Here is a 280,259-nt window from a genome sequence, read left to right on the forward strand (position 1 = left end):
ATGCAGCGATTCTCAATCATATGTGCACCGATTGTTGTTGCACAATGCAAACCTTAGTTTAACAATTCAAATTATAATGCACAGCATTTATAAAACCATACATGCAGTGATTTATGTACCAAATGCAAAGCCTATCCTAACAACTTAAACTATGATACTCAGCCATTATATAACAGCACTTGATGTTACAACATGCGAATGATTCTGATAATGTAAGACTAAATATAATAGCTATTAAGGAAGAGAGGGGCTAGGGGGCATAAAGTTGCCTGAGCAAATGGCCTAACCAACTGGGGCTGTGTAACTAGGGAGAATCTGACCCTTAGTTACAAATTTACTACAGTACACAGCTATTCTCAGACATACTTGCAGCCATTGCTGTTACACGATGCAGACCTCAGTTTAACAATTTAAACTATGATATACAGCGATTATATAACAAACACGCAGCAACTGATGTTACCAAATGCAAACTCTAACTTATAACAATTTACAATACAATCCCCAGCAATTATGAAACAACAGCAATTGATGTTACAAGATGCAAATAACCTAGATAATGTACGACAGTATGCAATAGGTATGAAGAAAGAGACTGGGGTTAAGGGATGAAAAGTAGAAGGAAAGAATAAATATTTTGAAAGTTTTTTTTTTTTGGAAAGGGGTGAGAGCTGGAAGGTACGGAAATGAAAGCTGAGAATTGTGGTAGGGCAGCTTAGAATGCAGATGCGCAGAGGTAAGGATTAAACCCCTAGAGAAAACAGTGTAAGCCCACAGGGGATATTTAAACAATCAGCCCAAACTAGGCCCCAGCGATATGTACTTATCCTGTCCCACGTGATCCTGTTTCCGGAAAGATTTCTTGTAAAAGAGGATGCTGGATCCGTGCATCAGCCTTTTGTCCTTCCAAGTTGCCTCCCCTTCCATGCCCCTTGGACCTCCCTTGTCTTGAAATTCCACCTTTAACCCTGCGTTTTCCTGCAATCACTGTCCCCTGACACACGAATCGTTACTTCCTTTCATGTGTACTACAGATAGCCGAACAACTCTTACACACCATCCCCACAATCCTAGAGCGCTTATCTGCATCGGAATCATTTGCAGATCCCTGCTTACGTATTCTCTTTGTTTCAGTTGAGGGAATAGACAGAAGCCCTCAGTTGTCAGCTGCAAGTATTTACACAGGATAACATTTGTATAAAAGTGCATCTATCTTTGTTGTTTTGTGTCTGTCATGTCAATGAATCATCATTGTCGATCTTCTCACTGTCGATCCCATTATATGACTCAGTGGGGAAAGGAAAAACCTTCTTAAACCATTTCTGTAGTAAAAGATTGGTTTCCCCTAACTGACCATTGTCTTATCATGGTATTTTGGTACTGATTCAGAGATGTACGCTAATGCCGCCCCAGCTGCAAAGTTGTATGGAGCAACTGTGCGAAAATATGCAAATGTGGCAGCCACAGGGATTTGTATTGCGACGCCCACTGGCGGCTTCAAAAATTCAAGTGACTGCACACAAAGGCACAGCTTGTTCACGGATCAGTTAGTGACACTGCACAACAGTGAAAATGTTTCCGATGTGAAAATATTTAATTGATTTGATGAATTTTAATTGATTTCAGCATGTGAAGAATAATTATATTTTAAATTCTGTTAGCTCTTGGTTCCGAGATATAACCCATTTATGAGGATGTAGGTGTATTTAGTTAAATACTAGGGAATTTTGGCATTCAGAGACTATTGGGCAGATGTATTAAGCTCTGAGAAGTGATAAAGTGGAGAGTGATAAATGACCAACTAATCAGCTCCTACTGTATCACTTTCCAGAGCTTAATACATCTGCCCCTATAAAACTCAAAAACATCAAACCCGGACGTATGAAGAATTTTGTAACAGGGATGAACAAAGATGGAGAAGCTTTCATGTGCCTGAGAGAAAACTTTCCACTTCTGAGTGATGCTAAAGTTAAGGAATCATTGTTGGTCCATAACTTTGTCAACTCTTTAAGGAGGAAAATTTGTCCTCCAGATTAATGAGAAAGCAGCTCGGGAAGCCTCTAAAAGTGTTGTGCATGGCTTCTTGGATAACAGAAGAGTTGGAACCTATGTTGCGATTGTCACAACCTTCCAGAAAAGTATCAATAATTAGGCTGTAACATGCCACTCAAAGATATCAGGGTATGGGGAATGGTTCTATGATTGCTGACTGCTGATGGGCAGTGACAAGAGATGTCTCAGAAGAGGAGTACAAGCGACAAGCAAAGAGAAAGCGCCCTCATGAATAGGTCACTATTTGATATAGTACTTTTGGTTGTATGTTGTTTCATTTTGTGTTATTTTCGATTGATTGAATTGAAACAAATGTTATTTATGTTGGATCAAGAAAATATAAAAGAAATGTCAAATCTTTTCAGTATTGGTCATATTCTTTTTTTTTACCTATAATTAGCTAAGTATGACTATTACTTAGAAAGGAAACAAATTAAACGTATTTCTTTGTTGTACAGTGGACTTCTGTATAACGCTATGTTCGCCCAGAATAGCCGCCGGTACTGAGACACTGGAGCCATTTTTCAGTGTACAAAGTTTACAGTCACAGGCAGAGACACTCCCTGAAAACAGTCACAACACATCAACATTTTAGTCACCGCCCCCATTGCCGTGCGTAAACGGTGCCGTCCTGGCAATCACCTTGAGAATAAACATCGGTAATTAAACCTTACGCATGCGCAGACTAACAATAGTCAGTCAACTGCTTAACATCAGCATTGCATCCATCTCTCAATCAGGCCCTTTGTACGCAGGCTCTGTCATGTTTCTCATGAGGTGACCCTGCAAATGCAGATTGAGTTTAGCTTCCTTCCCTGGGTACAGCAATGTGGGTTTTTCCAGTCTCTGACAAAATGGGACTGGGCTATGATGGTGACGGTCCTCACAGAGCTACCCTTGGAATCAGGAATTATTACAACTATGGGCAACAATTTCTTGAAACATCAAGAAAGGAGAGAGATCTGTGGAATAATATAGGTTTTTGAGATGCTACTTCAGTACTTAACATCCTAACACTGTCTGAAAGAAGAAAAACATTATCAAATAAGATAAGAGGATTTAAGGAGGCACAAGTGTATTTAAACTGGCACAACAGGTAACCCCTCCATGCTCCACTAAGCTAAAACTTACCTGCTCCAAAAGAACAGAGGGCCTGATGCTGAGCGCTCGCAACGGGTCGATGGTGCCCAAGTGCGCCTGCGCACGACGGAGGCGGCTCCGTCGTGCGCATGCGCGAGACCAGGATAGCGACGACCAAGCCGTCGCTCCGGGTATCGCACCAAAGGGGGCGTGCTGTCGATGTTGTTTGACAGCACGCCCACTTTGGTGGGCGTGCCTGCCCAGACGGAGGCGTTCCGATGGGAGCGCCTACTGTCTGGGTCCGGCCCCACTGAGATCACTAGTGATGTCACTGGGAGTGGTTTCGGCTCTGATAGAGCCAAAGCACTCCTGGGCTTGCGGCAGTGAGACCCTACCGCAGGGTCTCGTCGCAAGTCCGATGGTCGCGATGGTCTTGACCATCGCGACCATCATTTTGGCCGCTCGCTATAGCTGTGGGTGGTCACCCACAGCTATGCGAGCGGCCAGGAGGCCGCTCCAAAAAGGAGTAGGGACGGCCCTGATTCAGAGCGAGCGCTCTGTCAGAGCGTCCAGCTCTGAATCAGGGCCAGAGTTCAGTAATCCGGTGAGCTCCTTGGTGATCTGATCATTGCGCTCCTGCAGTGACCAGGTCATTTGTTCTGTGCAGTAAATGGAGATGCCGTTGAGACTTCACTGCATCTCAGTTTACAGAAGGAGCCCAGCGATCAGCTGACCGGGTCACAGAGGAGCTCACCGAACACCGGTTCCTGGTTGCAGGTAAGTGATAATTTAATTTTCTTTCCTAACTATTTATTTTCAATGTGATTAGCTTGTGGTCTATCATACACACAGGCTGATCACAGAAGCCTACTCCGGGCTCTGCTCTCCTGTCAGCAGGCAGGGAAGGCTGAGCTGGTGTATAGTAGATGAATCAGGAGGGCAGCCTGCATAACGCTATCTCCATTATTGTCGCAGGGCTCTCTCCCAGCATTTTTGAACAATTTCTTTTAGTACTGTAAATCTGAAACAGATCGCATTTCACATTACAAATATGGGAAATGCAATCTGCTTACTAAAAGAATGCAAATTTAAGGGCTTGAAGGAGTTTTTTTTAATAATGAAAACTCCTACAAAAGCCCTTTGATACATTTAAGTGATACTGAAATAATGTGAAAAGGGTGTGGCATTATTTTAGTAAAAAAAAAAAAAGAGATTGATTGACACTTCCGGTTCCGGCGTCTATGCAGTAGCAGCCGCGCTCCGGAGCTACGCTAACACTGCAGTGTTTTGCCTTTATAATCGCCGATACTTGGCGTCCAAGTGACCTCAGCCTCCCCCCAGTGCCCGGTGAACCTCCTGGGGACTTTGATGGAAAAATTATTCTCTCCCACTCTGCCGCCCAAGTCACAGAAAGTGAAGACATGGAAGAGTTGTGAATCCAATATGGCGGCCGCGCCGGGAGAACAAACACCACGGACTGCTCCTGAAGCTAAACTTTCCTCCCTCTCTTCAGCTCTAGACCGAGCATCACCCTCCTCTGCCCCAGTAACAGCAGACCCTCCTATCACCTATGTAGTGCTAGTACAAGCCATTCAGGAAACTATGAAACCGCTGATGCAGGAGCGGGCTGCCCAATTTACACAAGCTATACAGCAGGTCTCTACACAGGTTACCCAACTGAAGAAAGAAATGGAAGTGCTGGAGAATAAGGTAATGGCTAATATTCATAATATTCAAGAAGTCCAGACTCTCTCAACCCGTTTACAGAAAGATTCCCATCAGATTTGGAACAAACTGGATAATTTAGAAAACTGCTCCAGACACAACAATTTGCGTGTGGTTGGGCTCCCGGAATCAGTAAAGGGCCCTGCATTATATCATTTTTTAATGCCTTCTTTATTAGATATCAATGATGCACGTGCAGATCTTATTGAACGTTCTCATCGTATAGACCCTGTACGTGAACAACACAACAAGTGCCCTCGTGTGGTGATCTTTCGATGTCTTAATTACGCCCACAAAGAAGCCATTTGGATGGCATCCTGCGGCCAGCGGGGTCTGTCATGGAATTAATCTAAATTACTGATTTTCCAGGACTATTCCTCTGAAGTAACGAAAGCCTGCAAGGAATTTTCGCCTATCTGCTCTCAACGCATTAAGCAAAGGAAAAAGTTTACCCTTTTAATTCCAGCTAAGTTACGGATATTTAATGGCTCTACTCTGGTGGACTTTACTTCTGTAGATGATGCCCAAGTTTATTCACGTGAGTCAGAGATGTCCGGCTCCTCTCCACCTCGCTCTCCATCTTGCCAAGTTAAATCGCCTTCACCAGTAATGCGGATAAATGGGATATTGCCTAATTTACATATCTGATTGATGACAAATCTCTATACGTCCACCTTGACCAGGACTTTGCTATGAGATTGCCCCATGGTCACGTATGGTTTTATTTGATTTGATTCATTCTGCTGTACTCCTATTTCTCATTTATGTCTGTGCATGTATGTTGCATTTTCATTATGCTTTTCCTTTTTCAGTGTTGTTATGCCACCTACTGATGGTTTTTGGAATTGCCCTATATATGTTTAAATTGTGGACTTTTCCTAACTGGGATTGTGGTGCTTAAGAGTGATTTTTACCAAGCTATCCTATTTAATCCAAATGTTGCCCCTGAGTCTCTCAAGGAAGGATATAAGTCTATGCTCAAAACTTTTCTCCAAATTTATCTGGAAACATAAAAAATCTCGTGCCGCATTGGCAAAACACTCCCTCGTACCCAAGGGTGTCTAGGGGTACCAGATTTGGTTAATTTTCCTAGAGATGTGTTTTTCTGGTATGTTGTACAGTAGATTGGATTTATGGACAAAGCTTATACTAACTATTCTTTAGAACTGGCTTTTTTCACCCTACTCCCCATGCACTCTTCTACATGCCCCTAGATCAGTGGTTCTCAAACTTGGTCCTCAGGATACAGGTCACATTTTCCAGGTCACCCAGCAGGTGCACAGGTGTATTCATTACTCACTGACACATTTTAAAAGATCCACCGGTGGAGCTAATCATTTCACTTGTGATTCTGTGCGGAGACCTGGAAAACATGCTCTGTTTGGGGTCCTGAGGACCGAGTTTGAGAACCTGTGTCCTAGATCGTTAATTCCACATGGTATGTTAAAGAATATCCTTTTTAGGGATACATATATTTCATGGTTAGCTGTTCACCGTAAATTACGCCGTAACCCCCGTAGCTCCAGGTTCACCACTTTTTGGGGAAATCCTCTTTTTACTCCAGGACTTGATAATACCACATTTTTGCACTGGCACTCTAAAGGTATTGCTGCTATTCGCAACATTTTTGATCCAGTTGGTACCTTGCTTTCCTGTCAAGATCTTAAAGAGAAATATAATATTCCCAATGGTCAATTTTATATGTATTTACAAGCCCAACACGTTGCACAATCTTTCCCCTCTCCTTTGATTGGTGATAATGACAAAGATGACCTCGCTTGGTTAAATACTTCACTTGCTACATTAAATTACAGGGCAAGGTGGCTCACCTCTCTTTTGCTACCACGTAATACAACTTATTTTTGGTAAAATACAGTAAGTAGCTGGAAGCATTTATTTCCTTCTTTACAAGATCACGAACCTCTTCTTAAATATTATGATTCCACTCTCCGATACCTTTCTTCTGCTTCTTTACAAGAGACCCATGTCAAGATTTTACATCGTATCTACATCTCACAGGCCCAGAGGAAGCATATGGTTGCTGGAGAATCAGGTCAAAGCCCCAAGTGTCGTCTTACTTCTGCTATTTTTCATAATATACGGGGATGTGGGAAGATCCGTAAAAATTGGGGCAACGCAATGTTCTTCATAAATGATCTGTGCAGACCCATTGGCTTTGTTATTTTCTAATTTTGACAATTGGTCTCTAGGCCCTCATAAGAAGACATTGTTACCTTTGCTTACCACTATTGTAACGGTGGCTAAAAAGGTCATTATGCAAAATTGGACTTCTGAATGGGTTCTACCCCTTATTATGGATGTATATGTCAATAATTTCTATTTTTGTTTTGATATGTGTATATTTTTCTATGAAAATAAAAAAGTGTTTAAAAAAAAAATAAAATCGATAAATGGGCTCCTTACACTTCTATGGAAATATTCTAAGCTGTGTGGCAGGAGGGGAGATTAGGCCCAGCTGAGAAAAACCATACACTCTGGTACAGCAAATCATTGGAACATCTATGGTAGGTGTTACTAAGAGAAAGCTTAGTGGAGGACTAGTATAGTGTTGGCCCTGCATTAGCTTGCATGCCTACACCAGCATGGGGTTACAGATTTACATATATTGTGAGACCAGTCCTCATCCATCAAACGTACTAGTCAGGGGGTGTTGCTAGTGTAAAGGTCAGGTATGCCGTCCCTCTTAATGGCACTGATTAAAGATACAGACAGACAATAGATAATGGCCTCATTTGCACTTCTGTATAGATGGATTTCACTTTATGCCATAGGTGTCATTTCCCATTCCTGCAATTTGGGCACAGCCACCAGATATTACAAGCCATACGGGCTAACTGTGCTCGGAACTTACAGACCCTTGTGGTGCATTCATATCAGATCCTAACACCTTATCTCATTTGCAGAAAAAACAATGTGCTGAACAGTGTAGCATCACGTCAATGTTCAGTAGAGCACATATTTGCCCATATGGTACCCTATACATATCTACTTTTTCTGTTCGACTCAATGGGGTGCGAGGAAAAAGTAGTGATGTTGTTGGCAGCAATGTACCATTCCCAAGTGGCACTTTGCACCCATCCACTGGGTCTATTTTGCACAGTTATAACCAACATACCAAAGTCAGACATATCCTTTAATTAAGACAGCCAAAGCAGGCTTCATTAAAGAAAATATTCAAATAAATAATAATTAAAATAATAAGGTATTTTTCTTTATGATTAGGTGCCTCTTAAGTGGAGTTTAATTAAATGTTTTCAGAGCAGTTCTATTCAAGTTATTATGAGGGCAATTTACTAACATTCAGAGTTGCAAAAGTCCCTTGTTTTTTGACTAGTATCAGTGCACACTTGTACTTGTAGTGCAACAACAGCATGTACTACAAGTGTTGACCCCCCTCTTAAACATCAGACAAAAATGAGTGCCTCCAATAAAGCAGAAGTTCATAGTAGTGCCCTTTATATAAATAATACTTTGTATGCACCCTATATATAAATAAGAAATTATGCATATCCCCTTTATAGAAATATATACTTTTCATACTACATCCTTTAGGTATAAAAATCAATATTATTGCCCCCTTTAGAAAGTTCATAAATAGTATTGTCTATTCCCCTGAAATACATAATAAATCTTTTCCCCTTTAATAAATGAATAAAATAGCGTGGCTCCTTTTATTAAATAATTGAAATGACATTGGTGTGTGATTATTAAAATAATATTGTACCCCTAATTATTTTGGTAAGTGTGCATCCCTTATAAATACTTAGGGGTATATTTACTAAAGTGCAGGTTTTTAGAAGTGAAGATGTTGACCATAGCAACCAATCAGATTCTACTTATCATTTATCTAGCATCTTCTAGAAGATAATAGCTAGAATTTGATTGGTTGCTATGGGCAACATCTCCACTTCTATAAACTTGCACTTTAGTAAATATACCCCTTAGTCTTCTTTTCTTGGTTTGATATAATCCATTCTGAAATGTAAATAAAAATAAAATGTTTTTATGAGACAGACCGCATTCGAGCTTTTCCAAATGGCAAGTCAGTTCGTCTTGAGTGGTGCAATATTCAGCTTAGTACGCATTTAACAACATTGTTTAATTTAATAAATGGGCAATATATATTCTTTATTTCACTTAAGGGGGCAATAAAGTTTATGAATATTAAATCCTATGATTTAGAGCTGAAGTAATAGCCTGCGAATCGCAAGCAGTCGCAAGATTGGGCAATTTAACTGCTAGAATTAAAACAGAATTTTTCTAAAAAGCAAATCCAGGTTTATTTTTTATTTAAAATAATTACCACGTTTAATTTAGTGGTTAAATAACTGAAATCTTACGGCTGCCTGCAGCTCCCAGGCTATTGCCACGAAAAGAACATTAAGTGCGTGACTCAGAGGTGCACACTATTGCAGCCGTGATTGCATCTTTTACTGCAGTGCAACTTCGTCTTTATGCAGATGCAGCGACCGACTGACTTCAAATACAGACACCCACCGACTGCAGTGCATCATCAGAGATTGCACCGGCCCTATGGAGGCGATAAATAGTCTCTGAACATGGCTGCCAGTGTCAAAGCAACTGCGGCAAAAGACACAGTCACTGACCATGACACACCTGCGTCTGGCTAACCGCCCCCATTACCACCAAGAAACGCCCACTGATATCGCCTCTCTCGGTGTCCAAATTTGTTCTGCAACTTTCAACAGTTACTATCGGGAAGCATACGCAGTGCAGCTCGGACACATGCGCAGACTGAAACATCGGCCTCTTGCGTGCGGCATCAACACTGCGTTTACCTATGAATCAGACCCTAAATGTATGGCCATTTAAAAAAAAAGCAACATTTCCTGATAAGAATAAGATAATAACAATAATGAAATCTTTTCAGGAATATACAATATTCATCTTTTTTTGCAGTACAAGATATTCATAAACTGTTTTTGTAACATTGCTGCTGATTAATTTAAAGCAACTCATTTAAAAAATGTACTAGCCCATTGCGTTCTGTCTTTGTGTTAGTCAGTGACTCTCTCTTTCACAGTAGCCACAACATAAAAACAGAAGATCCAAGTCACAACTAGAATATCCACAATCTGGTCTTTCTTCAAATAAACTTTATATCTTATATTTATATATATATCTAGTCATATATATATATAGATATTTATATATTAAAATTACACATCTTTTTATAAAAACAATGAGTCTTTCAAATGAACGACAGGAAAGAAAGAAAAAACAAAACGACAAAACACTATAAGAGAGAAGATGCAACATTAACACATGTCCATGTAGCAGAACACTGGGTTGGTTAACGGTTGACCCTTCAGGGTTGAGGAAGCCCTGTGTGGGCAGGTTCCAAAATAAGAGGCGCTTTGCAATGTCCATGTCAATGAATGCTTTAAGCAGGGGAGTCCAGGTAGGTGTATGTTGTGCAGGTTGTCAATTTCTTAAGAGGTGTTGCAACATCATCACCTAAAAAAATATAACAGCAAAATATAACAACATCTAAATAAAAGTTTCAAGCGTAAAATAGTATAGAACAGTATGAAAATGAATATAAGGTGTAGTAAATAAATGGAATGAACAAAACCTCATAGAATAATGGTCCCGATTCAGGTCCGGACGCTATTGTGGGGCTTATCCCAGTTTTCTACTTATCGTAAAACTGCTCATGCACAGGAGCCGTCCTGTATATGTGCAGAACGTGTCCTGCCATCTCGTTCTCAGATCCCCCAAGACGCAGCATGATTGACATGCTGCAGGAATTTGGGGGGGGTGGAACGGGGGGTGTGCCTTGCCAGCTTTCCTGGAAATGCAATGATGATCATCCACGAATGATGCATTAGGATCGCCATTGCTGTCAGGAGTCATCTGCTTCCTATAGAAGCCTCTTGCCAGATTTTTCATATTTGGTGGCCAGTATTGCGGGTTCCTTGTGGCTGAGCAATACCAGCCGTACCTGAATCAGGCACAATGTTCAAAGCAGTATAGTCATTATACAATATAATACATTTACATAGTTAAAGAGTAATGCTGGGCATACACTATACGCTTATATCGGGCGAATCGAACAGATAATTGCACAGTGTATGTATCAATCAGAAAATATTGATCGGTCAGGCTTGCCCGATCATCTAGGATGTCCATTCGATCAGATATTTTCAAAGTGAAAGTCAGCCGCCTCGGGCAGTTTATACCAAACGACGGCCGACCAATGGACATTTCCCTGTTCCTTTGCAGATATTGTGGCCCATACACTGAGTATCTCACAGTGTATGGCCACAATAAGAGGCTGTTACATAACATGCCTGTCGGTCGGACATGCATTTTATCTGAATGTGTATGCCTAGCGTTAGGAAACAAATGCTATAGTATTGCATTAAGCTATTTGTACTAACAGCAATCCATTTGTCCTAACTTAATTCAATTTTTAGAAAACTCAATTGTGTATTGTGTGGAGAGATAGGCACAATCAGGAGTTAAAGTGGGCAGGAACGGGGTGGTACTGAGTTCCGTCACCTCTAATGGTAGGTGGAACTAGATCCACCTCCAGCAAGTCTCTGCACAGAAGTCCCACAGACAGTGACTCACTGTCTGCCTACGGTCCCTTATTTCAGAGAAACCACCATATAGGTAAAGGAAAGAATGAAGTGAAGGCAATACATACAATAGGGGTTGCCAAAAAATATTGGGCATCCAAGTGACATAGACTAGTTTGTGGGGACCCCATAAAAAACTCAAGAGGCACGGCAGAAAATAACACTGATGATATAGTGCCTAGACGGCCCCCAGCCATTCACTTTACCGTTTCCTATACACAACAGTGTGTGTGTGTTTGTGTGTGAAAAGAACAGTTTTCACCCTTGTTTTGGCTTGTCAGACTAGCGTGGTGGGGGGAGGGTGGGGATTAGGCAGCAGGAGAGATGAATTCCACCACCTTTCCAGGACCACTTTAAGCCCTGGGCACAATACTGTACTGCAATAATCATTGAGATACTATGGGTATAGCCTATTTTACACAATACATTTTAAAGTGCAACATATATATTGTTTTTGGTTACATCCAGAAAAATGGATCTTCTCTAAGTCTGTGAGGATACAGGAGTAGTTTGAGGGCTCTGAGATGGACATGGTAGCAGTGCTTTGGCTGATGATCGTCGGTAAGCAGCGGATCTTCATTACGGTAGCAGTAACTAATAATATTCAGGGAAAATTACCGTGTCCTTGACCACTACTGTATTAAAAGTATAAAATAATATTATTTCATTCACTGTAAAATAAACCACCAATAATCTGGAGATGCTTTACCGATTTTGGCACAGCAGTATTCTCCTAGGAGGAAAGCTGTTGTGCGTTTCCTTTCTTGCCAGAGATTGTGACCATTTGTTATAAGTTGCAGGTGTGCTCTATGTTGTTACAGTTTTCTTACAGTCTACATGGCAAGAGTTACCGTACAGTATTTGACCTATTGAGGCACACTGTGTATACTGAGAGTGAATGAATTTTAGTATTGTTAATATAAATCTAGGAGTTCTCTTACTTTTGCTGAGAGCTGCTGTAAGACTCCAGAAGGTGGGAGCTAGCAGTCTCCAGATTCCAGTCAAACATCTCCAGGACTTTATGGCACTCCACTCGGGTCTTCAGTCTAAGGCAAAACAGCTGCTCTACCTGCAGCACAACAGAAAGGGGTGTGACTGGTAGTCTCCACAGATGTTGTAAGGACAACAAGGATTATTAAAATCCAATTCCACTCTAAAGTGGAACTACGGTAAGTTATTGTACAGTCTGAAATATAAAATACCCCTCGTTGTATGGCAATAAAGCAAGTTCCATAATACGTGTAAAGTTATAACCAGGAGATCCTTGTTTGGAGTAGTCAAAATTCATCCTCATGAACTTCTGATTTAAATAAAAGCAGGTTACAGGTGAGGGGCTCCCCATTTTAGTATTAACAGGCCCATCAGAGCATGAGAAAAGCCTGCACTGGAGGTCAAGACCAATTGCCATACGAACAGAAAGGAGGAAAAAACTTTAAAAATTCTACTCAAAACTGAATTACTATATTTGGGTGTAATTAACCTTCAACGAAGAGGGCCCAAAAGGCAATAACCAACAGCAACTAGTCAGCAATGGCTTTTGATTGATTGAATACAAGTTAGACAGTGAATGAAAATGTCTCACTAGTTAATTTTTTTTACAAAGCTGAAAAAAGAGAGATTCATACTATAAAATATATGATATATAATTATTGTACTTCACCTAAATAACCCAGCAAATGTGTTTACTTCCTCCAAACAAAAAAAAAAAAAACATAAGAGCTATCAATAGTGACTGTAAGGGGTAAATTTACTAAGAATCGTGTTTGGTCGAGACTGCAATCTCGGGTGATTGTAACCATTTTCTGCAACTCGGAAATTTAATAAGGCAGACTTGGGAGAGATTTATTTTTTGAAACTTGAAATCTTGGGTGAGAATGCAACCACAAATCAATACACCATTGGCCAAACTCGCAAGTATCATGGAAAAATTACAACTCGGGAATTTACCAAGAATCTGGATTAGAATCACTGGTGTAATTTCAGCAAACTCAGACCTAAACAGTAGTTTCAAATAGACTACTGAGCTATGAGTTTTGCAGAAACATACACAGATAAGTGTGATCTGTGTATGTTTCTGCCTTTAATAAGTATGTAAATGGTTAAAGTAAAAAAGAAATGATGTAGGATTCCCCACCAAAAAGTTAAACCAGCCCCAGGCTCCTGACACAGTCCTGGTTCTAAAAATACAGGGAAAAAAATGGAGTAGGGTTCCCCCGTATTTTCGGAAAAAGCATCAGGCTCCCAGAGGCAGTCCTGGTTTGAAAAATAGGGGAAAAAAAATGCGTAGGGATCCCCCTATTATTAAAACTAGCACACGATTCAATTCTAGTTGGGGTGTAATGCCACAGCGAGCGGACCTTTTCACAGGTCACCTCGGCCAAAGCAATAACACCCCAAGCTAGTCAGCCCAAGCCGGGGATCTCAGGTGAGGTGGGGATCACCCCAATAAAAGGACCCCCTCTCTCCCCAGGCTTAAGCAGGAGCACGGGGCTCTTTCCTGCACCCGTTATTTGTAAGTGCAGGGGTCAGAGTAAAGAATGGATGAATACTATTGTTTTTACAGTGGAACTACAGGTGCCAGTGTGCCTGCCCTTTGGCACTTGTGGAACTACAAGTGCAAGCAGGTGGCCAGCACCCGTACCCCCACTGTAAAAAAATAGTAAAAAAAAAAAAAAACACAGTACACACACATCGTAGATTTTACAATTTTATTACACACCTAACACACTCACACATACATACCTTCGGCCAGATGTTGACATCCACTTGTCTAAGTAGAATTCCCACGGGTTTACCTGTGAAAAAACAAAAATACTCACCTACCTCCTGGCATCATTCTGTCCCCTTGTCCTGGACCCTACTGTACATTAACTCATAGCTCCGGGCACTGAACCCGGAATCTATGGGTTAACGCGGGTTATCTGGTGATTTACCAGCGGGAGGAAATGGCCTTTTAATTGAATAACCCCAAGCATTAAAGCATAAGACTATATGACCTCAGTAAGCACAGCTTCTAATTGAATCTGCCCCCTAATATACACTTGTGGTCTCCATTAGATGATGCATTAAAACAATCACATGACTTCTGACATTTTATGAGACATTTGTGAATAGGTAAAATATTAGACAATGTAATTATTAAGATAAAAGTAAATCCACTGAACTGTTTCTCTGTAAGGAAGTCATTTAGCAATAGCTATCTCCCAAAGACAACTGAAACCTCCAACAACAGAGTTATTATTCTTATAACTGATCTATATATTGCTACCATATCCCATAACTCTGTAAAGAGAATGTTTAGACATTCACATTAGACACAGGGCCTGATTCAGAGCTGAACGCTCTGACCAGAGCGCTCGCTCTGAATCAGGGCCCTCCTACCTTTTTTTGGAGCGTCCTCATGGACGCTCGCATAGCTGTGGGTTACCACCCACAGCTATAGCAAGCGTCCATGATGATGGTCGCGATGGTCTTGACCATCGCGACCATCGGGCTTGCGACGGAGACCCTGCGGTAGGGTCTCGCTGCCGCAAGCCCTGGAGTGATTTTGGCTCTATCAGAGCCAAAATCACTCCCACTGACATCACTAGTGATGTCAGTGGGGCCGGCTTGAGACGGTAGGCGTTCCCATGGGAACGCCTCCGTCTGGCAGGCACGCCCCCGGCACGCCCACCAAAGGGGGCGTGCTGTCAATCAACATCGACCTTTGGTGCGAGACCCGGAGCGATGGTGGAGCCCGTCGCTCGCCGGGTCTCGCGCATGCGCGCGACGGAGCTCCCTCCGTCGTGCGCATGTGCAGTGGGGAACATTGACCCGCTTGCGAGCGTCCTGCCGCTCGCGAGCGGGTCTGAATGACCCCCACTGTCCCATTGGAGCTTGAAGTCTTAATTACCTACAATACACAAAGAGATAACATTTTCTTTGCAGCCATTTAAGTTATTGGTATGTTTTTTGAGCTGTGACAGGAACAACATGGGGAAAACCCATGTAAACAAGGAGGGAACATGCAAAGACCATACTTGTGGCCTATGAGCCTTATACAGCAAGGATCGCAACTGGTAAAGCGTACGCAGATGGTTGACAATTGTTGCGTACTGCGCATGCCTAGCAGTGCGCGAATGCCTCACTGCGATCGGGACTGCGATCGCAGTGTGTACGCAGACCCATCGCAGAGTGATTGACAGGAAGTACCATTTGGGGGTGGTGACGGTGGGGGTGGTCAGAGAAACGCAGGGGTGCCAGTTCATTTGGGCGCTGTTGCAGGGGCGTGCATAAGTTAACCACTGTGATGGCATACGTAGCCTGAGCTCTCACTGCGTGCAAGAAAGTTAGCAATTTAATGGTAGGGTCAGACCTGCCTTAAACGTGCGAGTAGCTCCGATGTACTTCGATGTTACCAATGTTTTGGCGGGACTGCAAGGTATTACAGATGTGCGAGAGGAGAAGTGGGCGTCTGCATGGAGTCCGTGCTTTGTGATTGCAATTATTAGCATACTTTTGCAGCAGAAATGCGTGCACGATTGCAGCAGAGATCGCATTAGCGGTTCTTGCTGAATCAGGCCCTATGTGCAATACATAGAGCATTATAGGAAGTAGGATGCAATGCAAAGAGCATTGTAAGGACTGATTCACAATACAGAGAGTATTTTAATGTTCACTATGCAAAAGTTTGGCATAGTAGTGTCAAGTATACAGCGCCATCTCTGTTCTAGAGGTCACTATACCAGCAGACCGTAAACCTCTGATGTCTTTCAATGAGAAGATCGACTAATCTCTGTTTTTTTAACAATAAAGAAAGTTCCCTATCTCTAGTGTGTTTACAATGCAGACCTAAAGAGGTGACCCAGTCCTGCATCTTACTGGAGAAGAAGCTCGGCTGTGCTGGAAGCAGTAATACCATAAAAATAGATTGTGGCACTCTGGGCCCGATTCAGAGCCGCTCGTAAGCGGCCGCTCGTTTGCTCCGAGTGATGTTCGCATGCGTATGGGTCGTAATGCGCATGCGCCAACCAGTCAGTGCGATCGGAAAGCGAGCGCTCACAAAATAGCAAGTGCCTGCTAGTTTGAGTGGCAGGATGAGGCGTTTGTGGGTGGTAACAGGAGAAGGTGCTTGAAAACGGGGAGTGGAGATCCGAACGCAGGCGTGCCAAACGGTCAAAACGGGCGTTTTAAGGGTGTGCATAATTAACAAAGCAGCGTCATCAACCACGTCACTTGGTTGTCTCTTAGCCTGAACTGTTCGCATAATTGCGGTAGGATAAACCTACCACAAGCACTGCGAGCAGTTCATATGCCTTTCGATGTAATCGATTAATCTAATAAATAGCGGAGATGATGTAGGATGCGAGCGGCCAGGAGGCGTCTTTACAAAATAGCTAACGCATGTTTCGTTCGCTCGCTCAGACATAGAGGCGTCAACAGACCGTAAAGAGCGAGCGCTCAATTTAAATAGCCGGCCCCTTTAAATAGCGTCCGGCTCTGAATCAGGCCCTCTGATCACTGCATAGTGGCAGTCATTCACCAAAGCCTCAGTAGGTCCCTGGCTGAGTGCTGTCCTGTCACTGACTGGGAAGGAAATGCTGGCCAAGTGGGAGAAATATCCCAACACCATTGCAAGCCTACCTCTAGAAATGATACTAAAACCTATGTTTTTCTAGAGCTTTTCTTATACATTATTAAAATGGTATTACCATACAGTATATGTTACACACTGCTTATCGTATGCTCTTTTGGGAAAACTACTATACAGTGCATCCGTAAAGTATTCACAGCGACACTTTTTCCAAATTTGTTATGTTACAGCCTTATTCCAAAATGGAATAAATTAATTTTTGTCCTCAAAATTCTACACACAATACCCCATAATGACAACAAGTAAAAAGTTTTTTTTGAGATGTTTGAAAATGTAATAAAAAAAAAAAAAAAAAAAAACAACTAAGAAATCACATTTACAGAAGTATTCACAGCCTTTGCTCAATACTTTGTTGATGCACCTTTGGCAGCAATTACAGCCTCAAGTCTTTTTGAATATGATGCCACAAGCTTGGCACACCTATCTTTGAGCAGTTCGCCCATTCCTCTTTGCAGCACCTCTCAAGCTCCATCAGGTTGGATGGGAAGCATTGGTGCACAGCCATTTTCAGATCTCTCCAAGTCTGGGCTCTGGCTGGGCTACTCAAAGACATTCACAGAGTTGTCCTGAAGCCACTCCTTTGATATCTTGGCTGTGTGCTTAGGGTCGTTGTCCTGCTGAAAGATGAACCGTCGCCCCAGTCTGAGGTTAAGAGCGCTCTGGAGCAGGTTTTCATCCAGGATGTCTCTGTACATTGCTGCATTCATCTTTCCATCTATCCTGACTAGTCTCCCAGTTCCTGCCGCTAAAAAACATCCCCACAGCATGATGCTGCCACTATTATGCTTCACTGTAGGGAAGGTATTGGCCTGGTGATGAGCAGTGCCTGGTTTCCTCCAAATATAACGCCTGGCATTCACGGTAAAGAGTTCAATCTTTGTCTCATCAGACCAGAGAATTTTGTTTCTCATGGCCTGAGAGTCATTCAAGTGCAGTTTGACAAACTCCAGACGGGCTGCCATGTGCTTTTTACTAAGGAGTGGCTTCCGTCTGGCCACTCTACCATACATGCCTGATTGGTGGATTGCTGCAGAGATGGTTGTCCTTTTGGAAGGTTCTCCTCTCTCCACAGAGGAATGCTGTAGCTCTGACAGTGACCATCGGGTTCTTGGTCACCTCCCTGACTAGGGGCCTGATTCAGAGCCGCTCGTAAGCGGCCGCTCGTTCGCTATGAGCGATGTTCGCACAACTGCGCATGCGTATGGGTCATAATGATTGACAGAATGTACAGTTTGTGGGTGGTAACAGGGGAAGGTGCTTGAAAACGGGGGAGTGGAGATCCGAACGCAGGCGTGCCTAACGGTAAAAAGGGCATTTAATGGGAGTGCATAATTAGTAATGGAGTGTCATCGACCACGGCACTTGGTTGTCTTTTAGCCTGAACTGCTCGCAGTGATTGCGGTAGGAAAAAGCTACCACAAGCACTGCGAGCAGTTCAGATGCCTTTTGATGTACCCGATTAATCAAATAAATACCGGAGATGACGTGTGATGCGAACGGCAAAGAGGCATCTTTACGAAATAGCGAGCACATTTTTCGTTCACTCGCTCAGACATAGAGGCGTCAACAAACCGCAATGAGCGAGCGCTCAATTTAAATAGCCGCCCCCTTTTTAGGAACGACCGTCCGCAAATAGCATCCGGCTCTGAATCAGGCCCTAGGGCCCTTCTCCCCTGATCGCTCAGTTTACACGGCCGGCCAACTCTAGGAAGAGTCCTGGTGGTTCTGAACTTTTTCTATTTACGGATGATGGAGGCCACTGTGCTCATTGGGACCTTCAAAGCAGCAGATATTTTTCTGTACCCTTCCCCAGATTTGTGCCTCGAGACAATCCTGTCTTGGAGGTCTACAGACAATTCCTTGGACTTCATGCTTGGTTTGTGCTCTGACATGCACTGGGACCTTATATAGACAGGTGTATGCCTTTCAAAATCATGTCCAAACAACTGAATTTACCACAGGTAGACTCCAATTAAGATGTAGGAGCATCTCAAGGATGATCAGTGGAAACAGGATGCACCTGGGCTCAATTTTGAGCTTCATGGCAAAGGCTGTGAATACTTATGTACATGTGATTTCATAGTTTTTATTTTTATTTTTTCAATTATATTTGCAAAAATATCAAAAAAACGTTTTACACGTTATCATTATGGGGTATTGTGTGTAGAATTTTGTGGACAAAAATGAATTTATTCCATTTTGGAATAAGGCTGTAAAATAAAATGTGGAAAAACTGAAGCGCTGTGAATACTTTCCGGATGCACTGTATATTCTACAATTCTGCATTAACAAGTGTGGCCACTGGACGCAGTGTTCCAAGGATTATCTATGTAGGATATTTCATTAAACTTCAAGCAGGTTGACTACTCCCACTAATGCTACTGTAGCAGGCATGGACATGGCATGCGTCATGTCACACTGCCATTACTGTAACAAGGGTTTAAGGCATTGAGTTTCTATTATGTTTAACATGCATTACTCTCAGTCTACCAGTTATATGCAGATTAAGATTGATTTGGGTATCCAGTAGGGATTACAGAGAACTAAATACAAGACCTGCATGTTTTTTAAAAATCTGCATCATATTTAAAGAAAGCTCATTTCCAGTATAACAGAGGGCCTCAGTCTTTTGCCACAGCCACTTCTTTATGCTAATGCCATGGCCGCTTTTATTCCCAGTAAGTTGCCCACGTGCAGATGTGCAAATCCGTCTGGGCGTGTGTTTAGACGCACCATCAAATTTTGCACCAACTCTAAAGGCGGATATCCACTTATAGATATACAAACGAGAGCACGATTGCGACATTGCAGTCGTGCTCTCGTTTGTATATCTAGTGATGTGCCTAGACTGAACGTTCACTCGTTCAGTCCAGGTACATCCCTCATCCCCGCACATGCTTAACCTGACGAGATCGTCAGGTTGACCAGCATGTACGGGCGATGTCAGAAGCGTCCAGCGGGCACGCGCATCGTTGGTTGCTTCCGACCAAAACATGCCCGATGCATGTGCGATTTGCAAGCGATTGCACGATAACTACATCGCTTGGTTAAATCGCTAAGTGGATACCTCCTTAAGACTGGCGCAGTTTCTCCATCTGAACAGGATGTAGTCTGGAAGCAGACGGTCTAAATGCCGACCGCCGGCTTCCAGACTCTCTAATCCCGGCGTGGTACTAATGACAGGCGTCGAAAAGTCGACGCAGTCATTAACCATACGTCGGAAGACCGACGCCCGACATACCGAACAAAGGTAAGCCGGGCGCGGACAGCAACGGGGGGAGGGTTAGGATTAGAGCTCCCGGAGGGACTTAGGTTTAGGCACCCCCCCGGGAGGGAGGTTAGGCACCCCCCCAGGGGACTTAGGTTTAGGCAGCAGGGAAGGGGGGGTTAGGTTTAGGCACTTGGGGGGGAGGTTGGGGTTAGGCACCCCTAAGGGAGGGTTAGGGTTAGAATTAGGTTAGCGATACTTACCTCAGGGACGATCGGGATCTTCACCCTTGCTGGGCTGCAGCTGTCAGGATTTGAACCGCCGGCCATAAAACCTACTACACCCATCTGAACATGTCACCTAGTGTCAGTGCTGCTGCGTCTTTCGAAGCAGCCGCCATTACTTCCCAGAAATGGCCACTGAAATCCACAGATCTTGCCTTCAAATTCGTCCTGTATTTCCTTGAGGTAACCATCAGGACGCATACACGCATACACAGGCTTACTACAGCAGCCGTCTCTGAATTAAGGCCAGAATGTGCAGCTTGGCTGCTGTATATAGGAGTTGTTAGTGTATGTACCATACCTTCAGATACTGAATAGCTTTCTGAACATTCCAGCTATGGTTCTGTAGAGCCGTCTGACACTCCTCTGTGGTAACTCCATGAACCATGTCCTGAACCTGAGGATAGGGAATAATTGCAATGTTACCACCTGTTACATGATACAGCATGAGGCACAAAAATGCCAATGTATAAACATTATGCACCATGTTCATAGGTGCCCCTCTGCCATGTCAGAATGTTGCTAAGGAGCTCCCTATTATGTGACCGCTGACCCCGCAAATTAGGCTCCAAAATTATAATGTGCCAAGAAAAAAAAAACCATTCTGATGCCCCAAAGCAAAGACCTGCGATGAACAGAACGGCAGACAGGAGGGGAAGCAGGCAGTCAGACTGGTAATGTAAGACAGGCGTGGGATGTGGGATATGAAGATACTACAGATTGCTAGGAGGCATGGTGATATGGGAGATTCATGGTGGCAAGTAGGATATAAAGAATTGATCAGGGATATACTGTTATCTGGATGTGTATGAAGATATGGTGATATATACGAAATTGGTGGACACAATGATATAAAGACTTTCGGGAGACCATGATTATATAAGGAATTGATGGGGATCATGATGATATATAAAGGTTAGCGAGACCAAGATAATATAAGCAAATGATGGGGGCCAGGGTGGTAAATGAAATTGATGGGGATCCTGATGTTATAAGTAAGTTAGAGAGTTGGGTCAGCTGGTACGCCTGAAAATGTAATTGACCGGTAACCACTACATTGCATTGCTTGATGACCATATACAGCCCTTCAAGGACTTCATGTGCCCCCACAATGATGGAATATTCCAGCAAGATAATGCACCATGTATTCAGTCTCAGGTTATTCAGAATTGGTTCTATAAGCATTCTGGAGATTCTAATGAATAATGTGGCCACTACATTCGTCAGACATGAATCCAATCGTGCATTTATGGGACATGGTGGAGAGGTCCATTCGCACCCAAGATCCTGCAACTACAAATATCAGGGATATATGTGGGAAGGTATCCAGACGGCATGGGTCACTATCTCTCCAGAGGTCTCTGTCTACTTGTGGAATCAATGCCAGGTCAAGTTGCCGCACTTCACTGGGTTAGAGGAGGTCCTACACAATACTAGGGATCTAATGACTTTAGGCACTTCAGTGTGTGCGTGTGTGTATAATAAGATACTATGTATACATGGTGATTATAGCTATACACGTGGTCATTGCCTAGACCTTGGAGGTCCCTTTTAAATGTATATTATATAATAATCTGTGTCACACATTTCAACTTTTACAGATTAAAAAGGTGGCACTACATGCCACTACAGGAACATAAAAGTGCTTTATTGTATCTCAGAGGCCCAAGGACACAAGAAATATCTAAAACATATAACTATTTTTTACAGAATGATGCAAAAGTATTTTTAATGTGAAAATACTCAAAGAGAATGAAATGTTTATTGAAAGTTATTTCTTCATCTAGATTAATTTCCTCTCCTCCCAATGTTTTCCAATATTTCCCCTTGAGCTTCTACTACGAATTTCATCTATTCAAGCTTATAATCTTTCTTTTAGTAGATTTGCAGTAGGTCTGGCACAGTAAGATGCTGTAACATTTCTAAACAGATTAGCTAGGGAAACCTAGGGAAGCCTTTTCTGACATATAAATATATTCTGTGCTTTATCTACTGCGTCTCTAGAACAGTGATTCCCAACCTCGGTCCTCAAGGCACATTTAAAGTCCTGGTTTTAGAGATATCTATGCTTGAGCACAGGTGGTTAAATCAAAATAGCTGAGGTACTAATTAAGTCCCCTGTGCTCAACTATGGCTATCCTTAAAACCTGAACTATGCCTTGAGGACCATGGTTGGGAACCCCTGCTCTAGAGGCTACAACTGATCCTCAAATTCACTGTCAGGCCCTGACTGTACATAATGGGTTCTTTGACAATACATTCAGTAAGATGTCTTTTGCTACGGTGAGGGCAATCTATAGGGGCAATGCTTTAAAATGCAAATGAAACAAATGTAACTAAAAGCTCAAATTGTGAAACTGAAATAAAATCATCAAAAATGAAAAAGGAAATAAATATGTTGGCACTATATGTCATTTCCAGCCGAATCAGAACAACATATCAGCCGCATCACTCAGTGTGTACGGCCAATATGCATGCTTCCGCGGCCGCTTGCGAAATCGTCTGGTCGGCCTTTGCAGGTAATGAAGGACGGAGCGAGGTATTATTCCGTTGTTCATTACCTCGTTCTGATGTGTACACATTATCCGATATGTCGGCCCATCGGCCCAACATATCGGCTGGGTACACACCGTTCAGTGTGTACCCAGCTTTGCATTTCTAACTGAAACAAAACATTTATAAGTTATTATGTACAGATAAACCATTAATGCTGGGCATACACTGTACAATTTTCTGTCAGATATCTGTCAAATCTGTCTGGTGGGAAGGAAAATCTGGTCTGTTTTCAGTTGTTTGGGAGCAAATTTCTATTGTCATTTGCTCCCATACATTACCAGGTTTTCATTCCAACCAGCCAGATTGGACAGATATCTGACAGAAAATTGTACAGTGTATGCCCAGCATAAGAGGGGAACGTTGGCATGCACCAATGAAATAGGTAGGCACATGTGCAGAAAAGAAGATATTCTGAATCTCCACAAACTTCCATGTTATATAACATGCCCCCAAAAACTAATATTTGACACTAGAGTGCACACAGATTATTTAATACTTAAAAACATGTTGCCGCCACAGTGCACGTTCTGATTCTTCTTATTTTGCCAAGCCACATATATCACCTCCCTGAAAAACAAGTGCATGGTCCATCTGTGCAAACACTACTCAATTAAATATGTCTTTGAGCATGAAAACACTTACTGCTATCATATTCGGACAGTAAATGAAACTTTAAAGGATCAATTCAATTGCAGGCGATGCCCATGATTTAGTGTATGAATATGCCACACTTATGGTAGCCCCAAGACTGTGTACTGTGTATTTTAGTACACACCCCAATGCGGCTGCAAATAAATATATGGGATTTTGGATGAAGACTTTAGGTTTGCTTTTATTCCAAGGGCTACAATTATAGATATCCATTTTTGAACAGATTGTTTTAGGTGCACATCAAGGTATTATCCACAGACTAAACAAAATGCCAAGTACTGGTTTCTACTAGATCTCTGACGCTGTAAACAACTGACCGCCAATTAGACTAAAATTGCCACCATCTAACACAAGCTCCAAACTATGCAAGCTGAACATTCTACAAGTATATTCACATAAAGAAACCTCATTTATGTAGAGCTACTGTACAAAACTCATCACGTTTCACAATCTAACAATGTCCACACAAATATGTGCTCAACCGGCAACCAGCAGCAATGTTACACTCATTTCTGTGAGATTGGGGTAATAAAAGTCAAAAAATGGCTTTAAGCTGCTTACTTTTTGGCACTGTAAATGTCCTCCATATAAAATAAATAACAAGATTGTATATGAATTTGTATTACTACATGAAAACACAATTATACATTGGGACTACATGCACTCTGAAAGCCAGAGAATGGCACTCTATAACACTGAGGGTGAGTCACATTCTTTTTGATTAACTAAAATTAAGACCAAAATTTAGATTCCATTTTGTGGGACAGGATTATGTAAGCTCTGAGGTCCTTAGGATCTGTCTTGTCCATTCACTTACTGTATAATAGGATACATTTTACATCGTTTATTACCACTTATGCAGGAAGAGTATTTCTAAGTACACTTCCACCTATGTACTAATGTCAAGATAACAAAATTGAGTCATATAATACAGTCCCAATGTATCTTGATTTCTTTATGTCATAACTAATAACTAATGCCAAACCGCAACATATTTTACAAAGTAAAGTTTAAACACAACTGTGGTGGTCAGGGGCGGATTGGGCCACCGGGAGGCCGGTCCCATCCCCTCCTCTGCCGGGCTGGATGACACACTGTCTGTCAGCCAGGCCGCTTTATAAATTGCCAGTGCCGGCAGCGGGCAGCGGCACTTGGAAACTGTCATAACGCTGGTGCGGGGGCGGGGCTAGGCGGGTGCACGGAATTTTGAATGTTAGTTGCTGCTGAGGCTCCGGGTAGTAACAGGCAGCACCATCACAGCAAGAGCAGCAGCAGCCGGGAGGAGCAGGAACACGACAGCAGGTCAGTAGCTTAGCTAGGAAGAGGGGCACCATGTTGTTCCATCACACTGCTGCACTAGTAAGATGCCATTATTGTGTGTAACAGAAGCTAGGGATTTGTCAGATAGGGCGGGGGCAGGGCAGCCGGCAGTATACAACCATGAGCTGCATAGTATAACAGTACTATGGAGCACACGATTATGTACTGACAGCTGCCCTCTGCTCTCTCTGGCAAACCCCTGGCTTCAGTTACACATAAGGACATCACACCCTCTCCCCCTGTGCACGGAGCCAGTACACTACGGGCAGCTGCAGCATGGGAGAGGGCGTGGCCACAAGTATTGGAGGCGGGGCGGGCTCTCGGTGTTATTAGAGTGACACAGGCATGTTGTTGATAGTAGTTGTGTACAGAGATATGAATTGACTTACGTCAACAGTGCGACTGATGGGGAGTCTAAAATGCACAAAGCATGAATGCAGCATCTGTAGACATTAAAAGTGGTCGGGACAGTCTTGCACAGTCAGACGCACGGATGAACACCAGGGAAGGCTCTATAGCAGCATTAGCGTTATGCCGCCTGCGCAACTGCAGCAAAAGACGCAAAGAAAGCCGTCACTGCATCCAACTCAGAGTATCCCACCACCTCCCTCTTCACAAGCCCCGCCCCCTCAACAGACCCCCTCCCCCATTAGGGCTGCTTCCAGAAATTTCCCTGGCTGGTTATCCATCCCAATCCGCCCCTGGTGGTGGTCATACAGTAAAGTGGTAGGAGATTACACTGTAATGGGACATATTTTCCCCCAGTTTATTTTCATTACTCTCCACCTGCTAGAAGAACCTGACAACTAAATGCAATTATAAAAGTGCATTTACAGCTTTATGACTGTGAATTTAAGACCATGAAGTGGCTGTGTAAAATGAAAAGTGCTAGGTGGAAAAACACACACCTGCACACTTAAAAAAAAATATTATCTGTCAAGAAGATGAATAATTTTATATAATTCTAGAAAATAATCCATTTAGAACTGCATACGTGTAACACATAGTGGAGATGACACATAGTTGGACTTCAAGATGCCAACATTGCACACGTGTAACCCAGCAAATTGTGGCTTATGCATGTGCAGCAGCTCCATGTTACCACTGCTAGTCAGTATAACCAGGGAGCATCGCTTAGATACCCAAGTGACATTTTCTTTAGAAATCGGAATCGGTTTGAAACTACAGTGGCGTGAAAAAGTTTTTGCCACCTTCCTGATTTCTTCTATTTTTGTGTGTGTTTCACACTGAATTGTTTCCAGATCTTTACCCAAAATTGAATATTAGTCAAAGACAACCACAGTAAATGCATAATACTGTTTAAAAATGATCATTTCATTTGAAAGAGAAAGCCATCCAACACCAACTGTCCCTGTGTTCAATAGTAATGCCCCCTTACTCAACCAATGAACCAACTTGAATTGATGATTGGGTTCAATTGAACTAGACACAATCGGGATGATTACTGCCAGCCCTATTGAATCTAATACCCCTTTTCCACCAAAATTCCAGGTCTGACCCGGAGTTGGACCAGGGTTCCTATCCGGATCAGACCCGGAATTTAGCCGGCGCCGACTCGGGATATTCCGCCTCAATCAATGTTATAATTCCACCATAAAAATAGAGACTGGGCAAAAATGGTATCCATGGGAAAGTTGCCTGGTGAAAACCACTGTTAGCAAGAGGAACATAAAGGTTTGTATCACATATACCAAAAACACAATGACAACCCAAAGCCTTTTAGGCTAATGTTCTATGGACTGATGAGTCAAAAATGTACCTTTTTGGAAGACATGGGTTCTATTACATCTGGTGTAAAGCGAACACTGCATTCAACAATAAGAATATCATACCAACAGTAAAATATGGTGGCAGTAGTGTGAGGATGCTTTGCTGCTGCAGGAACTGAGCGACTTGCCAATAATTGACAGATTCATAATTCTGCTCTCAAACAGAAAATTTACAATATAATGTGTATTTATGATATCATATTGTTATTCTTTTTTTGTGTGCGTTTTCTCACATGTTATGCTCTTTTGACACTCACTGGATCTTTGATATGAGTTTATTATTTTTCATTTGCTATTTTTGTGTATTATGTATATGTGTGCGCTTTTGTTTATAGTGATCACCGCAGTTACCATGCAGCCACTTCCGGGTGCACGTATGCCTTGGTCTTCCCCCTTCTATGGATGATGCAGATTAGTTCCTCCTTCCGGCTTCACTTCCGGTTTGGCGGATCGTGTCTGTACAGTTCTGTTGGGGGATGTGCCGGGCGGCGCGGGCGGACGGAGGTGGGTACGTGATGCCATGGTGTTTGATTAGGTAAGCATGCCGCTTATGTATATAAGCCTGTTTGTCCCTCAATGTGGTGAATGCTGCCTCTGGAAAACGGTGTTAACCGAAACAGCTGTCAGGGAATGGCATGAACATATGACTTCCAGACTCATGGTTCAGTAGAACATGATTATGTGTCTGATGATATAATACATAATGTCCTGACTTTCTGGCTTGCTATGGCTGCTTAATGGCTTTTATGGCACATCACATTTTTTACATTAATATTGGAGTGATGGCTTAATCCTTTTTTGGCAACATAAGAGGACCCATTTCTATTTATAGCGCAACTTTGCACCCTACTGTTGTTTTTTAAGTGTGTGCGGACCTTTCTTTTTGCATCAATAAATTATATATATATATATATATATATATATATATATATATATATATATATATATATATATATATATATATATATATATATATAGTGTTCACTCTAGCTCCGGCGGCAGGCAGGGTGCCGGAGCTAGAGAGGGCAACTTTGTGCGCGCGGGTGAAAAGGGGGCGTGGCCATAAAGGGGGCGTGTCTATAAGACGCGTCCCCTTTTTCATCATACTTGTGGGCATGCCCGGCACTTACGGACATGCCGAGCAGCCCCCAAGCGCTGCAGACAGGTAGAACAGATGCCGGGCGCATGCGCCCGGCGTCTATTCTCCGGCGGTGACCGGGTCACCGCACATTTCTCCACCCGCGGGACACTGCGTCCCGCGGGTGAAGACTGCACCCACAGCCTGTGAGGGCAGGGTGCTTTTTGCCCTCCTTCTGGAGGGCAGGGTGCTTTCAATATATATAGATAGGTCCACACTCACGTCATGAGATTGATTGATTTAAAAAGCTCACAGATAGTGTCCCCCAATTGCTGGCTACACAGAATTTTTAATAGCTCTCAGATACTGTCCCCACAGATTTTTTTTTTCTACAGCTCCCAGATACACAGACCAGAGAGAGTGGATGCAGGAGGTCCACTCTCTTCAATGTGCTCAGGCGACTGTTCCCAGCGCGTCCTTACATTTATTTAAGGGGAGGGATCTCTGCCCTAAGCTGCGCCAATGTCACAGTGCCATCTTCCATCCCCTCGGAGGGTCCTTCCTGCGGTATGCAGTCGGGAAGCCGGCGGACCTATTCCCGACTGCTTAATCCCGGCGAGGGTTAAATGACAGGTGTTTAAATCTAGACGCCTGTCATTTTACCGACGACGGGAGACCGGTGCCCGGCCTCCCGATCAAAGGGACGCAGTGCACAGATAGCCGCGCTTTAGGTTTAGGGTTCCCGGGGGGGACTTAGGGTTAGGCACCCCCCCAGGAGGTTAGGTTTAGGCTAGGGGAAGGGAGGTTAGCATTAGGCTCCCCCATTGGGGGACTTAGGGCTAGGCACCCCCCCCCCCCCGGGGGATTTAGGTTTAGGCGGCGGGAAAGGGGGGGTTAGGTTTAAGCACTGGGGGGGGGATTAGTGTTAGGCACCCCTAAAGGAGGGTTAGGGGGTACAATTAGGTTAGACAATACTTACCTTGGACGATCGGGATTTCCCCCTCTGCCGGGATGCCGCTGTCGGGATTCCAACCGCCGGGGATGGGTCCGGCATAAATCATACCGATTCCCTTCCTGCTGGCCTGATTCATTACCGATGGCAACTGCGAATACGCACGCAGACGGGCGATTGTTACATTCTATGCATGCGTATGCATTGCAGTGCGCGAAGGTCTCACTGCTATCACAGACACTACGCAGACCCATTGCAGAGGGATTGACAGGAAGAGACACTGTACAATGTGCGCCAGCAATAGCTGACTGCGGAAAAAACAAGGAAGCATTGATGAGGGTGCGACGCATTGGTGTGAGTGCCGGACAGACTGTCCAAAAAAAAAAAAAAAAAAAACAGCCAGCGGGGAACACTGCATTATTACACTTTGCTGTAGAATTGGTCTCATTGCACATTAGTTTGAATTTGCTGCCACCTAGTGATGCTCTGTATTGTGGCATATACATTTACCTGTTGGCATCATTTGTCATCTTTCAGAACTTTAACTAGTTCTAAGCAATTTATTTGCCTGCTCATTGTTAATATATTACCGAGTTTCGCTATTTCTTTCTATGTGGTACACCCAATGACTTATATTAGTATAGAATATGATACTAATGTAAAATCTGACTGTGGATATATTTTGCTTTATGTGATATTAACTTTCACATCACTCTTTGTTTTAGTGTTTAATTATCATCAGCTGGAGTTTGATGCCATTTAGTGGTGCAATATTTTACAATACACAAAATTACCAAGCGAGTTTTCACTTTATTGAGGTGCTATAAGATTTTGTTATAAACTGTTTAATGTGATTAGACAAATAGGATTACTTTTGAGTGTTCCTTCTCTACAGTGTATGGATAAATTCCTTAGTAAATCTTTACATCCCTTGCCACCCAGGCTCACTATTCTCATATTTTTGAATCACTTATGCCTAAGATTGATGAAAAATTCCACCAATTTACCCTAAAATAAAAGAAACATTTGACCAACCCAAAATAGACAAGAGGTTGGACAAGTTTTGATCCTCAATTGATTCTACACTGGCCCGTCTGTCTGACCATACTAACAGATTAGATGCTGTAGAACATCGGGTTAGTGATGTTGAGGACAATCTACACTCATTACAACTGTCACATGCTCTTACACAGCTACAAAGTGGACAATCTATAAAATCGCCACAGATGTAATACTTTGCGTTTTGTTGGCATTCCTGAGTAAGTCAAAGGGTTGGCCTCATTTGTTTACTTGGACAAAACTCTTGTCTCTGCCCTCAATCTACAAAGTGAATTGGGAATCCAACAAATTGAAAGGGCACATCGCCTGGGTCCAGAGAGCAAAGGAACTAATGGCAGGCCTCGCCCTGTTATAGATAAGTTTTTGGACTATTGCACTAGAGAGAAACTCTTGACAACCCACAAATGCCAGAGAAAGCTGATGGTCGACGACCATTGGATTCTCACTTTTCAGGATTTCTCTGTGGCAGTAGCCCAAAAGCTTAAGGGGTTTTCCTCGATCTGCAAATTCTTGGTCGACAACAATAAGATATTTGCTTTATTGTAACCAGCCAAACTGAAAATTACTGACAATGCGTAAACTCTCATTTTTGATAACCCAGATGATGCTCACACTTTCTTTCTCTTCCTATTTTATTGTCTAGATGTGATACTAAGGAGATTGAGATAATAATACACACTTTTATTTGGAATGGAAAGAGGGCTAGGAAGAGTAGATCCAATAGTGGTATTAATTTTCCTAATATTACTGCTTAATCATGCTGCCCATCTCCTCTATTTGAGAGATTGGCTTAATAGTCTCCAACACTACATTGGAGACTGCTTTCTTGGCCGGCACAAACGTAACCTCTTTTTTACATCTGCATGATAGCAAGATACCCATATCTGTTCAAGTTAGCCCATTATTGTCTACCCATAAAGTATGGCATATACTGCGTCACAAACGCTTCTTGAACCCGTATGTATCCCTATTTCTGCCCTTAACAAATAACCTGAATATTCAACATGGGACTGCAGGTTATCCTTTTACTTTATGGGACATGCAGGGTATTACCCATGTTCGACAATTTAGGAGTTGTGTGACAGGGAAACCATTATTGTTTACACAGGCGGTGGAACAACATCTGAAGCTTAGACCTTTCCCTCTAGCTTACAGGCCCAGCATTATGTGATGGTATCTCCAGGGTTCTCTCACCAGATGATTACAATGACTCTTTAGATAACGTATTAATGAAGGAGAACCCTTCCTATAAAGCAATCTCAACACACTATTCTTTCCTTCCTCCTAGCTCTGATGCTCTCTCCTTCATACTCTCTCACTGATGATTAGATCATAGTTGATCTCTTCCTTGGTGACCTTTTTTCTCCTAAATGTGGATAAAGGGAAAGTAGATGACATGGATCTAGGCCCACACCATTTTATCAGTTAATTTTTTTTTCTCTGACACTATTTTGGAATAAACTGCTTATTTAATCTTGCTGTATTTTGGACCTATGTTCCTAATGTATGTTGTAATGTACTCACATTGACTGTACTTCTTTGACTTTTCATTGCAAATAAAAAAAGGGTGCAAAATGTATTGACATATAAATGGCATACACCTGTGGCAAATGTTATTGATTCATGTATCTTGCAAAGAATATCCCTCAGTATATGGGCATACATAAACTATTTCTACATGCGTTTTTCCCAACACTCAGTAACATGACTTGTTTGTGGTCTGTGATAACCACATTGTGACTAGGTCATATGTACTCTCACAGTAACTTATTGCTCATTATGGGTTTACATTTCACCCTTGGTGGTCACAGAAAGGGTTCTGCCAAGGCTTACAGTACACTAATTTATTACACTACTTTCTACTTGTATTACACAATGATTTAGCCACCAGGCTAATTCTTTGGTGTATGAATAATATTTTAATTTTACCTTAAATCTAAGGTGCCACTCCTGACTGTACATATGCTGATGAATAATTTACAGATGTTTCCACATACTTTACACCTATCCTCAAACTTGAACCAAATAGTCCCATTTGGTGTACCAAGAAGTTTGCGAAGTGTCCCACAAAAGACGTTTCACAAAAAATGTGTGTAAATCGCATCACTAATGGTACAAAAGTACAATGCACAGGTGCGCAGAATACGGATGATGGTATGTAACGCAGTTTTTGTGTCAGTTGCTAATCTGGGTAAAAAGGTGAAAGATGGAGGATGAATGCATCGCGCTACGCAGTGTTATTCTTAATCTGCAACTTTAAACATATTTAATTGCAAAAAAAATACAAACCCTAAGTACTTAGGACACAATAAGCGAATTTGTATGAGGCTATGATGCGAATAAGACACCAAATTCAGAAAAAAACGTATCGAAGTCACGTCACGTGTCTCGTGCCATATGGCGCAAAAAGAATAGGTGTATGGGGATACGTCTGTACGCAATATGTTACACTAACACTCATTGGGCAGAGTATATACAGATGTGTCCTCATACATCTAGCCTCAATACGCCACGCAGCGTGACTTGCCTGGCTTGAGTGAGTTGCCAGGTCTCGTGCTACTCTGCTAGCGCTGGGCATCTTTTTTGATGAAAATTTGTCTAAGTCTCAATGAGTTGCGACTAGGACGCACCAGCAGACTGTGCTGATTAATTTGATCTGCAACTCTTGTATATCTGTGTGTATCTAAGTCTGTAATGAAGCACCTCTGTAACTACTATACATACAGTAGTGGCAGGCCATATTTTATTATACTGAAATAACGACAAGCATGTTAAACCTTCAGTGCTCCTATCACACGGGAACAACTTTTGTGCCATCCTTCACACAGTACCAGCTGGTTCTGAGAATCCTATCACACAGTACCTCTAGAACTGCCCATGACACAGTCACAGCTGCTCATTCTCTCATGGTGGAGACTGACTTCTGTAACAGCACCGTGTCTTAGGAGGTTTTATCACAGTTAACGTACAGGCTAGTTGCCAGAGTAATGAGTAAGATATATAAAACACTTGTCTTTAAACAAGGGGGTATATTTACTGAAGTGAGAATTTTTAGAAGTTGAGATGTTGCCCATAGCAACCAATCAAATTCTAGCTATTATCTTCTAAAAGGTGCTAGATAAAAGTTAAGTAGAATCTGATTGGTTGCTATGGGCAACATCTCCTCTTTTAAAAAGTCTCACTTTAGTAAAAATACCCCTAGGTGTCATTTGAAGATTATTCATGATTATTTAGTCAAGTTCCACAGACCAGCATGATATGAAATCAAACTTGACATAATTACTCATGATCTCTTTCATTAGTACATAATTATCGATATCGTTGATTAACTAAAAAAAAAAATATACAGCAGGGCACAAACTGCTTGTGTGGCACTGTAGCTTTAAGAGTGACAACAGTATGTATGTAAAAATGCTTGCAGTGCTCTAATCTCAGATCAATTACCAAATGTTTAACAAGATTAATAAGTCAACATTTACCCTTTACAGAGATAACAGCCTACGCGCTGTTTGTATAGTATCTATCTGGGCTTTTTCTAACTGTATAAAAACATACTAGGAAACATAACAGTTACACCCGAGAACTGGTCTATTAGTATCATCTGGCAGTTTTCATAGCAATGTGGGGTTTATTGATACTCACCAGTCTAATTTTTTCTCTGGGCCTGAAATTATCTGGGCCATCGTAAACAATCTTTTGCAGACTACAGGCTGTCTTCACAGCATTCTTGGATGAGCAGTTGCTATTGTTAGATGAAAAGTTGGCTTTACAGTCCTGCACCATCGGCCTAACAGTGGCCGTAGTGATACTTCTGCTCACAGAAGTCTCCTCTGGACTTCGGGCCTCCTTAAAAAATTTCTCATATTTGTCCAAGTATGAAGGTCTCTCAGGCAAAAGGTAGTAATGCGTGTTGCTAACTTTCTTACCATCTTTCACAATAGGCAAGATGCAAGGACCTTTGGAAGCATCTTTACCCTGGGCTTGTATAACTTTGGGAGTGGCATATTTAGGGTCTGATGCGAAGCTTTGAGTGGTGGGCATAGGTTTCCCTGGAGAAGTAGAAAGCCCAATGAACATGGGAGAGCAGAGGTTAGACCTCTGCTGTGGTGAGCCCACCTGAAAAGCCATAGGGCTAGGAGTCCTAGATGTGGGCTGAGACAGTGGATCCCGTGGAGGCAGTAATGGTGCCCGTCCCACTTCCTCTGCTCCAAAAGCTGGAGACAGCTCTCCAGACCAGCGATCATGCTCATTGCGTCTAATTGGTCTGGGAGGTATAGGTATTCTCGGTGGTATTTGTGGTTTGTCCTCTGATACTGTCACATTAATGTTGGCAATAGAGGAGCTTGGGCTTGGAGTTGATGCCAGTGAAGAGGATGGAGGAACATTAAGCCTCTTCATGCATTCTTGCTGCAGCTCCTCAAAGATTTCTGATGTTTGAGAAAAGTTGGCCTGCTTCATATCCTTTGAGGGCAGGAACAAATTGTCTTCCACTTTAATGGCTGGACCCCTCTCAGCTTCCAGGACATATCCATAGTTAGTTTCTTCTTTTTCTCTGGCTCTCTGAAGTAGATTCATTGTCACCTTTTCTCTGTTTGCCAAAAGAACATCAGGACTATTTATAGTGCATACTTCAAAGTCATCTTCGTCCTGCGCCACCTCATCATAAGCCGGAGGAGCTGGAAGAGGTTTAGTGTCCCAATCCACCACAGGAGTTGGATGAAGAGGACGAGGAAGTGAACGCGAGGGGCTCTGGGGAGGAGTTTTATCAAGCAATGAGAAGGCATCCATAGCTAGTTTAGCTAAAGAAGGAGCAGTCTGTTCAACTAGGGGAGAAATAAAGCCTGGGCTTAGTGGGCTGATGTCCTCTCCAAAGTCTATCAAGGCCACATCTCCTGAAGAAAAGCTGCAACTCTTAATGCCAAGCAGCTGTCGGTCAGTCACTTTGGTGCCAGACACCCGTGCAGAAGGTTTAACCAATTTCAGTCCTTTGGATGTTGTAGTTTTCTTGAGGGAGAGCTTCTTTATTCCGGATGAAAGAGAATCGTCGTCTCCGTTGACAGGATTGTATGTTGGTTCTAAAACATTAAATAAATGCAATATTAGAATGTGGCATGTAGGCATGATTACTTTTGTAATAACCATATTAGCAATGACCTTAAGCATAAAACGCTGGATGCATCCAAGCGAACAGACATAATAAATAATGTATTGTGATCTCTGATCATTTTATAGAGTAGGTCCCTATATCCTACACTACAGTAATAAATGTAAATTTAATCTGCTATCAGTGCACTCTCGCTTCTTTTTCTCATTTCCAAGCCAAGAAACATTTACTACAGATAAAGAAAGTTTAAGTGAGCAAATGCTCTATATTCGCAAGCAAAGTAAACCCATGGATTGTGATTAGATGGAAGGTTTCTCTATTATGAGACTTGCACTTAATACTCTTGTAATGTGATGATAACAAATAATCTCCAAGAACATTCTTCAGAGAACAATGTGAAAATGTTGCTTAGGTTGCTGCATTAGAAAAGGACAAGAAAATGCTTTGGAGACAATCATGCAAATAAGAAAGCAAACACAGGCACAGTACATGTTACTGATAACGTTAAAGAGACAGGTCACATTAACATGCAAGGTGCTGTTGCGATTTTCAGTCTGTATAAACAATTGTATGTTTTATGAATTTCACTCCACTAGCCACCAGCCAACCTGGAAAACCTGTTCATTTAGTGTAAAATGAAATCTGAGCTCCAAAAATACTAAAAAAAACACATATACTTTTAGTCTACTGAAAGATCACCATGGTTTAAAATACAATGAAACATTATTTAATATACTTTGCAATAGCTATCCCTGGGTTTTACACCCGTTAGCTGATTATCTTGTCAAAAAAAATTACGGTCATTGGGAGCTTTACATTAGCTTGCATGATCCAGTTTCAAAAGTTGTCTATTCTATTTACTGTTTTTAATTAATTTACAAAAAAAAAATCTAAATTACTGATATATTGATGCGTCCTTACACCTAGTCTCAATATATAATGCGTTGAGAGATGCCTAGCACAAGCGAGCTGCGCCAAATGGTGTAACGTATTTTTTGTGTCTTTTTCGTCTGAAATGCGTCTTAGTTGCTTCACGAAACTGCACTGATTCATTTCATCTGCGACACTTATATGTCTGTGTGCAACAGTGTCTGTATCTACAGTGTTCACTCTAGCTCCGGCGGCAGGCTGGGTGACGGTGCTAGAGAAGGGGGCGTGACCATTGCAAAGGGGGCGTGTCTATAAGACGCGTCACCCTTTTCGTCACTCTTGGGGGCGTGTCCGGCACTTACGGACATGCCGGGCAGCCCCCAAGCGCTGCTGGCAGGGAGAATAGGTGCCGGGCGCATGCGCCCAGCATCCATTCACCGGCGGTGACCGGGTCACCGCACATTTCCCCATCCGCGGGTCACTGCGACCCACGGGTGTAGACGGCACTCGCAGGCTGTGAGGGTAGGGCGCTTTTTGCCCTCCAGAAGGAGGGCAGGGCGCAGCGCCCCGCTAAAACAGCCAAGCGAGAACACTATATCTGTATAAGAAACACAACAGAACTTGGCAAGGGAAAAAGCCATGGCCGCTGCAACATAGCACTTCGTATACAGATTCAGACTCAGTCGCATGCAGATTTACAAGTGTCTCATATCTTATTAATCAGTGCAGTCTCCTGAAGCGGTTTTGTTGCATCACAATGTAACTGACGCATTCTCGGGCCAAAAAGATTTGCAGTGTAAACCGAGTAGCATGGGACATGGAGCCCCGAGAAGGGTTGTTTGGAGAGACTGCAGCAATAATGTTGGAAAATACATCTGTAGCAACTCATTTAAAATAAAGCACATTATATGCAATTTGTACGGCTGCTCCATTTTAAATAAAATGACTGGAAATGGTGAGGCATTCTCTCTCCAGAATAGGGACAAAATATGCATCTTATCAGGGCTGTACATATTTTTAACAATTCCGTAGTGTATATGTGTTACACATTATAACTAACATTGTGGCACTGATCCTATTACAAAAAATATTTTAGACATAAGAGGCTACTAAAAAAAAAAATCAGGGATCATAAAAAAAAGTCTCATGAAATTTTTACTGTATTTGGAAAGTGTACGCTCACAAGAGACCCTTGGATTTTTTTTTAAGATAAAGTTATCAAATCCATGAGCAGTTATATGGAGGAACATCAAACAGAATTATATACACACAAAAACAAACAAAAAAAGTTTATGAAGAGAGATGTATTTACAGATTTCACTGCACACATATTAGGTAAATGTCAGTACACAGTTATTCCACAGACAGGACACTCTGTACCTTGAGAGAGAGGGAAAACGAGAGTACAAATCGGACAGGAGCAGGGTACACGGAGGAGGGAGCGAAGAAACTTACTCTTAACCAGGGCAGCTGGCTGAGGAGGGCGAGGTGGAGGCTCCCCTGGGAGAAGAAAGGCCACGAAGCATTGAAGGAAAAGCGAGTAATTGATTCAGAAGGCACATAAATTTGTAAAAGTTAGATTATTTAGGAGACCAGACATACATTAGAAATGTAGTTATCAGGGCCGTAACTAGAGTAGTGCGACCAGTGCCATGGCACAGGGCACCGCAAGGCAGGGGGCGCTGTTCAGGCCTGTAATTTTTCTGTTTATTATCATTCTCACTTGTAGCTTCCTCTTATCCCAGCATCTCCTGGCCTCCCCTATCTCTTCCCTGGCCCTTCCCCATCAGGCCATGGCCCTTTTTTGGGTGTGTTATCTCCCTATTTAAAAAATAGGGGGGCGCCAATGCTCATTCTGGCACAGGGCACCAAAAAGTCTAGTTACGGCTCTGGTAGTTATTACAGGGCGAGAAAGAAAAGTGTGAGAATAAAATAGAGAAATAAAAAGTATTACAGGACATAAAAGGAGAATTGGGAGAATGGAAGGAAATGGGAAGCAGATATTATATTAGAGAAATACACATAAAAGCAGGATATAAGATGAAACTGTGCTTCTACAATCATAAAATGTAAGATATGAACAAACAACCCACAAGAACACCATATTCAGTAAAGGCATCAATTACACACATACACACTAAGAAATCTATTGCTTCTAAGCCTAACATTCACTGACTTATTCTTATGCTACAGGAAAAGTAGAATGGTTGTATATTACGTAAACAAATCACTTTCCTGTCTTATATCAACTGCCTTTTAAATGGCAGTTGATATAATAATAAAATATTCAGTCATCCACATACAATAAAATAATTTATGATTTGGGGAAATATTCCAGTAGTCAGAGAGGGGATATCAACTCACGTATTCCTGGTCAAAGTTTATACACTAAATGATGTCAACATGTTGCCAGTTTTAAAATATCTGATACAGGGAATCTCTCTCAGGCAAAGTCATATACAGTATACTCTGCATAAAAACGTAGGGGAAAATTCAATTAGCCACGAGACTTAGTGCGGGCTTTTAGCTCCCAGGTTAAGTCCCCGGAGTTTTTTAATTATAACCAGAAATAAGCACCATATCCCGCGATAAGCCCTTTCGCTAACGCACATTAAAAAATATTACAGGTGAAGTGCCCGCAGCTATACAGTTACCGCGTGCAGTAAGCCCAGACGGTGCACTTAATGTGGATTTCTGTTCGCACCCTCCCGCAGCTAACTGAATTCCCCCTGTTAAGTTATGTCAATTCAATGGAAAAATGTGTATTTGCTCTAAAAGTGGTACAAAAGCACAGAAAATGTAAACACGTCATATAAAACATCACAGTTTTTACCACAGTATCTCACTCCTCAAGGCACTCTAATAGTCCAGTTTTAAGCATATCCACACTTGTGCACAGATGGTATACTCAAACCGACTGAGGGGCTAATTAAGTTACCTGTGCGTAAGCATGAATAGCCTTTAAAACTGGGCTGTTAAGGTGCCTTGAGGGACGAGTTTGGGAACCTCTAGTTTATAAAGCTTTATACATTTAATAAATTTGTATTCTCTAGCCATGGGAGCCCTAGGGGTCGCCCCATGCAGCACTTTTCCGAGGGCTCCTGCTGACAACCGAGGCTATGTGACTAAGTGGAGGGGGTAATGGAATGATAGTTGAAAGACCAATATGGCGCCACAATAAAGAGGTTGCAACATCTGACTTGTGCTCCTGCACACAAACCAACTTCGCCACCATTTTATAATAGTTAATGGTATAGACTATCCAGTTCTGCATCACCTATATATAGTTTAATTAACACCAGAAAATACCAGGAGAAATGCAGGTACAAAACAATAAAAACATATTAGTGATGAAATACCTATTCAAGAAACCATACTCAAGACTTAATGAGGGAATCTTGTAGCTAGTGTATAAGTGCTCAGCAGTGTAAAAATGGCTTTGCGCCCATTCGTACAGCAAGTAACACCCCTAAAAATACATCTTCACTGCTTTATTTTAATAATTTCAGCCCTCAAATGGAAATCTAATCTGTACACTGCTCTGCAAAACTAGATGTACCAGTATGCCAACTCCATACTCACACTGTCCAATCTAAGCCTGCTCCTCCTCAAATGCTGCCACCTTGCGCCGCAAACCATTGTGCTTTTTAAAAGTAAGTGCAAAAGCGCAAATTGAGGAGACGAGACTATACCTGGTTTTGCACTATACATTGAGTTTTTTCAGTTTCGCAAATGACCTCCCGTGCTTCAGCTGCTACACAATGTAGATAAAAGTGATTGGACACCCCCACGTAAGCAAAATGCATACCATTGTACACGAGCTCCAAATGGCCACTAATGTGGCGATTTCTACAAGAGCACTTTGTAGGGAGACCCATGCACTTGCAGTTCTACGGAAACTGTATCCAGGGCGATGCTGGACTGGTATACAGAAAATTCGGTAACCCAGATGGACTCGCCAGCTCAGAGCCTAGATCATAACCCCATTGAGAACCTCTGGGATGAATTGGAGCGACGGGTCCTTACTAAGCCAACCTGACCTTCTTCAGTGTCACAGTTGGTCACTGTACTTAAGGCGGAATTGCATAACATACCGCCTGTTGTTGTCCAGGAACTTGTGGACAGTTTGCCAAGAAGGGTGTCTGCAGTAATCACTGCACGTAGTGGACCTACAAAGTACGTCAATAAGATCTTGTTGATCTATATCCTGTCAGTGTCCAATCACTTTTGTCTACATAGTGTAGAATGATATTATATTGGCCATGCATATTCCTCAGATACTACACATTCATAAGGATGTAATGTTGATTACAAACTACTCACTTTTTGCCCTCCCTGGAAGTTGAGTTGGTCTAGGAGTACCTTGATCAAGTCCTAGAATATCAGGTGGGTCCATGGGATTTCCCAAGTACAGCCTGCATGGGGAAGCAGAGGACAAAAGTGTAATTCCTCGTTCAACATACTGAATCTCAACACAAGGAGGAAGTACATGAAAATGTTCACATATTAATGTGGCACAAAATGTACTGTCCAAATAAGTGATTATCATGATGGTCAAACATTACCGACTTCACAATCTGTGAGCTGTATTGTAACTCAGTCTCAAAATCATTGCCTCACAATATTACAAAACATTGTAAATATCCTACAAGAGCAATCACAAAACTGATTTGCAGGCTATGAGACTCTATGGGGTATATTTACTAAAGTGCTGGTTTTTAGAAGGGGAGGTGTTGCCCATAGCAACCATATTCTAGCTATTCTATTCTAGAAGGTAAATGTTAAGTAGAATCTGATTGGCTGCTATGGACAACATCTTCACTTCTAAAACCCACACTTTAGTAATTATACACCTACATTTCCACATAATCTGTACTTGAGTATGCCAATCTAAATACTTGAAAAATAAAATGTATGGGGCAAATTTACTAAAGTGAGAGTTTTATGAGGTGGAGATATTGCCCATAGCAACCAATCAGATTCTACTTAACATTTAACTAGCACATTCTAGAAGATAATAGCTAGAATCTGATTGGTTGCTATGGGCAACATCTCCACTTCTAAAACCTCTCATTTAGTAAATTTACCCTTACATGTTGATGACTGGTCTGGACTGATAAAGACTGCACGTAAGTGTGACAAGGTAGGGTCAATAAGAGAAAGAAAATGTTCATTTATATATGTAACGCTGATCATATTATATGACAGCGTTACATAGTAATAGTAGCCCATACTGTAGTTCAGGGAGAAGCAACCTCACCTGGGCACTCCAGATGCTGTGGAATTACACATCTCAGCATGCCCTCTCAGAGGTTTAGCATGATCTAACAGCAAACCTGTGGCAGGACATGTAGGGAGGTGTAGTTCCACAGAAGAAGACCAGTGAAAGCAGGCTCAAATGTGCATATGTAGCTGTACTGCTCGGTGTACTGTTGTGTTAAAAAAACCTAAACTGTGGTGACACTGGCCACATGGATATGCATCATATGTGGAGGACAATAATACTGAAGTACAGTATGGTACACATGTGACGTTGCACATCTTTGCTGCAGTCACGCCAAACAGCCCCTCTCTGTGCTCCAGGTCCCGTGAGACTCTGCTACCGTTGGGTGTCTTTTTAACGTCTTTTTTTTTGCAGAACATGCAATGCAATGTGACTAGGACACACCAGCAGACTGTGCCGATTAATTTGATATGTAACAATTATATATATGTTTGCGACCGAGTCTCTCAATCAGCATACAAAGCGCTACGATGCAACAGCCGCAGCTTTTTTCCACTCCAAGTTTACACACAGACATACAAGTGTCACATATCAGATCAATCAGCACAGTCTGCTGGTGCATCCTAGTCACATCGCATTGCCACTTAGACACATTTTGTCACAAAAAATAAAAAAAAATGATGCCAGAAGCTAGCAGAGTTGCACTGGACCTGGCGTCTCACTCACGCCAGGCATATCGCGTTGCATGTCGTATTGAGGCTAGATGTATGAGGACACATCTGTACGTCATCCTTTATTGATTCTAATAAAACTGTCCAGTTTCTTAAATACGGTCCAGGTTTTACTCCGCAATAAGAAACAATGTATCTCATTTATGCAAAATATATGATTTTGTACTGCTGCTCCTAGATAGACGAGTTCTATGCACAGCAAAGATGTATTATGATGAGAATGTATGCTCTGCGAAAGTGTAAACGCCACATCTAAGTTTTCAATCTTTTCTGAAGTTATCCATTAATACGGCTTGATTCAGCTTATTTTATGGCTTACATCATTAGATAAAGGGACTATGGGGACTGTTTTTATTATGTGTTACTTTTTGTATGTGTGAAGATTTTTATTTATGTGCCCACAAATGTCATTCTCTGAAGTGCAGCATGGTGGTTCAAACAGGGTACAATTAAAAATATACGATGAAACCTGAAAACCACCAGCTGAGCAGAATTCCAGTCGTTTTGCAGAGTTAAAGTACCAGAACATCCCTCCGCACAGCAGCTAATACCCCTAATAATGCGCCTTCTCAAGCCTTTTAATTTTGTAGTCATTCTTTGTTTTTGCTGTTACTACATCTAGAACACAACCTCGTGCAACACGAACTTAATAGAGCTTCTTTTCATTATCCAGCATTCACTAACATAGGTTATTATGTCACACCAACAGATGATTAACTTTATTCCTACATAAAATGCAGCAATATATCACTTTATAAAGATAGAAAAAGCAAATGCCAATGCAGGCGGGCAATGCTGTGGCTTCCAGAATGAGCAGATACATTCAGTAGTTTTAGCATTTACTTACTCATCAATCTTGTCAGGGAAACCCCAGCAGTGAGCAGGCACAGTATCTCCATGACCTGTATGGATGAAGCTGTTCTTTAGAGGCCGACTAATATCATGAGCTGACAGACCAGCTACAGAGGTCACTGTGTTCCGTGGAAACTGACCAACCTTCAAGGTTCGTTTGTTCTGACCTCTCCACCAGTAATTCTCTGCCCTGTGGGACACATAAATGTCATAAGACAACAGACAGCTGAACAGGCTTCATTCTGCAAAAGTAATATCTATCTAAATAAGACCCTGTAGTCAGGCAAAACAAAATCTTTTTTTTTTTTTTTTCCATTTAAAAGCTTAGTATTATTATATTCTTTCTTGACTCACCGACGGAATGCAGTAATTAAAACTACCAGCAGCTACCTTTATCCCTAGCAGTACAGGTTTATACTACAGCAGTGGTTACGTGTTTAGTTTGTACGATTAACTCTTTGCCCAATTAACACGTGGGTACATGCAGAGTAAAGAGTGAGTCAGCCCTTCTTCCTGTCATCCCTGAGAGCACACTCCCTAAAACTGTAATCTGTCACAAGCACTCCTTCCTGCCTCTTCTGAAATTCCTTTCTGTCTTTCAGTTCTTACCTAGCAGAAAACGTCAGCAGATGAGGGGGAAATGGACAAGATATGACAGGTATCTTCCTACAACTAGAACCTGAATGAAGCCCATGATATGTGTGACACTGGTTAACCTCCTACACACCTGCAATGACCATGCTGCTTTTCTATCACCCTGTGTAAATCAGTGAGATCCAATACCTAACATGTGCTAATATGGTTAATCTAAGTGGGTCTTATTCAGAGATGGACGCAAATGGCGTCACAAATGCGTCTTTGTAGGCAACATCTGTATGAAAATATGCAAATGTCGCAGCTGCATTGATTCGTATTGAGACGCCTACCAGCAGCTTTGCAAATCCGCAGCTTGTTTACAATGATACAACCACAACAGATTGGCCATCTGCGTAACCCTATGGCGGCGCAAAATGGCCAACGGAACTAAGTCATCTGAGCCATTTTGGCTGCATACGGGATCGCAGTCGTAAGCTGTGAAATGTCCACAAAACAGTCATGACACACTTTCATTTGAGTCGCCACATTCCCCCCCCATGTTGCCACCCGCAAAAGGTCCCTGCCTGTCAGTAACTGCAAATAAATCCTCTCGGTGATCGCCGTTGCCAGATCATCAGGACGCATGTGCAGTGCGATTCCAACGCGTGCGCAGTACAAAGAAACATTGGCTATTTGCATAAAAATCCTTCTCTGAATGAGGCCCAGTGACAGATGCACATGTAAAGCCTGACATTTTACTTTCTGAAAAATGTCACTAGACAAGGGTGTGGAGAGAGCATTTTAAAGCAATAAGCACTGTAGGGGAGAGTGGAGAAGTAAGACAGAGCTGTCACTAACAGAAGTCTACGATGATCACTCACATAGCTTCAGCTAAAATGGATTGTACTTGTGCTCACCTGATGCACCACCACTAGTGAGCACTGAACGTTAGAGACTATATTAACAAATTATAAGCACTACAAAAAGCTTGATAAAAACAATCTGCCCTATTACTTGCATTGTTCTATAAAGCCTATAATGACCTTATTTGTACATGTTTAAGGTTTAGTCTTGTGGATTACGCTGGTGCTTTATAAATAAAACAGCAGATGATTATGAATAGTCTCTATACTAATAATCTGGATATACTATGATTGTCATTAGCTCATTCACAGTCATCAAAAAGGCAAAAAGGTCTTGTAGTTTGTGACACCTGAAGGAAAATCTCTACCTAGCCAGCAAGTCCACTCTACAGCCTATCACTAATAACACCTTCCCCAGCACGTTTTTGAGTAAAAAAATTCAGCTTCACAGACAGCTGTTTGCAGGTTACTTACAAAGCCCCAGAGAAAGAAGTCCAATCTCTGTCCTGTGTTCCGGCAGGACTTCTGTCCTTGCTGCTCTTACACCTCTTTCCCCTTCCCCCCTTCACTTGTAACCCATTCCTTCTGTGAAGATCAGCTCACCTGCCCCCGCTGTGCGGCTGCCAGCAGGAATGGGAGCAGTGTGTGGGTGTGTAAGAGTGTATCTAAGCTGCAGCACGCCATTGGTACACAGGCAGGGTCAAAGGAAATGAGTGCATTTAAGTTCGTTGTTTTGCATTTAACCCATTCTTTGGCAGAGGGACTGCTTTTGTCAGGAAGACATTACACTGCACAGAGGGAAATGCCGAGGCAGCTACTTTGTCACAAAGTTGGATTAGAGATTAAAATGATAGATCAGATAGTGGCAATGTAATGCATTGTGAATGTTAGCAACCAATATTACCATTTAAAAATGTTACACTTTGTTTGACCTAAAAAGAAGCTAATTCATTATCTATATAAAATAAATGTATTTTAGCTCTGAATCTGTTACAAGATCTAAGCCCAACAAACTTGCTGCTAGCACATTGCCTGTTCATGGTCTCATGAAGCAACTGTTGAACTACAACTCTCAGAATGATTTGACAGTTTTCTGAAAACCCATATTATAAAAAATACAGTCTGGAGGCTGATACATGGTAGAGCGTATGCCCATTTACGGACTGGGGTCTATTTACTAAGCAGTGTTAGGAGACAGAGTGAAAAGTGATAAGGTGCCAGCCAATCAGCTCCCAACTGTCATTTTTCAAACACAGCTGTGAGATGACAGTTAGGAGCTGATTGGCTGGCACCTTATCACTTTTCACTTTGTCTCCTAACACTGCTTAGTAAATAGACCCCAACTGTATCTTACACCTTTTCGCACTGCAGATGCCCAGATCATGCATGTTTGAGTTGTATGTATTTCAGTCTCATCTCCACTTATGATAGAAGGGGTGTATCTGGGCTATGTTCTCACATAGACTAAGCTCAGTGCGAGTATGCAGACTGGGACAGATACGCCTGTTTCCATGCATATCATTTGCATCTAGTATAGGCTGATGCATGTGCGGACTGATGAGGACAAGCATCAAACAAAGGGGACGGGTAAGGGGTAGGTGCACCCAAAGATGTTTACAACTCTGCATATTGGACAAGATATACATTTACTCCTGTGCACACAATGTCAGAACATCTGCGCAGCATTTGTATTCAACTCAGCATCAGGCCAAGAATATTTAATTTCAATTACAAAATTATTGAGAATTTGCAAACAGCACCTGTACTGTATGAATGACATGGAAAGCTGGAATGACTGACACTGAAACACTTCATAATGGCATAACTTCAATAACAATCTATCTACACCAGCAATGGTTTTCTTTCTCAGTTTTGTTTCTCTGTTGTTGCAGCTAGTACTGAAGTCATAACAGCACAATATCTTTTAGTATGACAGCTACAGAAAATAGAGTACAGGTAACACAGACAAAGAAGTCTGCAACATTCTATTTTAAAATTTCACAGCAGCTTTATCAGAAGGCAATGCCTGACACTTTCTATGGCCTCTATATTACTGAAACTAATATGCACTGGTATCTTCTATTTATGACATGGTAAATATGCAGCCGACATGGCCACAGAGTGCTGTGCTGAGGTCACTATATGCAGCTATCAATCATGTTACATAGATTGCAGTAGAGGAGTTAATTCCTCCACACATATATTCCTCTCAGTCTATTCAGCCTGTCGCTGGGGCACAATTACCAGGTGTGGCTGTGATGGGCGCTCCTCCGTGACTCACTTTCAGCTCTCCACCCAGACCTGATAACCTACCCACAGGGTGCGTCAGTGACAAACTCCCTGTTTAACCCCTGATTTGCTAATGCATATACAAAATAGCAACTTATCATATTCACAATGTGTGCCTTAAGAGTGACCCTATGAGAGTCAGTATAATATACATTGACACATACTCATTCTGCAAAGAACTAAAGTAGCTTCTGGGAAAGCAGAGATTTACTGTCTGAGAATACAGTTGTGACAGGTACAATTTTCTTGTCTTGGCAAATTAATGTAGGTTGGGCAACACATTGGCACCTTTGTATGCTGGCTCGCCAATTGAGAATTGCAGTAGTTACTATTGAATTTGGTCATCGATAGATAATGCTTTACCTCTTCACTGCTGTACATATTTGACATGTTTTTTTATGGCTTGCTTGGCCTGTCTCTAAACTCACATCCACATCTATGTGTGCAGATGGCTTAATTGAAAATAGTACAGTGTATACTACAGTGCAGCCCTAAAGGATACTCCATTGGTTCAGAAACAGTGCGTCGTGGCACATCATGTGTGGTCCAGCCCCAAATCAAATGATTTGAGCAATCCAGTTTGTAGGTGGCACCGCATACTGCCTATAGCCTTAAAGAGGCAGGAGGCGGCCATTTAAACAGGCTGCCCTGCTTAGTGAGAGCCTGAGCGTGCCCGCCCCCTCCTGCACTTCCCCCGCATTCTCCTCCTCCTCCACATGGCTTCCTCCACATAGAGTCCTGGCTCCTAGCAGTAGGAACAATGGCCCTCATTCAGAGCCGGACGCTCTGAGCAGAGCGCACGCTCTGAATGAGGGCCGTCCTCCATAATTACGGAGCGTCCTCCTGGACACTCGTATAGCTGTGGGTCACCACCCACAGCCTATACGAGCGTTCAGGTTGATGGCCGCGATGGTCTTGACCATCGCGACCATCGCCACTGCGAGCCGGAGCCTGCGGTTGAGTTTCTCAACCGCAAGGCCTGGAGTGATTTTGGCTCTATCAGAGCCAAAATCACTCCCACTGACATCACTAGTGATGTCAGTGGGCCGGCTTCTGACCGTAGGCGTTCCCTTGGGAACGTCCCCGTCTGGGAGGCACGCCCACCAAAGGGGGCGTGCTGTCAATCAACATCGACGGCACGCCCCCTTTGATCAGACACAACGAGCGAAGGAAAGTCCTTCGCTCGTCGCGTCTGGCGTATGCGCACGACGGAGCTCCCTCCGTCGTGCGCATGCGCAGTGCCCACCATCGACCCACTTGCGAGCGGACAGCCGCTCGCGAGTGGGTCTGAATCAGGCCCAATGTGTTTTATTCTTACTGAGTGCTTACACTGTATCTAAAATTCCCCCAGATCCAGACTTTTTAAATTTTATCCTAATGCTGGGCATACACAGCCAGATAAAATGTCTGTCAGACCGACAGACATTTTATCTGGCAGCCTGCCAGCCGCAGATGTCGCCGGCATACACTGTGAGATTTCGCTCACAGTGTATCAGCCCGACATCCGCGCTCCGCCCCCGGGGGAGGAGACATTTCTTTGTCTGTCTGTCGGCCGTGGCTGGGCATACACTGCCCGATGCGGCCGACAGTTTACCGGTAAATATCGCATCAGACGGGCATGCTGGACAATCCGGCATGCCCGACCGAGCAATATTTAATCCTCAGTCGCCCCCCCACACGCTACAATTATCGGGGTGAACCGCCGATATCAGTGATCTTACAAAGCTATTCAGTACAGGTTTTTAAGTAATATAGATACAGATGTGTCCTTAGATGCGCCAGGTTCCGTGAGACTCTACTAGCACCGGATGTCTTTTTTGTGCCATTTTTTGCCGGAAATGAATCTAGCAGACTGTGCGACTAAAGGTGCCTATCCATTAGGCGACCTGAAAGTCTGAACGTCTAGCGTTCAGACCTTCAGGTCACCGAGGTGCGGGCACTGCACTGAATGGCGTTCACTGAACGTCATTCAGTGAAGGAGCCCGACCTCCTATCCTTGAACATGCCGAACCTGACGAGCATCGTCAGGTTGACGGGCATGTTCAGTAGACAGTCGGGGACAGCAAGGACCCAGCATGCACGTGCATCGCTGGTCCTTGCCGGCTATCCATTACCCGACTTTGTGAACAATGCGACCAAAACTTCCTGGTTTTGGTTGGATTGTTCACAAACTCGGGTAATGGTTAGACCCATTGAGTCTCTGAATCTGTATACGAAGTGCTACATTGTAGCGACCGCATCCTTTTTCATTCCAAGTTCCGCTGTGCTTTATATACAGACTCAGGTGCACACAGATAAACAAGTGTTGCATACTAAATTAATCTGCACAGTCTGCTGGTGTGTCCTAGTCGCATTTCCAGCATAAAAGACACTCAACGCTCGCAGAGTAGCACGGGACCTGGCAGTTCACTCACGCCAGTTAAGTCACGCTGCCTGGCGTATAGAGGCTAGACGTATGAGGACACATCTGCACAATCTATCTCTCACAGGTAATGAAATTGTTAAGTTCCCAGAAGGGAGGGAACTGGTACCTGCCCTCGATGACAGTTATGACATCGTCCATCTGGATGTGCAGTTTGTCCGGCTCCTGGAAGTCTTGCAGCGCTCGCATATCTGTCGGTTGAGCCTGGGTTACAAAGGATAATGGCATGGTAACTCATCAGTAAAAGAAGCGGCAATCCCATGCGTGGGCAAACACAGGCGCTTACATAGCATACAACCACATTAATATACAGTATGACTCATAATGGGTAAATTTAGCTAATGCAACTGAGTACGTGTCCTCTGTGTACCAGGGCATTACCTCCACCAGGAAGTCTCTCAGCGCTACAAATGTCGGCCTATCCTCAGGTTTGTGAGCCCAACACTGCAGCATAACATTATAAATGTCTTGTGGGCTGTCTTCTGGGCGTGCCAAGCGCTCACTCTCTTTATCAATCTTATGAAGGATCTGCAAGACAACGGGAACACTCAATGTACAAGAGTGAGTAAGCTCTTCATATAGTCTGTACTATTAACAACTGTGACACTATGGAGATGAAACTATGACAGACCACACCATAAAGTCCCTAATTATGGACAAGTGATATATTTTTTTCTATGATCCAAGATGCCAGTAAATAAATAAGGTACCGGTACCCATAAATAATGTGTCAGTACTCAAAAATAAGGTGTTGGAACTCAGAAATAAGGTGCCAGGTTACAAGATTTATGGTACTGTAGCTTCTATACAGTGGATAAGCCTTTAGACACTGTTTTATTTCAGAAATGATTTTATAGTAGATTCCATGCTCTGGATTAAGCTTCAGACACTTATTTTATTAATTCCTGAAATTATTTTATTGATGTCTTCCTGTTTCCATTACCAGTTATAAGAATTCAGAATGATACAAAAAAAGGACTGGTGCAGAGGAAAGCACTCATCTGACTGGATTAGTAACTAAGTCACATCGCTAAAATCTGCACAAGACCTGTTAAGTCTATTAGATGATCCGACTAGAGAAAAGTTGTATTAGCTCATTCATTTCTGCCCTGATCTTAGTAAAGCAATTAAAAAAAAAAAATCTAATATTTAATAGTCTAAAAAAATAATAAAACCCTAGTATAAACTTTCAGAAGACACTTATCTTAGTACATAGAAAGCATAAACCCAGATGGCACATACTGTACACTTGGGCAGAAGCAGAAGTGCAAGCAATTGCGCATAGAGCGAAATGAGGATATTCGCTGGTATGCAGAGTTCACACAACAGTGCAGCCTCACTGCCCCTATCAATCTGCTTGAGGAAGTAGCCAGCGTCACTATTAGGGGCAGATGTTTACACACACTGCTGCAACTGCTTTAGCGCCTTTTGTCATAGCTGCGTCTGTAACTTTATGCTAATGCTAGTATCAGCCCTTCCCCTGGTGTACAGGTGTGCATCAGAATGTACAAGGACTGAGATATCAACTTTGAGCGTCTTTAGAAGCTGTAATATTACTTGGTCTGTATTTAGATGCAACCATTGGTTACGAGATCAAAAATTGCACCAGCCCCATACTAGGTGCAGGATCCCTGTTAGAGTATGGGCGCCAAAGTCAGCAATGAAGCATTTGTGTACACAACCAGTTCAGCGACATGCCTGCAACGCTCCCATAACATGACAATCTTCATGGTTTTAAATAGCTGCCTCTCGTCACTGCCCAGCACATATCCAAACATTTGATACCATGCGTCTCAATCACAATTGCGCCCCTGTGCATACACACCGTGGGTTGCATGCAGTGTACAGGTTTTTAGGGATTTTCGCACACAGGCAGCAGCAAAAAAAAATCACTCAACTCCATGAACATCGGCAATGCGTGTGACTCAGAATAAGGCCCTTGACGTGCACTTGCACCAGCCCTAAATTTGGTGCAAGGGATCTGTCCAAAATTACAACTCTGCATTCCAACTACACAACATTCCCGCACTCAGCTTAGCGTATGGTGCCATCCAGTTACTCCCCGTCAGCCAGAAGCAGAGGTGTCGCTGAGCTGTACACTAGTGTAAATTGCCCGTAAAAAGAAATGTTATTATTTAACCACCTGTGCCTGCTTTATCTAATGCTTTTTCATTGTAAATTGAAAATGGGTTCACAACAAGCATCTCACAAACCAGGAGATTGCTAAACACCATTCACTTCAAACTAAAGCCTGCTGCCAAGTTTGCAAGTTTACATAATGTCTCACCTGGCTGCCATTGAGTCCGATCCATGGCTCCTGTCCATAAGTGAACATCTCCCACAATGTCACCCCGAACATCCATGTGTCACTTGCATGTGAGAATGTACGTGTCTTCAGGCTCTCGGGTGCACACCTGGTAAATAAAGGTATGATGAGAAGAATAGAAAGAAGAGTAGGAGTAAAAATAAGGAAAGAGCAGAAAACAGGGAAGGACATTTATGAAGCAGCTGTGGTCCAGCTGTACAAAGCAAGATGGCAATGTTTGTGGAGCAGCAGTATTTTGCACAGGCTGAGGTGAGGGGTTGTGCAGACTGAAGACATTACTTGTAGAGACCAGAGCAGGTGCACCGATACAGAGCAATGCTGTGCAGAAACCGGATTTCCTTTTTGTAGAGCCATGAGAAAACATGGCGGAAAGGGCACATTTTTAGGGTCCTCACTCTACTGCCATTTCCACTATGAAAAAATACAACAGTTTTACACCAGTTCATAGCTTATGGTTTTGGGTCATGACGAATACTTTTACTGGATCCCAGTTTGTGCCTCCACTGCAGCAGAGATATGCATTCCTAGGTGCACTCCAAGCAATGTACTTTAAAGGAAAAATTCAACACACAATTCCCACTTTTAATCAACACAGCTCTAGTCCACATACTATCATAATTAGTTAAGCCATACTTTATGTTAACCAAATAGTATTTTAGGTGAAAAATAAAAAGTTCATTTTATGGAAAGGTGCAGCACTGAAGTGGTAGGAGGTAGGACCGTGTTGCAACATTTGAATTGTCGCACAGTGCAACTTGTACACCTGATAAATTACCTCAAAAGAAGGCAGACATGGACATCGATCTTTGAAAGAATACAGTATAAAGAAACTGTAAGCGCCAACTAGGTTTCATACACTTATCAAGCTGACTTATTTGTGATAAATACAGATGTGTCCATATACATCTATAAGTCACATTACACATAATGCGTGAAAGCAGTGTGACTCTATACCGCAGAGCTTCTTTTCATGCAACTTTTTACCTTCAAATGTGTCTTATTCGCACAGCGATGCAAATAGGATGCACAAGCAGCTTCTGCTGATTAAAATGATATGCAGCATGCTTTTATTCTGTGTGAGACTGCGGGTGTATCTGCATGCCACATATCATTTTAATCAGCAGAAGCTGCTTGTGAATCCTATTTGCAGCGATGTGCGAATAAGACACATTTGAAGGTAAAAAATCCCACGAAAAGACGCTTGTTGCTAACGATTCACCAAGTCATGGCGCAACTAGAAGGGCTATTTAAGGCGCTAGGAGGCTAGATGTATGAGGACACATCTGTAAATTGATTACAAGCCACTTGGCCAGAAAGCAAACACAGAGATGTACATACAGTGAATTCCATGATCTCTAAAATCCACTTGTTTATTTTGTCTATTTTCTTAGAATAGAGCACTATCTTATTTAATATAATGATGTCATGTGCATAGATGTACGTACTATAAATCAATGCAGTCATTAGCTTTCGTTTTCTCAAGTGCACTAGAAAAATGCCAGCTACAACCTAATTGATTTCTATGGCTAACAATGTACTTATGCATAAATCAACGTTCTATTCAAATGCCTCCGTATATTTCTATAGACGGGTTGTGCCTTTCTGTCACTTTTAAGGAAACACTCACCAAGCAAAGGGCACCTTGCGATGTTCCTGCATGACATAGTGATCATCATTTTTGGGCAGCGCCCTCATGAGGCCAAAGTCACCAATTTTCACCAAGTCATTTGAAGAAAGCAAGATGTTCCTGGCTGCAAGGTCCCGATGAATGAAACGTTTGGATTCCAGGTAGGCCATGCCATTAGCAATCTGTATGGCATAGTGACAAAGTGTGGAGATGAGGAAGTGACCCAAGTTCTTACGCAATCGGTCCAGGAGAGAGCCCAATGGAGCAAGTTCCGTGACCTGGAAAACAGGTATTAATAAATTGTCTTCAATAGTCAGACATAAAATATATTTATAAAGTCAAATTATTCTATGATGACACGTTAGAAGTGTTATTTCATAGCCAAAGCCAGCTTAACACAATTCTGAGTGTTTTCATCTCCACACTGAGCACCCGCTACATATCTTAATATCACACCTCCATCTTGCTCATTGGTAGATAAGAAGGACATGTGTAATAATTTATAAGCAGGCAGTGTGCAGCGCCCACCACCTATCTTACCTTTCACAGTAAAAGGCGGCAAGAGGAGACCCTGCGTATGATCACATGATGATGCAGCACGCAGTCTCTGATAGGCAGGGATCATGGTGGGAGAGTCACCACAGCACTGGGATCCCAGGCTATCATTGGTGGGAGAGGGAGAGGAACATTGTGGGCTGGAGGGATAATGGGGGAGAGTAATGAGTAACAGAGTGGAGTGAGGAAATGAATAACAGTGGTGGGGGAGGCTGATGGAGGAGGTAATGTATAAAGCATTAGTGGTAATGATGAGGTGAAGAGTAACAGTGATAATGAAGTGTGGTAATGAATATCAGGGATGGGAGTGATGGAAGAAAGTAATGAAGGCTGGTAATGAACTAATTAGGGTAAGTGCTTATGAAGGGATATAATGAAGAAAGTAATGAATAACTGAGCTTGTAGGATGATGAATAGGGTTGGTGGTGCTTACTAGGAGGGGAAGCTGAATTACAAGGGAGGGTGGGGGAAAATTATTTAGTGATATATCTATTAAACCAGAGCTGCCAAACAGTCTAAAAAAAACAAAAACAAAAAAAAATATTTAACTGTATGGAAGTTATATATATAACTCAGAGTAACAAATCTCCCCTCTTATGTTTTATACAATGGCTGAAGTGTGATGTAGTTGGAAGAAACACAGCTCTTCTAAACCCTTAGGCATGTCCACATTGGTGGAGCACTGAGGATCTGGTTGGAACACATGCTTTAGTGCCAACAGGGATGTGAAAGCTGATGTATCTGAGCATGTGCCGTCTCCAGGTGCCTTGACTCTATGTGTAGTGTTAGTACATTGAGCCTGATTCAGCAAGGAACGCACTGATGCAGACAAATCAAATCAATGCACATGCACGGAGACCGCAGCACAAGTTGCAGACGCCCAGCCCTATAATAAGCCACCCATCTCCCTTTACTCAAAGCCTGATCAGTACGCAAGATAGCGTAAACATCGATAACCATTGACCACATTTGCATAATAATGGTTGACCAGACCTCGAGCAGGATCCTGGTAACGGAGTCTCATCACTGCGTCCGTCGCCGCACTGACTTTATTATGGGCGCTCCTAAAACGGCATCCAAACGCACAGTCACACCTGCGTTCGCACGGCCACCCCCGTCACCATCCCCAAGCGGCACTTTATGTCAATCAATAGCGGACGGGGTCTGCGTACATGCTGTGTGTAGTCTGCATACGCTTATCAGATCGCACCGGGTAGTTCACGCACGCGCAGTACTGAAACATCGGCCAAGTGCGTGCGTTCTCCTCTGGGCGTTCCTTGCTGAATCAGGCCCATAGTACTAAGCGTATGTCTCCAAATTAGGTAAAGAGTAGACAAGAACTAAAATATAAATATATGGGTGGATCCATATAAATGTTCTATACAATGATCCATGGTGTCATTTTTCAGAGAATGAGAAGTTGTACAGCTGGCTGTGGTGCGTTGTCCTGTACTGTGACCATTATAAGGTGAACATACTGCAGTTTAATAAAAGATCAAAAGATCCAAGGATGGACAAATAACAGAAATCGTGCCTGTTCAGCATCAAATGGGAATAGAGTATAGCTAATGTGTTCTCTATGGCACAAGCGCCAGCTCTGAGGTTATGGGAGCTTCAGCACCACCAATATGTGCTTATATTGCCACTAATCATGTCTATGACATTTTTTAGCCACATGGGTGGAGGCATCTCTAATACTTTTAAAGGTTTGTCTTCTATGTCTCATGGTGTTCAACAGAGCACAATTTTCAGTTTGGCTTAAAAGATGTTCGAAAGCAGTGCATGAAACATACAGTTCCTTGCAAATATATTCACCGCCCTTGACTTTTTCCCTTTTTTGTTACATTACAACCTGTAATTTATTTATTTTTTTAATCTGAATTTTATGTGATGGATCTGCACAAAATAGTGTAATTTGGTGAAGTGAAATGAGAAAAATATATTTAAAAAAGAATCTTTATAAATACAATTCGGAAAATTGGCATGTGCATCTGTAATCACCCCCTTTGCTATGGAGCCCCTCAAAAGTTCTGGTGCAACCAATTACCTTCAGAAGTCACATAATTAGTGAAATGAAGTCAACCTGTGTGAAATCTAAGTGTCACATGATCTGTCAGTATAAATACACCCTTTCTGAAAGGCCCCAGAGGCTGCAACACCACTAAGCAGGAGGCATCACACCATGAAGACCAAGGAGCTCTCCAAACAAGTCAGGGACAAAGTTGTTGAGAAGTACAATTCTGGGTTGGGTTATAAAAAAATATCCAAATCTTTGATGATCCCCCGGGGCACCATCAAATCCATCATCATCAAATGGAAAGAACATGGTACAACAACAAACATGCAAAGAGAGGGCCACCCACCAAAACTCACAGACTGGGCAAGGATGGCATTTATCAGAGAGGCAGAACAGAGACCAAAGGTAACCCTGAAGGAGCTGCAGAGTTCCACAGCAGAGACTGGTGTATCTGTGCATGTGACCACAATAAGCCGTACACTCCATAGAGCTGGGCTTTATGGAAGAGTGGCCAGAAAAAAACAACTACTTAGTGATAAAAATAAGAAGACACGATTTGAGTTTGCCAAAAGGCATGTGGGCGACTCCCCACATGTATGGAGGACGGTGCTCTGGTCAGATGAGACTAAAATTGAACTTTTCGGCCACCAAGGAAAACTCTATGTCTGGCGCAAACCCAACATATCCCATCACCCCAAAAACACCATCTCCACAGTGAAACATGGTGGTGGCAGCATCATGCTGTGGGGATGTTTTTCAGCAGCAGGGACTGGGAAACTGATTTGAGTCGAGGGAAAGATGGATGGTGCTAAATACAGGGATATTCTTGAGCAAAACCTGTTTGCCTGTGATTTGAGACTGGGACGGAGGTTCACCTTCTAGCAGGACAATGACCCGAAGCATACTGCTAATGCAACACTTGAGTGGTTTAAGGGGAAACATTTAAATGTGTTGGAATTGCCTAGTCCAGAGGTTCCCAAACGTGGTCCTAAGGCTCCCCAACAGTTCAGGTTTTAGAGATTTCCATGGTTAAGCACAGGTGGTTAAATCAAGTTGACTGAGGTACTAATTAAGTCACCTGTGCTCAACCATGGATATCTCTAAAACCTGAACTGTTGGGGAGCCTTGAGGACTGCGTTTGGGAACCTATGGCCTAGTCAAAGCCCAGATCTCAATCCATTTGAGAATCTGTGGTCAGACTTGAAGATTGCTGTTCACAAGCGGAAACCATCCAACATGAAGGAGCTGGAGTAGTTTTGCCTTGAGGCATGGCCAAAAATCCCAGGGGCAAGATGTGGCAAGCTCATAGAGACTTATCCAAAGCGACTTGCAGCTGTGATTGCCGCAAAAGGTGGCTCGACAAGTACTGACTTTAGGGGGGTGAATAGTTATGCACGCTGAAGTTTTCTGTTATGTTGAGCTAAATGTTGTTTGATTCACAATATAAAAAAAACACAACTTCACAGTTGTAGGCATGTTATGTGAATGAAAAGATGCACACTTTCAAACAATCCATTTAATTCCAGGTTGTGAGGCAACAAAACATGAAAAAAGGCACTGTATTACAGGTAACTGTATAATTACTTGTGGCAACATACCTGTACCAATTGTAAAATAATTTGAAGATGGATATTGAAGGTGACATAATTCCACAGCAATATATTCACAACCTACAGTATTAATTTTAAGGACCAAACTTTGTAGGGTTCACACCTACAAATGGATACAATATATCACTATAAGACAGTGTTTCCCAAATTCATTTCTCAAGACACACTAACAGTCCAGGTCTTAAGTACATCCACATTTGAGCACAGGTGACTTAAGTACCTGAGTCATTTTTATTTAACCATCTGTGCTCAAGCATGGATATTCTTAAAACCTTTACTGTTAGGATGACTCAGGTACCTTCAGGCTCAAGTTTGGGAAACACTGTTACAACAAATGTTTGTAAGTGTGTGTCAAAATCAGTGTAATGTAACAGAATCCCGTACAATAATGACAATATAACACACTTTGAGTAACAGACCCACTAAGACAAGTCTAGACTTTCATACCATCTTCATGGGATGTGTAAGGACCACTCCATATAGCCTGATGAGATTGACATGGTCGAGTGAGTGCATCGCATTGACCTCTCTGATAAAATCATCCAGGGCATCAGGCTGTGTAAGGACATCAGTCTTCAAACACTTCACAGCAACGTTAAACTTTGGAAAAAGGTAGAATCATTTGCAAGAGTGCAATATATAAAGTAAAATATATCTCATAAAAATACTTGTGTACCATTTGCACCAGTCATTAACAATTTGTCATTACACATTATTGTGCCACTAGACCTCTGGATATGTCACAAAAGTTTTTTGGGAAAATCTGTTAAAATAGGATGATGAGTGTATAATATTATTAATTTTAACTGTAATCACATGGAGGGTGTTCTATATATCTCTTAGACAATATAAAGCAAAAATAGGTATATAATATGCATAGGATGGGTGCGGAATGCCGGCCCTTGGGATCCTGGCGGTCAGAATCCTGACTCCGGCATCCCGATAGGGTTAGGATACCGACACCGGTCGGTCGGTATCCTAACCCTCCCCCTCTCTCTACCCTAACCCTCCCTCCCCGGTGTCTGAACCTAACCTCCCCATCTAGTGCCTAAACCTAACCTACCCCTCCCTGCACCCTAAACCCAACCCTCCATCCATTAGTACCAAACTCTAACCATCCCCACAGTGTCTAACCCTAACCCCGCTACTTACCTTGGGGATTCCGGCGGTTGGGATTCTGGCGGTGGCATTCTGATTGGTGTTGGGATTCTGCTGCCGGCATTCTGACCGTTGGAATCCCCGCGGTCGGGATATTGACCGCATCCAATATGCACAGCAAGTATGTTAAATCAGCCAGTAGAATTAACAATAAAACAATCAGTAGCGCTAATATGAGTCACTGTGTGTCAATTGAATGCACTCCACACTATAATCTATTGAATGACTATATCCATAGAGTAGAATTAACAACCTTACGTCCAAATAATGACCTTCAGTAAATGATGTTTGTATTCCCACTCAGGCACTTTCCCGGATAACATGCTATCCTTATTGATTACACATGATGAGAACAATACTTCACTCCCACAATGGTTCATTCAGGTTCTTTAATGATGAATGGGTCAGTATGTACAGATGTTCACTGACTTTGTAAAATGACAAGTTTGCTACTAAATTTGTCTTCCTGGGTTAAAAATTTTCTACACTATTCAAATACAATTTATTTTTGTTTGTGCACTCTGAAGTCATTATTAGCAACTGCGTCCGGAAATCTGCCTAAAATAACTCTACCAACAATCTTTTACATCTACGACCCTTATTCCCCATTCTGCTGATCCGATGATCAACAACGCAGATCGGCAGCCATCGATGATTAGCAATCCGTCCGCGGATCGGGGAAAAACCGCATGTTAAAAAACCCCGACTTTCCGATCATGATAATATTTTGGTCGGTATCGGTAAATCCAGGATTTTCAATACAGTGTATTGAATTTCATTGATACCGTCGTCAGCAGAACGGGGAATTGATGTATTGCCCCAATGTAGAGCATTGTAAATTGTAAAGGCTGTTATCTTCAAATTAAACAGTGCTGAAATCAAGTTTCAAGAAAAATGTTGTGTTTCCTTTGATACAAATATATCAACTTTTAATCTGTTATTCACTTTAAAAGAATAATTTTCCTGTCCAAATGACCCTGGTGAAGGATTGCATTTGTTGTATACTTTGTGAGCATTCAAAATGTCACTTATTAGCAAATTGCGGATTCGGACAGTACAATATGATTACAATGAACTACCACAAATTTCAGTGAGGATGTTTGAATGCAGTTAACAAAAAAGAGTTAAATATAATCCATAATTAATACATTTATCTCTATTCTTCTAGGTGTGTTTAAGCAGAATACTTAAAACAGCAGGAGGGCTACTACCATTCAAAGCAAAACATGCTGTGCTTTGAATAGTATTGCTTTTTAAAATGTATAGTAAATTTGCTTTATGTAAACTGTCGCTTAGTAAATGTACCCCTAAGTATTTAAAGCAGGCTAATCTAATAATCAGCAGTAACTAAATCCAAATCTTTCAAATTTTTTCCGGTGTACATGAATAAAAGAGAATTATGACCAAAACTAAAATGTCTCCTACATGAAAAAAACACAAAATATTTTCATTTACCGCCGATGTGACAAACAGATGTCACTAATATTATTAACCTCGACTAACAGAAGTCAATGTATTTGAAAAAAAAACATAATTTCCTTTCAGCTTAACCATTCCTACTGTCTAGCAAGAACAGTTCAAATATAGAGAACCACATTTTGAGAAGCAAAAAGACTCAATGTCAAGGACAGAGTGGCAGTAACCAACAGTTGACAATGCAGGAAGGGATTGGTTTTAAAGAAAAATACATTAACAATAATTAAAATAGCAACTAAAGAAGTCAACCTAACAACCTAAATAAGTATTTTTTACACAAATCGACAAAGCAACTAACATACAGTATACCTTCTCAGTAGAAGGATTGGGATAGAGACAATGGAGTGTACACTTTGGAAGAACCCATCTTCACTTTTACCTGCTCACCCCTCATGTACTGTTCTGGTAAGAGAACTCCATGTGGCAACTGTACTTCTCACTACAGCACTTCTCTAGAGTCATTTCCTCTTGAAATTATCAAGACAAGCACAGAGTATACAACCAAAATGACCTTCCTGACACAGTGCTGAAAATTTGACAAAAATATGGTTCATAAAATGTCCCAAAATAAGTTTCATCATGGATTCTGCATTTGTAATATAGATATATTATCTTAAAATCCTTTCGAATATGGATAAAGCTTGTTTGAATAGAGTTTGAATCCTAACATAAATTAATGTAGTGGACCTACCATTTTTCCAGTAGGGGTGCTCCACTCTCCTCTCCTAACTACTCCAAAAGAACCATCACCAAGCTTCTCAAAAAGGGAAATGTCCTTTTCACTTATAAGACAGGTCAGAGCCTGCTGACCTTCTGGAGGCGGTGGGCTGGGAGGTTTACGAAAAGTACTTTGGGGCAGAGGAGTAAACTCGGAGTCTGGACGTTTTCCACTAAACACCTGCAGAGAAGAAAGCATTACTCAAGTATACTAATAAGACAATGCATTGAGGAAACAACTACTTAACAATTTTTATTGGATATATTTCATGATGCTAAAGCAGAGAATGTGGAAGAGATAATTATATGAGGGCGATTCAATAAATAAGGTAACAAGACCACTCACGTGTGTAATGTTCTCTATTTCATTCTGATTTCTGGCCAGGCCAGAGCAGGTAGACCACTACTTACCCTCACGAACATTAGACTGCGTCTCATGTCAGTCATACTGTCCCAACATCAGTTGTAAGATGGCGGGGCTGGCGGAAACATAGTCAAACACTGTGGTGTGATCAGATTTCTGCGTCTAAAGGGCACATCAGCAGCTGAAATACATTGCCAATGTGCAGAGGTATACGGTGGTAATGCCATGTCACAGAATCAGGTTTGGGTTTGGTACACTGCCTTTGATAACGGCAGGACAGCCACCGATCCGGCTGGCTAAGCACGTCCACCACAGATGACAGTTTGTGCTATATTGAAGGTCTGATTCAGGAGGACAGACACATTCCAGTTAGTGATATTGCTGACAAACTGAACATCTCAGTGAGTACTGTGCACAATATCGTTCATGAGCAACTGGGGTATAGGAAACCGTGGCCCTCATTCAGAGCCGTACACTCTGAGCAGAGCGCACGCTCTGAATGAGGGCCGCCCTCCATAATTACGGAGCGTCCTCCTGGACGCTCGTATAGCTGTGGGTCACCATCCACAGCCTATACGAGCGTGCAGTTTGATGGCCGCGATGGTCTTGACCATCGCGACCATCGCCACTGCGAGCCGGAGCCTGCGGTTGAGGTTTTCAACCGCAAGGCCCGGAGTGATTTTGGCTCTATCAGAGCCAAAATCACTCCCACTGACATCACTAGTGATGTCAGTGGGCCGGCTTCTGACGGAAGGCGTTCCCTTGGGAACGCCCCCGTCAGGGAGGCACGCCCCCGTCACGCCCACCAAAGGGGGCGTGCTGTCAATCAACATCGACAGCACGCCCCCCTTGATCAGACACAACGAGCGAAGGAAAGTCCTTCGCTCGTCGCGTCTGGCGCATGCGCACAACGGAGCTCCCGCCGTCGTGCGCATGCGCAGTGCACAACATCGACCCACTTGCGAGCGGACAGCCGCTCGCGAGTGGGTCTGAATCAGGCCCAGTGTTCACTCTAGATACCGAAGCAACTCACAGAAGTTCACAAAGCCAATAGGATGGGATTGTATCTCATGCACTTTACGCGGTACCATGAGGAGGGAGTGCAGATCCTGCGTGTATTGTTACACTTGATGAAACGTGACACCGGAGACAAAGCAAGCATCCATATCCTGCATTGATTTGTACTGTACTGTAATGGTGCATACACACGATCAGATTTTTTCTTCAGATATGGACGATAACGATTTAAAAATCGTTCAGTCGTTCATATCTGATGGAAAATCGTTCATATCTGACATGCCTGAACGATGGACGATCAACGATGCGCGTTCCCGTTTGTCAGATAACGATATCTGACATCTGATGGGTTTGCAGTCAGACTTGGACGATTCCATTCATTTTAATGCAGTCAAAAATCGTTCAATCGTTCAAATCGTTCAAATCGTTCAAAACTTTGGTCAAATCGTCCAAATCGTTCAAATCGTTTAATCGTTCAGTCGTTCATCTGACAAATCTGACAAGTCTGACAAATCTGACCGTGTGTACGCTCCATAAGTCACTGTTTTCTTATTCGCTCATTTGGTTATGTACTATGTAAATGACACAAGCCGCTCAGGCGAACGCCGGGGGACCGTCCGCTGAACTCCTCCCATCAACTGTCCATCATCCCTGCTCTGCTCTGGATTGGTTCCTGCGGCTATTTCCTTCTGGTGCGAACGCTGCTCCGATGCCGGTGATAGCGTTTCACGTTGTTTCTGGTTTGGTGTTGTCTCCTGTTATCCAGTCAAGTACCCAGTTCTCCTGCCTGCTTTTGTTACCTGCCGTTTGTGTCATCTAGGTGGCACGCTCTGCTGTTTGTGCCATCTAGGCAGCACAGACTGCACTCCAGAGTGTCCAGAGTGAGCAATTCTGCGTCCAGCTGCTTGTATCAACCCGGTGGCACAAGTCGCACTCCAGCTCCCAGCTGCTTGTGTCAACCCGGCGGCACAGGCCAAACTCCAGCGTCCAGCCGCTTGTGTCAAACCAGCATCAAAGGTCGCAATCCAGCATCCAAAGTATGCAATCCTGCATACCACCGCCAGAGTCAACCCGGCAGCACAGGTCCTCCTTCTGTCCACCACACCCTGCCAAGGCTGCTACATGGCTGAAGGCCGCATATTGTTCTACGGCCCACAGGCCACAGCCTGCCATGGCTGCTACATTGGTACAAAGGCCACATCTTGTTCTACGGCCCACAGGCCACAGCCTGCCAAGGCTGCTACACGGCCAAAAGGCCGCATCTTGTTCTGCGGGCCACAGCCTGCCAAGGTTGCTACATGGCCCAAAGGCTGCATCCTGTTCTATGGCCCACAGGCCACAGCATGCCAAGGTTGCTACATGGCCCAAAGCCGCATCTTGTTCTACGGCCCACAGGCCACAGCCTGCCAAGGCCAGGATTGTCTTAACCGCAGTGTGGGCCCTGGGCAAAGCAATGCACTGAGGCGCCTACCATCCATTCACAGGAAAAAAAATTAAATGGTCAATAAAATTAAACCATCCTGCATGCCCATCAGACCTCCCACACATGCAGAGAGACTCTGTCTGACTGGTCTGAAGCCGGCGGATGAAGTGAAACTGGGACTGAGGTGAGTACTCGTCACCGGGGGGATGGGGTGGGGGAGGTTAGCTCAGAATACAGTACAACGGCAGCCCGCTTATAAAAAATATCACAAATTTACCAACTGCCCGCGGCTGCAGGGGGGAGAGTTGGCAGACCCCTTCAAGCTTCGGGCCCTTGGGCAACTGCCCAACAAGCCCTATGGAAGAGATGGCCCTGGCCAAGGCTGCTACACGGCCAAAGGCCGCATCCAGTTCTACAGCTCTCATGCCACAACAAGCCAAGGCTTAACAGCCCTCAAGGCTGCTGCACAGCCCAAAGGCCGCATCTTACTACTACCCTCGGGCTCCGACTAGTCCAAGACTTTCCAGCCCTCAAGGCTGCTCCACGGCCGCAGCTAGCCAAGTGTTCCAGCTCTCAAGGCTGCTGCTGGACAATCCTTAAAAAAGATAATACCCGTACAATAACAGTAAGGGACTGTGGAACCTTTGTGGAGCCATATAAATAAAGGATAATACAAATAATAATAATAATAATAATAATAATAATAATAATAATATTGACATGGAAAAACATATCGTCCCCACATTCAATAATATTCAAAACAATTTCATCAGCAAAGAAGGTCATGGTGTTTTGGGACCACAAGGACTTGGTTCTTGTTGATTTCCTCACCAAGGCAGACATTGTGAATGCTGACCACTATTGTGACACACTGAGCCGGGTTGCGGAGGGCAATTTGACAAAATCAACCTGGGTTACTGCGAACAGGCATGGTATTTCTGCACAATAATGCCAGGCCATTCTCAGCCAAACGCACGCGTGATTGTTATGGCGCTACCATTGGGAGGTACTGGACCATCCTTCCTACAGCTCTGACCTGGCATCGAGTGATTTCTATCTCTTTGGACCACTGAAGAAGCACCTGGTTGGAAGGCGATTGCAAAGACTACGGTGAAGTACGGCAAGCCGTCATGTCCTGGTTTCAAGCGTTTGACACTGATTTCTTCTATGCCAGGATAGATGCCTTGATGTACCGCTGGAACCAATACTTAGACAAGCATGGAGACTATATGGAAAAAACAATCTGTACAAAGGCCATACTACTGATTATACAGTATGTATGAGTTGAATAGATTTATGCAATGAGAGGACTTGTTTCCATATTTATTGACCATCATTGTAGCAATGAGCTAAACAAAATAACTAAAATAAATGATTATAAATAGTAAATATTTTGTGACTTTAAATGAAATGAAATATTTATTTTATCACTAATGAGAGTGTCACCATTCTACCAGCAAATATCCAGAGAGCAGTCAATCAACAGCTTTCAAATTTGGAACAAACAGCAGTTTTTTATTCTAAAACATTTTTGGAAACTCCTGGATTATTGGTGAATCTGGTACATCTACTATATGCAGTTTTGAATCTTATCACTAATATATCATCAATTAAAGTCATGAGGGTTATGCAGTTTGCAGAGCACTGGTATTATTTAGGAGTCCCCATTAGATATTTCAGTCTTGCAGAAATGTAATGCTAATAGTGGGATGTACTTCCTGGAAAAGTGAAGTAAATCTGTCAACTTGGATTAACAGCTTCCGATGCCAAATAGCTCTGATGCTGAAACAGTCCATCCTCCACTCAGTGACTGACCCCAGAAAGGAAATCCTGGGACAACTGCTAACACTTGTACAGTGCGTGTGTCAACAGTCCTAGTCCAGCACGGAACGTGGAAGGACATGCGATACTGAGTGGGTGGGTTCTATTTTCAGAGTAACACCAGACCTAGATATTCCAACACTGCAGACAGAGGACAGAGAACTGAAGTAAGGTGTAGGAGAGGCCTGTATTAACCTATTCAAATCTACATCCATTATTATCTAGGAGTGCAATATGCTATAGTTAACTTTGTAGAATACCTGAATGCTCTTTTGGTAAGAGTTAATTGGCAAGAGACCAAATATTCTAATAAACTATAATATACCCTTAGGGACTTTGAAAAAAAAAGAGATGATGAATAATGAATTATGTTTGAGCATATAAATAATTTTAAGGAGATTAAACAGGGGATATTGGTTGATATTTGTGTTTTCTATGTATGAGACAAATGGTAATGGCAAAAGAATGGAGGATGTGAGTCAGCCAGTTACACTCACTGTAATAAAAACAAGTTGGAGTGCACCATATAAATACCATGAATGGTATAAGAGTAAACCTTGATAACAATGAATAGTACAAAGTGGCATCAGATCTCAGTTCTTGCAGCAGAGTGGGGAATATGTTCCTCTCTCAGACGTTTGCCAATCCTAGTTTAGATATTGTTGCACAACCAATGCAAATGCAAACTGAAAACAATATGAAAACATTTCTTTTTAATTAAGGCTTATGCCAATTTTACAGAAGAACATATGCTATTCATTATAAGCTTTCTTTGTTGACTGAGGAGGAGAAAACTTTACTTATAATGACATATTCAGCTAAACGTGGTAATTCTGCACCATGGCAAACCTTGTTGACATGCACGTGTGTATTAAGAGCTGGTGGGTACCCATATGCAACAATCTCTCCCCCACTATGAAGCACTCCCCCCATACCTGTTGTCACTGTGTCTGTCTGTGCAGCGCGCTGGCTCCCCATGCTCTTTCCCTGGTGCCATCTTTCTGGTGATAAATACGGAAATGTGGTGCATGTGCGGAAGAGAGCAAAGGCTCTGGCACAGACTCTTTGTAAGCTTCTTTGCGGCACCATATTTTTGGCTTTCTCACTAGAAAGATGGCTCCATAGGACATGCATTGGTAGATGGCGTGGGACACAAGCAGGCACAGTGGTCAGTCCTGGGTGCAGGGTGTGTGGCGCAGGGGCCCCCTGAACCCATGAGCCAATGTGCACTGCATACCCTGCACCCATGATAGATTTGTCACTGCTGACATGCACTGAGAGCAAATGCAATTTACTGGCTGCTCTTGCATGTGGAAAACCAATACTGAGCACTCTATTTGTACACTTAGATGTACATTTACCAAACAGTGCCTGCTTTCTGGCAATTCTGGTCACAGGCTTTAAAACAGAAATAATATTAAATACAAACATACCTGGAAAGTGGCGCCTTAGTAAATATATCCCTTAAGGTGGATACACATTAGACGATATGTTGCATGTTCCGGCGCATTGGGCCGACATAGGCAAATGTGTACGCACTATGTAGGCCCATACTCCCACAAGTTCGTTCATTGCATCGACAGATCTGCCGTACAAGCTGTTCAATCTGTCAGTGTGATGAACGACCCCATGCATTTGGATGCGGCTGGTGAACGCCATATCGCACGGTGTTAACGGACTGCACGATATGTCGTCCGTTGCATCGTGGGTCGGCTGGATACACAGGTCATCTAATATGTACTCAGCTTTAGAGTTGAAAAGGTAAAGCCCTATGTCAACTCTATCCATATATCTTATGTTTAACCCTGATGCAGCACAACATGGCTTTGAAAAGGTGTAAAACTGTACCTTCTACACGGATTTGGGCCCTCATTCAGAGCCACTCGCTAGCGGCAGTACGCTCGTTCCGAGCGATGTTCGCACATCTGCGCATGCGTACGGTTTTTAGTACGCATGCGCGAACCAGTCAGTGCGGCCGAAAATCGTTGGTACGCAATATAGCGAGGGCCTGCTATTTTGAGTGACAGAATGAGGCGTATGTGGGTGGTAACAGGGGAAGGTGCTTGAAAACGGGGAGTGGAGATCCGAACGCAGGCGTGCTTAAAGGTCAAAACGGGCGTTTTAAGGGAGTGCATAATTAATACAGCAGCGTCATTGACCACGTCACTTGGTTTTTTTTAACTCAGAACTGCTCGCAAAATAGCGGTTGAAAACACCAACCACAAGAATAGCGAGCAGTTCATACGCTGTACGATGTACTCGATTAATCTAATAAATAGCGGACATGACGTATGGTGCGTGCGGCCAGGGGGCGTTTTTATCAAAAAAACGAGCGTATGTTTTGCTCGCTCGTTCAGACTTAGAGGTGTGAACAGACTGCAATTTGCGAACGGATCATTTGAATAGCCACCCCTTGTTTTTGAATGAACGACCACAAATAGCGAACGGCTCTGAATCAGGCCCTTAGTCCTTACTCTACATGAGGGCCTTAATGTAGAGAACCCTAAACTGTGCCATTACAGTCCAGGTTTCAAGGATATCCATGCTTAAGCACAGATGACTTAGGGCCTGATTCAGCAAGGAACGCAGTTGCGTATACGCATGCAATCGGTCGATTAATTCGCACTGCGCTTGCGTATGCATCGCAGTGTGCGTGCGCGAGCCAGACACTGCTTTCAGAAATCCGTTTGCAGAGGATACGCAGACGAACGACAGATTGATTGACAGGAATACCGTTTGTGGGTGGTGACGTGGGGGGTGGCCGTGCGAACGTAGGCGTGCCAGTGTGTTTCAACGCTGTTACATGGGCGTGCATAAATTATCCACTGCGAATCCAGACGCCTCCCGAGTACTCACAGCGTGCGCAGAAGTTAGCAATTCCTGAGTGAGGTCTGGGCTTCCTTAACTGTGCGTCTGGGTTCCATGTTACTCGTTGTTACCGATTGTTTTGCTATCTTGGCCAAGTGTACAGATGTGAGTAAGGGGAAGTGGGTGTCCTTATGTCAGGCTGCGTTTGCAATACGAATGCAAACATTTAAATATCACTGCTGATATTAGCAACTCAGTTGCGTGCATGTAAGTAGAATAGCGATCCATGCTGAATCAGTGTATCGGGCCCTTAATTAGTACCTCAGCCAATTTGATTTAACCATCTGGACTCAAGCATGGATATCCTTAAAACATTGACTGTAATGGCGGAGTTTGGGAAATTGTGCCTTCATGGTAAATGGAACAAAGACAACTGTTCCAATAAACTTTAGAAATGGAAAGCACAGGATGATCTTGAATCTTCTTAATGAATGCAAGTTAAGTCTGTAAATGTCACAATAGCATTTGCCTACCTTACTCATCCAGGATTTGCGCTTACACATTGCTTTTCTTCTCTTTACTGCCTCCCAAAGACGCCTTTGGCCTATAAAAAAGGAAAGAGATGCTATGAAACATGCATGTATATTCCCACCTAATTCATATAATACTAATGTTATGGTTTCCTGAAACATGCAAGTAAGGATGCTATACTTGGCTTCTAATGTATATTAATCTCTGGAACAGGGCTAGACAGATCTCAGAAGCCAGGATGTCAATGCAACTAATAGGATCCCGCTAGCTTCTAGCAGTGCCTGAATGGCCCAGGAATGCTGCATTATTCTGCCTGCAAATTAACAACTTTACTCAAAGTTCAAATTCTACTTTCATGTGATGCAGACCATAATTTAGGTCACACTAGCCTTGTCCTACCGTAACAAGTCAAGATCATGTGAGGAACTCACATATGAAGCACAATTCTTTACAGAGAGAAATAGAGCCTGAAATATTTTTAAACAAATTGTGTTTAACTTTATTTAAAACTAGAATAATCATATTACAGTGAAAGGTGATGATCTTTGTAAAATGAAACTAAAGTGGACAAAGTAAAAAAAAAAGAAACTAGCTAGCGAAAAAAAAAGACTAAAATAGACATATGCAGTCATTACTGTCCGAACAGTGAATACAACTGGGTAGCTCAATGGGAGTTTCACAAATTTTTCCTGTGTGTGTATATGAGGCCTGAATCAGAGATGGACACTACTGGCACCATCGCTGCATCTTTGTGCACAGCCGCATTAGGTATCTTCTGTAAAAAGATGTCCACTGAAGGCCTCTCTGATTCACTGCTGTGTCTGAGGACGCAGCATAAGGTCACCATAGCGACCGTGGGCAGGCATTGGCCAACTAAGTGTCATCAGCTGAGACAATAAGATGCATTTGACGGTAAAAAGTTGCACGAAAAGACGCTCGCCGCTACCAAGTCACGCAACGGCATGGCACGACTAGAAGCGCTGTGTAACGCACAAGAAAGTAAGATGTATGTGGACACATTTGTATATGCATCTCTGTGGCTGGATATCCCCCAGCCGTATGCAGCAAGTAGAGATGCGACTGAGTTGTGCACGACTGGGCATTACTCATACTTGCACACACCGGAAATGTTCACAAAACTGACTTGTGTTCAACTCTGTATCAAAGACACCATGGTTGGCGTAGTAGTTAGAATTACTGCATCACGGCACTGACATAGTGAGTTAAATTTGGGTTATGGTCCAGCAGTGTATATTTTGTATGTTCTCCCCCTTTCTGTGTGGGATTCCACCGAGTGCTTCGGTTTCCTCCCATTCTCCAACAACATACAGTACTGGTAGGTTAATTGGCTGTAAAGCACAACGGAATATGCTGCGCTATATAAGAAACTATTAATAAATAAATAAATAAATTGGCTGATTACCAAAAATGTAAAAAACCCTAGGGTGTCATAGGGAATATAGATTGTAAGCTCAACCAGGGCAGGGACTGTAGTGAATGACTGAAATATTCTCTGTACTGTAAGGCGCTGCATAATATATGTGTGCTATATAAATAATTGTTATAAATAGATAAATAAATCCTCACAGCACAAGTGGTTATATCAGATTTTTTTAAACTGTGAAAAATCTACTTTTGCATAATTCATACACAGCTAGTAAGTTGTTAAGACAAGTTTGACAAGTTTGACATCCACTGCTTAGTAATACACTGAAGGTCTGGAAGCCTTAGACCATTCCGCAGCAAAAAGCACCTTTGGACCTGGCTTGCAGGTTTCTTCTTTAACTTAGTATTTTTCTTGAAAAGATGTAAAGAGTTTAAACCTAACTTTAAAACCAATAATTTAATTAATGGGTTACTGAAACAAGAAAATAGGTGAGTAGATGGAAAACAGGCGAACTTGCATCTGGTGAAATGGAATATATTGGGATACATATTGTGGTGAGAGGGATTGTCTCTCACCTGAATTACCCACATTCTGGTGGAATCAGCTCCCTCCAAGGTAGGCTGGAGTGAAACCTGTACTTTATGCATTAGCAGTGAACTCAGCACTGAAGCATCCTTACACTAAAAATTCCCCTTTCCAATCTTATACATATCCACGCACACATTTCCACACTATCTCTCCACCAACCCTCCCACAGTGAATATCACACACCAGTCATATTCACACAGGGAGCACAAGAACTCAGCCTTTCTTGTAACTATAACCCGAAGACAGAAGAACCACTTTCAAGTTATTTGAAGCTCCTCACACTATCCCCTATTTCATAAGTGAGTGCAGGACCATCACCCCTGTATTAACTATTCGCTATAGCATAGTCCCTTGTTGGATGTAGCTGGCATCTCACACTCCTTACTATTGTTCGTCTGAAACATATCCAAACTGAGTTCAGTTAATCCGAATTGACACTAGGAATGTTAAAATGAGAACTTCCATTCAAATAAAAAAACACCCTTTTAAGAATATTCTACACTTTCCTGATGTAAGATTCAATTTAGTACATACAGTAGCAGTAGAGTATACTAGTCACCAGCCATAGAGAACCAGACATATACAGATGAATTCCATTAGTGGCTATATGAGGTTGGACACAGCAGTGTTTAATACGGTAACCCAACAACGCACAGTTTTTTCCTGCACACTACTATAGAGTGCATGGAAAAACAGTCGGAATGCTGGTACCTTACGGCAGTGGTTCTCAAACTTGGTCCTCAGGACCCCACACAGGTCACATTTTCCAGATCACCCAGCAGGTGCACAGGTGTATTCATTACTCACTGACACATTTTAAAAGATCCACAGGTGGAGCTAATTATTTCACTTGCGATTCTGTGAGGACATCTGGAAACGCTGTGTGGGGTCCTGAGGACCGAGTTTGAGAACCTGTGCCTTACGGCGATCACCGCTAATTGAAATCCCCTGTAAAAATATGCCCGGTTGTCAGGTTTAGTGGCAGCACTGATAACAGCTGAACCATGCAGTATGTTTGCTCACCAGGTCGGCCCATGCCGATCTTCTCCAGATCCTCATTCTTGACGTAATCGAAGTGGGAAAGACGTGTGATGTTGAGGTCATCACGTATGCGTAGGAAATACTGCTGCAACTGCACCTCGCTCAAGAGCTCCAGAAGCCATTCTGAGCCCTCATCTGGCTGCATGCTACTACTACCCAACCTCTGTGAAAAAAAAATAGAGCCAAATTGAGTAAGACATATACCAAATGTGTGATGCACAATGCACTGATATTGTACATTCTTCAAGAGTAAGCTCTCTCTCGCTTTCTTCTCTCTCTCTCTCTCTCTCTCTCTCTCTCTCTCTCTCTCTCGCTTTCTTTCTCTCTCTCTCTCTCTCTCTCTCTCTCTCTCTCTCTCTCTTTCTCTCTATCTCAACAAAAACTGTGAACCCTATATGGTTCTAAAGTTTTAGAAATTCCATTACTGGATAGCTAAATCTGACTTAATGTTGTGAAAAAACCTCTGTGGGAAGTAAAGGGTTCTAAGCAGACACTGTTCAACTCAAGGAGATTAGGACCATAAAATCTGTCAACACTGTCAGAATGACCTGTTTGCTATCTTTCCTGCCCCTCTGAAACCAACAGCCTGTGTGATTTCTCACACTGCTCTTACACTTCCAGTTGTTATGGGATTGTAGCACAGGTTTCTGCAGTAACAGAAAATCAATAGTACAATATGAATACTCATTCTACACAACAGTAATTATAATAAACATATTAAGTCCTATATAGTTAATTACAAATTACAGTCATTTTTGATCTACATATTTTTCCAGACTGAAAACAAGAGCAGGCAGCCTTTCACGTATAGTAACCATGAAAAAATGACTTTTTAGAACTGACAGCTATTTTGTTACTCTGAAACTTCCTGCACTCATTGTTTACTGTTCATCTAAGCTGACATTAGCGTACAGCTTGCTTCCTGTGCACATGATCAAATATCACTGTGATTTCAGAACAAGACATGCCTGTAGCTCACTACACTATACAAAGTTACAAAGACCATACATAGGAAGAAAGATCATTGAAGGTCCATGTTGTTAAATGAAATTAGATTTAGCTGTTCTTAAATGTAGGTTTGCTGTACTAAAAATAGTGGAGTTGCCAATATATACACACATGCACACACACATACCATGCATGTGCTGCCTAGCTGTATGAACTCATTTCATAACTGACATGTATTCATGTATTTTATCTCTATGGACAAAAATGGCTGACCAACACAACCTTATGTACATATATGTCTTCAGTACATTTTTGCATTGAATTTAATTTGCAATTTTGGTTTTGTTTTGCTCGTCGCGCTGTGGACAAGACCGGAACACGGGCAGCACGCGGTCTTGTCCCCGGCGCGACGAGCGGGAGAAGCAACACGCATCCAGACTGGTAAGCTATTTAATGCTGTTGTCTGTATGTAATATTTTTATTCTGTATTGTGCATCCTGAGGAAGGGTCGTGTGGTCCCGAAACGTTGATGGATTAAACGTTAATTTTTTGTATACACCGCTTGAAGGTCTCCGATAGCCGCCTCTGTGTGCTGCATGTATCGGGGGCGCCGTTCCCTGTAAGGAGGGCACCGGAGCAGGTATACCAAGATTGTTCATTGTGAGTGCCGGATCATTTATGAATCACTATATATATATATATATATATATATATATATATATGTATATATATAAGCAAATTCACATTTTTTTGTGAGGAACGTTGTAAAACCTCCCAATGAATAATCATGGACTTGGAGGAGGGTTTAAATAGTATATTTTGGCCAATAATGACATGTCAATTTCCATGTGAATTTCTCTTAAAAGTTCAATAATGAGTTAAATGATGTGAGACTTGTATATAGAAGTGTTGTACTGATGGGAGAGGGGTTTTAGAACTTGCAGATGGGAGTTAAGTGTTTTGTTTTTATTTTACTTTTTTAAACTTGTATAAAAACATTTTGTGTACCCAAAATACTTTAAAGACTTTCATTTGCTGAAAAACACTTGTTGCCGATAATCTCTCCAACATGAATAAAAAAATCAGTCATTTGACACCTTTTAAGAACCTCCAGTACTTTTCTTACAGTCACTAATAGCCTTCTTATATGGGGACCTGGGAATAATCTGGTTCAAAAGGGATCTGTCCCGGGATCGGTATGAGATACCGCCGGACCTATTTCCGGCGGTTCAAATCCCGACGCCGGAAGACCGGCACCAGTGAAGATCCCAACAGCTCCAAAGGTAAGTATTAACTAACCTTACCCCCCCTAACCCTCCTGTAGGGGTGCCAAACTCTAACCTCCCTCCCTAGTGCCTAACTATAACCCCCCCTTCCCCTAGCCTAAACCTAACCCTCCCGGGGGGGGTGCCTCACCCTATGTCCCCCCGGGAGCCCTAAAACCTAGCCCCCTCCCGCAGCTGTCCGCGCCCGGCTTACCTTCGTTCGGTATGCCGGGCGTCGGGCTCCCGGCGTAAGTCTAATGACAGACGTCGGGATTTTGACACCTGTCATTAGTACCTTGCCGGGATTTGACAGTCGGGAAGCCAGTGGTTGGCATTTCGACCGTCGGCTTCCTGACTGCATCCCTCTGTCCCAGTTTGGAACAATGTTCCAAATACCGGGTAAGACCCGGGACTTTAGTTGCCACTTTTGGGGTCCATGATAACTTCTCCACTTTCTCATGCACTTCTGCCAGGTTACTTATTGTAGAAAAGTTGCACGATCTTGCCGCAAGTCCCGTAATTCGCCATTTCTAATTAAATCTCACATTTTGCAGGTGCCCGCATTGCCGCAATGTATGTGAGCCTCTAATTGAAATGATCCCAATGAATAATAAAAAATATGTTGTAAACAGAGAAAAACAAGTTAGTATCAGGACATTTCCCAGGGGAAGAACATGCCTGCAGTACTGATCTCTCAGTATTCTCACGATTTCAACATGTTAGAACTTCTTTGAGATATGTCTATGTTTGAAATATTGTTAAAGACAGAACTTTTTTAATCGGGGAGTAACACAGACAAGTAAAGCAATACCCCCCAAACCTGACTAATTGTGAAATTAACAAATATGTGCAGACATATGTCCAAAATTCCTCTTCCCTAAGAATTTTGGATAAGAAACAAAAAGACAAAACAAAATAAATGTGCATACAATTGGAAGCACATGTCTGACTTGGTGAGCTTAGATGGCTTTTTCTCCATTTCTTGAAATCAAGTATTCAGATGGATCACAGACGTTCCCGTCTTAACTAAGAAAAATAGCACTTTGATAGGGATGCAAGAGGGTATTTGTGATGGGATTTGCTGTATTTAGCTCAGTCCTAGCAATCACATATAGGCAGGACATCTGCAATTCACTTTCAGCACTGTTCTGCTGTCTCTGTGACATGGGAGATCCAACACAGCAGCTATAAGGCTTCCAAATAGAGCTCCTATACCAGAAGTCTTTTCATAAGGAGAAAGCTTATTTGAACCAAACTATGGGGGTTATTCAAAGTGGAAATCCCATTTAAGGCCCGTATTCAATTGGAAATGAAAAGTCCGGCAGGCCTGCCGGACTTTCCGCCTACATCGCGTGTTTTTGGAGAAAACACTTTCCGCACATGTGCCTGCGTTTCGCCCTATTCAATTCCAAAGGACGCGAAAAGGCGTCCCGGCAAAACTCTAACAGACAAAAAGTGTTCAAAGACTTTGGGAAATCAACCTGATGCCCCCCAAAAGATGCACTAACATTGGGGATCAATCTAGATGTCCCCGATTAGCCCTACTCAGTGGCAAATGCAGGATTTCTAGAGGGGGGTTTCCAAATGCTTGATTTTAGAGTGAGTGTGGCAAGTCCATAAGTAGGGTAGAATTAGCACTTATCCAGCTTTAATATGCGTCATACAAAGTGTATTGTGTGTCATAATTCCTGCATATACAGGACCAGAGATCACAGTAAGCCATTAGATGGGGCAGTAGGGCCATCCTGCCTGAGTTGAATGTATTTATTATAGATGTGGGCACCATTCCAGAGCATGGGAGCAAGTCCGGGAGTCTGGGAGCAGCAGCAGAACCTAGCACTGCCCTGGACATATATGTAAATATTGGGCTCTATAGCAGCACATCCCTAACAGTGAATGTTTTCCAGATCTCCTAGTTGGTGCACAGGTTATTTATTACTGGCTGATACATGTTAAAAGATCCACAGGTGGTGCTAATTATTTCATTTGTGATACTGAGAAGAACATGCAGCACTCCGTCGTGCGCATGTGCTCTGGGCCACCATCGACCCAGTTGCGAGCGCTCAGTGCTTGCGACCGGGTCTGAATCAGGCCCTGGGTTCCAAACCGGATCAGTCCTGGAATTTAGCTGGTGCCGACCCAGGATACTTCCAAGTTGGCGGCGTTCACCCTGGAGCCGGGTCTTATCCAGCGTTGTAGTGGACGCTTGGAGATGACGTGCGGTACAATCCAGGTCATCGTGACCCGGATTGCGCCGTTTACACTGCAGGGTTTCACGGGTTATTCCCGTGTTAAACCCTGCAAGTTACCTGGGTTGGATTGCCGGGTCACTCGACCCGGGAATCCAACCCTGTTCCCTTTTACACCAAGGAGCTATCCGGGTTAACCCTGCAATAACCCAGGTTTTAGCTCTGGTGTAAAAGTGGTATAATAGACATCTATACTGTTATCCAATATTTATTTGAAGTTTTGAAGTTTTTTAGGGATTTCTCCAAATTTCCCCCAGGATTTTGAAAAAAAAAAAAAATTACCGCATCCAATTTTTTTCAGTTGGACAGTGCAAGAATCGTGAGCGCAAATAGCCACATATATCAATAAATTGGTTGCGATAGCTGTGCTAAGATAGCCAATTGAATATGCCCCTCAGAGAACCTGCACATCGATGATTTCCCAAAGTGGATGATGCAATATGGCTGGGAAAATAAGACATGTTTAACTTTTATAAACATATATCGCCACATCTTAATTAATTCACCTGACGAGGCTACAGCACTTAAATCACAGAAAACCAGGACACCGGTATCACATAACAGTTGGCTCAGGCCACAGCAGCCTGCCATTTCAATGCCAAATGAGATGCTGTAATCCTGGTATAGGAACCATTCCAATTTCTAATGTTTAATTGGATATCTTTATTTATAAATAAATAACAATTGCAAGTTTTAGATCTCTAGGGGTACATTTACTAAAGGTCGATTTCATTAGATTACAAATCGATCCAAATCGATCTAAATTGATGTTGTGTTTTGGGGCTAAATCACACATTGACTAACACTTAAAAAAACAAATCAATAATTGTCTTTTAGTAATACCCCTTCTCCATTAAGCTCAAAATCCCAGGTTATTTCACGTTTTGATCAGTGGAAACTACTCCACCCGGGTCTAGTCACCCGGGATAGAAAACCCTGCTAGTGAGCAGGGTTATTCCCAGGAAGAACCCAGGTATGGCTCAGTGTAAATGGGTAACCTAGGTCATCCGACAAGAGAATTGTTTACAGCACGGGGAGAGACACATTACGGTGCAAGGAGATGATATCATCGCCAAGCACCGGCCCTGCATCCGTGTGCAGTGTGAACGGCACTGATCCGGAAAAAACCCGGATCAGAGCCGTATTGGAGAAGGGGTCTGTCCCATGTCTGACCCGGTTTGGAACTATGGAGCTCATTCAGACCCGCTCGCTAGGATGCAACCGCTGGCTGCTGCCGATGGTATGCAGTGTGTATTCATTGTGCGCATGTGTATGCATCGCAGTGCGCGTGCACATACCTTAGCGAAAGTTCACAATGCATTCACTCGCTGCGCATAGACAGCCCAGCAGAGTGAGTGACAGGGGAAGCCGTTTGCAGGTGGTAACAGGGGCTGACCATTAAGAACGGGGGAGTGGAGGTGCAAACGCAGGCGTGCATGAGCATCTCAATGGTGTTTTAGAGGTGTGCATAATTATAATACAGCATCATAGTACACGTCACCTGGCTTGTTCTTACACTGAAGTGCTCGCAGTGCTTGTGGTAGGGTATGGTCAACCTCAAGCGCTGTGATCGCATCCGATGTTACCCGATGTACCGATGGTTGCATACACTTCCTGGACATGATGTGCACAAGTGGGCGTCTTAAGACAGGCTGGTGGGTGTCTGCATACACTATGTGATCACTCTCTAAGAAATACTGGGCGTGCTAATGCATTGCTGTGCGATTGCACTACCTACGCAATTTGTATACACATTGTGCGAGCGATCGCATCTAGCAAGCTGCTCTGAATCAGCTACTATGTTCCAAATCTCAGGTCAGACCCGGGATTTAAGTGGAAAAGAGGTATGAATGTGAGATTTAGCCCAAGAAACACAACCTCAGATTGAAATGGACCCCCTAGTGACAAAGCTGTGACTCCACTGGGAATACAAGGGCATATGTGAGCCATAACTTATGTAACTCAGCATTTAGTTGCTGTTCAGACGTTTATATATTAGACTTGTATTACAAACTGTGAAAACTAGTTACACTTCGAAAACACTGCATATGTCCCAACATGTGGAATCATATGAACTCTTCGTATGCACACATAATAAATGAGTTGTAGAGCTCTACTGTTTTTAGCAGGGACAATACACTGGGACACCAAATTTCAATGTGCTATAGTATTGCTATGTGACACCAACATTGCCCAATAGAATATACTGCAATTACCCATCAACCAGGGGACCACAAATACAGGTTCTGGGTTCAGAGCTCACAGGTATCACACTTCTGGTTTTACCAATAGCTATAGAAAAAAGAAACGCAAGTGCACCATACAACCATTTAATAATTATACATCATATACAAGGTTTTTGGCATACATTTGGCCAAACTTATTAGCTAACTTCAAGGTCACCTCAGTGGGTAAGTCCCTAACATTATAGGGGTTCATGTCTGGGACATGAGGCACCCCCAAACCAGCCAAACCACCCCAGGGCACCACACAAATGAAAGATAGCAGTGAAGTGTGGAAGTGTTTGGTAAGTGAAAGTAGCTGCTTAGTGTTAGAAGTGTTAAAAAAGTGAAAAATAAATGTGTGAAAATATTACATAAATAAAAAAATAAACATACTGTAGAGTGATGATAAAGTGTTAAAAATAAGTGTCAAGTGGTGATGCCCCAAAGGAGCCCAGCCAGAGCAGTTCAAGGGGCCCCACATATATGCCTACAAATAATTGCTTTATTCCTGTCACACCAGCACTCATACACTCTAACATTGAATGAGGCCCAGGGTGCTCGGTGTTTCCCCCCCTAAAGACCCTCAATATGCTTCTCTGTAAGCCCACTAGCTCCCCTTCTAAATCTCAAAACATAATATGTGACCATATTTATAATGTGGCCAAACTGTTGATTGCTACAAACTGGAAGCAAATTGAAGCTCCGGCAATGACCGTGCTACTGAACAAAATATGGTATTTGGCCTCCATGGAATATATCACTGTGCTCCTCCATGATACTGTGATAAAGTTCCATGCTACCTGGGACCCTTGGTATTCTGCATTCCATAGACAGTTGGCCGATATGGAATGAAACTGTTTGTTTGTTTTTCTGGGTGATGTATTGTACCGCATGTTGCCTTCCCTTACCCCCTTTTTCTTTTTCTTTCTTTTCTCTCTGTACTTTTCTCTTTCTTGTTAAAAACTAGAAATTAATACAGTAGTTGTGTATTCATAGTGATATATATGTTATATTTTGGATATAATATTTGGTTTGTAATTATTCATGTATAATATGTGTGAGTTAATTTTTGTGCTGTATTTTATATCAACTATTACAAATAAAGAGATATAACATTGAATGAGGCATATGTGACATGGTTTACCATTAAAACCAAATTAAAGCCATTGAATTCCACTCACTTACTTTTGTTTGCTTGTTACCCACTGAAATACTAAATTATTTCACTTCCACTCTGAATTCCTTGTTATATACGTAACAAGCCTGATGCTGCAAGTAATTTCAATAAACAGTAACAAAAACGTGCCAAGTGCATTGGAATATCTAGAAAAATTTTTTATACCTTTACTATCAAGTTTAAAGTGAGGGGAAGGCTGAGTCACTATACTGGCTGGGACCCAAGGCTGCCAATCAAAACCCTAATGCTGGGTACACGATGGCCAATATTTTGTGTGTGCGTCGGTCAGTGTGTACAGACAATAGTCTGTGAACGACATTGTTCACAGACATATCGCGTCGGCTGTGCAGTACAGCCGATGCCCAATATATCTGCAGATATATTGGTGCATTGTGCTGTGTGTACGGGTGGTCAGCCAACCGCCCTGACACTTGCTGCCGAGGCCGCCGGTGACTAACAGCTCAAGCAGACGGGCACATGTAAATGCTACCTAGTCGTGACATCAGACACATCGGGCCGACGAATGGTAAGTGTGTATGCACTAACCAATCGTAAGATAGGACGATGTTCGGCCATCGAAGTGTATAACATTGAGTGCCCGTATGAATCAATCTACAATGCCCTAAAAATATAATATGAGTAATTAATATTGTGTAAAATAAATAATTAAATAAATAAACCACTTCTCAATATCTGAAAGAATGTACTTCTCTCTCTTATGCTGGGCATACACGGCCAGACAAAATGCCTGTCAGACCGACAGACATTTTATCTGGCCGGCTGCCAGCTGCAGATGTCGCCGGCATACACTGTGAGATTTCTCTCACAGTGTATTCGGCAGACATCTGCGCTCCGCCTCCGGGGGAGGAGACATTTCCCTGTTCCTTCCGTAGGAAGGAACACAGGAAATGTCTGTCTGTCTGCCGCGGCTGGGCATACACTGCCTGATGCGGCCGTCAGTTTACCGGGAAATATCGCATTGGACGGGCATGCTGGACAATCCGGCATGCCCGACCGAGCAATATTTAACCCTCGGTCGCCTCCCCACATGCTACAATTATCGGGGCGATCCGCCGATATCAGGCGGATCGCCCCGGTAATTGTAGCGTGTATGGCCAGCATTAGGAATAAATTGGAGGCAGATTTGGGTTCTCTTCAAGATGACTATTGGACACAGATTTTGGGATCTCTCCGCTACACCTCACCATGTGTCCAATTTCAATAAATTCACAACTTTATTTTACACAAATCCTACTGTACACATGCTATTCTAGCCCATATTGATGCTAGTACTCCCATTGATTGTCTTAAAAAGCAATTTTTGGAATATATTTGTAGAATTGTTCTAGGGTTCACGATTTTTGGCTACTGGTTTGGTCGGACATTCAATCTACTCTTCCTGAATTGTCGCCTGCAGAAGTCATACTGTGCTTATTTAGCCTAGAAGTTGATGATTTTTATAATGCTACTATTTACCACTCATGCCAAAGTTATCATTGCTTGCTCATGGCGCACTCCAGATCCACCAGATATTTATAAGAGGCGAGAGCTTGTAAGTGACACCACACACCATGAGCATTATATATACACCAGCCAAAAACCCCTTCCAAAATTTCATAAATTATGAGGTACAGTAGATGGTCTCAATGTCCTTTAGGCCTCCGGAAGTCCACTCAGGAGCCTTCCATATAATACACCATTATCTTCCTCCTCCCTCCTCCTTAATTTTGTTTGTTTTAAATTCTCTACACGGTGAGATTTTCTTTTATGTTCTGCTATTTATTTAATTTAATGCCTGTGTCCACCAATTTTTCCTTGTATAGTATAAGTTGCTGTATTACATTCTTAAACGATGACTTGGTCTGGCACATTAATTCCTTAATACTCTGTTCGTTTTTCTTTGACGTTTTTACTTATTCTATTATGTCAGCAACTATAGTACGTACTGTTTTATCTGTTTTTAGTTTTCCTGTACAAACACTCAATACAAATGTACTTGATTTAAAAATTAATACAACTTCAGATGTATTGAACAAACTAACAAGCTTTGTTGGCCAATATGCTTTAAAATGCAAAAAAAAAAATCTAAAAGCAAACTGGTAGGGACATTTTCAGCAATACATTTAGAATGAGGCATGCAGAAGAGAACCATATATACACACAGGAATGAGATCCAGAGCAATGGCAAAACCAGAATGATTGTATTTTTCATGCTATTCTCCTTCCAAAATGGAATACAAAGTTTAAAACGGCACAAAATGTTATGTCACCTCTCTTGTGAAACGTATCTGAAAATATAAATGCACTTGCTCATGTCATGACAGTAGTGGTGAGAAAATGTTCACACACACAAGGGGGTATATTTACTAAAGTGAGAGCTTTTAGAACTGGAGTTAATGCCCAAAGCAACCAATCAGATTCCAGTTAACATTAAACTAACACCTAGAAGATAATAGGTAGAATCTGATTGGTTGCTATGGGCAACATCTCCACTTCTAAAAACTCTCAGTTTAGTAAATATACCCCTAGGCTTCAAAAATCTTATACAACTGATTGTACTGTACAAAAAAAAAAAATGTTTCTATCACAGCAGTGAGGAATGAGCAGGCGCTTTATGTGATTTCATTTGCTTTGTTAGGAGACATAATGAGAATTTCTGGCACTATCCACAGAACAGAAGGGGGCTGGGAGACGGTACAGTAGTAGAATATTGTGTTAGCTAAAATGTAGCAAAGCAATCACCTGTCTCACACAATATTTTTTCTATCAAATGATTTATCACCTTTTTAGAGACATTAAAAAAGAATCCTTAAACATCAGTGATATTTGTTTAAGTAATTTTATGTAGCAATATTGAGCACATATTTAGCTGTATTTACACTGTATAATATTATTATTATTATTATTGTTGCTTTCACTATCAGCGTCTGTTTAAATAGAGATGTGATCTTTATGGAAACTCCAATATGTATTTATTCCAATGATGAATATGTGGTATTCATAGCTCCTTACATCTCTATCTACAATATCTTAATATTATTTGATATAGGCCTAATATGTCAGGGTTTCAGTTAAGGATTTTGGGGTATATTTACTAAAGTTTCTAAAAATAAAAAGTGGTGGTGTTACCCGGAGCAACCAATCAGATTCCATCTATCATCTTGTAGGACGCAATAGAGAAATGATAGCTAGAATCTTGGTTGCTATGGGTAACACCACCACTTTTCATTTTTACAACATTTAGTAAACCTACCCCTTGGAGAGGTGCTGAAACGGCTTACAGGAACACTATGCAGGTTATTTACAGAGTGCAACATTAGCTCTTCACCCACTGTGTACAGCAATTTCAGCAAGTGTGCCTATATTTCTGAGATGCATCATGGGTTTTCAAAACAAGATGGCGGTATAGAAGAATTTTGCACAGGCTGAGAGGAGCCATTGGGTGAAGTCAGGGTGTTACAAGCAAAGTATAGAGTAAGCTCCCCAAGTTTTGAGCAACAATACAGGAATTATATATCACTTTTTGGAGGAAATTTACTGAGGTAAGATAAAGGGGTGACAATATTCCTTTTAAGGGGTGTCCCAGCTGCCTAGAGGGGTGCATGGGCATTTGTACTGGTGGTTTCGAGTATTGCCTTATAATTCTAATGGGACCCGTTTTGCGCCTCCATTTTGCCGTTTCAGTGTAGAATTATATTTTTAGAACCACTCACTTTAAAAGAAAGTTCAGCACATATAAAAAGCTCTGCACATATAAAAAGCTCTGCACATATAAAAAGCTCTACACGTATAAAAAGCTCTGCACATATAAAAAGCTCTACACGTATAAAAAGCTCTGCACATATAAAAAGCTCTGCACATATAAAGGTGACAAATAATTTACAGTCCCAATGTCCTGTCACTCTCTGAATTAAATAAGGTCATAATTGAAGCTAAATAATACAGTATATTTAGTGAAATATTCAATAAATTATTTAAATGAAAAAGGTAGTACCATGGTACTAAAGTATTAGGAGGGTAGTGTTTGATGTGGCAATAAAACTATTGCAGTTCTAGGTTTCATAGGTGTCTGAGTAGGCATGCACATTGAAGCGCACTGGACTAATATCCCGACATACTGTACCAGTGCAAAACGAAGGTATTAAGTGCTGCATGTAGAGTGTGCTTTATAAATATAACCTCCTCATTATATATCAGTATCATAGGGGTGTCCATGCACTTGCTATTCTATGCAGACACATAAAAACATAGAAAAAAAACTATAATGTACATCTACACAAAGAACAGGAAATAAACACTATAGTCATCACATGCATCACAACATAAAAGCAACTTAAAAAAGCTGTAGTACTTACTTTATAAATACTAAAATGTGACAGAAAAGGGAGGGAGTTCTTCCACGCCTGAAAACGTTTCATATTTGTCAGGTTCACAAAGCCCACAGAAGGAGAAGCAGAACAAGACAAAATATTAAAAGGTTTTATCCATAATGTGGATGGTGTCAAGGAGTTCTAGCTTAGCGGTGACAGCATGCCACTGACTGACAATCCACAGTCTCCTCTTCTGCTTTTTGTGGCAGTAAGAACCTGGTCTCATAGGACAAATCATCCCAGCAGTGAGAACTATATAAGAGGATGGTTGCTGTTCCATGCAGAGAACAGGCCTTATTCCTTGGTTACTCTGATATAAGCGCCCGGGCAGATATTCCGAGTTCTTGTGTGGACATTGGCCTTTACATACATATTTTTCCTCTAAAAATACAGGTTAAAAAACTCTACGAAAACCATAAATTTCAACAAAACTCTGCTACTGACGTTCTGTTTTTTTGCTACAAGCTATTTGGAATATCAATAAATATTTTTATTTAAAAAAAAATTAATTCAGGTAATAAAGTGCAGTATATGCAAATAAAGAATTAGAATCGCAAAAGCTGCAGCATTTTGGAGAGTTGGAAACTTTTATGACTTTCTGGAAAGTTTTCAGAATTTCCTGGGAATGTTTACAATTGAAAATGTTACAGCCAACAACAGATTTAGGTACAAAACATATTTTGCAAAGTGGGCAAAGTTGTGCAGAGACGTTGTCCCGATTCCATATTCAAACCGAAAAAAAACAAAAACAACGATTTGTCATCAGCAGTCTGATACATTACTAAAACAGTACAAAAAAATGTGCATAACTGATCCTTCACCTTAGTCATAGATGACAATCTTTTGTAAGCATTTTACAAGCATCTTTTGCCATAGATATTGTTTTTTTTTGTTCAGCTGGCTGCTTGGTTTTCTCTGACATGTAGAGTGAGCAGTTTCAATGACAATAGTGCTAAAAGTAAAAATGTGGCCTAGAAAGCAAGAGTAACCAACTCGGTGTGTACTTCCAGCTCGCTGTGACATCTCTGGGGCCCAAAATATAACTGAGATCTCTCCCCAGAGAAGTGGCTGTACTTGACTGCAAACTGCAAGAAAAGAGAACACAATCCATTCCAAATGCTGAAAATCCCACAAGGAATCCGTTAGAGTAACATTACAGGGCAGCAGGACTGTTCTTCAGTCTTGGGGTTTGCTGTGCTCATCAGCGACTGTCCGATCGGGTCTGTACCTCTGACAACACACTCAGATGCAAGTTGTTCCGTGGGTGTAGCCTATGGTTCCTGCTCATTCCTAGAAGCACAAGCTTCTTGGACTGAGAGTCTGCCCAGCTAAAAACAGACACTCTATGGTGTTCACATGGCTAACTGCTTGAATCAGAGCCAAGGGGTCATATTTAACTGCAGGATGGAGAGTTAATTTCCTGTGAGAGCCTCCGCTGGGATTTAAATCAGTCCCCCTCTCATCTGTCAACATCCCCTTAACTCTCTCACTGCCAGAAGAGGCTGCCACACACTGGCATCACTGAGCGTAATAATAAATACATTCCATCGACAGTTTTTACAACACAGGAAATTAAAGGAGAATTTAGGAATATCTTACACTAAACTATCTGAAAGAAGAATCTCTTCAGCAGTAATTGTAATGGATAAAGACTGCTCCATTGTACTAACTACAAAAAAGTCACGCAATCAGTTATCTGAAATGAATAAACAGCGCACTGGGAAAAGTCAGAGGGCCTGATTCACAGGTAGAAGCATGGCGACATTGGACGCAAGCGGCCCATCTTACAGTCTGCACATGCGTCAGAGTCGTACTATGCGTGTGTCCCAATGGCTCCTGTCGGAATCCGCAGAGTGAATTTGGAGCAGAAGAAAGTGGGTGTTTCTCAGTGGTAATGGGGGGGGGGAACAAGCCAGTTACAATTGTATCGTCCTGACAGCAATGGAGAAATGGAGTTCAGGTGGAGAAATTGCACCTGCCATAGGGCTGGTGCAATCTCCGATGGTGCGCCTTAATATGCATCGGAACGGATAAGCGCCACAGCTGGTGGGCGTCTCTGTATGATTAGCTGAGCTATTAGCATAAAGACGCAGTTGTGTTGCGCCAAAAGACGCAGTCATGGCTGTAATAGCGTGCACCTCTGAATCAGAGTAGTATCTTTTTGTTGGGGTCATTTCCAACCCTTGATAATAGAATGTCTCACAATTGGGGGCACAAATTGCAGACATTCATTGCAGCAATTACTGTATGTACAGTTTCTTAGGTGAGAATACTGTCCCTAACCATGAAAAATCATACATGACTGCAGAGGACACATGCTCAATAATGAAAGTAAAAAGGGAAAAACCTGAACATAAATGCCCTTCTGTTTGAACCTATTAAGAGTCAGAGTTAAACGTAATCAAAAAAGGAGCAGACAAGCAGCAATTTGTTCCTGGGACGGAATCAGCATGTACTACCGACAGCAGGAGATCCCCTATTCCTCCCTTAGGGGTGCCTAACCTTAAAACTCCTGGGATGGTGCCTAACCCTAAGTACCCCCCAGGGTGCCTAAACCTAAACCCCCTTCCCACACCCTAAACCTAACCCTCCCAGGGGGGTACCTAACCCTAACCTACCCGCGTGGGTGCCTAACCATAACCCTCCCCCCTAGGGGTGCCTAACCCTAACCTTCCCCCAAAAAAACCTAACCCTAACCCTGCTACACTCCCTAAATCTAACCCTCCCCCCCCCGCGGCTATCACTAAGGACGCCCAGGACTTACTGTCGTCCTTTAGCGTTCCGGCGTCGGGGTTCAGGTAGGTGTCTGTATTTTGATGCCTATCTGAAGTCCCCCGTCAGGCTTCTTGTGTCGGGATATAGGCCAGCGGCCTTTAGTCCGTCGGTCTATAAACTGCATCCCTCTGGGACATACCATGTTTCAAAGCAAGGGGTGCAATTGTATTTTTTTTCTTTGAATGCAGTAAAAATATGGTCTGCTTTGAATGCATCAAATAAATACTGGGCAGCTGTGTTTTTACCCTGAGGTTCAGAATTAAACTAGACTACACCAGTTCCCAACTTAAATGTCTCTGCACATGTTACGTAAATATGCCCCACCTGTAGTGCAATATGGTTTTGCCGAGGAGCAAACTGCTCCATTTTTAATTGCACCTAAAGCTGGGTACACACTTAAGCAATACTGGGCCGATTTGCTATTTCGTAACGGCAGATCGGCTACACCGCTCAGTGTGTACGCTCAATATGCACGCTCCCACGGTTGCATACAATGTCGTCGGGTTTGAAGACTGCGCATCAATCCTGACAACGCTAGTGACCTGTGGTAAGTTAATGGAGGACATATCAATGATCGTTCCGTCATTCATTAACTCGTTCAAGTGTGGGCAGTCAATCCCTGTTCAAGGGCATTCGTTCCGATGTGTACCCAGCTTAATTCTGAATCAGGACGATTGTGAATCAATTAAAAATTGCTGAGCAAAATTATTTTCCTTTCTATGGTGACATGTGCTTATTTTTTTGCAGCTGTACCTATAATTATGGTTGCTCATAAATAATATTTTTCTCAGGATGATGAACGATTAGAGGAGCTTGTTGTGGAATGTAGGATATCTACAAAAATGTTCTGGAATTATGCACAGATTTGCAAAGAGGAAACTGAATTTTGTAGGATGTGGCATAACAATGGTTTACAATAGATGGGAGGAAATTGTGCATGCTAGAAGGCTATCTCAATGTAGCAGGACTCCAGATTTGATTATCAGCTGCACGCAATGGCCATATTTTTACTGCCTTTAAGAGTTGGTGATTATCAGAGCAGTGGGATGTATTCAACATAGTCTAGATGTATTTAATAAAAACCTCATATTTACTGTATGTAAAGTGGGGGCACTGAAAAGCAATGCAGCCAGATGTCCCCTTTCTTTTGTACACTGGCGGTAAAACGTAAAATTAATGAGAGGTTACTACAATGTTACCGTGTGCAGTGCTTAGATTTAACTTTTGCATTAAAAAAGACATCACAATAATCATGCAAAGCATCTGTGCAGTTAGATTAAAATTGTTCTTTGTTATGTGAACCTATTTATACAAAATGCTCTAAAATATGGGCAGCTGAGCTGTGTGCCCTTAGGTTTTCAACAAATGCCCACTGTATTTGTTAAGTTTAGGAACCAGAAAATCAATTGTCAATAATTAGTTGATTCCATCATCAATATATCCAAAGAAGTGTAAAGGTGCCCATACACGGTGCGATAAAGTAGCAGATCCGACGATTTGGCTGCTATATCGTACTGTGTATGGGCATGATAACGGCCAGTGCACGCTCCCGTGGGTTTGTACATCGCACCCCCAGATCTTACTACAGGTTCATTCGATCTGGGGATGCGATGTGCGATCCCATGCAGCACTATGCGGGTGAGGGAGGGGGGAGCCGGTATATCGGGCAGTCGGCAACCCGATCGCACCGTGTGTGGGGACCCCCCGATATGTCGGACATCGGCTCCCCCGTCGCGTCACACGATGCATATCGCACAGTATATGGCCAGCTTAAGATATGTGATTCAGTGCATGTGCGCAAACTATGTAACCTAGGCTTTGCTTGTGACTGTAATACCCATTTCAGTCCGACAACTGGGGAAAAACACAAGTCTATCAACCTGTGAATTTCTGTGTCTCATTCCATATCCCTGGTACAGAGCAGGGTCGTGGACTCGGGACTCCAACCCGGGTCAGCCCTTTTCACACATAGTCTAGACCCGGGTCGGTGCGTGTGCACTGGCAAAAACCCACATATATTTATGCGTGAAAGGGGTATAATATTAGATAAGACGTAGAAGATCAACAGAGGGAAGGGGCTGACAGGTGCAGAGACTATTTGAGCACACACACGAGTAGTAGAGACACAAGCAATATCTGATTACTTTAACCATTACGGTAAGGACAACATTCTGTGGCTAATACAGAGGACATTTCTTATTTATATGTAAATGTTAATTAATCCACATTACAAAAACCCAATTACTTTCATAGTGTATTTTACACTAGATTGAACTAAGATAATAGTTGATTGGTTGCCATAGCTTACTGCACATTTACACATTGTTAGTAAACTGGTGATTGATTGGTTAATAATTTCACAAAATGTATAATTTCAAGGGAAAATGATGACTGTTGTCCCATTTGGAAATGCACGGTATCCATACTTGAATCCAAGAATACAGTTCCTTGAATCCATATTATAGTTCAAATAGTGTAGACACTATTTCTATTGGCTAATACATTAGCTCCCAGTGTTACATTAAAATCAAGTCCACTGTTGTTTTTCTGCATGCAAATTCCCAGCTCTCCATACTGCCAAGGCTCCTTTCAAACTGTTAGGCAATCTCAGGAGGCAAGCATATTTCATCCAAGCAGTTATTTTCAAAAACCACATTTATTCATATATAATATTTTAAGGAAATGTCAGACAGCTACATTTAGAGCTTGCCATATATCCCCTGAGTTTGCATGGGTAGAGGCCCGGCTATGTTAAGGGTGCCACAGTGGTGTAATGCAGAAGGCATGAATATTCATGGAACACCAGAATTACTGTATAACCACAATCACTGTCAGTCAGTTACTATGATATATATATATATATATATATATATATATATATATATATATCATATATACAAAGTGTGTCTGTCTGTCTGTCACTCTGTCCTTTATGCACAACATGTACCTAGCTCCACCAATTTGGCATGGTGACCAAGATTAGGTTTTTGTGTAGATTTGAACTAAGTCAGGGCCACACACTGTCACACAATCCCTTAAAACCGAGACACTCTTAAATTACACAGGTGCTGGGGCCGAGGGGCTGGCTACATACACACACTGTCACACTCTGGCAGGCTCATGAGCAGCTCAGCACTCGATACATTCCACTCAATACATTCAGAAAGTGGCAGACAGTATAACCAATCCACAATCTTTTATGCTGGCAAAGCCAAGCATATGGAAATGTTATATAGCAGGGGAGATTGATCGCAGTCACACAGTGCCACTGAAGGCGGGCCCCTTTCTGTCCAGGAACAGGACTCCAGTCCCGGCATTCTCCCCCTGATGGCAGCCTTGCTAGACATTGTCTTCAATGTAGGTCTGCTGAGTAACTTCAGGGGGTGATTCAGCTGTGGACACAGCGGCAGGGATCACGCAGATCCCCGAATAGCAAGAATCTGTGCATGTGCCTAACCCGTACTGCGCATGTGATGTACGGCTCTGAGATCCCGCACGCAGTCCGGCAGCAGACTGACAGTGATTGACAGTCTGCTGCCATTTCTGGGCAGTACCGGGTGCGACGTACTCAGTTTCCCAAAACCCCATGCTCACTCAGCCAGCAAAAGGGATTGCAGATGATCCGATGCTGCGTCCTTGGACGCAGCTGACCAGTAGTTCATGCAGGAGGCGTAACTCCTACTGCTGCATTGCCATGTTACAACTAATGCAGCTGCTAACATGTTAGCATCTGCGATAGTATATGCCTCTGCAGCTGAATCACCCCTTCTGTTCTGCAGTGATTTCTGAAACTCGAGTGATTTTGGAAGCTATAATGATTTCTGTTCTGTAAGTCAGCCTGCTCCTGATATACCCCATTCCAAACGGTGTGATAATACGCAAGCCTGCACTGTCATTAACTAATAATTTGCATAGTTATCCAGGTTATAGGTGAGGACAATATAAAAAAATGAAGGCTGCAGGTGTACATCAGGGTCCAGTCATCAACCCGGGCAAAGCCAGGTATCCCAGCTAGTATAGAATAAAATAGTGCTGATAAAATGTATGTCATCACACAGGTAATAAAATACAGTAACAGTTAATATGAACTCTGGCTCCTCCCAATGTACTAGTAATCTACAGTCAGGTGCATAAATATTGGGACATTGACAGAATTTTCATATTTTGGCCTCTATTCACCACCACAATGACTTTGAAATGAAACAAACAAGATGTGCTTTAACTGCAGACTTTCAGATTTAATTTGAGGGTAATTACATCCAAATCAGGTGAACAGTGTAGGAATTACAATGGTTTCTATATGTGCCTCCCACTTTTTAAGGGGCTAAAAGTAATGGGACAAACTAAACAATCCTAAATCTAACTTCACTTTTTAATACTTTGTTGCAAATCCTTTGCAGGCAATTACAGCCTGAAGTCTGGAACGCATAAACATCACCAGACGCTTGGTTTCATCCCTGGTAATGCTCTGCCAGGCCTCTACTGCAAATGTCTTCAGTTTCTGCTTGTTCTTGGGGCATTTTCCCTTCAGTTTTGTCTTCATCAAGTGAAATGCATGCTCAATCGGATTCAGGTCAGGGGATTGACTTGGCCATTGCATAACATTCCACTTTTTAGCCTTCAAAAACTCTTTGGTTGCTTTTGCAGTATGCTTCGGGTCATTGTCCATCTGCACTGTGAAGCACCGTCCAATGAGTTCTGAAGCATTTGACTGAATATGAGCATATAATATTGCCCGAAACACTTCAGAATTCATTCTGCTGCTTTTGTAAGCAGTCTCATCATCAATAAATACAAGGGAACCAGTTCCATTGGCAGCCATACATGCCCACGCCATGACTCTACCACCACCATGCTTCAATGATGAGGTGGTATGTTTTGGATCATGAGCAGTTCCTTTCCTTCTCCATACTCTTCTCTTCCCATCACTCTGGTACAAGTTAATCTTTGTCTCATCTGTCCATAGGATGTTGTTCCAGAACTGTAATGGCTTTTTTAGATGTTTGGCAAACTCTAATCTGGTCTTCCTGTTTTTGAGGCTCACTAATGGTTTACATCTTGTGGTGAACCCTCTATATTCACTCTTGTGAAGTCTTCTCTTGATTGTTGACTTTGACACATATACACCTACCTCCTGGAGAGTGTTCTTGATTTGGCCAACTGTAGTGAAGGGGTTTTTCTTCACCAGGGAAATAATTCTTCTGTCATCCACCACAGTTGTTTTCCGTGGTCTTCCGGGTCTTTTGGTGTTGCTGAGCTCTCCGGTGCGTTCTTTCTTTTTAAGAATGTTCCAAACAGTTGATTTGGCCACACCTAATGTTTTGGCTATCTCTCTGATGGGTTTGTTTTGATTTTTCAGCCTAATGATGGCTTGCTTCACTGATAGTGACAGCTCTTTGGATCTCATATTGAGAGTCGACAGCAACTGATTCCAAATGCAAATGTCACACCTAGAATCAACTCCAGACCTTTTACCTGCTTAATTGATAATGAAATAACGAGGGAATAGCCCACACCTGTCCATGAAATAGCTTTTGAGTTGATAGTCCCATTACTTTTGGCCCCTTATAAAGTGGGAGGCACATATAGAAACCGTTGTAATTCCTACACTGTTCACCTGATTTGGATGGAATTACCCTCAAATTAAATCTGAAAGTCTGCAGTTAAAGCACATCTTGTTTGTTTCATTTCAGAGCCATTGTGGTGGTGAATAGAGGCCAAAATCTGAAAATTCTGTCAATGTCCCAATATTTATGCACCTGACTGTATATAAGAAACATAACTGATAATAAAAGTTATGTCATCATGAAGGCATACACGTCAGACACAACGTGAACGGTGCAAGCCTCTCTTTGAGTCTTATAAAAAATTAATAATTTTCAAATAGTGTCATCAGAGCGTGAATGGAAAGAGGAGGAAAAAAGATGGACGTGAGCTCTGAAAAAAGAGGGAGGAAAGAGAGGGACAAGAAAGAAAGGAAACAAAGTGAGAAAAAAACCCAAGCAGCGCCAGGAACCGGATGGGTACGGGATGTCAGTGCTCGGGATCACAGCGGTCAAAATCCCGACAGAATTAGGATACCGACACTTGTCAGTAGATATCCTAACCTTCCCCCTACCCTAACCCTCCCTCTCCAGTGCCTGAATCTAACCCCCCCAGTGCCTGACCCTAACCCTCCCCCCAACCTACTTACCTTCTGGATGCCAGCACCGGGATTCTGACAGGTGTCGGGATTCCGGCGCCGGTATTCTAAGCTTCGGCATCCCCTGGGTGAATCCAAGTGTTCCGTGCTGAGTCTGGGTTGTGTATGCATGTTTCCCTGATTATATACAAAAATTAGATTTTAAACAAGAACTAAAGTGATCAGTGAGACAAACTTGTATGGAATTGGTGTACACACAATACAATATATTCAGGGACGTATTTAGAGAGGAGGAGGCCCCATCCTCTCTCTCCGGTGGCCGCGACGCATCGACAGGTTCAGTAGACTCCGGGCACTAGTCTGTGCCCGGAGTCTACTGTGCATGCGCAGGACACCGGGGAAAATGGCGCGACGTGAGACTTCGGTGAGGTAAGTATGGGTGCAGGGTGTATGGAGTGGCCCCCCTGGACCCAGGGGCCCATGTGCACCACACACCTTGCACCCATTATAGATACGCCACTGGAAATATTGGCCAATCTTGCGATCCACGATGGGTTGCAACGACCATCGTATAGTGTGTACTCACAACCAATTCGTTGTTTGATGATTTGTGTGGTTGGATCTTCCTATCCGATGGGACGATGCCACATGCGATGCGGTACGCTAATAGTAGTACTGAAACAAAATATTGTGCTGTCGTACGGCAGATTGTGCAGTGTGTACATGGGCACGATACATTGTTACTGTACATCATATCGGCCCGTCGCAAGATTGCTGGATCGTTCAGGTGTGTACCCAGCTTATTACTACCTCATCTGCTGCAAGGAGAATGCCAATTTCAAAGTGTTTGGCAAAGACAAGAAGAGAACTAGGTCAATTAATTATGTATTACACACAGCTGACTGGTTTTGCCGTTAGTCCTTTTCTACCATTAAATGCTTCTTCCTCATTTGTAACTAAGTATATTATGGGATTCCCTATTTCGTCAGGGATTAAAGCAGGTTATTTAATTCTGGTTCCATATCTGGCCATGGCCTAAATACAGAGATTATGTGTGGCATTACTTTTTAAACAGGTATAATTGTTGCATATCTTGTACAATGAATACAACGTCACCTTTAGCAGCAAATTCTTGGGCAGACACAGGCTGTTATTCCCACGCTAATGATAAACTCGCACGCAGGAACGGATATCCACTTATCCAAACACATCCTTCAGGCTGCCATGTTATCAGGAGTGCCTGCTGTTTAACCCTTGCACGATTCATTACAGGAAATAAGTTCAGCCATACATTAGGTCCCACTGCACTGTGAAACTGAAAACTGAAGTACTGACATTTCCTTATGCAAAAGAGTTATACAATGACAGAACTTGAGATATTTGTAATTATATGACCCAGAGTGGGTGCTACTATTAGGTAGCAACAATTATTTTGGGGTGAGCGTTTGGGCGTGGGGCCCCCGAAGTTGTTCTGGCTTGGCCTTTTTTCAGGGCATCACCACTTAATTCACATAGATATTTTTTTATCACCTTTCTATTTGTTTGTCTATTATTTATGTAATTTTAACCCCTTACCATTAACACTTATTGATTTATCTTTACACAACTATACTTTACACTTCACCTTTTTTCCATTTTTCGTGTGATGCCCTGGGGATAGTCCTTGGCTGGATTCTTTTGGGGTTCCCTGCGTCTCGGACGTGAACCCCATAATGTTAGGGACGCTGGTCTAGAGGAGCCTTGACGTTGGCCCAGCGCTTATTCATATATTTGCAAATGTATGTAAACCAATACCTCTGAATTTCTATTATCATGTAGGATTCAAGTATTTTTGTTGATTTTGCTGCAGTGTGCTGGAGGGAAAATCCCTTTTTTTCTGTAGAACTTGAGATATATAAGAAATCACATAACGGAGCTGCCAGATAACAGCACAGAAGCTACTGTAGCAGATAATGTTTTGATGAATTTCAATCTGATCATTTGTTGATCTTATACATGCACCAACAGCAGGAACCAATTTCACTGCGTGTGTGGCCTAAACTTGACCATGTATGTTTGGTTTACAGCTACTGTTCTTTGTTATCAGTCATTTGTAAGAGGCTGAATGCAGTGTCCTTCAGTGGGATAACTGTCAGGAAGTCTATTGTGTACAGGGAAAGGTCTCTCTTCAGGATCACAACTCAAATATATCTCCGGTTCTGATGAGCTTCCTTACTATTTCATTTTACATTACATTTATTTTGAAATTTTCAATTTTATTTGCATCACGTTTATGTTAGCCAATTTGTAATTTGGGTATAGTATACATTGACACATAGATTTCAGATCCAATCTTCGTTTCAGGGATCACTGTAATCAGGGCCAAATTAAGAGCCGATGATGACACTTTCATTATTAAATGGGTCCTTCTAGGAATCCTGTCACAAGGACATATCATGTCAGGTCCACTACATAGACAGTACAAACAAAGCTATGCTACAGATAAGCAACACAAAAAAACATTATCCGTGTAACCACTAATTCCAGCAGACATGCTTTTTTATTATAGAAAAGGGGCAGTTGCCATGTTACCTTTCCCTACATAGAAACGCACACATGCAGACTACATATTACACCATATTACACTGTTTTTAAGACAGAAAACAGAAGAAAACCTCATTTATGAACTACAGATGTAATAAATATCGGCGTCACAGATATCAGAAACAAATACCTTACAGGAAGCCACTCTCCGATGCTGTCTTGTTCAACGCTAACAAACAAAATGACAAGAATGTTTTTTTTTATTTATTCAGCTAATAACACCTTCCCCCCCACTGTGGAGGTTTTCCTTTCCTTTTCAGGCACATGTGACATTTAGCATTTGCATGAAATAAATCTCTGGAGACCTTAATTAGGTTGCTACCTTAAATCACTGAATCCCTGTCCCCCATAGAGGGAGCAGTCTCAATGTCAGGGGACTTAAGAAAAGCCCACTATAAGCGGGTAAAGAGAGAAAGAGGGAAGAAGGGATGTGAGTGGTGTTATGTCTTGCAACAGCAGCATAAAAAAGGTGGAATATGAAATAAATTGTGCCAATATTTGAATGGACCACTTTTTGAAGTGGTCAAAGTTGATGTTTGTAACAGCTTATGTTGCAGTTGAATGTTGAATCAGCTGTCCAGAAGAACAGGCGATGGTTTCTAGAAGCAAGCAATGGTAAGTGGTTGTAACATGCATGTGAGGTGGGAGGGGGGCTTGGTGTGTAGAGGAAGTGGGGGCCTGCTTGTTTTATTTGTGCTGTTCCCCACAAATTCTGATTGCAGCTCTGTATATGTGTAACTAGATTACTGAAAAGTGAATCAATGAGAAAGAAAAGTCATTCTGTTTGCCCATGCTGTTTGTGGAACACAGCCTGGAGAGGGCAGTGAAGTGTGGGTAATATACACTGGCATCCCTCTATCACGGGTCATGAACAGGACACTTGTTTTTAACAGTGGGCCTTGGAGTGCTTCTTTTACTGAACTGCAAATTCCTAATACACTGGACTAACAGCAGTATCATTAATTTAATTAATTTGGAACACAAAAAGAAGCATATAGTTGTGCAACTGGATAGAGCTAAACCTATATCTAATTTGGAGTCATATCTCTCCTTCAAAGCTCTAACTGCTATATAAAGTATTTTTTTCCTATATACGAGACCAATAGACCTGGCATATTGTGGAAAATATCTCCCAATGATTCCAGTGGGACTGTCCCGTTTTAGAGGCACTGTCCCGCTGTCCCTCCCGTGGGCCGCATTGATCCCGGGGGCAGGGGGTAGTTGGGGAGAACACTGTCACACCGCTGCTCTGCAGAGCTGAGCAGCGGTGCCTGGATGACGCCTCTGCTGCTAAAGTTTTCCCACCCCTGTGCCTAGCCTACTTTGCCACATTTTTTGTGCTGGTCACATTCCAACATCAATATCCTACATTTTTTCATGCAGTACCCACAAAATTGACACCTTGGGGAAATATAATAGCCAGCGACTTGCAGACATCAACGAAATTCCGTCGAATCTGCCCGATGTATTAAAGTGGCAATCATTTAAAAAGCAAAACCAGGTTGGTCTGGCATTTGAAATTATTGCCACTTTAAAACATTGGGTAGTCAAACTGCAAGTCACAGGCTAATACATTTTACTTAGTGTTCCCGCTAGGCTGTTTTAGTGGGGCGCGGCGCCCTGCCCTCCTTCTGGAGGGCAAAAAGCTCCCTGCCCTCACAGCCTGCGAGTGCCGTCTTCACCCGCGGGTCGCAGTGTCCCGCAGGTGGGAAAATGTGCGGTGACCTGGTCACAGCCGGTGAATAGGCGCTTGGTGGCTGCCCGGCGTGTCCGTAAGTGCCGGGCACGCCCCCAAGAGTGACGAAAAGGGTGATGCGTCTTATAGACACACCCCTTTTCAGTGGCCACACCCTTTTCAGGGCCTTCTCTAGCTCTGGCTCCCTGCCTGCCGCCGACGCTAGAGTGAACACTCCTTGTTTGTTTTTGTTTTTCAGGAGACTTCATTTTTAGAAAATTACCGCTTACTGCTTTCTGTGGACCAGTATGCTATGGTAGAAGGAGAGTTCAGAAACAGTGAACTCAAACTCAGGACAGCCAGAAAACAGGTAAAGATTAGGAGGCTGATTAAATGTATTCAAAATTACAATTATTCCCAATTGAAAGTACTGGGAATAAGCAGCATACAATAAGGGATGTAGTTAATATGCCGACGCCACTATCCCGAAGGAGATCAGATTACCAGTGTCGGCATCCTGAATGCAGGAATCCCGAACGTTAGGACCCGGGTAAGTATTAAAGTTTTCCCGGGGATGGGTGGGGTTAGATTTGGGCACCCCTGGGGGGAGATTAGGGTTAAGCACCCCCTGAGGAGGGTTAGGGTTAGGCTATGGGGAGAGGGGGGTTACGGTTAGGCACCACCAGAGGGAGGTTAGGGTTAGGCACCCCCCCTGGGAGAGTTAGATTTAGGGTGCGGGCAGGGTGGGTTAGGGTTAGGCACTACTGGGGGAAGGTTAGGGTTAGGCAACACCAGGGGAGGTTAGGGTCAGGCACCACAAAGGTAGGGTTAGGGGGGAGAGGGGAAGGGTTAGGGTACTTAGCGTCACAGTCGAGATTTTCACTGATCAGGATTCCGGCGTCAGGATTTGAACAGGTGGCTATTCAGCCACTGGCATATCATACCCGTCCCTATAATACACCTTCAGAAGGCAGATTTCGCCACAAGGTGATCAAAAGTATCTACACAATTGTCTTTTATACAGTAAAATAACACAATTCACAAACATGAGAGTTTTTATATAAATTCAAATATGGATACTGCATGAGATAACAATGGTAACAAAATTGGATTTAAACTTAAGGGACATCAATCTGCAAATTGCAATCATATTGGGAATGTTTACCACTTAACACACAGAATGGCGACACGTTTATTCATCAGGAATCTGATTTTGCCCTGACTGCAGGCTTCCTTAATTGATATAACTTCCCTACCTCTCTAATCACACTGACAGGATAAAACAAAGGATGACTGCCTGCTGTTTTTTCAAGCAAAAGATATTCACACCTTCCCTCTTCAGTAAATGTACACCTAGGGGCATATTCAATTGGGTGTGGGATTGTGTCCGCAAAACAAACTGCGCAACTCTCACCTAATTTTGAATGATCACAAGCTCCCGATACCCACGATGTTGAATTCTAAAAAATGAATGCAAAGGTTTTTGCAAGCAAAATCCCACGAGGGATGTGCCCAGCTGTTGCATGCTTCAAACTGCCGACTGACTGGGACACACACACACCCGACAGCTCACACACACATACACACTGACTAACAGCATCTCTCACACACTGGCTCACACACACTGACAGGGAGTCATACACACACACCAGCAGCACCCCACACACACAGACACCAACAGCACCGCTCAAAGCAGAATCTGGGAAGAGGGAGGAAGACTCCCAGCATGTCAGGGAAGCGCTACCAGTAAGTAAGTAATTATGGACTAATTAAGCTAATTAGTAAGTTCCAATTGCCTAATTAGTCATCAGGGGGGTATCTAAGGGGTTCAGAAGCATGTCCTGACAATTTTTCCTAAAAACTACGATTTTAGTAAAAATTGACTTACTCTAAAAGTGTTGAAAAAAAAATGGAGTGCCCCCACCCCCCCCAAAAAAAAATCTCCCCCAATTGAATACCATATATCTCGCACATGTGGGAAAAACTCTGCAGTGCAAGATTTTTGGTAAATTTGTCCCTAATTGAATATGTCCCTAAATGCTTACTTTTATATTTAATTACCCCTTCTCAGAATGTCACAAACAATGTCACAAACAAACTTATTCCCAAATTGGCAATACAATGCATTAACATTAAGTGCGCATAGTACTGGGACGATAACCTTTTTCGGTGAAGCAATTCAGGACATTAACTATTCCAGTACAGCAGTGACAACCATTAATCCGAGGGTGGTTCAATAAATAAGGTAAATAGACCTCTCATTGCATAAATTGATTGAACTCATACATATACGTATAATCAATAGTATGGCCTTGGTACAGATTATTTTCCCCATACTTGTTTAAGCACTGGTTCCAACTAAGGCATCTATCCTGGCATACTGTAGAAGTAATCTGTCAAGTGCCTGAAGCCAGAACATGACGGCTTGCTGAACCAGTTGCTCATGAATGATGTTGTGCACAGTGCCCACTGAGATATTTAAATTTGTCAGCAATATAATTTACTCAAATGTGTCTGCCCTCCTGAATCAGACCTTCAATGCGGCACAAATTGTCGTTTGTGCTGGACGTGCTTGGACGGCCGGATCATTATTAGAAGCAGTGCGTCAAACCCAAACCCTATGTCCGTGATATGACGTACACCCGTACAAGTTACATGGCTATACAATATTCCTCTGAGGAAACCGCTAATAAGGACAGTGGAGAAACGCGTTAGCCTAAATCCACACCGGGAGAGACTTGTCACAAAGATCCTTGGTGATTGGACTTTACAAAGGAGTCATCCTAAACTATCTTTGTCAGCTTCATCATCTATACACAGGAGCCGCTACACAATAGCCGCGCACCCCCTCCTCTACAGCGGGATTAATACAGTAAAGCCTAAAGGTGGGTACACACTGCAAAGATATATCTGCAGATCAAGTGATCTGCAGATATATCTGTAGATGATGGTCTTTCATATACACTGAATGACCACCACCTTTCAGGCAGCCGCAGGTCCTGCTGGCCAGGGGTTGCGCCGCGCCACCCTCCGGCGGCTGCAGCTGCATGTGTGTGTGCGATTGGCTGATCATCCGTACACACAGCACGATGGACAGATATATCTGCAGATATATCTGTCCATCGGCTGTACAGCACAGTCGACGCGATATGTCTGTGAACGAAGTCGTTCACAGACATGTCGCTGGTACACACTGGCCGACGGGCACCAGATATATTGGCCGATCAATTGATTCGCCAATATATCTGTCACTGTGTACCCAGATTAAAAGACATATCCCCACGTGGGGGAAACGCTGTTGTCGGTGAGACCTGGAGGTTGAGATAAAGCGCTGTTAAGCGGCCGTATAAACAGCATTATAACTCTCAGTTCACAAGGACAATTGGAACTCTTGTTATATATTAATTCCCAATACATGGATGATTATATACATCTATAAGAACTGCCTAATATATGCCAAGAGTGTGTTTTTTTGATTGAAAGAGGCACGCAACATGAGCTTTTAAAAAAAAAATCACTTACAGTATGTGTTTGTTTTTGCATTCTTTCTGTGGCTTTAATATTGCTTATATATAGAATGTATGAACATTGTTATTGATTTATATACATTGTTATTAAATTGTGTCATTTTATATACTGTATAAGCGCTCTTTTGTATAATATTAATTATTATAACTATTTAGTCACCTCTACAAGTTGACTATGAACTTCAGCATGTTTCTGCCAGCCTCACCATCTTATGCTGGGCATACACGGCCAGATAAAATGTCTGTCAGACCGACAGACATTTTATCTGGCAGCCTGCCAGCCGCAGATGTCGCCAGCATACACTGTGAGATTTCTCTCACAGTGTATCAGCCCGACATCCGCGCTCCTCCCCCGGGGTAGGAGACATTTCCCTGCTTCTTCCATGGGAAGGAACACAGGAAATGTCTGTCTGTCGGCTGCTGCTGGGCATACACTGCCCGATGCGGCCGACAGTTTACCGGTAAATATTGCATCGGATGGGCATGCTGGACAATCCGGCATGCCCGACTGAACAATATTTAACCCTCGGTCGCCCCCCCCCCCCACAAGCTACAATTATCGGGGCGATCCGCCGATATCAGGCGGATCGCCCTGATAATTGTAGCGTGTATGGCCAGCATTAGAAATGATATTGGGACAGTATGACTGATATGAGGCGCAGTCTAATGGCTGTGAGGGGAAGCAGTGGTCTAACTGCTCTGACCTGGCGGGAAATTAGAATGAAATAGAGAACATTACACATGTGAGAGGTCTTGTTACTTTACAAATTGAAACACCCTCATATTTAATGTTAAAATAAACTTACATTATAACATTTCCAAACATTTGAATTATTTTTAAAACAATATTTCTCTAGAGCCAGCACCCTGTCCCGGGACTTAACTCCTTGGGTTCTGCAGTTGCCAGACACTGTTCCAGTGCCACAGCTAACTGCAGTAGGTATTAATATGCACATACTACTACATTACATATTCAGTCTTCAGGCTTATAGCACCAACATATCTCATTGATGGTGGTGCAGCACAAAATATTAACTTTGTCCATGCAGTTGAGGCAGCTACACGCCACAAAGAAATGCTTTGTGGCATTAATCCACCTTTCCAAAATAGCAAAAAGCAGGACTCTATACGTACGTGATAACAAATCACTTGAAAATTATGCTTTGTTTTGTTGCTGTTTTTTTTCTGCTAGTTTTTGCCATCTTAAACAAACACATATAATGGATAAGAATAATATTGTAGCCCAATACGGTATACAATTATTTTGAGGAGAAAATATGCCACATTAAATGAGGGGACCCCTGCATTTGTGTTTTAAAGAATATGCAGAATATGAATTTCTATAAATGTCTGTATTTAGTGTAGTGTTTGGCATGTCATTGTCTGGTGAACAAATGCGATTGAATGGGGAAGATAGGGAACTTTATGCCCCCCTATTATACAAAAACTTTTGCGCTCAGTGAAGTCATTGTGCACTGGTCTGAAGCCATGACTGTTCAGCGGCCTCCTCCCCAGTTTCCTAACAGTACTGATTACCGATGGGGACAAGGCATACTTACATACTCTCCCGGAAGTTGCAAGAGGCTCCTGAATTTTCAGGGAGCACCCTGCACCCCTGAAAGATTACCCGGATCTCCCACATCCCGCCCACTTCCTAGTGGAGTGGGAAGGATGGGGAGATGGATGACGGATCAGTATGGAGCGGGCGGGACTAAATAATGCAAAAACGTGTCATTTAGCCCCACCCCTCCTCACGTTTCCAATATGCCATAGTGGGGGCGAGGCCTAATGACATAGAAACCCGGCCCCGTCCGCCAAAGTGGCCTGCTGTGTCTGCTCTCCAGGCAGATAATAAATGTTGGTAAGTATGGGACAAGCTCAATATTTTATTCCTGTGTGCTGCAATGGGCTCGTTATCTGCAGTTTCTATATACAGAATATGTGGATGAGTCCAACTCGTCATTTACAATGAAGGCGTTTTATCCTTATATCTGACTATCTCCATTAAGACTGCAACGTTACAGTATCATACATGCAGTTAACCTTTTTTGGCCACCATCTGTAAGTAAAAATATTATATACCTCTACAAGTATCTTTTAAACATATGTACTAGTTAAAAGCTTTCTCTCCCTGACAGAAAGTGTCCACTCACATCTAGCCTCCTTGCACGTTAAACAGCCCTTCTAGTCGCGCCCTGCCTTGACACAACAGTCGAGAGTCTCTTTGTGCAACTTTTTCCCTTAAAATGTGTCTTATTCGCAAAGTGATGCAAAAAGGACGCAAAAGCAGCTTCTGCTGATTAGAATTATATATAGTCTGTGTATATATCCTGGAGAGTATCCGGGATCTGCATGGGAAATGCTACATGGGAAATCTGCATGGGAAATGCTACATTAAAGTGTCACAGCCACCGACACTGTAACATGGCATTTCGCATACAGATACACCTGCAGTCGCACACAGAATATAAGCATGCCACAAATAATTTTAACCAGCAGAAGCTGCTTTTGTGTTCTATTTGCATCACTTTACAAATAAAACGCAATTAAAGGGGAAAATCGCAGGAAAAGACACTCAGCACGCTCTTTATGTTAGGATAGATGTACATGGACACCTCTGTACGTGTTTTAAGCTCTCGCAGATATCTTCCTGTGTCTTCTTTGTGTAGTAAATTAAGCTTGAAAATTATTTTAAAAAAAACTCATTGTATTGATGAAAAAGGGGATGTAGTTAGAATCCCGACGCACAGGAATCCTGACTTAGTACTGAAGATAGGCGTCTAAATACCGACGCCTACCTTCAGCTCGACAACAGAATCCCGTCAGATGGCTTCCCGAATGAAGGTAAGCGGGTAGGGTTAGCTGTTAGCCGCAGGGGGGGGGGGGGGCGGCTAGGTTTAGGCACCCCTGAGGGGATTTAGGGTTGGCACCCCTCGGGGAAAGTTAGGCTAGGGGAAGGGGGGGGGTTAGGATTAGGCACCACCGGGGGAGGTTAGGGTTAGGCACCACTCCGGGAGGGTCAGGTTTAGGGTGTGGGAAGGGGGGGTTAGGTTTAGGCACCCCCTGGGGGACTTAGGGTTAGGCACCACCCCGGGAGTTAGGGAGGGGGAGAAGGGTAGGGTTAGCATACTTACCTGCCCCGTCTGGATACTGCTGTTTTGGGAGTCCAGCATCGGCATTTCATATACAACCCATGAAAAAGATACTGTTCAGGATAGTGAGTTTAGGAAAGCAGTTTTGGCATTCGAAGATTCATAGAGGCATAATTATCATAATTTGCGTAAATGCCCAAAAATTTATATTCCTTATCGCCACATATAGCGACTATTGGAGTGCGTATATTGATGCAATTTATCATTGGGCTGTGGACACAGAAAATATTTCTATCTCCTGTGTTAAGGCCCTACACACACGGTACGATTTTTTAACGATTCCCCCAAAAGCACAACCAGCCCCAGGCTTTTGTGACCCAGTACTGGTTGTGCTAAATACAGGGGACAAACGATGTAGAGGTCCCCTGTATTTAGCGCAACCAGCACTGGGCTATGAACCAGTCCTGGTTATGGAAATACAGGAGACAAAAAGCACGGTTTGTGTGTGTTCTGTGTTTATTAAAAAATATTTCTTTTAATATTTCTTTTGCAGTGGAACTACAGGTACCAGCGTGGTTCTCCAAGTACCAGCATGCAGGGGAGGCGTGCTGGGACCTGTAGTTATACTGCAAAAGACAATATTTCTAACTCTTTAATTTACGCTACACTACACTATGAACCCGGCATCCACCGCTACTGGGGTGACGGGGACAGCCCCGGGCTATCAGCCTAGGCCTGGGGTGCCCTGGAGAAGAGGACCCCTTTACTGGAGGGGGTCCCCAACTCCCCAGCGATCCCCGGCATGGGCTGACTAGTGGTCAAAGGTAATGCTTTGGCCGGGGGACCCAGTGAAAGGGTTCCCCTGGATGTGGTATTACCCCACCGCTAGAAATAGTTTGGTGCTGGTTATGGCAAATACAGGGGGCCCCTACGCTTTTTGGCCACTGTATTTCCATAACCAGGATCGGATCAGAGCCCAGTGCTGGTTGCGCTAAATACAGGGGACCCCTACATCATTTGTCCTCTGTATTTTGGCAACCAGGGCTGGTTCTGAATAGCCTGATGCTGGTTGTGCTTAATACAGGGTACCCCTATGTCATTTGTCCCCTGTATTTAGCACAACCACTACTGGGTCACAAAAAGCCCAGGACTGGTTGAGCTTTGGGGGTGGGCACGCCTTTTTTTTTTTTTTACTTTTTTTGCTGATTTTCATATTTTTTAACACAGAAGCACAGACAGATCTCACTGATCCGTCCGTGCATATGTGTCATTTATATTTTTTTTACACACAGGTGCATGTATCACAGATCTCCCTGATCCGTGCATGCATCTGTCTGCTATCGCACACGATCTAATGAATATGCAAATCATTAGATCGTGCACTATAGATCTGGCACACATCGTCCACTGGAGCTGCCAAGGAGAGTTCAAGGGAGATCGCTAACGAGATTGGTTCGGTGGCCAAATTGTTCTGTGTGTACCCACCGTTAGCTTTAAAAAAAATTCTCCAATCCTAATAGTTCTGAAAGTTTTGGAATAATATAACTTGATAAATATGCCCCATAGTGTAATAATGAACAATATGCATGTTTTCATTTTCAGCACATGAACACCCATCATCTCCACCAGACCACTGGACCTAAAAACCAGTACAATTGCCATAAGGGCAATGTGTGCAAGCATACAGTTTATTAAATATAATAAAAGGTGAAAGTGTTCTAGATGGTGCAGCTACCAGTCCATACAGCAAAGAATGGGTTAAATAATAAGTGGGAGAAGTGATGCAGCACTAACTGCTTTACATTCAGTGCACACATCAATGCAGAAGGGAAAACACACACAGGAAGCACATATGTACATTAGAGATCATTAAACTGTATATACACAGGATCAGAGAAAAAGGAGTCACACTAATGTTAATATAAAAGAACAAATATACTGGATATACACCTGTAAATGAGTATGCATATTCGGTGCATGTCTACAAATGTAAACAGGAAACACATGGAGTTAGAACCTAAATAAATAAAAACTAGTCTGGTTTTGTAAAAAAATTACTTAGAGACACCTTGGACTTATAAATGAGATACATCGCAGCTGTCATCACTCACATAAAACCACTATAAACAAGTTGTGCGAGCAAGATTATTACACTGCTGTGAATAAAAATGTATTTCTGATTTCGACAACATTACAGGTTACTAACATTCACCAGGAGAAACATTTATACGAGGACTATACAATACATCATATACACAAGCACCCTTGGTCATTTTTATTGATATGCAATGGTGGATCTAGAACTGCCCCACATGTTCTCACAGGAGGAAATCATGAACATGAAAAGAGCATACATAATGGACATTACCTACATCAGAACCTCTACCATGATCCTTATGAACTTAAGCAGAATGAAGTTCATGGTTATTGGTCTGTAATTGATGGTTCCAGCCAGTATATGAGTGCAGTGATGTTGAGAGTAGCGGTACTGTACTGTGAAGTTACGGGAAGGTTTTTAGTATAATACAGACCTACAGTACAGCTCAATAGTCTTCTGGCTTAGAGTTGGTGCAATCATCTTAGTTGACACACAAAAGCATATTGGAAGGACACACATTTCACCTCAGCACAGAGACTCCCAAAAATATTGGTGAGAATATTAGAAAAATAACTTGGGACGATGGGTCAAAAGACTTTTGAAGAATAGTCAACATATGTGAGGAATGCTGTCATAGGTGCTCTGTCAGTCAAGGAAGAGTTGCACATAATTGGCATCTCTTGTCAAATAGTCAATGTGTGGAAATGTCTCCAGAGAATCCAGGGCAATGCCAACAGCAAACCACAGCAAGGCTGCCACTGGAAAACAACTACCAGGATGGATAGAATGATTAGAAATAAGCCAGTAGCTGATCCCGCAATCTGTACAGCAAATAACACAATCTATATGGGAAAACTATAAAGCAAATGGACTTGTTTCAACAAGATTGAGCAAGGATTGACTGAGTCACCATCTCAGCAAGAAGCCCTTCATCACTGCCAAGAATAGGAGAGCACGCGTTGCTTTTGCCAAGGAGCACCTCAACTGGATGGCCGATGATTGTCAAAGGTGTTATGGAGTGATAAGAGGAAATTTAATGTGGTGTCTGCCATCAAAAATTCAAAGATACAATGCAAAGTGCCAGTTACTCAGTGTGAAACATGGTGCTGGGCACGTCATGGTTTGGGGGTGATTCTCTCCCATGTAGAAAGTACCATGGATCACCTTGCAACCGTTTGCATTTGTTAGACTGAAGGATCACAGCTAACTGGGACGCCATCTGAGCAAGAATCCCTTCATCAGTCTTAAGAATAGGAGAGCACAGGAGCACCTCAACTGAACGGTGGCTGATTGGTCCAAGGTGTTATGGAGTGATTAGAGGAAATTTAATGTGGTGTCTTCTGATGAAATAAAGTATGTCCGTCATCCTACAAATCAAAGATACAATGCAAAGTCCCAGGTACCCACTGACAATGCAAAGTACCAGGTATTATGGTTTGAGGGTGTTTCTCTCCCATGTAGTGGGGACTTTGGATTAGTTTGTTTATGGAGAAATCTTAGATACACAAATGTTACTGTTTGTGAAAAAAGGACATGGCCTAATAACAAATCTTCCAACAAGACAATGATCCCAAACATGATTTATGACTACTTCCACAAAAAGTAAGTCAATGTACTGGAGTGGTCAAATCAAAGTCTTGAGAACTTGTGGGAAGAGCTACACAGGCGTGTAAGGACCCAAGATTACTCACACCAAGACACTTTTGTCCGTACTCTACAAAGGGAATGAACAAATATTGCTCAGGAACATTTACTCTGGTTGAATCTATGCCCTGACGATGCCAGGTTGTAGTATCAGCTAATGGTTTTGTAACAAAATACTAGTGCTGTTGTCTTGATATATCCCTATATCCCATTTTATGTATTTTTTTTGTTGCAGGCTATGAATTTAATGAAAGGTTTAATGAAACATTGATTCTATGTTGCACGCAATGCCGATGTTCACGGATTTGAGCAATTTTTTTGCTACTGCATGTCCGCGAAAATCCCTAAAAACTCATATGGTGCTTGCATTACATTGTGTGTACGCATAGAAGCGCAGTTGCGATTGAGACGCACGGAATCAAATGTACTGGAAATGTGCTGGATGTCCCTGGGCGGCGTCTGGGAGGCTGCTGTTCAGATGCACGAAGATGGTTAGTTTTATGGGCGTGTTATGGAAGTGTCTTGTGCGTGTTGCATAACTGGTTGTGAACTGAGAAGCTTAATCGCTCACATTGGAGGACTTACGCTAACCTAGCATGGAGCTGGTGCAAGTTTAAAAGTCACACTAAGGCTTATTACAGCATATAAAGACGCTTAATGTAGATGTCTAAGTCCTTCACATTCAGACGCACACTTGTAAAAGGGAAGTGCTGAAACTAGCATCAGTGTAAAGTTGCAGGCGCAACTGCGACAAAAGACGCTAAAGCTGTCGCAGAGGTGTGAGACTCAGAAACAGGTCCAAATAATGCAGTGACCAATTGTGCTTCTTTGTACAAAGTGGGAAGCAATAAAGAAATGTAGAGAAAACGATTTGTCAAAAGACTTTTGAGCACTACTGTATAGTACAGTATGTGGGAAATTAAAATGTAATGTTGGGTACACATTAAACGATGTGTATCCAGCCGATCTATAGTGCGGTGGGTCACGGCATCAGCAAGTGCATACACACTTGATGATGATGGCCCCCGCTGACGATATAGTCTGTCAAACCTGCATGTAGGTTCAATGGGCGATGTCGCTGACGACATACGGGTGCGCATATTACCAGCGACATAGCAGGTATACACTGCCCGATGTTGACGATATGTCGTCCGATCCGCCAGATCAGACGACAATTCGTCTAGTGTGTACCCGGCTGAAGCTGCTTCCACTGCCTACCTATTATCACTACAATTTTATTATTAGTATAATAAATAACTTTCTAAAAGTGTAAGCATTCAGATCTCCTACTAGAAACATAATAAATCTTAAAAATTGGGGTTGTAATCCTTTAGAATTAACTGTTGGTGGAGACAGGACAATTAACCCTATGGGGCATATCCAATTGGGTGAGATATTTTGGCCGCAAAAATTGTAGGGCACCTAAATTTAAATTGCCACGGGTATGCGTGTTCCGGATAGAAAATAAAAAAGATCCGGTCACGGAACACGAGGCACTCACCGATGTGTTCCGCCCGCTCCTGTGTCCGGTTGCTGCATGCTCCAGACTTCAAGTATGCCCTACCACAGATTTGCGATTGGGGTATGCAAAAACTGTGGCAGAGCATGCTGGGATGTGTAGTTCCACAGTAGCTAGAGGCCGTATGTTTAATATACTTCATATAAAGCATCTAATCATTTAAGGTTTAATGAATTTGTGCCAGTGACACTTCTATTATAAATACTACATTACAGTTAAATACTCTGAAGATTTATTTTCAGACTTCTGCCTATTTTCATTGCTCAATGGATGACTAATCCTTTGCAATATAGCAAAGGACTAATAAATTAATCCCTTTGGACCAAATGGAAAAAAAATATATGATCATTTCCTCCATCATTGCTAATGAGGAGAACCGCCACTGGTTATGTAAGGAAAACAAAAGGGAAAACAAAAAATAAATAGATAAAAAGAACTCTGAAATTTTCCAGATGCCTTTGTTTTACTTCTACATACTGTAGTAACAGGTTTGGATGTTGCTCAATACTGTCTTTAGCTAATATGCTCTAGTCCCTCCAACATGATCCCTTCCACAAAAAGAATCTGCTTCCAAACGTTCTACTAAATTTACTATTACCTGAATTGAATTATCTAATTGATGTTTACAAACAACACTGACATCAATTATCTTATACCAGGTAAAAAAATGATGGTGCTGTCATTGAGACCTGTTGCTGTTTGCATGTGTACCATACTTGCCTACTCTCCCAAAATAGCCGGGAGGCTCCTAAATATCGGGTGGCGCTCCCAGCCACCCGGAAGAGTAGGGAAGTCTTCCTGCACCCCCGCTCCCCGTAGCAGAATAAATACATTATTTTATTTCTTTTAATACGTTTTTTTTATGTAGAGCTTTACAAAGGATATATTAGACATCAGTCCCTGCCTCAGTGGAGTTTACTATCTGTGGCTCTGATTCCGATGTGTACGCAGCTACGGTCTCTCACGTGTACGCAATTGTGAAAATATGCTAATGACTCACTCGCTGTCCAGTGCTTAGAGACGCCCACTGAGAGCATCTCACATCCACCGCTCACACGCAAAACCGGAAACATCGAACGCAGATCAGGCGATCATCAGCTTTCCGACTCACATGTGAATATAGCCACCTCCCCTGACTAGAAAGTGGCTGCCAATGTCCAAAACAAGTTGTACTTCCAGTGAGCAAGATTGGTATCTGAGCAGGTCAAAAGTAACAATGTCGACATTTACAATGTTGAAATGGTGCAAATTGTTAATAGGTGCTGGTGACGCTGGGACTAGGTGAGACAGTGCTAGACCTCAAGGGACCGTTTGTTGACAGTTCATCATGTCAACATATCATCCATGTAAACATGATGTATATCGATATTTTAGCACAAAAAAACATTAGAGCTAAAAATGCGTATAGCAAGAAATATAAAAACAAGCTGTAGAGACCCCAAATAAGGTGTCTTGAAAGAAACTAGCTGTAGTGGAAGGTGGGTGACCTTGTTGCACCGTTTCTACGGTTGCTGACTGTCACAAATACTACACAGATAAGCTTATTTATATTTAGCTCTGATACGAGCATATTTATTTCTTTATGTGACAATTCTGATAACTATCACATTTATTTATAACTGTGAAGGCAGTATTATTTCTTGTGTATGACAATTTACTACATGATTATGGGCCTAACTCAAAGATTTACGGTAAATGCACAGCTGCTGTGCTAAAACATGCAAAAGCTGCAGGAAGCGTCTTGTGTTAAAAAGAACCCACTGCCGGCTTCCCGAGACGCAGCATCGCATCCTCTGCGTGAGCATCAGGCGGCCATCGGACATCTGAGTAACCGCCGGGTTATTCACGATGTCCGCCAAAATCACAATGCCTGGGCCAGTAAAACTGCATCCAAGGACGTAGCCACAGGCCTCGGCACACCCAGAAAATGATGGCAACATGCCCCCTGTTTTCTGGAATGCTCCTGTGGCTTTCATGGCAAGCGTTGCAGGAGGACCACATATGCACATTCACAGTGTAGCTCCTGCGCAAGCGCAGATCAGAAAATATAGGTTTGCGTGAACATCATAGGTTAGTGCGACTTCAGCATTTACTATGTACACTGCCTAGCCAAATCTCTTTCCTACTGTGGGACATCTCTGAATCAGGCCCTATGGCCGGAATGTAATAGAATTTGCGGCAGCTTGGAGGGTTAGAAGCCACTGGGCATTTCCAGCATGTTTGCTCTATTTAAAAAAATAAATAAAAGTGTGCCCTGTGCTATAGTTGCCCCAACTAGTGTTCCCACTAGACCGCGGGCAGGCAGGGCACTGAGGATGCAGGCAGGTAGACTCTGTGCGCGCCATAGGCGCAAGTGCTCCCGAAAAGGGGGAATGATCAACCGGCGAGGGGGCATGTCTTTGTGAGACGCCACCAATTCGTCACACTGGGGGGCGTGCCCAGCACTTGCGGAGGTGCTGGGCTTCCCCCAAAGCTCTCCCCTGACGGTGAAAGGATGCCGTAGTATGCACACGCCATCTATTCCCCCAGCGGCAATCGGTCATCACAACTTTTCCCACCCGCGGGACACTGTGGAAGGCACAGGGCAGGCTGTTTTAGCTAAAAGGGCTGGGAGCATTTTGCCCCTTTAAAATCAGGCGTCCCATTAAAACAGCGGGAACACTACCCAACCAAACCTGTCAAAGCTTAGTGCTGGAGGGCAAACAACACAGGGTCCCCCTTGAAAAGGCCGCTACCAGTACTTGGCTTTCATAGGCCTGGCTGGGGACACTACAGCAGGAAGAACACACAGTGTGGTCCCCCTGCCATAAAATCCTGCAGCCCCAGCCTGTTCAGCACCGGGGCTACAAGCCCAGCCAGTCAAAGAGCTAGTAGTGGCTTTTTCAGGAAGGACCTGGGTAAAAAGAATAAAGGGCAAGTTTATTTTGCTAAATCACATAATATGAATGGTTAATCGACATAAGGATCCATAGTGTTTCAATTGATAGCTGTTACAGGTGTACCATGAAACAGCACTTTCTATACTACAACAGTTTAGGAGTTTTTGTGGGTTTACATCTGTAATGCAAATATATTTTGTTCACTACAGATGTGTCCTCATACACTATTGCTGCAGTCACGCCAAACAGCCCTTCTCATCACACCAGGTTCCGTGCGACTTGGCTTGCGCCAAACATCTTTTTCGCCCGATAATATGTCTTAGTCGCAAATCTGTACGACAAAACCGCTTAGAGATACTGCACTGATTAATTTGACATTTGAGTCTGAACCTGAATAAAAAGTGCTACAATGCAGCAGCCACAGCTTATTTTCACGCCGAGTTCTGTTATGCTTCATTTGCGACTATGTACATATTTAAAAACAATTCCACTGCAGTTAAATACCTCGCAGTCCTGAGTATACATCAGTAACATCGGTGAACATCGGCCCCTCAAGCACAATTAAAGCAGCTCTGACCTGTCTCAGAATTTGGAAGTCTCGTCACATGCAATGAGTACTCAAGCTGCGTAGACAATCGCAGTGGCTACTTTATGCATGCCCATGCAATGGCGTTCAAACGGACTGGCACGTCTACGTTTTTCCAACCACTCCCCGTCACCACCCCTAAACGCTCACGGCCTGTCACTCACTCTGTGATGAATTCCACAGTGCGTCTGTAATCGCAGTGTGATTGCCGCACACGCGCAGTGCATATGTATGCGCAGTACACAACAATCGGCCAATCTGCGTATGCTGTTGCAATTGTGAACCTTGCTGAATCAGGCCCTGACTGGTGTTTTGCTATGTCTATGGTGTGAATAAGATGCAGATTTAAAGTAAACAACGTTAAACTACACCGCTCAAGGTGGCGCACTCGCGTCAGATGTCTCGCTGCGCATGGCGTATTGAGGTCAGGTGTATGAGGACACATCTGTAAGTTATGTCATGATAGTTCTGATAAGGGTAAAGTCACAAACCAAAAGGATAACACTGTTTCCCCAATGAAACCAACATGCACTAGTCCTAATTTGAGGAGTACATGCTTTCATTTGCATAGCAGAGGTAAACAGACAAGCACAAATCAGCAGGTTGCCAGGACCATGACCAATGTTGTTCACTTCTGAAAGCAGAACTCTAATGCTAAAGGTACGACATTTACATCTCATCAGCGGCACAAGCAACAAAGCAGCAATACAAAGGCTGCATTTGGTGCTTTGTAAAAGGAGTATCATTTGATGCCATAATAAGTAATAACATATATGAAATGTAATACATCCCTAAATCAAAACAACAAAAAGAACCCAGGTAACAATAAAAAGTTCACTAAAGAAGTAAAAATTTATTTATTGCATATATACTGTAATTTACAGGTGGTTCTCTTGAAGACTAAAGGTGCATACACACACAACGATTTTTTTAACAATTATCGATAATGATATCGTTTATCGTTCAATTGTTAAAAAAAAGAATTAACTTTCTGAGTTAAAATGATGAACGTTCACGTTTGTAGTTTGTAGTTCAGTCAGACTGATCAAATGAACGATTTTCATTAAGGGAATATGCAAAAATCGTTTGTAGTTCAAAAAAATCGTTCATTACACTTTAAAAAATCTGACAGATAATCTGACAGATAATCTGACAGAAAATCGTTCATAAAATCGTTGGTAACAAAATCGTTGTGTGTGTATGCACCTTAATGCTGTCAAAAATGCAACTAAATCAGGCTCTTGTAACAGGAAAGAGTTAATATTACATAAAATGCATCACCACCATGTGGCCGCAGTTTAAACTATTCTCCAGTTGGCTGTCACTGCAAAAACATCAACCAACCAATAGATGGCAAGTAAAGAGTTGCCATAGAAACCACAGGGCAACTAGAGAAGAATTTAAAGTCTCATGCATGATAGGAGCAGCATAACAAGTAGCTGTGGTTACAAATAACTGTTCAAAATATAAGACAATAGTAAAAACAAAAATAGAATAAGCACTCTATTCCGAAAATAATTATGTCATAAACTCATCTTTTTTTATCAACATTAAACACACATGCCCCTTCCCAAAACATGCTGGGATACAGCAAAGGTTTTGTTCTGTGTCCTGCATTCATTGTTCATGTAGACTGCATCACACACACATGGGCTAATAAGAATGTCAGATGTTTTGTTTCACTTGATCCTTAAATGCTAAAAACAGATTACATTACATCATTACAACGCCCATCATTTCTAAAAGCGATACATTGAGAGTTGTGTTACCTCACTGTCCTCTTTGCTCTCCTTGCTAGGAAGCCTCTGATAGTCAGACTTCTCCCCCATCTTATCCTGGGAGTCTGATAAGAGAGCAGTCTGACATAGGGATGTCACCGAAGCAGAAGCCACGTAGAAGATATGATGCACATTTGGAGTCTGTGAGATTAAATACTCAATGCTACTCACATGGCAAAAAAATACTTTGAAAGAGTTTTTAAAACAATCACCAGGAAGACATGCTGCTGGCCATGAGCTCTGGCTTCATGCATTTTCCTTTCATTGGAAATGATTTCCATCTCATTATTGTCAGAAGAATAAGCATTATCAGAAATACAGCATGGAGTGTACAGGTAAGAGAGCTCACAGCATCAGCAGAGTAACTATGAGCGTGCATGGATGCACAAAGGCTGCATGTTTATGAAGGAGTCAGGCGTTTGATCATACAGATGCTAGAAGCTCAGTTCTGGGTACTGCAGCTGTGCTTCCTCTGTCAAGGGCACGCTGGACACTGCGTACAACAATGAAGATGAAACAGGGAAGAGAGCGTCCTCTTTCACTGAGACTTTACAGTGTGCCATGGGCGACATCCTATCTGACCCTGAAAAAAAAAAACAACGAAGCAGCAGCAACAACTCTTGTCCTGACAGTGATAGATGCAGTTGACAGTTTTGTTATGTGCCCTTCAATGTTTGACACAATGAGAAATCCACCAGGGCACACTCGTGGCATACTAGTCCAATCTGTAAAGTAATTCCAGGATGTCCATCTGTATAAGGTTTAAGGCTGGCCATGCAAAAGGCTGTCGCAGTTCTGCACTGCAGCTTCACACCCCCCACTCCTGGGTACAATATACACCCTCCCTCTATTATCAGTGCCAGCAGCTCCTCTCTGTCTCCACCTCTCACTGCAGATTAGTGAAGGTTGAGCAGAGACTCCCAATCCAGAGGCAGTCACTGAGGGCACATCTGCTGGGCAGCACCACCCCCCACATCCATACATCTACATGGCAATAAAAAGGAAGGAGGGGTGAATACAGGGATGCTGAGCAAAGTGAGCTTTAGTGTCTCTTGTCGGTAACTCTGCATCTTTATACAACACAACTGTATGATGGAAAGAAGGGTGAAGAAGACACAGAATACAGTATACAATGAAAGGAAAGTTAGATATGGCAGAACATGAGAAAAGCACACATTATAGATTTACATTTCAAATTGTTACAATGTACAGTAGTGCTCAAAGGTGTTTGCTATAAATCCCTTTATTGTTCCACTGTCATCAAATGCAGCTTTATCTGTTTATAAACAAAATAACAAATATCTGTAACAAAATTGGTCACGGCACTCTCTTTGTGTATGATAAAGATAATGCAATATCCTAAGGCTCATAAGAATTTTGACATAACAACACACTTCATTAACCTCACACACCCTGCAAAAAAAAAAACACAAAACAGGATATTACAAGACATGAGCACTAGTACTTTGTTGCAAAATAGATTGCTGATACTATGTCCTGGCATCGGCAGGGCAGCGATTCAACAAGATTGCATAAATGGTGCAGAGAAATATTTAGTCCATTCCTTTTGTAAAGCACAAAACAAGGTGTCCCACTTATTTCTAATCATTCTGTCTATCCTGATTAGGGTTTTCCTGGGGCGATCTTGATGCAGCTTGTTATTGACGCCCGGACCCTCTGGAGACAATTACAAACATTATTTCACATGAGACGCCAAAATCGCTTGTGTGTCCCTGCCATAGAGCATGTATGACAGCCTCCCTCACTTTCATTGAGTATTCTTTTCTGCCTGTTCTCAACATATCTATTGGGGAATGCCATAACATAGTCTGTGATTAATGTAAACAATGTTCAGTAGAGACCTAAATTATACCCCATCCACACTACAAGCAATAACCCGGTTTATTGAACATGAACGCGTAGCAACCCAGATACTGTGCAGTGTGAAAGGGCCAGGTGGAAATAACCCGGGTTGAGCGACCAGGCATTTCAACCTTGGTCACGAAAAGAGTTGAACATGTGTTCAACCCGGCTCGCGGTTGAACGGGTAACCCGGGTCGATGCGTCAAGGGTCCCATTCACTGCATGGGAAGAGTCTACGCTCGCCGGCTCAGCACAGGATGGTGGTGACGTAATCGACCCAGCATTATTGCCCGGGATTGACCTGTGCACAAAATCCCGTGTGCGACCTGGCATTCAGATGTGAATGGGATATCATAAAAATGGGATGTAGTTATAAGACCGGCGGCATTGCAACCGCCGGTCACATAACTACATCCTGTTTTTATGATATCCCTTTCACATCTAAATCCCAATGGGGGAAGCCCAACAAAGGCCTTAAGATAGGCATCGAAATACCAACGTCTATCTTAATCCCAACGCTGGAATCCAGAAGGATGACAGCCCAAACGAGATAAGTCTGGGGCGCCCTTGGTGTCAGCCGTGGGAGGGGAGGGTTAGGTGTAGGTAGCATAGCGGGGGGGGAGGTTAGGGTTAGGCACCCCTAGGAGGTTGGGTTAGGTATCACTAGGGGGGGTAGAGTTAGGCACTAAGGGGGGAGGGTCAGGTTTAGGCATGAAGCAGGGAAACCTAGGGGAGGGTTAGGGTGTGGAGGGAGGGTAGAGTTAGTCTACAAAAAGGTAGAGTTAAGCTTAGGGGGAGAACGGGGGAGGGTAAGGATACCAACCATCGGGATACCGCTGTCGGTATTTTGACAGGGGGCATCCCGACAGCCGGCATTACATAACGATTGCCGTAAAACACAGGGGGAAATTCAATAGTTTTAGTGCATCCGATCTCCGATTGGGGTGCAAGATCAATTGTTATTAGGTGGCCAAGCTTTATCTCGTATGTCGTGCCCAAAAATACGGGGTGTAGACGCATAAAGGGCAAAAGCAGCTAAGCCACATAAAGTGGCTAAACCCGACCTAAGCCCTGTTTAGGGGGCCTAAACTGCTGGACTTATCGCCCATTTCTGCTCGCCACCCCAGGAGGGTGTGCGTAGAAATGCCGGAGCCGGCGGCTATTGCACCCGAAAGGAGCAACTATTGAATTGCTCTGTCAGGTGCTGGTTAGTTAAAGCCTTCAGCACAAACAATTGAATTCACCCCATAGACATCAAAAGACTTTTGACTCTTCGCCCCAAGGTATTTGTTTGATAAAAAATTGTTCTTGCCAATATCTTGTGAAGTCACTGTGCTGTGATAAATGAGTGTACTACCTATATACTTTTGTGTGTCAGCTCAGACGATCGTACCAATGTTGCCAATTCTAAGGGGGGAATTCAATAAGCTAATTGATCGTTGCTCAGGGAAAAGCTATTTGATTAATTAGCCTTCTCTCCGCATGGTAAATCAGAGGTTAACACGCTCGGACCCATTGACTCTACATAAAGAACGGAATCAATGAGTTTTCCCAGTCTTGAAAATACAGAATCTGCATTTTAACGCAGATTTTTCCTTGAAGCTCCTAAGAGGAAAATTCAGTCCTCTGGTAATTAGCGTGCAGGGTTTCTGCAGCTAATTGAATTGGGCAGCTTGATCAATTAGCTGTGGAGTAAAACCTGCGGCTAATTGAATTCCGCCCTAAGTGTAAAAAACGATCTGTCACAAGACTATTGAGCTGTAATGTATAAATCAACTGCATGGAAACTGGCAATCTACCAATTAATGAACAATTACTAAAAATCTAATGTTAGACAAGATAGCATGAAAAGCATGAAAACGCATTATAAGTTATGAAGTTTACCTGTCCTGATGAACAGGAAAACACGAGGATAATGAAAAATGAATGGCTATGCATTCAAAAAATACACCTCCAACGCTTCAGTCCTAACAACTTGTTCTGAGCATCCTAAATGGCTTCACTAACTGTTTTGGCTTTTGTGACAGCAGGGATTACTGCGATGAACACTATTTCCAGAGCAGTTATATTTTTAAAGGTTTCCACATACAGAGAGCCTGATTCAGAGCGCACGCAATGCTGATGTTCTCGGAGTTGAGTGGCTTGTTGCTACTGTGCATGCACAAAAATCCCTAAAAATATGCTGGGCGTTAGGTAGCTACAAAGACGCATGGAGATGGACTATGTTATGGGTGTGTTATGGAAGTGTAGCAGGCGTGTCACTGAAGTGTTTGTGGACTCAGACACTCAATCATTCACTTTGGAGGCCATTCTCAGATAGTAAATCTGCACCTGCCATAGGGCTGGTTTAAATGTCTTTGGTGCGACCAATGGTGGCAAATATAGATGCACCAGACGGTATTACATGGATGTACACCCGGGAAGGACTTTGTAGCGCCATTTGCATAAAGCTGCAGATGGAAACCAGCAACAGACGCATCTGCATTCACCACTGAATCAGGTCCAAAGTTTTGAATTACCATCTAATCCCATTTCACACAGTCTGGGAGAACTCATCACTGTCAGCGCTGTAAGAGGTCTCCTTTATGATAAATAAGAACTATACAGCCCTTTGCCATTTTGTAACACAAGATGAATGCTCAAAACCCTGGTTCTGTCCATTTATAAGACTTTTTACTTTATAAGTATATTCATTATATTCACGTGATTCACATCATTGAATGAGCCCACTGCGGCAATGCCATAAATCATTGCATCACATAGATCTTAACCACTTAACTGACTTTACAAAAATCATCTAAAAAATTGTCACATTTCCTTTATTGAGTTTTTATTTTTAAAAACATTTTTGTGAAAAATACATTATGGTCTACTCTCCCAAGGAGTTTGGGAGAGCTTGAAGAAAAGTAGGAGACTAATAAAGTAAGGATGCAGAAGAGGCCACAGTGATTTAATAAAATGGGATAAAATGAGTTGCAACTTTGCCACCCCAGTGGTCCTAATATAATATATTGGTGCCCCTAAGACCACTGGATCTTATTTAGGAATGTAGGCAAACCCGATGGTTTACAGTACTCTGCAAAAGTTTTAGGCAGATGTGGAAAAAAGCTGCAACATAAGAATGCTTTCAAAAATTAGAGGTGTTAATAGTTTATTTTTATAATTTAACAAAATGCAAAGTGAATGAACAGAAGAGAAATCTAAATCAAATCAGTATTTGGTGTGACCACTCTTTGCCTTCAAAACAGCATCAATTCTTCTAAGTACACTTGCACTTGTTTTTGAAGGAACTCAGCAGCAAAGTTGTTCCAAACATCTTGTAGAACCTCCCACAGATCTTCTGTGGATGTAGGCTTGCTCAAATCCTGTCTCTTCATGTAATCCCAGACAGACTCAATGATGTTGAGATCAGGCCTCTGTGGGGGCCATATCATCACTTCCAGGACTCCTTGTTCTTCTTTACGCTGAAGATAATTCTTAATGACATTGGCTGTATGTTTAGGGTCATTGTTCTGCTGCAGAATAAATTTGGAGCCAATCAGACGCCTCCCTGATGGTATTGCATGATGGATAAGTACCTGCCTGTATTTATCAGTATTGAGGACACCATTAATCCTGACTAAATGCCCAACTCTTTGCTGAAACTTGTAAGGAACCTCCACCATGCTTCACTGTTGCCTGTAGACACTCATTATTGTAGCACTCTCCAGCCCTTCGGCGAACAAACTGCCTTCTGTTACAGCCAAATATTTCAAATTTTGACTCATCACTCCAGAGCACCTGCTGCCACTTTTCTGCAACCAAGTTCCTATCTTTTCGTGCATAGTTGAGTCACTTGGCTTGTTTCCACGTCGAAGATATGGCTTTTTGGCTGCAATTCTTACATGAAGACCACTTCTGGCCAGACTTCTCCGACCAGTAGATGGGTGTAACCAGTTCTGAGCTAATGGCACTGCTCTATCAGTTCTGAGCTGATGGCACTGCTGGACATCTTCTGATTTCGAAGGGAAGCATAATGTGTCTTTCATCTGATGCCCGTTTCCTTGTGCTCCTTCAAAAGAGCTTGAACAGCACATCTTGAAACCCAGTCCAACCTTGCTGATGCAGTATAACTACCTTGTGTCTTGTTGCTATGCTCAGTCTTGCAATGGTGTATGACCTGTGACATAAAACTGTTTTCCACAATCTCACCTTTGGCTGTTCCTCACCCAGTTTTAAGCCTCCTACACTGCTGTTTCTGTTTCTGTTAATGACTGTGGGCCTGCTTCAGACCTGGACGCTATGCTGCGCTCGCTCGCATTGAGCTATTTTTCACAATCTGCGCATGCACAAACCAGTCATTGCGATGGGAAAGTGCTCGCCCGTAGCCTGCAGTCGGGCCGCTATTTTGAGTGACAGATAGTGCCGTTTGTGGGTGGTAACGGGGGAAGGTGCTTGTAAACGTGGGTGTGGATGTGCGAACGCAGGAGTGCCCGACCGTCAGAACAGCGTTTAATGGGTGTGCATAATTAGCAAAGTAGCATCATTACACACGTGACGGTTGTATTTTAGCCTGAACTGCTCGCAATGTTGTGGTGGGAAAAGGCTACCTCAAGAGCTGCGAGCAGCTCCGATGGCTCTCGATGTTCCCGATTAATCCTACAACTGCCGAAGATGACGTATGTTGCAAGTGGCAAAGGGGTGCCTTTATACAGGTGTGAGCACATAGTGGGGCCGCTCATTATTACTTAGTGGGCGGCTTTACGCGAGGCAGTGTGAGCACATGATTTAAATAGCCAGCCCCTTTTAGCCAGTGAGCGGCCGCAAATAGCGTCCTGGCCTGAATCAGGCCCTGTGTTTCAACCTATATATGAAAATGATGATCATTATCACCTGTTTGGCATGATTGGTTAATCATACACCTGACTATAATCCTACAAAATCCCTGACTTTGTGCAAGTGTATATAAAATGATTGATGCTGTTTTGAAGGCAAAGGGTGGTCACACCAAATACTGATTTGATTTAGATTTCTCTTCTGTTCATTTACTTTGCATTTTGTTAACTGATAAAATAAACTATTAACACTTCTGTTTTTGAAAGCATTCTTACTTTGCAGCAATTTTCCCACACCTGCCTAAAACTTTTGCACAGTATTGTACATCTCTGATGGTTGTCGATATGTGCATGCACAGGATCTGTACTGCACATGTGCAGATCTCTGTCTGCGACTACGGTCGCAGTCGCCCCAGCTGCAGCATGATTGACATGCTGCGGCCATTTGCAGGGCAGGAAAAGGGCTGCGATGGCCAGACTCCTAGAAAACGGAAATGAGTCAGGCCCATTTTCTAGGTGTGTTGAGGCCAGTGGCTGCAGCACACCTAGAAAACGGTAGCCCTGACCTTACTTAGAAATTGCTAACCTCTTTGCACGCAGTAAGTTCTCAAGCTGCGTATGCAATCGCACTGGCTAATTTATGCACGCCCATGCAACGGCATTCAAACGGACAGGCACGCCCACCCTTCACCACCCCCAAACAATCACTGCCTGTCAATCAATCTGCGATGACTCTCCATGGTCTGTGTGATCGCAATGCGATCGCAGTGGTGCCTTCACGCACGCGCACTGCGATGCATACGCTTGCTCAGTACGCAACAGTCAGCCGTCTGCGTACGCTTTAGCAGTTGCGATCCATGCTGAATCAGACCCTCTGTCCATTATACCAAGCCTAAAAGTAAGCACACATACAATTTAAAAAAATAAAAACTTTACATCAATAAATGGCTCCTTAAAATCCTCATGAGTAATGTTGTTTTTGTGACCTGTGTGGTTATTCTGTTTCTTAAGTTATTCATATTTTAGTGTTCAGTTTAGAATCTGCACCTGTCACAACCCTTGCAGTTCCTCTTTCTTGCCTGGGGTGTCACTCCCGGCTTTGGTGCTCTACACACTCTGGTCTGTAGCTCAGAAGTTGGTTTCATCAGCTGAGCATGCTAGAAGTACCAGAGCAGAGAGCAACATCCCAGGTACTGCATGGGTGCAGGGTGCTAGAATGAACACTAGATTTGATGATTATGAATGTATATTTTTGCATACTGTCTTATAGCTATTTACCATGTGTTAATTTAACACAGGAGCTATTAAGACTTTAGATGAACAACAGTAATAAATACTAAGGAACTGTGCTAATAAAAATAAATATTTTAACTAATATGGCAAAAAAAATTAATCTATTCAAGATACCATCTGGGGAGAACACTAAGGCCCGTATTCAATTTGAAGCGTTAAGTCCAGATCCGCGTTAAGTTACCGCTGATGATGTCATTATCGCTTGTTTTGGTTTTACCCCGTATTCAATTTGAAAGACTTTCCGCCTAGGCGGAAAGTCAATGCAAAGTAATAGGCGTTAAAGTAACGCCTATGAATAGCAAGCGGAAAAAAGTGCAGAATTGGGGTTTTGGGGTACAATGTTGCAGGAACCCCCGTGCAGCTTTCAGACAGCCCCCCAAAGGTAATCTGTGTCAAAAAAATAAAAAAAATCTTAAGGACACCCCAAAAAATGACTTTGAAAAAGGCGGCGAAAAAAAAAGTTGGGGTACAAAGTTAAAAACTAGTGAACTTGACTCTGGGGGGGTCCCCAAGTATGCCCAAAGTGTTTTTTTGATTGCAGGTGTTTGCGGCAGGTGGATTTTTCATGATTGTTTCAACTTCACTTTTTCAACTTTAAACATGCTGACCCCCATTTTCAAGTACCCCAAATTTGCTGGGATAAGTTATTTTTTGGGAAAAATACTCCTGAATACTATTCTGCATCAGGTATAGAAAAACGCTATTTAGCAGCTATTGAGCCCATTTAAAAACACCAAATACCTTCAGCAAGCCAAATTGGGGGGTACCATAGTGAACCCCCATGTCAGAGCATCATTTGGGGGGGTGTCAGGCTGATTTCCCCAAATCTGACAGTACTTTCCGCTTGCTAAAGTATCGCGGGGTCCCGTTTACACGTAGTTTCAAATTGAATACGGGGTAAAGTGTGATACTTTTCCGCCTCCAAAACAGGCGAAGTCGGCGTTAAGTCTGAGCTGCGTTAACTTAACGCGGCTTGGCTCAAATTGAATACGGCTCTAAGAATCTACCCATTTCAGAGTATCATACATTTATTTTGCTTGCATGAGTTAAATGTCATGGCCAGAAATCTGCACAAAGAACTGCTGCAATTGGTAGTGAACAGCAGCAGTTCACTTTTGTGTGGCGAACAATGTTACTTTATTGCTCCTAAAATACAGGTTACCATGAAATAGTTGTAATATTCTCATTTTATTAAGCTGAAAAAAAGAATAAGAATGGATGCATAAAAGCCAAGAAAATGATCTGGACCAATTTTCCACTATACAGCGATTACTACATAAAGCAGAACCAGGTCAGCATTGTATACCCCTGCTTTATTACAAGCAGGATTGTAGCCTTATGGCACACTCTGATATGCTTCGATTGCAGTTACTCCAATTCTACAATAGCTAAGATTTTATACCAGACATAATTCCCACAGGAGGGAAGATGAACCACAGAATATAAGTGCAGCTTTATTTTGGCCTAGCTGTCTTCATTGTTGTTGAGAATAGGTGAATTAAGTTTTATTCTTACATTCCAGAAATGTAAATGAACCTATAACGGTTAACCCATTAATTTTCATCTCACTGTGCATGTTCTGCAGACAGGAGTGGGCTTTATGCTCTAGTCTAGTGGGATGCTCCTGTTCAGAGAACCATCACTAGAACTGGGCTGCCTCAGCGGCTACTGAAAGTTAACAGCTTCTTAGTCACCCTCAGGAGAATGACATGTGACGATTACGTTACACGTTTTATGTAGGGATTCTCAACCTTTGGTACATATACCCCCTTAGGGGTGTAGTAGACAGATTCAAGTGGTAATTCTACTCAGGAAACTAACACAAAATAACAGCTTATTATTTAAGTAATGAACAGAATGGTCATTCCATGGTAACTCACGCTACAACGTAACATAGCAAACAATTAGCAATTCCTTTATAAAGCGTGACCTGTATTATTAATTTCTCAGTTAATAAAATGAATTTCACATAAATTCGCTGCTGATAGCCATGCATATGCTTGCTAGGTCACTTTGTAACATGAGTTACCATGGAATGACCCAAAACATATTGAAAGCATCTATATACATTTGGAAAAAATGTATACAATTCAGGGAGTAATACATTGATCAACAATAGTGGGAGGATATTTGGTAAATATTTACTGTTATTAACTGGTATATAATTTCTGAACAGTGAGCAGCCATAGGAGCGTATGTATCAAAACTTGATGAGAGAGAAAATTGTGAGATATAAATCACCAACGAATCAGCTTCTAACTAATGCTGGCCATAGACGCTACAATTATCGGGGCAATCCGCCCGATATCCGCGGACCGCCCCGATAATTGTAGCGCGTGTGCGGACGACCGAGAGTTAAATATTGCTCAGTCGGGCATGCCGGATTGTCCAGCATGCCCGTCCGATGCAATATTTATAAGTACAATGTCGGCAGCATCGGGCAGTGTATGCCCAGCCGCGGCCGACAGATATTTCCTGTGTTCCTTCCCATGGCAGGAACAGGGAAATGTCTCCTTCCCCGGGGGTGGAGCGCAGATGTCGGGGCTAATACACTGTGAGAAATCTCACAGTGTATGCCGCGGACATCTGCGGCTGGCAGGCTGCCAGATAAAATGTCTGTCGGTCTGACAGACATTTTATCTGAACGTGTATGCGCAGCTTTACATTTTATAGGCTGTGTTTGAAAAATTACAGTTAGGAGCTGATTGGTTAATACTTTTTCTCTCACAATTTTATCTCTCATCAAGCTTTGGTACATAGGCCCCATAGTGTTCACATCAAAACAAGACTACAAATCAAGTGGAATTTATAAATCATAATTAGGCAATAAGATTAATTTAAAGTAGAGATGTGCGCTGACTCCGTGTTTTGGTTTTGGATCTGGATTTATCTTCGTGTTCTGGTTTAGGATATGTATTTTTTTAACAGCTATAATCATGTAATATGGGCCTGTTTTTGTCCCTACAGTATTATTAACCTCAATAACAGTTATTTCCTATCATTTCCACTCGATTATGACCACCTCACAATCCACAATATTGTTCACCTATATTGTCCAAAGGCTGGTTGGCTAAACTAAGCAACAAAGCAACGGCACAAACACACTGCTGTTTAATATATTAAGAGGGGTATTCAATATGAAAGGTTAACTTCCCTGGCGAAGTTAACGTTTCATATCGGAGTTTTTTTCTGCGTAAAGGTATGGTGCGCGCTCCTGCTTATCGCCGTATTCAATATCAAATTAACGAAAACGGGAAACTCCGAAGTTGGATTTGCGTAAAGTTACGAATTTTTCCTTAAAATAATTTTAAGACCCCCCTAAAGTTGTAAAAACATGGGGGAACACTATGGGTACCCCCGTTTTAGCCTTTAATTGAAAGTCGGGGATTTAAATAGCCGCAGCAGGTGTTTTTTTTCCGACATTGAAGAAGTGATGCAGAAGAGCACTTAGGTTATTTTTTTCGTTTTTTTAAGTGGTCCCATCAAATTTGGGGTACATGAAAATGGTTACTAGCATATTTTGATGTCCCTAAAGTCAGTTTTTAAAAATTCTGCATTTGTGCACCTGCCGCTATAATTCTATTCTAGAAAACATCTGCCGCATACTTGCAGAATAGCCCTGAACGTATTTGCCTATTGTTTAACAATTTTTTCCCATTTTATTTTTTCCACCCCAATTTTTAAATACATTTTTTGGGGTGTCCCTATTTTTTTTTAAAACTTTTTTTGACACAGTTATTTTTTAAATGTCAATCTCAGGGGTGCAGGCTATTTTTTTTAAGCCTGCACCCCTAAACCCCAATTCTGCACTTTTTTTCGACACCTATTCAATGGTGAAAAGTTATCACCGTTTTTTATCAAAGACTTTTCAAAACTGCGATAAGTCTTTGAAATTGAATACGGCGTAAAACTAAAACAAGTGATATTAACGCAAAAACATTAAAAAGTGCGATATTAACGCAAAAAACGATGTTATCGCACCCATATTGAATACCCCTATATGGGGTCTATGTACTAAGCAGTGATAAGTGACAGAGTGAAAAGTGATAATTCTGTGATAAGTGCCAGCCAATCAGCTTCCAACCGTCATCTCACAGGCTGTGTTTGAATAATTACAGTTGGGAGCTGATTGGCTGGCACCTTATCACAGGCTTCTCACTTTTTACTCTGTCACTTATCACTGTTTAGTACATAGACCCCAAAATCACATCTATGAAACATTGCCACACAGCAATGGTCGGACAGGATGACAGTTCAATAAACTATACGTCTCCATAGAAACAGATAATGGTTTCATTAATCAAGTACTAGATCAGAGGCCAGAGGAATTGATTGATTGATTAACTGAATTGATTAATGTATATAATTTGTTAAACTTTAAAAGAGAAAAGGCCATTAAAGTATACAATATTAATAGTGAAGGATTCCTCACAAGGGTTGAAAGAGAAGAAAAGAAAATGAATAATTGCACTGAAGAGCTGCAAACTCCAAATCAGCCTTTCATACACTAAGCAATATTAGGAGGCTGACCTGCTGGCCATAGAAACCAAGAATGTTTTCAAACTTTTCATTAATCAAGTAGTTTTAGATTAGAGGCCCGAGGACAGTACTGGTAAATGGAGGTAGAACAGAGAAGCAGTTATAAGTATAAAGAAAAGAAAAACAGAGAAATGGGCCTTGCAAACCAGGAGACTGTCAGCAATGCCCCAGTAAAGTACAGCCCCGTAACGTACAACAAAAAGCAAAGTGGTGGACGATGGAATTGTCCTTGGGCCCTCCCATCCATCCTTATGTTTTAAATTAAAAAGGACATGCACAGTTTAATAAACCAAACACTTTAGTGACATATAAAATAAAAACAGGTATCCTCTGATGCGCAAAAACAAGGCTGCCTAAATCATCTGATACATAAGAGTATCACCAATATCAGATCAAGTCATAAACATTCTAACTTGAATTTTATAAATCCTCAGGCAAAGGTCAAAAAGCTTATATAGTTTAATATTCTTGCAAAAACAAATCTCTCAGGTAAAACAATTAAAAATCCATAGCATAAGGAAAAACTCTCTGATACTGGACAACAAAGACGTTCAGGGATCCGTAAGAGATGTCCTTCTGTCCTGCTATATTAAAGTCCACAAAGGAAATTAAGCCAATCTCCCCCACCTAACCTTTGCCTGAGGATTAATAAAATGAAAGTTGGAAGTTTTATGAATAAGGTGTCCGGATGTTGGTGTTCAAAGACCATATGATGTGCCTATTATCCAGCTGGAATTTGTGAGTGTGATGAGGAGGGGGAAACCCTGTATCATTTACCTTCACATGTGAGAGGTCAGGGTCAGCGGCACTTACCTGTCCGAACAATCTGGCGGGGTCCCTCTGGTGGAGGTCTGCGCTGCATGCTACAGGGGTCTGGAGGCATAGTGTCCTGGTTCCTGGTGTGAGCATAGCACACTCTGGCAGTGCTGCAGCACGACATGGGCGCCGCCATCTTGGATTTGGTCAGGTGACTCTTCTCGACCAATCCAAACAGAGCATTCCGGGAGTCCTAGCAACCAATCCTGCACTTCCTCCGGGTATTTTTATGGCTGAATTGCAGTCCTTTCATTGCCAGTGCAACGTTATTCCCAGCCTAGCTGGGTGCTAGTTCTCTGAGCTCCTTGCAAGTATCCTGCTGTTTCATATATCCACTGTTCCAGGTTCCAGCCTCCTTAGTGCTACTCCCTGCTACCACCCCTAGAGGGAGCCTTGCTTCTACATTCTGAAAGATGGTGATCCTCTCTGACTACCCAGTTACCTGTTGTATGTATCCATGCTCCATTCTGAGTATACACCCCCGCGAGTATCACTCCTCCGCTAGTGGAGGACCAAACGTCTGCCCTCATAACATCTCCTGGATCCACCCCGGGTTCATTCCTGCAAGTACCCAATCCGCTTGTGACATCTACATTGCGATAAAGATATTTTGACACACTAGATTGGAAGTCTTTGGCTGTGAGTTGGATGTGTGGGGGCATCCCCATTAAACACTTGAATGTTCTAATTTGGAAGAAATTTTCATATAGAAGTGCATGGACGATAATGTGCCTATACACTGTTCAAAACAGTATTACACGATTGTATTTTGCTTTCATTCCCTCTCTTCACATGGGTATCCTGAGAACTTTTCATGAGAGATACAGAGCCCAACTTACAGGGGTGTACATTTTCAATTTTACAAAGCGCCATCTTTATCTGGTATAATTTATATGTATTTGTTGACTTTAGTGACATAGACTGCTACTTTTGTGGATGAACTGCTTGGTTTGTTTAGGCCCCCACAAAACAAGCTACAAATGGACTAAAGGCAGATAACAGTGTTTTTAATCCTCTCTACAGTTGAGAGGTCATTCTCCTCATCCGATTCCACACCCTCATCAGTGTTAATATCATCATCACACAATATTAGGTCATCCCCACAGGAATTCACCATACCTCTGCATGTTGATGTAATTGGTGGGAAAGGCCTTTCTCATGAAATTTGTAGTTCATTTTTATGAACCTGCTTTTCCACATCTTTAGAAAGTAGCCTCCTACACCGATCGCTCACAAGGTTCCCGGCTCTGCTAAACACTCTTTCCGAGTACATACTGGAGGGTAGGCAGCTTAAATAAAGCAAAGCTACTTTGGACAAGGGGCTCCGAGCTGCTTATTTTTCACCTCTCAGTAGTCAAAGGGACTGTCTGACATGTTAACTTGTACATTGTCATTATAATAATAATCCTCCACCATTTTATTGATGGTTACTTTCCTGGCAAAAGCACTTGCAGGAGAAACTTAAGCAGGAAACTTTGCCATATCATGTGCCACTTGAGCTGACAACATGCTTACAAGAAGCTCTTTGTATCTCTTAAGATCTGTGTCAGTTGGAAAGACATATCCCTTAAACCTGGGATCAAGCATGGCTGCCAAAATGTAGTGATCCGATTGCCAGATCTTGGCAACCCTTTGGTCATGGCAAAGCAAATAAAGATCTACAAGTCCAACATACTTAGTGGAATCGCTGCGTTTCATCTCCTCCTTCAGTTTCTCTAGTACTTTTCCAATAGCTTAATTAAGAGAATCACCTGACTGATGCTAGCAGTGTTTGAACTCACTTCATTGGTTACTACTTCAAATGGCTTGCATAAAATGGAAAGTATTCTCCACTGTGATGGACTAAGGTACATTCCCCCTCCTCTCCCTATGTCAGGGGTTCCCAACCACAGTCCTCAAAGCACACTAACAGTCCAGGTTTTAAGGCTAGCCATAGCTGGGCACAGGTGACATAATTAGTACCTCAGTTATTTTGATTTAACCATCTGTGCTTAAGCATGGATATCACTAAAACCAGGACTGTTAGTGTGCCTTGAGGAGCGTGGTTGGAAATCACTGCCCTATGTCTGGCTTGTAGTGTAGGTTTGGATGGCATATTGCTGTTCCTCCATTCGATGAGGCATATAAAGGGTGGAATTCCACCTGATCGCTACCTCTTGCTTCAGTTTGTGGTATGGAAAATGTAATTGTTCTTGCAGCTTTTACATGCTGTTGCTGAATGCCAAAAATGTTCAGAAATGTTTCTGGCCACAGACAGCATCTCCTGCATGCCCCTTTCATTTAAAAAAAAACTTGAACCACGAAGTTTATTGTGTGGGAAAAACAAGGGATATGTTTAAATTCACGCAGCTGTAATGCTCTCACAATGTTACATTCGTTATCGGAAATGACAAATCCTGAAGAGAGTACTAGTGGGATAAGCAGTTTTTCTAACAGGTTGACACCGGTATGCCTCTTAGTGAAGCCGGTGATACAGAGAGTATCCTGCTAGTGAATGAGCTGGTGTTTGTTAAATGCTGCTGCTGAAGGAGATACACCCACCCAGTGGCCTGATACAGTCATTTAATCTTTTGTTTGACCAGTACCGCTTGTCCACATATCTGTGGTGAATAGTGTGTACAATGGCATTTTCTAGGCTAAGAACTAGTTTTCTTTGAATGTCCCGGTACAGGCGAGGAATTACTGTTCTTGTAAAATGGAATCAAGATGGTATTTGGTAGCACAAAACACAGGACCACAATTAACTTTCTAAAACCGCATGCATTGATGGTGGATATTGGAGACAGATCTAATGCTAGCATAACCATCAAGACTTCAGTGATAAGCTGTGCAATTGGATGGCAACTTTCATATTTGCTTCCTCTTGCAAAGGATTGTTTTAAAGTCAATTGTTGTTTAAAACTAATCTTCTTAGTCCCCTTCTGGGATGAAGATTCACCACTAACAGCAGCAGCCCTACCGCTCAAGGATTCTACTGGGGAATCCTGGATAGGGGAGGACTCAGTTAGCCTTCGCAAATTAAATTCAGGAGGACTTCATACGATCTTTAATGTGGAGATTGATGAAGATGTTGGCATTGAAGATTGCATGAGCTGGGATCTAGTTAATGCTGAACTGCTTGTTATTATTTAACCAGATTGTTCAGCTTTTTTCAAAAACTTAGCATGAACTCGCTGCAAATGATGTAAGAGGGAGGAGGTTCCTAGATAGTTAAAGTCCCTTCCTATACTTACTTTGGCATCACAAATGGTACAGATGGCTTTACAGATGTTGTCAGGATTTGGGTTAAAATAATTCCACACAAAAGAGGCTTTTTTGTTCTTTTGCCCAGGCATGACAATGGCCTTATTTTTATCAAGGGCAAAAACTGCTGCCACTGGTTGCTGACTTACTTTGACACAAACAACATCCTCATCATCAATATCCTCTTCATCATCATCAAATAACGCCCTCACCCTGTTGCACTTCTACAGTAGCATCCTCAATTTCTGTGTCACCATCTTTACTTGTGCTGCTCATCCTCACATTTGCAGAGGGTGCAGAAATGGTGGAAAAAGGCTTCTTTAAGAGCACATTGTCTAAAATGTGAGACTCACACATAGCACTCGTTGACACACTTAGGGGTATATTTACTGAAGTGAGAGTTTTTTTCGAAGTGGAGATGTTGCACATAGAAACCAATCAGATTCTAGCTATTATCTTCTAGAAGGTGCTAGTTAAATGTTAAGTAGAATCTGATTGGTTGCTATGGGCAACATCTCCACTTCTAAAAACTCTCACTTTACTAAATATACCCCATAGACTCTCCCCCAACAGTGGCTAACGGCTAACCCAGCCTGCTATATTTACGTTCGGGATACAGGCTGTCAGGATTCCGACATTAACATCTCAAATGATGTCGTGATTCCGGTGCGGACTTCAACCGCCGCCATCCCGTGCAGCAGTCACCTAACTACATCCCTACTAGACGATGTGTGTACACAGCGATGTGTACAGCAACCCCCCCCCGCCAATGGGCCGACAAATCAGGTGGCCCGTACACACTAGACGATCTGTGCCCGACCGCCCGATATGTCGGCCCTGCCGAAAGATCCCATAGGGTCATGAGCCACATCGTCAGGTCAGCCCTACATGCAAGCGAACTTGATAATGCGACTGATGACCCCACGGGATTGCGCACCAGATGACATAGAGCATACACACTAGACGATTTTGAATATGTTGTTCTAATGCATCGGAATCAGGCATATCGTTCCAAAAATCGTCTAGTGTGTACGCACCTTTAGAATTAAGGTGTCCTTTCTTAAACTTTATTTCCCCTCGACCATCTTTAGTATGGCTGCTGGCAGTGGCTGCAGCACTAGTACTGGGTTGCTGCTCCTACTCTTCTATAGACTGATCCATATCGACTTGCAGCGCTATTATTATTATTACCCTTTATTTATATGGCGCCACAAAGTGTTCCGCAGCGCCTTACATAGTACATAGAACTAATAAGTGAACAAGAAACAAGTAACTTACAGTACATTACAGTGCAGGACAAGGATACGATTTATATACATTGATGCAATAGCGATTAAAGCACTCACAATAAGCATCCGGGAGTTGGCAGTCACGTGTTAGGTGCCCTTATGGGGAGTAAAGAGTAGAAGAAAATGTAAAGAGAAGCACATGAGGGAAGAGGTCCCTGCTCGTGAGAGCTTACATTTTAAAGCGGAGAGGCAGACAGACAGGCGTGACACCGAAGGGGAAGATAGGGAGGAAAGAGCATGAGGTGAGTGCTGGAAGGCCTTGATGAAGTAGTGGGTCTTGAGAGCCCGTTTGAAGATTTGTAGAGAGGTGGAGAGTCTGATAGGGAGAGGGAGAGCATTCCAAAGGTAGGGAGCAGCACGGGCAAAATCTTGGTTGCGGGAGTGGGAGGAAGTAATCAGTTGGCAAGAGAGGCAGCATGCATTTGTTGAGCAAAGTGGACTGGCGGGAGTGCGAAGGGAGAGAAGGCCAGAAATGTATACGGGAGAGGATTTGGTGAGGGCTTTGTAGGCGAGTGTAAAGACCTTGAATTGGCATCTGAAGGGGAAGGGGAGCCAGTGCACTTGAAGGAGAGGGGAAGCAGATGTAGAACGTCTGGAGAGGAAGATGAGCCGAGCAGCAGCATTGAGAACCGATTGTAGTGGAGAGAGGTGAGAGACTGGGAGGCCAGCTAGGAGAAGGTTACAGTAGTCCAATCTGGAGATGACCAGTGAGTGCATGAGGGTTTTAGTGGCATCCTGGGTGAGGAAGGGTCTAATCCTGGAGATATTTTATAGGTGGAAATGGCAGGACTGTGAGATGTGTGGTTTAAAGGAGAGGGAGGAGTCTAGGATAACTCCAAAACAGCGCACTTTGGGACTAGAGGAGATAGTTGTGCCATCAATAGATAATGAAATTGTGGGAAGTGATGTAGTGGAAGAGGGTGGGAAGATGATCAGTTTAGTCTAAGACATGTTAAGTTTAAGAAAGCGCTGGGACATCCATGAAGAGACAGCAGAGAGACAGTTGGAGATACGGGTAAGGAGCGAGGGGGAGACCTCAGGGGTGGAAAGGTAAATTTGAGTTTCATCAGCATAGAGATGATATTGGAGGTCAAAGGAGTTTATGAGTTCACCTAAAGAGGAAGTATATAGGGAGAGGGGAGAGGTCCAAGAACAGAACCTTGGGGAACTCCTACTGTTAGTGGAAGTGGGGGGGGGGGGGAGAGGAGTCATGAGAAGACACAGAGAAGGAACAATCAGAGAGGTAGGAGGAAAGCCAGGAGAGGGCAGTGCCACGTAAACCGAGAGAGTAAAGGATTTGCAGCAGGAGAGGGTGGTCTACAGTGTCAAATGCAGCAGAGAGGTCAAGGAGAATGAGCAGAGAGTAGTGGCCCTTGGATATGGCAGCAAGGAGGTCGTTGCTGACTTTTGTGAGGGCAGTTTCAGTGGAGTGGAGAGAACGGGAGCCAGATTGAAATGAGTCAAGGAGGGAGTGGGAGGAAAGAAAGGTGGTAAGGCGGTTGTAGACAATACGCTCAAGGAGTTTGGAAGCAAAAGGGAGAAGAGAGATGGGTCGATAGTTGGAAAGTATGTTAGGATCAAGGGTAGGTTTTTTTAAGAATGGGGGAGACAAGGGCATATTTGAATGCAGAAGGGACAGTGCCAGATGATAGGGAGAGATTAAGGAGGTGAGCAAGATGGGAACAGGCAGAAGGAGACAGGTAGGAGAGGAGACGGGAAGGGATATGGTCAAGACGGGAGGTGGAAGGAGGAGAAGGCCAGATGAGGGCCATGACTTCCTCTCCAGAAACAGGGGAGAAGGATGTCAGAGTTGGTGAGACAGAAGGGTAGGAGTGGTCAGGGAAAGGAGGGGGAGGAGTGCTGAGGGTCTGATGGGATATGATGTCCTCACGTATGGAGTCAACTTTAGATGTAAAGTAGGTGGCAAAGTCAAGGGCAGAGAGCAAGGAGGGGAGGGGAGGCGAGGAGGGGAAGGGTAGAGGACGGAGTTGAAAGTGGCAAAGAGACGCCAGGGGTTTGAGGACTGGGAGGAGATGAGGTTCTTGAAATATGTTTGTTTGGAGAGAGACAGGGCAGCACTGTAGGAAGAGAGAATAAATTTGAATATGGAGGAAGTCAGCCTTAGAGTGTGATTTTCTCCACTAACGCTCGGCAATTCTTGAACGCTTTTGCAGGTATCTGGTGCATTTGGAATGCCAGGATTGTGGTGTGGATCTGCGAGGCTGAGTAGTTATTGCTGGAGCAACAGAGTCAAGAGCAGAAGTAAGGGAGGAATTGTACAGGGAAGTAGCTTGTTTAGAACAGGAGAGAGAAAGGATAGGGGAGAGAAGAGAGCCCAGCAGGGAGGAAAAAGCAACAGTGTCAATAGCCTCAATATTAGTAACGGTGGCACCTATTGAACGTTATTTTTTAAGCACAGTGCCTGTACAACACACACTTTTATTTTTTTAAATACTGAGATTCATAGCACTATTTGTAACGGTACTGAACATTATTTTTTAAGTACAGTGCCTGAACCTGTCCTGAACACATTTTTTTTTTTTTATAATGATTGTTTGCCTAACACTGACACAGTCACAATGCAGCAGCCCACAGTCCTTCACTGAGTGTGACACGCAGTAGCACTAGCACCCTGTAGCACCCTGAGTGTGACACGCAGTAGCACCCTGAGTGTGACACGCAGTAGCCCACAGCCCTTAATCACAGTAACAGTGGCACTGCAGGTCACAGCCCTTCACTGATGACAAACAATGACAGTCAAAGACAGTGTGGCAGCATACAGCCCTTCACTGATGACAAACAATGACAGTGTGGCAGCATACAGCCCTTCCCTGATGATGACACTAAGGGCCTGATTCAGAGCTGGGAATAGAGAGAGATATCTCTCTCAACTGATCATCTTGGGGAAACCATGTTGCACTGCAGGTGGGGCAGATTTAAAATGTGCAGAGAGACTTAGATTTGGGAGGGAGGTGTCCAAACTGACATCTAAATTGTAGAGTAATAATAAAGCTCAGCACTATTTGTGGGCTACATGTAAAAGCAGCCAGTATTTACCCTACATGCAAAAAATTTTTTATGTATTTACACCCCTTGCATTGCAACATGGTTTGTCCAGGTACACAGTTAAGTGCTATCTCTCTCTCTGTTCCCAAATCTGAATCAGGCCCTAAGTGTGACACACAGTAGCCCATAGTCTGAAATCACAGTTACAGTAGCACTACAGCCCACAGTCCTTCACTGGTGATGATGACGACACTGAGCGTGACACACAGTAGCCCTCGGCCCTTAATAACAGAGTCACAGTCAAAATACAGACCGCGCCACATACCCTAACCCTCCGATGCCTTGTGTGAAATGCTGCCAGCAATCATGAGGGAGGGGTTTTTATCGAAATCAAAACATGTGAGAGCCAATGCCGGGAGGATGACATTTTGCCTCACTTTGGGATCCAAAGCTGGCTGGAGGACCCGAGCCAGGGCTTGGTTTGACTTGTAACCCATAAGTTTGGGTGTTTTCAGATTCCAGAAAACCAAACCCACACATCTCTAATTTAAAGATTGACATACATGTAAATTTCTGTAGGTAAATATACAGTGCATCCGGAAAGTTTTCACAGTGCTTCACTTTTTCCACATTTTGTTATGTTACAGCCTTATTCCAAAATGGAATAATTCATTTTTGTCCTCAAAATTCTACACACAATACCCCATAATGACAACGTGTAAAAAGTTTTTTTGAGATTTTTGCAAATGGAATAAAAAAAAAAAACCCTAAGAAATCACATGTACATAAGTATTCACAGCCTTTGCTCAATAGTTTGTTGATGCACCTTTGGCAGCAATTACAGCCTCAAGTCTTTTTGAATATGATGCCACAAGCTTGGCACACCTATCTTCTGGCAGTTTCGCCCATTCCTCTTTGCAGTACGTCTAAAGCTCCATCAGGTTGAATGGGAAGTGTGCACAGCCATTTTCAGATCTCTCCAGGGATGTTCAATTGGATTCAAGTCTGGGCTTTGGCTGGGCCACTCAAGGACATTCACAGAGTTGTCCTGAAGCCACTACTTTAATATCTTGGCTGTGTGCTTAGGGTCGTTGTCCTGCTGAAAGATGAACCGTGGCCCCAGTCTGAGGTCAAGAGTGCTCTGGAGCAGGTTTTCATCCAGGATGTCTCTGTACATTGCTGCATTCATCATTCCCTCTATCCTAACTAGTCTCCCAGTTCCTGCCGCTAAAACCATCCCACAGCATAATGCTGACACCACCATGCTTCACTGTAGGGATGGTATTGGCCTGGTGTTGAGCGGTGCCTGGTTTTCTCCAAACATAACGCCTGGTATTCACGACAAAGAGTTCAATCTTTGTCTCATCAGACCAGAGAATTTTGTTTCTCATGGTCTGAGAGTCCTTCAGGAGCATTTTGGCAAACTCCAGATGGGCTGACATGTGCTTTTTGCTAAGGAGTGGCTTCCATCTGGCCACTCTACCATACATGCCTGATTGGTGGATTGCTGCATAGATGGTTGTCCTTCTGGAAGGTTCTCCTCTCTCCACAGAGGAATGCTGTAGCTCTGACAGAGTGACCATCGGGCTCTTGGTCACCTCCCTGATTAGGGCCCTTCTCCCCCGATCGCTAAGTTTAGATGGCCGGCCAATTCTAGGAACAGTCCTGGTGGTTCCGAACTTCTTCCATTAAGGAAGATGGAGGCCACTGTGCTCATTGGGACTTGCAAAGCAGCAGATATTTTTCTGTACCCTTCCAAGATTTGTGCCTCGAGACAATCCTGTCTCGGAGGTCTACAGACAATTCCTTGGACTTCATGCTTGGTTTGTGCTCTGACATGCACTATCAAGTGTGGGACCTTATATAGACAGGAGGATGCCTTTCAAAATCATGTCCAAACAACTGAATTTACCACAGGTAGACTCCAATTAAGCTGTAGGAACATCTCAAGGTTGATCAGTGGAAACAGGATGCACCTGAGCTAAATTTTGTTATTAGTTTTTTTTTTTTTAAATTTGCAAAAATCTCAAAAAAACTTTTCACACATTGGCATTATGGGGTATTGTGTGTAGAATTTTGAGGCCAAAAATGAATTTATTCCATTCCATTTTGGAATACGGCTGTAACATAAAATGTGGAAAAAGTGAAGCGTTGTGAATACTTTCCAGATCCACTGTATGCACTTACATATTGTACTATACATGGTCTCCAAAATGTGTCCACATACAGACCTGCAGTCTTTACACCTGGAAGGGGGCAGGCATGCAAAAGTTTACTACAGTAAGGACATTCACACATAAATGTAGCACACGCTAATGATTTACCATTGCCTAATCTGACTTTGGACACATCCCTAGATATGCTGCTTATGATGCATATCTTTTGTGGGAAAACCAAAGCCTGGCATAAAGATATGTGAAGAGGAGGATACCAGCAACTCTAAACAGTAACTTCTGATTGGGTGCTTGTGTATTGCCCTCTCCAGCAAAGTTAACAATTCAATGATCAGTGATGCTGCTATGTTAGGTTATGGCTGTCTATTCAGATTTCCTGTTTATCATTTCCATTTGGATTACTGCAGAAAAGATTCTCATAAAGTGGTAAATTATTAATTGTATTTCATTTAATTGTATATGGAAATATGACTTTTACATTTATTAATAGCACTATCAAGATAGTATTTTCTCTTTTATATGAGACTTCAGTACATTATATTGTATACAAGTCTGGTAATGTCTCAAGCAGTAACTCTTCATATGCTGTCCTTGGGTGTGAGCAGGTGAATTTGGATGGCTGATATAAATATCTGCTGTGTTTTCAGTTCGACATATCTTGAGATATGTGCGACTCAACAAAACATAATTTTAACGTATGTTTGGGGTGCAAAATGGATCAAACTTTGATTTGAGCTGCTAAAGTCATTTGTAGGTAACTCTAACCATAAGAATAACATTTTAATATACCAAATCACTGCTGCTAGCCATGTCGAGAGTTGCCAAATTGCTGATCTTAAGGCTAGGTCCATGAAAATGTTTAAGCAACCCAACCCTAGTGTCCCAACTCTCCCCAAGCAACTAATCTTCTGAGAACAAAAGAGTAGGATTAATATAGAGGACACACTAATTTCTAAAGGATACATCACATATAGAAGCACCAGCTGGGGTTTGGGCGGAGACACATCTGCATTGATGGACTTTGCAGACATAGCCAGGATCCATCTAAATGTGTCATTTACTGCATTACACAGCTGCATGATCCAGTATGGGACTCTCTCTCTCTCTTAAGCATGGAAACTTTTGAAACTATTAATTTGCATATTTTCAACATGTCCCAATTTTGTTGGGTCAGGCCTATTGCAGACAGGAAAATCGTTAATGTACAAACTGCAGATGTTACAATTTTTTGTGGAAATTGACAGTAAAGTGTGCAAGCACAACAACAAAAGTACAAAGGCCCTCATTCAGAGCCGCTCGCTAGCGGCCGTACGCTCGTTCCGAGCGATGTTCGCACATCTGCGCATGCGTACGGTTTTTAGTACGCATGCGCGAACCAGTCAGTGCGGCCGAAAATCGTTTGTACGCTATATAGCGAGTGCCTGCTATTTTGAGTGACAGAATGAGGCGTATGTGGATGGTAACAGGGGAAGGTGCTTGTAAACGGGGGAGTGGAATTCGAACGCAGGCGTGCTTAAAGGTCAAAACGGGCGTTTTAAGGGAGTGCATAATTAATACAGCAGCGTCATTGACCACGTCACTTGGTTTTTTTAAACTCAGAACTGCTCGCAAAATAGAGGTTGAAAAAACCAACCACAAGAATAGCGAGCAGTTCATACGCTGTTCAATGTACTCGATTAATCTAATAAATAGCGGACATAACGTATGGTGCGAGCGGCCAGGGGGCGTTTTTAACAAATAAACGAGCGTATGGTTTGCACGCTCGTTCAGACTTAGAGGTGTGAACAGACTGCAATTTGCGAACGGATCATTTGAATAGCCACCCCTTGTTTTTGAACGAACGACCGCAAATAGCGAACGGCTCTGAATGAGGGCCAAAGATTACATTGTCAAATTATAATTAATTGGGTATACATAACTTATATTGGAATTATCTATGCATGTATGTAATTCCATTTTCTTATAATAATTGTATTTAAAACCAAGAATAAAAAGATTTCATGTCCAACTTACAGTAGCTCTTTTTTATTTCAAGAGATGACACTTCACATTAATTGGGTACAATTAAATTTACACAATAGGGTACACTTAATTGGTCAATGTAGGAGAGCGCTTCAGTGATGAGTACCAGATGAGGTGGGATGGTATTAAGTCAAGGGGATAAGTGGAGAATGGTGAGTGGTGAGGAGAACACAGACTTCATCCTTGAAGACCAGAGAGAAAGAGGACAGTTTGTTGTTCCAGGAGAAGGAGAATGGGAGACGGTGGGGAAGCCCAATAAAGATGAGATCTTTTGGCGGTAAAGTGGGTGGCAAAAAGAGTTGAAGATATCAAACAGGTGGCAAGGGCTAGAGGACTGTCAAAGATTAGGACCTTGAAATACGACTATTTAACAAGTAAAAGAGTGGAGTTATAGGATAACATAATTAACTTGAAGTGGAGGAAGTCAGCAAGAGAGTGCAATCTCCTCCAGAAGTGCTAAGCAGAGTGAGAGCACTTTTGGAAAACTGGGTCAGTGTAGAGTGCCAGGGTTGGGGAGGGATAAACATTGATTGATGGTAACAGCTGGGGTAGCAAAGTCAAGGTAGTACTGAGGACATGGTAATAGAGGGAGGCAGGTTCGTCAGGACAGCTGGGGGTAGTAATGGGGAAGAGAAGGGCATCTAGAGATGTGGAGAAACGTGTGGGTTTAAGGGTTACAAGATTCCGTTTGGGAGGTCTTGGGTGAGCAAAGTAGGAGGGGAGAGTAATGCTGAAGGAGAGGAGGTGGTGTTAGAGAGAGGGATGAGTGAGATGTTGGAATTAGAAAGAGTACATAGGTGAGAGAAAACCATTGATGTGAGAAGAGAGGTGGTTGATTAAGAGAATCCAAATAAAGTGAAGAGGGACAAAAGTTTGGAGGTAGAAGGGTTGGAGGAATCATTGACTGTGATGTTAAAGTCCAACAGAATTAGAGAGTTTAAGATACAGAAGAGAAAGTGGGGGAACCAGACAGATAAGTTATCAAGTAAATAGGGGGAGGGGCCCTAGATTGCACACCCTAAGCACAATGTGAGGTGCTACCTGCTCAGACTTGTAGTGCTGCAAGCATAAAGAGACAAATGCAAGTGCACACTCTAACCATGCTGAACCTAATAATAGAACTGCTAAATAGCATCAAAGAGGTTCTTTGCATAATAATGGCCATAATTATGGGCCTGCCTACCGCGTCCAGGTGACCTCTATCCGGCAGTTATCAAGTAAAACAGGACCAGGAGGACAATGAGAGACCACCAACTCTGCTACCATGATGGTCAATGGGTCTGAGGGTGAGGATCAAAGAGAGAGACTCCAATGGGAGTAAGCAGCTGGAGAGGTGGTGTCTGTGAGAGCTAGCAATGTTTCCAAGACTGCAAGGAGAAAGAAGGAGTTAGTGGGGGTCAATCAGTTAAAAAGTGACCTGGCATTCAAGTTGGCACATTCAAGATGGCACATGAGAGGAGGAGGGAAGAGGCTGGAGAGAGGACAAACCACATTATAATGAAGAAGTGGCTGGAAGAGAATTCTCAGCAGTAAAGAATCAGCTATTTGGCAGCAGGAGAAGGTTCTGGAATGCTTTCATGAGAACCCCCGGGATAGTAGAAGGAAGAGAAGGCTTATGACCTGGCCTCAATTAGAGAAGCAGAGAGAGCAGAGGGAGTACCGGAATGGAGGAGGACCTGGGTTTCTTCTGTTGAATTCAGAGCCCATCAGTAATATAATCTGGTCCCCAGCAGAGAATGCCCCAGACACATTTGCTGAGCAGAGGAGGAGGAAATATAATCTGGAAAAACTTTGTTATTTCGAACAGTCGCTGACGGTAATTGATCCGGCGCTGTTCAGCCGCCGGCATTACATACCGAGTCCCAACAGAGAAATAGGGAAGTTGGGAGGTTGAACCAGGTCAGAGAGGTTCTAAATCTGCCTAGCATTAGCTAATACTCCACAAACTCCTCCCCTAACAATCCTATAGGACAGGAGAAAACCCACAACGAACGTTCTCAATCCTAAAGGGTAAAGATGTCCAACACATTAATGAGGCAATACACAGGGAAACACCTCATGGTTTATTCTCCTTCATGTTTATTTCACTAAAAAACCTTCAGTCCTATTGAGATGCGTGGAAGGAAGAAAAATTTAGGGGTACATTTACTAAAGTGCGGGTTTTTAGAAGTGGAGTTTTTGCCCATAGCAACCAGATTCTAGCTATTATCTTCTAGCTTAACGTGCAAGATAAATAAGTAGAATCTGATTGGTTGCTATAGGCAACAACTCCACTTCTAAAAACCCGCACTTTAGTAAATATACCCTTTGGTCTGGCTCTCTTTTTATGAGATAATAAATCCTAATTACTGTACTTTAAGGTTAAAAAGCATTAAAACATGGTTGATCAAGGTTTCTAATACATAGCTATGATTCACAGTATTAATATAATAAGCAGGATTTCATTTCTTGAAATAAAACATTGATGCAAAAAGGTGGTTTAAAAAAAAATACTGTTTAAACAAAAAAATATGAGATATGGTAAGAACTTACCCTTGTTATCTCTATTTCTACGAAGTCCATAGGGTTCCACAGGATACCTTGGGGTATAGGTGTGACGTCAGTCATCGGGCACCAAAGAGTTAAGCTTTCAGCCTCCCAGGATGCACTAGGTCCCCCTCCTATACTCCACCCCCGAGCCAAGGCATCTCAGTTAGTTACCAAGCCATAGGCCGGAGGAGGAGAAGGAAGAGAGAGAACAAAGATCTGGACACATACAAGAATCACATTCTCACCAGAGGGAGACGGAAAACCGGTGACTAGAGCAAAGCCCATCTGCAGCACAGGTGCGACAGGGCGGGAGTCCTGTGGAACCCTATGGACTTCGTAGAAATAGAGATAACAAGGGTAAGTTCTTACCATATCTCATATTTTCTACTTCAGGGTCCATAGGGTATCCACAGGATACCTTGGGGATGTCCCAAAGCAGTATCCTTTAAGGGTGGGGACGCTCCTGTGCAGAAAGGAGAATCCGCCGCCCGAAGGAAGCATCCTGAGAGGCGAAGGTGTCAAACCTGTAATACCTCACGAAGGTATGGACAGAGGACCACGTAGCAGCCTTGCAGATCTGGACTGCAGAGGCACCACGTCGAGCTGCCCACGAAGGACCCACAGACCTAGTGGAATGAGCCTTCACAGAAGGAGGAACCGGCAGGCCTTCATGAAGATAAGCTTCAGAAATAGCCATACGGATCCAGGCTGCCAAAGTTTGCTTTGAAGCAGGCCAACCCTTTTTACGGAAGCCATAGAGGACAAACAAAGCATCCGACTTCCTAAACGAAGAAGTGCGGTCAACATAAGTCCTTAAGGCCCGCACAACATCCAAAGAGGCCTCACCCACGGAAAGATCCGGTGAGTTAAAGGCCGGAACAACGATTTCCTCGTTAACATGAAACTGGGAAACAACTTTGGGAAGAAACTCGGGCCGAGTGCGGAGCACTGCCCTGTTCCCATGAAATACCAAGAAAGGGGGTCTACAAGAAAGAGCCCCTAACTCAGAAACACGTCTGGCCGAAGCAATAGCCAGAAGGAAAACAGTCTTAGCTGTGAGCCATTTAAGATCCACTGAGCCCAGTGGTTCAAACGGCGGTCCTTGGAGAGCCCTCAGGACCCCAGCCAAATCCCAAGGCGCCACAGGTGGAACAAAGGGCGGCTGAATGCGGACAACACCTTGCATAAAGGTGCGCACATCCGGGATTGTAGCAATCCTACGGTGAAACCAGACAGATAGGGCCGAAACCTGTACCTTCAAAGAAGCAAGGCGAAGCCCATGATCTAGTCCCGCTTGCAGGAAGGCGAGAATCCGAGACAGACGAAACTCCCGCGGTGCATAACCTCTCGGTCGACACCACTGGAAGAACGTATGCCACACGCGATGGTATATCCTCGCGGAAGACGGTTTCCGAGGTCGTAACATGGTACGCACCACAGAGCTGGAAAACCCCCGGGACCTCAGCATGGCCGTCTCAACAGCCACGCCGTCAAAGACAGCCGAGTCAGGTCCAGGTGAAGACAAGGACCCTGAGACAGAAGGTCCGGTCATAGCGACAACCGCAGAGGACTGTCCACGGACAGACCCTGAAGGTCTGAGAACCAGTGCCGTCTGGGCCACGCGGGAGCTATCAACAGGAGCGTCCCTCCTTCCTGTTTGAATTTCCGGATTACCCGTGGAAGAAGGGAGACCGGAGGGAACAGGTATACGAACCGGAACATCCACCGGACGGACAGAGCATCCACCAGAGACGCCCCTTCGTCTCTTGTGCGAGACCCGTACACCGGCAACTTGTTGTTGTGCCGGGACGCCATGAGGTCGATCTCTGGAAGACCCCACCTGTCCACCAGCAGTTGAAAAACGTCTGGGTGCAGGGACCATTCCCCCGGATGAACGTCCTGGCAACTTAGAAAGTCCGCCTCCCAATTTAGCACTCCCGGGATGAAGACCGCTGATATGGCCGGAAGATTGCGCTCCGCCCAAACCAGGATCCGAGAGACCTCTACGAGAGCCGCCCGACTGCGAGTTCCTCCTTGCCTGTTTATGTAGGCCACGGTGGTAGCGTTGTCCGACTGGACCTGCACCGGGTGACCCTGGAGAAACCGATGTGCCTGCTGGAGAGCATTGAAGACCGCACGGAGTTCCAAGATATTTATTGGAAGCTCCGCTTCTGTCGGCGTCCACCTGCCCTGGAACAAGTGTGGACCCGAAACTGCTCCCAAGCCCCGAAGACTGGCGTCCGTTGTCAACAGGACCCAATTTGGAACCCAGAACGGACGTCGCTTGTTGAGGTGGGTCGTCTGTAACCACCAAGCAAGGGACAGGCGAACCTCCGGGGTGAGCACAATCGTCTGGGACTTCAGAGACTGAAGCAGCCCGTTCCACTTGGACAGGATCAGGTGCTGCAGAGGTCTGGAGTGAAACTGGGCGTATTCCACCATGTCGAACACCGACACCATGGAGCCCAGTAACCTCATCGCCGAGTGTAGGGACACCCGGCGGCTGTGCAGACAACTGCGCACCCTTGACTGTAAAGCAGAGATCTTGTCCTCCGTCACGAAGATCCTTTGCTGTCCCGAGTCCAATAAGGCTCCAAGATGCAGAATCCTCCGAGACGGGATTAGAGTGGACTTCTGCCAGTTGATTAGCCAGCCGTGCCGTTGCAGCAGTGCAATGGTCAGGTCCAAGTGGCGTAACAGGAGCTCTGGAGATCCTGCCACCAATAACAGGTCGTCCAAGTATGGCAACATGCGGACTCCCTGCAGCCGCAGAGAAGCCGCCATGACCGCCATCACCTTGGTGAAAACACGTGGTGCTGTCGCCAGGCCAAAAGGTAACGCCCGAAACTGGAAGTGGTCGCTGCGGATTGCAAACCTGAGGAACTGTTGATGGCGCAAAAGAATAGGGACATGCAGGTAAGCGTCCTGTATGTCCAATGACACCATGCAGTCCCCAGGTTCCAGCGGCAGAATGATGGACCGTAGGGTCTCCATCCGAAACTTCGGTACCCGCAAAGACCTGTTGAGTGCTTTGAGGTTGAGAATCGGACGATACGACCCATTGGGTTTCTGTACCAAAAAAAGATTTGAATAGAAGCCCTGGCCCCTCTGGGAGAATGGAACAGGCACTATAACTCCAGCCTGGAGCATAGTGTGCAATACCTTCCGCAGCTCCGTAGCCTTGTTCCGGTCTGATGGTAGACCCGTGGTGAAGAATCGAGCCGGGGGTCTGTGCCGGAAGGAGAGGGCGTACCCGTGGGAGACCACCTCCAGAACCCAAGTGTCCGTCGTAGTGGTCGACCAACACTGGGCGAACTGCAGCAGACGGCCTCCCACCCTGGGATCCCCCAAAGGGAGGCCCGGACCGTCAGGCCGCAGGCTTGTCATCTGGCTTGGGGGCCGGACGTTTGGTACTCCATGTCTGCTTCCGGGGCTTGACCGATTTCTTAGGGCCAGCCTGTCGAGGAAACGACTGTGGTTTGGGCCTGCCCTGGGCCCTAGATGACCGAAAGGACGATGGTCCAGAACCAGAAGGAGCAGCGGCCGACGGGAGACAAGCCGATTTGGCTGCCGCCAGCGTGGCCACAATCTTATCCAGATCCGGACCGAAGAGAACTTCTCCGGTAAACGGCAACGCCTCCAGACCCTTTTTGGAATCTGCGTCCGCCTTCCAGGATCGCAGCCACAAGGTGCGACGAGCAGCTACCGCTGCTGAAGAAATCCTAGACACCAGAGTACTAATGTCTAGGGCTGCCTCGTTGATGTAGGTGGCCAAATCACGGAGATTGCCAATCAACTCCGCCTGTTCGGCCGGACAGTCGGAATCAAAAGATGCCTCTAATGAATCCACCCAGCGCTCCATCGCTCTGGCAACCCAGCAAATGGCCATAGCCGGCCGTGCTGCCCCCCCCCGCAAGGGAATAAGCGGACTTCAGGCAGATCTCCACCATTCGGTCCGTAGCATCCTTAAGGGAGGACATGGATGGCATCGGCAATGTGGCACTACGGACAAGACGGGTCACGTGAGAATCCACCTGTGGAGGGGATTCCCACTTTGCAAAATAATTATCCGCGAACGGATAAGCCACCGCCAGGCGTCTCTGCGGCTGGTATCTTTTGCCAGGCTGTTTCCACGCCTCCTCTAAATGGTCCACCAACTGACCCGAAAGAGGAAAGACTGTGGCATCGCCCTTCACATCTTTGAAAAAGGCATACTTAGATTTAGCCGCTGGGGGAACTTCGTCCTCAATCACCAAGGCTGTGCGGACCGCCTGAATAAGTCCAGGAATATATACTTTGGACTTAGCATCAGCGTCCTTAGCATGGAGAGGTTCCTGATCGTAAGGATCCAGAATCTCCCCATCATCAGACGTCGCCTCGTCATCCTCATAAGGAGCCGACAGAGATGCCACCGGCCGTTTATACGGCCGCATCACAGACTCCCCTTGCAACACATCCGACAAGTGCTGTACAGAACTCGTCAGGGAATTAACCCACGCTGGCTCCTGAGAAACCGGGAGCGGGGAAATAGGGAGACTGTGGGGTACCACCAATTGTCGTGGGAAACCCTACATGGGTGACGACACTACTGACTGCTGGGACAAACCCATCGGTGTAAACGCGGGCTGCGGAGCTAACTGGCCCACTAAGGCTGTAAGCGCTTGAGCGAAACAAGCCCAGGGCGGCTCCTGTACTGGTGCAGTAACCGTAAGAGGCCGCGCCATAGACAAACACTGCCGGCAGAGGCCCTCCGCGCTACCCTCCCCCTCCGCTAACGGTACTTTACACGTAGTACACTGTAGCCGGAGGGGAAAATCACTTTCAGACATGATGGCACCACGTATGTGACCCCTCTCACCAATTATATATTTAAGAGGCGAGAGACCACCCTGCAGCACCGCACCGCAAGGGCTTAGCAGAAAAAACAGGGACAGTATAAAGCTGACAGTTTAGAAAAAAAGTTACAGGCAGTAGCGCTAGCACAGTCACATACAATGCAGAGAAATAACAATTCCTGCACTAACAGCGCTGATCACTCAACTACACAGACACAGGGCCTGGTAGGACACAGCGCTGCATACACAGACCTGACCACAGCGGAGGAGAGGTATGCGGGGGGACCCAGACCACGATGCTTCCAATGCAGGCTTCAAGCAGCGTTCACCATGCTTCAGAAAAGATGGCCACCGAGGAGCAGAGAGAAGGCTGGCCTGGGGGAGGAGCGCTGACACAGGGCCAGTCAGCACAGTGCAGAGAGGGCTGTGTGCAGCGGGGGAGGCGCCGGCTGTGAGACAGGGAAGGCGCGCTCCCCTGGCATGCCTTTAACCCCTGGGACGCCGCAGCGCTACCGCTCTGCTGCAGTCCGCTGTCCCAGAGGGTAGTGGAAGCGCAGGTTGGTCGCCTGGCTCCACGCTGCAGCCAGTCCCCAGGGAGCCCCCTGCCTGGGGACTTAGGACCATGTGATCAGCGGAGACCCCCCGCGGGACCCCGCTGTTTACCTCTGTCCCCCTTGAATCCGGCCATGGTCCGGAACATCTGGGGTCACCGCTAGCTGTGACCCCAGATGTCCACCAGCATCCCCGGATCAGTACCGGCGTTCTGGTACCGGCGGGGTGTAGGGAAGACAGCATGGACGTCAGGACTGACTGTCCATGCTGTTCATCCAGATGTGCAGCCACAGCTGCATGAAGAAAAAGCTTCAAGGCTCTTCTAAGCCCCCTCTAGCAGGTGCCTCCGACTACGGCCGGGCACCAAACGAAACTGGGATGCCTTGGCTCGGGGGCGGGGTATAGGAGGGGGACCTAGTGCATCCTGGGAGGCTGAAAGCTTAACTCTTTGGTGCCCGATGACTGACGTCACACCTATACCCCAAGGTATCCTGTGGATATCCTATGGACCCTGAAGTAGAAACTACCTTTTTTTTTTTTTTTTAAACCCTGTACTTCCATATAACAGCACCGCAGGTCAAACTTGTGACATGAGGGTGGCTCTGTAAAGAGGGTGATATGATGGAGTTAAAACATTTTGATGCAATTTTGTGTGCAAAGAATAAGACCGGTAATAAAGATGATTTTATAATAATGCTGATTTTGTAAAAGGGAATCATGTAAAAATAATTCAGATTTTAAAAGGATATAAACAAACTCCAAAAATGGGATAAACTATTAAAAGTGATCTATTATTACTGAAATTCAGTGGGTCAATTTATAAAGCAGCAATGTCGTCATTAAATGCAATACCACTAGAATATCACTGCCATTTTTAAAGCAAACAATGAGACATGTTGATTTTTATTTCTTTTTCAAAACATCTATTTAAACCACATTGTGTACACACCAAACAAAATTATGTGAAGAACAAAAGGCACAAATTACACTATGAGTAGAAATATAACAAATAAAAAACATAAATGAATAAACATTTTTTTTTAATTGTTAATGACTGCAAACAACAATGTCCCTTGTCATCTAACCCCCTGGTGAATCCTCGTTCTCAGCCCCGCTGGTATGCTCAAAGGTCCTAGGCTGAGTTGTTGGGGCCAATGTAGGTGGTGTACTATTTGGTTTATCTCCATGAAAGTAGATGCTTAAGGAAAACAAGATAGCAGTACTGCGATTGTCCTGTGGATGAGGCTATAATAGAGAACAGTTCAGACAACACTTATGTGTTAACTACAATAGTAATTTGGATTAGACTGGTGTCAATAATATCTAAAGAATTGGCAATTATATTTTGTGTGCGGTCAGGATGCGATATACTGTATTTCAGCCACTTGCACATGTGCTGGCTGATGGTCTGCATGTGGGCTCTTTGTTCATCCATGATGTTCTTTTGCACTGTGCAAAAGTTCTAGACTGCTGCAGCCATATCAGAAGCAGGTACAGCTTGGCCAGCCATGGTAGACAGAGTATCAGGGTCCTAGGGTTGCAGCCTTTCTTGTTCTGCAGGTGGCTTATTCTCCTCCCCACAGATTGTAAAATGTATCACTCTGTACATTCTGTATCGACCTGTGTCTCAACTGCTGATTTGCCATGTTCACTATGATGTCACATGTGGAGCATGGAAGTCTTGAAAGTGGGAGGATCTTACTTCTGTAAGTTTCACAGTAACAGAGAGTCTGTTACCTAAATGTCTTGACAATGATGCAACAGAGCGGTGAAACATGTTGTCGTGAGTGGAGTGAAGTGGGAGTCAGATCTAGAAAGGGCAGGATGGTCAGATGGACGGCGCCTGTGACCCGGGATTACATGCACCCAGAGTTGGCTTTTGTTTTGTAGACTTTTCAACAACTATTTGGTAGGCAGAGTATGCCCACTACTGTATGCTGCCGTGTTTGGTGATGCTACATTTATTTAACTAGCTGGAAATTAAAAGTTTTTTTAACCATCTGCACTAGATGTGTTCTGTATATATTTTTACAAGTATCTACCATGAATTTCATCTGCTATGTGTGGAGCATTGTGTGAGGATAAAGACACTGTGATAATTTTTGGAAGTCTTGTAAACATTCAATCTACATAGTGTTTGCATATATTTTACAATTTCCAGCACGCTTCCTTTGGATTGAAAGGTTTGGGATGCCCTCTTCCAAAGTTTGTTTGCACACTGGAGGACATTTGTCATTATTTACAGTATTACGCTATGTCCAATTTTCTCTTTTTTATTACATGTCTATGTCTCTGTGGAAGTAAAGGGCCCTATCCTCTAGAAGATATTACTGAGCGATTGCACGATTATGATATTGTAATCGTGCAATCGCTCAGTAATCGTTCAGCAATTGCGTACTTTTTGATCGTAAACGACCAGTTATGCGCGCTCCCTCTGGTCGTTTGATTGTTTCTATGGTCGTCCTAGCATGCTGGTCAATTTGGTCGTATCGTGATTGGATCGTTTGCAGATCGTTTACAAATCGTTTGCATAATGTACAGGCTAAACGATCACAATTTCAAGGGAAAATCGCTGAAAGATATTGTACAGGGAGGCAATCGTTTAGTGGATAGGGCCCTTAACACTGGTGGATCCCTTTACTTTGTATAAAGATCTGGACAGATTGTGTGCTGATCTTTTACATACTGTACCCTTTTTTGTTTAATAGAGAATCTGTTACCTGAATGTCTTTGTCCTGGGTAGGGGAAGGCATTTTTGTTTTAACACTTTCTTCCTCTAGGGAGAATCACAAGCTATATTATCATCCTCCTGGGCTTACTGGGAGAATAGAAAAATATTATTAGATGCCGGATTTTTTTTTTCCTACCCCCGATTGTGAAGTTGAACCATGTTATGTGTTGGTCATGGCAAATTAATATACTTATATGTGTTAAGAAGGAGGAAACAATGAAATACAATGTACTATGTTTGTTTAAATGACAAAATTGTTAAACAAGACTCTGATGCAGAGTTAAATGTGATGTATGTTGCTACAAATGTTGTGCACAGCAGAAATGTATATATTTACCTAGTGTTCTCGCTAGGCTGTTTTAGCAGGGAGCCGCGCCATGCCCGAATTAAAAACTCTAAAATGCACCAGGCCTTTATGGCGGTGCCCCATCTCATGTACTACAGTATAGATGCTCCCTTCTCTCTCTGTGGATGCTTCTCGGTCTCTCTCAGTAATTAGCCCCTCTCCCTCAGTACATCATCCAAATCACAGGCTTCCCCAACTTCCCATCTCTTGTTACCCTTACGGAGGCATCTCATTGGCTCCAAATGTATTCTACAGCAGGACCACGACCCCAAACATACAGCCAATGTCATTAAGAACTACCTTCAAGAAAAGAAAACAGAAGAAAAAGAAATAAAAAAAAGAATATCTGTGATTAGTTCTCCAAGGTTTTTGGAACAACTTCCCTGCCTAGTTCCTTCAAAAACTGTGTGCAAGTGTACCTAGAAGAATTCATGTAAAGGCTGGTCACACCAAATATTGATTTGATTTAGATTTCTGTTCTGTACTTTTATTTATTGGAGAATAAAAATATGTTGATATTTGTTTCTATCCAGCCTGGAAAGTGCCTTCCTTCCTTTGTGAGAAAGTGAGAAAGTATGGTTGCTTTGGGCACTCCAGTATTTGGACCGGCCCCGATTGTGCACCCCAACAGTTGCCTCCAATTGATAGATGTGAGTGCAGAACTTCACTTATACCTCTTTTACACCAAAGTCCCGGGTCTGACCCAGGATTTAGTACACGTTTTCAACCAGGTGCCTAAACCTGACAACCCCCCCCCCCCCCTCCCATGGCTAACAGCTAAAACGCCCCGGCTTACCTTATTTGGGATGGTATCTGTCTAGATTCCGGCGTCGGGATTAAGATAGGCATCAATATTTTGACGCCAAGTCCCGTGACAGGCTTGCGACATCGGGATTCAGACCGGCGGCATCCCGTCCACTGGTCTGCGAACTACATCCCCTATTTTAGATGCTGTCCAAAAGGAATGAGGAAACTAATGCTATTTTCTGAAAATTCAAAGTCTTCTGGTAAAATCTGTGCAGAAACTGCATTGATATTGATGCTGGAATGTGAACAGCCCGGAAAATGCCAAAACAGGCTCTGCATAGGAGGTGAAAAAAGCATCAGTGGCAAAGGGGTAACTTATAACCATAAATTAGGCTAAACCAAGCACCATTGTAGGAGAAAACTAAAATGTTTCCTTTAATATTCTAAAGTGCTAGGAAGATCTGACTTTCAGTACATCTTTTAAGTTTTAGATTTTTTTTTTTAGCATATATAAAAAACCTACAGATGCGTCCTCACTCATCTCTGCTGCTGTCGCACCAAACAGCCCCTGTCGGGGTGCTAGGTCCCGTGAGACTAGAACGCACAAAGAGACTGTGCTGATTAATTTATCTGTGTGCAACTGCGTCAATCAGCATTCAAAGTGCTACCATGCAGCAGCTGCATTTTTTGTCCATGACAAGTTCTGTTAACAGTCTCACTTGCACACAGGTATGCAAGTGTCACATATCAAATTAATCAGCACAGTCTCTTGGTGCATCCTAGTCACATCACATTGCCACTTAAGACGCATTTTGGGCAAAAAAAGGCGCCCGGAGGTAGCAGAGTTGGACGGGACCTGGCCGCTCAATCACGCCAGGTATTTCGCGCTGCGTGGCGTATTGAGGCTAGATGAGCAAGAACACATCTGTAAGTGCATTTCACATTTGCAGAGTCCTCTCCCAAGAGTGGAGACTAGGCATTTACCATCATATGCCCTGAACAGACCATTGTACAAAAGCAACAAGTTTTTGCTACGCATCCAGGAGCTGATGCAGAATTGGACATATTGTATATTTAGCACTAAGTAACTACCTTCATACTGCACATGCACACAAAAGCCTTTCATCCATATGCAGATCTAGTCACATGTTTAGCTTGCAAAACACTTAGAGAACAGATCATGACCGGTGGCATGCAAGTGTAGGCCAAATACAGTAAGCACTCACTCAAACCACAAAAAAGAAGCATCTGCACCTCTCAGGAAGCACACAACTTCTGAGTACTTACATGTGGTGCAAAATATGGTCTGATGATGATCGACAACTACTTCTGATTGGCTGAGGGCGTCTTGACTATTACAGTGAAATGATGGCTGCTGATGCAGTCTGTTCATGTTATTTAAATGATATTTGTATTTGGTCCATAGCAGGAAAGCAGATTACAATTTTATTTTATTTTTTTAAAGAAGACAACAGTTCTTTGTATTAAACTTAGTATTTTATTTTATATTTGCATCTCTATTTTATTGTATTTTATATGGTAAATGCTACTTAGTATTAATAACACTGTCCAGACAGTTTTAATGTACAGTATGTTATACTTCAGTAACTTACTAAATTGGGTACTGTAACATTACTAATACTGTTAAGTATCTCACTTTGAAGAAATACTGTAGGATGCAGTGAGAACAGGGTTAGTTCTGGCAGAGTCAGGAAAGGAGTCCCCGGTTTTCAGCAGGAACCACCACAAGGTGGAATGGGCTTTGCTATCGGGGAGCTGCAGGTTTTGGCCATCTTGCTGCCCTCCAGAAGTGACTGTGTGGGGGTTCAGGCAAGGTACAGAATCATCATGTGAAATGCTATGTTTATAATGTCACAGCTGCTGACACTGTAACATAGAAGTTAGCATGCAGATACACCCACAGTGGCACACAGAACATAGGCATGCCACAGATCATTTTAATCAGCAGAAGCTGCTTGTGTGTCCTATTGCTTTTTGCAAATAAGACGCAATTTAAGGGAAAAAGTTGCACGAAAATATGCTCAATGCTACCAAGTTGTGCCAAGGCATGGTGTGACTAGAAGAGCTGTTTAACACGCAAGGAGGCAAGATGTATGTGAACACATCTGTATGATACAAGCAAAATAGGATTGCCAGTTCTTTAGTCCGCAATGACACCAGAATAGTCTAAATGAGCAATACAGTTGATGCATTCATTGATGCAGTTAGAGAACTGCACTCAAGTATAGCCTTGTCTACTGAACAATTGCAACGAATACTACAGTAACATCTACCTAGCCCATCTACTTCAGCGGATGACAAGGGACCTGTCAATAAGTAAATAAATAAATGAAGCATTGTTTCTTATAATATGATGACCTTAGAGTTCCAACATTGGCAACAATTAAAATAAATGTATTCAAATGACTGTTTTTTTTGTTTCTCTTGCAAATGTTAGTACAATGTATGCCTTTTATTCTTTAACACATGTTCATAACATAATATTGATATTTGGTGTTTGTACATAACATGGTTTTAAATTGTTATGTTGAAATGTATAATAATAATGTCATCAGTGTTGGTTTTGCCATGGCTCAGTAGAGGAGACAATATAATTTATCACACTTTATCCCAACGCCGAGATCCCGACAGCCGACATCCCGAACTAAGGTAAGTAGGGACAGGTTAGCGTTAGCCATGGGGGGGAGGGTTAGGAACCCCCGGGGAAGATTAGGGTTAGGCCCCCCACACGGGGAGGGTTAGGGTTGGGCTAGGGGAAGGGGGGTTAGGGTTAGGCACCACCGGGGGAGGTTAGGGTTAGGCACCCCCCCCGGGAGGGTTAAGTTTAGGGTGCAGGAAGGGGGGGTTAGGCACCCCCGGGGGTGGTTAGGGTTATGCACCACTAAGGGAGGGTTAGGGTTAGTGTGGTACAAGGGAGGGTTAGGGTACTTACCAGCCCCGGTCGGGATGTAGAGCATTCGGTTTTTTGCCGTCTGCATTTCATCCGGCAGCTAATTACATACCGACTCCCCCTGCTGTGTTGTCTACTATGAATTGGAGTCCTACTGTGTGGCATGCTTTGAATTAGGGATCCCACTGTGTGGCATACTATGAATTGGGGGCACTACTATCTAGCATACTATAAATTGGGTGCAAGAGATTGGCATGGGGCTTGGTCTGATGGGCATTGAGGGGGCATGTGGGGAAGTCTAAGGAGCATGTGTCTATAGAAGGTTTCATACATTTTGTTTGGGGACAATGATCTGGCTCCTAAACTTTTAAGATGGCTCCTAGATTTTACAAACATTTGCTGAACCCTGTCCTAATGGAGACTGGCAAGTGATGTAGTCTGAGAAATGCAGTGATTAAATGCTGCAGATGTACAAAATTGTGGACTGTGAATAATGTCTTATATGGGGGGATCCTTAAATATATTTGATATGTCTGTGGGAGTATATAATACAATAGGGGCACATATGTGTATAAAAACTATTAACTACCCATTGTATCTTTAGCAATGTGCCCTTCAAAATGAAAAAGTGCCGTCCTCGATTATCAGCACCCTAAAAAAATCACTAATTCTTCAGTTGCTATTGCAGCAAAAGGTAGCGCTATAAAATATAAAGTGTGGCGATATAATACAAACGGCATATTTCAGATTTTTTATTCCTGAGATATTTTTCTACTTTATTATTAAAGCAAATTATACTGCTTGGGGGGAAAAACACCCACGGTATCATTTCTTTCCTTCTCTGTTTCAATAGAATCAAGTAAACATTCATTTTACCGGAAACATAAATGATCAATTAGTCCTTTTAAAATATTCTTAATGCTGTTAAGCAGACATTGTAAATGATGATTCTATCTTATGCTTCTCAGTAGAAAAACTTGTTTGCCATTATCAGGATTAAAAATCCTATGGCAGCACTGAAGGAGTTAAAGAGAGAAGCAAGGGGACATGTTTGGCACAGGACTGTACGTGTCTTTACCCCCAGCGTGATGCGAAGCTCAAGCGTCTAACCTAAAGCATGACCTGACTGCAGCACATACAAGCTACTGTACTGTGCTTTAAAACATGTGGGTGCGATGTAACAGCAAAGGACCAATCCTGGACAAGATGTGTCATTTTCTGCAATGTTTACCAGTCTGAGGTCGTTTCTTACAATTTGGGTGACCACCCACTCCTCTGAGGACATTTGGCAGGGACCTGAGAAAGGGTGATGTGACTGTACACTCAGCCTGCCCTTTTTAGGTAAAAAAAAAAGCAGTAAATCCAGTGGCGTTTCTGAGGGGTTAAGGAAAGAATACAAAATAATCCACCCCCTAACCCCCACCTAAGGCAAGTGGTTTCCATATTCGAGCAGATAAATAATGTTGAAATTATACTTCAAACATAAACAGCTTTCAGGTCCTGATTCAGTAGAGGACGGAGTTGCTATCGCAGCTGCTAACATGGTAGTTAGGGTCCTGCGAATGCTCAGATTTCTGATAATCAGGAATCTGCTATCAACAGTGCACTGACTTAGGCCCTCAGAGTGGTCTCATACAGTACTTACACCACATAAAAGGGAAAATATTTAATACTTTCTTATTATGCTAAGGGGCTTATTCATCATAACTTAGGGCCTGATTCAGAGATGGACACTAAAGCGATCACAGCTGCGATTCCACACGGAACGCAGCTGCAAAAATAGGCTAACGATTCCAAAGAGCACCCGAGCATAAGGACACCCACTTCTGCCTTCTCACATGCGTATGATGTCGCTTACCTGCATAAACAACGGTAACATCAACGCACATCAAGCGGCCATCTTGCCCTTGCGGAAGGTCTGACCTGCTGCAGATTTGGCAGTTCTTCTGACACACAGAGCTGTGTAGGAGATAGCAAAGGCCTATATTTTGCAAGCCCCTGTAACGGCGTTCAGACTGTCATACATGCCTGCGTTTTTATGACCGCTCCCCGTTACAACCCACAAACGCTGACAGCCTGTGGATTCCTCTTTGCATCCGTAACCACAGTGCGATTGCTGCAACCGTGCAGTGCAGCTTATATGCATACGCAATGACAAACAGTTGCTCGATCTGCGTCTGTAGTCACCATTGCGTCCATCTCTGAATCAGGCCTTTGATTAAAATGTTTACAAACATTTCCCTACATATTGTAATTTTTAAGCAAGGGAGCCATACATTAAACTAGGAGATATCACTGATATCTTCTGGTTACAAATCTTCCCCGATAATTTCCACAGTCCCCATACTTTAGTATGGGAACATAGAAATTATGGAATTCATCAAGTTCCAAAAATGAGAGTTATGGTAAAACTTACCTTTGTTAACTCTCTGTCTTCGAAGTCCATAGGGTCCACAGGGAGACCTTGGGAGGGGGGTGTAGGTGGTGGTTGAGGACCGGCACCACACAGTTAAAGCTTTAGCTCCCAGGATGCATCGGTCCATGCCAGAGGCACCTCAGTTCGTGACAAGCCAAAGGCCGGAGGAGGAGGAGGAGAAGAGAGAAGGAAGACTGGTACACACAAGAATCACACTTTCACCGAGAAGGAGACAGGAAATCGGTGACCAGAATCGTAGTCTATATATGAAACCAGGTGTGTCAGGGCAGCTGCCCTGTGGGCCCTATGGACTTCGAAGAAAGAGAGTTAACAAAGGTAAGTTTTACCATAACTCTCATTTTCTTCCTCAGGTTCCATAGGGCTCCGCAGGGAGACCTTGGGGATGTCCCAAAGTAGTCCTTTAAGGGTGGGGACGCTCCTGCGCTGAGAGGAGAATCCAGCGCCCATAGGAAGCATCCTGAGAGGTGAATGTATCAAAGGCATAGAACCTCAGAAAGATATGGACAGAGGACCATGTGGCCACCTTACAAAGCTGCTTAGCTGAGGCACCACGGCCAGCTGCCCACGAAGGACCCACTGAATGAGTAGAATGAGCAGTAACAGTAGCCGGTACAGAAAGGCCTGCCTGCACGTAAGCCTGTGAGATAGTCATGCAAAGCCATCTAGCCAATTTTTTTTTGTTGACTGGCCATCCCTTCTTGTGAAATCCATAGAGCACAAATAAGGAATCTGATTTCTGAAGGGAACTGGTATGCTCCACATATATCCTAAGGGCACGGACCACATCCAAGGAGGCCTCACCTGCCGAGAGGTCTGGTGATTGAAAGGCCGGGACTATAATTTTCCTCATAAAACAACTTTTGGAAGGAAACCAGGGCGAGGCCGAAGCACAGCCCTGTCCTGGAGGAATATTAGAAATGGGGAGCGACAGGAGAGCGCCCCTAATTCTAAACACCCTCCTGGTGGACGCTATAGCCAGAAGAAAAAGAGTCTTCGCTGTTAGCCACTTGAGTTCCACAGAATCCAGAGGTTCAAATGGAGGACCCTGGAGGGCACGAAGAACTACTGACAAATCCCAAGGAGCCACTGAAGAGACAAAGGGATGTTGAATCCGGACGACACCCCAAAGAAGGTGTGGATATCCGGTATGGGAGCAAGTCTACGCTGGACCCAAATGGACAGAGACATGCACTTTCAGTGAGGCGGAGTCCAAGGTCCAATCCAGCTTGAAGGAAGGCCAGGACTCTGAAATCCTAAACACCTGGGGGTCGTAGCTTCTGGTACGACACCATTGGAAATATGTATGCCACACTCTGTGGTAGATCCGAGCAAAGGCTGGCTTATGTGCTCTAAGCATAGTTTTGACTACAGAGCTCAGGAGGGATCTCTCAAGAGCCACGTCGTCAAATACAGACCACCTAGGTCCGGTTAAAGGCAAGGACCCTGAGACAACAGGTCCGGTTGTTAAGAGGCAGCAGGAGCGGAGTGTCGATGGAGAGACTCCCAAGATCTGAGTACCAATGACGCTTGGGCAAGCTGGAGCCACCAGCAGGACAGTGCCTCCTTCTTGTTTGAACTTCTGAAGAATTCGAGGAAGAAGGGAGAGTGGAGGGAAGAGGTATGCAAACTGGAAGGTTCACTTCACTGATAATGCATCTACAAAGGTTTTCTAGAAGAGCTAGAGTGTAAGGCTGCGCTTAAGCTATTATTTAATGAAAAATTAAAGCTGCTAGAAAAATAGAAACAAACAGGGATCTACCTACTCTGTTCTAAAGATGTAACTAGTAAATAAAAAAAGATAAATTCCCGCGCTCACCATCAAATAAGCATTCATTGAAGTATAAATATAAATATCATGCATAGGTATATGAAAAAATGCCTCTGACAAAATTAAAGTATCTGAAAATTAGATTTAAGAACCATATATAGTACTTTAGTAAATTTAATGGAAGTGAAAAACTTCTAACAAAGGCCCTCATTCAGAGCCGTTCGCTATTTGCGTTCGTTCGTTCAAAAACAAGGGGTGGCTATTCAAATGATCCGTTCGCACATTGCAGTCTGTTCACACCTCTAAGTCTGAACGAGCGAGCAAAACATACGCTCGTTTATTTGTTAAAAACGCCCCCTGGCCGCTCGCACCATACGTCATGTCCGCTATATATTAGATTAAACAAGTACATTGAGCAGGATATGAACTGCTCGCTATTCTTGTGGTTGGTTTTTTCAACCGCTATTTTGCGAGCAGTTCTGAGTTAAAAAAAACCAAGTGACGTGGTCAATGACGCTGCTATATTAATTATGCACACCCATAAAACGCCCGTTTTGACCTTTAAGCACGCCTGCGTTCGGATCTCCACTCCCCGTTTTCAAGCACCTTCCCCTGTTACCACCCACATACGCCTCATTCTGTCACTCAAAATAGCAGGCACTCGCTATATTGCGTACAAACGATTTTCGGCCGCACTGACTGGTTCGCGCATGCGTACTAAAAACCGTACGCATGCGCAGATGTGCGAACATCGCTCGGAACGAGCGTACTGCTGCTAGCGAGTGGCTCTGAATGAGGGCCAATATCTTATGTCAAAACAATAGTGTGATAGATATAAAAAATATATATAATACTAATTCTAATACCGGTATACTTAAAACAACATTTAGACAGAACAAGACTAAACAACATATATATTGTATTCCAATTTAGATCCGTGCAATAGCATGCGCTGAACTGCGACTTTGTAGAGTTGGAATACTGCAAAGTATATAAATAGGTACAGTCACTGAATTTATTCCAAGTAAGTTCTCTATTAAGATATGCGAAGAGCAATGACTCAGGGCGTGCGTCCTAGATAGTTTAAAAATAAACAGATGGATACAGTCCACCAAGATAGAGACAGACACACCTCTGGAGAGAGCACCATTGTCTGAGCTTTGTTCCGATGGGGTAAGCTGTTGCACCTGGAGAGGATCAGCCTTTGCAAAGACCTGGAATGGAACTGAGCATATTCCACCATATCGAAGGTGGACACCATGGATCCCAGAGCCTGCATTGCTGAGTGGTTTGACACTCGGCGACTGTGGAGACATCTGCGCACTCGTAGTTGAAGTGTGGAGATCTTGTCTGATGTCAGGAAAATTCTCTGATCCTGAGAATCCAGTAGGGCTCCCAGATTAATCATTCTCTGTGAGGGATTCCGGGAGGACTTTTTCCAGTTGATTAACCACCCGTGTTTGTGCAGAAAAGCAATGGTTAGCTGCAGATGGTGGTGAAGCACTTCTGGGGATCCTGCTAGGAGCAGGAGGTCGTCCAGATATGGTAACAGTCGGACACCATGTCCACGTAGGTGGACCGCCATGAAAACCATAATTATGGTAAACACCCATGGAGCTCTGGATAATCCAAAAGGTAGAGCCTGAAATGAGAAGTGCTGCTGTAGTATAGCAAACCGGAGATATCGCTGATGTGAGGGTGCTATAGGTACATGTATTATATGGATTTGAGGTTGAGGATAGGCTGATGAGACCCATTCAGCTTCTGAACCAGAAAGAGAGTAGAATAATAACCAGTCCCTCGCTGAGATAGCGAGACTGGGACAAATACCCCTGCTTGCAGCAAAGACTGTATGGCTTTCTGGATTTGTAAGGCCTTTTTCGGGTCAGCAGGAGGGCCGGTGTAGAAAAACGGGTGGGGTGGCCGTCGAAGAAATGAGAGGGCGTAACCGTGAGAGAACACTTCTCTTACCCAAGCATCCGTGGTGGTTTGACACCAGCACTGGGTGAACTGAAGAAGTCGGCCTCCCACTATGGGATCCCCCAGAGGGAGGCCCGTCCCGTCAGGCTGAGGGTTTATCCTCGGGTATTGAAGAAGGGTGTCTGGTATTCCAGGCCTGCTTGGTCCTGGGTTTGGCGGCCCTAGCGGAAAGGACTGGCATTTAGGCTTTCCTTGAGGACGAAAGGACTTCTAGTCCGAGGCCTTGTAGTAGTAGTTACTGAAGGAAGAAATTCAGTTTTTGATGCTGCCAACATGGTTACAATCTTTTAGAAGAAGAGGAGGTAGGATATCTGCGCACTGAGAATGGGTATGGTTGGCGAGCAGCAGTAAGTGGTACAGCTGACACTGTAAATAGGCAAATGGATAAATAAATATACGTACTGCGCTCAGCTTAACCATAATCTAGGCTAGGAAGATGGTCTCGTGTGGACTGATATATAAACCGTGAGAATCAGTATGATTATGAAACAACGAGGGGTTTTAATGCAAAAAACGGGGGGGCATATACAATTCATATGTATACATCACAAAATGTACAAAAACAAATAAATTAATAGGGAAGGTGATAATATATATCACTATTTGTAACAAAGACAAATAGATGGGTAGATAGGTGATAAACATTAATCAAATACAATGATCAATAAAGATGGGCATGCATAGGAGATCATGAATGAGATATACTGCTGTTTGTACAGATGGTTCAATATCAGAGCTCAGAATGTGTCCAAAGTCATGTAGTTGGACAGATCGGTCTTTAGGAATGGGGTTGTAGCGGCGTCCCGCTTGTAATATGGTATAGTCTAATGTAGCGCTAGATGAGGTGCCCGGGTGAAACTTCCTGAGGAAGGGAGTACAGAGAGATCGGCAGCCAGGGGGTTAACTCTGACCGACTGCCGCTGACTCCCGTGCAGGTGCCGGCGGTGCACCTGTTCCCAGGCGTCCGCCGGAGCCGCAGTCCGGAACAGCTGCTGCCGTGGTGTGAGAGATGCTATAGTCAGACTCTGTGTGGCCAATGACCATACGTCCCTCTCACATCAGAGACTTACCTCCCTTAGTACCGCCGCTGACCGCTCCTTCCTCTTGCCGGCTGTGTTGGTCTGCAGTGCTTGTCTGCCCTTCGTTCTGCCTGGTCTCCTGGTCTGGTCATGTATCGGGCCCTTTTCCTCTGTGTGTTTCTCCTCCGCTTCTGGGTATGGTCACAGCTCAGATAACCCCCACGTGACCATACCCAGAAGCGGAGGAGAAACACACAGAGGAGAAGGGCCCGATACATGACCAGACCAGGAGACCAGGCAGAACGAAGGGCAGACAAGCACTGCAGACCAACACAGCCGGCAAGAGGAAGGAGCGGTCAGCGGCGGTACTAAGGGAGGTAAGTCTCTGATGTGAGAGGGACGTATGGTCACTGGCCACACAGAGTCTGACTATAGCATCTCTCACACCACGGCAGCAGCTGTTCCGGACTGCGGCTCCGGCGGACGCCTGGGAACAGGTGCACCGCCAGCACCTGCACGGGAGTCAGCGGCAGTCGGTCAGAGTTAACCCCCTGGCTGCCGATCTCTCCGTACTCCCTTCCTCAGGAAGTTTCACCCGGGCACCTCATCTAGCGCTACATTAGACTATACCATATTACAAGCGGGACGCCACTACAACCCCATTCCTAAAGACCGATCTGTCCAACTACATGACTTTGGACACATTCTGAGCTCTGATATTGAACCATCTGTACAAACAGCAGTATATCTCATTCATGATCTCCTATGCATGCCCATCTTTATTGATCATTGTATTTGATTAATGTTTATCACTTATCTACCCATCTATTTGTCTTTGTTACAAATAGTGATATATATTATCACCTTCCCTATTAATTTATTTGTTTTTGTACATTTTGTGATGTATACATATGAATTGTATATGCCCCCCCCCGTTTTTTGCATTAAAACCCCTCGTTGTTTCATAATCATACTGATTCTCATGGTTTATATATCAGTCCACACGAGACCATCTTCCTAGCCTAGATTAAGGTTAAGCTGAGCGCAGTACGTATATTTATTTATCCATGGTTACAATCTTGGTCTGGGCCAAACAAGATCTCCCCATTGTAAGGTAACCCTTCAATGCCTTTTTTGGAATCCACATCTGCCTTCCATGTGCGTAGCCACAGGGTACGGCAGGCAGACACAGCTGCGGCCGAGACTCTGGAGGTTAGGAGACTGGCATCCAATGTCGCTTCTCCAATATAGGATGCTGCATCTCAAATGTGAGCAACAAAAGACATCTGATCCCTAGAAGCCTCTAAGGGAAAAGAGTGTTTAAGTGCATCAGCCCAGCTCTCTATAGACTTGGCCACCCATGCAATAGCCATGGTCGGACGGGCAACAGCTCCTGAAAGAGAGTATATGGATTTCAGGCAAGATTCCACCTTTCTATCCACAGGATCCCTCAAAGAGGTTACTGCAGGGATAGGTAACATAGCGTTTTTAATTAAACACGTAACATGGGAGTCCACCGCAGGGAGGGTTTCCCATTTTGAACAATGAGTCACAGGGAATGGGTAACAGGAGGTCAGATGTTTTTGTGGCTGAAACCTCTTACCAGGCATCTGCCAGGCGGCAGACATGTGTTCAGCTAGTTGATCCGATAGAGGGAATTCAGCTGATGCCACTTTCTGTAGTTCAAACAGAGGGTGCTTGGATTTAGGGGCTGGCTCGTCCTCTTCTATTAGTAAGATGGATCTGACAGCTCATACCAAGGCAGGAATATTAGTTTTGGACCGACTCTCATCCTCCTCCAGAGGGGAATCAGTGTTAGAGAGATCGGCATCTTCTGTCTCCTCAGATGATACTTCAGATTCTGAGAGTTGCATGGACTGTGAAGATAACACAGGACACTTAAAAGGCTTACTAGGAGAAGGCTTCTCACCTTGCAACATAATTTGAAAGGCAGTAGAGGTAGCCACCAGACTCTGCACTGAGTTAGAGAGAACATCTACCCACGGTTGTGGTACAGGAGGTACCTATATCACCTGAACCTGTTGTGGCAACCCATGGCGTGCCAGCTGCGGTAACCCCATAGGGGGAACTACAAACGGAACCGCTAAGCGGCCCGCAATAGTAGCCAGCACTTGAGAGAAAGAAGCCCAGGGGGGCTCTTGTACAGGCGCTGGGGGGTCTGATGGGCCTGGTGGAGTATAACACTTACTACAGTACATAACCCATCTTGTATCAAATCCTCCTCACTTAAGCCTGCAGCACATAATTTGCATGATAGCAGTATGGGTGAAAATGCCTGTTTGTTACTCTTGCCTTTGATAGAAATAGCTGCAGAGCAATATGGCACACAATATGGCACTGAGTATAATGCAACCACTGTGTATGTAGGATATTAGTGTCACGGCCAGGGTATTTCAGCATGGCGCTAGGCGAGTGTTACCTGTGAGGTCATTGTGGCGCGGGCTGTCTGGTGGCGGAGCTGGTGTCTGGCGGGGGGCTTTGGCTGCGCGCGTTGTTGTGCGGGCCTGTTGTCACTCTGCGCTGGTAAGGCCTGGCAGCGTCTCCGTTCCATTTGGCATGGACGCCGCCATCTTGCCTTCTGGCCATGTGATCCGGCTGGCCAATCCTGGTGAGTCACATGTTCCCTCCGGCCAGTAACAGCACGGCATGGGGTATTTAGGAAGGGTCAGTGCCTTCCTTCTTTGCCAGTGCAACGTGTATCTCAGCCTAGCTGAGAGGGAGTTCTCTGTGCTTTCCTGTTCCTGTGAATTCGCTGTCTGCCAGTCTGCCTGTCAGCTCCTAGCTCCCACTGGACTACCCCGCTTCCTCCATCACCCTTGCCCATACCTGAGTGCCTGAGCCTGCTGACATCCTGCGCTTCAGTTCACTACCTGCAAACCTGGCTTGTTTATTTTCAGTTCACTATCTGCAAACCTTGGCTTGATTATTTTCAGTTTCACTACCTGCACACCTGGACAGCTCTAATTGTTTCTACTTGGACATTAACCCTTTTGCTCCCACCACAGAACTCTTGTGCACATTTATATATTCCTGGACTTTTATTTACTGCCACATTATATGTCTACTCAAGCACTTATTAAAGATCCTAGTTTTATTTTCAAATCTGCTTCTGTGATCGCTCCTGCTACCACCCCGGGTCCACAAACAACCCAGAACATAACAGTTTGCACTGGCCCCATGGAGCCGGCCACGGATCAGGAGTCAGGAGTGGATTTGTTAAGGTGCATTTCTGGTCGTTTAGAAAATCTGGAAAACATGCAGCATCAGATGGCTAAATTTCTGCAAGAGATGTCCAAGCGACAGGATAGTTTGCAAACTTCCTTTTCTACCCCTGAAGTACCAGCATCTACATCCGCATCAGCGTCTGGGAATACAGGAGGCAGATCATCTCCCCGTTTACATCTTCCTTTACCAAGTAAATTTGACGGCAATCCTAAACTCTGCCGAGGATTCCTAAATCAGTGTGACATACATTTTACCCTGCAGCCTGACAACTTTCTAACTGCAAGAACTAAAGTGGCTTATATAGTCTCTCTGTTATCCGGCCAGGCCTTGGAATGGGCTTCCCCACTCTGGGAGCGCTCAGATCCGCTGCTGGATAATTACGCAGGCTTTGTGTCATCCTTCAGGAGAATTTTCGATGAACCTTGGCGTACTGTATCAGCATCATCAAACATCATGACACTGAGACAAGGGGTCTGTCCTGTCAGTCAATATGCTGTGCAATTAAAAATTTTAGCATCAGAGCTCAAATGGAATGAGGAAGCCCTCACCTTGGCCTTCTGGCATGGGTTGTCAGACCGACTAAAGGATGATCTAATCACTCGAGAGCTTCCTACTAATCTGAACGACATGATTTCCTTGTGTATCAAAGTTGACCTACGCTTCAGGGAACGTCAGGCTGAAAAAAACAGAACTGACCGGCAAAGGTCATTTACCCCCTCCATTTCTACCCGACCCATTCCTTCTCCTACTGAAGAGGAGCCTATGCAGGTGAATCATACACACCTCTCCAAAGAAGAACGTCAGAGAAAAATGCAAAAGAACCTCTGTCTGTACTGCGGAGAGTCCGGTCACCTGCTGATCTCCTGCCCCCGTAAACCAGGAAATGCCAAATCCTAACTGACCCTGGAGACATCAAGTTAGGAGTTATGAACCCGTCTCCAAAAATTAAAGATTTCGCGATTACCCTAGCCTTTGATCTTAAACCCAAACCTGTCTTTGCTACTGCTCTACTTGACTCGGGAGCAGCCGGAAATTTCATAACTTCTAGTTTCATAGATAAATTTCAGATTCCTTGTTTGTCTCTCAACCATGCCATCTCTCTGACTTCTATAGACGGACGTCCTCTAACTAACGGGATAGTCACCAAAGAGACTCAACCAGTACTGGTCCGAATTGGAGCACTTCATTCTGAGTCCTTAAAATTCCTGGTGATATCAGAGGCCTCTCAAGAAGTGGTTCTTGGTCTACCCTGGTTACGTCAACATAATCCCAGGATTGATTGGAGTTCTATGCAGATTCTGTCATGGGGTATGGACTGTCAGAAATCCTGTCTTCCAAAAATTCGACCTGTGAGAAAGACAGTTCCATTAGTTTCTTCTGCCATTCCCAAGGAATATCAGATGTTTGCCGATGTGTTCTCTGAGCAACAAGCAAATATCTTACCCCCTCATAGGGAATGGGACTGTCCAATTGAATTGATACCTGATAAGATACCACCTCGTGGTCGTACCTATCCGCTGTCCTTGCCTGAGACTCAAGCCATGACCGAGTACATCCGGGACAACCTGGCAAAGGGGTTCATTCGCCCCTCTACTTCACCTGCCGGAGCTGGGTTTTTCTTCGTTGGCAAGAAGGACGGTGGTCTAAGACCATGTATCGATTATCGAGGCCTTAATGACATTACTGTAAAGAATCGATACCCTCTTCCCCTGATTACTGAGTTGTTTGATAGGGTCAAGGGCTCTGTCATTTTTCCTAAATTAGATCTGAGAGGGGCTTACAACCTCATTCGTATCCGAGCTGGCGATGAATGGAAGACCGCTTTTAATACCAGAGATGGACATTTCGAGTATTTAGTAATGTCTTTTGGATTGTGTAACGCCCCTGCTGTCTTTCAAAGTTTCGTTAATGAGATTTTCCGGGATCTGTTATATGTTTCGGTTGTTGTCTATCTGGATGACATACTGATTTTTTCACCCTCTGTGGCTAAACATCAAGAACATGTTAAAGAAGTTCTGACCCGTTTGAGAGAAAACCACCTTTACTGCAAACTGGAGAAGTGCGTCTTTGGAGTGCCCAGTGTACCTTTTCTCGGCTATGTAATATCTAGCTCCAGTTTAGAAATGGACCCCAAGAAGGTACAAGCAATTCTGGATTGGACCCGACCTCAGACACTGAAGGCCATCCAGAGATTGTTGGGCTTCGCCAATTATTATAGACGCTTCATTAAGGGATTTTCTACACTGCTGGCTCCCATTACAGCCTTGACCCGCAAAGGTGCTAATCCTGCCCAATGGTCACCTGAGGCAGAGTCTGCCTTTCATCTTCTAAAACAGGCCTTTATCTCAGCACCAGTTCTTCGACAACCAGATCTGGACAGGCCTTTTTTGTTGGAAGTGGACGCATCATCTGAAGCTGTGGGAGCAGTCTTGTCTCAACGTTATGAGGACAACCGAGTCCATCCGTGTGGGTTCTTTTCTAAAAAAATTTCACCTGCCGAAAGGAACTACGCCATAGGTGAGCAAGAACTACTAGTTGTAAAGTTGGCGTTGAAGGAATGGAGATATTTGCTAGAAGGCGCCAAATTTCCATTTACTGTATTTACGGACCATAGAAATCTCCTATTTCTCAAAAACCTCCAATGTGTGAGTCCACGTTTGGCCCGCTGGGCAATATTCTTTGCCAGATTTCAGTTCACCCTGACCTTCCGGTCTGGAGCACTTAATCAGAAGGCTGATGCCCTATCGAGATCTCTCCTCTGTGATGATAAATCTGAAAATCAAAGCAATACCCCTGTCTTGGAATCAAGAGTTTTTGCCTCATTACAAGTTCAGCCTCCTACGGGAAAATCATTTGTGGCCCCGGAATTAAGGAAGCAGCTTCTCACTTGGGCACATTCCTCTCGCTTCGCAGGGCACTCAGGCACTCGGAAGACCTTGGAGTTCCTGAAAAGACACTATTGGTGGCCTTCTATGAAGGCAGATATAATGGAGTTCATCTCTTCCTGCTCCTCCTGTGCCCAGCATAAATCATCACGACAAGCTCCAGCTGGGGAATTGCTTCCATTACCTACTCCATCACGTCCATGGACGCATCTCTCCATGGATTTCGTCACAGACCTGCCTGTCTCTCAAGGTTTCAACACTATCTGGGTTGTAATAGACCGATTTTCTAAGATGGTCCACTATATACCGTTGAAGAAGTTACCTTCTGCCCCTGACCTGGCATAGTTGTTTGTCCAACACATATTTCGTCTACATGGCCTTCTTGCTGAAATTGTCTCTGACCGTGGTGTGCAGTTTACTGCAAAATTCTGGAGGGCTTTGTATTCTGTTCTTCAAGCGAAGTTAAACTTTTCCACGGCCTACCATCCGCAAAGCAACGGCTCCACCGAGAGAGTTAATCAAGATCTAGAGACTTTCTTAAGAATTTTTATGTCATCTTCCCAGGACAATTGGGCTGCCTTGCTGCCGTGGGCTGAGTTTGCACATAATGCTTCCTACCACTCGTCAACTAACCAAACGCCATTTCAGGTTGTATATGGCCTTCATCCTCGTGTTCCCGAATTTCGAAGCCTGCCTGTTTTCGATGTTCCGGCCGTGGAGGACACGGTGCGGAATTTTGCTGCCATCTGGACTCAAGTACGGTCTGATTTGTTGAAGGCATCCTCTCGCTATAAGACCCAGGCCGATAAGAAGCGTAGAATAGTTCCACACATGCAAGTTGGAAGCCAGGTCTGGTTATCCACCCGGAATCTTCGTCTGAGGGTTCCTTCTATGAAATTTGCACCACGCTTCATCGGTCCCTTCTCCATAACAGAAGTCATTAATCCAGTGGCCTATCGTCTACAGTTACCCCATACCTAAAAATCCCTAATTCCTTCCATATTTCCTTATTGAAGTCCCTGGTCCTGAATAAATTCCATAGTGCTCTACCTGCTTCTCCCCGAGTCCAGACGGAGAGAGGCATTGAGTTTGAGGTCGCCCAGATCTTGGACTCTCGTCTACGCAGAGGTCATCTACAGTATTTGCTGGACTGGAAAGGTTACGGTCCAGAGGAACGTTGCTGGACTGATGCTCGTGATGTCCACGCTCCCATGCTCATCAGGAGATTCCATTCTGCCCATCCGGAGAAGCCTGGTGAGTTTCCTGAGGCCACCCCAAAAGGGGGGGGTACTGTCACGGCCAGGGTATTTCAGCATGGCGCTAGGCGAGTGTTACCTGTGAGGTCATTGTGGCGCGGGCTGTCTGGTGGCGGAGCTGGTGTCTGGCGGGGGGCTTTGGCTGCGCGCGTTGTTGTGCGGGCCTGTTGTCACTCTGCGCTGGTAAGGCCTGGCAGCGGCTCTGTTCCATTTGGCATGGGTGCCGCCATCTTGCCTTCTGGCCATGTGATGCGGCTGGCCAATCCTGGTGAGTCACATGTTCCCTCCGGCCAGTAACAGCACGGCATGGGGTATTTAGGAAGGGTCAGTGCCTTCCTTCTTTGCCAGTGCAACGTGTATCTCAGCCTAGCTGAGAGGGAGTTCTCTGTGCTTTCCTGTTCCTGTGAATTCGCTGTCTGCCAGTCTGCCTGTCAGCTCCTAGCTCCCACTGGACTACCCCGCTTCCTCCATCACCCTTGCCCATACCTGAGTGCCTGAGCCTGCTGACATCCTGCGCTTCAGTTCACTACCTGCAAACTTGGCTTGTTTATTTTCAGTTTCACTACCTGCACACCTGGACAGCTCTAATTGTTTCTACTTGGACATTAACCCTTTTGCTCCCACCACAGAACTCTTGCGCACATTTATATATTCCTGGACTTTTATTTACTGCCACATTATATGTCTACTCAAGCACTTATTAAAGATCCTAGTTTTATTTTCAAATCTGCTTCTGTGATCGCTCCTGCTACCACCCCGGGTCCACAAACAACCCAGAACATAACAATTAGTAGGAATGCAATATACTGGTCCTGTCTTATACTTGGGCAAGCTGCAGAAACACACAGCACAAATATGGCACAGTGCAATAACCAACTGTATGTGACAAGCCTCACAAATACTTAGTTTTATAGATGTGAGGCACAGGAAAAACCCTGAATAGACCTGTATGTTATGGCAAAGTCAGAGAAAAAGGGAAAGATATATTCTGACAGTATAGAGAGGGAAACAGACTGCATGTGTGTATGTATTCCAATGAGCACACAATTCTGTGAATTAGCAGCTCCACCGTTTTGTTAGTGACAGCAATCTCACTCTGTGAGAGTGCTGAATCTGCAGTTAACCACAGGGTGTGATGGCATACCATATCTGTATTGCACAAGCAACATGTCCATTAAGGCGTTAAATTTCTTGCCTTTTTAAAATGTATCTTTGGTTTAACTGGTATATGAGTGGACAGAATCGGGTCCATTTTAATAATATGCCAGTAGAAAAGTACTGGCATATTATTAAAATGGAACCGATTCTGTCCACTCATGTACCAGATAGATTAGAGATACATTTTAAAAAGGCGAGACATTTAAAATCATATCTATCTCCAAGTCCACTGCCACGTATGGAGGATTCTAATAAGAATAATTTCTTGAATCCAATAGATGGGTTTTATACATGTGGAAACTGTAAAGTCTGTCCACATGATTTGAAAGGGAAAAAAACCTTTATGAGCATCCAAGAAACAGAATTTAAAATTAAAGGGTTAATCAACTGGAATACCACTTTTGTGGTTTACTTGTTGATTTGTGGATGCGGAAAAATGTACATCAAGAAAACAAAGAGGTCAGTAAAAATTTTAATTTTAGAACATCTGCACAATATCAGAAATATTATTGAGAATCATAACGTTCCGAGACATTTTAGACACTGCCAAAATAGTAACCCGGCTAATTTGAGATTTCTAGGCATTGAACATGTTAAAGTGAAAAAGAAGGAGGAGATAGAGAAAACATGCTGGCTAAACGGGAGACTTTTTGGATTATTACATTAAACACTGTGTACCCTCATGGGCTTAATGAAGGGTTTGAAATGACCCCTTTTGTAAAAAGCTAATATTCCGTCTATGGAAAGAGTTAAAGATTTTAGCCCTCTTAAGATGAAAAGATGCTTTCTATTATCATGTTTCTTGTTATCATGCGATTTGACAATGTATTAATGCATTTAGTATATTTATTGAATACATTCCATGTTGATATATTCTAGATAGATTTATTATGTGAGAAAATTCTATGTTTTTTAATAGTCTGTGCATCATTCACACTAATTCATTATTTAAATTTTTTTATTTAAATGCTTTATTTTCTAAGCATTTAATATGTCATTTATACTATCATGTTTATATGCTACTTGTGTATATTATATTGGAAACAATGTATGTTTTTAAAGAGTTTTTTATATGTGCTTATATGTGTTAATTCATGAAACTATTTAATGTAATGAGATAATGCTGTGATGAATATTTTTAATTGGTCCACGAGTTCTATTTAAATGTCCTTAACAGATCACCAACCAGCCTCCTGACGAAGTCCTAGTGACGAAATGCATAGGGGCGTGGCTTGGTGATCTGTCCTTCTGTGGTCAGTGCTTCGGTGAAGAGGTCCTGGAGACGTTCAGGACTCCGGCTGGGAGCACCTTTCCACTTCTTTTGCAGTTATACTTTGCGGTGGTTAACCGCTTGTTCTGGTACGCACGCTCTGCTTGATTTAATTTGGCAATAAATTTTATCTTGTTTAATGCACGATGTGGCGCCCCAGCATTCCTCTGTTTTGTGTTTTGTTTTTAGATCTCTCCCAACTGGATTCGGGTAATCACGGGGAAGACGCCGGGCTATAATACTACGGTGGCCAGTGCTGTGATACATGTATGGGACATTCTGTGGCTATGGCTCGTATTCAATTTGGAGCAAAAAGCCGGAATCGGCGAAAAGTTTAGCCGATTACGTCATTTCACCTGACGGAAAAGTATCGCCGTATTCAATTTGAAAGACTTTTCACCCAGGCAGAAAGGTAATGCAATGTAATAGGCGAAAAAGTTTCGCCTATGAATAGCAGGCAGAAAAAAGTGCAGAATTGGGGCTTTGGGTTGCAACGTTGCAGGAACCACCGTGCATCCCTCTGACAGTCCCCCAAAGGTAAACTGCGTCAAAATAAAAATAAAAAAGAACACCCCCCAAAAAAATCACTTTCATTTTGGGGGCGAAAAAAAAAAAGTTGGGGGACAAAGTTAAAAACTAGCGAACTAGACTCCAGGGGGGTCCCCAAGTATGCCCCAGGCGTTTTTTTTCATTGCAGGTGCTTGCGGAAGGTGGATTTTTCACGATTTTTTAAACTTAACTTTGGCAACTTTTTCAAGTACCCCATTTTCAAGTACCCCAAATTTGCAGGGATAAGTTATTTTCTGGCTCCCATTTTCAAGTACCCCAAATTTGCTGGGATAAGTTATTTTCTGCAAAAAAAAATCCTGAATACTATTCTTCACCATTTATACAAAAACACTATTTAGCAGCTATTGAGTCCGTTTAAAAACACCAAATACCTTCAGCAAGCCAAATCGGGGGTAACCATAGCTAACCCCCATGTCAGAGCATCTTTTGGAGGGTGTCGGGCTAATTTCCCCTAATCTGAGATGACTTTCCGCTTGTTTCAGTTTCGCCGGGTCCTGTTTTCGCGTACTTTCAAATTAAATAAGGGTATACGCGGGCACGCGTGTGATACTTTTCCGCATGCACAACAGGCGAAGTAGGCGGAAAGTCTGGGAGTCGAAAAAGTATCGCAGGTGCAAATCAAATTGAATACGGCTCTATATCGGATAATAGACTTCCAGGTTCTGTGCAATTGAAATACAGACAGGTGTCTTTGGGGATATTATTTTTCGAATCCGCGCACTGACTTTATATAATTTTGTTTTATATATATATATATATAGAAAATCCAAGGTCCTAGAAAGGAACAGGCGGCACTCCAAATCCAAATATAAGCAAAATGTATTCAAAACATTAAGGTGAAAAAGACATCATTCATCGACGTTTCAAAGTCCACAGACTTTTTCTTCAGGATGTATCACTAAGACATCAGCAACAAACAAGTGTTATAGTGCAGGTGTCCTACCTTATATGCGCCCATATCGCGCCATATCAGAGGTGGTGACCGAGGTAAAAAATTGAGCCAGGCCGAAGCTCGCTGGATCCATCAATTAGATACGATGGCGCCCAGGGGGCTCAATGAGATGTTATCGTTTAATGTATTTCTCTAAGCAAATAGGTTGAGCAGGATCGGGGCTTAGGTAAGTATTCTGTTGTTGTTTTTTTTGTGTGTGTGTGTTTGCGTGGTTCTATTAAAGGGGGCTTACTACTGGGGGCTCTATTACAGGGGGTTTACTACTGGGGGCACTATTACAGGGGACTTACTACTGGGGGCACTATTACAGGGGGCTTACTACTGGGGGCTCTATTACAGGAGGCTTACTACTGGAGGCTCTATTACAGGGGGCTTACTACTGGGGGCTCTATTACAAGGGGCTTACTACTGGAAGCTCTATTACAGGGGGCTTACTACTGGGGGCACTTTTACAGGGGGCTTACTACTGGGGGCACTATTACAGGGGACTTACTACTGGGGGCACTTTTACAAGGGGCTAACTACTGGGGGCAATATTGCAGGGGGCTTACTACTGAGGGCACTATTACAGAGGGCTTATTACTGGGGGCACTATTACAGGTGCTTGCTTTTGGGGGCACTAATACAGGGGCTGGTATGGGCATGTTGCAGAATCTGACGACCATTAAAGAGGCATGTGTGGTGATTTGATGGCATGTGGGGAGGTTGAGGGGCACTGAAAGGACATGTGTGGTGGTCTATACAAGCTTTCATATATTTTGGTAATGGACGATGGGCTGGCTCCTAAATCTTTAAGATGGCTCCTAGATTTTCCCAAAATTTGTCGAGCCCTGATATATATATATAAAAGCACACACTAACACATACACACGCATTAACACATAGATGCACATAGTAAACTAACACATACACTGTATACACACAGTAACACATATACACAATAACACATACATACACATATTATTATTATACTTTACGTACATGGCACCACAAGGGTTCCGCAGCGCCTTACCAAGTACATAAACAAATGAACACACAAGAAAAGCAGTTATTAACAGTACAAACAATGCCGGACAAGTACATGATTTCTAAACATTGCTGCATAACACTTAAATAAGCAGCAGGGTGTCAGCAACCAAGTGTTAGGTGCCGATGTGGGAAGTTAGCAGTAAATGAAAGTATATGTAAGACAAGGAGAAGCACGTGAGGGCGGAGGGCCCTGCTCAGGAGAGCTTACATTCTATACACACTAACTCATACACTGTATACACACAATTACACATACACACACTTACATATAGATACACATATTTACACAGTATACAAACATACTTACACTACTGATGCAGCAGCTGCTGCAGGTTGCTAATGTGGGCACCTTGCATCATTAGCCCTCTTCCGATGTAATGCTAATGCTAGTGATATGGGGTGGCGCTTGCCGTATTGGCTCCGCACCCAAAAGGCCGATGTCAGTGGGAAACGTTCCATCAGGGAGGGTTTCTAGGTAGTCAGAAGTTGACTGAGCTAGAGGAGGAGGCTGAGGATCGGGGGGCTGCAGGGGAAGTGCTGGCACCAGGCTCCTTCTCTCAGTAAAGTCTTGTACAAAAATCCGGAGCTGTATCCCCTCACTTGTTTCCCTCAGATGCGGCCCTGACAGAGCTCGGGGGCACGTCAGGCACTAGTGCTGCTACATCAGCGTTGACGGCCCAGGTGCCGATGATTGCAACAGAGACCTGGCACTGGCAGCGACCGGTGAGGTCATGTGTAGGGTTAGCGTAGCCTGGACAGCGGAGGCTGCTGCAGATTAGAACGGCAGCCGCCACCAGCTCCTTGTAAAACAAGATGTTTCTTTCAGAGACATACTTCTTTTATTTGATGGACTCTGCAGCTCCTTCCAGGGGCCAGCGGTTTAGGCAGCTGCCTAATGGCAGCTCCGGCCCTGCGCTCCACCCTAGTTACGGCCCTGCGATCAGTAACAGGACACAGTAACTGTTGGGGAAAAGTCTCACGCTTCCGAAAAGCTGACTCAGCTGAAAGAGCAGCTTTTCGGAAGTGATAATTAAGTTAATGAAGCATGATGAATGTGTGAGGTTCTGGTTTTGTTGTGGGCCCGGGGTGGTAATAGGAGCAGACACTGAAGCAGATTAAAAAATAAACATGGGTTTTTTAATGAGTGGCTTAACAGACATGAATGTGGTAAAACAGAAAGTCCGGGTATAGCACTAAAGTGCACTTGGGAACTGTAGTGAGGGAATGGGAAAAAGTCCAGGTAGTGAAACAGAAGGCAGTCCAGTATTCCAGGTCTTGTGAGGCTGAAAAGAATTGTGGCTGAAGAAATAATGTCCAGAGGAAGGTGCAAGTGGAGGCAAGTTGCAGGGTAACAGCTGACACAGGTGCTCAGGCAATGGGGAAGGCAAAAGGAGGAGTCAGTGGGAGAAGGCAGTGGAAGTCCAGCAGGGTAAGGAGCAGGTTAGGCAAAGCAGGCTTAGGCAGAGATCCACCAGGCAGGTGGACAAGCTCAGGTACTCTCTCTCAGCTTACGCTGAGAAACACGTTGCACTGGCAATGCAAGGGAGCTCTGAACTCCCTTTTATACCCAGCACCCAGCCGTGAGTGGTCAGAGAGTGAGCATGTGACACGCCAGGATTGGGGAACTAGGCCACATGGCTGAAAGCAAGACGGCGGCGCCCATGCCGGAGCGGAATGGAAACACCGCCAGGCCCACCCAGCACAGAGCGACAATATGCCCACACAGGACCGCGCACAGCCAATGCTCCCCGCCAGGCACCAGCACCACCACCAGACGCCCCCCGCCACAACATCCGCACAGGTAACACCCGCCGACCACCATGCCGAGAAACCCTGGTCGTGACAGAATGCCTCCTAAAAGTTGATTGAACTAGCTGTGAGTTCAATACTTAATTATCACTGGTAACATTTTTCACATAATGAATAGGCCCCTAAATGATAAACATTGCTGCGAAAAACAAACACAAATATATTGAAAAGTGTTCAACTGTATAGGATTCCAAAATGTGGGTTAGAAACAAAACAGTTTAATGGACAATTACTGCCATGTTATATGAATGGCCTCATTAATATATTAAGAACCATAAGTGAATTATTATCTTAAAATTATTTTACCTATGTTGGTCGTAAAATGATAGGTAACATTCACAGTAATTGTGTGGTAGCTAATATGATGTGGCACCATCCCAAAAGAATATATTTTCATGAGATGCAGTAATAAGTACCGTACAATCAACACCACTATCAATTCCCATAGTTGAATAGACTACGATGATGATGATTCCTGACTTTATGTCACCTTGATTTAGTTTTAATACTGAATGAGTGGAGTCACTGACACTGTAGACAGCACAATAAAAGCAGTAATTCTTGAATGTATTGTTTTCTCATATATTCAGGATGATGTCTCTTCAAGTGATAAAGAAACTTACAGTCCAAAAATGTTAATAATGCCAGTGATCCACAAACTCTACGTATGCACATTCATATATAAAAGCAAAAAAGGAAAAAATCCTTCCTATATAGCAATTTTTAAGCAAATTTGAAACTGCAGAAATGTTACTAGGAATAACGCTAAGAAAGCAACTCATTCCTGTTAATAGAAATCAAATATTGCATATAACTGAACTGATTAATACATGGAAAAAAAACTAAAGTGTTTAAACCTAACTAAACCTGTCTGTCAAGTTATTTTTTAACCCATTTGCACTATGCTATCATGTTAGGAGGGATATGCTTCTGTAAATGAACAGACATAATATGACTGACAGGGGGCGATTCATTTTGGCGCGCGCCACTTGTCTATAGTAATGGCCAGCTATCAGAGCAATTAAATTGTTTCTCTGACAGACGCCCATTAGCCGCGGCAGTGACATTGTTTCTCGCAGCCTCTGGAGGTGTCTATAGTGCCATTTTTTGGGCGCCCCGACGGTGGTTTGGGCGCCATAACCTCCTCCCTTGGGCGTCCTAACTTCCTCTTTAGATAGGTTTAGCCGCTTTGCGCGGCTAAACCCGGTGCTTGTGGGTGCGGTAAATGCTAATGGGTGCCCGAATGGAGAATCAATTTAATTTCTCCGTCGGGTACCTATTCGCATAAACGCCCAATGTATTTCCTGCCATGGCTCATATGTGAACCTTTAGGGGCATATTCAATTGTGGACAATATTTTGAAAAACCCTGGGGGTGGAGTTTTACCTATAGGCGCAAGGTCTTTCCTATACAATTGAAATAGAGAAAATTAGGCGTATTAATTTATTTTAAAAATAACTCTTCTCGCAGCTTTAGAGCAAGTTAAATTTTTTCTAACATCGTTATTTTAAGGAAAAAATTTGGGACTTGCTTCAGAACCCCCTAATGACTAATTAAGCAACTGGAAGTTTCTATTTAATTTAATTAGTCCATAATTACCTTACCTTCTGGCAGCTCTGTCTTCCTCCATCGCCTCTGCCGCCCATACATGCTGAAGGTCACTTCTCCTCCCGGGCGTCTTCCACAGTGTCGCAGGTTGCAGGGCAAATTCCTCATTCTCCTTCTGCAGGTTTTCCAGCTCTACCTTCTTCTTGCTGACCACGAACGGGCTGGAACTTGAGCAGGGACAGACTGAGGCTGCTAATCAGCCCTGGCAGGCACGCTTGCCCACAAAAGGGGCGTGTCCTCATCACAAAAGGGGCGTGGTTACATCTCACGGGGCATTCCACGAGTCACGGAGGCCTGGACTCGTGGCACATCCCCGTCTTTCAGTATTCCAGCCAAGCAGAGCGCCGGGAGGTGGAGCTGCTCGGCCAGGGTTTAACACCCGACCGGCCCATCTGTACCAAATGGCCAGTCCGGCCCTGGGCTTGAGAGTAGGACACTGCTGCTCCTGCTACTGAGCTGCAGCCCCCGGAGCTCCAGCTGTTCTGGCTGGGGGCCAGCACCTGCATCCCTCCATGATCTCATTCGATTCCTCTGCTGGAAGACAGAGGTCTGCGGGAGGTGAGCAGAGGGGTTGGGAGGCGGGGAGCGGGGTTGTGCAGCCAGTAATCTGGGACAGCAGGCTGATTTTAAAAAATTCTCTTCCGTGGGTTTGGCCACAAAAAGAAAATATTTAATTGAATACCACGAGTTTCGGGAGCACGCATACCCACAGTAATTTATAATTGTGGCCTTAATTATGTGGCAAAGTAAATATGCCTTTTACATTTTAGTGTTTACTGGTGCTATAGAAATGGTATCAGCCCCCAGGTCTGTATACACAGTTCTTGTTAAATTAATTATATGAAGACTGCTGTAATAAATCAGAGCAAAGATAATTTGGTAACAATGCTTTGAAAAAGAGACTGTTATGAGTTAAACACATTTGACAAGGTAAACATAACTAAAATTGCTCAGTTATTTGCCATAAAAAAATCACACAGTTTTGAACTATGCATGAGGTTCTTCTGACGAGCAGCTACGCATATATCAGGAAAACTTTGTTATTCTAATTGCACCTCTATGGAACACGCACAAATACATGCAAAGTTTTCCTGCCCAGATAACCTGCGAAGAATAGCCATCCATGGTTCTGGCGGAACCTACAGTAACCTAATTGCTAGCTGAATCCTTACTGTGAATTGCTTAATTATCAGCAACATCAATTAGTTCAGAGGAGCATCGGATACATAGTTCTAAGGACCTGATTCTGCAAAGAACGGAATTGCAAAGCCGCACACAAGCAGATTGTGTTAATATGGTGATGCAGCAGTAGGCGTCCTGCCTTCTGCATGCATTAATGATCCTTGGACGCAGCATCAGATTATCTGCATGATCCTCGGCCAGCTGAGTGACCATGGGATCCCACAAACCTGTCGTCACAGATGAGGGAAAGAGGCTAGGAAATCTCCATCAGCCGATGGAGATCCTGGCCTCTTCTCTCCACACCAACGGCGGCATCGCACCTCCGTTTCGGGAAACAGACCGTTGCCGCCCCCTCCCCGCCCACAAATGGCAGTAGACTGTCAATCACTGACAGTCTGTTGCCGCTCTGCGTATGATCACCCAGGACTTTTTTCTTGGCTTGCATATGACACGTTTTCTTCAGTGTAATTTATTTTCCTAGGGCGTCATTCAGTGCTGAACACAGATTCCCGATTATCAGGACTGAATGAAGCCCTAGGAAAATACATTACAATGAAGAACATGTGTCATATACAAACCAAGATAATTAGCAGATCTGGTCGTTTTAACTATGTGTCACCGAGCAAATCATGACTGAATTTGTAGATCTAGGCTTGGGGCTTGATTAAGAGGTGGACGCTAAAGCCAAAGCAGTGGCTGCACAAAATTATGAAAAATCCGTAGGAGGCATCTCTAGTAAAAAGACGCCCACTGCAGGCTTCTGTGATTGTTATGAATCCTAAAGCTCGTTCCGTGTGAACCCCCTAGAACCCAGGCTAGCGAGGTCTTCCGCCACTCATTGTTCCCTTAGATCTATAAACAATCACTGGTACTTAGGTGGCCGCCTGGTCTTAATACTCGGGGAAGTAGCGGTTCACACGAATATACTACGGGTTCCGGTGGTGAGAGGAACAGCAGAAGTTTGGGTACAAATGTTGCGGCTTTGAGAGCCGATATTGCGGCTAAGGAACCGATGGTGCGGCTTTGAGCTGGTAGCAGGAGTTGGTGTATTAGAGATATGGCTTTGAGAGCCGATAGTGCAGCTAGGGAGCCGGTACACAAGTGGGTGTACTTTAGATGCGGCTTTGAGAGCCGATGGTGTGTCTTGAGAGCCGGTACACAAGTTTGTGTACTTGCGATGCACCTTTGAGAGCCGATGGTGTGGTTTGAGAGCCGGTACACAAGTTTGCGTACTTGAGAGCCAATGGTGTGGCTTGAGAGTCGGTACACAAGTTTGTGTACTTGCGATGCAGCTTTGGGAGCCGATGGTGCGGCCTGAGAGCCGGTACACAAGTTTGTGTACTTGCGATGCGGCTTTGAGAGCCGATGAGGTGGTTTGAGAGCCGGTACATAAGTTTGTGTACTTGCGATGCGGCTTTGAGAGCCGATGATGTGGTTTGAGAGCCGGTACACAAGTTTGCATACTAATGGTGTGGCTTGAGAGCCGGTACACAAGTACTTGCGATGCGGCTTTGAGATGGTGGCAGCACGGAAGCCACTGGTGCGGCTAGGGAGCCGATGGAGAAGCTGGTGAGTCGGTGGCAGCACGGAAGCTGCTGGTGCGGCTAGGGAGCCGATGGAAAGGCTGGTGAGCTGGTGGCAGCACATAAGCTTCTGGTGCAGCTAGGGAGCTGATGGAGAGACTTGAGAGCCAGGGGCAGCACAGAAGCCGCTGGTGCGGCTAGGGAGCCGATGGAGAGGCTTGAGAGCCGGCGGCAGCACGGAAGCTGCTGGTGCAGCCATGGAGCCAAAGGAGAGGCTGATGAGCCGGTGGCAGCACGGAAGCTGCTGGTGCGGCTAGGGAGCCGATGGAGAGGCTGGTGAACCGGTGGTAGCAAGAAAGCTGGAGAACCATAATACACTACCACGAGGAGACACAGAGGACCTCATTAGGAGTCAGTCGTTGCGGCCGCACGGTCGTACGCCACCGATGTTCGCTAAACTGCGCATGTGTAAAGTTCGCAATGCGCGTGCGCAAACTAGCTGCTATGATCAGAAATTTCTCTCTCCTTGAACACAGCCAGGTCGGTAGTTTGAGTGACAGAATGAGGCGTTTGTGGGTGGTAACAGGGGAAAGTGCTTGAAAACGGGGGAGTGGAGATCCGAACGCAGGCATGCCTAATTATGCGAACAGCGTTTTATGGGAGTGCATAATTAACAAAGTAGTGTCATGGCACACGCGACATGGGTGGTTTGTACACTGACCTGATCGTAGTGCTTAAGAGAGGGTATGGTCAACCTTAAGCTCTACGACCAGTTCTGATGGTTACCGATGGTCTCGATTAATCCTTATATGGCCGGAGATGACGTGTAATGCGTACGAGAAGGAGGCGTATTTTTTGTCTTACGGCCGCATCCTCCCCTTGGTCGGCCAGCTAACGATCCGATCTTAAGGACGCATCATTTGCATATCCGGCCCCTTTTCCCTTACGACCATGCGGCCGCAACGACCGACTCTGAATGAGGTCCAGAATGCTGACCATGCAGCTGAGCCGAGAGAACCTACAGGAACACTATAGTCGGCGAGGCGGCAAAAGGCCAGCGTGCACAAATAGCTGGAGGAACCAATCACGCCGTGCTGTGGATAACATGTGACCTCCTGAGGCATGCAGATCGCTTAGCAACTGAGGGAACCGGAACAACAGCGTCATGAGAAGGTAAACTGCTAGAGGGAGACAAGTCGTGACCGCGACTTGTAACAGTGATCTGCTGCTACATCTTAAGACATAGCATCAGATCAACTGCATGAACATCGGACATTTGAGTTACACTCAGCTTACACAGGATGTCTGGTGAAATCATGCTGAGGGGGCCAGTGAAGCTGCATCCAAAGACGAAGCTACTGGCCTCAGTATGCACAGAAAACATGTCCGACACTCCCCCGTTTTCTCGAACGCTGCCCGTCACCTCCCCCAAACGCCAGCAGCATGTCAATCATAATGTGGTTTTTGTAGCACTGCGAGTGACATTGCAGAAACAGATCTGCACATGCACAGTGCGGCTCCTGCACATGCGCAGATTTGCAAACATCAGAGTTACATAAGAATCGAATTACATAAATCTCTGAATCAGGCCCTAAGGCAATATCAAAAATGTCCTTACAATAACAACAATAGTTTTTTATATATTGTGATATCGCGAGACGTGCGCCGGCGAGCGGATATGCGCACTGCGTACGTGACCGCCTCCATAGGAATGCATGGTGCGATCACAGTGCATGCCATAGTGTACCTTAGCGTATGCAGGTGCGCGGAATCGCATGGCGTGACGCGTGCGCACGTTTGTGGTGGGATCCACCACAATGTAGCTGGGCGCATCTGTATATGTCCGTGTTGATAATTGAATTCCCCCACTGACTCTTACAGTATTTGCCTTTTTCTCTATGTACGTTTATGAGTTTATTAACATGTGAAAGGTGTACTAATAGGTGCGCATGAGCCTTTAAACAATCACTGTCCTACAACCCACTCTTTAACCCCTACTTAAGAAGACAGAAATCTTCAGTTTACCTTACATTTGATTTCTATCTAAATGACATTCTATCATTGCTTACAGATAATATTAATATTTTATGATCAGCCTAGGGAAGGATTCAGAGCCGCTCGCTGCTGGCAGCGCTTGCTCTGAATCAGGGCGTTTTTTTTTTTTTACATCCTCCAGCCCGCACTCAAAGCTGTGAGTGACCACCCACAGCTTGTGTGAGCAGCCTGGAGTTGGTCGTGATTATCGTGACCATTGGGCTTGCGACAAGACCCTGTGGTAGGGTCTCGACTACCGCAAGCCCGAGTGGACTTCCTGCTCTAATAGAGCAGGAAGTCCACTGTTGACATCACGAGTTATGTCAGTAGGGCCGCCCGCAAATGCCAGGCGTTCCTTTGGGAGCGCCTGCGTTTGCTCAACCACCCCCCCTACCCGCCTACAAAACGAGCTGTCAATCAACATCGACAGCCGCCCCATCTTGTAGCGACCCCCGGAGCGACTGAACTTCAGTCGCTCGCTGAGGCTCGCGCATGCGCACGCCGGACGGGGCGCATGCGCAGGGGGCAAACATTTACCTGTTTGCGAGCGCTGTGTGCTTACTAGCAGGTCTGAATCAGGCCCATATTGTTTTCATGATGCATAAATGAGGCTTTACTATACATGGAGACGTGTGGTGTGAGTAGTCTGTACAGAGAAATGAAAACAAAAACTGGGCATAATTTTGCCTTTCTAAAATAACTCTCTCAAAGTCACTTTGCAATAATCCATTTTATAATTCATATATTATACAAGCAAACAACATTAATCCTTATAGTCAAATGTGTGTGCTAGTTTTCAATCTTGCATTAAGAATTTTGGGGTTTATATACTAAACAGCAGTTTTATTGTTTTTTTGTTTTTATTTTAAAGTGCTGCCTTAGGGGGTCATTCAGACCCGCTCGCGAGCGGCAGTACGCTCGCAAGCGGGTCGATGTTCCCCACTGCGCATGCGCACGACGGAGGGAGCTCCGTCGTGCGCATGCGCGAGACCCGGGGAGCGACGGCCTTTCCATCTCTCCGGGTCTCGCACAAAAGGGGGCGTGCTGTCGATGTTGATTGACAGCACGCCCCCTTTGGTGGGCGTGCCAGGGGCGTGCCTGCCAGATGGAGGCGTTCCCATGGGAACGCCTACCGTCTCAAGCCAGCCCCACTGACATCACTAGTGATGTCAGTGGGAGTGATTTTGGCTCTGATAGACAACACTTTGTGATCATGCCTGGGGTCACCTTATTACTTAAATAGCAAAGCGGTGACTTTTTTAATCTCATACCTAATAATTGAAGTTTAGGACTTTACCTCAGATGTGTTACTTTTAAATCCATTGAAGCACAATGAATGAATGAGGAGTGAAGGAAGGAGGGGATCAAAGAGGAGAGGGGAGGGGCAAAGAGTATGTCAGAGAGTGGTGGTGATGAGAACAGAGGAGGGAGGACCAGAGGGGAGGTAATCTGGGCAGCTTGAGGGAGCATAAAATGTAGAAACGAATCTCAGAACTGTAATTTATTTAGGATATAGAGCAAACAAACCAAGATCAAACTAACAGGCTGCTGCCATACTGTGCAGTGCCCCATGAATTCCTGAACCCTGGATGGAGCCCTCTGTCCATTTTGGCGCCCAGAGCTCATGCTCCACCAGAACCACCCTCGCTACTCCCCTACCAGAGAGAGCAATGGCGCCCCCCCCATTTTTTAAATAGGTACATAAGAAGGGCCAGAGAAGAGATAGGGGAGACCAGGAGACGCTGGGGATAAAAGAAGAGGAAGCTACAAGTGAGAATGATAATAAACAGGAAAATTGACAGGCCCAAACAGCGCCCCTTTCCCTGCAGTGCCCTGTGCCAGGGCACTGGTCGCACCACCGTAGTTATGGCCCTGATAGTATGTAATGCATTTGTATTATTATTCTCTCAATGTACAGTGCTGCATAATATGTCACCACTTTATAAATAAAGGATAATAAAAATAATTCCTTGCTGATGGCCCTTAAGAGTTTGAAGTGAAGCTGGATTTTTTGGTGACTCCTTCTACACAAGTAACTTAATGATTATGTCGGTATGTAAACTGAAATAGTAGAATTAAGACAATCCAACTCAGCAATCAAATGTAGAACAGTGTATTCCCAGGAAAAGCTTTACACTAAGCATAAGTACAGTGCTATAAGAGGCTTTTGTCTAATAAAACTCTCCATATGTTAGGCATAGTGTTGCAGTCCTGAATAACACGTGAGATGGCCAGAGGGACTTAGAGGATGCAAGTGGGAGAAAATCACATAGTATTATCACTGTAAGTATAATTTTAATTACCAGCCCTAACATTTCACTTTAATTTAATACACCAACTTGACATCATCATCATAGCCTCCTCATCCCCCAAAAACTGTGTGCAGGCAAAGTTCTCATGCACATCTGATAACATAAAATTGTTTGTATGCAGCAGAAATAACAGAAACTTGTCAGTGTGGGTCACTCCACAGAAAAAGTAAACCTTTCATCACACAGGGGGCCTGATTCAGAGCCGCTCGTAAGCGGCCGCTCGTTTGCTCCGAGCGATGTTCGCACATCTGCGCATGCGTATGGGTCGTAATGCGCATGCGCCAACCAGTCAGTGCAGTCGGAAAACGTGTGTTTGCAAAATTGCGAGTGCCTGCTAATTTGAGTGACAGAATGAGGCGTATGTGGGTGGTAACAGGGGAAGGCGCTTGAAAACGAGGAGTGGAGATCCGAACGCAGGCATGCCAAACGGTCAAAACGGGCGTTTTAAGGGTGTGCATAATTAACAAAGCAGCGTCATCGACCACGTCACTTGGTTGTTTTTTAGCCTGAACTGTTCGCAAGATTGCGGTAGGAAAATCCAACCACAAGCACTGCGAGCAGTTCAGACACCTTTCGATGTACTCGATTAATCTAATAAATAGCGGAGATGACGTATGATGCGAGCGGTCAGGGGGCGTCTTTACAAAATAGCGAGCGCATGTTTCGTTCGCTCGCTCAGACATAGAGGCATCAACAGAACGCAAAGAGCGAGCGCTCAATTTAAATAGCCGGCCCCTTTTTCTGAACGAGCGAGCGCAAATAGCGTCCGGCTCTGAATCAGGCCCAGAGTGTCCTCATACATCTAGAGTGGGATGTAATAGGATGCAAGTTTTTTGTGCAAGTCAAACTCGCTCCTTCTCGCACATTTTGAAGATACGAGTTTGTAAAAAAGATGATCATGCGCTCCTGGATATGTTGTGGTTAAATAGCAGCTTTCTTATAAATGGTCAGACACCTGGCCAATTAGCAATTAAATCAAGTAAAAGAAGCGCTGTGGGAACTAACAATACATATGTAATACGGTGGAATACTATACCAGCTGAGGTGAGACAAACAAACAACACTCAACATACAATGTCACAATAGATGTATATAGCGCTTTCTGTGAAGAGTTAATAGTCCTGGATATCAGTTGTACCTGTGACTGTGCGGCGGTATGGCAAGGGTGTAAGTGCTGACCCTACCTTTCCCTATGCTCCTCCGTGCGGGGTTAGCCTGGTCCGGACTCCTGCTGTTCAGTCAGCTGCTGGTCTGCTCCGCTCACCGTTAGTAAGATATACGATGCGCCGGGACAGCCTCCTGCTGTGGTAGTCCTGCGACCGTCTACTGTATACACGGAAAGGTGCCTACTGTATACACGGTGCGATAAAGCAGCCGATCCGATGCATTGGAATGATTTGGCTGCTCTATCGTACTGTGTATGGGCATGATATCGGACAGAGCGCGCGCCCGTGAGATCGTACATCCCACCCCCAGATCTTACTGCAGGTTCAGTTGATCTGGGGATGTGATGTGCGATCCCATGCAGCGCTATGCGGGTGGGGTAGGAGGAAGCCGGCATATCGGGCAGTCGGCCAGCCGATCGCTCCATGTGTGGGAACCACCCGATATGTCGGACGTCGGATCCCACTTCGCACGGTGCATATCTCACCGTGTATGGGCAGCTTAAAGCTCATTAGCTCTGATTCACTGTCAGACTGACCTAACTAATGCCAGTTCTCACCCTGGAGTCAACAGTAATATCTGGAACAATGTGAGACAAATACAGCGGAACCTATTGGTGACTTTTTGCACTAACTTTATTTTCCACGGAAACCTGCTTCCCATGTCCTAATTAGTCTCCTTAATATATAAATATATCATGGCCATAGGAATGAGGGGGGACATGAAGACAGCTCACCCCCCCCTCCCAAAACATTTCAAAGAAGCGGCCGCCGACGACTGTCAGGGCTGTGCAGCATTATAATAATGGGCTGCACAGCCACTGCACCGCATGGTGGAGGAGCTGTAATGTGCGGTCTTTAAGATAAAACACTGCACATTACACTTCCTCCTTCATGCAGTGCGGGGGTTGTGCAGCCTATTAGTATAAAGCACAGCCCCTGACAGTCCATGGTTGCGGCTTAGGTAAGATGGAGAGGAGGGGAAGAGAGAGGAGAAGGGGGGGACGGGGGTGTCGCCGCAATGATTTTATGTTGCCCCTCCATCATAAAATTGTTCCAATGCCCCTGAAAAAATAAATAAATAAAAAAATTATATATATATATATATATATATATATATACTGCATTAATATACTTACACAACAAACCTTCAATGCGCTAGTGTTAGATATAGTAAATATACAATAATAGATAATAACTCAAAGCTAATCCTCTTGTGTGATCTTTGCCAGCAAAATGGATCTAAAAATTAGACATAGAACAACAGGACAGGAGAATATACAATTGCAGGCAACATTTTGAATAACCCTGCAGCAATGGGCTTTTCCAGCAGCCGCAAGGCTTTTCCTATTTAATTGCCGAGTAGAAAATCATGCAATTTTTTGGAAGCCCCAAAGCAGGTCTATAAAAATTACAAATCCCTATTTTAAGATAAAAATGTCTGGGACACCTTCAGAACCCATTGGACACCCCTCTAATAACTAATTAGGCAATTGGAAGTTTGCAATTAGCCTAATTGGTCCAGTAATTACATGTTATTAAAACCATTAATGGTCTCAAATTACCCCAAAATATTATTTGTTATTTTTTGCACCCCAAATTTAATTAAAGTATTTATCTTTTATTATTTTTAGGTTTGTTTTATTAGCCTAAAATTATTTCAAAATCAACTTTTTTTTCTACTTTTTTTTGCACTTTTCATTTTATTCATTTGTATTAAAACGAAAAAAGTTACTTTTTATAATTATGTTTCACTTTAAAAAAATATACTGTATGCCCAAATCAGCCATTTAATGCATTTTTATAAAGCAATATATTTTTCTTTGGTACAGTAATAACTATTATTACTGTTACCAATTGTTTTTTTTTTTAGGCTGTTCAGGTTTTGTCCAAAGAAAATTTTGCAGCTGATTTTTTTCTATTGGATATTGCTGGTATTGGAAGCTCGCATACCTGCGGTAATAGAAATTGGTTGCGATGGTAAAATAACTTTTTTCAGAGAGACCTCCACTTTTTAGTAATTTCCAAATCTAGAATAAACCCAGTAACAAACAAACTAAAGAAAACTCATAGCGTAGTAATTAATATTTTATATATTAAATATAGGATTAATAACACGTACAAAATGAAACCTTGACAGCAAAACAATCAAGTACAATTCATCCAAAGTCTGGGAAAAGAATGGTCAAACTACTGTACACTGCACTTGAGTAGGTGGGAGCTGAAAATGGCCGCAGTGCTTCCTGGGTGACAGTATTTTTGAAAGAAGAGCAGAAACCCAAAGCATGTTTCGTTTGAAACGAACTGAGGAATTATATATATGTATATACAGTATATAACGCATATTAGTTATCCAGCGAGAAGGATCAGGCGGCACTCCGACAAACTTTTATCAAGTACACTATAATAGGTGCTTTATTAAATAAGCCAACGTTTCAAGACTAAATTGGGCTTCTCATCAGGGTGTGCAAAAGTACATCTATACTAGCTGAGGGATGTAGTTACGAGACCGGCAGTCGCGACATCGGAAACCCGGCAAGGGATTTAATATAGTCATCGAAATACTGATGCCTATCTTGATCCCGACGCTGAAACGCTGAGGACGCCAGCCCAAATTAAGGAACGTCCGGGGCGTCCTTTGCGTTAGCAGCGCGAGGTGGGGGAGGGTTAGGATTAGGGATCATAGCGGGGTTAGGTTTAGGTTGGGGGGGATTATGGTTAGGCACCCCTAAAGGGGAGAGTTAGGCTTAGGCATTCCCAGGGAGAGATTAGTGGATTAGTGTTAGGCACCTTCATCCTGTAGGACAGCCACCGGTATTTCAATCCCATTCCCAGCTGATGTACTCGGCTTTAACTGAGTAGACTTATAGGGGTATTCAATATGGGTGCGATAACATCGTTTTTTGCGTTAATATCGCACTTTTTAACATTTTTGCGTTAATATCACTTGTTTTAGTTTTACACCGTATTCAATTTCAAAGACTTATCGCAGTTTTGAAAAGTCTTTGATAAAAAACGGTGATAACTTTTCACCATTGAATAGGTGTCGAAATAAAGTGCAGAATTGGGGTTTAGGGGTGCAGCCTTAAAAAAAACAGCCTGCACCCCTGAGATTAACATTTAAAAAAGAACTGTGTGAAAAAAAGTTTTAAAAAAAAAATAGGGACACCCCAAAAAATGAATTAAAAAATTGGGGTGCAAAAAAAAAAATGGAAAAAAATTGTTAAACAATAGGCAAATAGGTTCAGGGCTATTCTGCATGTATGCGGCAGGTGTTTTCTAGAATAGAATTATAGCGGCAGGTGCACAAATGCAGAATTTTTAAAAACTTACTTTAGGGACATCAAAATATGCTAGTACCCATTTTCATGTACCCCAAATTTGATGGGACCACTTAAAAAAACGAAAAAAATAACCTAAGTGCTATTCTGCATCACTTCTTCAATGTCGGGAAAAAAACACCTGCTGCGGCTATTTAAAGCCCCGACTTTCAATTAAAGGCTAAAACGGGGGTACCCATAGTGTTCTCCCATGTTTTTACAACTTTAGGGGGTCTTACAATTATTTTAAGGAAAAATTCGTAACTTTACGCAAATCCAACTTCGGATTTCCCGTTTCCCGTTTTCGTTAATTTGATATTGAATACGGGGATAAGCGGGAGCGCGCACCATACCTTTACGCAGAGAAAAACTCAGATATGAAACGTTAACTTCGCCAGGGAAGTTAACCTTTCATATTGAATACCCCTCTTAATATATTTACTGTTTTCATTACCTTCTCACCACTCCAGTAACACATTAATACTTCACCTCTATAGTAATGCATCCTCTCCCTCACTGCTACAGTAAGACATTACCCTCCCTCACCTGTGTGCTAACACATTCCACTCCATCACCTGTGTAGTAACACATTATCCTCTATCACCTCTGTTGTAACAAAATTTCCATCCTTCACCCATGTTGTAACACATTTGACATTTCCCTCCCTCACTTGTGTAGAAATACAACCACTCCCTCACACCAGTAGTAACACATTACCTTTACTCACACCTGCAGTAACTTATTCTACTCCCTCGCCCGTGTTGTAACAATTTCGACATTCCCCAAATACAATCCCTCACTCACAACTGTAGTAACTTAGTCCCCTCCCGCACCTCTGTAGTAACACATTACCCCCGCTAACCCTTGTAGTAACACATTCGGCTCTCTCGCCCATGTTGTAACACATTCCCTTCCCTCACACCATTGAAACACATTTGACATTCCCTTACCTAGTAACACATTCCTCTCCCTCACCTGTGTAGTAACACATTCTCCTCCCATACCTGTGTAGTAACACATTCCCTTCCCTCACCTCTTTAGTAACACATTCCCCTCCCTCATCTGTGTAGTAACACATTCCTCTCCCTCACTTCTATAGTAACACATTCACTTCTCACTGCTTTTGTAATACATATTCCTCTCTCACCTCTGTAGTAACACATTCCTTTGCTCACATCTGCACTAACACATTCCCCTCCCATGCCTGTGTAGTAACACATTCCCTTTACTCACTATTCAAATAGGGGAGCTGCACTAACTGCTAGGATGTTTGGCAGCACTTGGGGTAACAGTTGGTGTTGGAATATTGAACTGTGCTGCAGCCACAATAAGTCAGTCAGTCAGGACATTGCACAATTTCGAAAAATCCCTGCTTAGTGGGTACCTGCGTCATGGAAGGCATATACTCCCCGATATTCATGTTTCTAGGTTCAGGGGTTTGGGCTTGGCGTTGATGAGTCAGTGAGTTATATATATATATATATACACATAAACAACAGGTGGGTCATTCCATGGTAAGTTACAATACAAAGCATGACCTATCTTATCACTTTCTCAGCAAACAAAACCAACCTCACACAAACTCATTTTGCTGTTGACAGTCTTGCACACACTCACCACGATACCCTGTAACGTGAGTTACTATGGAATGACCCAGGCGGCATAAAGGTAGAGGGGGCATATTATGATACTGGTCCACTGACAAGGAGGAGACATTATTAAGTATCATGCTCAATTACCAGCAAATGTGCAGTGGTCCAGCCCTTAAAATTTAGCGGAATTCTGTGGCCAGTAATTTCGAAATTTTCTAGTATTAGTTCTCTTCATAAATAATTAACTATAATGTCTGACTATGAATCGCCTTACCGGCAGTTTTATAAAATAGTACCAGGCTGTCAACCTTGCTTGGCTTCAACCACTCTGTCTGTGATAATATGAAAAAGACTTGAGGCCATAGATTGTGTACAATTTACAGAGGCCTAAGTGCACAAATTTTACTTGAGAAAAAAAAAATTATATCAATATACAGTACTGATACCTTAGAGACACAGCTGTAAGAAAACATTTGCATTAACTGTGATATTTGATGAAATGCCATTACTAAACACTAGTTATAAGTGCTGACATAAGTACCCTTTATAAGGACATAGTGTATTTTTGACAAAAGACATTGCCGTGTACAAAACTTAAACTCAAGGTAAAATTAAAATGCACACACCACTCCACCAGTTTCAGTAACAGGACGTTATGGCACCCAATCAGTCAGAACCTTGCAAAGCTATATCAATGCTCCACCCTGCTTCTCTTGATCTGAAAATGATACTGCATATTTGCAGTATGTAGTAATATCTATAACTTGCGTTCTATGATATGCCTCATAGATAGACAAATTGCAAGGTAACATTTTATTGCATGGTGTCTTCTTGGTCCTAAAACGGCAATCTTATTACATGTATTAAAACCATAAAGCATGGAACCTTCTCATATTGGTAACTGATATTTTTATGACATACTGTATTTTATCACTTGTGTACTATACATAATTAGGCGTCACTTTTACTGTATCCTATAATGAACGTTAAAAATCAAGGACCCTTGTAGTCAGTGGTCACGACTGTCCTAAGATTATTCCAGACTGATGAATAAACAATTTAATTCTACTCTAAACCCCCTTTTTAATTGTAAAATAAGTGCCTAAAAAACCAGGATTTTGGTACTTACCGATAAATCCCTTTCTCCGATTCCACAGGGGACACTGGGGTCTCAGGGCCGGATTCAGACCCGCTCGCGAGCGCGCTCGCAAGCGCGCTCGCAAGCGGGTCGATGGTGGCCCAGTGCGCACGCACACGACGGAGCCGGCTACGTCGTGCGCATGCGCGAGACCCGGATAGCGACCGGCAAACCGTCGCTCCGGGTCTCGCACCAAAGTCTCGGGTTCGGGTCTCGTCGATGTTGAGTGACAGCACGCCCCCTTTGGTGGGCGGGCCGGGGGAGTGGCTGCCCAAACGGAGACGTTCCCATGTGAACGCCTCCGTTTGGGGGCGGCCCCACTGACATCACGAGTGATGTCAGTGGGATGATGTCAGTTGGAGAGAATCCGGCTCGGTGAGAGTCGAAATCTCTCTGGGGCTTGCGGCAACGAGACCCTACCACAAGGGTCACCCACAGCTATGCGAGTGGCCAGGAGGCCGCTCTAAAAAACAAGAAGGCCGGCCCTGATTCAGAGCAAGCGCTCTGTCAGAGCGTCCGGCTCTGAATCAGGGCCTCAGTACAGTGGGGTATAGATGTGGGATAACCGGGAGCTGGCACTTGAATAAATCTGAATAGTAGCTAGCTCCTCCCCCTCTATACCCCTCTACAGGTCAGTCTTAAGAAACTGTGCCCGAGGGGAGCTGGAAAATAGAATAATAGAGGAGAAGAGAAGCTAGGACATACATGAATAAACAAGCAAATATGCAAACAAATCAAGCAGACCTTGAAGAAAAACAACTGTCCAAACCAGGAAGAACAATAACCAATGCAGGTGGAACAGCGCAATGCAGGTGGAACAGCGCCGGCTGGGCGTCCAGTGTCCCCTGTGGAATCGGAGAAAGGGATTTATCGGTAAGTACCAAAATCCTGTTTTCTCCTTTATCCACTAGGGGACACTGGAGTCTTAGTACAGTGGGGACGTCCCAGAGCTCACATCCCGGGCAGGAGAGCGCTGAGAAACCTGCAAAACAGCACGGCCATACTGTGAAGCAGATGCCGCAAACGTGTCAAAATGGTAAAACTTTGTAAAAGTATGCCGGCCTGACCAAGTGGCCGCCCGACAAAGCTGGGTCAGGGAAACACCGTGGGCAGTCGCCCACGAAGGACCCACTGAGTGCGTAGAATGCGCTGTGATTGAAGCAGGAGGTTGTTTTGATGCAGTCAGATAGGCTTGTCTGATTGTCAGACGAATCCATCTAGAAATAGTTGCTTTAGAAGCCGGTCAGCCCGGACGCGCCATATCATATCGAACAAACAGCGTATCCGACTTCTGATGGCACGGCCCTTCAACAGAGGATGTGCTACCTGAAGAGCATAGAACACGGCCCTTAGCTCCAGAATGTTTATGGGCAGTACCACCTCGAGTCGAGTCCAGCGGCCCTGAAAGTATCTTCCCCGAGTCACTGCCCCCCATCCTCTCAGATTGGCGTCTGTGGTGAGGAGAATCCATTCCCACATTGCAAACCGCTTGCCTGTAAAATAGGTGAGAGGAATTCAGCCACCAAAGGAGAGATGTTCGAGTCCTGGGGGACAGTTGAACTCGCTGGTGAAGAAAAAGGTGGGACCCTGACCACTGAGAGAGGAGGTCCAGTTGGAATGGACGGACATGGACATTGTACACAAAAATCCTGCTGTAATTCCCACACATCACATCACATACACAACAGGTGTGGCTCTCGACAAGGATGGCGTGTGTGGGCTAGAGGTTTGGGTGAGCACCTTGCAGAGTGGGTCCTCCTTCTCCTTTCGAGTTGCCTCTCTACTGCCTCTTCTACTTGCAGATCCCCAGCCACCCCTGCCCTGCACGAACTTCTCTGGATGCTCCCAGAAAGTGCTGGCTGATTGCCCAAGGGGTGCTGTGAGAGCAATGCTCCATCTGATGCTTAACTGTTAATCACTGCTCTGCTGCGCTTTTCTCCCCCTCAGAAGCTGTCCCAGGCACCTTCAGGACCCCTCCAATAAGCTTGGGGCCAGTTAATTAGTACGCGCCCCACCCCTCTCAATGTCCCCTTTCCAAAATACTAAAAAGCAGGATTCTATGTATAGATTTTGACAAATATAGACTTGAAATTAAAATAATTTTTAAAAATAAATTTTCGATTTCTCAATTTAAATGCTTACTATGTGTAGGAAGAACATGGTATCCCAAAAAGGCCTACCATTGTAAAAACAAGACAACCTACCGAATTAAATGAGGAATCACTTACTTTTATTTTAACACAAGATGGGGGAGACATTTTAAAATCCCCATCTGTGGAATATTTAATTTTGTATGATCACCAGACAATAACTACTAAGAGCACATCATTTGAAAGAGGAGACTTCAAGACAGGGTGCCTACGTGTGTGTGCGGGCCAGTATGAATGAGATAGGACACAATGTGCCCCACCCCCATCTATGGAAAACTATTTTTTTTCCACTGAGGGGACTCTCCACTTTCATATCTAGGTGATCCCATATTTACATATGTAATTATGGGCCTGATAGGGCAAAGTAGTGCTCTCTAGTCCATATACGGAAAACTTCTGTTTTCCGTAGTGCAAGGTAATATTGTCTAGTGATCACCAGATAATAGCTACTAGTGGGCCACATAATTTGAAAGTGATTTCCTGCTTTCAAATATGTGTGCCCACTTGGTTGCAGCTGTCATTATGAGAGGTCTCTTTGCCCCATATGTGGAAAAATGTATGTGATCACCAGGCAATACGTTCCAAGGGGACCCAACATTTGTAATAGAAGACCCCATCTTTCTAAAAACGGTGCCCCTTTATCATTTTTAGCGAGTGGGAGATCTTTTTGCATTCCTGGACTACATAATTTTTCTGTAGTGCAGGGGGCCCTGGAAATTATGAGACTGAGGTGGAGCGCAGAGGCTGAGCTGCCTTGCACAGGAGGGAAGGCACCTGTCACCAGCTGAAAAACAGCATGCATAACCAGGGACAAGGGAGTCCCGAAACGCGTTGGTAACCAGGAGGTCAAAGGGGACTGTGGACTAGGACTGTTAAAGCAGTGGCAGAGAGGACCAAGGTGATCCGGACCATCTGTCTACAAAATATTAAAACCAATGCCATTTTAAACCAACCATGTGGTAAAGCAGCCACCCTGGCAAAGTTTTATTTATTTATTTTACAATTGTCTTTGTTATAATAAAAATATGCATGTTTTAACTTTTATGACTGGTCGGTTCATTTACATGCTAATATAACTATATAGGAGTGGTATATGTACTTTTAAGTGATTTATTTTCAAGATTGGTTTATCAGTTTCTAAGGTAGCGCCCAGTCACCCTACAATTTAAATGCTTTATCACTAAGGTCCAGGGTATACCTAGAACGTTCTCATAGGCTGCTCTCCATATGTTAGTGCAGCGCAGCTGTGTATCCCTAAACATATCCAACCAAATGAAAAACAAGGTCATAAATGATAAGCATGCCAAGCTAAACCTTTATACTGCTGGAGTTGGTGTGACAAAGGTTCTACTGAAAACTAACATAGCATTTTATCATTTCAGACTTGAGGTATTTATTTCTCACAAGTGCTCACATCCAGCAAATGAAAAGTTAAACTAAGACACAGGTGTGAGGAAGCAGGATCAGTCCAACCTGTAAAGCTGTGCAGAGCTAGGCTCAGTGGGCACCCACACTGGAATGTCCCTAGGAATGCAGTCCAACATCCTGCATGCCCCAAGCACAAATCCCCTGACCTAGAAACCTATGCAGGGAGTAACCTTAAGGAAACACTCTACGCCCAAGAGCCCCGTTTATACCTTAATGGATTATATAAGTTTTTACAGTTCTGCCAACTATACTGAGGAAGAGTAACTGCTATCTCAAAACTATCCTGCTTGTTGTCTCTATATCCTAACAGTGAGGATACTCAACATGACAGCATTATTTACATTGGAAAAATAGAGTCATTCACATGACATACCCATAAGGTACTAAAAATAATAAATGTAATAAAACAATGTTGTCTAAAATGTATACAGTACATTGGACTAATCAGTCAATAATTTGGCCTATATGTTACAGAAAGTGACACTTAAAAAAAATTATAAGGACCAAAACAGTTGCCTTCCTGTAAGTGAACATAAATGAGCAATCTTTACATTTGGTTGTGAGTGGTCAATATGTACAAGACTGGGTTAAAAACAAAATAATTCACTCTTGAAAGCACATTAGTTTAGAACAAAAATAATCTGTACTGTGCTTACAATTCATTAGATAATAAATGTTATAACACAACGTAACAAAACAGCACACAAGAATCCAGCTCACAATCTTCTATATGATAAAATCAGTTTTCACTTGTCCTCTATTTAGCCAGTGCCCAAGGCCTTAACACAGAAATGTTATATTGCCATATACAGAATTGCCACTGCAGTCATCACTTACCCCAAACCTGCTCCAGGCTGTATCAGCCCCTGTACCCCGCTTACATGTGTCTTTTCACATAATCTGTTGTCTTCTGTCTGCATGCATGGGCTGCTTATAATGCATTTCATTTAGATGGTTGTAAGCTCCTAAGGGCAGGAGCTACTGTGTTTTACAGTTTCCAGGTCAACAAAATCCACATTTCCCCCCAGAAGTGTCTGTGATACACCTTCACATATGATCTTCTAAACCAATGCTGTACTGTGCTGACCAACGTGATGGTGATGTTCAATGCATCCTTGTTAGACAGAAGCACACCTAGAAAATCAGAAGGTAAAATGAATACATTGAGCAAGCATTTATCATAACTTACTCCCTGTTATTATGCTGGGATACTGGGATGGATTTACCAAGCTTATAAACTACAATAATCACTGTGTAGATGTGTGATGATTCTCCAGATTATAGGTTAATAGGAATGATATGTATTCAAATCTTCCTTCCCATTCTGTCCTTTCTTTCTCTGTACTTGAGTCTCTGGAACTGTGGAATATGTGGACCAAAGAGTCTATGTTTGCCAATAAGTTTAATTAGTCATTTGGCCTTCCCTGTTGTGCCATTTATGGGTGTACATTATACAGATTCAGATACATTATTTCTCTTAATGACATTTCTTTGTTAACATTGTACTTATTTATTTTTCAGGGATGCTGGAGTGGTCTACAGCATTCATGAGATTTTCCACTTTGAATTAACTTTTTTCAAACCAACCTCCTTTCCCCAAAGAGATCCTCACTCGTCTTTGCGGCAGTCGTGCCAAACAGCCCCTCTCCGTATGCCTGGTCCCATCAGACTCTGCTAACACTAGATGTCTTTTTTTCCAAAAATGTGTCTAAGTTGCAATGGGACGCACCTGGAGACTGTGTCTATTAATTTGATATGCAACACTTATATATCTGAGTGCGACTGAGTCTCTCAATCAGCATGCAAAGTGCTACAATGCAGCAGCCGCAGCTTTTTTCCACTCGTGCCCAGGCAATGTAGTTATTATCCCGGCTGTTGGGATGCCAGCACAGCAATCCCACCACCAGTTAGAATCCCGACACACCAGCATCCCGACCGATGCGTCCAGTCGCATCGCAATGCAACTTAGATGCATTATTGACAACAACCCTAGCAGAGTTGCACAGGACTTGGCGGCTCACCAACGCCAGGCATACTGCGCTGCATGGCATAATGAGGCTAGATGAGCAAGGACACACCTGCATTGCTAGTTTGGTGGTGATCTCACCTCTTCAACTCCTCCATTTTATCTATTCATTAGGGTTCTCATTAAAGGTACATACTTACTGCAATCTGAATTATGGATTTTGAATGCATTTTTAATATATGTAAAAAAACTTAGAACATTAAAGATCATTGTTCCTAGTAACGTCATACCTTTATGCGTTCCTACTTGCTCCACGGTACAGTTTTGGAAAGCTACTTTTTTAATTGCAGCATTTTAATATGTTTGAAACTATAGAAAACACTAGTAAAAATGCAGTAAAGAAAGCAAATCACACCTGGATCAAGCACACTTGTGTTGGATATGTATTTTTACTAGCATTAAAAAGCATCTCAATACACTAAGTGGTCTCAATGCAGTGAAAAAAAAAGAGTTTTGAACCAGCTGTGTACCTCGATTTGCACCAAGGCACTTATGCTGGGTACACAATTGTAGATATATTGTTCGTTCGAACAACGAACGATATATCGGTAGCACATTGGTGGGTGTGTACATCCCATATGTCTGTGAACGACATTGTTTACAGACATACCACGTTGCCTTACAGCACAGTCGATGCCCATATATCATGCAGATATATTGGTGCATCTGTATGTGTGTAGGAGCAACCTGCCGACCGCCTGTACACTGACTGCAGGGACCGCTGTCACTAACATCATAACTGGGCAGGTAAATTTAAATGCACGCCCAGTTGTGATGACTGGCCAGATATATCGAGCGGCCGATTGGTAAGAATATATAGCTTACGAAAACGGCTGCTCAGTCAGTGAAACGGCCAGTCGGGCACTGGGTCTGGTATGTGTGTACACAGCTTTAGATTTGTGGTGTAAAATAATCTTGTAGAGGAGCAGAAGTTTGCAGAAAACAGGAGTGCTGTGGAGTATAGGAGTTCCAAGCAAAATATAGTGTAGGCACACCTAAGTGCATCATTTCGCAGATCACTTATATTTAGTATAACTATGTTTCTGAGTGTTGCGCTTCAGCAGAAAATGGCATTTCCAGACGTACCTGGCATAGCAATAACACACTTTACACACAGAAATGCCGATTGCAATAAAAAACAGTCCTCTTGCATACTATACTGTTTAAAATAAAAACATTTAAAAAACATAATAAAAAAACAGGCACCATGACCACTTCCCAAATCCTCAACCAGCCCCAGCACTATACAGCCCAGGCTGGTTTCTACGATAACTAAGAAATCATACACATACTGTCACATTGCTGTAGTGAAATGCATGTAGAAGCCTATCCCTCACGCTGTTTTTCAGTCGGTAGCTATAATCATTAGTATCTGGACTTGCACCCACCATATGCCTGGTGAAACAGGCATTCTACCTCCATCTGCACACTATCATTGAGCACGAAAGCTGGCCTACTCGACCACAACAGTTCCATGACAATCCTCCAAGATGCAAAAGATCCATGCAATTGCATGGCTGACGCCCAGCTACCTCCCAGAAACGCCCATTTCCCAGATAGTGTGGTCCGTCGAAAGAAGATTCAATATGTATGCACTAGCCAACCCCCTCTGTGTACTAGAATCTATTGTTGCGCCTGTGCAGTTGATGGTTACTTTTTTGGGGCATGCGAAATGAGCTGAAATACGCAAGATCCATCCACTTGCACTCGACTCAGAATCAGCCCCATAATTTGAAAATATAATTTAATGGAATAAGACTCTCCAAACCTTTGTTCACATTTTATTACATTCGAGAAAAAAACTTGTTTTCTTCTATCGTCCTCCAGCATAGTTCAAATGAAAAAAGAAAAAAAACATAATAATGCCCAATACAGAGCAAACTACTCGCACAGTCCAACCCTACATTATTAAACCTGCTGGTCAGCAACAGTATATGACAAGTGAGTCATATTTTCAGAGAATTTTTAGGGGTGTTCATTTTCTTGTTTTCATACTATGGGGGGCGATTCAATGCAGTGCAATGGGTCAGGCGCCAGGGAGGGAGGGTAAGGATAGGGAGAGGGTTAAAATACTGACCGCTAAGTCGGTATTCTAACCCTGTCGGGATTCCGGCATCAGGATTCTGACCATCGTGATCCCGAACGCCAGCATCCTGTACCCATCCCCTCTAGCCTGTATATCGCTCAGGTTACACATCCTAAAGCGGTTGGCTTTAGATTCTTATATAAGCTAGTTTATTAGCCTTGACAAAGAAAAGGTTACGTAGCACACAACATTCTGTGGATCTCATTCCCATTCGCAAATGCTGCCATGATGCTCCACATACCTATTCAATGTAGATGCACATGCAAAAACCAAGGGATATGTGTGGTCCAAAGTTGCATTTATGACAAGGATTGGGTGTTTTGCACTTTGTAAACGAACTCCAGTATGTTGGGAATCAGCAGAGGTCCCGAAAGTTTATAAGGACTAAAATCCTTATATAGAAGTATAAAGAACATATTGAAGGACACAAAGGAGGGAACCCTGCCAAAGTTTGAGAAAAGTTAACACTATACCCAAAGTAAGGAATAAACATAGGTTTTAGTATTCCACACAGCACCAATTATTGCATGCCTATATCTACAGGCACATTTAAATAAAACCCCAAAAATTATATATTGGTTATTGATCTATTTATTTCATACATTTATACATTACTTGAAAATTCTGGTTATGTTGGCTATTTTTTTCACAGATATTTACATTAGTTCCATGGAGAAAGATTTCAATTTACACTTGTTATGTTTACAGCTTTAAAACGGTTACAATAAGACCTTTTTGTTGTTTACTTTGGATTATAGATGAGCTGGAGCTGTCAGTGGAAAAACAAGCCTCTGACAAGAATGAAGTATTAAATCCACACTGTTTAGAAACGGATACAAAACACTAAAGACGTGATTTATGGCTTGACATAAGTCTGTTTCTGTGGTGTAAATATATGCATTTCCGTATTGAGTTTGCACACCAAAATGCACCCGTATTTAAAGTTCTCCATAGCTTAAGCTGGGTACACACTACACAGACCCTGTGGCCAACTGGCCTTCTCACTGACCGAGTGGCTGATCAGGTACAGATGTGTCCACATACATCTATCCTCCGTGCGTTACAAGTCAAGTTACACATAACACAGGAGCTCCGTATGACTCGGCAGCACAGAGCATCTTTTCGTGCAACTTTTTACCTTCAAATGCGTCTTATTCGCACAACGATGCGAATATTTAGCACAAGCAGCTTCTGCTGATTAAAATGATATACGGCAAGCCTCGTTCTCTGAGCGAGTGCGGGTGTATCTGCATAAGAAATGCTACGTTAGAGTGTTATAGCCGCTGACACTGTAACGTAGCGTTTCCCATGCAGATACAGTCGCTCACAGAATATATGCATGCTACATATCATTTTAATCAGCAGAAGCAGCATGTGCTAACTATTCACATGTGCAAATAAGACGCATTTGAAGGTAAAAAGTCGCATGAAAAGACACTCAGGGTTACCGGGTCAAGCCACGTCATGGCGTAACTAGAAGGGCTGTTTAGCGTGCAAGAAGGTTAGATGTATGAGGACACATCTGTAAGCTATACACACTCACCTTCGGCCGCTCAATATGTCTGGCCAGACATCACAACTGGACTGGCGTTTATATTTTTCCAAAAAAATAGCCCTGAGCATAAGTATAAATCTAACATAGAAATTCTATTGTATTTTGACTTAGCGATATCTTGATTTACAAGTAACTCAAAATATACATATTAGACCCAAATTTTTGTGTCAGAAATGTTATCAATACAATTTTATAAATATTAATAATAGCACAAAACACATCAAACTCTAAATCAGGCTTGACTTAAGAACAATGTGCTCTGGCCCTGATTCAGAGCTGGACGCTCTGAAAGAGCGCTCGCACTGAATCAGGGCATTTTATTTTTTTTTGGAGCGGCCTCCTGGCCGCTCGCATAGCTATGGGTGACCACCCACAGCTATTGCGAGCGGCCAGAATGATGGTCGCGATGGTCAAGACCATCGCGACCATAGGGCTTGCGACAAGACCCTTGTGGTAGGGTCTCGTAGCCGCAAGCCCCAGAGAGCTTCTGGCTCTAATAGAGCCAGAAGCTCTCCCACTGACATCACTGGTGATGTTAGTGGGGCCGCCCACAAACGGCAGGCGTTCGCATGGGAACGCCTCCATTTGTGAAGCCATCCCCATGCCACGCCTCCAAAACGGTCCCCTTTTGGTGCGAGACCTGGAGCGACGGAGCGCCCGTCGCTAGCCGGGTCTCGCGCATGCGCACGTCGGAGCCAGCTCTGGCGTGCACATGCGCAGTGGCCTAACATCGACCCGCTCGCGAGCACATAGCACTTGCGAGCGGACCTGAATCAGGCCCTCTATTCTATATTATATAATAAAAAAATGTAAATTAACATTTAAAAGCAGAACATATATGGGAAATGTGAGGTTCCAGACCTGACACTAGCTATGTTGCTAGCTTTTTCCCCCTCCCAACCACCTTTCATCTCTCTATCCTTCTCCTCCCATCTCCCTCTCTTTAACCTTTTTTAACCCATCACTCTCTCTCCTTTCTCCCCTTTCTACCACATCTGTCTCTCTCACCCTCCCTTTCTGTTTCTCCCCCTCATCACTTTCCTCTCGTATCGCTTTCTTCCCCCCTCTCCCTCCATTTTTCTCACCATCTATACTGTTTCGCTCTTCCCTCTCTCTCTCACTCTCTCCCACTATTTTTTCTCTCTCCATATCTTGTCTCCTCCCCTTTTCTCTCACCCCCTTTTTTCTCTCTCCGTCTTTGCTCTTTACCCCTCTTTTCTATCTTCTTCTCTTATCTCTCTCCCCCCTTATTTCTTGCTAGCCATACTCTCTCTTATTAAAAATGTTTTATCCTTTGGTATCTTTTTTTAATTTTTAATAATATTTCATTAAAAAGTGTAAGTAGTGTAAGGGGAGGGGGAAACCTAAGGCAAGATGAGAAATATTTCAGTAAAATATCTGTATTAACCATTCAGTACTACAGATGTGTCGTCACTTGTCTTTGCTGCAGTCATGTCAAACAGCCCCTCTTGGCGCGCCTGGTCCTGTGAGACACTCTGCTAGCGCCGGGTGTAGGAGGCACCAGGAGACTGTGCTGATTAATTTGATATGTGACACTTGTATATCTATGTGCTGAGTCTCCCAATCAGCATGTGAAGTGCTACAATGCAGCAGCCACAGCTTTTTTCCACACCAAGTTCCATTTACAGTCTCAGTCACACACAGATATACAAGTGTCACATCAAATTAATCAGCAAAGTCTCCTGGTGCATCCTAGTCACATTGCATTGCGACCTAGATGCATTTTCAGCAAAAAGACGCCCAACGCTAACAGAGTTGTACGGAACCAGACAGCTCACACATGCCAGGCATATCGGCGAATAGAGGCTAGTTGAACAAGGACACATCTGTAAAGTACAGAACCAACAATAGATTGGTATGGAATGAAAAACAAAGGAAAACAATTATAAATGTACACAAAAGAGCTAGAACAAGGCGGATCGCTTATCATATACCAAAAGATATAGGGAATCATTTAAAACAGAGGTGTTGTCAGTACCAGTTATCATGGATACCAACACTCAGCAGACCACTGATTGCTGGCCTTCCTAATTAGAATCTTTAACAGAAACCAGCTGGGCTCTGCCTCAGGTTAGAGAGACATAACAGCTCTCTCAGGTGTTACCACTAACCTCCAGCATCGATGACTCATGCGAGCAGTCACCCATCAGCCAGCCAATATAAGAACCTGCTGAGAGCACTCCTCCAGTGCCTGAGTATCAATTGTGCCCCGCTCCCGAGCTATACTATACAGTATAGTTTTTTCCAGTCCTATTAAAACTCTGGTGTTCGGTCTCCTTGACAGCAGCACATCCTTACCTAGTGTTCCCGCTAGGCTGTTTTAGCAAGGCATGTGCACGGTATCTATTCACAATGAGGGGAGAACTTAGGGGAAGCCCAGCGCCACTGTAAGTGCTGGGCACACCCCTAAGAGTAACAAATTGGGGGCATGTCACAAGGACACGCCCCACCTCCCGTCAGTTACGCCCCCTTTTTCGGGCACAGAGAAGCCCTACCCGCACCTCAGTACCCTACACTGCCCTCGGTCTGGCGGGAACACTAGTTACCCGCATTTCCATCTGCAGTGTTTCCAGGCAAAGTCCTCATACCAGTAAACCATTGGTTTCACAGTGGGAACCAACTACACTGGGCTGCAAGTAAACTCCAAATTCTCTTGCAGGGATTTCTGGTGACGTCCGGTGGGGGGTCTTAGACACCAGGTTATTTGGTTGTGCCAATTCCACCTGTTAGCAATTATCTACTGTGTGTCTGTATATTATGTTACACATGCTGTCTATTTTGAGCTCCAAGGTTATTGCAATATACTCCTTGTATATCATTGCACTCTACGAACCGTTCCCACAGTGCCAACATATCTGTGTCTCATTACATGCTATGCGCTGTTCCCACATAGCTAACACATCCGTGCCTCTCACTGCACATTATAAACTGTTTCCACAGTGCCAGCACATACGTGCATTTCGTTTCACTCAACATGCTGTTCCCACAGTGCTAACACATTCGTGCCTCTCATTGCATGCTAAGCGTTTTTCCCACAGTGCCAACACAACCATGCTTCTTTGCACGCAATGCGCTGTTCCTACAGTGCCAGCACATAATTGTGTCTCGTTAACACACTACGCACAGTCCAAACAGTGCCACCATCTCCATATACCCTATGGCAAATTTTGGCTTATTCCATAATGCACTGTTCCATAACTTTAATAATTATGAAGTGTGGATATCCATTAAAAATATACTGATTATATACTAATATATTAATATACTTACACTTGTCTAGAAGCTGTAGCTTACTCTGGAGCTCATTCAGACCCGCTCGCTAGATGCATTCACTCGCACCCAGCGTATGCAAATCCGGCTAAATGATGACACGGCAAGGCATAAGCACGCCCACTATGTCTTGACGTGCGATCACTTTGTGCATGCAGATGCCCATCAGCCTGTCTTAAGACGCCTTCTAGCGCACGTCATCTCCAAGACGTGTATGCAAGCATCGGTACATCAGGTACCATCGGAAGTGAAGGCAGAGTTTGAGGTTGACTATACCCTACCTCACTTCAGTGTAAAAAACAGCCAGCTTCTTAGCGTCCGGGTCTGAATCAGGTCCTCTGTCTCTTAGAGTAGAACTAGAGCAGTGAGCGGGAAATCGCTTAGTAGCGATCCCACTATATAATGATTACATTGTCAAGACTGAGAGCTCCATGGTCACTTCTCTACAAAGACAGATGCCTGCCAGCTAATTTGACTGGCCACCAGACAGCCTATCATCATTGAGTAATTTCAACCCCTCAACCCAGTGTTAGGTGCAGAAAAAAAATGGTATAGAAATTCTTATTAGAAAGAGAAAAAATTAAATAAACACCCCAGGGCGGTGGCAGTATGTAGGCCCCCACCAAGGGGTCGCATATAATGAGCGGGCAGCAGGTTGTGTATGGCTGCTTTATAATCTCTTCATTTTCTCTCTCTATAGTCTCTCCCCGTGTTTTATTTACAGTCTCTATTTCCCGTACACGTTGTCCTAATTTCGTTTTTTTTTGTCCTCACGCCCCTCTCAATCCTCAGCTTCCCTGTATTCTCTGTCTCTCTAGTATTTCTCTTTCGCCCTGATAGTGCAAGTGCTTTCTCTGGGCCTGATTTAGAGATGTACGCAAACCCGATGGACTGACATGCTGCAGTGTTTGGGGGTGGAGCTGTTTCCAAAAATGGTGGGCTGTCCAGTGTCGTAGTCCAGGCTGAGTAAGTCTCAGCTTACGTAGCCTGACCAAAGCTGCAACCATCGCGACCATCGTGCAATAGTGATGGGAGGCCGCGTCTACGGATGCTGCACTCGGATCGCAGATGCATGCAGGAGGTATCTATTTCCTACAGACACCTCCTGCTTCATTTGCATTTAGTAAGACAGGTTTGCACATATCATCCATCCCTGAATCAGGCCCTCTGTCTCTTTCTTCTCTCTCTTTTATCCTCTGTCTGTATTTCATTTACAATCTCTTATATCTATTGAAGCTCTTCGTTTGTTGTGAATATATTTCCTAATGACAGCGGGTCTACAAATTGCACATAATCAGGAACATGAACGTGCATGATTTAGGTTCCATGGTGCAGGGGTAAGGAGGGTAGGTTAAATGTTAGATATGTTGTTAATCATTAGCAGCAGTGAGAGGGATGTGCACCGACTTCCAGCCCTCACTACACACGTCACAGAAGGACAGTTTAATGCAGTTATATAGTGCATTTACCTAATGAAATTCACCACACACAGTGACTGCCTAGCAGTGATAGTGGCTTCCCATTGAAACATCTCCCTGCTAATCACATGCTGGACAGGCAGTCCCAGGGGGATGTGTTTTTTACCCCTGGGTTTGCTACAGCAGAGCGCTTCCCATTGGAAAACACTACACCGCTTTACAGACCCCCTATCTAGCCAAGGTAGGAGGCAAAAAAAAGGAAAATCAATTCTAAAATGAAATAATAAATTAAAAGAAAAAAAAATCATCTATTTCTTATACAAGAACTGGATCAAATCTTGAGCATTGGTAATTTCTGAAATTTGATTCTTTGTAATCTGACCTCTATTTCCACAGAGATTTCTATTTCTATTCTGTGGTGCTTTAACAAAGGTCAGCTTTGCACACAATGCCACAGCTTTACACTACACTGCTTGTCATACTGTGTACAGGGACATCATAGGGAGACCTCAACACTTAGCTGAGCTGTTAAAGGAAAGCCAACGACAGGCTTATATCAATGGGTGACTTGTGAGGGTGCCGAACTCCTCATAATAAATACAATGACAGCGGGAGCACCAGAATAAAGGGTCCCTCAGCATTCCCATCACACACACACATTGTTATCAGTACATAATAGGCTGATTTTACACATTCATTCTACAGTTACAGTTAGGAAAGGCAGGTGGGTGTATGGAGTGTGCACAAAATACTCATAGACGAAGCAGGCAGAACGCTATCCAGAAAGATAAATAATAGCATCTTGGGAGGAAAGCAAACAGAACAGCAGTGTGTAAGGGACAACACAGACATAAGGTATATTGTATGTGCTGAGGATTTCTATAGAACAAAGCTGTGAACATTACATCACTATGAGGCATCGTACTATGACTAAATGATGCATAGCTCCTCAGATAATCCCTGGCATTGTTGCTCATAATAAAAGCTGCAAAGTATAAAAGCGCCTTCAAAAGAGTGACTGCATAGCTAAATGAATTGTATTGATTGAGATAACTAAACATATATATATATATATATATATAGTACAGTACAAAAGACAAGTGATAGCTGAGTAGCAAAAGGACCACATGGAGAATATATATATATAAAGCACTGATGCCACAATATACAATACCACAAAATATGAAATACAGGTGGAATCACAGAACATTATTATAACACAATTAAAATTTTTCTACAAAAAATAGTTCTATCTCTTATATCATATAAAATTAATAAAGGATTTCTCTGGTAAAGTATAATTCAGGTTTTCATCTTTCCTAGGCCTTTTCTGATAATGCAGCCTTATCTTTATAGTACCATGGGCATGATTCAGCAAGGATCGCTATTGCGATTATGCACGCTATCGGCCAATTGTTGCGTTCTGCGCATGCATGCATCGGTGCGCGTGCGCGAACACCCCACTGCGATCAGTGACTACGCAGACCCAGCGCAGAGTGATTGACAGGAAGTACCGTTTGGGGGTGGTGACGGTGGGGGGGTCGGCGAGACGCAGGCGTGTCAGTGCATTTGTACGCTGTTACAGAAGCGTGTATAAATTAGCCACTGCAATGCCATACGCAGCTTGGGCTTGCACTGCATGCGATGAGGTTAGCAATTTCTGAGTAAGGTCAGACCTTGTGCAAGTGTGCATGAGGCTGCGATGGCACTCAATGCTGCCTATGGTTTCGCAGTCTTGCTAAGTATTAAGGATGTGTGTAAGGTAAAGTGGGCGTCCTTATGTTAGGCTGCGAATGGCATTGCAATCATTAGCATATCTTCGCAGTGAGACTGTAGCCCTGATTCAGAGCCGGACGCTCTGACAGAGTGGTCGCTCTGAATCAGGGCCGTCCGTCCTCCTTTTTGGAGCGGCCTCCTGGCCGCTCGCATAGCTGTGGGTGACCACCCACAGCTATACCGAGCGGCCAAAATGATGGTCGCGATGGTCAAGACCATCGTGACCATCGGGCTTGCGACGAGACCATGCGGTAGGGTCTCGCTGCCGCAAGCCCTGGAGTGCTTTTGGCTCTATCAGAGCCAAAAGCACTCCCACTGACATCACTAGTGATGTCAGTGGGGCCAGACCCAGACGGTAGGCGTTCCCATGGGAACGCCTCCGTCTGGGCAGCCACGCCCCCGGCACGCCCACCAAAGGGGGCGTGCTGTCAATCACCATCGACAGCACGCCCCCTTTGGTGCGAGACCCTTAACGACTGCTTGGCCGTCGTTATTCGGGTCTCGCGCATGCTCACGGTGGAGGCACCTCCGTCGTGCGCATGCGCACTTGGGCACCATCGACCCGCTTGCGAGCGCTCAGCGCTCGCGAGCGGGTCTGAATCAGGCCCTGTGTGCATAGTCGCTTTTGCGATCGCAATAGTGATCCTTGCTGAATCAGGCCCCATGTAGGGAATTTTAATGCTAGAGAAGGTCCTAATGTTTTAATCCAGTGATTAAAGTCAAGTTTTTTATTGCCAACAATATGTTATCTAAAGCACCCTTGAATAGTTGCTGTTTAAAAAAAGAAATAAATGAAAATCATGTCTGAAAGTGATCAGCTAACCCACAGCTATGCGAGCGTCCATGAGGCCGCTCCAATGTTAGGTAGGAGGGCCCTGATTCAGAGCGAGCGCTCTGGTCAGAGCGTCCGGCTCTGAATCAGGCCCACAGTGCGCACCATAGCATGTTTGTAGCGCGATTAGCAAAGATGTAGCAGGACACATCTGTAGGTTTGAGGCTATAAAATATGGCAAAGAAATTTTGGGTTAAATTAAGAGTTTATTTACCCGTTTACCGGGCCAGTCTCTGCCAATATGCACTATCCGCCTAGGTGGCAGCGCTTTCAGTTGTACTTGGAAATTTAAAATCACATATTGAACCATTTTTATTGAAATACTAAAACATTTTTTCATTTACTTCTGTTACGGTGGTACATGTTCGGCCACTGGGCATGATTCAGACCCGGTCGAATGTGCCATTTGTGGGTGGTAACAGGGGAAGGTGCTTGTGAACGGGGGAGTGGTGCTGTGAATGCAGGCGTGTCTGACCGTCAAAACGGAGTTTAATAGGAGTGCATAAGTAGCGTCATTGTACATTGACTTGGGTGTATTTCAGGCTGAACTGATTGCACTGTTGCGGTGGGGTAAGGTCTACCACAAGAGCTGCATGCAGCAATAAAGCCATTCGATGTACACGATTAATCACTCACTTCCTGGAGATGACGTGTGCTATGAGTGAGAGGTGGGCGGCTTTATACTATAGCGCGCGTTCGCTCTGCCGTCGCACTGTAAGACAGAGGGCGTCCTTCAGCCAGACAGTGCGATTGCATATTTGCATACCCGACCTCTTTTTTGCTGCGAGAGAGCGCAGCATAGCACCGGGTCTGAATCCGGCACACAATGCTTGTGAAATAGGCTTTTTCTATAAATATCTAATGTCAGTATAGTGTTCATATCAATTTTAAGGATTAGGCAAGTAGTATCCAGTGGGGAGTTCTGCTCCAAGAAAAGATATACAGTATATTATATAAAAAATTGCGAATCTTTTATTGGCTTTACAAATTCAGCTACATACAAGCATCATGCAAGCATTGTCCTAAGCCTCTCTGTGGCATGCCTGCACTTTTTATAGCATATCATATGGTTGTAATGTAAATATTTGCAACTTCCCAAATATGGGTATGTACATAGCAGAATTTTAAGTCCCCCATATTGTAAATTGTGTCACAAGCTATACCATTATAAATCAATCTATTTAGCACCAAAATATAAATCTCTATTGTATTTACTTATTTGAAAAGTCAAACTTTGTATTTAATAAACATAAAATAATTTCTCATTGAGAATGTAGAAAGGCAATGTACACAACTGAAAGATTTGACTCACAATTTATGATTTTTCTAAGAGTTGAAATGATCTTGATAACACACAAATTTTAGTGTATACACTACTCAGTTATCTGTTCCTATCTGATTGATTTATGTCCTAAAGATCATCAAATGTGACGCTTTTAAATGAATTATGTTGGACAGATCAAATACACACTACAAAATGTGCAAGGTAAGTGCTCACTGGGACTGAAAAATGTCATGTAACAGTAGGGATGGCCATCGACCATCGATGATTCGAAATCTGAAATTCGAAATGGTTTATGGGCGATGTTGCATACAGTACTTCTATCATCGATGGCTAAGAGCCAATGGCTCTCTATGGTAAATACCCAGTCATCCAAATAGGATGACTGGGTATTTACATATAAGCGTGGGGTATCCATTAACTTCATTATACCACTGAAGTTCATTTGTACATTTTATGAATTAACTTGATCACAAGGATTTTTTTTCCACCAACGGGTAATGGGATTCAAGAAAAGTCTTTAGGATTTAGGCGTGGCATAATGATGGCAATGAGGGCATGGTGAGTCTTACTTTATCATATATTATTTATATCAACATGTGTGTATCTTTATTTACTTTTCATTTATTATGTGCCAAAGGACCATGGTTGCCAGGGCAAGCTGGTGCTTGCGGTTCTACAAGTGCAAGCATAGTCTGGAAGCCATGGGTATGTTAGCTCCTGTAGCTCAACTTAAGATAAGTGTTGCTCAAAATATACACATAAGAGCGTAATTCTGTGGCCTGCATTTACATGTACATTCAGGCCATAAACCTGTGCAACTGTACAAATGCACTTAACTCTATATGAAGCCCTAAGTGGCCTGAAATACTGGATTAAGGGCCTGATTCAGCAACGATTGCAATTGTAAAGCTGCACGCAGGCAGCTTTGCAATTGCGATCCTTGCAATAATGCAAATGCAGCAGGTGTATGACACCCCCTTCTGCATTTGCGATCCCAGCACTGTGATGGAGGTCGCCGGCTGGGATCACCATCGCGACCATCGGTGGTCGATGGTCACGATGGTGGACGGCGCCAGGTGGCTGGCCAGCTGAGTAAGCCTCAGCTTACTCAGGCTGGCTGGCTTGCGAGCCCAGCAGACTGCGTATGTCCACGTAGTCCCTGGGCTGGCCACTCACGGAAAAAAGTTGCGATCCTTGCTGAATCAGGCCCCTATTGCAACCCGTGAAGTCCTGCCCCTTCCTTGATTGGCCAGCTAAGTCCCACCTCCAGCTGTCTTCACAGAAGTAATCATTACTATAATTATATATTATTTACCTGATTCCTGATTAGGCCATAATCATGACATAGGGTATTACAGCTGCTTTATACTGTGGGTGATTACGAAGATGTGGTATTCCTGTTGTGTTGGTTGTATAGGTGGAATTGTTAGGTTTGCCTGTTGTGTGAGTATTTCAGCAGCAGTGTAAATGTGTGTTAGTGTAGTATCCTAGTGAAAGGTATTAGAATGATAGTATAGTGTGGATATCAATGGGATATTAAAGGTAGGAAAAACTATTACCTACTTTGTGATAGTATATAGTAGTATGAGGTATTACAATGGTAATGCAGTATGGCTGCCAGTGCAGTTGTAAGTATGGTAAATTGGTGGTACTATAGTGTGGTGTGTTAGAGAAGTTTGTGGCAATAGCATAGTCTGGGTGCACTGCAGTATATTAACAACTACATATGTTAGCATATAAAGAAATTGGAAGGGGCTGAGCAAGATAAAGGAAAACTATAAATAAATGGGAAGGGGCTGAGCAAGATAAAGGAAAACACTAAGAGATTTCTTGTTTAGCTTTGCAAGCAATTCTGGTTAGGGTCTTCTGTGGGTGCCTGGTGTCCAGGACTTGCATGTGTCTGGGGTAGAGTGCTGGCTCCTGTGAATGGTATCCAGGGCTTGTTTGCATGTCTGCGGTTCATGGCTAGCTCATAGGTTTACAGTCGCGACCTATGTGTGCATGTCTGGGGTTCTGGGTCTGTGTGTGCATTTTAGGGTATCAGGTCTTGTGTGCGAATGTCTGGGGTCCAGGTCTACCTATGTGGGCACAATGCTGTGAGGCAGTATTTCATTTGTTTATACAGGCCAGAATGCATGTGTGAGGCATGAGTCAGTGTTTGTATGTGGGAGACTATATGCTTGTATGTTACCTAGAGACGAAATGCATGTATGTCATGTATGCAGATGTGTATATACATTGTCAGATAAGGCTCTCTCAGGGCCATATTCAATTTGAAGCAAAAAGTCCATTGCCGGACTTTTCGTCCTCATCGGAGGTTTTCAGGTCGCTCGTCCCCACGATTCCCCGTATTCAATTTAAAATCAGCGAAAACGGGCCCAGGCGAAAAGGAATTCTGTGAAAAGTGCTGTCATTTTTGGGGAAATCTGCCTGGCACCCCCCAAAAGATGCCCTGACATGGGGGTTCACTATGGGTACCCCCGATTAGCCCTGCTAAAGGTATTTGGGGTCTTTAAATTATCTCAATTGGAGCTATTTAGCGTCTTTGGGAGAGTGGTGAAGAAGAGCATTTAGCAACTTTTTTGACCAAAATAAGCCTTAAAAAGTGCCAAAAACGCGCCTTCAGCAAGCACCTGCAATGAAAAAAGCACCTCCCCCATACTTGTAGACCCCCCCAAGGCTATTTTGCTAGTTTTTGAATTTGTACCCCCACTGTGAATTTTTTTCGCCCACATTTTCAAAGTGCTTTTTGGGATGTTCCTTTGTGTTTTTTTAAGAATTTTTTACGCAGTTTGCTTCAAGGGGGGTGTACAAAGGGTACAGAGTGGTTTCCGCACCTCTGCACCCCAAAACCGCAATTCTGCACTTTCTTCCGCCGGGTATTCATAGGCGAAACTTTTTCGCCTATTACATTGCATTGCGTTTTCGCACCGTCGAAAAGATGCTATAATTGCATATTGAAATCGGCGAAAATGACGTCATCGGCGAAAAAGTTTAGCCGAGAACGGCTTTTCGCTCCAAATTGAATGCGGTCCTCAGTCACCAAACAGCCAGACTGTGGACAATGACACACATACTGTTTCAGGCTGCTCGGTAATTATGTCTAATGCTGGGTACACACTAGACAATATGTTGTCCGATCTTGCGAATCAGAGAGACATATCAGGTGAATCGTCTAGTGTATAACCATGATATGTGTGCTCCCGTGGGTCGCTAGCGACATAGCCCTACTGCAGGGACGACAGGGGCTGTCGCTAACAATGCCATGCTGAAGAATGCAGCATGACACGTTCCTCCCCCCGTTGGACCTGTCATCGATAAGTGTGTATGCAGGGGTCTAACGAGTGGCGTTCCGGTGAGTACTGTCACCTTACCCTACCTGCTAGTTCCAAGTCCTCCATATGGTGCCCACCCCCATCAGCTTAACCCCATCCCCATCCTAATGCCTAACACTTACCCTCACGGCAGTGCCTAAACCTAAGTGTCGGCATTCTGGGAATGGCAACATTTCACATGGCGTCATTCAGAATGTCGACATTCTGCGAATGTCGACATGGTGCATGTCAATGTTTTGAACCTTGCTGACATTCTAGTGTCGAAATTGTGTTGTGGACATTATGAATGTCATCACAGTAGCTGTCGACAATATGACCGGATACTGGCATAACCTGCAAGGAATCTCTATTCATGGCAAGCCCTTGTTGACCTTTAATATTGTATCTTTTATGTTATTGTTATTATTATTTCTCTATTGCAAATCTACAACTATTTATTAGAATGAATGTCTTATATTTATATGTGTACAAATTGTGAGAAGTTAGTCTAGTTTTAATAATAAATAAATAGAGAAAGTATCTCTATTACAAGACTGAATGCTAGTATTGATTTGTGTGATACTGCTTTAGACAATGTTAACATGGTAACAACCTTTATTGCAAATCTGGTGGTGCAAAGTTGCTATCCTTATTTCATTTTTGTTATAGAATTACAATCTTACACCCTATGCAAAAAATTAGTTGCAGTATTATTATTTTATCAGTCTGGATATAATTTATTACCTCCTCGTCTTAGGATCCACCTTTGTGTTTGCCTCTGTAACCAATTTTGTATGTTTAACCACAGCTCCTTCTACCTCCCCATGTTTGCCTATGACACCCACTTTTTGTGTGTTTCATGGGCGTAACTATAATAGGTGCAAGGGGTACAGCTGCTATGGGGCCCAAAGCTGAGGGGGGCCCATCTTCCTTTTTAAAGGTTACATGTGTTATATACATTTTTCATCACTGGGTGGTACCATAGGGGCCCTTACAAACTTTTCCTATGGGGCCTTCAACTACGTAGTTACTCCCCTGGTGTGTGTGCAACTGTCTCCTTTTTATGTGTCTGTCACTTTATTTCCCTCTCTTTGTGTGTGTGTGTGTCTCTCTGTTTCCCATCTTTCTTTCTCACCTTTCTCTCACTTTCTCCCTCTTATCATATGTATCCCCCCACGTTCTTCTACTATTAGTCTAAAACCGGCCCTGACAATACTATACCTATTGAAACACCCACAAATCCTAAAAATTTATTATATACTTTCACAAACATTAGTGTTGTGCAAAAACAGAGAATTATGTAAACCCACACACATCTTTATATATTAAAAAGACTGATATGCACCGATCAGCCATAACAGGAATCTGAGTGACTTTGACAAGGGCCAAACTGTGATGGCTAGCTGACTGGGTCAGAGCATATCAAAAGCTGCAGGTCTTGTGGGGTGTTTTCGGTATGCAATGGTTAGTATCCAAGGCTCAATGATGTGCATGGGGTGCAAAGGCTAGCCCATGTGTTTCAATCCTACAGAAGAGCTACTGTTGCACCAATTTACCTGGAGAAGAGACGGCACCAGGATACACTATGAGAAGAAGTCTATCCGGTGGATTCAGTGTGATACTCTGGGTAATGTTTCGCTGGGAAACCTTTGGTCCTGCCATTCATGTGGATGTTACTTTGACACGTACCTAAACATTGTTGCAGACCCAGTACACCCCTTCATGGCAATGGTATTCCCTGATGTCAGTGGCCTCCTTCAGCAGGTATAATGCACCCTGCCGCAATACAAAAACTGTTCAGGAATGGTTTGAGGAACATGACAAAGAGTTCAAGGTGTTGACTTGGCCTCCAAATTACCCAGATCTCAGTACAATCGAGCATCTGTGGGATGTGCTGGAAAAATCAGTCTGAGCCATGGATGCCCCACCTCACAACTTACAAGACTTAAACGATCTACTACTAACATCTTGGTGCCAGATACCACAGGACACCTTCAGAGGTCTTGTGGAGTCCAGGTCAGAACTGTTTTGGCAGCACAAGGGGGTCCTACACAATTTTAGGTAGGTGGTTTTAATGTTATGGCTGACAACGTACACCATATTTGATATACATTTTTTCAGATGTCAGGGTCACATTTACTAGTTTGTGTGAAAAATCAGGCGCATACCAATGTGTTCCAGATTGTAAGGTACTGTATGCACCACAGGGCACAAATACTGATTAACGTGCATTAAAAGAAACATTAAAAGCTCTATTATAATGTTTATGTATTAGAAATAGTGTCTACAGTACAGTCTGTGCTTTTGCCCCAACAGGAAGTGGAAGGTATATGCCCAAGTTACTGTGCATTTGAAAGACAGCACTCACTGTTCTGCAGTTTAAGAGTACATTCCAATACTGCATTACTAATGTTATGAATGGTAAGCAGCAGCTTCCTGAGCCTTCAAGGAGATAGTGAAGTTCCCTGTGTTTGCAATTGGATACAGAGTCATGGTGTTTACTCTGTGTGGGAGTGAAAGGTAGTGTCCTGTTCTCTCAGTAAGTGTGGGTGAGGTATGTGTCCCTGATGTATGTCCGTTCCTGCCTCCTCTACTTATGAATGGGGTGGAGTGTTTAAGTTGAATGAGATCCTGTGTTTCTTGTTTCTCTAATCTCACAGACAGCTATCCAGCCTGCTCCGGGGGAGGACTTGGCTAATTAGACCATTCCGGGAATGCTCGTTAATAAAAGCACAGTGTCTTTGTGGCAGCAGCTATTTTGCTTCTCCCCTGATTTTAATCCTTAGATCAAACATGGAGCACACTTATCAATTACTTTGAAACTAACAGTAATGCCAGCTCCAGTTTAATGTGACTTCCCAAATATGATAAATACTATAAGGTACAACTACAGACGTTAATGAAGACAAAATTTGTAACATGCAAAGGCTTTAATAGATGTTATTAGTGCTATTTTGTATGATTTATCAATGTGTGATCAATACTCAATGCCTCAATTTTGAGTTAAGAGCCAATACAGACAAAAGGTGGACAAACCATGCTGTAATAAGGAACGCAATGCAATTCTTGTGTGCAAGGATAATATAGAACACAAATACTGGCCAGCTTTATTTTTACATTGTGATATAGATTTAAAGTATGATATGTCCTGCCCCTATGTTAAATCTGTCTGCACATTTTTCATGACAACAGTTGCTGTTATTTATTATGCTAAGTTGTGCAACTAAACAAGTATAATTATTATTATTAATACTACCAGTTATTTATATAGTGCAGACATATTCCGCAGATATTTATAATCATTTAGTCTAAAAATATGTTATTTCTTTATAAATTTAGGGCCTGGTTCCACCTCCTTTCACTGCTTGGAAATGTCATGCACACATAATATTCTAAATTGGATGCATCTATGCACCACAACACCCCAGCTGTCCCGCTTGCGAGAACAGCCATCATCACTATCATCGGCATTTGCACCATCTTGGTACAGGACATCTGACTGAAATTGGGATGGATCTCTCCATACTCTCAGATCAGAAGAACGTTCAACTCTGTCTAGACACAAAAAACACACCTACAGGATGTGTCTTCCACGTGCGAACTCCCAATGGCCACTCAGTAACACTATTTAACCCTTTATGAGAAGCGACAGAGTAGCCGACGCAGGAATGCTCGACATCACGCATAAGCAGGCCGCTGCAGATGCAGTTTTCTGAAAATTGCAAGATCCATCCACAATCGTCTTTGCATACAACTCAGAGCCAGGACCTTAATGTTCTATAATAGTCAGAGATCATAACACAATTTTCGTGAATACTGTTCATGTATTTTGACACCTGACACGTACACAATATTAATTTTGCATGTGAGTCAAATCCATTTTAGCAGAATGGGCTCTTCAGGTGACCATGGTGAACAAGTTTATATGTAATCACCTCCTTGCTAAAGGGGACCTTTATTTTTTGGACATTTGAATTGAGATTTTTTTTTTATCCTGATGGGCACCAATATTTTCTTTATATCAGTGGTGGAAAAAATGGTCATGAAGGCACTCCATGGTGATGTATCTTCACTAACTGAGCGCAGATTCCTTATAGTTATAAGCAGTGGCAGATCACGTATATTGCATTTACCCATCAACATGTAAATGTTACTAATAATTATTATTATATAATATAATAATACATTATAAACTAAGTATGTATTATGCTAGCTGTAAAGTTTTATTATTTATCATTTTAACTGTCTTCTCATTGTAATTTATATTTTCCTTTGCTATATTTAAATGTATCTATTATCATGGACAGAGCAATACAGGGTCCTTTATGAGAACATAAAATTGAATTCTCAGATTGAAGCTAAAATACATTCAGTATTAAGCTGATTTACCACTGCAGCTAAAAAATGTAAATGTAAAAGTATCGTCACACTGCTAAAGCTCATGCCACTTATTTAGGATAGTTTGTTAATGGAATCACCTACAGGTTAAATAGTTGAGAATGGCTTGTTGTTAGATCATTGCCCCTGCCCCATTATATCATTTAATCGCTTAACACTGTGCATTGATGCACAGCAACTCTGAAAAGCTGTCACTCAAACTCTGGTCCGGATTCAGAGCCAGACGCTCTGAAAGAGTGCTCGCACTGAATCAGGGCGTTTTTTTTCTTTCTTTGTGCGGCCTCCTGGCCGCTCGCATAGCTGTGGGTGACCACTCACAGCTATTGCGAGCGGCCAGGATGATGGTCGCGATGGTCAAGACCATCGTGACCATTGGGGCTTGCGACGAGACCCTTGTGGTAGGGTCTCGTGACCGCAAGCCCCAGAGAGCTTCTGGCTCTAATAGAGCCAGAAGCTCTTCCACTGACATCACTGGTGATGTCAGTGGGGCCACCAACAAACGGCAGGCGTTCGAATGGGAACGCATCCGTTTGTGAAGCCACCCCCCTGCCACGCCTACAAAACGGGGTGAGCTGTCGATCAACATCGACAGTCGCCCCTTTTCTAGTGAGCCACGGAGCGAGAGAATTTCTCTCTCGCTCCGGAGCTTGTGCAAGCGCAGTGCGGCCGCTGCACATGCGCAGTGCACACCATCGACCTGCTTGCGAGCGCTCAAGCGCTTGTGAGCGGGTCTGAATCAGGCCCTCTGTCTCTATCTATCTCTCCGTCGCTCCTCCAGATCCTTTTGTCTGCACAAGAGATCTGGAGAATCGATGGACGATTTCATGCTAGTCTATACAGGGGGGGGGGGCATATCGGACGGTCGGACAGCGGATCGCTCTGTGTGTGGGGACCGCCCAATATGTCGGCCGTCAGAGCGCGCATCGCATTGCTGTGTGCACATCGCACCGTGTATGGAGCCCTTAAGTCACAATACGATGCGACTAGGACGTACCTAGGAAGAGATGGTGCTGATTAATTTGATATGCAACACTTGTATATCTGTGTGTGAATCAATCTTGCGTGATCTGGATTGCATTTAAAGCGGGCGATACACGGTGCGATAAAGCAGCCGATCTGACAGATTGGTACGATTTGGCTGCTATGTCGCACCGTGTGTGGGCCTGATGGAGGACCGAGAGCGCACCCGTAGGGTCGTACATCGCATCTCCTGATCTTACTGCAGGTTCAGTAGATATGGGGATACGATGTGCGATCCCATTCAGCACTCTGTGGGTAGGGGAGGGGGGAGCCGGCATATCGGGAGGTCGGCCACCCGATCGCAATGTGTGTGGGGACCACCCACACTGGAAATTATTGGAAATTAATTTTATCGATGTTAATAATACTATAGGAACAAAAACAGGACCAAGTTAAATGATTTTACCTGTTTTTATAAATTTTTAAAGAAAGCCAAAACAAGTCACATGAAGAAGGTTTTTCCAAAACTAGAAGCAAAACACAAAGATGATTTAGAACTAAAATCAAAACACGGGGTTCTGCGCACTTCTCTAATTTTTATGATGTTATGATTGTACAATGCTCACTACAGAATTTGATATGTGCAATAATTTCTTTGAACATTAGTGACATACCTCTCATAGCTTGAATCTCATGATTTAATAAAAGTATTTGAATATTCCTTGATTTCTGAGTCAATACTCCACTTTTTACCCTTCTCTTCTTAAGGAGGCAAGTATATAAATTGGATGCCTTTGCCATTCACAGACTGCTGCAGTGGCTCTGCATGTGTAGCACTGCTATTTATAAAGATGAAGGCAATATAAAGGTTCTCATTTGATACAAATAAATATCAAATCACTAATCTTAAGTCTGCAGGCAAAGGGGCCTATGTATTAATAATTGCAGTAGTGCCCGTGCCCACTGATTTTCCATTGATATAGATGTCCATATCGCAACAGACATTTTCATTTTAAACAAAACTGTCCCCTCTATACACAGGCCAATCACAACGTAGGAGTCTTTCATATTAGAAGTCTTTTGAAAGAAACTTGTATTGCACACGCGCACAATGCAAGTTTCCAAAGCTGAACAGAGGCTTCAAGAGAGGGATTGTAAAAATAAAAAATGCGGGCAGCAGAGCCTGAGTCCCTCCTCTTAAGTCCTGGCTACTGGCCTGCCTGGTGGTCACTCATACTTAGTGTGTGCAGGCAGTGCCAGCACCACACTCCTTTTAGGGCCTTAGTTACATTGCGCACAAGGTGACATTAAAAGTTTGTCAGTGTCGGGGCAGTGGCTCGTGTGTACGACTTTTCTCACGAGACCACGCCACTTAAATTTTCGGGCGCAAAAGTACGCCAGGGAGCACCAAAAAGTATATACACTTACCAAATAAATTGGGCTCGGGTCAGCCCTGCTTGGGATACATCAAATTGTATTTGATGAAACAGAAACAGTAGTTTCTGCATAATTTTATGAAAAATGGGGTTGATAAATATACCACAAAATCTGGATTACACTTCAATAAGTATACATTTTAACATGCCGCCAATAACTCCTCATTAATGAGGTACAGTTGCAATGTCTCACAGCCCATGAAGCCCTCATCTTCTCCCCTGCCAGACACATCGCTGAGATGATACATATTAATAATGATCAGTGCATGTATCTTAAACTGGGAACACACTAGGACGAGAGGCCGATCTACCGTCCTATCTAACGATTGGTAAGTGCATACACACTTACCAATCGGCGGCCCGATGTATCGTGCCTTACGTCACAACTGGGCGGACATTTAATTTGCCCGCCAGTTGTGGTTAGTCACCGGCGGCCTCTGCAGCAAGTGTAAGGGCAGTCAGCTGACTGCCCGTAAACACAACACGATCTGTAGATATATATCGGTCATCAGCTGTGCTGATCAGCCAACGCGATATGTCTGTGAACATCCTCGTTCACAGACATATTGCTAGTACATTGCTAGTAGATGCGCCTACGATATATCAGCCGCTCAATTGAACGCCCAATATGTCGGCCAGTGTGTATCCAGCATTACTGTCAAAATCTTATTTTCTGACTGTTCTCTTGATTGAGTATTAAAGCATTATTTATATAAGAATGTGCAGTCATGTCTGTACCCCGTTTTGAACAAAGGGGGGTAACCTTAACATGTGTTATTATTATAATGCTGAATAATATTCTACGCAATCACAGCATCACCTTCCAGAGACAGGGATTTGGCGACATGTCAGGGAGCTACTGTACACATAATAAATCAGCCATCCGCTGGATGGTTCTTAGAGAACAGCCAGAGGACACCGAACACTGACCTGGCAGATATCCTGAATCCCGCTCCCTTCCTCCGTCCCCGGCGGCCCCGGGACCGGGAGATCTACGAGTCCCCGAGGATTCGGACGCGGCTCACGGGAGCGCGGAGCTGTCAGCAGCGGGAGCGCGCATGGCATACACAGACCGGGGCGCGCGCACTCTTTGTCACAGCAACAGTGTTTGTGTGTGTGTGTGTGTGGTGTGTGTGTGCTCACTGGGTGCATCAGCTGCATGTGTAGTGTAGGTCTGTGTCTAACACCTCATACACATCAAAGGACAGAGGGCCTGATTAACTATGTATCGCTATTGCGATCACAGCTACGATTATGCACGCAGATCTGCTGTGAAACTATGCTAATGTTTGCAATCGCAAAGCCATTGCACAGCCAGCATAGAGTCGCCCACTTCCTCTATCTCACATCTGTAATACCTTGCAGTCCTGCGTATACATCGGGAACGAGTAACATCAGCTCCTCACGCACAGTTACAACAGACCAGACCATACTCAGAAATTGCTAATCTCGTCGCATGCAGTAAGTACTCAAGCTGTGTATGCCGTCGCAGTGGCTAATTTATGCACGCCCATGCAACGGCGTTCAAACAGACAGGTACGCCTGTGTTTCTCCGACCCCTCCCCTGTCACCCACCCCCCAAACACTGAACTCCCGTCACTCACTCTGCAATGCATACACATGCGCAGTACGCAACATTCGGCCGTCTGCATACACTATCGCAATAGCAATACGTAGTGAATCAGGCCCGGAATGCATTGGATATACTAGACGTCACCCTTCTAAAGTACTGTCCACACCTAAAAGTACAAAAAGCAAATTTACCACAGAATATTATATGGACAGGGCTTGATCCAGCAAGGGAGAGAATGCACATGCACTCGGACGATATTTTCGCACTGCTCATGCGTGCGCAAACTAGCCAGTGCAATAGGGTAAGGGTACGCAGACTACAAGCAGACCCTTCCGATATTGATTGACAGGAAGTGCCTTTTGCGGATGGTGATGGGGGGTGTTTGGGCGAACGCAGGCCTGTGCGTTGGTACGCCGTTATAGGGGCGTGCATAATTAAGGCAGTGCGGCGGCATACGCAGCCAGTCGACTCAATGCACGCAGGAAGTGGCCAAGATCCTGCGCCAGGTCAGGTCATGCAAAATTGTGCATCTGGGTCCGTTGGATCTCGATGTTACCGATTTCTTGTGTACAGAGGGCCTGATTCAGGTTGGATCGCAATGCTGCGTTTTCTCGCAGCCGGCCGATGTTTTCAATCTGCGCATGCGTATAAGATGCAGTGCACGTACGCGAACCAGGCGATGCGATCGCTGGCAGTACGCAGACCCATCACTCAGTGATTGACAGGAGGTGTCGTTTGTGGGCGGTGATGGGGAGTGGTCGTGCGAATGCAGGTGTGTAAGTGCATTCGAACATCGTTGCAGGGGCGTCCATAAATTATTCACAATGAACCCATATGCAGCCTCACTGCGTGAAGGAAATTTAGCAACTTCTGCGGCAACTTCACACAACTACATCCCATGCCCGATATATCGTTCCAATCCATATCAAAACTACATATCCGATGATATATCGACTAATGTGAACATCCCAGCACACAATGCATTATTAATGCCTACAGGAAACCCAGCCTCCACCCCTCATGTTCCCTCTTCCAAAGTAGGTTCAGGCACATCATGACGCGGAATCGGTATGAATTACCGCCGGACCTAAGCCCGGTGGATGAAATACCGACGCTGAAAGGCCGGCACATGAAGATCCCGACAGAGGTAAGTAAAACCCCTAACCCTTCCCTCTCCCCCCACCAGGGCCGTAGCTAGGGTAGTGCGGCCGGTGCCATCGCACAGTGCACCACAGGTTAGTGGGCGCTGTTTTTGCCTAGCAAATTTCTGTTTATTATCATTCTTGCTTGTAGCTTCCTCTTATTTCATCCCAAGCATCTCCTGGCCTCTCCTATCTCTTCCCTGGCCCTTGCCCATGAAGCCATTCCCCTTTTTTGGGTGCATTATGCCCGTTTGAAAAATATGGGGGGCGCCAATGCTCTTTCTGGCACAGGGCACCAAAAAGTCTAGTTACGGCTCTGCCCCCCACTAACCCTAACCATCCCTTAGGGGTGCCTAACCCTGACCTCGACTGCTGGCTCCTGACTACATCCCTCATGACGCTGCTCAAAATGTCCCTCTGCTGTAGAAATGCCACAGCCTCCCTCTCCATACGGGGCAAATTTAAAATTTTGATCATCGCTTCCTTCTAACAACAACCACAGCACAAAAAGGAACTACAGAAGAACAATTATTAACAGCAAAGTACAAATTTACAGTTAAAATAGTTAAGGAGGGTGGGCGGAGCTAGGTAGCAGAGTGGATCAATTGTCATTTTCATGCCTCAGGATATCAACAGAGATCATTACCTGTATTAAAAAAGATCAATAACAGGTAGTCCCACGTAGTCCCTTTACCGACAAAGGAAGTCCCTTTAACAGCAAAGTACCACATTTTATTTATGTGATGTACAAACTGCAAACCCTTCTGTTCTCGAAGTCTGGTCAAGATTCACCATTTGCAATTTAAAAAAGTCTAGGGGTGTATCAATCCAGGCTCAAACACACATATAAAGTTTATAAACCCATGTACTGCTACATCTGAGAGGCGTGTCATATAATTGATTTCCATCCAAATGTAAATGAGCCCCATAGCAGTTAGTAAGATCTACTTGTTGATGAAAACACACTGACAATATTCAGAAAATACATGTAGCCATAGGGATCATTGGGCCTGATTCAGAGCCGCTCGTTAACAGCAGTACGCTCGTTGCGTTCCGATGTTGAGAAAGCGCGCATGCGTCGGTGTAACACTGCGCATGTGCGTACGGCATATTGCAAGCTTTTTTTGTCTCGTTCGTCAAATAGCGTACAGGAAGTGACATGTCAAATGTGATTGACAGAACAGGGCGTTTTTGGGCGTTGACGGGGGTGGAGATGGAAACACGCAGCGTGGCGAGGCGTTTTTGGGGCGTACATACATTATCAGATGCGAACGTCAAATGTGTTCGTACCAACTCATACGTCACTGGATGATCCTCTTTCCGTTCAAAATGCTCGCACAGCTTAGGGTATGGATTACTCGACCACATTGGCAATGGCCTTCTCCTCCGTCCCGGCACTCCACGATGTTGCATCGATTAATCACGGCTTGTCAGAAAAACAATTAGTGTTGTATTGAAGACCGGCTTGGAATGTGTTTTGAAATCAGTTTTTTGGGTTAGCAAAAAAACGTACGCAGGTGGAAATCATACCTGCTAATGTCAGGATTACACAATCAATTAGCGTACATTTGTGGGTGTTTTGTTTTGGGTTGATATTTGGTTTTTGGGCTATTGTAACAATAATGTCATCATGTTTGTGTGTTTTTTTCCATTTGGCTTTTGTCTGGAGAACTTGCATCCTTATGTAAATTTTAAAACGTTCCTTAAAGAGCCCTTTTTTTTTTTTTCGGTTAAATTTTGGGGGAGCTCGTGTTTGCCTGGATTAAATGTAAACCATTTCTACAATAATGTCAGAATACAATGTCGAACATTTTTTTTAAATTTATTGGAAAATAAAAACATTTTCATGCACATTTTTGGCCCAAACATTTTTTGCAGTGTTCTTCCCCAAAAAAATTTTAATTGTGCAAACATAAACGGTATGGAAACTTAAAGCTAAAAATTAACAACAATTCACAAGAAAGGAGAGGGAAGTTTTGGCCAGAAATGAATATGGGGCAAACACAGAAGGAGTGTGGGAAAAGTAGCCAGTGCTGTCAACGTTTTTTCACCCGTTTGGAAGGGGGAGGGAGGGCGCCAGACCGGGTCCGGGATGTCATCGGGCTGGCCCGTCCAGAGGCAGATGTTGTGGCCTCTGGACTAGGCACAGGGCTAGGCACATTTGGAGGATTGGCTGATGTTGTGCCAGAGGTGGAGGATCCTGATGTTCCGGCAGGAAGGGAGGTCGGCTCCACCATGTGCTGGCGAACGAGCTGCTCCAGGGCATTGGCGATGCGGATGTTGGCCCTGGTATTTTCCGCCAGGGCCTGACCAATGGTCACGTTGGCCGCAGCATTTTGCTCCAGGGCCTCAGCCACCCATACCAGACTGGCGTCCATCCTCTGCAGAATCTCCGTATGGAAATCCGATTTAAAATTGAGTTCTGTGAGGAGGGACACTGCCTGCGAGGGGGATTGCCCTGGACTGGCTTCTGCAGGGTCCTCAGCCGGATGTACTGGTTCCTCCCCTGCAGAGCCAGCAGAAATTCTGCGGCCAAGGCTCCCCTCTGGAGCAGACTCATCCGCCTGTGTCTCTGTTGGAAAAATGAGAAAAGAGTCACATTAGAATCTACATATTGGCACAATAACATTTCAGAGTTGGTAACATCACAATATTTACCTTGGACAACATGAGGAGCCGCAAAGTCTGGCATGTCCGTATCCATGTTGGACACGCCAAACACCTCCACAGCCTGCACACACCCCTGTGCCAGCTCTTCTAAATCATTCAACTCCAATGACACAGGGGTGGGTCCCCCACCTGTACCCCTTGCATGCCTAGCCCTGTCCGCCAGTTTTTGCTTCAGGCAATATTTGAAGTCGGCCCATCTGTGGGTGAAATTGGAACCATTATCCTTTTGTTTTAAATGGGTTTTGGTTTTAGGGGGGTCAAGTTTTTACTTACCGCCGTTTGACATCCCGGGCTAGACGGACATAATCACCCACCCTATTGACAGCACTGTCTACCTCCTCCCACATTCTCCACTTCTGGCTTGCACTCATATTCCTGTCTGCCTGTGGCAGGATGTCCACACACTTCTGAACCAAAACCTCCATCTCCTTTCTTGTGAATTGTGGCTGCCTTTTCTTTTTGCCAGCTTTGGCCGGAATACTGGGCCCAGCAGCCTCTTCCATGTCATCCTCCTCACCTATTTGTTTAAATGTTGAGAATTTTAAGCTTCACAACTTGCACTATATTATGTTTCAAATTAATCATTGTTTTGAAATGCCTGAAATACTTACCGGCAGACTGTTGGCCATTGTTTCCCTGGTCTGTAGCCATGTCTTATCTCCAAACAAGAAATACTCCAGAACGTTTTTTTTGGCTCGTGAAGTATTTATACATGCGTCCTTATTTTTCGGCCGCATCATTGATTGTGCGTTCCTACGATCCCTCCTTAATTTGTGCGGGAAACTAAACACTATTTATGGCTTGGGGCGTCTCGAGTCGAGGTGGCGGTTGTTGGAGGTTACGTTGGTCAGAGTGGATTGTTGGCGGGTTTTGGATTTGGCGTTGTTGGGAGTTGTTTTTGGTTTGTCTTTTTCTTAAATTTTTTTCCGTTCACTTTTTTTCTGGTGGTTTTTTTTTTGGCGTGTATTTATTTGGTAAGTTTTTGTCCGTTTAACTTTTGTTCAATTTGTGTCTCCTTCTTTTCGTGAATTTTGGCTCGTTAATGTTTCCATTTTTCGCCTTTGTTAGGTTTCTTTTGGCTCTGCCCCAATGAAATTTTGATCCGGAGACTTATATATTCTCTATTGATAAGTTTTTTTTTTCACTTGTTTATTAAATGTTCATGTTTGTATTTACGCAACTTTGTTTGACCTTACACTTTTAACCTTTGGTTTTGTTAGTCAGAAATGTATGAAATAATTCGTGTTTTTATATCTGCGTATTTTTGGACTTGTATTTGCAAACTAATTAGCGCATTTTTATCTGTTTCTATTGTGACTTGTATTTGCGAACTAATTAGCGCTTTTTTATCTGTTTCTATTGTGACTTGTATTTGCCAACTAATTAGCGCATTTTTATCTGTTTCTATTGTGACTTGTATTTGCGAACTAATTAGCGCATTTTTATCTGTTTCTATTGTGACTTGTATTTGCGAACTAATTAGCGCCTTTTTATCTGTTTCTATTGTGACTTGTATTTGCGAACTAATTAGCGCATTTTTATCTGTTTCTATTGTGACTTATATTTGCGAACTAATTAGCGCATTTTTATCTGTTTCTATTGTGACTTGTATTTGCGAACTAATTAGCGCTTTTTTATCTGTTTCTATTGTGACTTGTATTTGCGAACTAATTAGCGCTTTTTTAAATGCTTATTTCGAACCGTTAAATTGGTTGTGTTTTCCCTTTAGCATTTGTTTAATACATTTGGGCCCAAATTGAGGTAGTCTGCGCACTGTCGTTTTGCTCTTTGCCCAAATGTGTGTTTCTCCCCTTTTATGTTTTGTCTTGCACCCAATTTAGATTCATAAATGCCCACCCTAAATTGTTGCATTTTTAAATTGTGATTATTTTTAGGTTTGGCCAATCATGACAATACCCCGGCATGTAAGCATCATTGGATTGTATCATCAAGCTAAGTAAAATTTCTTTTTTTGGGGGGGAAAAAAGCCTTACATTCAAATCTTGACATTTCAGGTTGATCTTGGTCGGATTGTTCTGGCCATGCTTCCGGAAGCCGACCAACCTCAATCTCGTCCCAGGCATAGGCATCGTAGGCGTGCAAGGCCCCAGATATATCGAACACGTGTCACCCTTTTTGGAATGCCCGATGATGAGGTGTTAAGACGCTACCGTCTTTCGCCCAAAATCATCATAGACACTCTCTCATTAATAGAGAGTGATCTTGAGCGGCAAATTGACAGTCCTACAGCAATACCACCACTTACGCAATTTATGGCGGTGTTACATTTCTGTGCCTCAGGATCGTTTCAAACAACGGTGGGAATAGTGGCGGGAATCTCCCAATCCTCCTTTTCCCGGATCCTGAGGGCAGTGATGGAGGCACTTTTCAAGCACCTCCATCATTTTATTAAAATGCCTTTGGATATGGGTGGCCAAGGCCAATTTTTACCAAATAGCTGGCTTCCCACACATCATAGGGGTTGTGGATGGTACTCACATACCACTTCAGCCTCCAGCACGGCTGGAGGCCATATTTCGCAACCGTAAACACTATCACTCCCTGAATGTAATGGTGGTATGTGATGCCTCCCTCCAGATCCTGTCCCTGAATGCAAAATTACCCGGAAGTGCACATGACTCATTCGTCATCCGGCAATCAGGGATATGGCACAAATTAAACAACCTACAAGCTGGTGATGCGTGGCTTCTGGGTAAGTGGAGACCTTTAGTACATAACAATGTAAAGCTTGATACACAGTGATCCTGATGTTGTCACTTCTTTTTCACAGGAGACAGTGGCTACCCTTGCACGCCCTGGCTGCTCACTCCTTATTTGGCTCCCACACCAGGGCCACAAAGTAATTTTAATGCCGCACTTACAGCCACCAGGCAAGTGGTGGAGCGCTGTATCGGCCTTTTAAAAGGCCGATTCAGATGCCTCCACCGCTCTGGTGGCGAGCTCATGTATTTGCCGGATATGGTTTCGAAAATTGTGTGGGATATTTCACAACATCGCCATAAGGAGTGGTGTCCCAATGCAGCCAGAGGATGCCTTACCTGAGGATGGCCCCCCCGAGGTTGGTCGGAGGTCAGTATGTGGGGGGGCCATACGCGATGTGGGCCAGATATTTTAGGTAATTATTGGCAACACAACAGTGTTTAGACACAATGTGGTAAGGATTTTTGGAGAACATCTAATTATTTTCTTTTTTTTTCACCATCTTCTGTTTGATTTCATAATCTTTGGGACTCCAACGATGACTACTTCCTGCTACCCTAAAAAATCCTTCATAGGGACACATTGGAAATATATTCTGGAACCCATATTGCAACGCAACATTTGTGGAATCATGTTGGCATGGTCCTTCGTCAACCAGTTCTTGATTTTTTTATTTTTTTTTCCAAAGTTGTTTTATGGGTTGTATTTTTGTTTATCACTGTGTGTATTGTTTGTGAGTGAACACTTTGTTATTTTAGTTATGTTGTGAATAAATGTTTTGAGAGTGTAATTTTGGTAATTTTATTGCACATTACAAGCAAGTGTAACCAGGTTCACCCATGTTAAAATTTAATAACGGGTAATCCTGTAATGACGCAAGTTGAGCTAAATTTAAAGATGTTTTCTGGTCAAAACCAACACCAAAAGGAATCCTGTACAATCAGTTGGCTTTGTAATCTCGGCCTAAGCAGGTTGCCCCCCAAATTGGAACCTGGAAACTGTAGTAATATATAAATTGTCAAACACAAAAAAAGGCCAATCAGATTGTTACTGTTAGGTGTTTCTTGTGCCTGTTTTGCTCAAAAATACAACACACAATCTTAGTGACAATAATTGCAAATACTTGCTGGAAGAGTCTACTTATGTCAGTGTAAACAATCTCAGATTTGGAGACAAGGAATGAGACAGAATTAATTTTTTATTGTAGAAAACTATTTTTAAATGAAGAAAAAAAATTAGGGACGCAGGATGACCGACATATGGTCAAGGACCACCAGCAGCCCGATGACGTAGGCACGCATCCGTTCGACACATCCGGCTAAGTCCGCCATACGCCTCTGTTCCTCTGTGGGTTAGAAAAGTGTGGGGCTTAATACATAAATAATGAAACCACATTAAAAAACAAGCCAAACAAAGCAAACCAAAAATGACAATATTGTGACCAAAAGCAGAATTACCCCAAAAAAACCAAGGCCCCAAAAATGGACCCCCCAAAAATTACAAGAAAAAAAAACACATTCTGACAGGTGTGATATGTGTATGGGGAAATCAGCAGTAAAAGGTAAAGACAAGCAGAAATCTACACCAAATTCTCACAAACCACACAAAAAAAGCCACAGACACAGGATTACTTACAGTTTTTTCGAAAAAGTAAAAAAAAAAAAAACATACCGTTCAAAATAACGCCCGCTCCAGAAGCCACTCCCTCGTCCTCCTCGGAGGTGCCTACATTCCCCAACGAGGTTGGCGGGGTGATTTGGGATTCAGGGGAGGGGGTAGTTACGAGAGGGGTGGTTGGAGGAGAGGGGTAATTGGGATGGAGGGGAAGGAGCCCCGAAACATCCTCAACAGGGTCTGTGCAGGCTGGGGAGGAGGGGGAAATACGGGAATTTTGGGGTGTTGATGTTTGGGTTGGGGAGAGGGGCCGAGAGCGCCGTCTTTGACGCCGATGACGCCGTAGTCTTCGCTCTGCCCCTAAAAGATGGGAAACAAATTGTGGTTATTTTCAACCCAGACCTAGTTAAACACTAATTTTTGACAACACAAATATGTAAACATGGCCATGCAGATGAGTACAATGAATAAATAGGCCATACATGAAAACATGGCCATGCACATATGAGTACAAAGATAAACATGAAAACCACAGCCACAAAAACTTACTTTCCGCGATCTGCATGCGAAAGCATGCCAGCAAGCGGGGCGTCCGCCGTTGCAGGTCGGACCACCTGCGCTCCAGCTGGCCGATCTGGCGGCGTGAGCCGAAGGAACACAGGCGGCCACGTACCTCCGCATATGCGGAACGCTTTTCTCTATTGGTGATGGGGGGAGGCTGGCTGGTGATCCGCCTGTCCATGACCTCGGTTAACACCAGCAGCTCGCGCCTGTTGAATGCCGAGGCTCTCATGATGGCAATGGTGTATTTTCTAAAAATCATTTTTAATAAAGACCCGAAAATAAATTTGATTGGCTAATGTATTTGGGTAATTAACAGGACCAATTCTATTGGTTAGTGTATGAGTCATGTGTTCGACGGGGCCACAAATCTCTTGAGAGTTATGATAGGCTTGATGCAGTTGCATGCGTAAGCAAATTTAAATAAAGAAATGAACCCAGGAAAATATGCGTGTTTAAAAACAAATAAAACAAATGTTTAAGTGGCTCAAACATGTATTTTGACAAAGAAAAGCGAATGTTTAAGCCGTACGTATTCTGCGGGTAAACACAAACATGGACAAGAGTGAAGTTTATTGCATTGTCCAAAAAAAAAAAAAAAAACAATTAAGCTAATTGATATATTGATTGGCATGATACGATTGAGGGAGGTAGGCAGAATAAAGGAGCAGGTAATCGGAATCTGACAGACCCACTTCCGGTTTGTACTTGTGCATGCGTTCCCTTCAAGCCACATTGGGGATGTACGCTCGCTATTTGGCACGCTCGTTAGTTAGAGGAGGGGTCGGTAGAGTTTGGGGAGGATGTTTAGATGCGTTCGAAAATACGAGCGAGTGCTTGAATTTACATATGTGTGTACGTACGCCGAACGTACGAACGGCCACTTGCGTCCGGGTCTGAATGAGGGCCATTGTGCGCTATAACCAATGCAGGGAAATTATACTAATGATCCCATTTGAATGTGTATCTCTATTTAATGTAATATAACAGCTACATAATGGGGGTAAGGTACAATCAGGGAGATTACTAGACTCTTCATGGAGTCAGGGAGATTGTTACTATATCAGGGGCTCTCCATGACTATCAGGGAGAGTTGACAAGTATGGTATATAAGTGGGAATAGCATGTGGTAACCACATATCATCTTTCTTAAAGACATCTTAATTTCGATTTGTTATGAATATGACTTCCAGTGCAGTATTTTCTCTTTTGTTCTTTCCTTCACAGAACCGGAAGTGAGAGGTACTGTACCCCATTGTACTCATTGTTAAGACTAGTGTCAATTGATACAAAAGTAGTGTTGGTATTTTTTAAGGGGCCTATCCATTAGGCGACCTGAAAGTCTGAATGTCTAGTGTTTAGACCTTCAGGTCGCCGAGATGCGGGCATCGCTGAACGTCATTCAGTGAAGGAGCCCGACCTCCTATCTTAGAACATGCCAAACCTAACGAGCGTCGTCAGGTTGACGGGCATGTTCAGTAGATGGTCGGGGTCGGCAAGGACCCAGCGTGCACGGGCATCGCTGGTCCTTGCTGGCTATCCATTAGCAGACTTCCCTAACAATCCGACCAAAACCTCCTGGTTTTGGTCGCATCGTGCAGAAAGTCTGCTAATGGATAGGCCACTTTATTCTCATTAAGCGCCCCTCCCTCAATTAATGTGCTCCTCAAGACTCCATAGACATAGCAATGCTATGTCTGTGGAGCCTTGAGGAGCACATTATATGCTACTAATGCAGGCATGTTTCAAATGAGTAGTAATTGTTGGAACCAGGAGCTAAGTAGAATGCGTCCATCTTCCACTGTAGCGCTTCAACACAGTGACAAGATGCAGGGCCGAAACTAGGATTTTTGTCACCTGGGGCAAGGCAGTAATTTGTCCTCCGCCATAACTATGTACTCTGGGCCTGATTCAGAACTGCTCGCGAGCGCATAGCGCTCGCAAGCGGGTCGATGGCCGGTCAGTACGCACGTGTGGTGTGCGCACTGCGCATGCGCGAGCCCCATAGCGAGTGAATTTTCACTCGCTGCGGGACTCACTACAAGGCAGGGCGGCTGTCGATTGTGATTGTCAGTAGTGAACTTCCTGCTCTATTAGAGCAGGAAGTTCACTGGGGCTTGCGGTGGACGAGACCCTACCACAAGGGTCTCGTCGCAAGCCCGATGGTCGCGACCATCGCCAGGCCGCCCGCTAAAGCTGTGGGTGGAAAAAAAACGACCTGCCCTGATTCAGAGCGAGCGCTCGCAAATAGCGAGAGCCTCTGAATCAGGGCCTCTTTCCTTTCACGAACCCCCCTCCCTGGTGTCTCTACAGCAGTCTGTCCCCTCTCCTTCCTGTATCACTGCAGCAGCCTTTGTCTCTCCTACCTATATCTCTGCAGCAGCTTGTGTTTGTGTTACCACTCCCCCCACCACCACTTACCTGGATCTTCTCCTTGGTCCTCCTTAAGGCAGTGGCAGGCTCCTCACACACTGTTCTTCAGCGAGCATGACGTCATGAAATCACGCACGCAGCAGAGATAGGAAACAAACAAGTTTATTATGCCAGGTGATCCCAGTCCCTCTATGTCTGCGCCCTGCTGATAAGTTCAGCGGCCCAGACACGGAGCCCAGTCACAATCTGCTTCCGACTCATCACGGGTTTCAAGCTTTTTGTCTCTGATCATCTCTGCGCCCCCTCAAATCGGCACCTGGCGCATCTGCTACCCCCATCCGCCCCTCCTATTTGCAGCCCTGATGTAAGTCAATGTTATGACATGCCTCTTAAACGGAATTGATATTCGGCAGCCCGACATCAGCAGAGATCCCGGCAGCGGAAGCCCGACAGCGCTGGAAATCCCGATCGTGTATAGGTAAGTATTGTCTAACCTAACCCCCCTAACCCTAACCCTCCTTAGGGGTGCCTAACCCTAACCTCCCCCCAAGTGCCTAACCCTAATCCCCCCTCTCAGTGCCTAACCCTAACCACCCCCTTCCCCGCTGCCTAAACCTAATGGGGGGGTGCCTAACCCTAGGTCCCCCCCCCGGGGTGCCTAACCCTAACCCTCCCGGGGGGGGGCCTAACCCTAAGTCCCCCCCGGGAGCCCTAAACCTAACCCTCCCCCCCGCGGCTGTCCGCTCGTGGCGCCCGGCTTCACTACGATCGGGATGCTGGGCGCCGGTCTGCCGGCGTCGGGGAAATGCCGGGCGTCTACATCTAGAAGCCCGGCATTTCACCCTTGCCGGGATATGACAGTCGGGAAGCCGGCTGCCAGTATTTAGGCAGTCGGCTTCCCGATTGCATATCTCTTAAACAGATACAGTAGGTGTTGCTTTAGCAATCTCCTTGAAATGCCTTTTCAAAAGTAGGCAAATATGGATTAAGTATTGTTCCTATGCGCTCCAAATGGGAATAACTTTTACAGAATGTTCGCAGTATTCATGAAAAAAGAAATCCAAAGCAATGAAGCACTTATAATGTCACTGTGCAAACAATCCACTGATACATATAGATGGCCAAAATGTCCAACTGTGAAAACATGTAAATCCAAATCCTCAAAAAATAATCAGTCACCGTAGGTCTTTTTACTCCAGCAATCTTCGTGTATATTCTTTAAAGGTGGTTTCTCTTTAATGTGGTGGCATGTAAGATAAGAAAGAGAATTGCCACCATAGCATAAAATCTTTTTAAATTTTATTGGAATATACAAAGTAGACAAATGGAAGCGTACCTTTTATGACCTTTTGAGAAAGGTACACGTTTAACACATATAGGGGTATTATTGTGCTCCCCCTATAGAGCATTACCTTTCCTGGTCAGCGTGCGCTTCCCAATATATAATCACCAAAGCGTTTCAACCGCAGTATGGGTCTTTGTCAAGGTGTCTAACCCTGTCGACACCTTGACAAAGACCCATACTGCGGTTGAAACGCGTTGGTGATTATATATTGGGAAGCGCACGCTGACCAGGAAAGGTAACGCTCTATAGGGGGAGCACAATAATACCCCTATATGTGTTAAACGTGTACCTTTCTCAAAAGGTCATAAAAGGTACGCTTCCATTTGTCTACTTTGTATATTCCAATAAAATTTAAAAAGATTTTATGCTATGGTGGCAATTCTCTTTCTTATCTTACATGCCACCACATTAAAGAGAAACCACCTTTAAAGAATATACACGGAGATTGCTGGAGTAAAAAGACCTACGGTGACTGATTATTTTTTGAGGATTTGGATTTACATGTTTTCACAGTTGGACATTTTGGCCATCTATATGTATCAGTGGATTGTTTGCACAGTGACATTATAAGTGCTTCATTGCTTTGGATTTCTTTTTTCATGAATACTGCGAACATTCTGTAAAAGTTATTCCCATTTGGAGCGCATAGGAACATTTCTTTTTGTTTTGCCATTGTTGGAGTGATTTGTGATAATCACCAGAGTTCCAGTGCTGCACCATTTAATTAGGATCGCGTTTGTTTGAATCCCTCTTTTTTTGCATGGATTAAGTATTGTTAACAATGGGGGTGGGGTGGGGGTTTGCTCAGACAAGTGTTTTGCCCGAATTTTCTCATCATGATCCCACATTCCAGCGTGTTGTGCAGATTTAGCTTTATTTATCCATGTTGTAAGGTTACCCACAGCTTATGATGCAGTGTATAATGGAGGCGTGCAAGCAGCAGGGTCAGTGATTGTGATGCCTTACAAAGCTTTGCTTATGTCAGTAATTTGTCAGTATATTGTCTTTAAAATGTTGCCAAATAGTCTCTTTATTGATAAAAAAAAAAGCAATATGGTACTGTACTGTACAGAAGATAAAAGTTGTGTGTTCATTTATCACCATTTCAAGCATATCTTCTCTCCACTTTTTGCTTATACCTTCTTTGGTAATATAAGATTCTTCTTAAATATCACTTTTAAAAAGTTGATAAAATGAATAATCTACCGAACCCTTATCAGAATAGCTACATCAATCAACGCAAAGAGTGAAACAGGGCCTGGCTTTCAAAATAATTCACCCTACAAATAAGAGAGATGGAAAGTGTTGTGGGTAAATAGATGGAAAAATAAAGGTTAAGCATCTGACGAATGCAGACATGTATTTTGCTGTAAATCTATGCCTTGACAAAACCACCTTACATCGAGACACACTTTGTCATTTGTTGTGTGCTTTATCTTGCACAATAAAGATAGCTTTGCAAATGCTGTTAATTTTGGCTGCAGAGAGCTTTTCAATTATAATCATATCTCAATCTTTTCATCACACATGTTCTAATGCTGGGTACGCACTGGCCGATCAATTGATTGGCCAATATATCTGCTGGCCGTCGGCCAGTGTGTACAGACGATATGTCTGTGAACCGCGTCATTCACAGACATATCGTATTGGCTATGCTGCACAGCCGATGGACAGATATGTCTGCAGACATATCTGTCCATCGGCAAATGTGTATGGGCGGTCTGCAGACAGCCCGTACACACACAGCGGCTGCCGCGGGGAGGGGGCGGCCCAGCCCCTGACCCGCCTCCCTGCCACCGGGACCCGTGGTTGCCGGATGGATGGTGGCCGTTCAGTGTGTATGAACGACCATCATCTAAAGATATATTTGCAGATCACTCGCTCTGCAGATATATCTTTCTGATGTGTACCCACCTTAAGTGAGCTGATATGACCAGGGAGCTAGGGCCTGATTCAGATTTGTACACTTATGCTGGGTACACCATGGCTGATAGGTCAGCAGTTCAATTGAACGGCCGTTATATTGTGTGTGCATCGGCCAGTGTGTACAGACAAAATGTCACAGACATATTGCGTTGGCTGTGCAGCACAGCTGATTCCCAATATATCTGCATATATATTGGTGCAACGCGCTGTGTACAGGCAGTCAGCCGACCGCCCGTACACGTGCTGCAGGTACCGCCGGTGACTAGCATCACAACTGGGCAGGCAAATTAAATGTCCGCCCAGTTGTGATGTCAACCACGACGCATCGGGCTGACAATTGGTAAGTGTGTATGCGCTTACCAATTGTCAGATAGGATGGCCGATCCGTCATCCTAGTGTGTATCCAGCTTTAGGCTGGGTACACATCAGAACGACATCCAAATGACGCGATGGTAGTTGCAATTTCCCGTTAACCTAGAACACACGATATAGAGCGTACACACTATGCAATCTTGCAAACAACGGCACGATAGATCATGTTGAGGCATTGTATCCAATTAATCTTTTCTCCTCTACACACTGTGAATCATTGTGTAGATCACTAGCAGTTCAGGTGATGTCTTCAGAGGAAAGATTGGACCAATAATATATTTTGTGGTCGTAAGTTTGAGTATACACACTGCACAATGTGTACCACATCATTCACAATATGTTCCCATTTGATGTGCAGCAGATGTGAAGATGTGATAAACGATGCACATGAACGTGCAATTGAGCGTACACACTATGTGATGTGGACAAGGACGAAATGTTGTTCCAATTTGCCTCAAAACAACACATCCAATATAACGCCTAATGTGTACCCTGGGATGTAGTTGAAATACCGATGGCCGGAAGCCGTCTGTCTAAATCCCGACTTGGGACTAAAGATAGGCGTCGAAATCCTGATGCCCCTCTAGATCCCGATGGCGCAATCTTGACAGACGGCTTCCCGATTGAAGGTAACCAGCCCGTCTTAGCTCTTAGCCGCGGGGGGAAGGTTAGGTGTAGGCACCCCCAGGAGAACTTAGGGTTAGGCACCCCTTGGTGATGGTTAGGGTTAGGCTGCCGGGAGGGGGGGTTAGGGTTAGGCACCACCAGGGGGAGGGTTAGGGTTAGGCACCCCCTCGGAGGTTAGGGTTTGGCACCACCAAGGGAGGGTTAGGGGGGGGAGGGGTAGGGTTAGTGTACTTATGTACCCGTCAGGATCTCTCATGATCGGGCTTCCAGTGTATGTATTTCACCCGGCGGCTATTGAGCCACCGGGATATCATACCCAACCCGTGTAAGTCGATATTGTCAGGATTCAGTCTGGGATTGGCAGTTGCCACAGCACCGGCTTCCCCTCACTAGCGAGCGCAGTGAGATGTCAGGTGCGGTGGTGGGTGATGCACTAATTATTCTCCCCGGGGCCCAGGTGACTTCCACGCAATCCTCCATATCGGAGTTCCTGCGGCGGTGGTCATGGGCGCAGCCATCTTGGCTGTATCATCTGATAGGATCCTTATCCAATGGTAGCAGTGTCAGTTCTCAGCTGACTCTTTTCTCCAATGAACAGCTACCTGGGGGTATAAACAGGACTCCAGGTAACAGGAAGTTGCCTGATGAACTTCACTATTGTCCTTCATAGTTGCTGTTGCTTCGTTCCAGGCTACACGTGCAAGTTTCCAGTGATTCTTTCCAGCGTTATTTCCCAGTGTGTACTCAGGCCCTGATTCAGAGCCGGACGCACTTTCTGAATCAGGGAGCTTTTTTTTTTTTTGTTATTTTTTGAGCCGGCCTCCTGGCCGCTCGCTAAGCTGTGGGTGACCAGTGATGGTGGGTGATGGTCGCGACCATCGGGCTTGCGACGAGACCCTTGTGGTAGTGTCTCGTCTGCCGCAAGCCCCAGTAAGCTTCCGGCTCTAATAGAGCCGGAAGTTCACTATTGACATCACTCGTGATCTCAGTGGGGCCGCCCCCCAAATGGCAAGCATTCCTTCGGGAACGCCTCTGTTTGGCCAGCCACCCCCCCCGAGCCGCCTACCAAATGAGGCGAGCTGTCGATTGACAGCCACCTCTTTTGGGTGCGAGCGCCAGAGCGAGTGATTTCTCACTCACTCCGGGGCTTGTGTGTGTGCACTGCCCGGCCATCAACCTGCTTGCGAGCACTAAGCGCTCGCGAGCGGGTCTGAATCAGGCCCTCAGTACATTACCTGAGTACTGAGTCCTAGTGGCTCATTCCAGTGTTTGTCCTGCGATTGGATTTCCAGTCTGTTCTCAGAACGTCATCCAGTACAGATTCCCAGAGCACTACTCTGGTGCTCACCCTACGTCAGGATCCCCAGTGTGTATTCATTACATCACCCAAGTACTAAGTCCTAGTGTCGCAGTCAAGTATTCAGTTCATCTCCTGTGTTCAAGTATTCAGTTTAACTCCTGTATTCAAGTATTCAGTTCATCTCCTGTGTTCAAGTTTTCAGTCCATCTCCTATGTTCAAGTATTCAGTTTAACTCCTGTGTTCAAGTATTCAGTTCATCTCCTATGTTCAAGTATTCAGCTCACACACTGATCTCCCGTATTTAAGTACACAGTTCATACGCTAGTCTCCTGTGTTCAAGTATTCAGTTAGTCTCCTGTGTTCAAGTATTCAGTTTGTCTCCTGTGTTTAAGTATTCAGTTCATCTCCTGTGTTCAAGTATTGAGTTCAACATCCGAGTACAATACAAGTGTCACTCCTCCTGTGCCAGCGGTGCATCTAGGTTCTCAGCCGTGTACTCAGTACACCATCCGTGTACAACACAAGTGTCACTCTCCTGTGCCAGTGGTGCTTCTAGGTCCACAGTGGGCCTCATCCATTTTCCACCGGTATACAATTCCTAGAAGTTATTCTACTGTGCCAATACAGTAGCAGCAGGGTACAGAGTTCTCTAGTGCTTCAGCCTGAAGTACATTCTCCTGGGCCTTCCCGATGTTACGTTTCTCCAATTCCCACCTGTATCAGATACCTGACCAAAGGGCCGCAACCTGCTTGCTGGGTGCAGCTTAAACCCATATCCCACTTGGATGGGTCACTGGTGAACACCTCTCAGCAAGTTAAACTCTGCGCCGTTGGTCAGGTCTAGCCAACATCCGGTACTTGTGGATGAGGAGTACTTACAGCTAGGCCCTTCGCCTCTGATTACTTCCTCAACCCGGGACCTCAGCTTTCAGCTCCTCAGTAAGAGATCCTCCTGAGCAGCTTATCTGTAAACTGCACATGCGTCTAAGTCGCACTGTGCATGAGTCAGCTCTGAATCATGCCCCTAGTTCAGATCTTTGTTCTTCCAGCTAGTTAACCACATCTGACTGAACTTTCTGTCTAATGGGTTTTATTTCTAAGATGGACTATTATGACATTAACATTAAAATACTAAAAACTAAACTCACGCGCAGAGGGGGTTTAAAAGAGGAGAGGACACATGTACAGGCTCTTTTCTCTGGCTGGGTCTACGTGTGCAGGCTTTGTGCCAGGGTCTGCTGTGCATGCACTGGTATCCGGAAACATGGCTCCCGTGCCATGTTCCAAGAGACTTCTCTACTGCACATGCGCAAAACACTGGGAAAATGGCTGCCGCTCCATTTTCCCAGTGATTTTGGCTGTACTGCTGTGCCAACCAACGCTGGACACCGGATAGGTAAGTATAATTAAGGATGCAGGGTGTGTGGTGTGGGATTCCTGCACAGCCTGCGCAAATGTAGATATGCCTTTCCTCTGGCGTTATACTGTATATAGAATATAGACAAAATACATTTGATTAGTTGTACAAAAACAATTGATCTAAATATATAAATATATATATATATATATCCATATTTAATTAAAGAATGCAACACTAACAAATGATTGCCTATTAACTGCTGAAGTAAAAGGGGCAGTCTCAACAGTATTTTGGGGGAGGGGGGATTTATGATCAGGTGGCTAACATTCGGTAGCTGCATGGGCCTGCTTTGCCTATTATCGAGGTGAAGTAAACATAAATATTGGTGGCATGTATTAAAAAAAACTTTTGCCGAAGAGGGAGAGCGTTAACTCACCTCTCCTGCAAATCGCACGCTCCATCTCGGCATCTGACCAGCAGTGAATATGCACATGCGCCATGCAGAAGTCCCCATCGGTTCATGCGACATTATTGAAAACAAAAGCTTATTGTTTTTTTGTAAGCACCTAACCCTTGCTGCATATTCCGGTAGCCAGTGCTGCATATTCCGGTAGCCAGGTGCTGTGCTCTGCATGCGACCATGACAGCTGCAGTTGGGATGGTCAGTGCCACTGCCCGTTCATACATTGCCCTATCTAGGTATAACGGAGCCGATAATGACAGGGGCGCATAGCACCGCTGTCATTCTGATCACTTCCCTGCATTACTACAGTACATGCAGCGAAGCGGTAACTTCAACACATAATGTGCACAGTTACCGTAATTACACATAATAACTCTTCATACTTTTCCTGCATTATTACAGTATACCAGCATGGGAAATATACAGATGATAAATTGCTGGACCAGATATATCATCCTTAATCAGGAGAAATCCCCACAGCATTATGACTTAAATCCTTGGTAGATGGTTTACCCCATATAGAGTTAGAATTAAGAAAATACTATCTGCTGTACGTGAAGGTGGCCACGGCAATAACGTTTTTTAGCAACTATATTAATTTTCTGGGTTTATAGTAAATATAATTTAAGATATGTGATTCCCATTATCTTTATTAGGTGATTATCTTTATTATTTGTGCTGCCTATATTTTTTTATCTTGGACTGTTATAACAGCTAAACCTTGTTAACTCATTGCATATGATAATGATGGTAACCATATTGACATAGGAATCTAAATATTTTTCATGCATGAGATTATCATTATATGTTTATCTAATTATTAAGATTATGGGCTCTATTTACTACAATCCGCATTTAAAATGCGGTTGTAGTGTGATATTACCGACTGAGGACCTGATTCAGACCCGCTCGCTAAGGCGCGATCGTTCGCTGTGAGCGATTTTCGCCCATCTGCACACGCGTATAATGCTCAGTGCGCGTGCGCAAGCCATTTCGTTGTGATCTGATTTGGGTAGCTGGTAAGCCACTATCAGGTCGCTGCTTTGAGTGACAGATAGTGCCGTTTGTGGGTGGTAACGGGAAGGTGCTTGTGAATGGGGGAGTGGATGTGCGAACGCAGGCGTGTCAGTCCCCCAAAACGCAGTTTAAAGGGTGTGCATGATTAGCAAACTAGTGTCATTGTACACGTCACCTGCATGTATTTCAGCCAGCACTGATCACAGTGCTTGCAGCGGGGAAAGGCAACCCCAAGGGCTGCGAGCTGCTCCGATGGCTCACGATGGTCCCGATTAATCATACATTTCCCAGAGATGACATGTGTTGCGAGAGGCAAGGGGGCGTCTTCAGACACTTGCGAGTGCACTTTGCCATAGCTCGCTAACACACAGTGGGCGTCCTTACACGACGCAGTGCGAGCGCTTAATTTACATATCCGGCCCAATTTTTGCCAGCGAGCGATCGCATCTTGCGAGCAGGTCTGAATGAGCTCCTGAATTCGCATTGCGAATTCAGGCAATATCACAGGGATTTATTAAAAATCCCTTGCAGGGACAGAGCTTGCAATAAAGCTCTGTCCCTGCGAATCCCCTCCACAGCCTTACCACTTTATTTTTCGGAAAAATAAAGTGACGAGATACCGCACATGCGCTGACCGGCCGCCTCTAACCCCCCCTTGCCCCTCCCCCGTTAATTTCACTTACCTCTGGTCAGGTCATCGGTGCTCCAGTGATGTCCTCCATGGCTCCGATCAGCTGGTCTCCCATCCTGCACTGTGAGCGGTCAGCTGTTCTATGCAGCAGTTGACCGGGTCACAGTGCGGGATGGGAAATCAGCTGACCGGAGCCACAGAGGACATCACCGGAGCCCCGATCTCCGATCCCTGGATGCAGGTAAGTTTTTTGTGTTTGTTTGTTTTTTACCAAGTGATCAGCTTGTGGTCTGTTCAGATCACACAGCTGATCACTGGAGCCCGGCTCCCATCTCTGCTCTGCCCTGCCTATTAGAGCAGAACCGGTAAATGGTGGAGTCCCTGGATAACGCCACCTCAAGGTATTTTTTCATAATTTATTTTTAGTAAATCCCAGGCAGATCGCATTTCCCATTACATGGGAAATGCGATCTGCTTACTAAAAATATGTGATAATTGGAGTAGAATTTTATGAATTCTACCTTAATTTTCATCTGGTAAATTTAAGTGAAACTAAAATAATGTGAAAAGGGTGTGAAAACACCCTTTTTCACTTTATTTTAATAAAAAAAAAAATTATAAATAGAGCCCAATCTGCTTTGTGTGACCAAATTTACCAGTGATCACAGCACACTTGCCGACTCTCCCTCATTGTCAGGATGACTCCCTGAAATAGTAGCAATTGCCCTGTCTCCCTGAAGAGTCTAGCAATCTCCCTGATTGCACCTTACCCCCATTATGAATCTGTTATATAAAAAACAAAAACAGATATACACATTCAAATGGGATAATTAGTGTAATTTTCCTGCATTGGTTATAAGGCTACATGCATTTTCTGAAAAGTATCAGTGTGTTTTCATCAACAAATAGATCTTAATAACTGCTTTGGGGCTCAATTTTAAGGCACATCTCTCAGACAGGGCTGCAACTAGGGAGGGGGGGAATGGGGGTGCACCCGCTTCTAGTGTACTCCAGCCTGGCACCACAGAAAGGCTCCAAGCCAGACGCCCACTGAGATTTTTTTACCAGCGGGCGCCCGTCTCCTTTCCTGCAGCACCGTGGTAGTCGGAGGCTGGAGTTCTCCCCTGAACTCCAGCTTCCGGCTCTCCCCACGGGCAGGGCCGGATTAACAATGGGGCGGGTGGAGCTACAGTCCCCCAGTGAAAATAGGCCGACAGCATCCCAGATCAGCTGAGACAGGTAAAAAAAAAATCCTGTCAAAGGCTGCCAGCGGCTGACCGAGGTCTGACACCGCACACCTCCCTGCCTGCTCTACCTGCCTGGGGGTCGAATCCAAGGCATCGAGTCTCAGACAGTACATGGCATGCCACTGCATTTAACTTTAGTATGTAGAGCTCGAGCTCAATCAGTCCCCGCCCACCCACGCAATGCCCAATGGGAGCTGTAGTGTCCCTGCACTCCAGTGTCCTCGAATGCAAGTTGAATTGAATGCATGTAATCTATGTTTGGCTTGAACTGAGACAGAGGTATGAGCTGGGTAGTGATAGCTGGGGGGTCCTGCAACCACAGTTATACTTATACAGCCAGCACATAGGCGGCTGTCGGGGACTGGAGCTAGAGCCATGACAAGGGGCAGCAGTGATGCATGGCACCTAGAGATCCTGCTGCCCCCAATGGAGAACTAATGCTTTCTCCCAAGTAACAATTGCTCTGGCCCCAGGGTCGCTCAGCAGTCTCCATTGCAAGCTCACTCTCACTAGCTGGGTTAAAGAGCTTTCACTTATGCACCACTATGCCCCCCCCCAGCTGCATCACTTACCAAGACAATTGCATTAACATTTCCCCAAAAGTGTCTCCCCCAACCATCCTTGCCAGGTTACACACCACCCTGTCGCCTGGTGGTTGTACGGGGTTCCAGTGCTCAACAGCCTCCCCAACAGGCAGAGTGTTTCCTCCCAGGAATTATGCTGTGGATTTGGCCACCATTATACAAAAGGCGGCACAGTGGAAGGCTTCACAGGCTCTCCCTGCACCTCCTTCGCCATGTGACGTCATTCCGCCCCACTACTGTGGCCGAATGGATAGAGCAGCTGAGCTCCATAAAAGCGGCCCCCTACCTCATGCTCCTCCTTGTGACCCAGTCCAGCTGAGCCAGGAGTTCCAAAATCCTGCTGCATCGCTGTCTGTGCAAAAGGTATGCTTGTGTGCAGTGACAGAATCTGTGTATATATGTATTGTATACATATATACATAAATACACAGTATAGAGCAACAGGGCCTGAATCCTATATGTAAATAAACCCAATGGTTAACGTACATCTCCGATGATGGGGCGCATGCGCAGAACAAGTCCTGCAATCACAGTCGCAGTACCCCCTGAGCGCAATTTGCCTTTTGGGGGCAGATGGTTGTGATGGTGATCCGAGGCAGCATATACAGATGCTGCAGTTGGATCTCTTAGATGCAGCAAGGAGGTGTCTATTTCCTACAGACACCTCCTGCTGCATTTGAATTTTAGTTGGATGGTATTATACTCCGCTTCCTTGCGCCTGAACAATAGCTTACAAATCTTAATCAGGCCCACAGTACAAATTATGGCATAATGAGACCCTCAAAATTATTATTATGCCATATTTCATACTGTTGTAATAGTCGTATAATTATTAGTTATGTTATCGAAACAAGGTTAGAAGGATGCACATACAGTAGCACAAAGTACCCTCACAGCAATGTAAATAATCAAAACAAATTGCTGGCATATCACTTAATACCTATCACTGCTTTTGGTTATCCACGATCTAAAAGGAGTATGTTAATGGTGCCTTAATTAGTTTCCTTACATGTTCCTAATCATCAGGAAGAAGGGCCTTTTAGCAATGTGCAAGATATGCCCTTCATGGTGCTAGCCACGAACTACAACACAGGACACACCCTCTGTGCACACCACACCCCAACAGCCCTGGTCACACTCCTCACATCACTAGTCAGACCTCCGCAGCACTGGTAACACCCCCTGTGGCGTCACACAATAGGCCCTTCATAAATTTCAGCTCCAGGCCCATGTGGACCATAATCTGGCACTGCCCGCGGGCACTATGGGAGAGACGTCATGATGTCTCTCCCATAGTTTCGAGGAGCAGCCAGGCGGATCGGACGGCGGCGGAGGTAAGGTAAGTAGTATATATATATTTTTTAATGTAAGCGGCACTACAGGGGCATTACCATATGGGCACTACTACAGGTGCATTACTATGGGGGCATTACCATATTACTTTATGGGCACTCCTACAGGGGGCATTACTATATGGGCATTTCTACAGGGGCATTATTATGGGGGCATTACCATATGGGCACTACTACAGGGTTATTACTATGGCGGCATTACTTTATGGGCACTACTACAAGGGCATTACCTCAGGGGGCATTAGGTGCATTGCTGAAGAGGGCATTACTATAGGGGCATACCTGCAGGGTGCATTATTATGGGCAATTACCAGGGGGGCACCAAATTACTGTCTTGCCCCGAGTGACAAAAATCCTAGTTTCGGCCCTGTCTCAGATGTAGCAGTACACGTCCATTGTACCACTCGCTCATAGGTGCTGCTTTCACAATCTCCCTGAAATGCTTTTTCAAAAGTAGGCAAGTATGATTCACAGTGACCGAAGAAACACTAAATAAAGACATATTATTGCAACCCCTCTGTGGAAGCCACTTTAATTATAGGGGATGCATTCCTATTTTCCAAGTATTCTCTGTGATGGTTTTTATGGATAACGAGAAGCTACATAAAAAAGTTCATTTTAATGCCAGCCTTATGTTTGAGCCACATTATCTGATATTAATTAATATTGAAGTTTAATCTATAGACAACTGATATTCAGTATAGATGGACTCACACTTGCCTACCCTCCCGCATTCTGTGGGAGCCTCCCGCTATAAGCTGGGAGCTCCCGCTACTCCGAAAAGTATTTAGGATCCCCCGGTTTTCCCCACTGCCCCATCAAAACAAAAGAGCCATGACACGTGACATCATTCACTAGTCATTCGCTAGGCGGCCACCGCTACCCACAACCCCTTGGTGACCGCCTAGTCCAGCACACAGTCTCATTGTCACTGCAGCTGCCTTCCCCGGAGTCAGCGACTACATCCCTGTCTGATGACAGCAGGGGCAGGCTGTGCAGGAGGGCCTAGCAGAAGCCAGCAACACCCCAGGTCAACTTTACCTTTCTAGCTGCCAACTTCTACGAAAGGTAAGTGCACCACAAGGAGAGAGGGAACTGCGTCTGCCGGTTTGGGTGGAGTTACTTTGAGCTATGGGATTAGGAGGAGGGGAAAGACAGGGGAGCACAATGGGGAAGGACTGGAGAGCACAGTGAGATGTTGGATAGGAGAAGGGGAGCAGTGTGTGGGATGTGGATGGAAGAAGGGGAGCATTATGTGGGATGTGGATAGGGATAGTGGAGAGCAGTGTGTGGGATGTGGATGGAAGAAGGGGAGCACTATGTGGGATGTGGATAGGGGTAGTGGAGAGCAGTGTGTGGGATGTGGATGGAAGAAGGGGAGCACCGTATGGAATGTGGATAGGGATAGTGGAGAGCAGTGTGGGATGTGGATGGAAGAAAGAGAGCACTGTGTGTGGGATGTGAATGGAAGAAGGGGAGCACTGTGTGTGGTATGTGGATGGAAGGGGAGCACTATGTGGGATGTGGATAGGGGTAGTGGAGGGCAGTGTGGGATGTGGATGGAAGAAAGAGCACTGTGTGTGGGATGTGGATGGAAGAAAGGGAGCACTGTGTGTGGCATATGGATGGAAGAAGGGGAGCACTATGTGGGATGTGGATAGGGGTAGTGGAGAGCAGTGTGGGATGTGGATGGAAGAAGGGGAGCACTGTGTGTAAGATATGGATGGAAGAAGGGGAGCGCTATGTGGAATGTGGATGGAAGAAGGGGAGCACTGTGTGTGGGATATGGATGGAAGGGGAGCGCTATGTGGGATGTGGATGGAAGAAGGGGAGCACTGTGTGTGGGATATGGATGGAAGAAGGGGAGCACTATGTGGGATGTGAATAGGGGTAGTGGAGAGCAGTGTGGGATGTGGATGAAAGAAAGAGAGCACTGTGTATGGGATGTGGATGGAAGAAGGGGAGCACTGTGTGTGGGATGTGGATGGAAGAAAGAGAGCACTGTGTGTGGGATGTGGATGGAAGAAGGGGAGCACTATGTGGGTTTAGAACATCTGTATAGAGAGTTACAAACAGATGATTTTGCATGCACACACATTTAGCACCCATTTGCTCTTTGAACACTACATCTATAGAGTGAGTACACCATACCTTATCCCTCACACAAAAGAAGCAATATCCTTGAGATTATAGGCTTGACTCAGAGATGGACGCTAATGCAATTGCAGCTGCAATTTTGCATGGAATTCAGCTGTGAAAATAGGCTTAGGATTCTAAAGAGCATCCGAGCAAAAGGACACCTACTGCTGCCTTCTTGCATGTGTACGACATCGCTTACCTGTGTAAATATCGGTAACATCGACAGGCCATCTTGCCCTCATGGCAGGTCTGACCTTCCACAGATTTGGCATCTCTCCTGACACAAGAGCTGCGTAGGAGATCGCAAGGGCTAATATATATACGCCCATGTTGCGGTGTTCAGACACGCCTGCTTTTTTATGACCACTCCCCGTTACCTCCCCCAAACGCTGACAGCCTGTTAATTTGAGGTGGATTCCTCTGAGCTGCGCGCAGTGCGGCTTGTACGCATGGGAAATGACAATCACTTGGTCTGTATACGTAATCGCCATTGCGTTCATCTCTGAATCAGGCCCTATGGCCTTCACATTTTTATTCATCTGTTGTTTGATTGAGGACTGGATGATATAATTATAGTTGAGATGTAGCATGTTCATTCTGGGAACAACACTTTCTCCTGATTTAGTTATTACATCTGAGAAACTAAGAGCTGCTCTTTGAAGTGCAGCTTATTGTAAACGTACCGATACCAATGTTATATGGCCTCTGCAGCATTACTCAGATGGCCAATGTTCATGCAGAGTGATCCTCTGCTATGTCTTCAGACGCAGCAGTGGATCACACAAACTTGAAGGATAACACAATATGCCTCCTGCAGCATTAGCATTTTTTTCACCGCAGCTGTTGTGCTTACTGCATCTATCTCTGCATCAGGCCTTATGTTCTCTTTAAGGCTCCTTTACGAACCAAATACTATGATTAATGTCTACTTTTGTGTACCTTGAATTGGTTATTGTGGATACAGCACTTTCTCCTGATTAATCATTACAAAGAACCTAAGAGCCAGTCTTTGAGATACAGATCGTGAATATTACATTGTTACACACAAAAGATATACAGCAGAAGTGTGCAGCACTGGAACATTTGATGATTGTTGCGGTCAGACCTTCCTTTATGGATACATTTCTACTCTTCATGGATTAGCCCCATGGTTTTGACCTGACACATCACCTGAGAACTACTGTATATATTTATTATAACTATACTTTTGGATATGATCAGCCTCGCTATATCACTAAATATAGGATATAATAGTTTGGATATATCAACATTGCTTTCAGGTATGGTACAGCCGCAATAATACAGAGACGTGACCAATTCCTTTAATATTGCATCTTATCTATACCCATAATTAGGGATGGACTGGGGGCAAAACTCGATACCAGCATTTGTAGTTGGCGCACAGAAAACATGGGTGCTGCCATGCATCATGGGGAGTGCTGCGAGTCACGACGGTGTGGCCTTGAGGGACTCCCCTAGCTCAGCATGCCGTCCAAGGATGCAGAGCTGCTCGGCCAGGCTTTCAGGGGACCCAACTGGCCCATCATACCATAGGCCAGTCTGCCCCTGCCCATAATAATTGATACAAACCCGTGGCTTATGGAACATTTTTTTAATCACAGAGTAACTTTCTGACACTTTACTTTGTTTTTATGTCTGACTTTTTCTCTCTCTTTTTTGAGTGCAATTCTAAAGTTCGGAGACAGTGCCATAATTTATTATTAAAGGTAAAGTTGTTTTAAATAACACACACAAGACAAGTGCACCATTTCTCTCTCCTTTCCCTTTTTCCTATTTGACATCAGTTTCGAATCACTTAACTCTTGTTAACCTCAGATCATTTGTAAATAATACAAGGAGGTTTATTTTTTTACAGCAGTCTGGTGTTGAGACTGGTGTAGTGAACAAATTTAATCCAAAAGTATCACTTATGACATTCTGTATGACATTTGTTGTGGGTTTCTAAAGGTGCCTACACACTAGATAATATTTTACACGAGTTGCCCGATTTCGAAGCATCGGAACGACAAATCGTGTAAAATATGTCCAAATCGTGAGTGTCCACTCACAATCACGATGCCAGTGCGCGTACCCACTGGTCGTACTAACGATACTGAAATTGAACATCTATATACCCCTGTCTATACCTTCTAATATCCTACCTATAAACCTCTAAGGATGACGCTAATTTGCGTATGCAGTCATACAGTAAATAGAGACTCCAGACTTAGAACATGTGGTTCCAAAGCACAAAGTATTATTCAAGTAAAAGTACAGTCAGTTACATGCTATTGATCCAGACACAATTCGGCGCAAAGGAATTATACAGACCCAAGTAAGTATACATACGCAGCGCTTCCGGACCAGATGTTAGGCATCAGCAAGAAACCCCTCGTCAATCAGCATTCAGCACGAAGACTAAAAACCCAGTGTTGGAGCACACATATTTATACCCCCCCAGGAATAGACAGAACAATAGAGAAGTTTGTTGCTGATGCCATTGGTTCCCAAGGGGGATGCATCTTGTTACAGAGCATTTAACAGGCTGATTCAAATAGACACAACCCAGCCTCCAACAACTGAGGGCACCTGGTTTCCCGCCCCATGCAACATCCTAACAGTTGTTCATATAATATACATTTTATTGCTTGAAGTCTCTGCGGTCCATAAGTTGAGAATGCCTGATGCGATCTCCACACCAATAATACCGGAATTCTGTTGAAAGAGTATGCATCAGTACAATACCAAACACGGCTTACTTATCATGTATAAAACCTTAATTACTAAATAATCTTTATTTCACAGCATTTATACTAACTGAGCAAACTTAAATCTTATACCTTAAAGCTTATTAAATCTTTTATGTGAATATGTAATGTGTGAGTATGCAGGGTTTGATATAAAGACGCTAGTTAACTGGGGGCAGATGCGTGCGCATGAAGCTAATAAAACAGCGTTTTCATACAAGGTCTTATGCATTCGCTAATATGCGACTAGTTAACAGCGCAATTGTGCGTATTAATGTGTGTATGAGAAATGGTGAAAGATGCAATCGCATGGTGCTAATAGTAATATTGCCATATGTACTTAATTGTGAGTTTATCTAAAATGGCGCTTTGGTGGCCATTCGCAAAATGGCATCTTGCGAGCTAATTTCCAAGATGGTGTCTTGAGGCCAGTCGCAAGATGGCGTCGATGCGATTCAATTTTAAACTGATCTTGTCTCAGCCAATTATCCAGCTTCGACAGTCCACCCTTTGATAGCAAACAACATGCTATCACATTCTGCTGTTGGAATTTAATTTAGGCTTACATTTACATATTATGTAGTGTTATTATGGGATGCACAAGGTGGTTCTTAATCCATCAGTAATGTATCTCTAAGTGGGGGCATAAAACTACTATTATACGCACACCGCGGATCTTGGAAGATCATGTGAAAGGTGTGGGAATGCACCAGTCTTATAAAAGCAGTCTTGAAGGGGAATTGAGACTTTACATTATCTGAGGTGTTTTAAAAATAACATTTCAATAATACATGTTATGCATGGCTAAATATGATACATTAAATGATGGTATTTCCTAGTTCAGGGTTGTAATGCAGTTCTGTATTTACCTCTGTATTCATACTGGCCACCATCATAATTTTGTTCTTTCGTTTTACTCTTTTTTTACATTTTCCACACTTCAACACAATAGGAACACACCGGACACATATGCCAATTATTATGATGACAATCAGAATAAGGATCAAGAATTTGCCTATGCTGGCGATCACCTCCTGAACCCATTCCCCTAGGCATGAGAACCATTTCACTGGGTTCAGCCATGAAACCCATCCTTCTATCTTCTCCCCTACTTCAGCCACTGAAGCGTTATGGTTCTTACGAAACTCCCATTTTAGCTGCAGAATTTCATCCATCATCCGGTCTATCACCTCCTTGGGGTCGCTGGAATCATTGGTGACATAGGTGCAACATTTCACTCCAAATTGGGTGGCTAACGTTACGCAATACCCTCCGGTAACAGCAGTTAAATAATTCAACACTAGCCTGTGTTGCACCAATTCTTTCTTGTATGCTTGCAATTCTCTCCCTGTATACCTGAATGTGTCAACGTACATCTCGGTGATATTATCTATCAATTTAGCAAGTTCCTGAATATATCTATCATATTTCTTTTTATGTGTGTTCATATTGCGTGTGTGATATGGCGATGATGTGTTTTTATGTATACCAAGCATTTCAACATGTGTGAGGGTCATAACTTCTGGGACTACTCTTCCCAGGTAACACAAACCTTCGGAACTCGGGGAGAGCCATTTATACGCTTTTCTTCCACATATAAAATATACATTATCAGGGAGAACATAAGGGATGGTATGCATCATTATCATTAAGCACATTTCTCTTGCAAACAATCCTATTTCTGGGTCTTCCATCTGGTTCATGCAAGTCTCTGGCTGTATTATTTTAGCACAATAACCATCTAGCACCTTACCAATAATTTCTTTGGTGGAACTCAATGTATACCGATACCTAAAATGTTTCCCATTAGATTTAATTGAGCGTAACAGATCATGGTTTATGGACTCATTATCAGCTCTTTGTGAGAAGGTCATCGTCTGGTCATTCCCTGTCACTTCCCAACTCCCGGGTTTATTGGGGTTGGTTATGTTTAAACACAAAAGTGATCTATCTACTTGGAATTGATAGAGTTTGAAATGAGGTGGTTTGGATGAGAGGAATTTTTCATCCAAGGTTTTCCCTTTTTGTAATTCAAAAATTTCCGTGATATTCAGCGGAAATGGCACCAACCCTACGTTATGCTGTCCCTGTGGTACGTGTGAACACACCCAACAATCAGTTTGATTTAACACTTTGCCTGCCATGCTATGATAATCCGCTAAAGGATAACCACCCCAGTACGGGTTATATTTAGGTTGGCACCATTGGATACAGTTCTCATCAACTAGGGACCCACATAGCTCACAAATACAGGAATCTTCAGACGATAAACCTCCACACCTTCCCAGAGTATCCGGAATGACAGCTCTCTTAACAATAACAGTACTAAGATTGGTCAGACACTACCCTGATTGGCATTGCATTCCTCCTGACTCTACTCCATCCGCACTGCCATCAGCTCCTGTTTCCTCAATCGGTCCCCCATCACAGACACTGGATATTCCCGAACCGACCAGGATGGTGAACACTCTAAAAGAGAATATGAAAATGAATACAGCAGGCCCGTCCATTGTCACAACAAGACCTGCAAATTTCTCTCAGTTCAGGTATCTCACTACAACCTGTTCAATCCTCCCGGAACAAGCTCGCGAGCGACAGTTCCATGCTATCAGCCTTGTCTCCGACTTGTTTCTTCACCGGTTGATTGACCTTTTTGCAGTAAGTGGAATGGACCCAGGTGTCTCTCTCGGCCACCTTCAAAGATGTAGTACTCGTCAGCAGCACCTGGTATGGACCTTCCCACCGATCAGTCATACAACCTGAACGCAAGAAATTTCTGATCATAACATATTCTCCTGGTTCAACATCATGACAGTTAGTTTCAGGCATATCATTAGACAACAATTTCAGTTTCTGCTGCTGTTGCTTTAACTACTTACTCATTGATATAAGATACTTTACAGTTACCTCGTTGTTACCCTTCAAGTCTTCCTGTGGACTTATAATCAAATGAGGTTGTCTACCGAACAGTATTTCAAATGGGGACAGGTTTAGAGGGGGTCTAGGAGTGATCCTTATGCTATGTAGGACCAAAGGTAACGCTTCTGGCCATCCTAGTCCAGTCTCTGCCATTATTTTACTTAACTTATTTTTAATAGTCCCATTCATCCTCTCTACCTTGGCACTGGCTTGCGGTCGGTAGGGGGTATGAAGTCGGCTATTAATACCCATCAGCTTACACATATTTTGAAAAATATCACCTGTGAAATGAGTACCCCTGTCACTCTCAATGATTTTAGGGATACCGTACCTGCATACAAATTCCTGGACTATTTTCTTGGCAGTAAACGCAGAAGTATTAGTGGCCGCTGGGTAGGCTTCAACCCAATTAGAAAATACATCAGTGCACACTAATACATACTTAAGGTTCCTGCAGGGTGGTAATTGGATGAAATCAATTTGTAGATTTCATCACTGACCTGGTCGCCCCTGTGACAAGAAAAGGATATTCAGTACCAGCTACATCAACCATCATGACCGGTTCTTCCCTAGTACTTCCCGTTAACCTGACTATCTGTAGACTACAGGTATGACCTGACCCCTAGCGTTGGCTACCATTCTCCAATAAAGCATTTATGGCCACAATTGGAGCTGGTGCCTGTTGAACATTGGCTGGTCTCTGGGCATATCCAGGTCTTCCCTGATTTGGGGTTCCTACTCTTTTTACTGTACAGTTTCTCCTTAAGTGTCCTGTTTGTTTACAATTAAAACATGTCCGTGGATCGGGTAATATGTGTTGTTGTGAGGTTTGAGCAGAGAGTAAAGGTGGTGGATATGGGTAAGGATAGGGAGGGTAAGGGTATTGTGGGGGATATGAGTATGGGACCTGTGGTTTCATTGGGTTAGTGAAATAGAGCTGTGTTCATTGTTGCATGGGGTTAGTGAGGGCATATAACTGTTCAGGTGTAAGTTGTGTGCAGGTGCGAGTGTGTCCGTTGGCTGTGAAGTTACCGTCATTCCCTCCAGAGCTTGGATACTGACAGCCATTAGTTTTTCGCTCTGGATCTCTCTCTTTTTTGAGATGTTTTTATCATGTTCTATGGTAGATTCTATGAGGGTATCTATTGTGAGCCCCCTCCAGCCAGGCTGCGAGGTCTGAACCCGAGTTTTTAAATTCTCTTTCAGACCATCCATGAGTACCGTGACTATCATTCCCCTGTGGTGAGTGCTATCTTTAATATCTTCTATCCCAGTGTACTGGGTGATAGCCTGCAGAGCAATAATCTTCTGCAGATTCACTCTCCTTTTGCTTAATGGTGAAAATTTTGTTCCAGTTAACTACTACTGGAAAATATATACCCAATTGAATTACAATGCGGCAAATGTTACCTTGGTTTACTTGATCTGTTAAGGGAATGTCACCATTCAATACACAATCCGTGATAAATTTTGTCACGTCAGTATTGCGTGGCAGACAGGCCCTTAACACCACACGCCAATCTTTATTAGATGGCTCATGAAAACTACCCAAATTCCTCAAAAATCTTTGACATTTGGCTAGTTCCTTTTTGGGATCGGGGAAATCATTTATGATGGAAATTAGTTCTGCTCTTGTCCATGGACAATGCATTACTACTTCCCTCGTGGGCACTACACCGTTCGCATCTGCATTTCCATTCGGAACAGTTATCGTCCGAATGGGATGCAGACCGGTAGCGCTGCTACCTTTGACCTGGTTACCTGGCTGGGGGTTTAATCTGCTACTGCTATGTATGGTATTAACATTAGCAGCACATCATTGTCTAACATCTCTACTGTTTGCGCGGCTCCCATTCTGAGACAACTCCTACGCTTTTCAATAAAGATTTAAACTGGTGAAAGACAATCAAGATACTTTCACTTACCTGTGGACGATTTAAGCGGCGGCGCCCACACACCTGGATAAGATTTGAAAAAGGCAACTTCCACACCCGGACAAGATTTAGTAAGGCAACTTCCACACCTATGGAAGTTTAAGTCGGCTACTTCCACGCACCTCTCGACAACATAGACAACATGTACACATGCTACTGTGTATAGAACGGTAAGCTGCTTACCGAGCGACTAGCACTTAGCCCTTAAAGGTCATACGGTACCTCTAACTGTAGGGAACAAGTTACCCCTACCAACAAATACTCACTGTTACACACTTTTTTCCTGCGCAGAAAAATACACGTTAACCCAGATATTGATAACAATTGAAAAATGTAAACCTCAACGGCTTTATTTAAACACGTGGCAGCACAACCTGAAGTACGTATACGCTATTGTGCGACCAGTCGCATACACAATAATGCGACTACCACACAACCGTATGACAACTTTTTTCTAGCTGCGTACGCAAAACTGTGACTCAGCCATGTGCTCAATACTGCTGCACCCCTTTAACGTTAGGTTCTATCAACAAAGGAAAACAAACTTTTTTCTCTCTTGTCTCTGGATTCTAGTCAGCTTCCTTGGCTCACATGAAAATGGATAGCGATCTTTCAGCACAAAACAGTTGCAGGTAAACCCTGCATGTGGCCACTCCACCCTTTGCTGAGATATCGATAGCCGTATGTGCCGCGTGAGCAGGTAAGTGACCTCACTACTACGAGCCAACTAACGATACTGAAATTGAACCTCTATATACCCCTGTCTATACCTTCTAATATCCTACCTATAAACCTCTAAGGATGACGCTAATTTGCATACGCAGTCATACAATAAATAGAGACTCCAGACTTAGAACATGTGGTTCCAAAGCACAAAGTATTATTCAAGTAAAAGTACAGTCAGTTACACGCTATTGATCCAGACACAATTCAGCGCAAAGGAATTATACAGACCCAAGTACAGTATACATACGCAGCGCTTCCGGACCAGATGTTAGGCATCAGCAAGAAACCCCTCGTCAATCAGCATTCAGCACAAAGACTAAAAACCCAGTGTTGGAGCACACATATTTATACCCCCCAGGAATAGACAGAACAATAGAGAAGTTTGTTGCTGATGCCATTAGTTCCCAAGGGGGATGCATCTTGTTACAGAGCATTTAACAGGCTGATTCAAATAGACACAACTGAGGATCTCTGGTTTCCCGCCCCATGCAACATCCTAACAGTTGTTCATATAATATACATTTTATTGCTTGAAGTCTCTGCGGTCCATAAGTTGAGAATGCAAGATGCGATCTCCACACCGATAATACCGGAATTCTGTTGAAAGAGTATGCATCAGTACAATACCAAACACGGCTTACTTATCATGTATAAAACCTTAATTACCAAATAATCTTTATTTCACAGCATTTATACTAACTGAGCAAACTTAAATCTTATACCTTAAAGCTTATTAAACCTTTTATGTGAATACGTAATGTGTGAGTATGCGGGGTTTGATATAAAGACGCTAGTTAACTGGGGGCAGATGCGTGCGCATGAAGCTAATAAAACAGCGTTTTCATACAAGGTCTTATGCATTTGCTAATATGCGTCTAGTTAACAGCGCAATTGTGCATATTAATGTGTGTATGAGAAATGGTGAAAGATGCAATTGCATGGTGCTAATAGTAATATCGCCATATGTACTTAATTGTGAGTTTATCTAAAATGGCGCTTTGGCGGCCATTTGCAAAATGGCGTCTTGCGATCTCATTTCCAAGATGGCGTTTTGCGGCCAGTCGCAAGATGGCGTCACTGCGATTCAATTTTAAATTGATCTTGTCTCAGCCAATTATCCAGCTTCAACAGTACATAGCATCTTCAGATCTCGCCTATTGCAGGCAAGATTTGCCAATCTCATATACGATTTTGTGCACGATAGATCTTAAGTAAAATTGGACACTTTTTAGCACCATATCATGTCCTGGAGTGTCGGAGAGCTGCCGAGAAAAGTTCAAGGGAAATTGCTCACGATATCGCATTGGGAGCACATCGTCTAGTGTGTACACACTTTAAGACCTATAGGCTTTGTGAGCAGAGGTGTGAAGTGGAAGACCAAGTTCCTCCTGTCAAACTTCAATGAATCTGTAAAATAATTAAAATTGATTCTACATAATCAGTTTGTAGGTGCAAAAGACAGTGGCCCTGATTCAGAGCCGGACGCTCTGACAGAGCACTCGCTCTGAATCAGGGCCGTCCCTGCTCCTTTTTGGAGCGGCCTCCTGGCCGCTCGCATAGCTGTGGGTGACCACCCACAGCTATAGCGAGCGGCCAAAATGATGGTCAAGACCATCGCGACCATCGGGCTTGCGACGAGACCCTGCGGTAGGGTCTCATCCAGGAGTGCTTTTGGCTCTATCAGAGCCAAAATTACTCCCACTGACATCACGTGATGTCAGTGGGGCCGGACCCAGACAGTAGGCGTTCCCATGGGAAGGCCTTCGTCTGGGCAGCCACGCCCCCGGCACGCCCACCAAAGGGGGCGTGCTGTCAATCACCATCGACAGCATGCCCCCTTTGGTGCGAGACCCATAACGTTATTCGGGTCTCGCGCATGCGCACTTAGGGAACATCGACCTGCTTGCGAGTGGGTCTGAACCAGGCCCAGTAATTCCACTAGGTGAAGTGCATACCAGCTTGAGATAGGGATGATCATCTGTAGGCAGTCCATCGATTGTCACCATCGATGGTTCCATTGGTGATTACCATTGGTGGCACAAAACCATGATGATTTGCACCACTCGATGGTCGCCTCTGCTGGGATGCAGGGTGGCCCACGAGCCAATCACAATAGGAGGTGAGGCTTAGTGGCCCAACAGGGGTGTGGCTAAACTCCTTTCAGTGTGGGGGAACTATCAGATCCTAGTCTGCCATCGATGGCAAAGAACCATTGGATCTATGCCATCGATCACAAAACCATCGGTCATCGGTAGTTAATCAATCGATGATGGTTAATTATCGATGCTCAATGACCATACCTAGCGCGAAGGGAGTTAGTTGACAGCTCAATATATAATCTCAAATATGATTAGGTATAAATTTGGGGTATATGTATCAAGCAGTGAAAAGCATGGAGAAGTGGACCAGTGGAGAAGTTACCCATAGCAACCAATCAGCTCCTATTTTTTTATAGACTGTACTTGATAAATGCTATTTCAACGCTGATTGGTAGCTTTGGACAACTTCTCCACTGGTCCACTTCTCCACGCTTTTCACTGCTTGATACATAGGGGTCTATTTACTAAGCAGTGTTAGGAGACAAAGTGAAAAGTGATAAGAAAGTGATAAGGTGCCAGCCAATTAGCTCCCAACTGTACTTTTTCAAACACAGCCTGTGAGATGGCAGTTGGGAGCTGATTGGCTGGCACCTTATCACTTTCTTATCACTTTTCACGCTGTCTCCTAACACTGCTTAGTAAATAGACCCCATAAACCCCAAAGTACTTTATCTGCATGTAGGCCACAGATACCTGTCGTTCAATCCACATTTTCAATGCAAGACTGGGATAGTGCACAAGGTTCCCTTTTCTATCAGCTGACCAAGGCAAAGAGTGCACAAACTGTTTCAATTTAGGAATAATTGCGAGTGAACGGAAAGCAACGGTTATGCAAAAGTAAAGGGAGAGGGGAGATCACAGAGGAGGCATGTTTGAGATTTCTACATTTTCTACAACAGTTTTTCTGTAGAGAGAGTTGTCAAGTGAGAGGTAATCAAGGGGTCATGAATCCAATGGACACTATCGCTGAGAGTGTACAAGAACTGACCTTCAAAGTTAGTCCATTGTATCGCTTTCTTACTCCTGGTTTATTTCACTTTTCTATGGAGCGGTGGTTGTATGATAATAGTACAGAACGTCGGCGAGTTGGAAACCCCCTTGATGCTTTTGTATGTACAAGATTTTATTATTATTTTAATTACTTTATATGGCGCCACAAGTGTTCCGCAGCGCCTTACAAACATACAGGTTTACCAGTGACTTACAGTAAAATACAATACAGGACAAGAACATGGATAATATACATTGCTACATTAGCGACCATAACACTCAGATATCAACAGAGCAAAGCAACCAAGTATTAGGTGCCCTAGTGGGGTGTAAGAAGGAGATGAAAGTAAAGTAAGGAGAAGCACAAGAGGGTAGAGGGCCCTGCTCGTAAGAGCTTACATTCTAAAGGGTATACCAGACTCTCTTCCATTTAAATAGTGTCTTAATTTGATAATGTAATTAATCACCAATTGTTAATAGATTTTCTTGCAATCACAGATTTTTTTAAATAAAATATAAACAGTACTCATATTCATAGAATATGTCCCTACTACAATGAATCTCTAATATATGTAATTGAAAATTTAAATAATCTATACCTAAATACTCTCCCTCCCTCCCTCCATCACAAGAAGATGAGCTAGGTACATACAAAGTGAAGGAAATGTCAATAAACAAACAATGTTGAGCATGAACAAGCTTTTTAAGACACGCTTTTAACAGTACTTAACTATGTGAATATATATCTTCAAATAAAAAAAAGTTACATGTAGTATTTTTGTCTGGAGTCATATAGTCAATAAATAATAACACAAAATGGCCTTAAAAATCCCACATTTACCTTAATTTAATTTATACAGTACATAGCATCCCATAGGTAAGTTATGATACACCTCTAGAAGTATATCATAACTTGGCATCTTACTGTACATGTCAATTCTGTATTTAAAATTTAACTTTATTTTTATTTATTTGCAAAGTTTGGAATTAAATATACAGCGATCAGCCATAACAGCTCTGACCCAACAAGGCATGGCCTCCACAAGACCTCTGAAGGTGTCCTGGCACCACCTCTGGCACCAAGATGTTAACAGCAGATATTTAAGTCCTATAAGATGAGAGGTGGGTACTCCATGGCTCAGATTTGTTTTTCCAGCATATACCACAGATGCTCCATTGGATTGAGATCTGGAAAATTTAGAGGCCAATTCAACACCTTGAACTCTTTATCATGTTCCTCAAACCATTCCTGAACAATGTTTGCAGTGTGACAGGGTGCATTATTCTGCTGAAAGAGGCCACTGACCTTAGGGAATATCATTGCCATGAAGGGGTGTACTTAGTCTGCAACAATATTTTGGTAGGTGGTACAAATGTGTCCTCTTGTATCTTTTCCGCTTGTGCGGCAAATCACACCATGTATGGCGCGTTCACACCATGCAATCCTATGGACTGCAGTGTGAACGCAGTGCGCGTACGCTGTCATAGGTGTGTGACTCGCGGCATACGTGGCATGATTTGCCACACAAACAGCAAAGATTTAAGTGGACACATCTGTACATGTCAAAGTAACATGCACATGAATGGAAGGACCCAAGGTTTCAAAACAGAACATTGTCCAGAGCATCATACTGCCTCCACTGGCTAACCTTCTTGTCATAGTGCCATCTCTTACCCAGGTAAATGACGCACAAGCATCTGGTCATCTACATGATGTAAAAAAATAAAAAACTTGATTCATCAGACTAGGTCGTCTTCTTCCATTGCTCCATGGTCCAGTACTGATGCTCACATGCTCATTGTAGGCACTTTCTCAGATGTAGGCTCTGCAAAATATGTTGCTGCATACTAGTATTATCTATTAATTCCTTCTTCTATTTTTTAGATTATTTAAAAAAAATTATATATGTTTTTTTTGTATACATGTACACAATTGTTTTAGTGTATATATTTTATTGCATAAACAGACCATTTTGTATATCATATAGTCTTATGGTGTTCAATTATCAGATATTCAGAATGTCCAAGGCGCATGTACATCCAATTGATGGTACATTATATATCAGCTTTACAGTATAATATACAAGTTCCAAATTGATCTGCACCATGGCAGCGCCACATTGTGTCTCCTACTATATTGTTATTGAGTGAGAACTTACAGGACTGCAAAGAGAGAAACGTTGCCTGACCAACCACTGTTGGACAACGGTGTGATTTCTGTAAAGCGCTTGTTTATCATCAATCAAGGGTGAGCTGATATAATTCCATTTACAGGTTATCCAAATATCATATTATGGTACACATTATTGTGACACACCTTTTTTTCCCCCACATATTCTGGGATACCCATTTGGAAAAAAAAATCTTAAGTCAGAGGAAAGAGAGAGTGCCAGAAAACTACACCCCCCCCCCAATTATTTGACTATTTAAGGAGCCAAGTTGAAAGGCTCCAGCAGTTCATGCCACTTGTTCCCTAAAGCTACCTACACACTATACAATTATTGTGCTTATATTCAAATAATCAGGTGATCAGTCTCATTTATTGTATAGTGTGTTTGAAGGCCTCTTTCAGCATTTCACTTATGAAACGGTTAGAAACATCCACAAACGATTCGAACTGTCGGTCAAGAACGATAATCTCACCTAATTTTCCCAATTTCGAGCAGTGTGTGCACATTTTTGATAATCTGCTGATATTGCTTGTTTTCCTGTCATTCTACTTGTGGGTGGACATATGCAAAATGAGTGGGGTATGGTGGAAAATCAGTAGCTTCCAAGAAAAAATTGCATAATGTGTAGCACAGATATTAGGACTTTCAAGTTGCTGAAAAATCACCTTGTTTTTTGTCCCGATCAAAAAACAAAACAAAACTGACAATGTGTAGCTAGCTTAAGAAGTATCTGGCACATGGCGTTGTGCATGTGCACAGTGTCAGTTCCCATAACCAGACAGAGGCTGCATGGGAGAATGCATCCATAAGCATAAAAGTGGATTACACCACCTGAGGAAGGTGTAAACCAGTGTTTCCCAAACTCATGCCTCAGGGAGCACTGACACTGCATGGTTTCCATTTTTCCTAGCTGGCACACGTGTATTCATTACTGTCTGATACATTTTAAAACATCCACAAGTGGAGCTAATTATTTCACTTGTGATTCTGTGGGGAGACCTGGGGGTATATTTACTAAAGTGAGAGTTTTTAGAAATGGAGATGTTGCCCACAGCAACCAATCAGATCCTACCAAACTTTTAACTAGAACCTTCTAGAATCTGATTGGTTGCTATGGGCAACATCTCCACTTCTAAAAGCTCTCACTTTAGTAAATATACCCCCTGGAATACATGTATGGTTAGTGCTTCCTGAGGAGTGAGTTTGGGAAACACTGTAAGCTGTAATAAGCTAAGTTTTTTGGAGTTTTGTGAATAGGGCACATATTGCAGTACCCATTGACAATAGTGGGGACTGCAGTCTGCAGCGTTCATTAGCCTTTTGCAGGAGATTTCTATGAAATATCCTGCAATAGGCTCTTAGTACATAGTAACAATACATACAATTATGCAGAAACTGCAGTTTGTACATATTTTTATGAAAAAAAGACTTGTTTTATAGGCCCCTGAAACTGTGAGGTAAACTGCACCACAAAAGTACTAATTAATTAATCACCATGATTTTAGGAAAACTATTGGACTGTCAGTATAAAAGGACAGAAGTTTTATCAACATAATACCTCTTTTCCACCAAAATTCCGGGTCTTATCCAGAGTTGGAACAGGGTTCCTATCCGGATCAGACCCGGAATTTAGCCGGCGCCGACTCGGGATATTCCCGAGCCAGCGCTGCTCACACCGCAGTCAGGTCTGCATAGACCCGGCTTTTCCGGCGTGAAAGTGGACGCTTGGAGATGACGTCATCTCCAAGCACCACTGAAGCCGGACCAATCGGCTGGCTTGCTGCGCACTGCAGGTCATCAAGACTCGGAGTGCATCATACACACAGCAGGGTTTCACGGGCTACGCCATTGTTAAACCCTGCTATTTACCTGGGTTGGATTGCCGGGTCACTCGACCCGGCGATCCAACCCTCATCCCTTTTACACCAAGAAGCTGCCCAGGTTAACTCTGCAATAACCTTGGTTTTAGCTCCGGTGTAAAAGGGATATACCGCTGTTTGAGAAAGTATCAAGAGACGAAACGCATCAGAGATATTGCTGTACAGACTTGTCTCCGTCCATTAGTGTACATCTCCTATGATTATTGAATTAACACCCTTTAGAGCAGAGAACATGGCTGAGCATACTGGCATCCTCTTGCAGTTGCTTCCTACTGATCCTCACAACACTTAAGAAATTTAATGGAAACCGGTGGTCACATATTGATTGCTCACTGACCAAAAACTTTTGCACTATGAATGAATTCCACACCTACTGTAATGCAGACAGGATTTTCAAGATAAATTCCATGTCTGCGTAAGTTTGGCATACTTTGAATGTTTTGCAGGAATTTCCATTCTTTACTTTCTGATCTTTGGCAAGTGATATTGTTTTTTTTAAGTACAGATTAATGCCATTATCTTCAAACAAAGTTCAGATATGCTGCTCCATGCTTATATTAGGAGATACATACATAATACTACCTTATTTGCAAGTCTACAAACTTACACTTTTCATTTTAACTGTTTTTGTGCTCTTTAATTGCTGCTTACAATCTATGTTTAGTAAAGTTTATAAAAAAAATAAATGTCTGGTGCTTTTTTCTTTGCTATACTAAATTATTAGATGAGAGCAGGATTACAGTGTATTGTATGTGGTCTTTTTTTCAGTTTAGCTTGAGAGATGACACTCTCCTCTCTAGAATCGTGCAGCTGTTGTTTTTCTTTTGATTCAGTTTAAGTTTTTTAGCACTCAAATGTATTCTGTTTGTCATTTGCTATTAAAGTCATAGGAGATAGCAGTTGATTCAGTTAGTAAACTGAATTATGAATAAACAATTATTCAGCTAATCAGAGTCTTCTTGGTGAGATCTAGGTATTTTTAGTGCTCGAGTTTGTAAGGCCACGATGTTGACCCAGAGTTGTATCTATCTGTGACAGATCAGGATTCCATTTATGTCAGAAATGAATGTTTTAACTGAAAGATACATCAGATTGTAATTCTGCAAAATGCACTGACAATTCTAAAGATAGGCACTAGAGGTCAGCAGAGGACAGTTGGTTAAAACTTCAGCTATGACCTTGAGTTTTGCTGTGCTTGAAGTCCAGGATATATAGCGCTGGGTTATGACTAGAGGGCACTGCCTTAATTTGTCTCAAACTATGGACCTCATTCAGAACCGCTCACATTTAAAATCCGGCCTCCTGGCCGCTCGCTAAGCTGTGAGTGACCACCCACAGCTTTAGCGAGTGACCAGGTTGATGGTCGCGATAGTCGAGACCATTGGGGCTTGTGACGAGACCCTTGTGGTAGAGTCTTATCTGCTGCAAGCCCCAGTGAGCTTTCGGCTCTAATAGAGCCGGAAGCTCACCACTGACATCATGAGTGATGTCAGTGGGGCCGCCCCCAAACGGCAGGCATTCCTTCGGGAACGCCTCCGTTTGGCCAGCCGCCACACCCCCACCCCGCCTACAAAATGGTGCGAGCTGTCGATCGCCATCAACGGCCCCCCCTTTTGTAGTGAGCCCCATGCGGCCGCTGCGCATGCGCAGGGCCTCAACATCAACCCGCTTGCGAGCGGGTCTGAATGAGGCCCTATATCCTGCCACAACTGGACATGCTGCAACCATATTGAAAAGGCATAAGAGATGAAAACACTTATTTAACAAATATTCCTGAAGACAGGGGCGTTTCAAAAGAGGAGGGGGCCGGTGTGCAGTCTATATCAATATCACGAGCTCCCTCCTCTCAGACTGGCAGTGCACTGAGCGCAGCGCTGCACTGATCAACTCTGGGCACTAGCGTGTACCCAGAGTCTACAGCGCATGCTCAGGTCACCGGGAAAATGGCAGTGGCGGACATTTTCCTTGTGTTTTCCATAATGCGCAAAACGCCAGAAAAGTGGCCGCGATGGCCATTTTCCAGGCGTTTTTTTACAACGCTGACACCAGCGCCGACGTGGGACTGCAGAGTGGTAAGTATAATATGGGTGCAGGGTGTGCGGTGCGGGCCCCTGCCTGAAGATATGCCTGCTCTATTACAAAACCCCTCCACTGGAGCAGCAACAACACTCCCTAGGAATTGCATAGAATTTGTAGAAACCAAGATGCACCATCTCTAAGCAATTCATTTATATTGCACTAATAGTCTATAATGTGGTTACTGCAACGCCTACAATGAAATATGATACCTAGGCCCGTGTTCAATTTGAGACGAAAAGCCAGAATCTGCGGAAAAGTTTCGCCGATGACGTCATTTCGCCAGGCGGAAAAGTATCGCCGTATTCAATTTGAAAGATTTTCCGCCTAGGTGGAAAGTCAATGCAATGTAATAGGCGGAAAAGTTTTGCCTATGAATAGCAGGCAGAAAAAAGGTGCAGAATTGGGGTTTAGGGGTGCAATGTTGCGGGACCCCCGTGCAGCCTTCAGACAGTCCCCCAAAGGTAATCTGTGTCAAAACCTTTTTTTAAAAAACATCTAACACCCCCCAAAAAATAATCACTTTCAATTTGGGGGCAACAAAAAAATGTTGGGGGACAAAGTTAAAAACGAGCAAACTTCACTCGGGGGGGGGGGGTGGGGGGTTTCGGGGTTCCCGTGTTTTTTTTTCATTGCAGGGGCTTGTGGAAGGTGGATTTTTCACTATTTTTTTAAACTTAACTGTAGCAGCTTTAAAATATGCTGGCCCCCATTTTCAAGTACCCCAAATTTGCTGGGATGTTATTTTCTGCAAAAAACCCTCCAGAATACTATTCTGCACCACTTGTACAAAAACACTATTTAGCCTATTTAAAAACACCAAATACCTTCAGCAAGCCAAATCGGGGGGTACCATAGCTAACACCTATGTCAGAACATCTTTTGGGGGGGGTGTCAGGCTGATTTCCCCAAATCTGACAGTACTGTCCGCTTGTTTATGTATCGCCGGGTCCCGTTTTAGCATACTTTCAAATTCAATATGGGGGCACGCACGCGATACTTTTCTGCCTACAAAACACACGATGTAGGCGAAAAGTCCGGGAGGCGGAAAAGTATCGGGGGTCCGCTCAATTTGAATATGGGCTCTAATTGCATTTGTCTCTGTTCTTAGCACTTTAACTCCTTGCAGCAGAGCAGCAAGTTATAGATGAAGCCAGAATGCAAGTTACCTACTGATATACGCTACCAGACTATCACTAGATATATTGAGTATCTCTTTCCTTCCAATTGATAGATTATTTTAAATTACCTGGGTAAGTCTCTTTACTGATATTAACTTGTGGAATTACTTTCCCTACGTCCCCTTAGTTTTCTGACTCTAACAAAGTAGGCTGTGATATGGCTGAAGTTGCCAGAGTTTGAGAGACTAAATAATACTGTAGTGTAGTGTAGTGTAGTTAGCAGCTACTACACTGATATGACCTGTGAATGAAGTTTTTTTGTTTGTTTTTTTACAAGATGCTGGGACTCCACCCCCGGCACCCACACCCCTGTGTTCTGATTGGCCCACAGGCCAGTCAGTCACAAAACAGGGATAACTATCGATGGTCATACATTGAATAGTTTGTAGCTATCAATGGCTACTTGTTATATTGTCATCGATTAACAACTGGGAGCCTGCCAGCAGCTACTATTATACTGTTGATGTAAAATGGAGTCCGTATTGCCTGAATAAAGGAATTATTAAGGTTTTAGTCTAATATATGTGTTTGTAGCTTTTGCAGTGATTCGGGTGGATATGGGTTAAAATGTTCTCAATAAAATGAAAATAAGTTCATGTCTATGCATCATCAAATGAAAAATCTTTATTGTAATGTACATGTCAATTACATAAAACAACAGAATGGGTGTTAAGGGGATAAAATCCCTCGTGCTCTGGCACACTGCCAGAATTATCTTTGATTTCCCATTATGCTAATGACCCCATACATTAGCAATTGATTGCAGCATTCGTGCAATCGATTGAAAAAGGGAAAGATTTTTATACACAATCGATTGCAAATTGCACGATTGCTGCTATCAATTGCTGATGTATGGGGGCCTTAAGCTCCACGAATCTCTGCGCAGAATAGTGGGAGGTATTGCTTTAATAAAACTATATGTTATCACAAGCAGACGTCTGCTCTAAGAATTATTCCTTATCAATGCCTCTCCCTGGGATTTATGTATCAAGCACTGAAAAGTGTGGAGAAGTGGCCCATAGCAACCAATCAGAAACCAATCAGCTTTGAAGTAGCATTTATCAAGTACAGTCTATACTATGGGCAACTTCGCCACTGGTCCACTTCTCTATGCTTTTCACTGCTTAATACATAAACTTCTGTCCCTGCCCCTCTTTCCCTGACAGTAACCTATCACTCCCAGCAATATCACTCCACCCCTTCTTTAGTGTATTTGCATGCCACACACTAAAGCTGCATATCAACTAGCAGATAGTGGAACGACAGTACGATTACAACATTGTAATCGTACAGTAGTTCCTCAGCCCCTGTAGTGCCTGCACTGCACAATATGTCGTTTAGTGCAGGCACCCTCCCTCATCCCTGAACATGCCCAATGTGTCGTTATCGGCATAGTGACCGGCGTGTTCAGGAGATGATTGATGTCGAAAATGACCAGCGGGAGCGCGCATCGCTGGTCGTTTTCAACATTTAAATGCCAGATTAATGATCTATTGAACTATAACGACATTATCGTTCAATCGCTCATTTTAATCGCCTAGGGGATACGCGGCTTAAGGCACATCCCCACCACAGAAAGAAGCCCCACACAAACCTATATGTAAATACAGTACATGACATACATATACCTGTACAGCTTGTTTCCCTGCACAATAGCCTGCTAGTTGTAATTATCTCTAGCTCTTATGTGTATGTCATAGCTAGAATCATCACATTTCTTTAATAAACGCCTTTATCGATGAATTGCCCTCAGTTCACAGATAATACACACACATACATTACCCTACCCTCCAACATGACCCGTTCCTCCAGGTACAAAATGCTCTGCTCCTGGACTTCCCACCTAATGTATGATTGCAGTCACCTGTGTTGAACTAAGTAATTAATGAGATAGTTGTTTTAACACAGGTGGCTGCAATCATACATTAGGTGGGAAGTCCAAGAGCAGAGCATTTTGTACCTGGTGGAATGGCACATGTTGGAGGGTCTGTAATTATATACATCTCATATACACACACACACACATTATATATATATATATATATATATATATATATATATATATATATATATATATATATATATATATATGTATGTGTGTGTGTGTGTGTGTGTGTGTGTGTGTGTGTGTGTGTGTGTATATATATGAGATGTATATAATTACAGACCCTCCAACATGTGCCATTCCACCAGGTACAAAATGCTCTGCTCTTGGACTTCCCACCTAATGTATGATTGCAGCCACCTGTGTTAAAACAACTATCTCATTAATTACTTAGTTCAACACAGGTGACTGCAATCATACATTAGGTGGGAAGTCCAAGAGCAGAGCATTTTGTACCTGGTGGAATGGCACATGTTGGAGGGTCTGTAATTATATACATCTCATACACACACACACACACACACACACACACACACACACACATATATATATAATCAGACCCTCCAACATGACCCGATCCATTAGGCAGAGCATTTTGTACTTAATAGAAGGGGTCATGTTGGAGGGTAGTGTGTGTATACACACACACACACACGCTATATATATTCAGATATATATTGTCCCACTTTGCAAACTGGACTTGGGACAGCTGTGCGCAATGATTCAATGTTTTGCAGCTCACTCCACAAATCCTTTTGCCAGAAGGATATCAGTAGCTAGAGACTGAATGAACACGGATAGCGCAGTCGAGAGAATAGTAATCAAACTTTACTTACAATTTTTATCTATGATGTACAGGAGCATTTTTGTATGTCTAACCCGGCAGGTTGTTTCCATCACTCAGTGGATCACCATAACTGCTGACTGATCTCCGGGATATCGCTGCCTCTAGACTCGGCAGATGACTTTTCTTTGTTTCACGTTTCTTAGCCACGCCCACGTTTCTTTGCCTCCCAGGAAGCTGCCTTGCAAAGCTGTTCAGCAGAGGCACCATGTCTTACTGCCCATGATGGTCCAACAGACCGAGTGGAATGTGCGTCACCTTATTAGGAACAGGGAGACCAGCCTGTGTATAGACGTGAGAAATAGTCATACGATGCCAGCGAGCAAACGACTGCTTGCTGGCCAACCTCGTGAAATCCATATAACACAAAGACTCTGATTTCCTGATGGAACTGGTCCGATCTACGTAAATACGAAGTGCTCGAACCACATCCAAGGAAGCTTCACCTGTAGACAGATCTGTAAACTTGAGGGCCGGGACTAAATTTCCTAATTTATATTGAAACTGGAAACCTCCTTTGGGAGGTAGCCCGCCTTGGTACGGAGGACTGCTCTATTTGGATGAAAGATCAAATATAGAGAACGACATGACAATGCTGCCAAGTCAGAAACTCTGTGAGCTGAAGAGATGGCGAGAAGAAAGTGTCTTCGCAGTCAGCCATCTCATTTCTACCTTATCCAAGGGTTCAGAGGGATGCAACGGCAGTGCCCTGAGAACCAAAGACAAATCCCACGGTGCCACCAGTGGGAGAAATGGGGGTTGCAGCCGCAAAACTTCCTGTAAGACTGTTCTAACATCCGACAGAGGAGCAATCTTGCGCTGGAACCAAACTGTCAAAGCCAAAACTTGGACTATCAAGGTAGCCAGGCGAAGACCTACAGCAAGTCTAATCCAGCCTGAAGAAAACACAGTATTCTCGATACCTTGAAAACTTTAGGGTCATATTTTCTGTGGGAACATCAAAGAAAAAATTAATGCCATATTCTGTGATAGATGGGAGCAGAAGCAAGCTTCCTTGTTCTCAGCATCGTCTGAATCACAGAAGCAGAGAAACCCCTGGCCTTTAAGACGGACAACTCCAGAGCCATGCCGTCAAAGCCAGCCGAGGTAAATCCTGGTAAACACAGGGACCCTGCTTTAGCAAATCCTGTCTTATAGGCAGAGGAAGTGGATTGTCTACAGATAGACATGTCAAATCGGAGAACAAATGCCTCCTGGGGCAGGCAGGGGCTATTAGTATCATTCTGCCTCCCTCCTGCTTGAAATTTGATGACTCTTGAGGAGGGAGATTGGAGGAAACAGGTATACCAACCTGAAGTTCCATCTCATCACCAGAGTGTCCACGAAGGCAGCCGAGGGGTCGCTTGTGGTTGTGACGTGATGCCATGAGATCTACCTCCAGTAATCCCCACCTGTCCACCAGGAAATGAAAGACGTCTGGATGAAGAGCCCATTCTCTGGCGTGTATGTCCTGGTGACTTAGGAAGTCCACCTCCCAGTTGAGAACACCTGGCATGAATTTTGCAGAGATTGCTAGAAGATGGCCTTCTGCCCACAGCAGAATTTTTGCCACCTCCCTCATGGCTGCCAGACTTAGTGTGCCTCTTTGATGATTAATGTAGGCCACTGCTGTCGCATTGTCGGACTGAACCTGGACAGGCCTACCCTGAAGAAGGTCCTGCGCCAGTTGAGTGCTTTGTGCACTGCTCATAACTCCAATATATTTATTGGTAGGTGACTTTCCTGGTCCGTCCACCTTCCCTGAAAAGGTGTGATGACCAGTCACTGCTCCCCATCCTCGCAGACTTGCATCCGTGGTGAGGAGTATCCATTCCGGGATCCCTAACGGATGACCCTTGTCTAAATGAGTTGTCTCCAGCCAAACAAGAGAAAGCCGAACCTCCGGTGAGATGTGAATCATCTGATGCTTTATCTGATGATACTGACCATTCCACTTGGCCAGGATCCACAGCTGTAGGGACCTGGAATGGAACGGAGCATAAGCCACCATGTCGAATGCGGCTACCATGGAGCCCAGTATCTGCATACTCAAGTGAACTGACACTGTTTGCTTGCAAAGTAGATTGTGCACACGAGGGTATAGTGCCACAATCTTGTCCTCTGGTAGAAGAGTCCTCTGTCCCAGAGAGTCCAGCAGCATCCCCAAGTGCACCATCTGCTGAGTTGGAGAAAGAAAATACTTTTTCCAATTGATTACCCAGCCGTGCTCCTGTAGGCAGACAATGATCATCCGTAGATGACATTGTAACATTTCCTGAGATTGTGCCAATATCAGGAGGTTGTCTAAATATGGCAGTATCCTGAGATGAGCCATCATGACTGCCATTATCTTGGTAAATACCTGAAGGGCTGTGGCCAGACCGAAGGGTAGAGCGTGGAATTGGTAATGTTGCTGATCTACTGCAAACCTGAGAAAGACCTGGTGGGATCTTGCAATCGGGACATGCAGATATGCATCCTGTATGTCCAGTGAGACCATGAAGTCTCCAGGCTCCATTGCCAGCATTACTGGACTGTAGAGTTTCCATACGCAATTTGGACACCTTGATGAATCTGTGGAGAGACTTCAGATTCAGGATAGGGTGGTGAGACACATTGGGTTTTTGAATCAAAAATAAATTTGAATAAACCACCTCTTCCCTGTTGAGTCACAGGAATGGGGACTATGACTCCTTACCTTAGGAGTGCCCCAATAGACTCCCAGAAGGCCAAAGCTCTGACTGGATCTGCAGGAAAATTTGCAGCAACAAACCTGAGTGGGATGCCTTAGGAATGTGATGGCATAACCCTGAGACACCAGCTCTCGCACCCAGGCATCTGTAGTTGTCTGCTGCCAGGCCTGGGAGAACTGTAAAAGTCGGCCTCCAACTCTGACATCCTCCAGGGGGAGGCCTGCCACATCAGCCAGTAGGCTTACCGTCTGGCTTGGAAGCCGGGCGTTTAGTTGACCAAGACTTCTTGGGCTGCGGTTTCCTGTGGGACTGACTGTTTGGCTGAGGACTGTTTCTTTGTCCTACCCTGTGGACGAAAGGACTGAGAAGACGATGACTGTCTCCTAGAGGTAGGCGTAGATGGCAATTCAGCAAACGTTGGTGTTGCCAAAGAAGTCATAAGGTCATCCACCCCTGGCCCAAACAGTACCTTCCCTGCAAAAGGCAACGATTCCAGAGCTTGCTTAGACCCTGCATCCGCCTTCCAGGTCTTTAGCCAAAGGGTTCTTCGGGCTGCAATAGAGTTAGCCGAGACCTTAGAAGCCAGGATGCCTGCGTCAATTCCCGCTTCCCCCATATACATAGCTGCTTCCCGCATCTGGCCAAGAAGGGACTGCTGCTCTCCGGTTAGATCAACTATAGTATCCTCCAGAGACTTCGTCCAATCCTCTATAGCCTTGGCCACCCAAGCCACAGACGTAACTGGCCTAGTAATAGCTCCAGGTGAAAACATTGATTTCTTCTTCGGGGTCTATGGGGTCCACAGCCATTATGTTGGGGTATGAATCCCGGTCACCAAACAGTTAACACAAACAAGCTCTCTGCTCCCAGGATGCACCAGGCCTCCTCCTCACATACCCCACCCCCCGCCCCAGGCAGCCAGTTCTTCCTGTTTGGTGTGTCACCACATAGAGAGTGGGACTGCGGGAGCAGTCCTGCAGAAAAAAAAAAGAGTTTTACTCTCTATCTCAGCGGGTGGTCTGAGCTGTCCTGGAAGCAGCCTCGCGCCTGATTGGAGGTGGATCGGCCACGCACTGCAACTACCTCCTCCGGCGCCGCACCGCTAGCCCCGGCAGGGGATTCTGGCCCTGGACTGCAACCAGATCAAGGGGATGGCAGGTAAGCAGGTGGTTGCCGCGGCCGCTGACGCCGGGACCACGTGGCGGTCCGGCCTCCGGCGGTGAGACTGGCCGGGGGCGCGCTGCAGGAAGGAGGCATACAACTTGTTCTCCTAGCCTAGACCGCCGGGATTTGATGTTCCTGACCAGCCGGGGCTTGTGGCGGCGGCCAGGTCAGTTTACCGGGCAGGTCCAAGCAGCATAGGGGAGGTACGCTTCTCCGGTGGTCCCTCCCCCAATCCACACGCTAGTTCAGTCCTCTGGCACAGTTGATTGTGGATTGCTCCTCCCAGCCTCCGAATAGGGCAGCCAGAGTGTATGTCAGTTGCTCTCTGAACGCTGCTCCTACATGAGAGGACATTGGGCAGTCTCCCTGTATACCTTGCCTACTGCTGGTCTAGGTTTTTACAGGGCTCTATCCTACCTAAGCTTGGGATGATTGTGGTAGTGAGAGCTTATATGCATATGGCTCGCAGAGTATTTATGCATGACATGTGATTGTTGTTTATGGATACGGTTTCTTCTGTAAAAGAACTGTAATTCCTGTATACTGTCACTGTCTTTCCCCTTAACCCTTTCCTACAGGTTAAGCTGCAGTCGGGACGCATACAACTTGTTTCCTACACTAGACTGCCGGCATAAGGGGTCCAAGCAGCATAAGGGAGGTGCGCTTCCCGGCGGCCCCTCCCCCAATCCACACGCTAGTTCAGTCCTCTGGCGCAGTGATGGTGGGTTGCCACTCCCAGCTTCATTAGGGCAGCCAGAGTGTATGTCAGTTGCTCTCTGAATGCTGATCCTGCAGGACGCTGGGCAGTCTCCCTGTATACCTTACCTACTGCTGGTTCAGGTGTTTACAGGGCTCTATCCTACCTAAGCCTAGGCTGATTGTGGTAGTGAGAGCTTATATGCATATGACTCGCAGAGTGTTCATGCATGACATGTGATTGTTGTTTTATGGATACTGTTTCTTATGTAAAAAAAACTGTGACTCCTGTAAATTATCACTGTCTTTTCTCTTAATCCTTTCCTACGGGTGTGTGGGTAGTTAGGGTGAAACAAAATCACGTGTGTACTCAGAACTTGTCATTATTATGTCAGAGTCTGAAGGACAGGCGGCTAAGGTCCCTGTGCTGGGGGGAGTTTCCCCCACAGGATCTCATACAATCTGTATTATGTGGTTACTGTGTTAAGTAGACAAACCTCCCAGCATCTGGATAGGAACTCCCTTGGGTTTCCTTTTCCCAGATTATGGACCAAAGTACCTTGCTTAGTGGCAGGTTGAACAGGCTCAAATATCCTACTAAGCTACTGTGCTTTTTTGATTATGAGCCTATTGCAAACATACTGCTTAAATGCGTTAAGTTTTGCTGAGTTATGCTGCCTTTGTTTCTGAAAAGACTGTGTGAAGATGAACACATTACATTGGCCCCAGCTGTAGGCTATATTGTAATTCACATGTACTGGTAGGGCTGGGTTGCCCATCCCCCCTCTCTCCTAATTAGGAAGACTCAGCTGAGTTGAGTACTGATTGGGGGGGGGGGGGTGGGGGGGAAGTTGGTATAAGGAGGCTCCAGTGTTCTAATGCCAGAAAGTTGTGAAAGCCTCCCAAATCTGACTACAGCCAGACCATACTGGACATGCCCAAGATTGTTGGATCTTGATAGCTAGGCAGCATTGAGCCCAGTTAGTACTGGGATGGGAGACCACCTGAGATTCCAGGAGTGGTAGAGAACGTAGGGAGCTGTTATTTGCCCGGCCAGGGTATGGCAGGGGTTCCAAATAAAGCTGTCTCTCGCCAGAAGAGCGACTATCAGTTAAAGACGTTTGTCACAGCAAGGGTTGCCTGTTCTGGACCTGGATGATACCAGCCTCCGCGGGTGGGGAGCAGTGACAGGTCGACATGTTTCAAGGAAAATGGAGGACAACGGAAAACAGTCTCTCCGTAAAACGTCCTGGAACTAAGGGCAGTATTCAGGAGCGCTTCTCAAGCTCAGGAAATACTAAAGGGGCAGGCCGGTCTAGGTGCAATTTATCAACACCACCGTAGTAGACTGCCTCATCTATCAGGGGGCAGAATGTCATTTTCCAGCGAGATCGGTTGTGCTCATACCAGGAGTCCTTATTTTGGAAGTGGACTTCCTAGGCCAGCAGGATATACGCGCCAGAGAGTGTGGGCTCTTCATCCACAGGTATTTCAGAACCTTGTGGATGGATGGGTCTTCCAGAGTAGACCTCATGGCCTTGAGTCACAGGGTCCCCAGGTAGGGGCACAGTGTTTGTGGATGCTCTGGCAGTAAAGTAGAACTTCAAACTAGCATATTTGCTTCACCCGCTATCCCTCCCTCTAAGGGTTAACGGGAACATGCAACTAATGATACTGATGGCCCCTGCTTGACCCAGGCGCTGCTGGTTTCGCCAACCTGCAGAGTCACTCCATAGACACTCTGTGGCCTCTTCTGCTAAGGTCAGACCTGTTAATACAGGATCCCTTCCTGTATCTAGACGTGACTTGTCCATCTTGGACGGCATGGCTCTTCAAGACCTCCTCCTTGTGAAAGGATGTTCTGTAGTTCAGAGGACAAGAAACTTACTTCTGGGTGCAGTTATTAAAAACTTTGTATGTTCTCCGGGATGAACTGAGAAAATGTGGCCCTAGGGGGTTAGGTTTTCTCGAGTATGTTCTTTTCGTCAGACTGGAGGGTCTCTGATCTAGCAGCACTTTCTTCCCGCTTCCCCATTTTAATAAGTCATCGGGAGAGAGCGGTACTTCATACTAGGGCAGAATACCTTCCAAGAGTGGTATTCTGGTTCTATATGAATGTAGAGATTGTGGTCCCAGCTTTCACACTACAAGCCTCTCGGTAGGTGCTTCTTTGGATGTTGGCCGTGCGCTACATAATTATGTGGATCGCGCCAACAGCATGAAGTAGGTTTCCCTTTTGTACTGTATGACAGTCATAAGGCTGGCCAGTCGATAAGCGGACGCTGGTCGGATGAATTTATATTACGATTACTCATATACACACAGACTAGTCTGGTGGTGTCAGACTCAGTAAAGGTACATCCACACGGTCAGTGGGGCCTTCGTGGGCGGCTTGCTGGGGTGCCTCTGCTGAATAGTTCTGCAGGGCAGCCACATGATCTTCCGTCCACACCTTTGTCAATTGTTATGCCTTTGACATTTTTGCCTCTCAGGATGCCTCCTTCAGGCGTAAGATTCTCCTCTCTTCCGAGAGCCAGGAGCGTCCCCTCCCGTAGGGTTAGCACTTTGGGATATCCCCAACGTAATGGCTGTGGACCCCATGGATCCCGAAGAAGAAAATAAGTTATGGTATAACATACCTTTGTTAACTCTTTTTCTTCTTCGAGGTCTATGGGGTCCACAGGACACCCACGCAGACGCACCTGTAGTTCTGGGGGAGGTTTTCTGTAGTTCTTCTCTTGAGAGTCTGGACTCGTAAGTATGGGTCTTTTCTTTCTTACCCTTTGTCTCTGCCTGCTTGAGCTTGGTAACGAAATGGCTGCCTGGGGCGGGGTATGTGAGGAGGAGGCCCGGTGCATCCTGGGAGCAGAGAGCTCGTTTGTGTTAACTGTTTGGTGACCAGGATTCATACCCCAACGTAATGGCTGTGGACCCCATGGACCTCGAAGAAAAAGAGTTAACAAAAGGTATGTTATACCATAACTCTTATTTTCAAGTGATCATCAAGTTTTCTCTCTGTAACCTCTGTTAAAGAAGATGCTGCATAAATGGGTAACGTAGCATTCCTGATTAATCTTGTCACATGAGCATCTGTCATTGGGGGAACTTCCCATTTATTACATACTCCTGGTGCAAATGGGTAGAGAGAGGTTATATTCCTTGTGGCCTGAAAATGCTTTCTAGGAGTATCCCATGCTTCCAACATGCATTTTGACAGCTGCGCAGACTGAGAGAAACAATCCTTAGTCACCGCCTGATGCCTAAAAATTGGCTCCTTAGATGCCAGAGACACCTCCTCTTCCTCCATACTGAGGACGGATCTGACCCCTCTTACTAGATAGGGAACATTCACCAGGGACTGATGGTCCTCTTTCACTGACACAGACCCAGAGCTCTGAGTATCAGTCTGATGAGGAGGTTGAGTCAGACTCCTGAGGCAACACATGCCGAGAACCTCTTATGCCCCTGCTTTTTTTTTTACTACCACTGGTCTATCCACCAGCTGAGAGGCTCAAGACAGCAGTATACTCTGGTTAATTCTGCTGCTCACTCTAGTCAAACAGGAATTCATGGGGGCCTACACATAGGATGATGCACATGCTGTGAGTACTCCCATACCATGAGGCACTACAGCAGCTGGAGCCCGTACCTCCGTGACTTTGCCTATTAAATAGGACAAAAGCTCAGGCGTAATGGCCATCCAAGATGACTCTGGTGCTGGTTTACCAGGTTTATTGGATAACTGTTTGCAACAGTTATTACACAATCCATACTGGTTAACATCCTGGACAGACAGGCCTGTGTCTCACACACGAGATGGTCATTTAAAGCAGTCCAGATGCGGGAATACATACCCAGAAGTGTGTGTCTGGGGAGCGGCCGGGGGAGCGGCCGGGGGAGCGCCCATCTCCCCTAGGCTCAATTTTGACAGCCGGGTATGCTGACCTCACGGCAGCAAGACATTAGTGAGCTCTAGTGAGTCTTACCACCCATCCCCGGCGACAGACGATCTGGCCTCGGCTGCCTTAGTGAGGACACGTTGCACGATGAGTCTCGACACCGGAGGCAGGGGGCTGCTTTGTGCACAATTCCTTGAGAGGAATCACTTACCTGCCATCTCTGTGACCCAACTGCAGTCCCAGACCTCAGCGAAAGTAGCTAGCCAAGCTACACTGAGGCCCACCGAGAACCTCAGGGCATATAGCGGTGCTGGTGTTTCAGCAGAGGCAGGAGTAGTCATGGTGCAAGAGTCTTTCACGGCGCATGGTACCGCTGAACTCTGAAGCTCGAAAAAACTTAACGTAAAAAAAAAAAAAAAAAAAGAAAAAAGCCTAGGCCTGCCTTGCTGTTATAACAGGTGTGTCTTGCCGGGCACCAAACAAAAAACCTGAATGCCTGTGGCTGGGGTATATAGGGAGGAGCAGTGCATGCTGGGAGCTCCAAAGCTTTGCTGTTTGGAGCATTGGATGCGATCCAACTACACACCCCAAAGTAGATCAGTGGACCCTATGGAACCCGAAGAAGAAATACGCATTATGTGATAGATTATGTATATGTATATACATATATATATACACATATATATATATATATATATATATATATACACATATACATACACACACGCTTTTGGTAGTGTTTTATCTGTGGAGTGCTGCCCTCATTGCCTTTGTTATTAGCATGCCTTGCCGTTGTGCTAGGCTCTTTGTGGACTCCGTCAATAATTCCAACTGTCAGGGTGCACTGAGTGCCGATCCCTGGACCGTATATGTATTATATAGTCCACTTTTTCACTTAAAAACAATAAATGAGTATATTTCCTGTTACATTTGATAAGAATTTGAAACTTCTTTACCATTTCATAACGGAGGTGTTACTTAAACAAAATCTTTGTTATGTTGTTGCCTTCACATGGGCTGGCTTTTTATCAAAGTTCCTTTTGATCAACAGTATCTCCCAACACGTTCCATCGATATACAACTTCTTCAGGAGTGCTAGTTGGACTTTCTACTAATTCCTTAGATTAGGTTGAATGAATAAAGAAAATAAAAAATTATATGTGTGATATATATATATATTTATATATATTACACACACACACACACACACACACACACACACACACACACACACACACACACACACACACAAATTGAACCCTTATATCACTTACACTGGTTCAGCTGCACCAATTAGATGGACCTCTGCTAGTAGAGGACCTAAAAATAGAAGGAAAAGATGGGGTACCTTTGGTGCCAATATTGCAACAGTTAATATTGCAATAAATCCCCCTAAGTGATGGAAATTTCTCCTATTCAATTAATATTCAAAGTTGTAGCACACCAAAAGGTACCCTCTCATACATATACACACTTTAACGGGTCTGGCGCTCCTCCAACATACATACATCTTTGATTAGTGCCGGTCAATACCAACATCCAGCGGTGCGGCACTCAGAACAATAAAGACACTACTGTACTCCAGCCTGTGTATCAACATTTCAGTGTATTGATCACACTATCATCAGGACAATAAAAAGTCCTGATTATAGTGTGATCAATACACTGAAACACAGGCTGTAGTAGTGTCTTTATTGTTCAGAGTGCCACACCACTTGATGAGAGAAAAAAATAAATAAAAATTGTTTTATTAATTTTATCCATCCATCCATCGTATATTATATATAGTACGAAATGCCAGCTGTCAGTCAATATTATAACCCTCCCCCCCTAGGTGCCTAACCCTAACCTCCCCCTTCCCGCACGCTAAATCTAACCCTCCACCCTTAGCACCTAATCCTAACCTTGCTACTTACCGTCGGGATTCTGACAGATGTCAGGATTCTACCGTCGCCATTCTGAGCACCAGAAACCCTACGGTCGGGATTGAGATCAGGACCTTGGATCCCATACCATTTTGTCCAGGCAACGATGACTTGCACCAATTAGGCACCCCTTCCCCTGCACTATATCAGCCTATATGTAAGGTTGAGGGAATATAATATAGGCTGGTAACCATGTCAAGCAGATATTTATCCCACCAATTTTGCTTTCGGCAAGCAAATATTGAAATGCAGCAGCACAGAAGACAAGACCACTACATTGTGATTAAACCTTTTATTAAATCACAACACCATAACAATGGAATATTAATCAAAATGTGATAGCAAGAATATTGTAGCATATTCCACAAAGACCTATACATATTTGAGCAGGGAAATAAGCACAGGAATGCAGACATAGGATTTCAATATAGAGGTTTAAAAAGTAGTGGCAGATCTAAAGCTAGTCAAATCTTTTTCACTTGCCAGGGTGAATTAAGCCCAATCTTAATAATTAATAACACTGTATACATCAGTAGCTTAGATTAAGAAATTCCAAACCGAACCAAAGAGCTTTTCCTTTGGAGGACAAAATGGTGATATGTAAACTTGACTCTGCAAGTTTGTCTTCCTCAAAAAAAAAAAAAAAAAAGTCTGCTTTAACCTACGTATGTTCTGTTAAGTATCTTTTAACCCTTGAAATATCCGATAGCTGTGCCATGATTTGTAAATGCATAAGCTTTACAAATAGGTATGCAGACATCTCCTTGTTCACTAGTAGAGTGCTCAGGTTTTTTGGAGAGCTACAGTATAACATCAGAATTCCTGTGTTTTCCCCCCTGCATTAAGCACAGCCAGGTTTCAGGACTGTGGTACAGTAGTCAACTTTACTTTGGGAACAATAACTGAAAGATCATCTATTCTACAATTAACACACATGAAACATGCACTGCAGAGATTGAAAAGATTTTCAAAAATTACATAGACTTCCTATAGCTGAAGGCTTCTGTTATAACATTTACTTTCATACTGCCAACTTACGCTAATGTCAGCTCTTCTTGTCACTGAAACCTCAAAACTAGGAGGCGGCAAAAACTTAGAAGCTTACTACTTCAAGAAGCTGCGAGCAAGAAGAAAACAGACCTGTACTCCTGAAGCATGTGACAAAGTCACACTACTTTTATGTTTACATTTAAAAAGGAAATAATCGTTAAAATAGATTTTTAATCATACATCTGGTTTAAGAAAGGATAACTATTGCTTTAAGATTTGAAGTGCTTATGCAGAGATGGAAGGTACTTTGATTAAAATTAAGTGCTTGCATGTAGGATTTGAGACAACACACATTATGTGGATATTGTGAAAACAAGTTTCCACAGGGGAAAAACAAAAACCACACATACTTACCAAGCCAGTAAAAGCAATGTATAATGTAAAGCCACATTGCTTCATTAGGCACAAAAAAAAAAAAAGTACATTTCCTTTTTAAATGTAGTTACAAGGTCAAGAAGGGGATGACAAAATGAAGACAAAACTACACAAAACACCAGTATTAGATAAGTTCAAGCATTGCAAGAAAGAATTATTGTAAAACCAATTATGGGAAACACTGTTCCCGATAATTAAGTACACCTGTAGTGTAACATGAGGGATCACTGCCCCCGATATAACACAGTGGTAGGCAAAAACTACCGGTTTTATACATATTCATTATGGAAGACACTGCTTCCGATAATGTCAGCTGAAACACATGATTTAAATAGTCACTCGAAATTCTGCTGCAAGGCAAAAAAGCCACCCACAAAATACCTTTCATAGTACACACGCATGCCGTGTATAAAACATCCCATGGTAATACAGCAAGATGCCAGTATAAGACAAAGGGGTCTATTTACTAAGCAGTGATAGGATACAGAGTGAAAAGTGATAAGGTGCCAGCCAATCAGCTCCCAACTGTCATTTTTCAAACACAGCCTGTGAGATGACAGTTGGGAGCTGATTGGCTGGCACCTTATCACTTTCTTATCACTTTTCACTCTGTATCCTAACACTGCTTAGTAAATAGACCCCAAAGTGAACTACAAGCAACATTCAAGTGGAGTAGTACTTCCACCAACTTAGTCACGCACTATTTGAACTGAAACATACGTTATACTACGAGCTTCATCAGAACAGTTTCTGACGTTGGTTGCACACACTGTGGGACAGCAGATTCCAGTATCATGTTCAGTCAGGTAAGCAGATGCTGCTTTTAAATTTTATCATAGGTAAAAAAAAAAATCCGACAGTATAACCGTCAATTATGGAAGGCACTGCTTCCGATAATTACCAGAACACATTAACACCATTTATAGTGATCACTGTCACTGATAAATAAATAATTATTCAGTGCTAAAGAAGAAATCTAGAATTCCTGCTAGTTTTTTTAAAAAAAGAAGATAGATCCACCCTTAAATTCTCACGGATCCTGCACTGCAGGGTTGGGTGCCATTTAAAATAACAGGACTTTACCGTGAAAAAGCAGATCCATTTAAATATCCAGCTGTGTAGTAGCCAC

The 280,259-nt window shown here is 43.7% G+C and overlaps 1 protein-coding gene across 7 annotated transcripts; it reads right to left on the reverse strand.

Annotated features, from left to right (window-relative positions):
- Positions 1-9,145: 9,145 nt before the first annotated feature.
- Positions 9,146-219,890, reverse strand: TNK2 (tyrosine kinase non receptor 2). Of its 7 annotated transcripts, XM_088444778.1 has the most exons (17): positions 219,789-219,890; positions 195,319-195,615; positions 71,393-71,573; positions 68,397-68,467; positions 60,405-60,611; positions 57,527-57,679; positions 52,898-53,175; positions 51,232-51,358; positions 49,326-49,472; positions 49,054-49,148; positions 42,790-42,984; positions 40,311-40,402; positions 37,368-37,487; positions 33,656-35,088; positions 20,909-21,004; positions 12,425-12,552; positions 9,146-10,356 (listed from the first exon to the last, which is right to left on the reverse strand). In XM_088444778.1, the coding sequence occupies exons 3-17, from the start codon at positions 71,553-71,555 to the stop codon at positions 10,353-10,355; spliced, it is 3,309 nt and encodes a 1,102-aa protein (XP_088300904.1). In that variant the 5' UTR covers positions 71,556-71,573; positions 195,319-195,615; positions 219,789-219,890; the 3' UTR covers positions 9,146-10,352. The 7 variants fall into 7 exon arrangements, with proteins under 7 accessions (XP_088300904.1, XP_088300901.1, XP_088300899.1 ...); XM_088444775.1 differs by lacking the exons at positions 195,319-195,615; positions 219,789-219,890 and adding an exon at positions 113,934-113,951; XM_088444773.1 differs by lacking the exons at positions 195,319-195,615; positions 219,789-219,890 and adding an exon at positions 83,630-84,977.
- Positions 219,891-280,259: the final 60,369 nt, after the last annotated feature.

The sequence above is a fragment of the Taudactylus pleione genome, unplaced genomic scaffold (assembly GCF_031769625.1).
Source record: "Taudactylus pleione unplaced genomic scaffold, aTauple2 ptg000372l, whole genome shotgun sequence".
In the NCBI taxonomy this organism is placed as follows: Eukaryota; Metazoa; Chordata; class Amphibia; order Anura; family Myobatrachidae; genus Taudactylus; species Taudactylus pleione.

Excerpts from the sequence above, each read along its gene's own strand:
- TNK2 (XM_088444773.1), bottom strand. The coding sequence starts at position 83,692 with ATGAAACGTTTTCAGGCGTGGAAGAACTCCCTCCCTTTTCTGTCACAT. Across the intron at positions 68,468-71,392 it reads GATCGGCATGGGCCGACCTG|GCCAAAGGCGTCTTTGGGAG; the intron begins GTGAGCAAACAT and ends CCTTTTTTATAG. Across the intron at positions 37,488-40,310 it reads ACTTCCAGGGAGGGCAAAAA|GGGAGCCTCCACCTCGCCCT; the intron begins GTGAGTAGTTTG and ends TTCTTCTCCCAG.